The sequence below is a fragment of the Heptranchias perlo genome, chromosome 34 (genome assembly GCF_035084215.1).
Source record: "Heptranchias perlo isolate sHepPer1 chromosome 34, sHepPer1.hap1, whole genome shotgun sequence".
In the NCBI taxonomy this organism is placed as follows: Eukaryota; Metazoa; Chordata; class Chondrichthyes; order Hexanchiformes; family Hexanchidae; genus Heptranchias; species Heptranchias perlo.
This window is the reverse complement of record NC_090358.1, coordinates 21,794,085-22,051,808: the sequence shown is the minus strand read 5'-3', so window position 1 is coordinate 22,051,808 and position 257,724 is coordinate 21,794,085. Positions and strand designations below refer to the sequence as shown.

General features: G+C 44.4%; 2 protein-coding genes across 3 annotated transcripts; both read right to left on the bottom strand.

Annotated features, from left to right (window-relative positions):
* Positions 1 to 22,744: 22,744 nt before the first annotated feature.
* LOC137301876 (small EDRK-rich factor 2-like) lies at positions 22,745 to 39,481 on the bottom strand. Of its 2 annotated transcripts, none has more exons than XM_067971582.1 (3): positions 39,375 to 39,481; positions 23,930 to 24,038; positions 22,745 to 23,211 (listed from the first exon to the last, which is right to left on the bottom strand). In XM_067971582.1, the coding sequence occupies exons 1-3, from the start codon at positions 39,448 to 39,450 to the stop codon at positions 23,127 to 23,129; spliced, it is 270 nt and encodes an 89-aa protein (XP_067827683.1). In that variant the 5' UTR covers positions 39,451 to 39,481; the 3' UTR covers positions 22,745 to 23,126. The 2 variants fall into 2 exon arrangements, with proteins under 2 accessions (XP_067827683.1, XP_067827684.1); XM_067971583.1 differs by lacking the exon at positions 39,375 to 39,481 and adding an exon at positions 34,293 to 34,399.
* A 2,859-nt stretch (positions 39,482 to 42,340) lies between these two features.
* Positions 42,341 to 177,107, bottom strand: fkbp16 (FKBP prolyl isomerase 16). The gene is made up of 8 exons (XM_067971174.1): positions 176,636 to 177,107; positions 167,632 to 167,801; positions 144,901 to 144,989; positions 72,576 to 72,793; positions 62,581 to 62,753; positions 58,604 to 58,681; positions 45,775 to 45,912; positions 42,341 to 45,446 (listed from the first exon to the last, which is right to left on the bottom strand). Exons 1-8 carry the CDS (start codon positions 177,105 to 177,107, stop codon positions 45,360 to 45,362), a joined length of 1,425 nt encoding a protein of 474 aa, XP_067827275.1. The 3' UTR covers positions 42,341 to 45,359.
* Between the last annotated feature and the right edge of the window lie 80,617 nt (positions 177,108 to 257,724).

The window sequence follows — 257,724 nt, the reverse complement described above, 5'->3', positions numbered from 1 at the left end:
CGTGCCTCCCACACACACAGTCCATTGGTCATTTGCCGCAGCGACGTCATTGCCATTTCGTGGCAGTTCCCCGGTCATGTAAGTGGATGATTGCAATCTAAGGCGGTGTCCCAAACCGCTACACGTGAAGGGTGAGGGGAGCACGGCAAAAGTGTTCACTTTGGGACACACCTCAACGTTTTTTCTGAAAATATTTTTCTGACCTCTTCGCGCCAGGGAGCGTGCCCCACAGTTTGGGAAACGCTGCTTTACAGTAAAGAACTGTAGGGTAGGAGCCATTATTAGGAAAACAGTGTGTTTTATTTTTATACTTGTGATTTATTGAACTTTGTTTTATGTTTTGTAAGTTATCAACAAATGTCTGATGTTTACGTTTATAGGGGGGCACGAGAGTGCTCGCCTTCATTACTGTGGGGTGGGAGCCAAAATAGTTTGGGAAACGCTGGGATAAGGCAACCAAAAAACTGCTGCTCCTGTGGTGATACTTTGCTACATACTAAATGCTTTACAGATATTCAATTAATTTGAAACCCTTCTAGACCTTGTGCAGCTAATTGCAGTTCCCGAGTTGGACTGCTCACATCTGCTAAGAAAGGACTAATCCATTCCTAGAAATTTAGGGGGAAGTATTGTTTAAAATTTGCTGGGCACGAGGACAAGTGTTTTCTGTATGTGGGCGTTCTGTTGGGAGAGTTTTACATTTTGGTTCCACCCATCCACAGACTATTGCTGATTTAAAACTGACAATGGCTCCATCTGCTGCAATGGATGAGCCATCACACCCATGCTCACAGTGGAGAGCTTTGCTTGGCCAAGAGGCTGATAACTAATAAATCCAATAGGGAATTCAGGAGAAACTTCTTTACCCAAAGAAGTTAGAATGTGGAACTCACTACACCAAGGAGTGGCTGAGGCGAATAGCACAGATGCATTTAAGGGGAAGCCAGATAAGCACATGAGGGAGAAAGGAATGGAAGGATAAGCTGATAGGGTTAGATGAAGAAGGGTGGGAGGAGGCTCATTTGGAGCATGAACTAGTTGGGCCGAATAGCCTGTTTCTGTGCTGTACATTCTATGTAACTGAATGGAATGAAGACAGAGGAGACTTTTATACTCATTTACTCAAGTGAGTGAATAAGGTGGTCAAAATAACAATTACTTGAATAGATACGCAAAATCAAAAAGTATTGAAAAGCATGCATATTTAAGTATAGAAATATACAAAGGAAAGGAAACAAATAACAAACCTCTCTAGCCTAGAGAGGACATTTGGTTGAAGTATATAAAACATTAAATGGCTTAGATAAGGTGAATTCTGACTTTAAACTTTAAAATAAGGTATGATAATAGGAACAAAGGTGAAACCAAAGAAATAAAAATTTAAATAGGTGATAATTAGCTTTAATTAATTATTTTTACTAATCGGCGAGATGGTAATGAGCAGACACAAGTTTTAGATAAATCATGAAGAATTAAAGGGATGTTAGAAAAAATGTCAACGTAGAGTGGTTAGCATATGGAATTCAGTTGAAGCAGAGTACATAAATTCTGGTAAAAGTGAATCAGGCAGTTGATTGAAAAGAGTACGAGAAGTGAACAGGAGAGTGGAGCAAAAACAATGGCACAGACTTGATGGGCGACTGACCTACGCTGTAACATTCAATGATTGAGGGATAGAAGAGTCAAATAAAAACTATTCCCATTTTAATATTTTTGGATGTACTAAAACCACAACTGTTCATATACAAGGATAAATGATACTGTAATTTTGCAAAATCATGAATGTTATTGTAAATAGATGGGTAGCCTGATACAAGTGTGGAGATCCTCTAGAAAAACTATCCTTCCCTAGAAACACACACAAGAACTATCCATGCATTGTGTCAGTTAATCAACTATTTCGATATAAAACCAACTTCTGCAGCTTTAGTGCACCTCAAACACTAAAATTTAACTGACAGGGTCCCAACACTTCTCTCAAGTACACAATTCAATTAAAATTTTTAAAAACCTTAAATTGTTACTTTCAATCCTCTGCATCAACAACTCCTTTCCTCAACTTTAGCCCCCCTGTTCCCTCCAACACCATTCCCCAGGGACTAAAGGTGATGGTAGCTCTTTAAATTAGAAAAGATCCAGTGAGCAGTCATCACCAACTTGCTTGGAGCTAATCCAGTCTTAAGTATCCAATCACAAATGTTTTTCTACCTTCGAGATAGGAAATTTATCTGCATGATAAAAGGTTGAGTGATTGGGTACGGAGTGACCACTGGCTCAGTGGTTGTATTCCTGCCTCTGAGTCAGAAGGGTTCGAGCCCCACTCCAGGCAACCAACTTTGAGTACTGCGTTGATGTCCAGTGGGTGTACTTGCGTCCGATGTCCCACCCGCCCCTCCCATCGTAAATGGTAGGTGGTGGTCTTTAGCCTTGGTTGTAGCCCACCTAGGAGAGGTTCTCCAAAGATAAGAAACCACCTCAGCTACTCTTCCCTAGTAAGCAACTCAAGAACCTCATGTGTGAGACTTGACTTAGGACCTGCCTGAGGAACAGTACACAACGGATGGATGGAAGTGATTGAATAATACTAAAAAGGTTATAGAAATGGAAAAGTCTCTTGTAGCAATAGAAGCTGCAACTTGAATGGTGTATTAATTGGTATGTTGTATTCTCAGCCCTCTAGTGTACTTGAGAATTATTAAAATAAAGCAAAATCTAGCACACATGAACTCAGCTGATTTTTTTCCTACACGGCTGACACATGACAATGAGCCTATTACTGCACTGTGGCCTGATTCACAAAAGGCGAAACACGCTGCTAATGTCAGCTCAGCCCATCCAGGACGTGCGCCCCACCCTAAAACCTGGGGGGGCAAGAAGCGGAGGCCCTGTAAGGCAAGTGTTAAAGTGCTCCTCCAGCTCCAACAAGAAGTTTAGGCTGCTGTCGTCTCGGGCTCCCCCCTCACCCCCCCCCCCAAACCCATTAAAGCACCTGACACCTCCCTACCCCACCACTTGTCTGACTGCCGGTTCCTGGGCCGCCCGATCTTCGCAAGCCTAAATACGGCTGCCTGTTTTAGGGAAGTTAAGATTTCCCCTTCTGCATTTTGTTAATCATGAGTGGAATACAAGAGTCAAAGGATAAGTGATTTTATACCATGGGCTGACAAAGCTCCCATCCAACCAATCCACCCATTGTTAGTACAGGGGCAGAAAGAACTTGCATTTATATAGCTGGTCACATCCTGCACTCAAGATGGTGTACTTTTCTCTCTCTCATCTCCCCCTCCCTCCAAGAGCATGTTTGTCACTTTGTATTCTCCAGACTATAACACCGTGGAAACAAAGTCAGGAGTTTGTTAATTAGGCTGCTAGGCATAGCAGAACTTTAGCTGCTTTTATGAACACTGATTACTTTGTGCATGCATTGGAGCCCGACTGCTGAGACTTGTTTTCTTCATTTGGGGATCAACATTTGGTATCTTTATATCAGAGTACGGGATAGATCAGACTAGGGCCGCGAGCTGATCTGAGTTTCATACGTGCTTGAGGAGTGGCAGCAGGTGCTGTCTTCATAATGGAACAAAGTGAAGAATGGACCAGAGAGGTTGGGAATGTGAAGAAGCAGCGCATTAGGTGGGGACTGTGAATCACTGGGAGGGTAGTGGCTGTGCCCCCATTACAGGGGGTGTTGTGCGAGTTCCGGAAGTGGAAATGAAAGGTGCTAGAGCCATGTTTACATGTAAACCTGAGATTTTTTTGGTGGAATTTTGTATTTGTTACATGACAAGTTTTTTTTATAAGGATATCTAGGAGGGAGTGATTGGTTATTTTCTACTTTTATTATTCACCATTTAGAAAACTGCTGCAGAAGAAAAACTAACAAGACTTGACAGACAGGCAGAAGAAGTTTGTAAGACCTGGATTGGCAGGTTTTGCACAGAACTACTAGCACAGAATTGTGACAATTTACAGGTGAAAACAATTGATCAGAGAATGAAGACAGAATAGATCCTTCAATGTGGAGTGCTAGTGTCAGATTGAGACACAAGTCAGTAGTAATAAGTGGAAGTGACACTTGTTTTAAAGTCATATGCTCACATTACATTGGGCTTAAAAAATAAAGTAGAAAGAATTTGCTGGAGGGCTATCTTAACAGTCATGATGTGGAGATGCCGGTGATGGACTGGGGTTGACAATTGTAAACAATTTTACAACACCAAGTTATAGTCCAGCAATTTTATTTTAAATTCACAAGCTTTCGGAGGCTTCCTCCTTCGTCAGGTAAATGTTCAGGAGCTCCTTGAAGCCTACGCATTTATACATCACAGAACAATACATGGTGTTTACAGACTGCCCCTGCAACTGCCCGTTGCCAAGGCAATCACCGTGTTCAGACAGAGAGGTGTCACCTGCAGAACCCCCGAATACACATTCAACAAAAAAACAAACAGGAAAAAAAAAACAGAGAGAGGCAGAAACATCCGGAAGGCAGAGAAAGCCAGCAAATGACCCATTATATTAAAAACAGATAACATTTGTTCGCTGGTGGGGTAACGTGTAGCGTGACATGAACCCAAGATCCCGGTTGAGGCAGTCCTCATGGGTGCGGAACTTGGCTATCAATTTCTGCTCGACGATTTTGCGTTGTCGTGTGTCTCGAAGGCCGCCTTGGAGTACGCTTACCCGAAGGTCGGTGGATGAATGTCCATGACTGCTGAAGTGTTCCCCGACTGGGAGGGAACCCTCCTGTTTGGCGATTGTTGCGCGGTGTCCGTTCATCCGTTGTCGCAGCGTCTGCATAGTCTCGCCAATGTACCATGCTCTGGGGCATCCTTTCCTGCAACGTATGAGGTAGACAACGTTGGCCGAGTCACAGGAGTATGAACCATGCACCTGGTGGGTGGTGTCCTCTCGTGTGATGGTGGTATCTGTGTCGATGATCTGGCATGTCTTGCAGAGGTTACCGTGGCAGGGTTGTGTGGTGTCGTGGACGCTGTTCTCTTGAAAGCTAGGTAATTTGCTGCGAACGATGGTCTGTTTGAGGTTGGGTGGCTGTTTAAAGGCGAGTAGTGGAGGTGTGGGGATGGCCATAGCGAGGTGTTTGTCCTCATTGATGACATGTTGAAGGCTGCGGAGAACATGGCGTAGTTTCTCCGCTCCGGGGAAGTACTGGACGACAAAGGGTACTCTGTTGGTTGCGTCCCGTGTTGGTCTCCTGAGGAGGTCTATGCGATTTTTTGCTGTGGCCCGTCGGAACTGTCGATCGATGAGTCGAGCGTCATATCCCGTTCTTACTAGGGCGTCTTTCAGCGTCTGTAGGTGTCCATCGCGTTCCTCCTCGTCTGAGCAGACCCTGTGTATTCGCAGGGCCTGTCCATAGGGGATGGCCTCTTTGACGTGGTTAGGGTGGAAGCTGGAAAAGTGGAGCATCGTGAGGTTGTCCGTGGGCTTGCGGTAGAGTGAGGTGCTGAGGTGCCCGTCTTTGATGGAGATTCGTGTGTCCAAGAAAGAAACTGATTCTGAGGAGTAGTCCATGGTGAGCTTGATGGTGGGATGGAACTTGTTGATGCTATCGTGTAGTCTCTTTAGTGATTCCTTGCCGTGGGTCCATAGAAAGAAAATGTCGTCGATGTATCTGGTGTATAGTGTTGGTTGGAGGTCTTGTGCAGTGAAGAAGTCCTGCTCGAACTTGTGCATGAAAATGTTGGCGTATTGGGGTGCGAATTTGGTCCCCATGGCTGTTCCGTGTGTTTGGGTAAAGAACTGGTTATCGAAGGTGAAGACATTGTGATCCAGGATGAAGCGGATGAGTTGTAGGATGGCTTCCGGAGATTGGCTGTTGTTGGTGTTGAGTATTGATGCTGTCGCAGCGATGCCGTCATCGTGGGGGATACTGGTGTAGAGTGCCGAGACGTCCATCGTGGTGAGAAGTGTTCCTGGTTCAACTGGTCCGTGGGTACTGAGTTTTTGTAGGAAGTCTGTAGTGTCGCGACAGAAGCTGGGGGTTCCCTGTACGATGGGTTTCAGGATGCCCTCGATGTATCCAGAGAGGTTCTCACACAGGGTTCCGTTGCCTGATACGATGGGACGTCCGGGTGTGTTGGCTTTGTGTATCTTTGGGAGGCAGTAGAAGTCTCCCACGTGGGGATCACGTGGGATGAGAGTGCATAGGATGCTTTGAAGGTCTGGATCGAAGGTCTTGATCAGTTTGTTGAGCTGGTGGGTGTGTTCTTTGGTCGGATCTGCGGGTAACCGTCTGTAGTGTTCCTGGTTTGAACCAGCGGACAAAGGAGGAGCCATAGTCATACAGAACAGAACAGACTATTGCAAAGAAGCATACCGACAACTGGACAACCAGGAACACTACAGACGGTTACCCGCAGATCCGACCAAAGAACACACCCACCAGCTCAACAAACTGATCAAGACCTTCGATCCAGACCTTCAAAGCATCCTATGCACTCTCATCCCACGTGATCCCCACGTGGGAGACTTCTACTGCCTCCCAAAGATACACAAAGCCAACACACCCGGACGTCCCATCGTATCAGGCAACGGAACCCTGTGTGAGAACCTCTCTGGATACATCGAGGGCATCCTGAAACCCATCGTACAGGGAACCCCCAGCTTCTGTCGCGACACTACAGACTTCCTACAAAAACTCAGTACCCACGGACCAGTTGAACCAGGAACACTTCTCACCACGATGGACGTCTCGGCACTATACACCAGTATCCCCCACGATGACGGCATCGCTGCGACAGCATCAATACTCAACACCAACAACAGCCAATCTCCGGAAGCCATCCTACAACTCATCCGCTTCATCCTGGATCACAATGTCTTCACCTTCGATAACCAGTTCTTTACCCAAACACACGGAACAGCCATGGGGACCAAATTCGCACCCCAATACGCCAACATTTTCATGCACAAGTTCGAGCAGGACTTCTTCACTGCACAAGACCTCCAACCAACACTATACACCAGATACATCGACGACATTTTCTTTCTATGGACCCACGGCAAGGAATCACTAAAGAGACTACACGATAGCATCAACAAGTTCCATCCCACCATCAAGCTCACCATGGACTACTCCTCAGAATCAGTTTCTTTCTTGGACACACGAATCTCCATCAAAGACGGGCACCTCAGCACCTCACTCTACCGCAAGCCCACGGACAACCTCACGATGCTCCACTTTTCCAGCTTCCACCCTAACCACGTCAAAGAGGCCATCCCCTATGGACAGGCCCTGCGAATACACAGGGTCTGCTCAGACGAGGAGGAACGCGATGGACACCTACAGACGCTGAAAGACGCCCTAGTAAGAACGGGATATGACGCTCGACTCATCGATCGACAGTTCCGACGGGCCACAGCAAAAAATCGCATAGACCTCCTCAGGAGACCAACACGGGACGCAACCAACAGAGTACCCTTTGTCGTCCAGTACTTCCCCGGAGCGGAGAAACTACGCCATGTTCTCCGCAGCCTTCAACATGTCATCAATGAGGACAAACACCTCGCTATGGCCATCCCCACACCTCCACTACTCGCCTTTAAACAGCCACCCAACCTCAAACAGACCATCGTTCGCAGCAAATTACCTAGCTTTCAAGAGAACAGCGTCCACGACACCACACAACCCTGCCACGGTAACCTCTGCAAGACATGCCAGATCATCGACACAGATACCACCATCACACGAGAGGACACCACCCACCAGGTGCATGGTTCATACTCCTGTGACTCGGCCAACGTTGTCTACCTCATACGTTGCAGGAAAGGATGCCCCAGAGCATGGTACATTGGCGAGACCATGCAGACGCTGCGACAACGGATGAACGGACACCGCGCAACAATCGCCAAACAGGAGGGTTCCCTCCCAGTCGGGGAACACTTCAGCAGTCATGGACATTCATCCACCGACCTTCGGGTAAGCGTACTCCAAGGCGGCCTTCGAGACACACGACAACGCAAAATCGTCGAGCAGAAATTGATAGCCAAGTTCTGCACCCATGAGGACGGCCTCAACCGGGATCTTGGGTTCATGTCACGCTACACGTTACCCCACCAGCGAACAAATGTTATCTGTTTTTAATATAATGGGTCATTTGCTGGCTTTCTCTGCCTTCCGGATGTTTCTGCCTCTCTCTGTTTTTTTTTCCTGTTTGTTTTTTTGTTGAATGTGTATTCGGGGGTTCTGCAGGTGACACCTCTCTGTCTGAACACGGTGATTGCCTTGGCAACGGGCAGTTGCAGGGGCAGTCTGTAAACACCATGTATTGTTCTGTGATGTATAAATGCGTAGGCTTCAAGGAGCTCCTGAACATTTACCTGACGAAGGAGGAAGCCTCCGAAAGCTTGTGAATTTAAAATAAAATTGCTGGACTATAACTTGGTGTTGTAAAATTGTTTACAATTATCTTAACAGTGACAGATATGCAGCACAACTGATTTTAGTGATCACCAACAGACTGCATTCTCATCCCACTGCTTATTTTACACCTCAGTAAATTAATCGTAATACTCAAATCATGAGACTGAAATTACTCACTTTCAATTGCTTTTAGGCAGACATCACAACCAACCCTCGAACATTTCCTGAATCCCTTTAACAAGAGCACATTTCAGATTCAATAACTTGCAGAATTGTTATGCTTTCACCTAGTTTCCACAGCCCCATTGTGCTTTGAGGTTGTGCCCATTATTCGTCTGTTGCACTTAAGTTTTACTCCAGAAATAAGTCAAACGAGTAGATTGGGAGAAACTGTTTCCACTGTCAGGAGGGTCGGTAACCAGAGGACACAGATTTAAGATAACTGGCAAAAAGAACCAGAGGGGAGATGAGGAGAATTTTTTTTAAAAGCAGAGTGGTTATGATCTGTGCCTGAAAAGGTGGTGGAAGCAGATGCAATAGTAACTTTCAAAAATGTATTGGATAAATACTTGAAAAGGAAAAATGTGCAGGGAAGTGGGACTAATTGGATAGCTCTTTCAAAGAGCCGGCACAGGCACGATGGGCCGAATGGTCTCCTTCTGAGGTTCAATGATGAAAAACCTGTCCGATAGGATGTTATTTTACTGTACTCCATCGGGTGAACAAATGCCTTACAGTCACTCACAGGTCTGTTGTTCCCCCCCGTTGCAGAAGAGAGCACAAAACACAAGGGAAGGACAGGACTGGAGGTGGCCCGCCACAGACTGCGCAACTGATATCAGCTTCTCTGCGTCCTTGACCATTGGAGATGGAGAGACTGGGACTTTGTTGCTGCCTGGTGACAGCATTAAACATCTCCGACCCACTTCTCATACAAGACAGTCATGTTAACTTGATTTAAGCAACGAGTGAAATATGATAAGCGTATTTATGCTGAGTGCCAACACTTTTACATTGCCAGTACTAATTCATATCCGTTCCTACTCCCCTCCAGGGCCTTCATGTGTAGAGCAGCAGTCAGTTGACTTTTCTGACGCCGATTCCTCAGAGGACCTGATTCCTTCTGAAGGTGCACCGTCACAGGATATATTTCCAGGCACCAGAGCAGATGCAAGCACTTTAGTGGGTCCTGTTAGACGGCTAGTTGGGTTTTTACCTGGTGAGTCACAGTTCACAAATGTGCACAAGCAGACACTGGTGGCAAGGATAGCTGTGAAGAGCCCACGTTATGGGGTACACACATCTCACTCTGCTCAGCTGCTGAACCCCAGGGGCCATTGATGAAAAAGAGAATCATAGAGGGACAGCAGCAAATTTTCAAGGTACTGGCAGACATGCCACGCACACTGTCCACAATAGCAGAGAGGATGGAGGAACCCTGCTCGAACATTTGTGGATTGATGTCGCCAATGGAACTTTAATCGCGGTAATCTAACCAGTCCATGCAGGCCATGACCACGGCCGTGCAGACTTTGGATGCCAGCATGTCTGCCGCCTTAAACAGGATACATTTCCTTGGCCTTACAAGGCGTCACTGATCTACACCAAGCTGCTCCCCAGCAGAGAGGTAGATGTGATGTGCCGCTGGCCTAGGAGAGGGATGATGGGGAAGGGGGACGTGGAAGTGGGAACTTCAATCAAAGTGCATTCCCCCTTTCCCCCTCAACCAGTACGTGACATACTGCTTCATCTCCCAATGGCTTGCTCGATGACACATCTGGTTGTCATATGGCACACGTTGTAACGCTCTTGGGGTTGATTGATGGGGTTCCTCAGAGGTGTCATCAGCCAGATTTGAAGCGGGTATCCTTCGTCTCCTAACAGCCACCCCTTAAGGCTGCTCCCAGGTACGAACAGATCGAGGGTGTTGGACTGCTGCAGTATGAAAGCATCATGGCAGCTCCCAGGGAATCTGGCGCACACCTGCATGAACCTTTCCTTGTGGTTGCACACCAGCTGCACATTGATGGAATAAAATCCCTTTCAGTTGCCTAATGTTCCTGGTGGATCTGGTGGTGCTCGGATTGCCACGTGTGTGCAATTGATGGCACCCTGTACCTGTGGGAGGCCAGCCAGAGATGCGAATTCAAGTGACCATTCATTCTGACTATTGTCATCGCAGGAGAAGTTGACATAAGTCGCTGCCCTGACAAACAATCCATCCATCACCTGCGAACTCAGCCTCTCTGTTGTCCACCTGCAGCTCCCTCCACAGCATGACCTTGCTGCTGTGGATGGTGATTGTCTTCATCGTCCGAAGTCCAATCTGAAGCAGCCATGTTGCCACCCATCCTGATTTTCTCTGTGTGAACACCTCCAAACTTTACCAATACGTCTGTCACCACAAGAACTTTAAGCAAACCATTTCACCAGAGGGAACTGAGAAAGCAGCTGTGAGCACTGATTCATATCGGGACACCTGACCTTTAACCAGTCCCATAAAGTGCTGCTCATTCTCAGCTCCATCTTACTGACGAGTTTCCCAGGAAATCCATGCTGGAGGCATTAATTTCAAATCGCGACCAAAATCTCATGAAAGGAGCCTCATTAACATATTATAATGAGACCCGCCTCTCCAGAACGGGTTAGTTGGCCACACCCAAACCAGCCTCCATTAAAACCGGCAGCGGACATCACTAACCCACCCATCCTTGGGGTTAAAACTCCCCTATGTTTCTCTGTACAATTAGATGACCATCAGGAGCAGTGTTGGCCCCTTAAAAACTGAAAGTGGGGATATTGTCATTGACAATGGGGAAATGGCGGACATGTTGAACAATTACTTTGCATCAGTATTTACAGTCGAAAAAGAGGATAGCATGCCGGAAATCCCAAGAAAACTTATATTAAATCGGGGACAGGGACTCGATAAAATTAACATAAGTAAAGCAACAGTAATGAAGAAAATAATAGCACTAAAGAGTTACAAATCCCCAGAACCAGATGGTTTCCATCCCAGGTTTTAAAGGAAGTAGGTGAGCACATTGCGGATGCCCTAACTATAATCTTTCAAAGTTCTCTAGTTTCAGGAACTGTCCCTCTAGATTGGAAAATTGCACATGTCACTCCGCTTTTTAAGAAAGGAGAGGGAAACAGGGGAATTATAGACCAGTTAGCCTAACATCTGTTGTGGGGAAAATGCTGGAGTCTATAATTAAAGATAGGGTGACTGAACACCTCGAGAATTTTCAGTTAATCAGAGAGAGCCAGCATGGATTTGTGAAAGGTAGGTCGTGCCTGACAAACCTGATTGAATTTTTTGAAGAGATGACTAAAGTAGTGGACAGGGGAATGTCAATGGATGTTATTTATATGGACTTCCAGAAGGCATTTGATAAGGTCCCACATAAGAGACTGTTAGCTAAGATAGAAGCCCATGAATCGAGGGAAAAGTACGGACTTCGTTAGGAAGTTGGCTGAGCGAAAAGCGACAGAGAGTAAGGATAATGGGAAGGTACTCACATTAGCAGGATGTGACTAGTGGAGTCCCGCAGGGATCTGTCTTGGGGCCTCAATTATTCACAATATTTATTAACGACTTAGATGAAGGCATAGAAAGTCTCATATCTAAGTTTGCCGATGACACAAAGATTGGTGGCATTGTAAGCAGTGTAGATGAAAACATAAAATTACAAAGCGATATTGATAGATTAGGTGAATGGGCAAAATGTGGCAAATGGAATTCAATGTAGACAAATGTGAGGTCATCCACTTTGGATCAAAAAAGGATAGAACAGGGTACTTTCTAAATGGTAAAAAGTTAAAAACAGTGGATGTCCAAAGGGACTTAGGGGTTCAGGTACATAAATCATTGAAGTGTCATGAACAGGTGCAGAAAATAATCAAGAAGGCAAATGGAATGTTGGCCTTTATATCTAGAGTACAAGGGGGCAGAAGTTATGCTGCAGCTATACAAAACCCTGGTTAGACCGCACCTGGAGTACCGTGAGCAGTTCTGGGCACCGCACCTTCGGAAGGACATATTGGCCTTGGAGGGAGTGCAGCGTAGGTTTACTAGAATGATACCCGGACTTCAAGGGTTAAGTTACGAGGAGAGATTACACAAATTGGGGTTGTATTCTCTAGAGTTTCGAAGGTTAAGGGGTGATCTGATCGAAGTTTAAAAGATATTAAGGGGAACTGTTTGGGGATTTTAGGAGTATGGGGCACAGTCTAAAAATTAGAGCCAGACCTTTCAGGAGCGAGATTAGAAAACATTTCTACACACAAAGGGTTGTAGAAGTTTGGAACTCTCTTCCGCAAACGGCAATTGATACTAGCTCAATTGCTAAATTTAAATCTGAGATAGATAGCTTTTTGGCAACCAAAGGTAATAAGGGATATGGGCCAAAGGCAGGTATATGGAGTTAGATCACAGATCAGCCATGATCTTATCAAATGGCAGAGCAGGCACGAGGGGCTGAATGGCCTACTCCTGTTCCTATGTTTCCAGCTCATGTTGACAGTAGATTCACACATTCTGCTGTTAAGTCAGTCCCAGACTACCATACCTGTTCCCCATTATCACCATGAGTCCCTGAAGGTGAGTACCTTAAATGCACTGGGAAAGTCTTCAGATTACAATCGCCTGCTTTGAAAGCTCCATTTGAGAAGTGTCACATTGGCTGACAGCAAAGTGGATGCTTTGTCAGCTGCACTGCGAAATATTGCTGTGATTTTCATGCAGATTTTTAAAGTAATTGAGGAGCAAATACAGTGACACAAATCACAGCACTGTGCATTGCCAAACTAGGTAAACCATGTCAGACTTTGTTAGGATGACAATATTCCTTTAACAAGTTGAAGCATGTCATGTTTTCTTTATCCCTGGGTGGGAGTAGCAGTATGGTGCAAGGATGAATGATGGGCTTAGACATCTTGCTCCACCACATCAAATCACCTAACAAAGGATTCATACAAGTTTACACCAGATCAAATAAACCATTCTCACTGCATAATTGCTTTTAGTTCCGGTTCTCCCCCCCACCACCCAACATCTTTTTCTTGTACATCGAGCTAGTCACCAATTACCATAAGCAGACTGCCCCTCACAAAACTGGTATCTTTTAAACTTTACCATGCAGTTAGTGTACCTTGGTCTAACAATGCATATTGGCTGCCCACCACTGACGTCAATGAAAAAAGCAAAAAATATTAATACTACATCACTGTACAAGATAACCTATTGATCAGATTTGGTTACAATTAAAACTATTCACAGCAGAACAAAAGGCAAAATACTATATGGCACAATTGGTAATTTACAATACGTACAACGGTGATCATCAGAGTCCATTTTTTTTTATTCGTTCATGGGATGTGGGCATCGCTGGCGAGGCCAGCATTTATTGTCCATCCCTAATTGCCCTTGAGAAGGTGGTGGTGAGCCGCCTTCTTGAACCGCTGCAGTCTGCAGTGAAGGTTCTCCCACAGTGCTGTTAGGAAGGGAGTTCCAGGATTTTGACCCATCGACGATGAAGGAACGGCGATATATTTCCAAGTCGGGATGTTGTGTGACTTGGAGGGGAACGTGCAGGTGGTGTTGTTCCCATGTGCCTGCTGCTCTTGTCCTTCTAGGTAGTAGAGGTCGCGGGTTTCGGAGGTGCTGTCGAAGAAGCCTTGGCGAGTTGCTGCAGTGCATCCTGTGGATGGTACACACTGCAGCCACTGTACGCCGGTGGTGAAGGGAGTGAATGTTTAGGGTAGTGGATGGGGTGCCAATCAAGCGGGCTGCTTTGTCCTGGATGGTGGCAAGCTTCTTAAGTGTTGTTGGAGCTGCACTCATCCAGGCAAGTGGAGAGTATTCCATCACACTCCTGACTTGTGCCTTGTAGATGGTGGAAAGGCTTTGGAGAGTCAGGAGGCGAGTCACTTGCCGCAGAATACCCAGCCTCTGACCTGCTCTTGTAGCCACAGTATTTATGTGGCTGGTCCAGTTAAATTTCTGCTCAATGGTGACCCCCAGGATGTTGATGGTGGGGGATTCGGCAATGGTAATGCCATTGAATGTCAAGGGGAGGTGGTTAGACTCTCTCTTGTTGGAGATGGTCAGTGCCTGGCACTTGTCTGGCGCGAATATTACTTGCCACTTATCAGCCCAAGCCTGGATGTTGTCTAGGTCTTGCTGCATCCGGGCTCGGACTGCTTCATTAACTGAGGGGTTGCGAATGGAACCGAACACTGTGCAATCATCAGCGAACATTCCCATTTCTGACCTTATGATAGAGGGAAGGTCATTGATGAAGCAGCTGAAGATGGTTGGGCCTAGGACACTGCCCTGAGAAACTCCTGCAGCAATGTCCTGGAGCTGAGATGATTGGCCTCTAACAACCACTACCATCTTCCTTTGTACTAGGTATGACTTCAGCCACTGGAGTCCATTGCTATTCCAACTTCTCCTGGCAAACCTCTGAAGACTCAATCTGTTGGTAACTAAACAGCTGCTTACAAAATTCCATCTTCAATGCACATAACGGCACGATGAACAGAACTAACAAATAGCCACCAGGCTGGACATTTATACGCTAGATCCCTCTCGCATAGAAACAAAAACTCTGAAAAATGGTGTGGCAAGCAGAATCTCAACAGTTTTAGCATCTGGGAAAACAATGGGATGATGGCCTAGGCTTGTTGCATTGACCATCTCAACCACACTGGGTTAATACTTGACAAATAGAAACTACACGAGTTTGCCCTTTTACAACAGGACAAATTCACAAAGCATTCCCGTGAAAGATCCCATGGAATTTAAATGAGGTGAACACATTGTTCTCCATTCCAAGTGCGATGGCACAAGTCCACATCCTGATCAAGATTCCAGCACAATCTGTAACCTCATGGCCTGGCATATTCCTCACTCTACCATTACCAACAAGCCAGGGGATCAACCCTGGCCAATAAGGGGTGTAGAAGAGCATGCCAGGAGCAGCACCAGGCATACCTAAAAATTAAGTGCCAACCTGATGAAGCAACAACACAGGACTACATGCATGCTAAACAGCGGAAGCAACATGCTAGAGACAGAGCTAAGCGATTCCACAACCAACAGAGCAGATCAAAGCTCTGCAGTCCTGCCACATCCAGTCGTGAATGGCGGTGGATAATTAAACAACTAAACGGGAGGAGGAGGCTCTGTAAACATCCCCATCCTCAATGATGGCAGAGTCCAGCACGTGAGTGAAAAAGACAAGGCTGAAGCGTTTGCAACCATCTTCAGCCAGAAGTGCCGAGTGGATGATTCATCTCGGCCTCCTCCTGATATCCCCATCATCACAGAAGCCAGTCTTCAGCCAATTTGATTCACTCCAAGTGATATCAAGAAACAGCTGAGTGCACTGGATACAACAAAGGCTATTAACCCCGACAACATCCCGGCTGTAGTTCTGAAGACTTGTGTTCCAGAACTTGCCTTGCCTCTAGCCAAACTGTTCCAGTACAGCTACAACACTGGCATCTACCCGACAATGTGGAAAATTGCCCAGGTATGTCCTGTCCATAAAAAGCAGGACAAATCCAATCTGGCCAATTACCGCCCCATCAGTCTACTCTCAATCATCACCAAAGTGATGGAAGGTGTCGTCGACAGTGCTATCAAGCGGTACTTACTCACCAATAACCTGCTCACCAATGTTCAGTTTGGGTTCCGCCAGGACCACTCGGCTCCTGACCTCATTACAGCCTTGATCCAAACATGGACAAAAGAGCTGAATTCCAGAGGTGAGGTGAGAGTGACTGCCCTTGACATCAAGGCAGCATTTGACCGAGTTTAGCACCAAAGGAGCCCTAGTAAAATTGAAGTCAATGGGAATCAGGGGGAAAACTCTTCAGTGGCTGGAGTCATACCTAGCACAAAGGAAGATGTTAGAGGCCAATCATTTCAGCTCCAGAACATTGCTGCAGGAGTTCCTCAGGGCGGTGTCCTAGACCCCATCATCTTCAGCTACTTCATCAATGACCTTCCTCCATCGTAAGGTCAGAAATGGGGATGTTCGCTGATGATTGCACATTGTTCAGTTCCATTCGCAACCCCTCAGATAATGAAGCAGTCCTTGCGCGCATGCAGCAGGACCTGGACAACATCCAGGCTTGCGCTGATAAGTGGCAAGTAACATGCGCGCCAGACATGTGCCAGGCAATGACCATCTCCAACAAGAGAGAGTCTAACCACCTCCTCTTGACATTCAACGGCATTACCATTGCCGAATCCCCCACCAACAACTTCCTGGGTCACCACTGACCAGAAACTTAACTGGACCAGCCATATAAATACTGTGGCTACAAGAGCAGATCAGAGGCTGGGTATTCTGTGGTGAGTGACTCACCTCCTGACTCCCCAAAGCCTTTCCACCATCTACAGGCACAAGTCAGGAGTGTGATGGAATACTCTCCACTTGCCTGGATGAGTGCAGCTCCAACAACACTCAAGAAGTTCGACACCATCCAGGACAAAGCAACCCGCTTGATTGGCACCCCATCCACCACCCTAAATGTTCACTCCCTTCACCACTGGCGCACTGTAGCTGCAATGTGTACCATCCACAGGATGCACTGCAGCAACTCGCCAAGGTTTCTTCGACAGCACCTCCCAAACCCGCGACCGCTACCACCTAGAAGGACAAGGGCAGAAGACACAGCGGAACAACACCACCTGCACATTCCCCTCCAAGTCACACAACCCGACTTGGAAATATATCACCGTTCCTTCATAGTCACTGGGTCAAAATCCTGGAACTCCCTTCTTAACAGCACTGTGGGAGAACCTTCACCTCACGGACTGCAGCGGTTCAAGAAGGCGGCTCACCACCACCTTCTTAAGGGCAATTAGGGATGGGCAATAATTGCTGGCCTTGCCAGCAACGCCCACATCCCATGAACAAATAAAAAAAACCTAATTCATAATTAGAAGTACACAGTCCAATGCACAGCTTGAACAAACAAATGGTTAGGATTCATAGTCTCAGAACAGCTATTTCAGTTTTTAATATAGGCCCTCACCTACTTTTCAACAAAGATTACAGAGACCTCCTGTGGCCAGCAGTTTAGGATTCGGAGCACAGCTGTGAAGTTCAGCTGCTAACCTGGCCTATCCTTTAAAAGAGTACTTGCTCCCTGTGGCGAAGTGGTCTAAATAGGTCAACCTGAAGCTAATTTGCTGCCACTGTTGAAAGCTACTCTAGATTGGCGTCCGCTTGGTAACGTGTCATCTGGTGATCAGAAAAGCCAGCAGGAAATGACTGGTTACTCCTCGAGCACTTTTTAAAGAAAATTATTTTATTCAAAATAGGACACTTCACAATTTTATACATACGCACACACACAATCTAATGCAAAAAAAGGCAACAATTCAGTTAAAATAGGGAAGGAACTGTAGATAAATTGATTATAAAGTCTGTATTTTAATGTTTCCTTCCCTGCCCAGTTCCCTCTAAGTCACAGCAGTGAAAATACTAGGCTTTGTGTGAAGCACACCATTGACTTAATGAATTAGCTTAAATCGTCTTGTGCTGGGACAGATCTTCCACAGTGAAAATCAAGTTTTTTTAACATATGAAAAAGGACAAGACCATCTGGCCCATCTCATCCAGACACGGTGCAGGCCACATGCACCATCTAGCCAACTCTCAGGCACGAGGCAAAAAAAAACAGGATGCCGATTTAGGAAATTTCTTTCCGATCTCTGAAAGCAAATCAGACAAGTTCCAGGTGGCCACAGTAATTTACATGCAACACTAAACCTGGCTACCCCACTACTACCTGCTATAACTTCAAATAAAAACAGAAAATGCTGGAAATACTCAGCAAATCAGGTAGCATCTGTGGAGAAACAACCAATTAACGTTTCAGGTCACGATGTCCTTTTCTCTCAGGAACTTGTCCAACTCCCCTTTGAAAGTCAGCAGGGAGCCCCTATGCTTCAATAAACAGTTGATTTATTTCTATTGTAAAACATCCACTGAATGAAAGGAAGAATGCATTGTTTCACTTCTTACTTGATATTACTACTAAATAAACTTACATTATTGGCCTTGTCCAATGACCTTGCATTATAGACTCAAAGCCAGCAACACAGTCATTGGTACAATATTCCTTATAAACATAGAAGAGCCAACACATCAATAGTCAAATTGGTGATTTTATGACACTTGGGTTTTTTTAAAATTGAAAATGGTAAGGTGATTGTACAGGAAATGTACTGTGGATGTTGCAGTCTGTGAAGTTTAGTCACCTTGGACAAACTTCTATAGAAGTCAAAAAAAATCCTTGCACTGGTGAGCAGGAGTTGGAGGAAATCACTGTAAACCAAGCTATCTATTTTTTTTAAAAAAGATAGATCAAGCACTTGTGAAGACACACCTGGAGGTCACAATTCAAATAAGGCCTCCTCCCATGAGGCATTGAATACTACAAAATCAGGCACGAACACCAACAGAAGTTTATTGAACATAGCTTTACATTTATTGACAAGAGATGCAATCCTTTGGGTCACTTTACTCTAATATGGACTATAGAATAGGTGAGCTGATGGCAAAATAGAGCATCAACTACAAGCTCAAGTGACAGAATTCTCCCAAGTACTGAAATGACCACATCTCCTACATTGGTACTGACATAGCAGGAACTCCACAGCAAGAAGCTACTGCCTAGGCTCAATCCAAGGCACAAAAGTCAATTGGTCAAGCTTCTTTTATCATCACTCATTGATTTTATGTGAACTATAAAAATGGACTAAGCAGTTGGAATAAATTCCATGGTTGTGGTCTTGAGTCAGAGACAACATCAAGGTGCCATCCTCAAACAGTTCAAGAGGGTGACAAGGCTAAAAAATACACACACTTAGAACTCTGCAAGAGAGATATGGATTTAGTTACCAGTGACAAATGAATGTCTAAATTATAATAGTCTTCCTAGTCATTTGCAAGTTTGAAAGCTATGTTGCATAAGGATCTAAAAGATGGATTGGGTAGTGTTTTGTGAAGTTTTAAGCCACTACTGTTGCCATTTCCAATATCAGAACTTGTTATTTTCAGTTACGTATTTGATTTAGCACATACATTGTGTGAAAAGGCATGTGTTAGGGGTTCTTTTTAACACACAAAAAGGGTAAACTTGATGAAAGTTAATGTTGAAATCACCAATTAAACACATCATCCACTGAAGTTCTGTTCTGTGTACAACAGGTTACTTTTAAATTTATTTGGAAAATACAAGTGATACAATTCTAACTATTTTGATGTAAGCATGCAAATTCTGCAATTCAAAGACATAGTTAAGCAACTGATAGCATTTGATAAGACTGGGTGAATTAGCAGTTCAAAGTTACAAAGCAGCAATTCAGAGGATCTTCCTATCATTGTGAAGCAGAATTCATCAGGCATTGGATTGTTTACCCACTAAGGGACCATAAGCTGGGTTTAGACCATTGACAGGTTAGTTTTACCCTACTGATGAAATGTTGCTCAATAGTAATCCTATAGGATTTACAAGGGGAGGTTTACAAGAAACAAACAACTTGCATTTATATAGCACTTTTACTGTAGAAATACATCCCAGAGTGCTTCATAGAAACAGAAAACAAAAAATTGACATTTAGCTACAGGAGACTTTAGGATGGGTGACTAAAAGCTTGATCAGAGGTAGGTTTTAAAGGAAGTGAGGTGGAGAGGCAAAGAGGTTTAGGGAGGGAATCCCAGAGCTAAGGGTCTAGATGGTTGAAGGTACAGCTGCCAAGGGTCAGGCAAAGGATGCACTAAAACCACTGGGCAGCTTACAACCTAAACTTCTTTTGGGTCCCAATTTTAAAGTACTCCTCACTTAGGTTACTTTCCTGTAATGCCATCCCCCTCCCATTAAACATGTGGCTGAATCACTGTTTCAAGAGGAGTAATCACTAATTTCTAATAAACTTATAATATCCAGTAAAATGTTTGGGTTCTTTTGAAACAGCACCATCTTTGAACATTTGCCAAATCTTGTGTTTTAAAGTAACAAAATACAATGATCGATCACATTAGAACAAAATGATGAGTTACCACCCAACCAAAATATTTCAAAGATCTTCTTCCCCAAGTAAATGACACACCGTTTGAAAGACTGTTAATAAATTATTGGGCCCATTTTAACCACAGGCAGAGAACAGATGTGTGGAGTGCAGTTCCTTGTTCTTGCAGGGCCTCATTTCCAGTTCACTAGCAAGTTACAGGCATCCTGCAACAGCTTGCCAATCCTGCTCCTCTTGGCACAAAGTCTTTCCAGGCAGTTTTGTGAGCGACCTCCAGCAGTCCCTCCAAGGATCACAAGTGGGCAGCGCATGTGTGACACAGTCCTGACATTTGTATTTTGAAATTGTGATTGGGTTCCTATGTATGTTATAGGTCCCCAATATGCATAATTTAATGAGGCGCTCACCTGATTACAAGGGTGGTCCAAGTGCCTGCCTGAAAGACGCCAGGCAAGAGGCAGGGGAACAGGGTGGCAAGTGCATCACTCCGATTATGGGACCACTACCGCCTTGCTCCTACCCTTATGTAACCAGCAAACACCCCCCCCAATAAACCATCTACACTGACAGGGCAGTGCAATTACAACTCAAGTTTAATTGGACAGTTTCCATTATCAATGTGGACATAGGAATTTACAATGAAAAAGTTGACAGGGAGTGCACACTGATATAAAAGTTTTTAATATACACTTGGAAATGAGCAATGGTTTTGCCAGGTCACTAAAGAACAGAACAGCAAGAAGGAAAATGAACACCAAGTGAAATCATTGGGACAAAGCAACTAATAAACCAGATGTGCCACTGCCCCCCAAAATCCAGGAGTTCTGTCACAATTGACCATACACATTCCTCAGCATCTGCAGCCAGCTTGGCAAAAGGTTGATGCTTGATCACATTGTATAATTTGTGGTTCTGGCTTGTGATGTGTTTCATAATTCATCCCAACCCCATTTACTCATTGTGCACCATTAAGCAAGCAAAGCATTAGCATCTCAGTCAATTTTAAGTCACTAACCATGTAGGATCCCCAAAATATTATGGATAAAAATTAATTAGCCCATTCAGATGGCAGAAAATAGCACCCTACATCAATTTCCTGCCCTCATGATGATTCACATTTTAGATGACACTATCATGGACCTAAATTCAGCAAACAGATTGTATGGGAGAAACACACTAGAACTAGATCACTGGTGATGTTGCTCAGGATTCACTTTTATAACAATAGAGATGCTTATGCCATGTAGGGTGTAACATCAGAGCCACTGATTTACAACTGAATAAGTCAAATTGATGATTTTAATTCAGCAACCTTGCAGATGAAAAAAAACTGCCCTTACAAGATTCCTGTCATTTTTAATCCCATACCACTGTTAAAGCTGAGAATACAGAGAATAATAGCATGCAAGATGCTTCAATTGGAGGTAGATCACAAGACAGTTACATATAAAGGCAGCCATTCAGCCCAGCTAAATGCATCCATCCAGCAAGATTGTATAGCTTCTCCTGCCTTGTATTATTCAATAGTTTCTTAAATGCTTTCAAGGTTTTGCTCCCTCCACCTGTGTAGAAGTCTAGTCCATAGATTGTTCACTGTGAACAATTCCCCAATAGCTGTCCTAACTTTATTAGTTCGAACCTGTCCTTGTCCCACTCAATTTAAAATATTCCCTCTCATCTCTCTGCTGCCTCCCTTTCAGCCAAGCTTTCTCCAGTCTTTATGGGAGTGATATTACATCAAACCAGCATCATTAGCTGAGACCACACCCCACCTGGCCACAAGTCAGCCCAATCACTCCAGATAACTACCCAGTTTCTTCCATGATTTTATAGCACCACTGGTGGAACAGTAAACCATATAAAGTGGCAATAACCAACATTAAATGCCTTAAACCCTTATAGGCAAATCACCCATTTTATTAGCGAGACTTCTGCCTATCACCTCTTTCTCTCAGATTTCACTCCCTACTACACATTTAAAAAGACAACTCCTCCCTGGCAAAAAAAGATTTGATTTGTAAGTGAGCCACACAGACCAAAATTATTGCTCTGTATATGTGCACTGTCTAATGGATATGCACATGACTAATACAAGTCAACATTGTATAAGCAGCAAACACCCACAAAAAATAAAACTTCAAAAGTAGTGCACCCTTTAGTAATACCTACCTCGCTAGAAAACATCACACTTGATTAATCGTGTTAAGAACTGGTTTCCTTCCACCTCTGAGGTGGAGTAAAGGTGCTTCAAGAATGGCAAAGCTTTAGTGGCAACTTAAAGACAAGCAGCTAAACCCAGCTTTGTCAACTTAAAAGCTGTCTTTATTAAAACAGAATTTAAAGGGTTAGCTTTGATACAACAATACACGGCTGGTCACATAAATCCAAAAGCAAGCATTTTTTCTGCTTACACTGGAAATACCTCTAGTGAATTATGCACATGCAGGAAATGCACCTTTACAGCACAAGTCTAATACTGCATCAGTAACAATTCTACAAGCAGGACACCTTCCTTCAGCATTAAACATGGCATAATCCCGTAAGAAAGATACAACAATGCAATTTTCTGACGTATCGGAACCCAATGTTTTAAATATGTTCAATATTTGAAGACATAAAGCCGCGTTGCTCGTTAGATGTACCCGTCCAGGAAAGTTAGGCAGAGTACCACGGGTGTGGGAGTTAGTTTGAAGTCCCTGCACCAGCTCCCGCAGGTGCTTCAGGGTTTGTAGTTCCTTTTTGCTTCTGCTGCATTATTTCAGCATCCCTGCAAGAATACAAATTGTAAGCCATCACACCGAGAAATTTCTCAACAAACACTACTTGGAGTACATGCCTGGATAACCTTTTATAAAAAGGTGTTCTATTGTGAATATACAGGATGAGACAAACGACTGGCAGTTATTAGAAATGGTGCAGTAACACAAATTTAGAGTCTCCAATCAAAAGCACAAGAGCCTACATTTTAAAAAAAAAACAAACTAATCCAGATAGTAAAGTGGGCTCCCATTTGGACTCTGCTCCATTTTGTTTTCAGCCACTCAAAAAGTCAACTGAATTCAATTACTCACAACTAATCCTAGCATAATACTGCACAGACAACTGCCATAATACTGGACAGACATTCAATCATCCAGAACTTTATAGCTTTTAAGAATTTATTCACGGCTTATCAAACCCATCAACTGCTTCTTTGTGCTAGGAGTCCAACACAGACTGTTCTTCTCCCCCTTAAAATTATATTTAGCCCCATCTATTTCCAGTTTTGACAAAGTATCCATACCCAAAATGTTAACCTCAACAGATGCCAACAAACCTGCATCGTGAGTAGCCCCCACACTCCAAAAATATTCAAGAGGCCAGATGTACAGAAATGTAACCACATTATTCCTCTGTAGAGTTACAAGATTTTGGCTCCAGATTATCAGTTTTTTGACTGCTTGTCTTATGGTTTACAGATTCAGTTGATGCTAGGTTTGGTTTACCTCTGCTTTCTGGCTGCAGCAGATAAACCATCATCCTTTCTTCTCCGTTTACTTTGCTCAGTTGATTTTTTTGCATTTTTCTGACGAGCAAGTTCTCGTTGATTACCACCTAGGAAGAAAAAGGTCAATGGTGACTTCCTCAGTTTGATCATCTCTTCCACATCACTACTATTCCCTCCTTTTTAAAAAAGGCATGATTACAGTAGTTGCATAAGATTGTGATCCAGCCAAGTTAACAGGAGTTCCTACAACAGGAAAAGGAGAGAAAAACTGGTCTCAGTCTTTCATCCCCTTCCCATCCAAGATATAATCACCTAGTAAGATTAGGGAAGTTTAGAACTCAAACTTTCTTCTCTCCTTTCCCCAAAGCATCACAGTATTGAAAGGAGCAAGATATATACAAACATCAGTGTTAAACAGACATTGGAGTACCAGAAGCCAGACTTTGTGCAGCAGAAATTGACACCTATTAGCCTAAAAGTAGATGGATCAAAATCCACAGTCTCCCTCCATCCCAAGTCAATTGTTTAAATTACCTACAATTAATGATCAAACTTTCACTTGAATGAAAAAACAAAGTAGTCCAGAGATTCTACTTCCAGCTAAATTACTTACATGAGCTCTAGGAGTGTTTCCAGCTCACCACCATCTTCTCAAGGGCAATTAGGGATGGGCAATAAATGCCAGCCTCGCCAGCGACACCCACATCCCATGAACAAATAAAAAAAACTAGCCTCAAGAGTGAAACCCTGCCTCTCCATTTAACCAACTGGTAAAGGTCACCCCAGTGAGGTGATGCTGGATTGATCAGAGTAAGGATGCAAATCACTGCAACAGTAAGATTAAAGCCACATGCCCATCCCAGGAATTTTCTTGACCAAGTTCTTCAATCAATATAATGGGTTCATATACAGTTGATTGGAACTTAAATATTAATTAGGAAGCTAACAGGAGATAGAAAAAGTCAGGTACTTTAAGATCAGTTTACTATGATATTCTGTCTGAGACTTCACAGGGCTATGACAATGTTACTATTCTGGTCTCTACTTTTTAAGCATATATTTCTTTTGAATTCCTATTGTAGACTAACCAGCTCAAAAATCCCTATAAGCTAGTCTATTTTTTTAAAATAAAAAAGATATTGCCTTCCTCTCTTCCCCCACCCCCCACTCCAAGTCTCATTTAACAGCAGTCTTTCAGAGGAATCAACATGAATTTATAACAGGGCTTCTTCTCTTTCAATAATTTAGCTTCTTTTCATTTTCTTGCTTCTTAAAAATAAAATCAATTCACTGGCCAAAGTCAAACAACTGGTTTTGTCAGAGTGGCTTTCTGTCCCAATAACTACAGTCTCACTATCTTAATGTGAGTAAAATTTTCATTCCAGACATCTACAGATTGCTGCAATGTTAATACATCTTAATGGCAAAGGTAATAAAAACAGAAAATGCTGGAAATATTCAACAGGTCAGGCAGCATGTGTGGAGAGAGAAAGAATTAACCTTTTAGGTCGATGACCTTGCGTCAGAACCATTCTGATGAAAGGTCATCGACCTGAAACATTAACTCTGTTTCTCTCTCTCCCCACAGATGCTGTCTGACCTGTTGAATATTTCCAGCATTTTCTGTTTTTGTTAGATTTCCAGCTTCCACAGTATTTTGCTTTTGTTTTAATGGTAAAGATATTCAGGTTAATTTGGGAAGATATACTTAGTGTTATCAGCTTGCCGTTCTGAAAGTGGTCAAGTCAGTCAAATGGGGTCTCACATTAAATGACAAATGGATTTGTATCAAATTACGTGTTAGTTAGAAGCTGCTGACATTCCAAGGGATCTGCTTGGCCTGGAGTTTCCTCCACATTCACACCCAAGTACACACACAGTCTGGGTGCAAACAAATTACATGGCTTAAAAGATAGCAGAATTTTGGGTATAAGTGAATTACGCGCACAACTACAACACGCCCAAATCTCCTTGATCTTTTACGCTCGGTCATCAAATAGTCTGTCCCAACAAATCTCCGCCCACAAACCTGGCCACTCCGACTCAAACGAGTATCCTCTCAATTGCATTTGTTTGGGGGTCGCAACATTACAACCAGACTTCCAGGCGCAGCAGGGAAGAAACACATTTTGGTCTTTTAATTGCAATTTTTTTTTTAAAAGTGTATCCTTACTGACCAATGCTCTGTATTTTGTTTCTTTTAATACATTTTTATGGCAAATTACAAGTCACATTAAAAATTGAAAAGCTGTCTCGATTGCAGAGACTTAAAAATGCTGTGCCTAATGTGTATTACTGATGGTTAAAAAAGTTGAAACTTTAAATTTTGAGACTCAAGGAAGAAACTGACTGGTGTGGATTCGGCATTTCCTTGGGCCCCGATGGTTTCCATTGATTTATGCCAATTTATGCAGAGTTTGGGCGTATTCTAATGAGATTGTGAGAATACTTGGGCGTTTTGCAGCATCCACTAAATGGGCACAGCTTCGGGGTTGCGCCTACAGAGGTAACTCCAGGCCCTTATGTCTAAAGGCAGCTTAATTTTATAGATACACATTTTTGATTTCCTTTGTTTCCGATTGAAGTTCAGAGTATTAACAACTTGCATTTATATAGCACCTTAAAATGTAGTAAAATGGCCCACGGGCACTTCACAGGTCTGTTAACAAAATTTGACACCGAGCCACTTAAGGAGATAGTAGGACAGGTGACCAAAAGCTTGTCAAAGAGGTAGGTTTTAAGGAGCATCTTAAAAGGGGGAAGAGAGGAGGAGAGGTTTAGGGAGGCAATTCCAGAGCTTTGGGCCTAGGCAGCTGATGGCCTGACCAATGGTGGAGCAGCAAAAATCAGGGATACACAAGAGGCAAGAACTGCAGAGATCTTGGAGGGTTGGGGGAGGTTAGAAATAGGTAGGGATGAAGCCATGGAGTTATTTGAAATCAAGGATGAGCATTTTTAAAATCAAGGTGTTGCCAGACTGGGAGCCAATGTAAGTCTGCAAGGACAGGGGGGATGGGTGAATGGGAGAATGGGACTTGGTGCGAGTTAGGGTACGGGCAGCATAGTTTTGGATGCACTCAAGTTTATGGAGGGTGGGAGCTGGGAGCCCGGCCAAAAGAGTATGGAATAGTCGAGTCTAGAGGTAACAAAGGCATGGATGAGGGTTTCAGCAGCAGGTGAAAATGTTCTGGTTCAGCCTCAGACAGTGGCCAGGAAGAGGGATGAATTGGTGGCAGGGACCGAAGACAATGGCTTCAGTCTTCCCAATATTTAGTTGGAGGAAATTTCGGCTCATCCGATACTGGATGTCAGACAAGCAGTGTGACAAATCAGATGCAGGAAACATGCTCCCAGCTCAGAAAAGCAGATGTATTCTATGGGGCAAAAGCAAGAACCTCCTGTAAAGTTAGTTAAAAGATGCTATCTGAGGCCCTATATTACTAAGCATTGTCAAAGGGTCACAGTTGCTATTTTAGGTTTGGTTTTGGGGAATGGAGTGGGCCAAATGGAGCAAGTGTCAGTGGGAGCAGCAATCATAGTATCATAAGGTTTAGAATAGCTATGGAAAAGGACAGACCACTCTAAAGTAAAAATACTCAATTGGAGGAGGGCCAATTTCAATGGCTTGAGAACAGATCTGGCCTGGGTAAATTGGAATCAAAGATTGGCAGGCAAAACTAATTGAATAGTGGATGGCCTTTAAGGAGGAGATGTTTCGGGTACAGTCTAGACACATTCCCACGAGGCAGAAAAGGTAGGGCAACTAAAGCCAGAGCTCCCTGGATGACAAGAGAAAGTGAGTAAGATGAAATGGAAAAAAGATGTCAGGTGATAACACAAGTGAGAACCAGGCAGAATATAGAAAGTTCAGAGGGGAAGTGAAAAAGGAAATAAGAGGGGCAGAGAGAGAGTAGGAGAATAGACTGGCAGCCAACATAAAAGAATCAAAACAAGTCTTCTACAGGCATGTAAACAGTAAACAGGTAGTAAGAGGAGGGGTGGGGCCAATTAGGGACCATAAAGGAGATCTGCTCATGGAAGCAGAGGGGATGGCAGAGGTATTAAATGAGTACTTTGCATCAGTCTTTACCAAGGAAGATGATGCTGCCAGAGTCTCAGTAAAGGAAGATATAGTAGAGATACTGGACGGGCTAAAAATTGATAGAGGTACTAGAAAGGCAAGCTGCACTTAAAGTAGGTAAGTCACCCAGTCCGGAAGGGATGCATGCTGAGGGAAGTAAGTGTGGAAATTGCAGAGGTACTGACCATAATCTTCCAAACATCTGTAGATATGGGGGTGGTGCTAGAGGACTGGAGAACTGCAAATGTTACACCCATGTTCAAAAAAGGGTGTAAGGATAAACGGAGCAACTACAGGCCAGTCAGTTTAAACTTTTAGAAACGATAATCCAGGACAGCATTAACAGTCACTTGGACGAGCGTGGATTGATTAGGGAAAGCCAGCACGGATTTGTTAAAGGCAAATCATGTTTAACTAACCTGAAAGTTTTTTGATGAGTAACAGAGGGTAGATGAGGGCAACGCAGTTGATGTGGTGTATATGGACTTTCAAAAGGCGTTGATGAAGTGCCGCATGGTAGGCTTATCATCAAGATTGCAGCCCATTGAATAAAGGGGGCAGTAGCAACATGGATACAGAATTGGCTAAGGAACAGGAAAGAGAGAGTAATGGTGAACGGTTGTTTTTCGGACTGGAGGGAGGTGTAGAGTGCTGTTCCCCAGGGGTCGGTGCTGAGACCACTGCTTTTCTTGATATATATTAATGACTTGGACTTGGGTATACAGGGCACAATTTTAAAATTTGTAGATGAGAAAACTTGGAAGGGTAGTAAACAGTGAGGAGGACAGTGATAGACAGGCTGGAGGCATGGGCAGACACGTGACAGATGAAATTTAACACAGAAAAATGCAAAGTGATACATTTCAGTAGGAAGAACACAAACAGGCAATATAAACCAGAAGGCAGAACTCAAAAGGGTACAGGAACAGAGAGATCTAGGGGTATATGTGCACAAATCGTTGAAGGTGGCAGGGCAGGTTGAGAAAGCAGTTAAAAAAGCATACGGGATCCTGGGCTATATAAATAGAGGCATAGACTACAAAAGTATGGAAGGCATGAACCACCTTCATAAAACACTGGTTCGGCCACAACCGGAGTATTGTGTGCAGTTCTGGGCACTGCACTTTAGGAAAGATGTGAAGGCCTTCGAGAGGATGCAGAAGAGATTTACCAGAATGATTCCAGGGATGTGGGACTTTAGTTACGTGGATAGACAGAAGAAGCTGGGGTTGTTCTAAGAACAGAGACGGTTGCGAGAAGATTTGATCAAAATCATGAAGGGTCTAGACAGAGTAGATAGAGAAACAGTTCCCATTGACAGAAGGTTCAAGAACCACAGGACATAGATTTAAGGTGATTGGAAAAAGAGCCAAAAGGTGACATTAGGAAAAACTTTTTTTTAAAACACAGGTTGGGATCTGGAATGCACTGCCCAAGGAGGTGGCAGAGGCAGATGCAATCATGGCCTTCAAACAGGAACTGGATAAGTAGTTGAAAGGAAAAAAATTTGCAGGGCTGTGGGGATAGGGCAGGGGAGTGGGACTAGCTGGATTGCTCTTGCATAGAGCCAGCGTGGACTCGATGGCCGAATGGCCTACTGCCATGCTGTAACCTTTCTATGATTCTAGGTAGGAGAAACAGATATTCTGAACTGCTGCAATCTGCATTGTCTTCAGCAGTGCCTGTTATATTCAATAAACTTCAGTAGTTTATCATCTAAGCCATGGTCTGATGTGTTTATTCTGTTTCTCTTTATGAAACTAAAAGGGAGCTTGTGAAATATAGCAACAAGCATTTCTGATCGACCCCTTGGGCTCTGTATATTAGATATTGCAGGCAAAAAGATGCACTTGTAGGTTCATAAGGAGCAAACACTCGCTTATAGGAATGTTACTTGGTACTGTGTACAAGAAACATCAGAGTAAAATCCCAAAACATCATAAACCTGGTGATAAAATGAAACCAAACTGGATGTGAGCAAGAAAGTTTTTATAGCAAAACAAGTTAGACAAAATGCAATTCAGGAATAATGTTGCACAGATTTGTAGCCTGTATGTAGCTTATACAACAGCTTTTACACATGTTGCAGTACATAATGCAGAGATTCAACTCCATAAAATAAATTTCTACAGGTAAGATTTTGTCACAAATGTTTAGTAAATTGCAGTTCGGTAATACATGGTGATTTCCCTAGCAGATTGAGCCCTCTCCAAACCAAAGCCTGCACCCTTGCATGTGTTGTGAATGGAGTGACAACCCACAGGACTGAATTGCCTTTTAATTTTGGTATAATGCTCCAGACACCATTTGGGATGCCCACCATTCGCACCCAAAAGGCTGTAAATACCACAATATCATACTGTTATGTTCATGCTGAAATTGAAATTTACAAGACAGCTATACAAAGCAGAAATGCACATCAAATTACTGATGACAAATCCTTAGAAAGGAAAGACTGACTCAGTCCAAGAGGTTAAAATATCCTTCCCCCATCAGAAATTATTTCTTAGAGTCCAATAATCTGCAAAGCTTTGAGGAAACAATCTTGCGTAGACTTCCCAATGTGGCATTTGTACATGGGAGAAATACTACTCTCTACTGCAAGTCAGAATGACAATTCCAGAAATTGAAATGGAGCTGAAAGCTAAAAACTTTGAATTTAACTGAACTATAGATGAGTGGGTTTGGAAGTGTCTTCAGGCCAGAAGGCTTTCATGTTAATGTTTCAACATAAACATCATTAATTATCTTGCTTTTAAAATGCCTGATGAGTCAACCATTAGATAATGAAATGGCATACATAACATTTCCAAGAAATAATGGCTCAGCACCGAACAACCGTATAAGTTTCTAGATAGGCAGCTAAGGAACCCAGATGATGTTCATTGAAACTATGGATCAGTTCTGTGTATGGCTACAGGTCTTAAATTCACACTTGGTCTACCTAAAGCTGTTTTTAAAAAAAGTTACAATAGTGTGTTCCCTATTTAATGCTCCATCCAATATCATGCCAATGGGAGACAATTAATGTGCCAATCACTCAACACTAGCAGCAGGTTATATGTAGAACCCCATAACATGTCACTTGCCTTCACTCTGGGAAAACTGTTGGTATATGAAGGGGAGGAATGCCAAGATAAAAATAGCCACCTGGCTCAGATATACAAAACAGACTCTTGCAGTCAAATTACTGTAATTTTTTTCTGGTTGAGAGTATAAACAAACAAGCTAATCTACTCCAAACTAGACTCTGGCATTCATTATAAAAATGACATTTTATATGAGTTACAAACAGTTGAACACAGTTTATATAGTTCCAGGACCATACAAGCAGCTCAAGGAGTCCTCAAAAAGGAGATTTAAGAATCATATTGCCAAGTGTTCTTTCTCGTATTCAACCGAGTTGGATGCTTTCCTGAAATTGAGAAATTCAAATGGGTTCAGAGAACGCTTATTCACAAAAAGTGGCTCTGCTTCCCGGGCACATAATTTAGTGGTACAAATTATAATTACGAGACCCAGATATTTGAATTTGACAGTTCCATTATACAATAAAAGCACTAAGCTTCCCTCGACCCCACTGTCTGATTTGTCACACTGCTTCTCTGACATCCAGTACTGGATGAGCAAAAATTTCCTCCAAATAAGTAAATATTGGGAAGACCGATGCCATTGTCTTCAGTCCCTGCCAAAAACTCCATTCCCTAGCCACCAACTCCATCCCTCTCCCTGGCCACTGAGGCTAAACCAGACCGTTTGCCACCTTGTCCTCCTACTTGACCCTGATGAGATGAGCTTTCGACCACATATCCGCTCCATCACCAAGACTGCCTACTTTCACCTCTAACACTGCCAGTCTCTGCTCCTGCCACAGCAAACTTCATCCATGCCTTTGTTACCTCTAGACTTGACTATGCCAATGCTCTCCTGGCCAGCCTCCCATAAACTTGAGCTCATCCAAAACTCTGCTGCCCGTATCCTAACTTGCATCAGGTCTCCATCACCACTGTGCTCCTTGCCCACCTTGATTTTAAAATGCTCATCCTTGTTTACAAATCCCTCCCTGGCCTCACCTCTCCCTAACTAACTAACCTCCTCCAACCCTTGCTTATCCCCAATTTTAATCGCACCACCACTGGCGGCCGTGCCTTCAACTGCCTAGGCCCTAAGCTCTGGAATTCTCTCCCTAAAACCCCTCTCCCACGCTCCCTCCAAAACACTCTAAAATCAAATTTTGTTTGATAATGCTCCTGTAAAGTGCTTTAGGATATTTTACTATGTTGAAGGCACTATATAATGCAAGTTGTTGTTGTTATAAGCAAGTCAATTATGAAAAACATCAAGACACAAAAATGCACCTCCAGGTAGCAGCAGATAGTCAGGTATCCAACGGCTGCAGACAATGTTGTCCAACTTGGTAGAAAGCCAGCTGCCCAGTGGCTGCAACTGTAAAGGGTCCCCAGCTGCTCTAACAGTTGAAGCTTACCACACCTCATGACATATCATAATTGGAACTGTAGATTTACAAACTTGATTTCAATCAGTTAAAACTTAGCAAAAAGGTTGCTCTGTTTAAAATAAACCTGCTTTGCACTGCCTTTCATAATGTTGACCACTTGGAATCCATTCATCCACTGCTTCGAAGCCTAAAGTTGCACATAAATACTGCAACATGTTGGTACTGGATGTATTTTGAGATCAGCAATGTAAAGCACAGCAATTTTTCAACCATTAAACAGTAGAGATGTTTTCTTGTTATGCAATCTGAATTTTACAGGCTTTGTACAAACAAAAGTTTTGAACAACTAAATCCAGCACCAACATTCTAACCTGCAAGTATGGTTAGGGCAAATACCATTTACAGTTCATAAATTCTGACTATTTCAAGTCCATACCTATTGGAAATCTATGCTGAACACAAAACCAGCATCAGGATTCTGTACTCAAATCTCCCAGAACTAGACTGTCTTCCCTTTACAGTACTGGACTGGTCTGACATTTAAGGATCACTACAATTAATAACCTCAGCAGTTTACAAGCAGTCACAATGACCATTGTTCCTACAGCAATACTTGGGAGTCTTAAAAAGGGATTGATCAAGTTAACAGCCAAACAGTATTCCAGTCCATCCCTGAGCAAGACAGCAATAGTAATCCAACAACAAAAAAAGTACAAACTATGATCAAGTATCCAGCAAAAGAACCCATCACTAGACAGGTCAGCTGAAAGAGATAGAGTGCATTGGCCTTGAATGGAGTGCAGCACAGATTCACAATATCAGGGCTTAATGGGTTAAATTATGAGAAATAGGTGCATAAATATGATTTGTATCCCCTACACAGTTTACAAGGTTGAGGGGCAATCTAATTGAGGAGGTCAAATGATAAAGGGATTTGATGGGGTAGATACTATTTCCAGATATTAAAATTAGAGCTAGTCCATTTAGGAAGGAAATCAGGAAGCACTTTTTTCACACAAAGGGTAGAGGAAATCTAGAACTCTCCCAAAAGAGTGTGGATGCTGGGTCAATTGACATTTACAAGTCAGGGATCAATAGATTTTTGTTAAGTAAGGGTATCAAGGGATATGGAGCAATGGCAGGTAAGTGGCGTTGAGGGACACATCAGCCGTGACCTGACTGAATGGCGGAACAAGCTCGAGGGGCTGAATGGCCGACTCCTCTTCACACTACAACTGCATTAGTGCAAAGTGGCTTTGCTCCCATGTTGATGCTGCAGCTTGAACTCGGTGAGGTCAAACTCACAGCACAAAAACAACGGAGCTGCTGATGGGCGGCAGTGGGCCTCAGTCCTCCTCACCCACAGCCCTGAGGCGGACCACCCCTTTAATCGCTCCCCCGGGTGATTTGAGCCGACTATTTTTACGCTGGGCGCTGAGCTGTCACTGGGATGGCGTGTGTACGTGGCAGGGGGAGGCGGCAGCAGCAGCCACCATAAGCCCGGGGCCTGTCAACAAAGGCCCCCAAAAAAAAGTGACGGGCCGGGCCGGATCCAGCCCCACTCTATGGCTTGGCGCGGCCTACCCGCCGAACCCGCCTTCCCCCCCCCCCCCCCCCCCCCCCCAAACCGCGACTCGACCAAACGGCGAATCGCCGACCTGTTAATCGGGCGCGCAAGAGCGGGGCCCAAACCCAGGCCCGACTCCCACCGGCACCCTCACGACACCGAGATTGGAGCCGCAAACCTCGCCGCCGCCCGAGCCCGCGGTTGATGACTGACTGACTGACTGACTGACGGCCGCCCGGCTCCGCGCTACTCACGGGTCATCCTTTCCCCCGACAGCCGAAGTCCGCTCCCGCAAACGCCCTGGGCGCCAACCTCGCCACAACCTGACCTTATCACTCACTGCCGCCCCCCTCCGGCCGCTCCTGATTGGACACAGGCGCCGCCTGTCGTCTTCTGTCTGGCTGGGTTCGATGTCAATCAAACGACGTCACGTTTCAGCAAATTCGGTTGAGGACCGGCGGAGGGGGGAGTGAGGGGTGAGGAGAGGAGAGGGGAGGGGGGGGGAGGGGGGGGGAGGGGGGGGGAGGGGGGGGAGGAGGGGGGAGGAGGGGGGGGGAGGGGGGGGAGGAGGGGGGGGGAGGGGGGGGAGGAGGGGGGGGGAGGGGGAGTGAGAGGGGAGGGGGAGGAGGTGGGAGTGGGGAAGGGCTTATCCAGGTTATCAACACCTGGGAGGTTTCACAACTGATTTATAATGGAGTGGTAAGGATTGTTGACTAATTTAAACATGTGGAACTATGTTTAATGTGCTTATGTCAATATTGGTCACATTTTATGTATAACATGAGATGCTTTTCTATTGGATGCATTTGCACTTTCAGGGAATTTTGTGCTTGAACTCCTAGATCTCTCTGTTAATCCAAAGCCTTCAGTGTCTTTCTACTGAATTCTACTTATTTTTCCTCCCAAAATGTATTACCTCACACTTACCCTCATTAAATTGCCACCTGACTGCCCATTGTGCTAACTTGTCCGGGTAGGGTTGCCATTTCTGGTTGGAGGCAATCCTAGAGGTTTGATCATGTGACATTCTGATCATGTGATCAAATACTTATTCCATTCCCTTTGAAATGAAGTTTTAGTCTCTACCTCAGTAGTCATATGTGGTGAAGGATCCCACGGTCTAATAGCCCTCAGTTCAAGAACCTTCCTCTTCGTCCCTCGTTTCTTCCAGTGAGAATCCTTGGTTTCCATTCCCTACTTCCTTATTCGCCAACCAGTGGAAATATTCTTTCACTGTTTACCCACAGTAAGATCCCCAGGTTTCACTTAGCCATTTACTGGCTGCTCATCTCTCAGCGCCACATCCACTCACCACTTTGCCACGGGCTCTACGGGAAATCCTGGGCCTCACACCCACCCATTCCCCAGCCTCCATCTCTTTCCCTGATCCCCCATTCCCCAGTCTCCACCTCTCCCCAGGTCCCCATTCCCCAGTCTCCACCTCTCCCCAAGTCCCCATTTCCCAGTCTCCATCTCTCCCCGAGCCTCCATTCCCCAGGCCTCCGTCTTTTCCCCCGCCCCTCATTCTCGAGCCTCCCGATATCAGAGACATCCCCCCTCCGATTTCAAAGCCCCCCTCCCCCAGGCCGGTCACGGCTCTCTGCGGGTGACGACACAGAGCAGCTGCCGGTGACAAGCTCCGCGGAAAAGGTTGCTTAACCTCGTGCTGACTCCTGGTGCCAGGCTAATAGTCAGTAATTATTTACAGTACCTCACGTAAGTGTCTGTTGTTCATGTGGACGCACAGCGGCGGGAAATCGCTGATCTCCCCGGCTGCTGGAGGCAGTGCTCGGGATAGGAACCCCCGATTCAGGGAAAGTCCCGGTCATTCTGGAAGGGCTGGGAACCCTATGTCCAGGTTGTCCTACAGTCTTTTTCAGTCCTCCTCGCTATTGTTCTAACCTCCGTTGTGTCATGAGCAAATTTTGAGATTGTGATCCCTATATCCAAGTCCAAATCATCTATATATATTGAGAATAAAAGTGGACCTGGTACTGTCCCCATGGTACACCTTTCTCCAATCTGAGCAACATTCATTTACCCTAACACTTTGTTTACTGTCTGCCAACCAAACTTCTATTCATGCTGTTGCATTTTCTTTATATCATATGCCTGAATTTTTCTAACAAGTCCTTAGTAAGGCACCACCAGATGCCGTCCGAGAATCCACGTATACTACATCTACTGCATTGCCTTTGCCTATCCAATTAGTCACTTCTTCAAAAAAACTCCACTAAACACAACTTGCCTTTAACAAATCTGTGTTGGCTAACCTTGAAAAACCCATACATTTCTAAATGCTCACTAATTTTATCTTTAGGTATGGATTCTAAAAGTTTGCGCATAACTAACAGGTCTACAGTTACCCGGTTTATCCTTCTCTCCTTTCTTGAGCAAAGGTGTTACATTAGCTACTGTTGAGTCCCATGGCACAATTTGTATATTTAGGTTTACTTTGTGGCTACTGTAGTTGCACGAGACCCCCGCACATCAGGAATTGGGAACTCTGCCACCCTACTAAATCAAATACAAAAGCAAATATAGCTAGAGTCACTAGTTTCCAGCGATGTCAAATAAGTCAGATTCTGTTTTACTGCAGGGGATTCTGGGATTTTTATCGATGATCTGGAGATCGCATTCCATAATTGCATTGGATTATGGCAATTGGTTTGTTGGCTGCTGAAGAAGTCAAATTGCGTCTTTGTTGCATGGGATTATGTGACATCAGAAAAACCACATATACAATTCCTTCAGTTTTTTTGCATGAAAACCACAAATTGTAATGAATGACCCCGGCAGATCAAAATTTTCATTATGCCGTATAATATGACTTTGCATATTAATGACTAGTTTTGCATTTTTTAGACACCGAAACCTAAAAGGAGCGTTGACACCTATGAAAACTACCCAGATTTTTGGGGCAAAGTTGGTATATACATTACCAAATGGAGTTTTAGTTAAAATTATTTTTGAAATATATGTCGCTGTGTCCATTGTACAAATAATTAAAATCATCATGTAATCTTCTTCTCATTCTCTTATTTACATCGGTTACTCCCGTGAAGCTGCTTGGGATGTTTAACTACATTAAAGGCACTATATAAATGCAAGTTGTTATTGTTAATTGTACCAAGCTAGTGATAATATAAATACACGCCAGAGAAAATTGTCACTCTTGTATTTAAAACTTTAGGTGACCTACTAGACTGGGAGTGGCTAACCTTTCAAAGGCCAGGAGCCAGAGAGAATTTGTATATCAACAAAGAGCACATGTTTTAATTATCAGATACTAGTACGCTCACTGGCATTCTCATTGTAACTACAAGTAGACCATACAAGGAATCTGAAACCTGGCCCATCAATGTGACACATGCTTTGTTTCAACTTGTTACTTGGGATTTAAATTCTGACCTCTCATCCTTTCTCTTGCCTGAGTCATTCCCCCTCTCCTATTCTTTCTTTCTCACAATTCTTTTGCTCATTCTTCTCTCCCTATCTCTTTGATTTCCTCTTTCCCTATGCTTCTCACACTCCTCCTCTCCCCTCCCTCACATTCCCTCCCTGTTTCTCATTCCCTCCTTCACTCTGTCTCGCTCATTCCTCTTTTCCTTTTCTCTCTCATTTCTTTTCTACTTATCTATCTCTTTCTTTCTTTAATTCCACTTTTTCTTATTACCTTTCTTTTATTTCCTATCTCATTGTCTCTTTTCCTCATTCCCTCTGTCTGTCATTCTTTATCTCCTTACCTCTCTCATTCTTTGTTCCCCATTTCTCTTTATTTCCATCTCTGTTTATCTGATTCCATCTTTACATTTACAGTTGCCGCCAATGGCTCTTTGTCTACCTAACACCATCTTTCCTCATTCTAATTCGATACTCGATATAAATTAACTCTCAGTAAAACATTTGAAATCTGACCTCTCATTTTTCATCAGATTATTTTGAAAAACTTTTGAACAGAAAGGTGTTGGATGTGCAGAGTCGATATCAAGTGTAGTTTCTAGATCAAGTGGGTTGAGAGGAGATAATTGGAGGGAGGGAAGAGGGGGAGGGGGTGGAGAGGCACAGGAGGGGAGGGCAGGAGAGAATGTGAAGAGAGAAGAGGAAGGGAGAAGAAAAGAAGAGAGGAAAAGGAGAGATGAGGAGAGGAGAGGGTTGAGGAAGAGGGGGAGGATAGAAGGAGGAAATGGGAGAAGAGGAGCGGAGGGAGGAGGGAAAGTGAGGATACAGGGGTTGACGAAGTAGTTCAAAGGGGAAGAAGTAGGAGATGGCATTATTTTAATATTCCCTCTCTCCCCACTCCTTTTGTCACCTCTCCTTCCTTCCCTCTCTTCTCTACTCTTTCTCTTCCCTCTGTCCTCTTTCCTCATGCCCCCTTTCCCACCTGTCCCCATCTCCCCACCTGTCCCCAATCCCCTTCCTCCCTCCTATCACCCCTTCCGCCTCCTGTCACACCTCCATATCATTTCCATCCCTTGCCCTCCCTTTCGCCTTATCATTTTTCCTCCACCTCTCCCCTCCACTACACTCACCTCCTCATCTCCCCTCTCCCACACTCCCCCCTCCCCACACACTTCCCCTGCTTTCCCCCTCCCCTTTCTCCCTCTACAGCACCTCATTCTAGCCTCTCTTCCTCTTTTCCTAATCTAGACGGAACAGAGATGAGTCACTCTCTCCCTTGCGAGCGGCGGAACAGACATCCATTCCAGGGGAATTAGAGAGTAAGGGCAAAGGCGAATGTATTGGCTGATGCACAGTGCACAAATGAGCAGGAGCAGCAGTTGATAGAATATGAGGACCATGCCTTTGCTGACCAGAGATTCAGGACACGTCACCCCTTGACTCACAGATTCTGTTTTTAAATGAAGTATGCTTGCAGAGCATCAAATGCGTAGGCACTGACGGTAGTGTCAGACAGTGGGCTGCAGATGGCGAATCAACTGGAGGAGTCCACTACCCCCATGTCAAGAAGGCCATTCGGGCCTTGGCCATAAGCACTGGAATTCCCTCCCTAATCCTCTCCGCCTCTCGACCTCACTCTCCTCCTTTAAGACGCTCCTTGAAACCTACCTCTTTGACCAGGCTTTTGGTCACCCGTCCTAATATCTCCTTATGTGGCTCGGTGTCAAATTTTGTTTGATCATCACTCCTGTGAAGCGCCTTGGGACGTTTTGCTACATTAAAGGCACTATATAAATGCAAGTTGTTGTTGTTCTGTCATCCTCGGCTCAGTGTCAGTCTTGGCTCAGCGGTAACATCATGGGACGGAATTTGCTCCGATCAACATGGCAAGGATCTCCGCACATCCTGCGGATAAAAAGTATGAATGTACTCACTGCATAGGCCACGACTTCCATTTGCTGAATTTTGAAATCTTCTCCAGTGGTTTGCACCGAGATCAGCGCAGGTCATGTTCGCTTGCAAAGACTGTGGGAATGTAAGCCCCGCCCACAAGCAGGCAAGTAATATTCATTTAAAGTGACATTCCCTAAGTTAGTCAAAGTAAAAATTTAACATAATAACATACTATATTATAAAAAGGCAAGGAAATGATTTATAACGTACTGAGACATACAGAAATTAAAAGTTAAAAATAAATAAAATTTGTATTCTTTAAGGAATTTTTTTAATGATCAAAAAATATTAAAATAAGAATAATTAGACATTCCACATTTTTAAAATTTAATTTTTTGTTGTTTTGCAGTCATTATAAGTCACCGCGCTTTTAAAAAGTAATGTAGGGCTGGTATTTTCAAGCGTGTCTTCTTGTGGTGTAAGTATCTTCGTTCCAGCTGGGCAGATGGGTAAGTTTACAGATGTTTATTGATTGTATTGATTGCAGCGTAGGTGGCCCTTTAATTCGTAACTGTCAAAATACCGGTGAACCAATCGGAGCAAGTTCGTGATTTCGGGGTTTTACTGCGCATGTGCGCATTCGCGAACTTGCTACGATAGATTCGACGGCGGTTGGGATGGACGCCATTATGGAGCGGCGTCCAAGGTAAGTAAGCTCTGGGCCATTAATGCCCCTGAGTCAGAAGGTCGTGCGTTCCAGTCCCACTTCAGAGACTTGAGCAAATAACCCAGGCTGACACTCAGTGCAGTACTGAGGGAGCGCTGCTCTGTTGGAGGTGCCGTCTTTCAGATGAGACTTTAAATAGAGGCCCTGTTTGCCCTTTAAGGCAGATGTAAGAGATCCCTTGGCACTCTTCAAAGAAGAGCAGGGGAGTTCTCCCCGGTGTCTTGGCCAAAATTTATCCCTCAATCAACATCGCTAAAATAGATTATCTGGTTATTTATCTCATTGCTGTTGTGGGATCTTGCTGTGTGCAAATTGACTACCGCATTTCCTACATTACGACAGTGACAATGCTTTAAAAGTACTTCATTGGTGATGAAGCCCTTTGGAACGACCTATGGACATGAAAGGCATTATACAAATACATGTTCTTTCTTTCTTTATGTCACATCCTTAGAGAGGGTGTAGAGGAGATTTACTAGAATGGTACCAGGGATGAAGGGCTTCAATTATGTGGAGAGACTACATAAGATAGGAATGTTCTCCTTAGAGCAGAGAAGGTTAAGGGAAGATTTAATAGAGGTGTTCAAAATTATGAGGGGTTTTGATAGAGTATATAGGGAGAAAATGATTCCACTGGCAGGAGGGTCGGTAACCAGAGGACACAGATTTAAGATTATTGGCAAAAGAACCAGGGGGTAGATAAGGAGAAATTTGTTTACACAGCAAGTTGTAATGATCTGGAATGCACTGCCTGAAAGGGTGATGGAAGCAGATTCAATAGTAGCTTTCAAGAGGGAATTCGATAAATACTTGAAGGGGAGAAATTTGCAGGACTATGGGGAAAGAGCAGGGGAGTGGGACTAATTGGACAGCTCTTTCAAAGAGCCGGCACAGGCACGATGGGCTGAATGGCCTCCTGTGCTGTATGATTCTATGTGTAGAACCACGCTGGATGGCTTTGAAGCACTTCAGTCCACCCTGCAGTGTGTGGCAGGTCCCGGAACATCTGCGGGGAAATGAAAAAGGGCTGAATCCTCTTGGCACTGCACATACATGTGGAAGACTGTTTCCTCCTGGTTGTAAACTGGGCAAGCGGCCTGGGTGCCAATAAAATGACCGCCAAGCCTTGCAACACTCTCTACCCCAGGTCCCCAGCAGAGCCAGGAGAGGATTCCACCAATACAGGGCTTCCGACTGGGGATGCTCACCTCCGCCGGTCGGCAGGTCGTTACGCCAAAGTGTGTCCGAAAGGAAGATGAGGGCGAGGAAATGGAAAGTGTGCAACAGCAAATTGTACAGGAAATCCCTCCGTGCAGAATGAAATGGCACGGAGGGAATATACGAGAGATGGTTCAGGCCGTGAGGCAGAGGATCTCGCACTGATGATCAGCTCCATCCGAAAGGCTGAGATTGGACGGAAACACTCCATGTGCTTTAGCCTCCTCGATATACTTAACAGAATCAGGGCCGGACGTGGATCTCAGTTCCTGGATGGCCTTGGCTGCAGGCTGGACGTGACACCAGGACATCCAGGTAGCTAATGCCTCTGGCAACACCCAACCCTGCTCCACCGCCATTCAGTGTGTCCCTGACTCTGGTCACTTTCGCAGCAAGGACTCTTCCTGTTCATTAGCCACGTGCTGCCTAAGCCCAGTACGGACAGTTGGGGGGTGTGGATGAGCGGCCCCAACAGAATCCCTGCCATCTCGGTCAGGAGAGAGCCCCGGCTGGAAGCAGCCATGCTCCAGGCTTTTAGTATACCGCAGTAAAAGGCAGGTAATTCCAGCAGAGACGCAGATACTCACCGGAGTTTGGTGGAGAAGAGCTGCTTGTTGTAACTCAGGCCTTGCACCTGGCGTAACCAGCACTCAACATTTTGGAGGATTCTCAACGTGGAGGGATCTGAAGACGGAAGGTGCACATTATCTAGGCTGACACTTCAGTGCAGTATTGGAGGAGTGCAGCACTGTCAGAAGTGCCGACTTAGGAACATAGAAAGATAGGAACATGAATAGGCCATTCAGTTCCTCAAACCCGTTCCTCCTGTAGTAACCATGGTGCCTTTCCAAAATAAGAAGTACCTACCTAAGTATTGACTCCTGTATCCAATGTAATATTAACAGTTTAAACTTGCTGGCAATAAGACTGTGTGTTGGTTTTTATTAGTGTTAATCAAGCTTTTATCTAATCTATTCATAGACTTAATGAAAAAGAACAATGCCCAGCCAGATAAGCAGAATCCTGTTCTCGATACCCTGATACAAAAAGCAATACCATATGTTAGATAAAATCATATTTATTTTCCAACGTTTCTTGCATTCATTGATCATGTGTTAAAGTGCGAAATGGAAAGAAAGTCCACAGAGTAAATGACTATCAAGTTATCTATACAAAATACCACAATTTATACTCGCAGAGTGCCAATCGACATTTCAGGGTTTGATCTTTCTATTACTTGTGTAATCGAAAGCATGGAAAAGAGCTGTACAGTACAAACATACAACACGTCAACAAAATCCTTCTGCAACCCCCAAAAAAATCACTGCAATTGCCCAGGATTATTTGCATTAGAACATCTTGGTTGAATCAAGGAAAAGATTTGAAAACTGCTTGAAACAGCACAGCGAAATGTGATCATAGAATCTTATAGCACAGAAGGAGGACATTCGGCCCAGCATGCCTGTGCTGGCAGCAAATAGCCCACATTTATAAATTAAAAGTCCCATTGAACATGAATGCTGAGAACTCCCAAAGTATTTATGTATTTTTGCAGAAATATTTCCAATGACAATACTTCCAATGTTTAATCTGATCAACTAGCAAGATAGGGGGAGGCATCTGGTAGCAATAACCAAACAGAAACAGAAGATGAGTGTAAAGGTCAGACAAGGGTAAGGAATAAAGATAAGATAAATGGTCAAGGAACAAATACAGTTATGAAACCGAAGTATAAAAGGAACAACTATTAAAGATGAATTAAATTACCTCTACAGCAATGCACACAGCATCCAAAATAAAATGGGGGAACTGGAGGCAATGATCTGTAGCAAGGAACCAGATGTTGTAGGAATAACTGAAACATGGCTACATAAAGAACAGGACTGTTATGTTAAAAAGGGAGATAAAACTATAGACCAATTAGCTTAACTTCGGTGGTAGGAAAGATAATGGAATCCTTACTCAAAAATGTAATAGAAAAACATCTAGAAACCTAAAATATAATAAAGAATAGTCAGCACGGATTTCAAAGGGGAAGGTCATGCTTGACCAACCTTATTGAATTCTTTGAAGAAGTAACAGGAAGGGTAGACAAGGGTAATGCAGTAGATGTAATATATTTGGATTTTCAAAAGGCCTTCGATCAGGTATCACATAGTAGACTCATGACTAAGGCCATAGCATATGGAGTCAGGGGACAGGTAGCAGAATGGATAGCAAGCTGGCTACAAAACAGAAAACAGTGAGTAGGGGTAAAAGGTAGTTATTCAGACTGGCAAAAGATGGGAAGTGGTGTTCCATAAGGATCAGTGCTGGGACCACTGTTCACCATTTACAAAACGATTTGGACACTGGAATTGGAAGTACAATTTCAAAATTTGCGGACGACACGAAATTGGGGGGGTAGAGTTGATACTGAGGAGGACTGTGACAAAATACAAGAAGACATTAATAAACTTGCAGAATGGGCATGTAATTGGCGAAGGAATTTCAATATAGAAAGAAAGAAGAAAGACCTGCATTTATATAGTGCCTTTCACAACCTCAGGATGTCCCAAAGCGCTTTACAGCCAATGAAGTACTTTTTAAAGTGCAGTCACTGTTGTAATGTAGGAAACGCGGCAGCCAATTTGCGGACAGCAAGGTCCCACAAACAGCAATGTGATAATGACCAGATAATCTGTTTTTTTAGTGATGTTGGTTGAGAGATAAATGTTGGCCAGGATACCGGGGAAAATTCCCCTGCTCTTCTTCGAAATAGTGCCATGGGATCTTTTCCATCACATGATTGGACAGACGGGTCCTCGGTTCAACATTTCGATAAGTCTGAGGTAGTACATTTTGGTAGGAAGAATAAGGGGGCCACATACTCTTTGGAAAATAAGAGACTAAATAGGGTAGAGGAGAAGAGGGATCTGGGGATACAGATGCACAAATCACTAAAAGTAGCATCGCAGGTTAATAAGGCCATTAAAAATAAGCAAATCAAGCACTGGGATTCATTTCTATGGGGATAGAATTGAAAAGCAGGGAAGTTATGTTAAACTTGTATAGATCCTTGGATAGTCCACACTTGGAGTACTGTGAACAGTTCTGGCCTCTATATCATAAAAAGAATATAGAGGCACTGGAGAAGGTGCAAAAAAGATTTGCTAGGATGATATTAGAACTGAGAGGTTATACCTATCAGGAAAGAATGAACAGGTTGGGGCTTTTTTCTGTAGAAAAGAAAAGATTAAGGGGCGACCTGATAGAAGTCTTTAAGATTACGAAAGGGTTTGATAGGGTAGACGTAGAGAAGATCTTTCCACTTGCGGGGGAGACCAGAACTAGGGGCCATAAATATAGGATAGTCACGAATAAATCCAATCGGTAATTCAGGAAAAACGTCTTTACCCAGAGAATGGTTAGAATGTGGAACTCGCTACCACAAGGAGTAGTTGAGATGATTAGCAGAGACGCATTTAAGGGGAAGCAAGATAAATGCATGAGAGAGAAAAGAATAGAAGGATATATTGATGAGGTTAGACGAAGAAGGGTGGGAGAAGGCTTGTGTGAAGCATAAACACCAGCATTGACCTGTTGGGCTGAATGGCCTGTTTCTGTGCTGTACATTCTATGTAATTCTATGTAGGCAGATGTGCAGCTGGCCCCATTTTTAAATTTGCCTCTTGGTATTTTTCTAAATGTTTGTCGTATCTGAACTGTGCTGTATGCTATACATGGTAATAATAATTAGGCTGCGTTCAGTTTAATACAGCAAAAGAGTTCACAGTGAATTATATGATTGCGCTACCACAGTGTACAATACAGCATTTCAATGTAGTTTGGTTAAAAAAAACGGCTGAATTGGTTTCTGCACTGAACTTAGGAGCTGTTTAAAAGCTTCTACTGTCTAACTGAGCAAATTCTGTGCGGAGGCTATTTTAAAATACATCTCTGACTTTCCACCTTTTCCTCTTTCTGTGAAATATGTCGACATCAGAAAATATATACATGATGACTTCTCCAGAACAAACTCATCGGGGTTGGATACATCTCGTGCACTGGCCTCTATGTGGCCATGTCTGTCTGCTGATGGTCAACCTCTTGCTGCCAAAACAACCATGGTCACCACACTACCAACGGCCACCATCGCAGCTCCGAAAAGCCACTTCCACGGGACAACCTGAAACACAACATGGAGTTTAGTGGCAGAAAGCAGTGATGTTTCAACATGTCCTCTTTCTTTCTCTTAGGTAGCCATGATGTGGAGATGCCGGTGATGGACTGGGGTGGACAAATGTAAGGAATCTTACAACACCAGGTTATAGTCCAACAGTTTTATTTGAAAATCACAAGCTTTCGGAGGCTTTCTCCTTCGTCAGGTCTCACCTGACGAAGGAGAAAGCCTCCGAAAGCTTGTGATTTTCAAATAAAACTGTTGGACTATAACCTGGTGTTGTAAGATTCCTTACATTTCTCTTAGGTAGCATACAGTAGGACAGACTTCATACCTGGGCTGACTCCTGTGGGGTTGGAAGGAATGCCACTGGCTTCTCCCCAAGTTTCTGGCACGTGGTGTCTTTTCGCTTCAAGGGCCCTGTCTGGCCAGTCTGTTTCTTAACTAGTTTGGAGAGTTCTGCATGAATGGCCTGGTGATGAATAAAAAGTTATTAACATTGGTTGGGTGTAATTCTGGACATTTTTAACTATCATTTGTACAAAAGAAATCACCAGTTTTCTAAGGTGATCAGAGAAACAGACATAAATCATTGATTCGTTCCACGAAGATTAAAAACTATTGATTGGCATATAAAAACCAACTAAATTCTCTGTAGTTTCTTGAACAGGATCAGTTTTAGTTGGCTCTAGCTCTGGCCTCTTGTGCATCCCCGACTGTGGGAATTAGGGGTTACGGGGAGCGGGCAGGAAATTGGACATGATTTTAGATTTGAGGTTAGGACCAGATCAGCCATGATCTTATTGAATGGCGGAGCAGGCTCGAGGGGCCGATTGGCCTACTCCTGCTCCTATTTCTTATGTGCTCGCTGACCCATGTTTTTTTCTCTGATTACGCCCCTGTGAAGCACCTTGGGACGTTTTACTACATTAATGGCGTTATATAAAATGCAAGCTGTCGTTGTCATTGTTGTGTTCCAGACTCACTAAGAGAGATGGCCAAGCTCAGTGTTGGATCAATCACCTGGGACAATATGGCATTGGTTGTGTGGAATCTCCAGCTCCCCCACACAGTTAATTTCCTGGTCAGACACATTAAGTGAAGGCCAAGCGCATCCTTGCAGGGAGGAGAACCATCCCAGGGTCACTCACGTGTAATTGGTTCAAAGGCTGATAATAGAAGCCTTGAGGACAAGCCTTTGCCAAATGTTGGCCTGTGAGATAAGAGAAGGATGGGGAGAAACGGAGAAGGAAACTAACCTTAAGAGCACAAAAATGTACAAGGTTCACGTAGCCCTATTATCTGGGATGCAGTGATGATTTACTTTCTTCGTGCTACACTCTGTACTGTTGTCACAATGTGCTTTTACCACATTTTACACCACTTTGTTTTGACTTGGGCACAATTTCTTAATGCCGACTGGGATTTTTGTTAAATTGTCTTTTCTTGTCATTTACATTTACACCAACAACTTGGAACAGACACAATCACAAGCTCGTCATCTAAATGTTTTTTTTATGAAGATTCTGTTATTGAGGACATCAAGGGATATGGAGCAAAGGTGGGAAAATGGAGCTGAGGTACAGATCAGCCGTGATCTAATTGAATGGTGGAGCAGGCTCGAGGGGCTGAATGGGCCTACTCCTGTTCCTAATGTTCCCATGAGTGTTTAATATTATGTTTAGTGCAGAACGACTGGAATAAATCGTTTTTGTTATGAAACAAAATACTTTAGTAGCGATGTTTACTATTGTGAACATGCTGACTGGGTAACAGACAGTAATATTTGGTAATATGAGTTTCCTGCTTCACACAAACTTCTGACAATGCAAGGCCTATTTACAAGCTCTGGGGTTATACCTGAGACATGTGGAAAAGCAAACAATCTTACAACACCAAGTTATAGTCCAACAATTTTATTTGAAAATCACAAGCTTTCGGAGGCTTCCTCCTTCGTCAGGTGAATGTCAGGAAATCCTGACTTTCCTGACATTCACCTGACGAAGGAGGAAGCCTCCGAAAGCTTGTGATTTTCAAATAAAATTGTTGGACTATAACTTGGTGTTGTAAGATTGTTTACATTTGTCAACCCCAGTCCATCACCGGCATCTCCACATCATGTAGAAAAGCAGTTTTTAAAATCTCCAGCAGAGGGCAGCCTTAACTAATAATTCTGGGCAGATGTCTCCAGATATCGGTACTGCACCACAATCACTGATGCTAAATGGTGTAGAAGAATGTTAGACAGTTGTTTCCTTCACATTCTAGCTGTTCCAGATTGGCTCCTGTGTACCTAAGTGTGGCCTTTTCAATTTGAGTACAATGCTATTTCCGCGCCCCCCCCCCCAAAACTTTAAGAACCTGATCACCATCCACCATTGATAGTCAGCCGTGGCTCAGTGGGTAGCTCTCTCGCCTCCAAGTCAGAAGGTTGTGGGTTCAAGTCCCGCTCCAGACACTTAAACACATAATCCAGGCTGACTCTCCAATGTAGTACTGAGGGAGTGCTGCACCGTCGGAGGTGCTGTCTTTCAGATGAGACATTAAAGCAAGGTCCCATCTGCCCTCTTAGGTGGACGTAAAAGATCTCGTGGCATTAGTTGGAAGAAGAGTAGGGGGAGTTCTCCCCGGTGTCCTGGCCAATATTTATCCTTCAACCAACATCACTGGAACAGATTATCTGGTCATTATCACATTGCTGTTTGTGGGACCTTGCTGTGCACGATTTGACTGCTGAGTTTCCTACATTACAATAGTAATAACTTCATTGACTGTAAAGTGCTTTGTGAAAAGCGCTATAGAAATGCAAATTCTTTCTTTCTTTCTTATTCCCCAGTTTAATCCACTCCCAGTAGCACTCTATAACCACTTACTGAAACTTTCACAACACAACTGCAGGACTGCACCTCATGAGCTGGGTGTCTCCCTGCAGTTAAACACAATACAAACATGTCAATATTATCCTGTAATTCGCTGCCAAAAATAATTTGGTAATATCGCACATCCCATCTGCTACAGATACTGCTTGAGGTCCAATATTACAGAGAGACACTATGATTTTTACACAGCCAATCAACGGTGTTGGGATTACTGAAAGTGCAGCCACCTCCTGTTACCATAGCTACAGATGATGTGGAGATGCCGGTGATGGACTGGGGTTGACAATTGTAAACAACCAACGTCACTGGAACAGATTATCTGGTCATTATCACATTGCTGTGATAATGACCAGACATAGCTACAGAAACACAGACTGCAAAGGTAAAAATGTATATTGGAAGAAACATTTCTAATCACACATTCATAGTCAAGAATAGTTAGCTTTGGGTAAAAAAATCAGACTTGGAATTCATGTGGTTTATGAGGCCATTTGAGCTCTGAGTCAATTGTTGGCTTTATAATTCACGTATTGTTTTTCGCTATGTGTTGTCTGGATATTCTGTAAATTTAAGAGACATGCAGCCTAATGTCTGAGATTCTGCCGCGTTGTTTACAGAATTTACTTTTCTGCACGGTAATCCTCCTCGAGATTGTCTGGTTCTATTTCCTGTCCCTCTTGGCTGTGGACTCTTGTCACTATGTTTCAGGCTCTCGTCATGTGCAGATAATGAATTGTCATTTTGGCAAATAATGCACTTGCAAGGGGCAATATGCAAATATTTGTTACTAAGACAGGCCTCCAGGGTCCTGTGGTGTCTGCTCCACCCAGCTGAGTTGCATCAAGACTTTCCCTGTATTCCAGTGTAAAGACATGTGCTGACAACACTGTGCATAGTGCAGGATTGTAGACCCTGGTGATACTTCACTGCAGATTGGATTTAAGACACAAGCCCATGGGAAAAAGCAAGTAACCTGCTACTTGGTGACAGTGATAGGGGGAGGGGGGGGCATGGAGCAACACACAAATTCAACAGGAATGAGCCCAGCATGAGGACTTAGGATGGAGAAGAAAATCCTAACAGGCCCTTCCTCAAGCAATGCCCAATGTTTTTTTTATCATTCTTTGGGAGGTGGGCATCACTGGCAAGGCTGGCATTTATTGCCCATCATTATTCGCTCTAGTGAAGGTGGTGGTGAGCCTTCTTCTTGAACCTCTACAGGAAAATCCTGAATCAAACTGCTCTACCCAATTGAGTTGCATCAAGATTTTCCCTGTTTTGCAGTGTAAAGACATGTGGTGACAACACTCTGCATAGTGCAGATTGGATTTAAGACACAATGCGGAAGGGTGAAGAACCAGAGGACACAGATTTAAGGTGATTGGCAAAAGAACCAAAGGTGACATGAGGAAAAACATTTTTACACAGCGAGTGGTTAGGATCTGGAATGCACTGCCCGAGGGGGTGGTGGAGGCAGATTCAATCATGGCCTTCCAAAGGGAACTGGACAAGTACTTGAAAAGTAAAAAATTTGCAGGGTTACGGGGATAGGACGAGGGAGTGGGACCAGCTGGATTGCTCTTGCATAGAGCCGGTGCGGACTCGATGGGCCGAACGGCCTCCTTCCATGCTGTAACCTTTCTATGATTCTATGACTCTATGACAAGTAAGCAATCTGCTACTTGGTGACAGAAGGAATGGCGATATATATCCAAGTCAGGATCGTTGTGTCTTGGAGAGGAACTTGGAGGTGATGGTGTTCCCATGCACCTCCTTCCCTTATCCTTCTAGGTGATGGCAGATGCAGGTTTGGGAGACGCTGCCAAAGAAGCCTTGGCGACTGTAGTGCATCCTGTAGATAGTACATACTGCAGTCATGGTGCGCCGGTGGTGGAGGGAGCTGGTGATCAAGCGGACTGCTTTGTCCCAGATGGTGTCGAGCTCCTTGAGTGTTGTTGCAGCTGTACCCATCCAGGTAAGTATTCCATCACACACCTGACTTGTGCCTTGTAGGTGGTGGCGAGGCTTTGGGGAGTCAGGAAGTGAGCCACCTGTCGCAGAATACCCAGCCTCTCACCTGTTCTAGTAGCCACGGCATTTAAGTGGCTGGTCCAGTTGAATTTCTGGTCAGTGGTGACCCCTAGGTTCTAGTAATGCCATTGAACGTCAAGGGGAGGTGGTTAGGTGCTCTCTTGTTGCAGATGGCCATTGCCTGCGACTTGCCTGACATGAATGTTACTTGCCACTTATCAGCCCAAGATTGGAGGTTGTCCAGGTCTTGTTGCATATGGGCATGGACTGCTTCATTATCTGAGGAATTGTGAATGGAGCTGAACACTGTGTAATCATCAGCGAACAGCCCCATCTCTGATGAAGGAGCTGAAGATAGTGGGCCTAGGACACTGCTCTGAGGAACTCCTGCATTGCGCAACGAGAAAACAGCCTGAGTTCAAGGGTTAAGTTACGAGGAGAGATTACACAAATTGGGGTTGTATTGAGTTTAGAAGGTTAAGGAGTGATCTGATCGAAGTTTATAAGATATTAAGGGGACCGGATAGGGTGGATAGAGAGAAACTATTTCTGCTGGTTGGGGATTCTAGGAGTAGAGGGCACAGTCTAATAATTAGAGCCAGACCTTTCAGGAGTGAGATTAGAAAACATTTCTACACACAAAGGATGGTAGAAGTTTGGAACTCTCTTCCGCAAACGGCAATTGATATTAGCTCAATTGCTAAATTTAAATCTGAGATAGATAGCTTTTTGGCCAAAGGCAGGTATATGGAGTTAGATCACAGATCAGCCATGATCTTATCAAATGGCAGAGCAGGCACGAGGGGCTGAATGGCCTACTCCTGTTCCTATGTTCCTATGAGTTGTTAAAGAAGATGTTGGACCAGATGACAAGAGAAGAAGAGTGCTCAGTGCAATCAAACTTGATTGCAAGCTCACCACATGCCATGAATACAAACTTCACAGTGGTTAAGAGAAGCCCAATGTTGGTGTTTGGTGTCCCATTTTTAAAATTCATTCTCAGGATGTGGGTGCCACTGGCAAGGCCAGCATTTACTGCCCATCTCTAGTTGCCCTTGAGAAGGTGGTGGTGAGCCTTCTTCTTGAACCGCTGCAGTCCATGTGAAGAAGGTGCTCCCACAGTGCTGTTAAGTAGTGAGTTCCAGGATTTTGACCCAGTGACAATGAAGGATGGAGGACAATCTTAAGACATTAACAATGATTCTGGTCTACGCCCTGACAGAGTTACAAAAACCCATAGTTTGCATAGGGAATAATCTTATGAAGAAGAGTTGACATGTCCATACGATATTGGTACCTGACCACTGGGAGAAGGCAACCGGGTTTTGGGATTTAGTGCGAATAAACTCGGAATGTTTGCTTCAATGATCTGAAAGGAGAGCTATCGACCAGCAAAGAAATCATCTCTGTTGATGGTGATGACTGACTGCAAACTAACCAACTGCATCATGCTGATTGCGTGGCTAATGTCGGCTGAAGTTACAGATGGTGATGCTGACCGTCCACTCTGTGTGCTCTCTGTAGTGCTGATATTGCTCTGCAGCTTACACTAAAGGCACAGTCTTATAGCAGGCGTGTTGGTGTTAAGGTGATTTGCTCGCTATCAGCAAGCTCTACCTTGTTCATGTTGGAGTCATCAACATCCTAAAGAGGAAGGGAACACAGCACTTTGGCAGATGATGGAGAAAAACACAGTGAAATCTTGCAGCCTGGCCGGTAAATACACGTAATCTCGTCCCACAGCCACTGTTTCACCACACTCCCCAGTACAAACAGTGCTGAGACACTCAGCTCCGGGGGAATAGTTAACTGTACAAAGTGAAAGACATTTAATAAACATTTCAATTTGCCTGAAATCAGCAGAGCTTTTAAAATGGTAAATAGAGAGGATTAAGTAATTAAGGTAATTGCACTTTAAGGAGGTGTGAAAAGCTTATTGAATGACCTGAAATAGCCGGCGCCAGCAATACATTGTAAGCGGTGCCATTATATTTTATTTTTATGGCAATGGAAGTAGTAGGGACTGTGTAAGTGATGAGGACTGTATAAATGGCAGGAACTGTGTAAGTGGTGGGGACTGTATAAATGTTGGGGACTGTGTAAATGGCAGGGACTGTGTAAGTGTTGAGGACTGTGTAAATGGCGGGGACTGTGTAAGTGTTGGGGACTGTGTAAGTGTTGGGGACTGTGTAAGTGTTGAGAACTGTGTAAATGGCAGGGACTGTGTAAGTGGCGGGGACTGTGTAAGCGGCGGGGACTGTGTAAGTGTTGAGAACTGTGTAAATGGCAGGGACTGTGTAAGTGGCGGGGACTGTGTAAGTGGCGGGGACTGTGAATGTTGTGGGACTGTGTAAGTGGCGGGGACTGTGAATGTTGTGGGACTGTGTAAGTGGCGGGGACTGTGTAAGTGTTGAGAACTGTGTAAATGGCAGGGACTGTGTAAGTGGCGGGGACTGTGTAAGTGGCGGGGACTGTGAATGTTGTGGGACTGTGTAAGTGGCGGGGACTGTGTAAGTGTTGAGAACTGTGTAAATGGCGGGGACTGTGTAAGTGGCGGGGACTGTGTAAATGGCGGGGACTGTGTAAGTGGCGGGGACTGTGTAAATGGCGGGGACTGTGTAAGTGGCGGGGACTGTGAATGTTGTGGGACTGTGTAAGTGGCGGGGACTGTGTAAGTGTTGAGAACTGTGTAAGTGGCGGGGACTGTGAATGTTGTGGGACTGTATTATTGAATCATAGAATCATAGAATGGTTACAGCACGGAAGTCAATCCAGCTAGTCCCACTCCCCCGCCCTATCCCCATAGCCCTGCAAATTTTTTCCTTTCAAGTACTTATCCAGTTCCCTTTTGAAACACATGATTGAATCTGCCTCCACCACCCCCTCGGGCAGTGCATTCCAGATCCTCACCACTCGCTGTGTAAAAAAGTTTTCCTCATGTCACCTTTGGTTCTTTTGCCAATCACCTCAAATCTATGTCCTCTGGTTCTTGACCCTTCCGCCAATGGGAACAGTTTCTCTCTAACTACTCTGTCCAGACCCTTCATGATTTTGAATACCTCGATCAAATTTCCTGTCAACCTTCTCTGCTCTAAGGAGAACAACCCCAGCTTCTCCAGTCTATCCATGTAACTAAAGTCCCTCGTCCCTGGAATCATTCTAGTAAATTTCTTCTGCACCCTTGCTAAGGCCTTCACATCCTTCCTAAAGTGCGGTGCCCAGAACTGGACACAATACTCCAGTTGTGGCCGAACCAATGTTTTATAAAGGTTCATCATAATCTCCTTGCTTTTGTACTCTCTGCCTATATTTATAAAGCCCAGGATCCTGTATGCTTTCTTAACCGCTTTCTCAACCTGCCCTGCCACCTTCAATGAATTGTGCACATATACCCTCAGGTCTCTCTGTTCCTGCACCCCTTTTAGAATTGTAGACTTTAGTTTATATTGCCTCTCCTCATTCTTCCTACTGAAATGTATCACTTTACACTTTTCTGCGTTAAATTTCATCTGCCACGTGTCCGCCCATTCCACCAGCCTGTCTATATCCTCTTTAAGTCCATCACCATCCTCCTCACTGTTCACTACCCTTCTAAGTTTTGTGTAATCTACACATTTGGAAATTGTGCCCTGTACACCCAAGTCCAAGTCATTAATATATATCAAGAAAAGCAATGGTCCCAGCACCGACCCCTGGGGAACACCACTGTACACATCCCTCCAGTCCGAAAAATAACCGTTCATCACTACTCTTTTCGTATCTATGCTGCCACTACCCTTTTATTTCATGGGCTTCAATCTTAATGACAAGCCTATTATGTGACACCTTATCAAATGCCTTTTGGAAGTCCATTTACACCACATCAACCGTATTGTCCTCATCGACCCTCTCTGATACCTCATCAAAAAACTCAATCAAGTTGATTAAACACAATTTGCCTTTAACAAACCCGTGCTGGCTTTCCTTAATTAATCCACACTCGTCTAAGTGACTGTTAATTTTGTCCCGGATTATCATTTCTAAAAGTTTCCCCACTAATGAGGTTAAACTGACTGGCCTGTAGTTACTGGGTTTATCCTTACACCCTTTTTTGAACAAGGGTGTAACATTTGCAATTCTCCAGTCCTCTGGCACCACCCCCGTATCTATGATGATTGGAAGATTATGGCCAGGACCTCCGCAATTTCAACCCTTGCTTCCCTCAGCATCTAGGATGCATCCCATCCGGACCAGGTGACTTAACTACCTTAAGTACAGCTAGCCTTTTTAGTATCAATTTTTAGCCCATCCAGTGTCTCAACTACATCTTCATTTACTGTGACTTTGGCAGCATCTTCTTCCTTGGTAAAGACAGATGCAAAGTACTCATTTAGTACCTCAGCCATGCCCTCTGCCTCCATGAGTAGATCTCCTTTTTGGTCCCTAATCAGTCCCACCCCTCTTCTTACTAACCGTTTACTGTTTACATGCCTGTAGAAAACGTTTTATGTTGGCCGCCAGTCTATTCTCATACTCTCTCTTTGCCCCTATTACTTCCTTTTTTGCTTCCCCTCTGAACTTTCTATATTCAGCCTGGTTCTCATTTGTATTATCAACCTGACATCTGTCATTCCCCCCCCCCTTTTTTTCTTAGACCTTCTTGTATTCTCTCTTAATCTGATCCCATCTAATACTGTACTATTTCTTACTCTAGTGCTATCTGTCTCTCCCGATCCTTTGTGTACCTTGTTTCTCTTTTCCAATGCTACAACCTGATGCCCAAACCCCTGCCAATTTATTTAAAGCCTCCCCCACAGAACTAGCAAACCTCCCTGCAAAGACATTAGTCCCAGCTCTGTTGAGGTGCCTGGCCTGTACAGGTCCCACTTCCCCCAGAACTGGTCCCAATGCCCCAGGAATCTAAAGCCCTTCCACCTGCACCATCTCTCCAACCACGCTGCCCTATCCTCCTATTTCTATACTCTTTAATGCGTGGCACTGGGGGTAATCCGGAGATTACTATCCTTGAGGTCCTGCTTATTAATCTCTTTCCTAGCTCCCTAAACTCTTCCTGCAGGACTTCATCCCTCTTCCTACCTATGTCGTTGGTACCGAAATGCACCAACACCTCTAGCTGTTCATCCTCCTCCTTCAGAGTGCTTAGCAGCCGCTCAGTGACATCCTTGACCCTGACACCAGAGAGGCAACTTACCATCCTGGAATTACATCTGCGGCCGCAGATACGCCTGTCTGTTCCCCTAACTATTGAATCCCCTATCACTATTGCTCTCCTGACCTTTCTCCTCCCCCCCACCGCCCCGGTACAGCTGAGCCACCCATGGTGCTGCACTCCTCAGAGGAACCCTCTCCCTCCTCCGTATTCAGAACTGAGGGACTCCTGCACTACCTGCCTGGTCCTCCTTGTCCGTCTGGCGGTCATCCAGTCCCTCTCTGCCTGCACTCTCTTAACCTGTGGGGTGACCACCTCCTGAAATGTGCTATCCACGTAGTTCTCAGCCTCGCAGATGCTCTGCAGTAACGCCAGCTGCTGCTGAAGCTCTGAAATCCGGAGCTCGAGCTCCTCCGGCTGATGATACTTCCTGCACCTGGTGGGGACTGTGTAAGTCATGGGGACTGTATATATGGTGGATACTGTATAAGTGGTTGGGGTTGTGTAAGTGGCGGCGCCTGTGCAAGTGGGTGGAGACTGTGTAAGTGATGGGGACTGTATAAGTCATGGGGACTGTGTAAGCAGTGTGGACCGTGTAAGCGGTGTGGACCGTGTAAATGATGGGGACCGTGTAAGTGGTGGGGACCGTGTAAGTGGTGGGGACCGTGTAAGCGGTGCAGACTGGGCAAGTGTTGGGGACCGTGTAAATGATGGGGACCGTGTAAATGATGGGGACCGTGTAAATGATGGGGACCGTGTAAGTGCTGCAGACTGTGTAAGTGGTGTGGACTGTGTAAGAGTTGTGGACTGTGTAAATGATGGGTCTGTGTAAGTGGTGAGGACTGTGTAAGTTGTGAGGACTGTGTAAGTTGCAGAGACTGTTAGGTGGTGTGGACCGTGTAAGTGATGGGGACTGTGTAAGTGATGGGGACCGTGTAAATGATGGGACCGTGTAAGCAATGGGGACTGTGTAAGCGATGGGGACTGTGTAAATGATGGGGACTGTGTAAGCGATGGGGACTGTGTAAATGATGGGACCGTGTAAGCAATGGGGACTGTGTAAGCGATGGGGACTGTGTAAGTGCTGCGGACTGTGTAAGTGGTGTGGACTGTGTAAATGATGGGTCTGTGTAAGTGGTGAGGACTGTGTAAGTTGTGAGGACTGTGTAAGTGTTGGAGTCTGTGTAAGTGGTGCAGACTGTGTAAGTGATGGGGACCGTTTAAGTGATGGGTACTGTGTAATTGATGAGGACTGTGTAAGTTGCAGAGACTGTTAAGTGGTGTGGACCGTGTAAGTGATGGGGACTGTGTAAGTGATGGGGACCGTGTAAATGATGGGACCGTGTAAGCAATGGGGACTGTGTAAGCGATGGGGACTGTGTAAATGATGGGACCGTGTAAGCAATGGGGACTGTGTAAGCGATGGGGACCGTGTAAGCGATGGGGACCGTGTAAGCGATGGGGACTGTATAAGTGTTGGGGACAGTGTAAGTGGTGAGGACTGTGTCAGTGGTGGGGACTGTGTTAGCGGTGCAGACTGGGCAATGATGGGGACTGTGTAAGTGATGGGGACTGTATAATTGTTGGGGACCGTGTGAATGATGGGGACTGTGTAAGTTGTGGGGACTGTGTAAGTGCTGCGGACTGTGTAAGTGGTGTGGACTGTGTAAGAGTTGTGGACTGTGTAAATGATGGGTCTGTGTAAGTGGTGGGGACTATGTAAGTGGTGAGGACTGTGTAAGTTGTGCTAACTGTGTAAGTGTTGGAGTCTGTGTAAGTGCTGGGGACCGTGTAAGTGCTGGGGACCGTGTAAGTGATAGGGACTGTGTAAGTGATAGGGACCGTGTAAGTGATAGGGACTGTGTAAGTGATGGGGACCATGTTAGTGATGGGGACCGTGTAAGTGATGGGGACCATTTAAGTGATGGGAACCATGTAAGTGATGGGTACTGTGTAATTGATGAGGACTGTGTAAGTTGCAGAGACTGTTAAGTGGTGTGGACCGTGTAAGTGATGGGGATTGTGTAAGCGATGGGGACTGTGTAAGCGATGGGGACTGTGTAAGTGATGGGGACCGTGTAAGTGATGGAGAGAATTGGGCTGGGTTTAAACTGGGCATCTGAACTGAGCCTGCCCCATTCCCTCCGGGCGGGTCAGGTTTAAATGAGGGACCTGTTGAGTTTGATCTGAACTCAGCAGAAGCACTGAACTCAATGCCTGAACCAGACTGGAGAGCGCAGCAGGCCTGATGCCAGGCAGTCTGCAGAGCCAACACAATAAGCCTAAGACATTATTGCCAGAGAATGAAGAAAGCAGTCAAAGTGTCCCGATGAGACTTGCACAATATTTGAGATGTCTGGTAAAGGCCTGTCTGGTAATAACTCCTCTCTATTTCTATTTCAACAATGATCCTATATAAATGTAGAATAATAGATTAATGTTTCAAGTCTGTTTTCTTAGCTCTGCTTGTTCCAATATGTATTTGTAGCAACAAGTCTCAGAGCATATTAAAGTGCTCGGTAATTTGACCTGTGGATAATCTTTAAATCTCTGCGGATGACTGCTTGTATATTGAGTACAGCCAGTCCAAGTAATTCTCTCTGTGTAAGAGCGCTGGGGGTGTATTGAACCAAAACGGAAACGATACAGCACCTTTAGTTTGTTCATAGTTTGCTTTAAGTCTGTACCATTCTGCTTTTGCGTGAGATGTATTTGCAGATCCTGTATGGGAGTAAAAGGTGTCCTTTGCAAGCTACAAATACTCAAAGGGTTACAAAAGTTCACAAACTATTTCTTTTAGCAATGTTTTGGTACAGATTACATGCTTGAGCCAAGATAGTCAAATGATTTTTATTAGTTACTTCAGACACAAGAGGGTATGGTTGAATGGATAGCAAAGAAGCATCAATACTCGGAGTAACAGGAGCCTTGACGTAATTAAATCTGATTGTGCAAATACACTTTCTCAATCCCTGCTCAGCATCTTCTGTTTGTATTAGAACTGCACCCTGAAATATGCCATCATTAATCCTCTTTGACGGCACATACTAATTTCTCTGTGTGTATGTGTAAAGGTTAAATTGAGGTTTAAAGCATTTATTTACCTTCGTGCTGGGTTCAAGTTTCAACGCCCTCCTGAGTGTCTCCATAGCTTCCTCATAGTCACCCTGTTCTGATAACAACTGCAGCACAATTGAAAAACAGAATGAATCACTTTGAGGAGTCAAAATTAAATAGGACTGTTCTTGGTATTTTTTTGATGGCTAGACTGCATAGTAGTTTGCCTGTTTAAGTGTGTGTGGAAATTTAATTTAAAAAATCATTTATAATAGCTTCAAGGGACGTTTAGAGCCACAATGATGCACAACTCAACATTGATTATAATCCTGGGTGAGCTAAAGGTCATTGACTGTTCTAGTCAGTTTGTGTTTCTGTCCGGTTGACTGCTTGTATATTGAGTACAGCCAGTTCAAACTGTGAAGCAAATCACTGCAATCCTCTTTTCTCCTCACCCCCACCCCGCAGCTTCAGATTGTTACGATTATTTATGCTTAATACAGGACAAAATTAATTCTCACTTGGAGAAGCATGAGTTCATAAGGGACAGCCAGCACGGATTTGTTAAAGGCAAATAGTGTCTGACTAACCTGATCGAGTTCTTTGATGAAGTAACAGAGAAGGTTGATGAAGGTAGTGCAGCAGATATTGTATATATGGACTTTCAAAAGATATTTGATAAAGTACCACATAATAGACTTATTCAGAAAATAGAAGCACATGGGATGAAAGGGATGGTAGTAACTTGGGTACAGAATTGGCTAAGGGATAGGAGGCAGAGAAGTGGTGAATGGATGTTTTTCTGACTGGAGAGAAGTTTGCAGTGGGGTCCCCCAGGGGTCGGAATTAGGATCATTGCTTTTCTTGTTACATATAAATGACCTGGACTTGGGTAAAGGGAGTACAATTTCAAAGTTTGTGGATGATACAAAATTTAGCAACTTAGTAAATAGTGAGCAGAATAGTAGCAGATTTCAGGAGGACATAGACAGACTGGTGAAATGGGCAGACACATGACCGATGCAATTTAATGCGGGTAAGTGTGAAGTGTTGCAGGGTAGGTTAAGGGGAAATCTAATAGACGTATTCAAAACAATGAGGGGTTTTGATAGAGGAAATAGAGAGAAACTGCTTCCTCTGGCAAGTGGGTAGGTAACCAAAGGGGAAATGAGGATAATTTTTTTCACAAAGAGGGCTGTTAAGACCTGGAACACACTCCCTGAAAGGGTGTTGGAAGCAGATTCCACAGAAACTTTCAAAAGGCAATTGGACATGTGCTGGAAGAGTCACATCATGGACGATGTCACTGTGTGTTGTGCTTAGTGGAACTCCAGTGCTCCTTCAAACAATTTTACAGGGCCGATGGTGCCCTTTTAATATAAAACAGTTATGAATGCAAATCTGTAAATTATTAAAGAACTGTCAACTCAGTTAGCTCGGAACCAGAAGGGCATCTGCTTCTGATTAACACAGAAGAAAAGTAACTCATCAAAAACAAATCAATTTGTCAGAGTGCTCCTATAAGTCAGAGATAAGAAACCGAGATTGAGGGATAAACAGGTCTATAAGCTGCAATCTGCCTCCCAACCTTATGTCATTTCAAACTGATGTACACTGGCAGCATATCCACATGGCAACTGGGCTCCAAGCAACAGAGAGTTCTGAATGGTTAATATGTAGGCTAATGTGCACTTTACAGAGCAAGAGCATCTGTCCGATCCAATTTAAGTTTGTACATAGGGCATATTACATTGATCCAGTTGTATTGTGCAAGGATTTCAGAGAAATGTGTTGGAGATACCTGTTAGAATCCAATGTTCTTTAATGTGCGTTCTGGGAGGGGACAGAGAGCGCCTTGTTTTTGGAGTGTGCTCTTTAGTGTATGCCTGGTATTCAGGTTCAGTAAGATGCCTAGCAGTCCTGGAAAACTTTGTGCTTGGTAATCTCACCAGCCCCGAGGCAAGGTTCTTATTAACATCCAATTTGAAGCATGCCACGCTTAACTCTGAGAGGATTTTGTGTCTTTCGAACACAAATTGTAGAACAGGAGAAAAGGGACGGGAAAGAAAGGTGACGAAAATTTACGCACTTTCTCGTATTCAAACAAAAATATGAATATGATATGCACGCTTGGAACTTTTTAAATTGGGATTTTTTTTCCCCCATTAGGAAGTAAGGAAATTTAGCATCAGACCCACTCCTTTCACTTCATAATCATTCTAAGATGGGGGGCAAGATGTTGTGGATCATTTTGTTGCAATACTCTTCAGCGAAAGCAGTGTAATGAGAAATTTCAACATTAGTCACGATACCTCATTGTGTGCTTGGGAAACAAACCAAAATTAAAAAAGATTCATAAGATTGTTTTCGATGACGACGCCCCTTTAAAAAGCCTGGTGACATCTTTCCTTCCGAAAATTGTTGTTCTTAACATCTTGCAAAGGTGTTATTCTCAATCCCAGAAATTTACAGTCCCGTCGTTTGTGAATGACCATATCTTTTGAAATAATAGTTTTAAATAAGCTTTCAGGGAATTGAAAAGATGTTTAAAACTCGAGCATAAAGTTTCATGCAGCAACCTTTTCATTACCATATCAATAGTCTTATCCATATCTTACCATATCTTTGTCAATTACCATATCTTAGTCAATAGTCAATGGGTCAAAATCCTGGAACTCCCTACCCAACAGCACTGTGGGAGAACCTTCACCACACGGACTGCAGCGGTTCAAGAAGGCGGCTCACCACCACCTTCTCAAGGGCAATTAGGGATGGGCAATAAATGATGGCCTTGTCAGCGATACCCACATCCCATGAATGAATAATAAGAAAAAAACAGTGCATTCACGCGTAGCCCCGCATGCCCGAACTGAGAAAGCCCAAGGCCAGTCCGAAATTGGGCCTCGGGCCTCATCTAAATAATCCGGGGGAGCTGCCGTCATCTGTAGCATCTCCACAGGCAGCTTGCCTTTTTGCAGCAGCAAATTCAAAGGCTGCCTGCCTCCCGAGAATGTGTGGAGGGGGTGGTGGTGGACAGCGGGAGGGGGACCAATTTCTTTTTTAAAAGGTACCTTTAGTCAGCGGCCGTTGCTTAGGCCGCAGTGGCCATTGAAGACTCCTGAGTGGGGCAAGCCCAACACCTGTCCCGCTCTTCGCCCACCAGCTTCTGTGAGGGCACCTCAAACAAGCATTCAGCCCTTTATCTACATACTTAAGGGACCAAGTGCCTGTTCAGGTGACTGCCAGGGACGCCTGAATAATGGCCCGACCCAATTTCGAGTCGGACGTTTTTCAGCCGTCCCTGGGGCGTAGGAAGTTGGTGCCCGAAATTGGGCCTCGTCAACAGAGTCTAATTTCTACTCCATCGTCTTTAGTTTGGCTACAGAGCGGTTCACGCTAAAAGTGGTGTGTAGACGGGATCAATGGTTGATCCAATTGATCTCCAGACTTGACCATCAAACCCGACACCCTGGTGCTTCCAGGTCCGTGCTTCAGATCTCAGGTGGCAATGTAAACTCAGTTTGGGGCAGAAAGGGTGAAGTTTAGCAATTCTAAGGAGAAAAAAAAACATTTAAACAGTTAAAAAGAAAATAATTTCCCACTCAGTTGTCCTTCCTGGAGTTGAAGTTTGAATTTATTTTACACGTAAAAGGAATCAACTAAACTGCCCTCTGTGGCATGATACCTCCACCAGATTAATCCCATTAGCTCAGATGGGGTTTTGGAGGTGCCTGTATGAATAAGACCTCCAAACTTGAAGTTTCTCAAACATAGATTCATTTTAACTCTTACTAAGGCATTAAAGTGAAACTGGGTGAATATTAGTGTATGAACACTTAAGGTGTTGGCCTGAAGTTCCTTTCTCTGCCAGTATAGTGGAGTGACAAATCTGTTTCACATAAATGGGTTAACGTTTGCATTAGATGAGGGGATGAAACAATTTCATAGGAACGGTAATATTTGCACAGCTGAATGTCAAGCCCTGGGTGAATTCTGCACTGGTTGTGGTCATAGAATACTCAACCTTTCCTTTCCTGAACAAAGCTTTCACATTATTGGGGTCCAGTTGCAGCACAGCATTACTGGAAGCAATCACATCTTCATGGAGCTCCAACTTCAGCTGGGCAGCTGCCAAATTGTTGAGACATTTCAGCCCATCTTCCTGCAGTTCTTCTGCCTCCTCAGTGCTGAGAATAACTGCAATTTAAAACCGGCACAGATATTAGAATGACCATAACATACTTTAAAATTAGGAATAGTGCAGCATTGAAACTTACTCCCATCTATATGCACTTCCTATTGTCCTACTGTCACACTTTGGTGTTAACTTTTCCCATTATAAATTCCATTGTTCGCATTTATAATGGAGAATGCCTATGTAAACTTGTCACGTTGTAATTACACCCAGCCATCAGAGGTGGTGCTGTGGTGCCTGTTTTGGCATCCCCAGCTCCTCAGCCTGTACTGCAGTGAAACCCTTATACTTCAACCAACTCTACTTTGTCTCCAAATTGCTGAAAGTTTTGCTATTTAAATCTAAATAATAATATAAAATTGATGTAATACGTAAAAATAAGGACAGAATGTACAACTTTAAAATGGAGACTGAATTACATTTGCATGCCCTGCCCAATTCACATGGCTTTGACTCCCCATATGCAACATCACTAAAGATCGACTAGTGATACTGTAAAAGGATTGAAACAGAAAATATTCATCACACTTAAAATGTCGTAAAAACGTTTCTGTCAACTATTTTCATTGCAAAGATAACAACAACAACTGGCATTTATATAGTGCCTTTAACGTAGAAAAGCAATCCTAAAGCGCTTCACAGAGGCATTTAAAAAAATGGATGCTGAGCCAAAGAAGGAGATATTAGGAGTAAGAGACGAGTTTTAAGGGTAGTCTTAAAAGAGGAGGGGATGGTGGCGTGCTTTAGGGAGGGAATTCCAGAGTGTGGGGCTGAGGTGACTGAAGGCAAGTTGCCAATGGTGGAGTGAGGCCAGCGTCATAGAATCATAGAAAGTCACGGCACAGAAGGAGGCCATTCGGCCCATCGTGTCCGTGCCGGCCGAAAAAGAGCTATCCAGCTTAATCCCACTTTCCAGCACTTGGTCCGTAGCCCTGTAGGTTATGGCACTTCAAGTGCACATCCCAGTACTTTTTAAATGAGTTGAGGGTTTCTGCCTCTATCACCCTCTCAGGCAGTGAGTTCCAGACCCCCACCACCCTCTGGGTGAAAAAAGTTCTCCTCAGCTCCTGTCTAATCCTTCTACCAATTACTTTAAATCTATGCCCCCTGGTCACTGACCCCTCTGCTAAGGGAAATAGGTCCTCCCTATCCACTCTATCTAGTCCCGTCATAATTTTATATCCCTCAATTAAATCTCCCCTCAGCCTCCTTTGTTCCAAAGAAAACAACCCCAGCCTATCCAATCTTTTCTCATAACTAAAATTCTCCAGCCCTGGCAACATCCTCGTAAATCTCCTCTGTACCCTCTCTAGTGCAATCACATCTTTCCTGTAATGTGGTGACCAGAATTGTACGCAGTACTCAAGCTGTGGCCTAACCATTGTTTTATACAGTTCTAGCATAACATCCCTGCTCTTATATTCTATGCCTCGGCTAATAAAGAAAAGTATCCCGTATGTCTTTTTAGCCACCTTATCTACCTGTTCTGCTACCTTCAGGGATCTGTGGACATGCACTCCAAGGTCCCTTTGTTCCTCTACACATCTCAGTATCCTCCCATTTATGTGCACTCCCTTGCCTTGTTTGCCCTTCCCAAATGCCTTACCTCACACTTTTCTGGATTGAATTCCATTTGCCACTTTTCTGCCCACCTGGCCAGTCCATTGATAACTTCCTGCAGTCTACAGCTTTCCTCCTCACTATCAACCACATGGCCAATTTTTGTAACATCTGCAAACTTCTTGATCAAGCCCCCACATTCAAGTCCAATCATTAATATATACCAAAAAAGCAAGGGGCCTAGTACTTCTGGGACCCCACTGGAAACAGCCTTCCAGTTGCAAAAACCCGTCAACCATTACCCTTTGCTTTCTGTCACTGAGCCAATTTTGGATCCAATTAGCCACTTTCCCTTGGATCCCATGGGCTTTTACTTTTTTGACCAGTCTGCCATGTAGGACCTTGTCAAAAGCCTTGCTAAAATCCATGTAGACTACATCAAACGCATTACCCTCATCGACCCTCCTTGTTACCTCCTCAAAAAATTCAATTAAGTTAGTCAGACCCTTAACAAATCCATGCTGACTGTCCTTGAATGACGATTTATGCTGTCCCTCAGAATCGATTCCAATAATTTGCCCACCACCGAGGTTAGACTGACTGGCCTATAATTACTCGGTCTATCTCTTTCTCCTTTTTTAAACAATGGTACAGCGTTAGCAGTCCTCCAATCCTCCAGCACCATGCATGTAGCCAGGGAGGATTGGAAAATGATGCTCAGTGCCTCCGTTATTTCCTCCCTTGCTTTTCCTAGCAGCTTGGGATACATTTCATCCGGGCCTGGCGATTTATCTACTTTCAAAGATGCTAAACCCCTTAATACTTCCTCTCTCACTATGTTTATCCCATTCAATCTTTCACACTCCTCCTCTCTACAATCTCTGCATTGTCCCCCTCTTTTGTGAAGACAGACAAAATATCAGTGGAACAGAGAGTTGGGGGGGGGGTGGAATGTGGAAGGACTGGAGGAGGTTACAGGGATGGGTGGGGGGGGGGGGGGTGTGGAGGGAGGGCAGGCCATGAAGGGATTTAAACGAATATGTATAGATGAGAGAAGTCATTCAGCCCATCTAGCTCACCCTTCCATAGAAATCTACGCCCCAATCACAGCACCTAATTGAACCTTGAATGATTCCAGAGCTGAAGACCATTCATGGTATTAATCATTCTTTCTGAAGTGCTGTCTGAAATTAAGTGTCAGCTTGTCTCAGTGGTGGTACCCTCGCCTCTGAGTTAGATGGTTACAGGTTAATGTGCCATTGCAGGTCTTAAGCATGTGCTTGAGGCTGACACTTTGACACTGTACTGAGGGAATGCTGCATTGTCAGAGCTGCCATCTTTTAGATGAGATGTTAAGGTGGTTGTTGAAGATTGCAGGCATTATTTGAAGAGCAGTAGAGTTCACCCAGTGTCCTGGCTAACATTTATCCTTCAGCCAACATCACCAAAAATAGATTAGCTGGCCATTTGTCTCATTGTTGTGTCCAGATTACTACCATGCTTGCCTATGTAACAATGGTAACTACACTTCAAAATTTATTAATTGGCTATGACGTGCTTTGAGACATCGTGAGGACATGAAGGGCACTATATAAATGCAAATTCTGTCTTGCATCCTGAACTTACCTTTTACCAGTTCCTACCTTTGTCCATTTGTCCTGCAATCCTGGTTTAAATTTGAAAGAATGCTCAGCATTAACCTTTCTTATTCCACATAATATCTTATGTACCTCTACAAAGTTCTTCTCATTCACCCCTCATCAAGGCTGAAGAGCCCAAATCTTTCCTTATAACTTAGTCCCTCTGACACGAGGGATCAGGCTTGTGACCCTTCCAGGATGCCTCAGTGACCAAAACTGAAGGTAGATTCATGGGGGGTGATTTTAAACCCCAAGAACGGGTGGGTTGAGGGTGGGTGGGAGTTGAAAAAAGTTGCTTTCTCGGTTGCGACCGCAACCCGGCTTTATTTCTGGGCTTAACGTTGGCGTGTAAAAGTACAGGGTTCCCACCGGGAATGCAAAGTCCGAAAATTTTGCGGTTGCGACCAAAAAAAACCAACTATTTTCAACTCCCACCTGCCCCCAACCCACTCGTTCTTGGGGTTTAAAATCACCCCATGGTGACTCCTAACCAAGGCCTTATACAACATCAGTATGGTAACATCAGAATTATTATCGTGATTACACTTCAAAAGTACTTTGTTGGCTGTAAAGCGCTATGGGAAGTCCTGAGGTCATGAAAGGCACTATATAAATGCAAGTTCTTTCTTTCTCTCTTTACTTTACTGACCTGCCAGTGGTGCTCGGCATTATATTTATTGATAATTCCTGCTCTGCAACATAGGAGCATCGGGACAGGAGTAGGCCATTCAGCCCCTCGAGCCCGCTCCGCCATTTGATAAGATCATGGCTGATCTGTGCTCTAACTCCATATCCCTTAATACCTTTGGTTGCCAAAAAGCTATCTATCTCAGATTTAAATTTAGCAATTGAGCTAGCATGAATTGCCTTTTGCGGAAGAGACTTCCAAACTCCTACCACCCTTTGTGTGTAGAAATGTTTTCTAATCTCATTCCTGAAAGGTCTGGCTCTAATTTTTAGACTGTGCCCCCTAGTCTTAGAATCCCCAACCAGCGGAAATAGTTTCTCTCTATCCAGCCTATCTGTTCCCCTTAATATCTTACAAACTTCAATCAGATCACCCCTAAACTCTAGAGAATACAACCCCAATTTGTGTAATCTCTCCTCAGAACTTAACCCTTGAAGTCCGGGTATCATTCTAGTAAACCTACGCTGCACTCCCTCCAAGGCCAATGTGTCCTTCCGAAGGTGCGGTGCCCAGAACTGCTCTCAGTACTCCAGGTGCGGTCTATCCAGGGTTTTTTATAGCCTCAGTTTTTTTTTGGGAGGGACGGCTTTATGGTGATTCACTATTTTGGGATTTCTCTCCTCCAGAGTTGTTCCATGTTGCTATTGTTGGGGAAAAGCCAACTGCATCATGAAGTGACTCTGCCCATTGCAACGATTGGACGTGATGAATGGTAAGCTTACTTATTACTCCCAGATCTCTTTCAACCTCTTCACTATCTAGTTCAACACCATTCCTTAAGCAGGTTCCTTATTTTTCTTCCAATGTGTGGATTAGAATTGAATAAAAGGGAACTACCCTTTAGGGCTGTCAATTCTGGAGGATCTGAGTAATTATCTGTTCTGAGATTGTTAACACTGTTTGATATTGAGCTACTATAGGAGCTAGGGGTGCCAGTTAATGATACGCATGCCTTGTGCAGCTGGCTGCACCCTGAAAATAAACTTGCCAGGATCTGCTGAGGCAGGCAGCTGGGAAGGCCCACAGCAAATCCTGGAAAATTTATTTTACGGTTGGAGCCAGTTGTGCAAGACCCACGCATCAGCCACCCACCGGTTCACCATCGTGGGCTTTGGCGCAGAATAAAAGCAACTATCGAAACCAAACCCACCAACAAACATGCTAAATTTTCGCTCGGCCTCATTTTAAATTTGTATTCATAATAAAGATTTTAAGGTACTCCAAGTCTGTCTGCAGTAGCAGCAACACAAGTTAAAAATTTCAGTAGTATAGGTTGGGCAACAGGCCATAGAAAATATAAATGCCTCAGAGAGTTTGACAGGCTACTTAACAGGGGCCCATACAGCTGCAAAGGCCGGGGCACAGGTTGAACCCTTTCAACAACAGCTACTCGTGAATAACTGCCCTGTTGATGCTTCCCTTGTGCTAATACTGGGCAGCTAAGTACAGTATTAAAGGGGAAGAAAAGTTAAAGGGGAGAACTTTCTGTTCAAAGTATCTATCAGAAGAAACCTATAGACGCTGATTCGCAGATCGGGTGTTCCTGGTGCTGGCAGGGCATGCTGGTTGGGAAATCTCGGGTCCGCAGCCCCTGATTTCCTGTCCATCTATTTAAAATAGCGGGTGCAGATACCAGTGCTCCCTGTGACCTCTGTTCTGCGCCTAGAATGCCTGACCTAGGAATCAAATATCCTCAGTTTTTTTGGGGGGGACGGCTTTATGGTGATTCGCTATTTTGGGATTTCTCTCCTCCAGAGTTGTTCCATGCTGTTACTGTTGGGGAAAAGCCAACTGCATCATGAAGTGACTCTGCCCATTGTAATGAAGGAAGCAACTTTGGTTCAACTTGGGAGATGAAGAAGAACAAACACCAACACCAACAATGGTAACCTATGTAGCACCTTTAGAAAATGACCCAAGACTGTTCTCAAAGGCATAAGAAAAAATGGATGTCAAGACAAAGAAGGAGATATTAGGACGGGTTACCAAAAGGTAAGTCAAAGAAGTGGGCTTTAAGGAGGGGTTTAAAGGAGGAGAGGGAGATGGAGAGGGGGAGAGGTGGAGGGACTTCCAAAACATGGATCCAGGAGGCACATGGGGTTACGGTGGGACGAAAGGGGAGGATGGACAAGAGGCATAGGGTCAGAGAAACGGGGAGTTTGCATTTACATAGGGCTTTAACATTGAAAAACATCCTTTGGATGTTAAAGGCGCTATATAAATACATGTTTTTGTTGTCATTGTCCTTGTCTTGGTGTGAGCATTTTCCCACAATATTCAAATACCTCTGACCTGAAGATTTGGACAGGGACAGGGGCACTTTCATTGGGACAGGCAAAATTCTCATCCCACCTCAGAACTGCCCCTAAAAGCCCTCCAGAGGAATTTCAGGGCTCACATTTCTCCTTGTATGCTGCAGATGTTTCATCATTTGCATCGTTTACATGTGGCAAGATCTTGGCAAACTAAATAATTGTCACATAATTTCATCACACCCACTCAGTACTAATTACTCTCTCAAAGATGAAGCCTAACTAACAGAACTCTGCTCACACAGATACTTGGCTTATTTATGAAGAATCAATACAATCCCAACCCAGCTAATGCAGAGTCGGCCTCTCTGTCCCATAGAGTAGTGCGTTTAAATTCAATGTGCTATTAATTAACTCACAGCAGAGAATGTCTCCTAGTGCTTGTTTGCGTGTATGGTATGGATGTAAGACAATGTAAAAACCTGCCTTGTGACACCACAAAGGCAGTGATTGATCACAGAGGAAATGATGAGATTCACTGACACTCTGCTGCTAAGTTACGTTCCAGTTAAGCAAATCTTTGCCTTTTGCTGCAGTGCTGAGCTGTGGAAACTGTTTCCAACAAGAACCTCTGAGGTGGGTCTCACAACTGGCATGGTCCCCTACAATTCAGAATGTAAAGTACCACAACGGACTTCCCTTGGCCAGTAGGCAGTGCAACACCAGACAGGTACAAACTGTACGTGGCCGGCTTCGTGCAACACAGGTGCATGCTCGATACACGATCAAGTGTGTATGTTGCTGCTTACCCCTATATATGTCAGACCTATATTTTTATGTCACCTGGAAAGGAGGCGGAGACAACAGAAAGGAGGAGGAGACAACAAGTGCCACCCGCTTGGCCCAAGGAAACTCCCGGTATAGGACTAACGGGGCTGAGAACTGGCACAACCAGGTCCTGTCCCAATTTTTGCTTCAACCTGCGCTATTGTACCGCGGATACCCCCGAAACACTATGGATTTTTTTGCATCCTTTGCGCCACTAGAGAAGCAATTTACCCGCACACACTGTATCATGAGCTTGTCCTCCCAGAGATGGTTCGTAACATAAGGCACGTGTATAGTTTACCCTTAGCAGGCTAAAATTTCCACAGGGAGTCCTGCCCGATCTCCTGCCTTAACTTCAACGGAAATCCTGGAGAAACAGCTTAATTGGCTTGGCTTGTGTTCCCTTGAGTATAAAAAATTAAGGGGGAATCTGGTCGAGGTGTTTAAAATATTGAAAGGATTCGATAGGGTAGATACAGAGAACCTATTTCCTCTGATGGGGGCATCAAGAATGGGGGGGACATAATCTTAAAATTAGAGCCAGGCCATTTAAGAGGGAAATCAGGAAGCTCTTTTTCATATAAATGGTGGTAGAAATCTGGAACACTCTCCCCCAAAAGGCTGGGGAACAATTGGAACTATCAAGATTAAGATAGATAAATTTTTGTGGGTAAGGTTATCAAGGGATATTGAGCTAAGGCGGGTAAATGGAGTTGAGGTACAGATCAGCCATCATCTAATTGAATGACGGAGCAGGCCGAGGGCCTGAATGGCCTACTCCTGTTCTTATGATCCTATGTTCCTATTTACACTATTTCTCCGGAGTTAGCACCAAAATGATGGTGGGAGATCAGGAGAACCCCCTCGGAAACTTTAGCACAAAGTTTGTAACTTGGGCTCTTTAAAAGCAATTCAGCGCCAAATTGGTCCGGCCAAATTTCAGTCTATTTGTTAAAATAAACTGGGTGCATGCGAGCCTGAACTAATCCCGTGTTTTGTTTCCATATTTTCAGTCACTGTGACTTGAATATGTGAGTGTATCTATACGACATGTACTTTTTATTTGTGGTATGCTTGTTGAAATGAAAATCAGGTTCTCTTTTGTCCTGAAGCGGTCTTACAGTGAAGCAAACCAGTCCTGTCACACATCCAGCATGTCCAGACCTGTTTTAATACATGTTCAAGTTATACCGTTCACTACTCCAGTAGCCAATTGGTCTGTATCATCTGCAACTGAGTCTTATAAGGGTTATGTCTTTGCTACATGGGTTAGGTTTAGTGAAACTTCAGATTGACAGCATCAATGAGTCATGATTGAATTGCAAAGAACTATGTGAGATACATTATCTGCCATCATGCAGTGATTTATAAACAAAGGATTGTGTGAGGGTTCTTGTAGGTCACAGCTTCTCGTTAAAAGCAATGAGAACACTTATTCCTTGGGTGTAAAGGCCAGAAAGAACAGGCCAGAAACCTTTGACCATCAAGTTTCTGCCTCTTTCATGTTGCCCTGGGATTTGCAAAGCTTTCACTGAGGAGTGGAGTAGGGCCTGTACCTCCAATAGATGGAGGCCCAGCAACATCATGGTAAGAGGCAGAAGGGGGTGTTCCCTGTGTTTGCAGCCAGGGAACCCATTTCCCAAGATGCCCCAAGAAGCTGGCAGTGGACCTTTGCACCTGAGCTCCCCTTAGGTCAGAGGGTGAGAAGTCAGGCAGCAAGGTTGGAAGGTAAGTGGCTTACTTCTTTTTGGTGGCGTTTAATTGATTGTCGGGTCTAGAGGGCTTCTCGTTGGTGTTTGCCCCAACAGCAGCTAGATTGCCCAGAAGGTCCCTAGACCAGTGGACTGTCCCACAACTGCAGGCTCAACAGATCTGGGCATTTCTCAACCTGGACAGATGCAACGTGCTTCGGGCACACTGTGTCTTGTCCCACACCCAGGGGGAAGGGAATCTGCCCCATAGCTTCCTAGGCCTCAACTGACATTCAACCTCACCTACCCTCAATGAGAGAGTTGCTATGGTAGACTGTACCATGAAAAGTAGCACTCGATCGTTGTAGGACACTGTATATGAGAAGGAAGAAAAAGCAGCAAGGATACCTACTGCATCCCACTAAATATCAATCCCTATTGGCCAATATGGAGTGACACAGGAACATAGGAACAGGAGTAGGCCATTCAGCCATTCATGCCTGATCTGTATCTCAACTCCATTTACCCGCCTTGGTTCCATATCCCTTAATACCCTTACCATCAAAAATCTATCAATCTCAGTTTTGACATTTTCAATTGACCTCCAGCCTCTTTTTGGTGGAGATAGTTCCAGATTTCCTCTCCCCTGTGTGTGAAGAAGTGTTTCTTGACATCACCCCTGAATGGCCTAGCTCTAATTTTAAAGTTATGCCACCCTGTTCTGGACTCCCCCACCTGAGGAAATAGTTTCTCTCCGTCTACTCTATCAAATCCTTTAATAATCTTAAATACCTTAATTAGATCACTCCTTAATCATCCAAACTCAAGGGAATACAAGCCTAGTCTATGCAACCTGTCCCCATAATTTAACCCTTTTAGCCCCGTCATCACTCTGGTGAATCTGTGCTGCGGCCCTCCAAGGCCAATATAGTCTTCCTGAAGTACGATTCCCAGAACTGGTAATTCCAAAGCAGTTGCCAGCAGTATAACCCATGTTATCAATTTAGCTAAACTGAAGGCAGAAAGCCAGTAGAGTGGGATTATATCGGGGGAAATGATCAAGAAACAACACAATGCAAATACAATAGCCAAGTATCACTGCAACAACAGTCAGAGGCCTGGTGAAACGTGAAACGTGAGCTATAACCATTGGCTTGTGTCTTACGTTCTGAGGAAACATTTAGGACCTCCAGTGCCAGGTTGTATGATCTCACAGCATTGTGATAGTCTTCTCTCTGGAAGTAGTAGTTCCCTCGCTCCCGTTTCTGCTTACAGATCCGAATGCAGTCCGAAGCTGACAGCGTTTTTGGGTCAGGAGCATTTCTGACTTTGAGAAGCTGGACTTCGTATATCAGTGTTGCATTTGGGGGGACATCAGGGACTCTAAAACAGAGGGAAAAAATAAAGATCAGTCTTCATTCGTCTGTCCTGTAACGTGTGGTAAGGCTGAGTTGTTTTTGTTAACATTCTCAGTTTTGAACAATGGAAATAAGAAACTAATATTGCAGCAGAAAGGGAGCCACAAATGAACAGAGGCCAGCCAGAACAAAGGTCAGACATTTCTTGGGTGTGAACAGCATGTAGGGGCCACAGCCCAGTGGAATTTTATTATGAGCCATAGATTAGGAAAGACATACATTTCAATGAATCCCAGGAACTTAATAGCCTCTGAAAACTCATCAGGGAACTGAGAGCTTTTAGGCTACCTCGAACTCAACATTAACATTGAGCATCATACAAACCTGGAGCCTTTGCGTTTACAAACATTGGGGTAGAAATTGGACCTAGCTGTTCCCATTTGACGGGTGTAAAACGAGCGCAGTGAGGGCCAATTTCAGGCACCAATGTCCCAAGCCCAAAATAAGCCTGAAGGACATCTGACCCGATTTTGCACAGGCCATTTTGCAGGAGTCCCTGGCGGTCGCCTAAAACAGAGGTTAGGCCTCTTCCATATGTAAATGAGGGACCTACTTTAGGCCCCCTTGCCGAAACTGGATAGGAAGGATTCTTTGGCAATGGGTCATTTTTTTTAAAAGCAAAAATTAAAAAATCATTGCTATGGAGCAGGTGTGCTCCTCCAACTCCACCAGTCACCCGATTGGCCTCTCCTCACCCCGTACCCCCCCACCGGTTGCCACTCTCTCCCATTGGGCCTTTGCCGGTGAGGCAAGTGGCTCAATATTCATTTCCTTAAAATGGGTGAACTGCCTTTGGAGCTGCAAACAGGTGCCAGCAGTTCACCCAATTAATATTAACGAGGTCCAAGGCCCAATTTTGGACTGGCCTCAGGTACCCTGGTTGGGGCACGCCCTTCGAAAATGGGCCTACAGGAATTTCAACACCATAATTTTCATTTTTACTTTTTACTAGTGAAGTTTGTGCTCGCCATTGTAAGGCCTGAAAAACGTGAGGAGCACTTTCCTCTTTCAGGCACGCAATGTTACTAATAAGCGCTCCCAAGTCAGGTATGGTAGAGTTCGATGGAGTGTAAAGCTCCTTCTGATCATCCCAACAATTTGCTTGAGGCCAAACCTCAGAAGGGCAGCTCCTACTGCACCAGTCTGACACCTTTCCATATCCCACACCAGCCATCCTGACAACTCCTCTGAGTGAGGTTGCTAATTTAGTGCCAATTAGTGCCAATTCAGAGCATCCTTGTCTTTCAGCCAACGCCCACTTGGGTAGGGGCTGAGACTGCCTAAGGTCATTTCACACAGGAACCTTACAGTCAGCAGGGAGATAGAGACTTTCATCCCATCAGTCTGGGCTGGATTTGAATGTAGGTCTCACAGGGTGAGAGGACATGGCCTGACTGTTTTGAAGACATTTTGTGAAGAAGCCTCAGTAGAGTTAGTGAGGGAGCTGAAGTACCTGAATGTGGTATTTTTAGGACAGAATATAGCACCAAGACACAACAGGGTGCGAAAGTCTGCTCATAAACAAGTAGAATAATTATCACCTGCTGCATACAACAAGGGATAGGGACAGCATCGAAATCCCCTGAAGTCTACTGATAATTAGGCCCAGAATAGATGACAATAGCAAAAGAGTTTTCTCATTAATGTGTACTGCAATGGATCTCAACATTTTACGTCTGTTCTGAGAAATACTTGTTAGGTAAGGAATAACAAAGCAGTTATCTGCTAGTAATGTATTTGTTTGGAATTTTTCTTGATTGAATTTGTTACAGTCTAAATAGCACAATAGAATATATTTGTAAATGGTGTTTATACCACGTGTGGAGATCATCTTGAGCACTTTTGCAGGGGTAGATTTTGAAACAATGGAAATGAAATTCAGGGACTTATATAACACCAGTTTTACACCCGGGTGTCAGGTTGAAAATCTGCCTCAATGACTTTTGTAGTATTCCGTGCCCAAAGTATGGTTGTGAGTTAACTCTATCCCAGTCTCTCTTACCTTTCTCTCCTCTCTTAATTCTGAACTGCTTGGCTTTAGTTCCTGCTGTGTTTCTGTTTTTGAATCTATCTGCTTCCCTGCCATCTCTCCACTGATTTGTATCTACTTTTAGTCACCCAATGTGTTTTTCTCTTTCTCATTCTCTTTCCCCTACTGACAGCCTAATGTTAACCTTTTTTCAAATTCATTCTCGGGATGTGGGCTTCATTGGCAAGGCCGACATTTATTGCCCATCCCTAGTTGCCCTTGAGAAGGTGATGGTGGGCCTTCTTCTTGAACTGCTGCAGTCCGTGTGGTGAAGGTTCTCCCACGGTGCTGTTAAGTAGGGAGTTCCAGGATTTTGACCCAGCGACAATGAAGGAACTGGGAGCTATTTCTGTAATTCACTATGTTCTGACATATATCTCTGCATCACTATGAGCCCAACATGGAGCACAGTAACTGATACATACATTCAAGTGAAAGAACAAAATCCAGATTGTATTTCCTAAAACCCTTGGTTCATAGTTACCATAAAATATTGTCTAGCTTCACCCATTTTTAATAAGAGGGATTGGTTGCCTCTTTCTCTGCAATTACATTCCAAGGATGTCTAGTATACATTGCAATCGTAACACAAGTTTGGTCATCTGTGACTCGATTGCAAATATTACTTCAATTGCAGAGAGTTTGCATTAACAATAAACTGGTTCAGCAGTGTATGAAGGGAGGTGTGTGTGTGCTGATAACAATGGCACAGGTCATAAAAAGTTCATTGTAAGTTAATAGTCTATGTCCTGTTCAGTCACTTAACTTCTTCATAAACTATTTATTATGTAAAGAGCGTATTTTTCATTCCTCGCCTAAGACTGAGTTGTGCATAATTGCATAAGGTATTTTGTCATTTATGTTTTATTATATTTTGCAAGACCCCGTGAGAATACGGAACATAATCTACATGGGAAATGCTATCAAATGGGCTGGGGCAATGCCAAAAGTATTATTGCTCCATTCACTGGACAAGAATAATATTCCACTCTTTGAAGACGTGACTCACGATGGTTCCAGGAGGGCCAGCAGATCTCTGCTACTTTGCCCATACGTGAGCCTTGACAGGGAATGTCAGCAACTATTCAACTATTGGGGCATCACAGCCAAGTCCAACCTCCCCCGGTGAACATGCAGGCACACTTTTGTAAGGAGGGGGGGAGGGTCACTGGATGGTGACCAGGAAGAAGAGCAAGAGCCACTTGTTCCCTTTTCCAACCTGAGAGACACTGAGGTTCTTCCGATGCGATTAGCTAACTCAGTACAGAGCAGGGCTTGAAACCTGGGCCTTCTTGACCTGTCTTTCTCAATACCATAGTAGGCGGTCCATTTACCCACTGAGCCATCAAGGCTGACTTGAAAGCAGCAACTTGAATTTGCCTTCCTTCTAATGGGCTTTGTTAGTAAATCTCTAAACAGCAGCACCAGCTGATTGCCCTTGTGGGCTGCCTGATGTACCAGCTTTCACACGGAGCAGTTGCAGTAGACGTAGGGGGGAGTCTAAAACCACGAGCCATAAATATAAGATAGTCACTAATCAATCCAATAGGGAATTCAGGAGAAACTTCTTTACCCAGAGAGTGGTTAGGATGTGGAACTCGCTACCACATGACCAGCATAGATGCATTTAAGGCAAGCCAGATAAGCACATGAGGGAGAAAGGAATAGAAGGTTATGCTGATAGGGTGAGATGAAGAAGGGTGGGAGGAGGCTCGTGTGGAGCATTAATGCCAGCACAGTTGGGCCGAATGGCCAGTTTCTGTGCTGTAGATTCGATTTAGAGTCCTAACACAAGTCCATTTTGTGTAAAGCATTCAAGGAGCTACATCACGGGAAGCTAGGCAGCAGTCAATAATTCCTGTGATTCAAGCCTGATGACAGTGCTTTGCCCAACTGGGTATGAGGCTGATTCCTGTAAGCATTGTTTTATGTGCCAGTACACATTACAAGCTCAGTCACTTCATTCAAACTGCCTGGTGATTCAATTTTTCAAGCACTAAGTTCCACTTTCCTGTGTTATTTATGTTTTCTTAATTCAAATTATTGCATGATTCATTTTTTTAGCACCAAAAAAACTATCAGGAGCAGACTTTACTGCAATTTAAAATCACTCAAAAGTTAGGTCGGAACTTCACCACTCAGGGTAAAATTCAGGCCATTGATATTACTGGAATACATAATCTATGTTGACACTCCCAGTGCAGAACTGAGGGAGTGCTGCACAGTTGGAGGTGTTGTCTTTCAGATGAGATTTTAAACCGAAGTCATGTCTGCCCTCTGAGATGGACCTAAAAGATCCCATGGCACTATTCGAAGAAGAGCAGGAGAGTTTTCCCCGGTGTCCTGACCGATATTTATCGCTCAACCAAAATCAAAAACAGATTATCTAGTCGTTATCTCATTGCTGTTTGTGGGATCTTGCTGTGCGCAAATTGGCTGCCGCGTTTCCTACATTACAACAGTGACTACACTTCAAAAGTACTTCATTGGCTGTAAAGCGCTTTGGGTCGTGAATGGTGCTATATAAATGCAAGTTCTTTCTTCCTTTTATTTAAAAGCATCCGAATCTTTTTTAAGTGAACAGACGGAAATTTGTCCAGAACAGCTGTGAGCTTAATGGGAAACCAAATCATGAAATCTCGCTATCCGTGTCTGTCTGAGATTGCTTTTCTGCTTCTGCCTCTATTTGATGAGTGTTTATTTTGGCAGGTCACTGGGCTATTAGCAAACAGGAGAGAACCAATATAATTGCTACTGGGGGCAATTACCAATACTGCCAGTTCTCAGACTGACTGTATGCAATCTGATAAAGGCTGCAATTCTGTCCACATTGTTCTGAAAATGATAAGCACTATTCCAGCGCAATCATCTGAGGCCCCCTCTCAAAAAAAACACTTGTTAGTGTCAACATGGCAAGCACTCCCCTATAAAAGTTCAGGTCAACATGTAGTACATTTTGAGATCCACCTCTGTAAACTGCACTGAGCTGATTTTCACCTTCACCACCAGGGTGTGAAAAATTGCCCGGGCAGAGCACCAGAGAGGAAAATCAGGCGGTGGGGTGCAATCGCACTCCAGTGACCGACCCTGCCCAGTTTTCCTTCGGACAAACTCCATTACAGGCACAAGGTCCTCTCCACCTGATTTTCCTCTCAACGATCTGCTCAGCTGATAATTCATGTTCTGTGCGTTTGAACTTAATTTTGAAATAGTACTGCAATATAACATATAAATGAATCATAAGATAACATTGGCCACCTTTCTGAGCCATATAATTTGCACCCATGGCAAGAAAATAACTTCCAGGAAATAGCCTTGACAAGGCTGCCTTCTACTTTTGAGGTATATAATGGTGATTCATGGTACAATTTTCAATGTTCTGTGGCCTTCCCGTATCTTTTGGCATAACCCATTATCGTAACTTGATGCCATCCTGTCAGGCTACAGCTTTGCCATTGCCATCCCTGACTTGGCGCACATTGGCATTGAGATTCTTTCTTTAGGCACTGACACTGTATTTACCTTATGATAAATAACGTACCACCTCAAAGCCTGCATCTCACAAGGTCACGTCTGAGACAAGTTTTTTTTAAAAACGGAGAAGCAGCGTTGAAGTAAAATGCTCTGCAAGGCATGTTGTCATGTTTACATTCTGTTCAGAAAGCAAATCAAGGGCTGAGCTCCACAGTGAAAGATACCTCCAAGGTTGAAAAAAGTAAATGAAGTAAGTCAAGGGGTAGTCATTGATTGACACCAAGCTTGGGTTTTAAAAAGCCTCAAGATTATAGGAGGAAGGAAAGACTGAGGAATATCATAGTTCTGAAATCCTGGGAAAAAAATATTAGAAAAGTAGGAAGAAGGAAAATTTGCCACTTCAGAACTTGAGTGCATAATCTAAGCTGACACTCCAGACCAGTAACGAGGAGGTGGCCAGCATTGTCAGAAGTATCATCCTTCAGATGAGATGTTAAACTGAGGCCCTGTCCATCAGTTCCACTGATTCAGGGATATGTGAAGGATTCCAAAGCAGCATTTGAAGAACATGGACACCTCTCGGTGTCTTAGCTAACTTTCTTGATGCTTATTTGTGGCGTCATGCACAATGCTCTTAAGCACTTCTCCCACTTTGGATTCTAGGCTAACTGGCCTGTAATTAGCAGGTTGTAATAAAGGTATTTAATCTGGTAACATTGAGGATTTTATGTGTTGAGACCCAGTCTCTATAACTGGATTGACATGCCCTGTAACATCTTATCCTGAGCATTTAGAATCTTCCTTAAATATCTTCTCAAATAACATCATTGTGGTTTCTGTTGCTCGGATATGTAAACCAGATTTTTACAGTTTCACACAAGTGGTGTATTTCAGATTTTAATTATACATCAGTCAGTGCAGCAAGGCTATGCACACATTCTACGCACTTAGAATTCCTTATAATATGTAGGAAATAAATGTGAAAACAAGACGTTAATAGAGGTTATTCCTTCTGTGTATCTCTGACTGGAATGATTCACCACAGTCCCCAAAACAGTTCATAATTTCTTCCCGATTTTTGATCCTCACTCCCCAATATCGGGAAAACCAAGTATTTTAATTTCTAGTAATACTTATATATCTCGGCTAAACATTTAGGGGTGGAATTTCCTGTATGGGTGCAATCAGGAATTACACACAAAGTTATGCCCATTTGGGAGCCAATTTTGCTGATCTCTATTTACACCCACATTTCCGGCCAATCTCATTAACATGTAAATGAACCCACCAGAGGTGGCGGTACAGTGGTATACAGTTAGGAGGGAGTGGCCCTGGGAGTCCTCAGCATTGACTCTGGTCCCCATGAAATCTCATGGTATCAGGTCAAACATGGGCAAGGAAACCTCCTGCTGATTACCACCTACCGCCCTCCCTCAGCTGATGAATCAGTCCTCCTCCATGTTGAGCACCACTTGGAGGAAGCACTGAGGGTAGCAAGGGCATAGAATGTACTCTGGGTGGCGGACTTCAATGTCCATCACCAAGAGTGGCTCGGTAGCACCACTACTGACCGAGCTGGCCGAGTCCTGAAGGACATAGCTGCCAGACTGGGCCTGCGGCAGGTGGTGAGCGAACCAACACGAGGGAAAAACCTATTTGACCTCGTCCTCACCAATCTACCTGTCGCAAGTGCATCTGTTCATGACGGTATTGGTAGGAGTGACCACTGCACAGTCCTTGTGGAGACGAAGTCCCGTCTTCACAGTGAGGACACCATCCAACTTGTTGTGTGGCACTACCATCGTGCTAAATGGGATAGATTCAGAACAGATCTAGTAGCTCAAAATTGGGCATCCATGAGGTGCTGTGGACCATGAGCAGCAGCAGAATTGTATTCCAGCACAATCTGTAACCTCATGGCCCAGCATATTCCTCACTCTACCATTACCAACAAGCCAGGGGATCAACCCCTGGTTGATGGCAGAGTTCAGCACGTGCAAAAATCTTCAGCCAGAAGTGCTGAGTGGATGATCCATCTCGGCCTCCTCCCGATATTCCCACCATCACAGAAGCCAATTTGATTCACTCCACGTGATATCAAGAAATGGCTGAGTGCATTGGATACAGCAAAGGCTATGGGCCCCGACAACATCCCGGCTGCAGTGCTGAAGACTTGTGTTCCAGAACCAGCTGCACCTCTAGCCAAGCTGTTCCAGTACAGCTACAACACTGGCATCTACTCGACAATGTGGAAAATTGCCCAGGTATGTCCTGTCCACAAAAAGGACAAATCCAATCCGGACAATTACCGCCCCATCAGTCTACTCTCAATCATCAGCAAAGTGATGGAAGGTGTCGTCGACAGTGCTATCAAGCGGCACTTACTCACTAATAATCTGCTCACCGATGCTCAGTTTGGGTTCCGCCAGGACCACTCGGCTCCAGACCTCATTACAGCCTTGGTCCAAACATGGACAAAAGAGCTGAATTCCAGAGGTGAGGTGAGAGTAACTACACTTGACAGCAAGGCAGCATTTGACCGAGTGTGGTAACAAGGAGCCCTAGTAAAATTGAAGTCAACGGGAATCGGGGAAAACTATCCAGTGGCTGGAGTCATACCTAGCACAAAGGAAGATGGTAGTGGTTGTTGGAGGCCAATCATCTCAGCCCCAGGACATTGTTGCAGGAGTTCCTCAGGGCAGTGTCCTAGGCCCAACCATCTTCATCATAAGGTCAGAAATGGGGATGTTCGCTGATGATTACACAGTGTTCAGTTCCATTCACAACCCCTCAAATAATGAAGCAGTCCGTGCCCGCATGCAGCAAGACCTGGACAACATCCAGGCTTGGGCTGAAAAGTGGCAAGTAGCATTTGCGCCAGACAAGTGCCAGGCAATGACCATCACCGACAAGAGAGAGTCTAACCACCTTCCCTTGACATTCAACGGCATTACCATCGCCGAATCCCCCACCATCAACATCCTGGGGGGTCACCATTGACCAGAAACTTAACTGGACCAGCCACATAAATACAGTGGCTACAAGAGCAGGTCAGAGGCTGGGTATTCTGCGGCAAGTGACTCACCTCCTGACTCCCCAAAGCCTTTCCACCATCTACAAGGCACAAGTCAGGAGTGTGATGGAATACTCTCCACTTGCCTGGATGAGAGCAGCTCCAACAACACTCAAGAAGCTCGACACCATCCAGGACAAAGCGGCCCACTTGATTGGCACCCCATCCGCCACCCTAAACATTCACTCCCTTCACCACCGGCGCACCGTGGCTGCAGTGTGCACCATCCACAGGATGCACTGAAGCAACTCGCCAAGGCTTCTTCAACAGCACCTCCCAAATCCGCGACCTCTACCACCTAGAAGGACAAGGGCAGCAGGCACATGGGAACAACACCACCTGCACGTTCCCCTCCAAGTCACACACCATCCCGACTTGGAAATATATCGCCGTTCCTTCATCGTCGCTGGGTCAAAATCCTGGAACTCCCTTCCTAACAGCACTGTGGGAGAACCTTCACCACACGGACTGCAGCGGTTCAAGAAGGCGGCTCACTACCACCTTCTCAAGGGCAATTAAGGATGGGCAATAAATGCTGGCCTTGGCAGTGACGCCCACATCCTATGAACAAATATAAAACTGGGCGGAAATCAGAGTAAACAATCAGGGTCAGAGGAAAGCGCCAAACACACACTGGGCTTCATTTTAGCACCCGCTATTGGGTGCGTTCCTGGCCGGGGGGGCTCTGAAAATCGGGGAATCCCGGAGCGGGTTCGGAGCCCGGCTCCAACCCGCCCACTTCCGGGTTCCCCACAGACGCACCGACGTGCGCGCGCAGCCCCCGCATGTGGGAATTCTGCAGGCAATTAAAGCCAGCGGGGTGCCACTTAACAGTATTTACCTTGGTCTTTCAGGTCATTAACAGACCTGATTAAGGGAATATGTGAGGAGGGGTGGGATTTTATTGACAACTGGGACTGTTTCCCATACTGGGGGAAACACTCCCAGTTGAAATGGACCTGTTACAGCCATCAGCCTGTGGCAGCTGCCAAGGTCCATTTGACAGGTGGCGGGGGGAGACCCTCACTCATTGCAGGAGGCCACTCTGTCACTTGGGACAAAGTTTGGCCTCCACCACCCTCCTCCTGACAAGAAAATTCACCAACTTGCACACTTACCCCGGGGTCCAGAGACATGTACCGACCTCAGATATATATCTTCCAGATGGGGGCCGCCGTAGCTGCAGTCATGACCTCCTCGGAGGGCGAACAGCATCACCAGCCTCGCTGTCCACCTCTGACACGTGGAGCTCCACAAAACAGTGCTGTGACACATCCACCTGCACAGCAGGAGGGAGGGCTACCGCAGAGAGAGATGCGTCGCAGAGGGCACTACCCTCGCCACAGGGTCCACAGACGGAGGCTCAGCTTCCTGGACCTCTCTGAGCAGCAGTGCACACGGAGGCTCAGAGTCACTCGACATGTAGTCGTGGACATCTGCAGCCTCCTTCATGCCGAGCTGCTCCCGGTTGTCCCGAGCACCATCTTCTTACCTGTCGCTGTCAAAGTCACCACTGCCTTCAACAACTTCTCCTCCGCATCCTTCCAGGGTGCCACTGGGGACGTCTCTCAGTCGTCTGCACAAAAGAGCCCTGCAAATACACCTACACCCACTCTGCAGTGACACAATGGGTGGCATCAGTTGTGGGTCTTCATTGTGATCCTCAGGAAAGGGCATTATTGCACAAACCAGACAAGATTCGCAAAGACGTGGCAGTAGTGATGGCAATATATGTAATGTGAGTTGATCAGAAATTAAATAGAAGTAATAACCATGACAAACCCTCAAACACCCTTGTGCATCCCCTTCATGCTCACGACACGTTTGCCTTACGCTGCCTACTGCACATATGTGATGCATGCCCTGTGGCTGCAGCACAGGTAGTGGCAGGTTGAGTGAGGCTGACTGTGAAAGAGATGCACGAGAGGGTGAGTATGAGATAGAGCCATGAGATTGTATGAGGGTTGGGTTGAGTGGTAGTGGCGGGATGAGTACTGGCGAGGTGAGTAATGCAGGTTTGAGTGGGTGTGAGGGGTGATGTGACAGAGTAGTGTTGGCAGTGCAGAAGGAGATGTGGGGTGGGGGCGGTGATGTGGCAGATGGAGTGTCGGGGAATGAGTAAGTGTACTCACTTTGGCTGACCTACTGAGGTCATTGGAGCGCCTCCTGCACTGTATGCAGGTGGGCGATATGTTGGTGGTGCAGGTGACCTCCTCTCCCACCTCGAGCCAGGCCTTCCTGGTGGCAGAGGCAGGCCGCTTCCTCCCGCCCGCCGGGGCGGGGGGGAAGATCTCTGTCCTCTCCCTCCTCCTCACCCCATCTAATGATACCTGGAGTGAGGCATCATTAAACTGGATGCAGCCTTCCCCCTGGGCTGCTCCATGCTGTAATTTTTGCTATTTGTTGCAGCATCGGTCAGTGGAGGACTGCCCCTTTAAATAGAGCTCCTCCAGCTGACAGAGCTTACTGCGCATGCGCAGCCCACCCGCCGCTGAGATCAGCAGTGGGGAACCCGGAGGAGCAGGTAAGTGGATCCAATTAGGCTGCGATCGCGCGGGGGGCAGACTAATTTCACCGGGCGCGTTACCCACACGCCCAATAGCCCCCCCGCCGCAAACCCGCAGCCCTGCTAACATTGAGCCCCATATATTCCTTCTTTAAGTATGAAAATTAAAGTTTCAAGCCATCTAACAATCATTCATGCACATTAGGCACAGCATATTTAAGAACATACAATCGTGGAAGCTTTTCAATTTTTAATGTGACTCATTCTGGTGACATAAAAATGCATTCAATGAAATAGAGAATACAGAGCAGGTCTCAGTGAGGATAAATAAAAATCACTCCAAAAAAATCACAGTAAAACACCGGAAAAATGACTTTGTTTCCTGCTGTACATAAAATTCTGAGCTTAATTTTACTCCAGTTTTGAACCAGCATAATTGCAGGAAATTTGCATATATGGCCCAAAATGGGTTTGGGCACAGGGATCGATTGGTGTAAAAAGTGAGAAAATTCGGGCACAGCAAAATTCTGTGGTGAACACACTTGCGCCCGAGTTTCCTCAATCGTTTACGACGGGTAGTTTCTTTACGCCCTGATTGCACGTGTCTCTGGGTGTAACTGCCTTTGATTTTACTTCTAATAAAACAGTGGAAGTTTTGCTTAGTTGAAATCTTTGGTCTATCATTTGTGTATTACAGGGACATCACCTCTACCATTGTATTACAGGGAGAACTGCATCGCAAAGTTTAGGATGGGATTTTAGCTCTGTGTTTGGATGTGTAGGGGCAGCGTATGGTCTGTGTTTCCATTGTCACAGAGGCAATAAATAGATTTGCTCCAACAGTGTGGTGTGATATTCAGTTTATTATGGATGTTGATTTAAATCCATTATGAAATGTGATCCATGACACAATCATCATGGAATCGTGCAGCACAGAAGGAGGCCGCTCGGCCCATCATGCCTGTGCCGCACGTTTTTTGCTTTTGCTGAGCAATAAAATATAGGAATAGGAGAGCAAGCATGGTGGCTGTTCCCATGTCAAGTGTTACAGTATATCAGAGACCTATGATGTGATTTTATGTTAACAATTTCTCACATTACGAATTGCCAAACTTGGTAGTCCTGTTTGCTTGTTCCCATCATCAAGTTCACTGATTTCACCCATTCCATTCGGGGGGTGTTAAATTGGACGGTGTAAAATCAGACAGGGTGTAAAGTCAGGCAGTGTGTAAAATCGGACGGGGTGTAAAATCAGGCGGTGTGTAAAATCGGACGGGGTGCAAAATCGGACGGGGTGTAAAATCGGACAGGGTGTAAAATCAGGCAGTGTGTAAAATCGGACAGTGTGTAAATTCGGACAGGATGTAAAATCGGGCGGTGTAAATTCGGGCGGGGTGTATAATCAGGCAGTGTGTAAGATCGGACAGTGTGTAAATTCGGACAGGATGTAAAATCGGGCAGTGTGTAAAATCGGACAGTGTGTAAAATCGGACAGGATGTAAAATCGGGCGGTGTGTAAATTCGGGCGGGGTGTATAATCAGGCGGTGTGTAAAATCAGACAGGGTGTGAAATAGAACAGGGTGTGAAATAGAACAGGGTGTGAAATCGGGCAGGTTGTAACATTGGACAGGGTGTAAAATTGGGTGTGATGTTAAGAATTATTTGTGGATTCATTAGAATATATCATGATTAGTATTATTTGCCAAGTACTTTCATTGCACTAGATGCAAGTAATGTTAAAACATTGCCCCAAGTCAAAATAGTGACTGACAGAATGGTACAGTACCTGTTGCTAAAGACAAACGTAAATGAATACTTATAATCCCTCAGCAAATCAGGTCAGAAGATTTCAGTAACTATTTAATTCTTAGACATTTGAAATACAGACACTCATTATCGGAAACAAGAAATTCTGCACGCCTACATATTGAGGACAATAATCTTGTCTGTGTGACATCGGGGGATAAAAGGCCTTTGTTGTACTGGCATATTAACCTTATTAATGTAGATATATTACCCTTCAAAGAAAAAAAATCAGAGGCATGAACTGACCTTTATAGTGAGATGCCCAGACAACCCAAACTGTTGGACTATAACCTGGTGTTGTAAGATTCCTTACATGAATTACTGCAAAGCAGTGGAAACTAAGAAAGGATGAACCTTGGTTCAGTAATATAAACTGCTCAACTAAATAGGTTTATCTGACCAGACCTCAATCTAAAGCTGTAACTACAACAACAGCTTGCATTTATATAGTGCCTTTAACATAGTAAAACGTCCCAAGGAGCTTCACAGAAGCCTTATCAAACAAAATTTGATACTGAGCCACATAAAGAGATATTAGGATAGGTGACCAAAAGTTTGGTCAAAGAGGTAGGTTTTAAGGAGTGTCTTAAAGGAGGAGAGAGAGTTGGAGAGGCAGAGAAGTTTAGGGAGGGAATTCCAGTGTTTAGGGCCCAGGGCACGGCTGCCAATGGTGGGGCAAAGGAAATTGAGGATGTGCAAGAGGCCAGAATTGGAGAAACGCAGAGGTCTCAGAGCGTTATAGGGTTGGAGGAAGTTACAGAGATAGGAGGGGCGAGGCCATGGAGGGAATTGACCACAAGTCTGAGAATTTTAAACTCGAGGCATTGCCGGACCAGGAGCCAATGTAGGACAGCAAGCACACGGTGACTGGTGAACAGGATTTAGTACAAGTTAGGATACGGGCAGCAGAGTTTTGGATGATTTACCTCTTCCCTATTAAAGAGTTAAAGAGGCTCATAAACCTTAAAATGACTCGTTCCCCCATTCCAATATTATTCAAACATTTTAAAATGGTGCTCCTTCAAGATGTAAATTACTCCCATGTCTTTTCAATCCTGCAACTGAATTTAATTATTTAATTCATATAGTATTTTCAACAGGTTGAAGCAGATCTTGATTAGAATTTTTCTAGCTGCAATTGGATCTTGCCACAAGGCAGTTTTAATTTTTCATGTTGTAAGGTATGTGCTGGTACCAGTAATAAATATGTAATTTAAATGGCTGAGTTACTCTTTTTATATCCTTTGTGATAAGATGAAAATTCAAACCTGACTAATTGCATTGAGGGGGACAAAACTGATCTTAGCACAATATTCTGGCCATCAGTAACTAATCAAAGATCATGTTAGCAGGCATCATGACTTCAAGGATTACATAAATTTTAAGTTGCAGCTATACTAATTACACAGGATTAAGGTCAATCATTTCAAAGACGCAACTTTCCTGTTACAACCTTCTTTTTAGGCTAACAGTTCTCCTCAGTTTCCTTTCTCGTATTGCATTTGTACACCTTCTTTCAGATGAGGTGATAAACTGAAGCCTGCTCGGGTGGATGTAAAAGATCACTTGGCACTATGCAAAGACGACCAGGGAGTTCTTCCAGTGTCCTGGTCAACAACCAACATCACCAAAAGCACAGTAACAGGTCAATTATCTCAGCTGGCGTTTGTGGGACCTTCCTGGGTATAAAATTGGCTGCCACGCTGGCCTTCAAAACAACACTGATCCATTGGTTGTAAAGGACTTTGGGATGTCCTGAGGATCTGAAAGGCGCTATATAAATGCAAGTTCCATGCTTTATTTCTTTCCTTCAGTCAAGAGGCAATTCTTCCAGGCAATAAACTCATCCTCAAAGACACTCACTTAAACAGATAGATGTCGAATTTACCTTACAACACTTTCACCTCCAAAAACTCTACCTTCAGTGGCAGAATTGTAATGAAAGTGAGATGTCACTAATGGCCTCAAGAGCGTTTTACTTCTCATGCTGCCCGATGAATAGCTCTGGTGATGACAAACGGTGGTGGAAACAGGTTGCCAGCAGTGGCACTGACTGCCACAGGCTGCCATTTTGTTTTCTGGCGGTGGTCAAGCTGAGTGCTCAGCCTACCTGCTCAATGCCTTTTTTTTCCGCAATCTGGTCCAAATGGACTTTCTCCAGCTACTGGGGAGACCAAACTTGCATTTGCGCCCCACCCCACAGTTATTTTCGCGTTATTGTTGATGTGCTGGAACGGGTCCCACAACATAAAGGGTTGAATTCCAATGCAGCCAGAACAAACAGGAACTGCTTCTACCTGAAGTATTTTTGTACAGATGGAGGTCATTTTGCGAGGCTCAGCTCCCAATACAAAGCGCCTCTACCAGCGAGTGCAGGCCAAGACATGAGGGGTGCAGTGTCATAGCCCCATCTCCGCTACTACGCTCACTGTAAGTCAGGATCTACCCTGGAAGCAGAGCCTAGCAAAATGACTCCCTTTAAACAAAATGTAAGTGTCTCACCATAATAGCTCCTTCACTATACCGAAGTCTAATAAAAAACAATAATAATTATGATTCCGATAGCACATGAATATTTATAGCACTCCACTAATAATTATGTACCCGCCATCTCTTCATACAAGCGGTCTGACGACTAACTGGTTAATTTGAAGCATAATAAAACTTTCCACTGCTTTCCAGCCATTTTGCCCGCACCATTTTAATGATATGCTCAAAAGTGAGCTACTTTGGTCGATTGAATAGGCGGCAAATAAAATTCCAGCTGAGCAATTATGTGTTTTCGTTCCGTATCAAAGGGATATTTTTGGGCCCGGCACTAGAGCAACAGGTCCAGAGAGCAGCAACAATCGTAATGATTGCCGACTTCCTGCTGGGCCCAACCTCCAGGATCTTCCTGAGTTGGGCCTAATTAATTATTCACGGCAGGGCAAAAATTGGGAGGCGGACGGGATAAAATTTCTTGCAGCCTTTATTAATTTATAGGGCGGTATATCATTTAAAAATGTACGCCAGCCTTTCCAAGGACAGTATATGGCAGAGGGAACGTCTGAGAAAATAAATGTGGAAGCAGCAAACTGGAGGGTAAATTCAGCACTCCTGCCCTCAAAGAGTGCTGCACTCAAAGAAAGTGTGGGCTAGAGAATCGGGCATATAATGTCCCATCTCTGAGGAAATTCCCGGCCATTGTTTCATCAAAGTGCACCCTCTGTAAACTTGAGTACATCCAAAACTCTGCTGCCCGTATCCTAAATCTCACCAAACCCTGTTCACCCATCATCCCCTGTGCTCGCTGATCAACATCAGCTCCCGGCTCAACAGTGCCTCGATTTCAAAATTCTCAACCTTGTTTTCAAATCTCTCCATGGCCACACCCCTCGTTATCTCTGTAACCTCCTCCAGCCCTACAATCCTCCGAGATCTCTGCGCTCCTCCAATTCTGGCCTTTTGCGCATCCCCGATTTTTATCGCTCCACCATTGGCGGCCGTGCCTTCAGCTGCCTAGATCCTAAGCTCTGGAATTCCCTCCCTAAATCTCTCTCTCCTCCTTTAAGATGATCCTTAAAACACAACTCTTTGACCAAGTCTGTCCTAATATCTCTTTATGATGCCAGGTGTCAAATTTTGTTTGATAATCGCTCCTGTAAAGCGCCTTGGGACATTTTATGACATTAAAGGTGCTATATAAATGGTGCTCACATGGGCTGACATTGGGTGGGAGTTTTGACCCAGCAACGATGAAGGAACAATGATATATGACTTGGAGGGGAACTTGGAGGTGATGGTGTTCCCATGCACCTGCTGTCATTGTCGTTCTAGGTGGTAGGGGTCATGGGTTTGGAAGGTGCTATCGCAGAAGCCTTGGTGAGTTGCTGCAGTGCATCCTATAGGTATTACACACAGCAGTCATGGTGCACTGGTGTTGGAGGGAGTGGATGATTAAGGTACTGTTAGTTTGCATTTCCAGCTCAACTGTTGATAGCTTTGTGATGCATTCAAGTGGAAGATTTTATATGCATAATCATTGTTCTACTTGTTCCAATACTAATACTGGATAAGATACCTCAACATAGAATTCATTCAAATTATATTAAATAAGCACTCACTTGCTCTGTTGGTCAAAGGTCAAGCTAATGGAACTATTTCCACATCTCATATCAAGGAGTGTAACTCACACCATTGTTCCTGATGAATAGGTCTGTTGGGTTTAGGAAATGATAGCATAACTAATATTTCTTATTCAAATTTGGCTCAGTTATTCATCTGATAAAATCCTTAATTTTCTGGAAATGCACAGGCAAAATATGTTGTTGCTATTTGATCACCATTTCAGACATTGTTTTGCTTCTCTGTTCTTAAGTAGAGCTGTCGACATCAGTGAAACGATAAAAGTGGCAATTATGATGAATAAGAGTGGCATAGCTTGCAAACCCATTTAAGCAGATGAAATTCTACTTGTTTTTAAGTGCCGTATTTTAAACCAAAATGGTTGGCAGGTCTGCCTAACCTGCTATCCCTACAGTATACAGTTAGAGAGTACTCTATTGCTGCCCATGAGACAGTTATTGGTTGACATATCATCCCGAGGGTGTATCATTAATTGGGCCTGGCTGTCTTCATATGAGTTTGGAAGGACTATGTTCTGCCAATCAATGGGTATCTGAAGTCCCATTCACAACCCTGCATTACCATAAATACTGATGTACAGGTTCCTCCCTCCATCCCACATTATAAGGCTGGAAATTCAAAGGCATTTTTTTCCTCAATGAGTGGTAGATATGGGGTAAGTAATTAACACGCTCCGATTACGTCCCCTGGGAAGAAGCTGGATAACTATCTTGCTGCTGAATGTAACAAGGTTACATTTGATCAGAGGTTGCTGAACACACTGGTTTCTGTGCTGCTATGACCACAGGAGTGTCACCTGTGGAATGGAACCAGTCAGGTTTGAATGCTGTAGACCATGGTGTGGTTTCCTGTCCTGAAATTTTGCTTAATTGACGTTGGAAATTAGGGAGAGGTATTACGCAGCTTTATCTTTGAAGTTTTCCCTGTACTTATTCACCAGGAGATTATATAAGTGAGGAAAGCCTTTCTTGTCCATTGATAATGAATGGGTTGTAAATCTAACCCTATAATGACAATGTGAGTTGTGCATGGTCTGTTTGAAGGAACAAGCTTGAGCCTTCCTTCATTTCATATTTTTTTATTAATAGCGTGCTTAGAAATATTTAGAGGGAAACTGAAATATCCTTTTAGAATTGACATTCTTTTAAAACTTTGAATGGAATGCAACTTTTTCCAACCATGGAATATTAACTTTAGTTTGGGCCTTTATCAAGCTTTGCTCTCTCAATTATACCCTCACATCAAGGGAGGTTGGAATACAAAAGTAAGGAAATGACACTGAGCCACGTAAGGAGATATTAGCTTGGTCAAAGAAGCGTGTTAAAGGAGGACAGAAAGGAAGAGAGGTGGAGAGGTTTAGGGAGGGAATTCCAAAGGGAGAGGTATTATGCAGCTTTATCTTTGAGTTTTAGGGGCTAGACAGCTGAACGCATGGTCGCCAATTGAGGGGCGAAGGAAATCGGGGATGCACAAGAGGCCAGAATTGGAGGTACACAGAGTTCTTGGTGTGTTGTAGGGCTGGGGGAGGTTACAGAGAGAGTAAGGGGGGCCATGGAGGGATTTGAACACAAGGATAAAAATTTTAAATTTGAGATATTGGTGGTCTGGGAGCCAATGTAGGTCAGAGAGCACAGGGCTCTAGGTGCACGGGACTTGGTGCGATACGGACAGCAGAGTTTTGGATGAGCTCAAGTTTATGGAGGGGGGAAGATGGATGGCCGGCCAGGGGAGCATTGGAATAGTCGAGTCTGGAAGTAACAAAAGCATGGATGAGGGTTTCAGCAGCAGATGAGCTGAGGCAGGGGTGGAGACGGGCGATATTACGGAGGTGGAAGTAGGTGGTCTTGGTGATGGAGTGGATATGGGGTCGGAAGCTCAGCTCAGCGCCAACTAGGACGCTGAGGTTGTGAACGGTCTGGTTCAGTCTCAGACAGCGGCCAGGGAGAGGGATGAAGTTGGTGGCTAGGGAACAGAGTTTGTGAAATGCTCAGAAGACAATGGCTTCAGTCTTCCCAATATTCAATTGGAGGAAATTTCTGTTCCTCCAACACTGCATGTCGGACAAGCAGCATAGTAAAAGTTCTCAATGTGCTTCACAGGAGTGTTATCAGACAAAAATTGACACCGCGCCGCATAAGGAGACAGGTAACCAAAAGCTTGTTGGAACTTGAAGCAATAAAGGTTCATGCTGGGTTTGGGTTCTCACTCTCCTTTTTCTTTCTCTCTCCCTCTCTCCTTTTTCTTTCTCTCCTTCTCTCTCTCTTATCCCTCTCGCTCACGTGCACACACACATACACACACACACATATATACTGGCATAGCATGACTTGTGACAATGTTGGATTCTAGATCCCTCCACCCCTCCTTAAACTCATTACAGAGACTCAGCAATTCTTGCTTATTTAGCCTGCACAGTCTTATAATGACCTGCTGTCTGGCTGCTCTAAGATGTCATTCTGCTAATGAAACACCCTCTCCCCGGGGCTTAATAACCTTCACAGTTTTGATGTTATCGATGGATTAAGTAAAGAAGCTTATTATTTTCAGAATAGCACTGTCGTGTGTTGACATCAACCAGTAGTTTCTGTATTTCAATTTCCCACTATGTGCTACTTTAAAATCTGTAAAGTTCAGGAACAAGCATGAAGAAACTAATTAGCGGTAGAAAGAATTCAAGCTAATGTTGAAAATGGTATCCTGTGTGCTTATGCACTCTGGGCTATTTTACTGCAAACTTGCAGTTAATAAGTAATACAGCACGTGCAGAAAAAATTTTAAATGAACAATCTGAGAGCTATATTTTGAAACATGCCATCAGGAGCCTTCTGCAATATTTGGGCAACTGTTACTGTTCTGTGAAATTCTTATTAGGAGCAATATTTTTGTCCTTCTAACTTAAATTTTCCACCAACGGAGGTGGGAGTGGGAGTGGGGTGGGAAGAAAGCGAGAGGGTTTTTTTAGTTTTAATGGAATCAATTTTAATGCACAGAAAGCCATTTGAGCTGCAAATTGGGAATATTGACTTCTGGGTCCAAATTTCCAATACGGGCCTGGAATTTCCTCCTTGAGACCACCCGGGAAGTTAGACCCAGAAATGCCCCATTCCTGCACCCATTCTAAAGGTATCAATTTACACTCAAATTCCCCGTGTATCTCATTAGAATGCGGCCGCACATAAAATGGGCGTAAGTCAGTGTAAACAATTGGGGTCCAAAGAAAGCCCAGAACTCACGTTATGGGCACGATTTTAATTTGGAGCCAGGTACCCAGCCCGTCCATATATATTCGCATGGGGATATCTATCCAGAAGCCAAATAAGTGCATTGCGATCACAACTCAACTGAAGGTGGGTATTTGTGCTTCCGGGTTTCCAACACGCCAGGAAGACAGATTGACAGGCTGGTTGCCTGTCGGGAGGGAAAGGAGCCGGGAATCGGAGAGGGGGGCAGGAGGGGGAGAGAGATTGTGGACCCTGGAACAAAACGGAAGATGGGGGGAGATAGGGGGGGCATGGACGACATCAGGGTGTGGGGGGGTGTCCAGTCTAGCCAGCATCGAGATCGGGTGGGGGCTGGGGGGGGTCCAGCATCAGGTGAGGGGGGGAGGGGTGTCAGTAAATCGCAAGGTTATGTTCCGCCAGGTGAGCTTGTTGGGCCTAGAAGAAGCAGGCTCCTCCAGGCCCACAAGCAGTGCAACGGCCTCATGGTCACCTCATGGATCCATGATACACAAAAAATTAAGTAACTCGACTATTTCAATGAGGTGCATTGGCCCTTTAAGTATCGGCCTGTCGGCTTTAAGTGGGAGTGGGACTTTCCGGGCGTCTGTTGTATGCGCATCCAACCCAGTCAAACCTGGAAGTGGGCATGTTGCAGTCGGGCTGAGGTCCCGCTCCAAACAGCTGTTATTTTAACCTTCCACCCGCCTCCAACCCACCCATTCTTGGGGGTTAAAATTACCCTTCATACATTTCATGTTTAAGCATGAAAATTCAAGTTTCAACTCATTCAACCATCATTCGTGCACATCAGGCACAGCATGTTTAGGAACCTGTAATCGGGAAAGCTTTTCAATTTTTAATGTGACTCATACTGTGCCATAAAAATCCATTCAAAGAAACAGAAAATACAGAGCAGGTCTTAGTGAGAATAATATTTTTTTAAACCCTAAAAGAATTGCAATAAAACACCAGAAAAATGACTTTGATCCCTGTCGCACCTGAATATCTGCCCGTAATTTGAAGAGAGCCTCTGAGCAAGTGCAATGCATTTTTACTCGTGTGTAAAACTCTATAACTCGGGGGCAGGGCCTGTCATTTGGGCAGAGAGATCGATACACGACCGTAAAAGATCAAGGAGATTTGAGCGTCGTGTATTTACGCCCGTAACTCACATATGCCCAAATTTCCGGGATCTTTTAGACTGTGGATTTGATCCGTGTGCAGATTGTGCATGTCTCTGTGTGAATTTCTGCGTATCATAAGATTTACCCCATCGTTTCAAACTCCCAGCGCTTCCAATTTTGTTTTCCATGCCGCGCTCGCCCGCTGGCTCTGACCTCACTCACTTTTCCTGCGCTCCTCATTTTCCAGGACACACTCCGTCTCACCGCAACAAAGGGGGAAAGAAACGTACTCATTTGCATGCAATGCCGACACCCGCCTACGCCCCCGAGCTGCAACTGTGGACCCCAGGCAATGACATGATCCAGCTCAGCTCCCTAAAGTCGAATAGCTGGCCAGCGCTCACCGTCAAGGTTCACACATGAATAATGGTCACTTGGTTGAGATATGTTGTATCATATCTCAGCATGAGTAAACGCCTTCAGGATAAGAGAAAAAGTATAACAAAATACTGAAACATTGGGCTCTATTTTAGCACCCGCTTTCGGGTGCGTTCCTGGCGGGGGGGCTCCGAAAATCGGAGAATCCCGGTGCGGTACCGGAGCCCGCCCCGAACCCGCGCACGTCCGGGTTCCCCGCTGACGCGCCGGCGTGCGCGCACAGCCCCCACTGGTGGGAATCCCGCAGGCAATTAAAGCCAGCGGGATTCTACTTGAAGGTATTTATTTAGGTATTTCAGGTCATTAACTGACCTGATTAAAGGATTATGTTGGATTTTACAGCAAACTGGGACTGTTTCCCACACTGGGGGAAACACTCCCAGGTCAAATGGACGTGTTGCAGCTGTCAGCCTGTAGCAGCTGCAAAGGTCCATTTGACAGGTTGGGGGGGGGGGAGACCCTCACCCATTGCAGGAGGCCGCTCTGTCACTTGGGACAAAGTTTGGCCTCCACCACCCTCCTCCTGACAGTCAAAGTCACCAACCTGCACACTTACCCCGGGGTCCGGAGACATGTACCTACCTTGCGGACCCCCTCAGATGTACATCTTGCGGATGGGGGCCGCCGTAGCTGCAGTCATGACCTCCTCGGAGGACGAACAGCATCACCAGCCTCGCCATCCACGCCGTCCACCTCTGACATGTGGAGCTCCACAACACAGTGCTGTGACACATCCACCTGCACAGCAGGAGGGAGGGCAACCGCAGAGAGAGATGCGTCGCAGAGGGCACTACCCTCGCCACAAGGTCCACAGACCGAGGCTCAGCCTCCTGGACCTCTCTGAGCAGCAGTGCACACGGAGGCTCAGAGTCACTCGACATGTAGTCGTGGACATCTGCAGCCTCTTTCATGCCGAGCTGCTCCCGGCTGGCCCGAGCACCATCTTCTTACCTGTCGCTGTCAAAGTCACCCCTGCCCTCAACAACTTCTCCTCTGCATCCTTCCAGGGTGCAACCGGGGACATCGCCGATGTCTCTCAGTCGTCTGCACAAAAGAGCCCTGCAAATACACCTACACCCACTCTGCAGTGACACAATGGGTGGCATCAGTTGTGGGTCTTCATTGTGATCCTCAGGAAAGAGCATTATTGCACAAACCAGACAAGATTCGCAAAGACGTAGCAGTAGTGGTGCCAATATAATGTGTAATGTGAGTTGGTCAGAAATTCAATATAAGTAATACCCATGACAAACCCTCAGACACCCTTGTGCATTCCCTTCATGCTCACAACACGTTTGCCTTACGCTGCCTACTGCACATATGTGATGCATGCCCTGTGGCTGCAGCACAGGTTGAGTGAGGCTGGCCGTGAAAGAGATGCACGAGAGGGTGAGTATGAGAGAGAGCCAAGAGATTGTATGAGGATTGGGTTGAGTGGTAGTGGCGGGATGAGTACTGGCGAGGTGAGTAAGTGCAGGTAAGATGAGGATGAGGTTTGAGTGGGTATGAGGGGTGATGTGACAGAGTTGTGTTGGCAGTGCTGAAGGAGATGTGGGGTGGGGGCAGTGATGTGGCAGACGGAGTGTAGGGGAAAGACTACGTGTACTCACTTTGGCTGACCTACTGAGGTCGTTGGAGCGCCTCCTGCACTGTATGCAGGTGGGCGATATGTTGGTTGCGCTGGTGACCTCCTCTGCCACCTCGAGCCAGGCCTTCCTGGTGGCAGAGGCAGGCCGCTTCCTCCCGCACGCCGGGAGGAAGATCTCTGTCCTCCCCATCCTCCTCACCCCATGTATTGATACCTGGAGTGAGGCATCATTAAACTGGGAGCAGCCTTCCCCCTGGGCTGCTCCAGGCTGTAATTTTTGCTATTTGTTGCAGCATCTGTCAGTGGAGGACTGCCCCTTTAAATAGAGCGCCTCCAGCTGACAGATCTTACTGCGCATACGCAGCCCGCCCGACGCGCAGATCAGCAGTGGGGAACCCGGAGGAGCAGGTAAGTGGATCCAATTAGTGGATTGGATCCTACAATCGCGCTGGAAACTGACTAATTTCACCGGGCGCGTTACCCACGCGCCCGATAGCCCCCCCGCCGAGAACCCGCAGCCCTGCTAACATCGGGCCCATTAATCTAAAACATTAAACACCAACATTAGAAGCATGAATTGATCCATTTTGGAAGGAAAAATGAGGAGAGGCAATATAAACTAAATGGTACAATTGTAAAGGAGGTCCAGGGACAGAGAGACCTGTGGGTCACATACACAAATCATTGAAGGTGGCAGGACAAGTTGATAAGGCTGTTAGAAAACATACAGAATCCTTGGCTTTGTAAATAGAGGCATAGTTACAAAAGTAAGGAAGTTATGTTGAACCTTTATAAATCACTGGTTAGGCCTCAGCGAGATTATTGTGTCCAATTCTGGGCATCACACTTTGGGAAGGATGTCAAGGCCTTGGAGAGGCTGCAGAGGAGGTTTATCAGAATCAAACCAGGGATGAGGGATTTCAGTTATGTGGAGAGACTGGAGAAACTGCGATTGTTCTCCTTAGAACAAAGAAGGTTAAGGGGAGATTTAATAGAGGTGTTCAAAATCATGAAGGGTTTTGATAGAGTAGATAGGGTGAAACTTTTTTCACTGCAGGACGGTCGGTAGCCAGAACACACAGATTTAAGATAATTGGCAAAAAATCCAGGGGGGAGATGTGGAGAAATTTTTTTACACATTGCGTTGTTATGATCTGGAACGCACTACCTGAAAAGATGGTTGAAGCAGATTCAGTGGTAACTTTCAAAAGGAAATTGGATAAATATTTGAAAAAGAGAAATTTGCAGGGTTGTGGGGAAAGAGCAGGGGTATGGGACTAACTGGATAGCTCTTTCAAAGAGCCAGCACACACTTGATGGGCCAAATGGCCTCCTTCTGTGCTGTATGATTCTGTGATTAATCAGGGCCAGAGTGGTCTCCTGGACCAGATTTGATTGCCTAAAGGGGACGTAGAGGAATTTCCCAGATTTTTTCCCCTCAAATTGGACTGGGTTCTGTCTGGTTATTGCTCTCCTAGGAGATCACATGGCATTCAGGTAGGGTGGGGAGTGTATATATTGTGATACACAAGGCAAAGCAGTTGTGTAGGTGAGGCTGGATGGACCAGAGGGTCATTGTTCGTATTTTCTTAAAATATTTGACGTGCGAGGATGGATAATGGGGAGGATCAGCTCATGATGCTGTCATGAAGCACCTCATAGCTGGTTACAAAGAGCCATTGACGGTGGCCTGGGAACAGGGCCCATCTTCTCAGCTGGGGTATGTGCATGGTTGGGAGTAAACAAGAGAGGACAACTGCCAGAACTTTCCACTTTTCTGGCCGGAAAATTTTAGGGCTGGTGAGCAAAGAAACGGAAAACTCTACAGGCCTGAATTTAACTCCGGCGGGAGTGATGTGGCCCTGGGCAGGGCGGGCAGAAAAATCATCCAGCCCTCCGCAATGTGAGGCCCGAGAGATTTTAACTCCCAGGCCTCATCTGCATAGGCCCTGCCAGAAGCCAGCTGGGAGTGCTTGCTGGTCTGTGGGGCGAGAGTGGGATTTTAAGCAGCAGGAGGCCGACGGTCCTCAGAACTCGATTAAGTGGTTGGGGGGGGTGGGGGGGGAGGTGTTGGGGTGGGGGGAGCAGGAAGCCCAGGCCTGGGGAGGCTCAAGATTTCCTTGTGGGGCCCAAAGGAGAACTCGCGCTCCTCCTGACCGACAAAAAAAATTAAATTAACTTACCTTTTCTGGGCCTCTTCTGACGCTGACTTCTCTTGTCGCCATGTTGGTCACGACTTCCCCACGCAGGCCTTGGGTTAAAATTGCAGTCGGGCCCCGATGATGTCATTGGAGCCTGATCTGCATATTTAAAGAAGGACCCTGCTGTCAGCTTAGAAGAGGTTAAAATTTAAAAAGGCAGAAGGATAGGAGGGGTAAGTGGCTGTGCCCATTTTAAATTCCCGCCTGCCTATTTCCGTCGGGTAGGCAGACTTAAAATCGGCCCTTACATGTTTACGGAGGAAGAAATAGACACTGTCTTTGCAATCTGCAGAGCAGGAATCTAAAGCCCATTTTCACGACTTTGCTTTTGGAATAGATTCACAGCCTAATGTGCTCCAAACTGCTCCAGATAAATGATTGATGGTTATTTACTCTGACTACACAGCACATCAAAACCACCCACGTATTGGCCCTAATACAGATCTGGGCGGTGGAGTTACAGATTTGAATTAGGTTTGATAGAAGCTGTTCCAAGTGGATTTGACCAAGGAAATAGTCCATCCATGCACCAAGCAAGTAATTTATTACTGTCCCAGTGATGTGAACCCAATATATGGCTATAACCAGTATAACCATGATATAAACTGGACCAATGCTGGCCTGCTCATTGGGTGCAAACAAGTCCATCTGTGGTTTAGGCATTTTTACATGAAAAATACGAAGTCCCTCCCACTTGTAGCTGGCTACCAGAAAGCATCAGAAACTGCCGAGGCATAATTCTTCTCTTTAATTTTTCCTCATTCCACATCACAAGATAATTAAGGCAGAGAGGGATTAATTGGCCCATCTTAATTCATCCATCTGGATGCACCCTACAGTGCCCTCCATTCCATTTGTCTCTTGAATGATTCCAATACTCTAAATCAGAGTCCTTTCCTTGTGTCACTCTTTGTATAAAAAAAATATTGATCGGTCCTAAATTTGCCTTTTACTAGTTTGAACCTGTGTCCCCTTGTCCTACTCTAGCAACTTAATTTAAAGTAATATTCTGCCTTTACCTTTTCCATTCCCTTAACTGTCTCATAGACCTCTATAAGACCACATCTGGGACACCTTTCCTTCTGGGTTAAAGAGCCCAAGTCTCTCCAGTCCTTCCTCAAAACTCACATTTCTAACTCTAGGGATTAGCCCCCATGGCTCTTCTCTGCACTGCCTTTGACTATCGCCTTTGCATCTTAGCGACCAGAACTGGGCACAGTCCTCAAGATGCAGTCTGATCGGAGCACGGAACAGTTTGATTAGACTTCCTGTGACTTGCATTCAAATTGTTTTGGCTATGTAGTTCAACATTCCATTGGGTTTGTTGATTTCTGCACTGCATTCACTGGAAATGTTTATTAAAACTCCTAGGTTTTTTTCAACTTCATCTGTAACTATTTCAACACCATTCATGGAGTACGTGTGTTGCTTATTTTTACTTCCTATGGAGGCTATCCTGCACTATCTGCATTAAATTGATGAGCCCACACACTTATTTTGTTCAGATGACTCTGTAGTTTCCTTCGATTTTGCAAAAACTTGTTTTTGCATTTTCTTATATTTCTAAAAGTGACTTTTCTATCTGCAGGATTGTAGAGACCATTTTCCCTCTTAATAACTCTTTTAGTTTGTTCATTAAACCATTTAGGGCCACGTTTGCGTAGCCTGAACTTGTTGATTTTTAATGTGTACTTATCATTTTGCTCAGCATTATACCTTTAAAGGTGTTCTACTTGGCCTCTGAACAACCACTGCCAATCTATTTCCTTTAGTTGTTCCCTCATTTCATTAAACTTAGCCCCTTTAAAGTTATATACCTACCTACTGACTTTAGGTATTTCTGACTCCCAGAAGATAATAAACTTTATCACTCTGTTGTTCCAAGGATGCTAGAACTTCCATTTCCAGTATATTATTTGGATCATTTACAAATATCAGGTCAAGATGAGCACTGCCTATTGTTGTTTTAATGTACTGGGTCATAAAACAGCTATGCAATGATATTACTAATTTTGATTCTAAAGCACTTGTGTTTTCTCAGTTTACATTTGAGTGATTGAATACTCCCTTTAAAATACCCTTCCTGTCTCTTCATAGAACAATTCATCCCCCTTCTTATACTGAACTGGAGTTCTTTAGCATTCCCCTACCATTAGCTTGAATGTTTTTGCATTAGAGATGTCCACCCAGAGTAGTTCATTCTGTAGTTGTTCCCCTTCCAAGACATCAACTTTGTTTACTGCCCAGCTGTCCCTGACATGTAGGGATACACCTGCAGGGATACACCACCTCCTTTTTTGTCTGTGATGTCTTTTCTAAACACCCTATACCCCTCATTCTTGTATTCACCTCCATCCTCAATATTTAGCCATGTTTCTGATATTCCCTCCAGATCGTAATTCCCTATTGCGACAACAGCCTCCACTTCTGACATCTTATCCCCAATGTTTCTAATATTCATAGAGTACAGCTGTGGCTCGGTGGTAGCACTCTCGCCTCTGAGACAGAAGGTTGTGGGTTTAAGTCGCTCTCCAGAGACGTGAGCACAAAATCTAGGCTGACACTTCAGTGCAGTACTGAGGGAGCACTGCACTGTCGGAGGTGGCGAATTTTGGCTGAGACATTAAACTGAGGCCTCAGCGGCCCTCTTAGATGGATGTAACAGATCCCATGACACTTATTTCAAAAAAGAGCAGGGGAGTTCTCTCTGATGTCCTGGCCAATATTTATCCCTCAACCAACATCGCTAAAAGAGATTATCTGGTCATTATCTCATTGCTGTTTGTGAGACCTTGCTGTGTGTAAATTGGCTGCCACGTTTCCTACATTACAACAGTGACTACATTTCAAAAGTACTTCATTGGCTGTAAAGTGCTTTGGGACATCCTGAGGTGGTGAAAGGCGCTTTATAAATGCAGGTCTTTCTCTCTTCTTTCTTTCACGTACATGCATCTTATTACACTGAACTATGAACAGAGACACTTACCTAGATTGTGAAAATGGATATGGGTAAAAGAAAGGATTTTCTTTCATGTGGTTAAAGTAGAGATATGAACCTTTAAAGTGCAGTGGACAAGTTATCGGCCATGACTGAGCTTCTGGTACCACCAGTGAGATAACTCAACTTACACCAGCAGTTCCTGGTTTTATGTTTTAGCATGCATCAACAAGTGATCCAGTTGTGCACGAGCATATTTTTAGGGAACTAAAGATGATTATTGAGGATAAAAGTCTCCTCTCCCCGATAGCTGTGAGTCCTAAGTCTTTTTATCTGTTGTAATTAAAAGGTATGGCTGTTTTAAGAGGTTATTTGCATGTTATAATCACACCCTTAGATAGGGGCCAGGTGTGATTGTGAAACACATTATTTAAGTAAATTCTGCCTATGAGAAAGTGACTGAGATGAAGATGAAAGAAATAATTTTGCAGATTTGATAATTGCTGCAGGGACATTCTGAGGTGAGTAGGATGTCTGAAAAGCAACTCAGGTGATCCATCAGCCACACCCAGTGACAGAGTTGCTGCTTAATAAGGGCCTGAGGCTGATGGATAACAGGCATTAGTGATGGAACCTATAGCGTGTTTCATTTATCACATTTTTTAGTGTATAATGCACCTCATTTTATATTTTTAAAAAGGCCAATGCTTGCCATTGTCACAGCATGCACTTTATTGTCCAACTAGAACTCAAGCCTACATAAAGGACACATGTGTCAGAAGGATTACCGTAAACCCTGTTTACGTGTCTATCTAGGGTTTCCACCGATCTTCCTCCAATGTTATGGCAGCCAATCAGCAGAACCCAGGAGGAAATTCCCGGCAATAGAGGACCCATGGAACACAATTCATAATCCCACAAATGGGATGGCCTGTTGATCAAGTTGCTTGTGATTAATGGCCAGCATTGCAAATATATTATCCCAAAGCTTCTTATTGTGCATTCTGTTTATGGCATATATTGAGTGATGACAATTATAAATGATAACATTCATAGTTTTCCGTAGTATGGTGGTTATGGTAGTGGACTAGCAACCCAGATGAGTTCAAATCCCATTTTGGCAATTTGTGAAACTGAATTCAATAAAACTAGTAATCTGTAGGTTGGCATCATAAAAAATAACAACAAAACTGCCAGATTATTGCTTTAAAAAAACAGCCAACTGGTTCACTAATGCCCTTTGGGGAAGGAAACCTGCTACTCCTACCTGGTCTGGTCAACACGTGACTCCAGTCCCACACTGCAATGTTGACTTTTAGTATCCTCTGATGTAGCCAAATAAGCCAATCCCTTGTAAAAACAATTACTGCCAGGGCAGCAAGGGATGGGCAATAAATGTGGCCTTGCCAACGTCACCCACATCCAGATAACACATTTTTAAAAAGCAAAGACATTTTTAGTTATGACATTATTTCAGTACTGCACTGAAGTGTCAGCCTGGATTACGTGTTCAAGTCTCTGGAGTGGGATCTGAAGCCACGACCTTCTGAGTTAAAAGTGGAACCAGGCGAGAGCAGTCCCAGCAAGATGGACAATGAAGAAGAGGCATTGGAGGAGGATGGTGTAGTCAATCACATCAAAGGCTGTAGAGCGGTTGAGGAGTATAAGGAGGGATAATGCACCACGGTCACAGTGACAGAGACTGTTGTTCATGACTACGGTTAGGGCCATTTTGGAGCTGTGGGACGGGTGGAAATCTGATTGGAGGAATTGGAGCCCAAGTGCCCAGGAGAAAATCTACTATAATTAAGTAGAAGCAAAACTTTGGTCAAACAGGATGGCTGTTGCAGGAAATGGAAACATGTTACAATAGGGAGCACACATCCAAAAGTGGGGTTATAGGGGAAACTGTTCCATTTAATTGATATGTAAGGATAAAAAGAAAAATATCTGTGTACTTCTTAAATGTTGAAGCCCCCTTTTGCTCCTGTGTTTATTCAATAATAGGGATCTATTCTGCAATATAAACATCCCTCACCTCGACGAAAATTCACCAAAAGGGTCATGAAAAAAAGGCATGTTAATAAAATCTTTTGTTGTCAAGGTGCTGAATTTCCTGCTTGCTATGATTGGGATCCGCTTGAGCCTCAGGCTCAGAAGTTACTTCATACAGTTGCTAAAGTGACTAGTAGTGCCCACTGACCCTGCTTGAAAGAACAAATCAGGTTTTTATCCTGTCTGGCATTGGTAATTAGTCATACTGCTAGTTCCTGCCTAGCCTCATCATTTGATCAGGTCAAAAAGCAAAGATTCAATTACTGATGACTCTTCAGCTCTCCCACACACCACCTGCTGTCTAGTTCTGTTTAGCTGACAGTCAGAACAACTAGCAATAGTGGAATGACGTTCTCACAGGATGGTGTCACAGAAGGGCCAAGAAACCCAACATCAGCATTGTAAGTACAGAGGTGTAAGCACAGAGGCAGATACACAACTCTGATTAATGAAGAGATACATTAGTCAAAGGCTACGATGACTGTATTTCTTACTCATTCTGATGAATGATCAGTCATTTATCAAAAGAAGAGATATGATTCACCAGTGACATACATACACATAATAAATTTCAAGTAGTGCTATAATTGGACGTGTTCATTTCAGAGACCAGTTCTTGTAGAATTTACCCATCCAGATTAGTAATAGATGTGCAATATTTTACTAAAAGAAGCTCAAACAAAAGGATTAAATGATTCACAGGATCCAACCTATAATATTTTCAGGATAATTTGTTGACTTTTATTTATGGCAATTATGCTGTGTGAGACTGAGAGATAAATCACACCCGACAGCTTTTATACCACACCATATGTTCCAACAATTTTAATAGTTGTGTTCTTTATTGTGATTTTCTGTAATGCCACAAAGACCTGAAGATTATATTCAGATGTAAGTGCCATTTTTATGAGAAGATAGATGTAAATTCAAGTAAATTTGATCTGGATAGCTTTGTTTCACTGATAAAGTTTTCACTTATTACCGCACACCGTTATGACTGAAGTAAGATGGTCCCTGATTACAATTATGATAAACATACATGCACGTACACATGCAAGTTTGGTGAGAATCACAGGCCATATTTTTCCAAGAATGCCCTAAGCTCAGTTTTTCAGGAGTTCCGCAGATAATTGCAGATGTTCAGTGAGAAATTACCGTGCACCACATTGGCAGGCAATATACAGACCTTGTTAAAGGATTTTGGAAGGGCTAAACTGCAAATTCATAACTAATCTGTAACTAATGTATAACTACAGTGGCAGTGGAGCTTTAGATCCCGGGAAGAACCCACATTTGGTCCAAAGTATGTGGTGGAAGGTTTACGACACCATGATGGTCAGTGAGGGACAGATGGACAGCAGCATAACTGCGATTTCCCGATATCTGTGACCAGAGGACAAGGCTCCCTGTCGGCAGTGCAAACTCGGAGACTCGGTCCCTATGGAGTTGAAATCTGCATTTTGAGATGTTATATTTATATCCAATCTTCTAAGCTGAGAGCCAATCTATTACATCCAATGGTGACCATGTTGCACAGGTGTCAGTTGTGGCTCAGCTGGTAGAACTCTCACCCCTCAGTCAGAAGGTTGTGGGTTCAAGTCCCACTCCAGAGACTTATGCACACAATCCAGGCTAACAGTACAGTACTGTTGGAGGTGCCGTCTTTTGGATGAGATGTTAAACCCTCTCAGGTGAATGTAAAAAAATGCCATGGCACTATTTGAAGTGGAGTTCTCCCTGGTATCCTGGTCAATATTTATTCCTCAACCAAAAAACAGATTACCTGGCCATTATCACATTACTGTTTGTGGGACATTGATTTGTGCAAATTGGCTGCCATGTTTCCTACATTACAATAGTGACTACACTTAAAATAAACATTTCATTAGCTGTGAAGCGCTTTGGGATGTCCTGAGGTTGTGAAAGGTGTTATATAAATGCAATGTTTCTCAACAAAACCCTTGAAATAGTCCCACTTGCACAGTTCTATAAAGTCTTATTTTGCCAAAAATGCGCTGTCACAACTTACAAATCTATCATGGCTCTCCACTGGTCCCAGCTGCACTACTTTAGGAAGGCATTGAGTGCAAGCCAAGGATTTCCCCACAGGGAGGTTAGGAAAATTGGAGGAAGGGATACCCCAGGCCCGGTCACTCTCACACACCCCTGGAGTGACGGGTGCCAGAACAACAGAATCAACAGAAACCCAAGGGTAAGTTGCTTAGCTATCTTCACAGTTGTGGATGGTGAGAGAAGGGAAGAAGACAAAGAAAAAACCTTGAAACAGGGAGTCCCACTGTCAAAAATAAGGGGGAAATCCCGAATTTAAAAAAAAATCCAAATACTGAATATATGTAATTAATTCAAATTTGCTGAAAAGCTTAAGAGCTAAAACCGACATATTTATTGGGCCAGACTTGTGAACGACGCACGCCATTCTTAATGTACTAATCGGCCAGCAACTTGTAGCGAGGAAGAGATACCCCGTGAATTGTGAATTGCCAGATGTTGCTGGCCGATTTGCGCTGGTCCGCCATTAGCTTTGCGAAAACATTATCTCGCACTTATCCTTCCAATGATTTTCATGACATTAATTGCCCATTAAACACGCCACAGTAAGTTAAGGCTACTAATTAACAGTTTAAGTACCCTTTTAATGACCTGATAACTGTTAATGACTGCCAATCAACCTCTCTTACCCAGAAAGTGAACAATTATAAGTGTGAAGTCTCATTCCTTTAGGTTGTGAATTGTTGTCGGAGATTTTAAAAATGTCAAATTTTTAATTTTTAAATTCTTTTTCTTACTTCTCCTTTCTGTCTCTTTTTTTGTATCTCTCTTAATCCAAAGTTTCTTTCCCTCTCTATTTCTCTTTCTGTACCTGATTTGTCATTGAATTCACCCACTCTAATTCACAATCCTTCTCAGTCTTTCCTCTGTTTATTTCTCAATTCTTTACTCTCATTGGTTAAGGAGATCACCTGTTGGTCCTGTTGCTCACTAAGGTCCCAGATGCCCTGTTGCCCTCACCTTGCTGTTATCAGCTCGCACTTTCAGCAACTTTATAGGCAAAATATTTTAACCTAAACATGTACAAACAAGTCTAACTAATGGGGCACGCTGCGAGAGGCCCTACTCCAGCAAAATCTGGCCTAATGTCTTTTTTTTAACAATTCCGTTCATTTTAATTTATCTAAAAAGCACAGTACACTAATGCTACATTTGTGATTCTTGGTGTTTGGTTAGAGCAAAACCAATGTCCTTATTCATTCTTAAGTAAAGAATAACCAAAAAATGTTTTACTTAAATTTATTTCTGATTCACACACTAGAGCTAACTGAGAATAGTAGGACAATATCACATCAGCTCCCAATCAATACTTAGTGATCTGCAGATACTTTACCTTCTGTGAATGGTGAACTGTGTCTTCACATTGATGATGGCTAATGCTCATTGCAAATAGGATTTGAATTAGTTAGAAATCTGACTCCTTGCACCCACTGTCACCAAGCTGAATTGTTGACCTGGTCCAAGCTATCTTCTAAAGAGGCTGCTGAAAAGGTAGACCACTTTCATGAAATGGAGGAGAGAGGGAGAGAGATGAAATATTCACTATATACTAGGCTGCCCTGAGAATAATACTGCTAAAGGGAAAAGAATCAAAAGAATCTTAGAAGGTCTCATTTACATTTTCAAACCTACAGTTCAACTGTAATTGGTTAAAAAAATGAAGGTTTAAGTTTACTTAAAGATTGTTAATGCAGTAGGAAAGTCAATGTAATAAAAATATAACTCTTCCCCATCCTCTGTAAGTTAGCTTATTGCTTTGGGCAATGAATATATTGGACTAGTTTTCATGACTATCTTTACCAATATGAGAGAGCCAAAGGTGAGAAATCCTTTATAATTGGTGCCATATGAAGAATGTTTATGATCAAGATGATTCTTGGAGGTCACAAAGGGAATGAACCAGACACAAGTAAGTGCAGAGACAAAAGGAAAGTGAAGACCAGAAGACAAAAAGAAGGGCACTCAGATATTTATCAACAGAAAAAAATGGAACACCATACAGAATAATGAAATGGAGGAGAGAGAGAAAGAGGTGAAATATTCACTTGGCTGCCCAAAGAATAATACTGCTAAAGGAAAAAGAAGAAATAGATCTACAAAGATTTCATTTTGATGATTTTATGAAGAAGAAAAGGGAATAAAGAAAGAACTTACACTTATCTTATCATGTCATCTCAAACTGTTTCACCCCAATGAATTACTTTTTGAAGTGTAGTTAATGTTGCTTTGTAGGCATGATGTGGAGATGCCGGTGATGGACTGGGGTTGACAATTGTAAACAATTTTACAACACCAAGTTATAGTCCAGCAATTTTATTTTAAATTCACAAGCTTTCGGAGGCTTCCTCCTTCCTCAGGTGAACGATGTTCCACATCGATCTTCCACATCGTTCACCTGAGGAAGGAGGAAGCCTCCGAAAGCTTGTGAATTTAAAATAAAATTGCTGGACTATAACTTGGCTTTGTAGGCAAACACAGCAGTCAATTTGCACACAACAATGTCTCAAAGATTGCAAATGAGATAAATGACTAGTTAATCTATTATTATGGTGTTGGTTGAAGGTGAAATATTAGTCAGGACAGTGGAAGAACTCCCAGCTCTTTAAGTCATATCATGGGATCTTTAACATACACCCGGGCACGCAAATGGGGCATCAGTTTAACGTCCCATCCAAAAGATAGCACCTCCGGCAATGCAGCATCCCTCAATATTGCATTAAAGTATCAGCTTAGATTATGTGCTCAAGTTCTGGATTGGGTCTTAAGCCACTTCTGACTCAGGTGAGTGCCATCATTGAGCCAAGCTGACACTTTGCAAAATAAAAGAGCTTCTTCAAGCCATATGCTTCATTAAACAGCCCTCCCAAAGGCTACTTGAGGTGCTATCACACACTGCCCAGCGTCTCATGGACATGCTATATACAGGTTGTGTGTGTGATAATAGCTCAGTATTTTTATTTTTATTTACCCAAGTTTTGACTATAAAAGTTGAGACATATTTTGGCTTGGTTTGAAATGAGCTCATCCTGGAAAATCTCAGACGTGTCCACCCTTAATAAACATTTCATTTAATTGTTTACTTGGAGGTGGAATTTGAAGAAAAGCACCCACTGCTCTGAGACGAGAACTACAGAGTTTTATTTCTGTAAAGTCGTGGAAATCGCATTACAGAAGGAGGTCGTTTGGCTCATCGCATTTGTGCTGGTGCTGGCACTTCAAATCGAGCTCTCTACTCTAATCCCATTTCCCTGCCCATTCCCCATATCCTTTTATAGCCTTCCTCCTCACATACTTACTGATTCCATTTTAAATGATGTTCCTGCCTCAATCGTTGCTTGTAGTAAACCATGTTTTACATGGTTTTACAGATTACACATGCTCCATGTGATCTCCTGGACTGGTTTTGATCGCCTGAGGGGGTCGGAGAGAAATTTTCCAGAGCACTTTTTTCCCTTATTGTCCCTGGGTTTTTCTCTGTTATTTTTGCCACTCCTAGGAGATGACATTGCTTGGGGGGGTGGGGGGAGGGGGTTGTGGGGTGGGTGGTTGGAAGTGTCTAGTCATGGTGCTTCAGCCATCATGAGTGAGGGGCAGGCTTGATGGACCAGCTGGTCTTTTCCTACCCATCATTTTCTTAAGTTCATATGCCATGTTCTGAGAACCTCCAGTGATAATCCTCAGTCTGTTTCCCTCTGTCCCACTCCTGTTAGAAACTTGTCAACCAGCAAAAACAATCTTTCACTGTTTAACCCCTCAGAATTTCAAAAACATTCTTTTATGTTGGGAAATTTCCTTCACCATATTGGTTTGTAGCCTCAATGGTCACTAGCCACTGGATTTCAACCACATTGCTTCGAAATAGAGTTACATATGGTATATGGAGAAAAATAACGCACAGTATTAAAAATGTAAAGAAATTCCAATTTGGTTATTTTGTTACATTGGAAGGCAAACAAAAATTAACCAGGTAACCAAAATAAACTGCTTCCTACTGCATAATTGAGGGTTAATCCCATTCTGTTAGAAACATGTAATGCAGCAGATTGTCCCTGAGAATCAAATAGATCATAATTATTATTATTTTCACAAGAGTTCAAGGACTTTACTGTCTTTTGACAAAGTATTCTAAGAAGTGATGGAAATTGGAGAAATCAAATAATAATATTAATATAGTACAGTGTCATTTATAAGTATCAGGCAGCTGATGCAGCAATTATCCAAATACCTGCTTCAACCTGGTATTTTGCCGCTCTCTCAGAATTTTCCATATTCAGGTCAAAATGAGTATTGGCATCTTTTCGACTAAAGTAGATGAAACAGTGTGCAGGAAACATTAGCCCCGAACCACTGGGCATTCTTCTTTGTGCTGTTGTGAATGGGTCTTTGACAGTTTGAGCTGCGTTGATTTTTACCCCAAGTGTAATACGTTTCATATGTTTCCTTATGATGACAAATAAACTGCTGGTGACCACAAGCCCCACTACAAATCAATTGGTCACGGCTGTAACAGCTGTGATTTACGTGTGTAAGTCTGAGCACAGGGGCATGACGTTCACGCCTGATGAGTTTGTGACTCCTGAAATGCTTATATTTACCACAGCGGAATTTGCATTAGTTTTGGATGGAGTCGACTTCAGGCCTTGTGTTCAACTTGTGGACATGCTACAGAACAGTTTCTCCCCCAATATTTTTAAAGGATTTACCGTCATTTTCAACAACTGTGCAGTATTATGCTGGGCCCATAAGGTTCCCCATGTAAATTCTTTCAACAGATTTGCTGCAATTAGATAAGTGAGAGAACATGAGAGAGAAAGGAATAGAAGGATATACAGAAAGGGTTAGATGAATTAGGGTGGGAGAAAGTTAGTTTGGAACAGAAACACCAGCATAGACCAGTTTGACCGAATGGTCTGCTTCTGTGCTGTAAATGCTATGGGCCAGAATTTGCTGTCAAAATAACGACGAGGCTAATGGCGCTCGCCGATATTTATGCACAAATGGTACAGCAACTTCAGGCGAGGGCAGATGTGAGGTTAAACACGGAAATCCAAAAGTTGCTGTCCGAGATGCGCCACTCCACCGTTATCTACGTGAAAACGGCATATCACTGTCTGCCTCACCAGTGAAATGCATTGAATGGTGTGATGATGCTGTATTTTCGCGATAGATACGAACTAAACTCGCCACAGATAGTTAAGACTTGTCCATTTCAGTCTAAGTACCCTTTTAGTGATGTGATAAGTATTAATTAGAAACATAGAAAATAGGAGCAAGAATAGGCCATTCGGCCCTTCGAAATGATCATGGCTGATCTTCCAACTCAGTACCCTGTTCCCGCTTTTTCCCCATATCCCTTGATCCCTTTAGCATTAAGAAATATATCTATCTCCTTCTTGGCCTCCACTGCCTTCTGTGGTAGAGAATTCCACAGGTTCACCACCCTCTGAGTGAAGAAATTTCTCCTCATCTCAGTTCTAAATGGCATACTCCGTATCCTGAGACTGTGACCCCTGGTTCTGGACTCCCCATCCATTGGGAACATCCCCCTTGCATCTAGTCTGTCTAGTCCTGTTAGAATTTTATATGTTTCGATGAGATCACCTCTCATTCTTCTAAACTCTAGTGAATATAGGCCTAGTCGACCCAATCTCTCCTCATAAGTCAGTCCTGCCCTCCCAGGAACAAGTCTGGTAAACCTTCGTTGCACTCCCTCCATGGCAAGGACATCTTTCCTCAGATAAGGAGACCAAAACTGCACACAATACTCCAGATGTGGTCTCTCCAAGGCCCTGTATAACTGCAGTAAGACATCCCTGCTCCTGTACTCAAATCCTCTTGCAATGAAGGCCAGCATACCATTCGCCTTCCTAACTGCTTGCTGCACCTGAATGCTCGCTTTCAGTGACAATTACTGGCAAACAACCTCTCTGACACTGAAAATTAACTATTGCAAGTGTGGAGTCTCATTCCTTCAGGTTTTAATTATTGTTGAAGATTTTAAAAATGTAAAATTTTGAGTTTTTTGATTTTTTTCTTTACATTTCCTTTCTGTCTCTTTTTTCTCTCTCTCTCTTTTAATCCAATCTTTCTTTCCCTTTCTTTATTTCTCTTTCTGCACCTGATTTGACATTGAATTCATCCATTCTAATTTACACTTCCTTCTCAGTCCTTGCGCTGTTTATTTCTTAATCTTTCAATCTGATTGGTTAAGTAGATACCCAGTTGCTTGCCCTGTTCACTCAGGTCCCAGACGCCCTGTTTCTCTCGCTGCGACATTATCAGCTCACACTTTCAGCAACTTGCCATGCAAAAAATTTAAAAGCCTAAACATGCAAGGGCAAGTCTAACCATTGGCAGATGATGTTAGATGCCCTGCTACAGCAAATTATGGCTCAATATAATTCTATGTATTTCTATTCAATTGGGACAAAATGTGTCTTTCACACAACAAAATTGTTGATCTAAAGTAGAAATGATGGACTTTTGTCTTGGTGGTCTTCCAAATATTGGGAGTAACTGGCAACTTCCCCCTCCTCCCTCATAACAACCAGAAATAATATTCTGCATGGAAAATTTATCTCTTCTGCCTTGGTCTGTTTCCTGAGCACATGGCTCATAATTTGTGCAAAAAAAAATGTAATCTTGTTTTCTGCAGGGTTTGCGGCAGGTTCAATGTTATCTCCTCACTAACTGAGTTAATGGCCCCGATTTTGCTGTGAAAATAATTGGTGCGGCTAACAGCACTGGAAGTTGCTGTCTGAGATGCACCGCTCCTCCATAAACTGTGCGAAAATGGCATCTCGCGTCTGGCTCCCCATTCAAATGTATTGAACGGCGTGAAGTTCCTGTACTGACATCGCAGATATGAACTAAACTCACCAAAAAAAGTTAGAGCTTGTCTATTCCAGTGTAAGTACCCTTTTAAAGGTGTGGTAAGTCTTAATTATTGCCAAACAACCTCTCTGGCACTGAGAATTAACTTTTACAAATGTGGAGTCTCATTCCTTCAGGTTTTAATTGTTGTTGGAGATTTTTTTTTAAATTTAAATAAAATCTTTTTTTTGACCTCTTCTTTCTGTCTCTTTTATCTCTCTTTCTCTTAATCCAATCTTTCTTTCCCTCGCTTTATTTCACTTTCTGGACCTGATTTAGCACTGAACTCACTTTTCTAACTTACACTTCCTGGTTCAGACTCTGCGCTGCTCATTAACGATTCTTCAGTTGGTTAAGGAGATACACAGTTGCTTGCCCTGTTCACACAGGCCCCAGATGGCTTGTAGAGGGGACTGCACTGTTTTGATCTCCTGCTGAAAGGCAACTTTCCGTGCAAAACCCCATAGGAAGTCTATGGGCGAGTCCGATTCTAATTAATGGCTAGCACCATTCATTCATCGCTCACTGCAAAATCTGGCCCAATCGGTTTGTGGAGTGAAAATTGCAGAACCGCAAAAAAGACGCAAATAAACAAACGTCACCCAGTACCATAGAAAAAACCCAGCCGCTGTAAACTGCATTGAAAAGCTCAAATTGCCAAACTGTTTGAACACAAAGCCCCCAGTCTGTAAGGTTTTCTTACACACCAGCGTAGGAGGAGCCCGTAAGCATAGCTGGGAAAGTGAGTAATGTTTACAATCACTCACCCACAAAAAGGCTATTCATTGAGGATTTGGAAATCATACTTAGCCGCACATATATAATATCCAATCCACTCAAACTTTAGGTTTTTTTTTTACTGTTGCTTTACTGACCTTTCGCTGTTATTTTTTAAGGGCCCTGTTTCAGGAATGTCTTGCTTACACAAAAGATATTGACAGACTTGGTTGATGCCCACAGCTGGACCTGTTTACTAGTTCAAGTGATCTGGTTCTAGTTTTCCACTTGTGGGGGAGTCCAAAAATAGGGGCCATGAATATCAGATAGTTACTAATAAACCCAATAAGGATAAAGTTCTTCACTCAGAGAATGGTGAGAATGTAGAATGTGCTACCACATGGAGTAGTTGAGGCAAATAGCACAGATGCATTTAAGGGGAAGCTACTTAAGTACATGAGGAAGAAAGGAATAGAAGGATATGCTTATAGGGTTAGATGAAGTAGGGTGGGAGGAGGCTCATGTGGAGCTTAAACACCAGCATAGACCTGTTGGGCCGAATGGCCTGTTTCTGTGCTGTCAATTCTAAGTAATTCTATTTGATTCTGTGTGATGGGAGAAGGAATGCTGAATCCAGCCTGATTTTCACAATAAATGTTTGTTTTCTGCTACTGAGAGTGTCTGACACAATGGGGGGTAATTTTAACCTAACTCTCTGGGCAGGACATCCACAGCACCAGTTTTACATCTTGAGTTGCCAACTCTGGTTGGACATATTCCTGGAGATGTCATCACATGACCTTTTGCCTCCAACCGCTCCGCCCCCACACTCCCGCTATTGGTTGCCTGACATGTCCATCCTCGCGGTGCACCGCCTTCCCACACCAATCGGAATGCAAATACACTCTTCATTACCCGATTCTTGACTGTCAGTCAAACAGCCTTTTTTCCCATCTCCAATATTTTTATAACTAATAAACAAAAGTGTTGAAAGAAAATTAAAAAAAAAACTTATTAATGCCCCTATGATTTTTCTCCTGGGTTGCTCGCAGCAATGTCCTGGAGGCTAATCTTTAATTCCTGGAGACTCTACGGCAATCCTGGAGAGTTGGCAACCATATTTACACAGCTACCCAATATAACTTCATTAACTTCAATGGAGAGTAAAATTGGGCGGATGTAAAACCAGCGTTGGGCCCGATCCCGTCAGTTTCCCAGCGGGCGGGTTCGGTTAAAATTTCCCCCGTTCCCTGTGGGCTCATTGTATCTTTCTTTAATATATGAGGTGAAAGGATAACTTCTTAGCCAATACCACTTCTCAGCAATCGTTACAAGAGATAATGAGAGGTACAGAAAATAACCTTTCATAGGTAACACTCTACTCATTTCACATTGGTGTGACATCATCCTCCTTCTAAAGGCTTTGACCCTCAGCAATAACAACAACAACTTGCATTTATATAGCGCCTTTAATGTAGTAAAACGTCCCAAGGCGCTTCACAGGAGCGTTATCAAACAAAATTTGACACTGAGCAACGTAAGGAGATATTAGGACAGGTGATCAAAAGCTTGTCCAAAGAGGTAGGTTTTAAGGACCATCTTAAAGGAGGAGAGAGAGGTAGAAAGGCTGAGAGGTTTAGGGAGGGAATTCCGGAGCTCAGGGCCTATGCAGCTGAAGGCACGGCCGCCATCGGTGGAGCGATTAAAATCGCAGATGCACAAGAGGCCAGAATTGGAGGAGCGCAGAGATCTCTGAGCGTTATAGGGCTGGAGGAAATTACAGAGATAGGGAGGGGCGAGGCCATGGAGGGATTTGAAAACAAGGATGAGAATTTTAAAATCGAGGCCTTGCCAGACTGGCAGCCAATGTAGGTCAGTGAGCACAGGGGTGATGGGTCATAAAGTTAATATTGACCATACTGTCACCATCACTGGGTTGAAAAGGTTCTCAAATATCATTTTTAAACTTGCTCAATATTATATATACCAAATAAAAGTTAACTCTATAGCTGCCTACAAGTCTGTGCTGATTGTAAATGTCAACTCAACATCTAAGGTTTATACTTTTCTTATCATGACCTAACAAAAACCCTTCCATCCACTCACTCCTCTCTCCCATTAAACAAGCATGTACTGGAACACTAATGTAAGGAATCTTACAACACCAGGTTATAGTCCAACAGTTTTATTTGAAAATCACAAGCTTTCGGAGATTATCTCCTTCGTCAGGTGAGTGAGTGAATGAGAGGTTCTCAAATCGCATATCTTATATTAGGCTGGGAATCAAAGGTGTCGTTGGTTTTAATACAACTGGACATTCTCTCTCTCTCTCCCTCTGCCTTTCGGGTCTCTTTCTCTCCTTGTCTGTGTAATTTGACCCTTGTGTATTCAGTATACTGGGACATACTGTTTTCCGTGGCTAACCTGTCTGAACACCAACGACACCTTTGATTCCCAGCCTAATATAAGATGTGCGATTTGAGAACCTCTCATTCACTCACTCACCTGACGAAGGAGATAATCTCCGAAAGCTTGTGATTTTCCAATAAAACTGTTGGACGAAAACCTGGTGTTGTAAGATTCCTTACATTTGTCCACCCCAGTCCATCACCGGCATCTCCACATTATGGAACACTAAGGCTGCCTTTATACCAGTGTGATTCTCCTGCCCAGGTGACAGCTGTCGCCTATGTCCACACCCTCGAGATATTTTCATCAACGCTGGGTGGGTTTTAAAATGTGTCCAAAAGGCCCCAGCACTTTTCAAAACCAGGTTTTGATACTACATTGGAGTTGTACTCTGTACAGTGTCAATCGCAGGAGGCGTGAGACCGTCTCCCCCTCAGGGAGATCCACATTGCTTCTCTCTGGTGTTAAGTTGGGTCCTGACTCTGGATTTTTACTGCAACTTTAGTGTTGCTGCAAAGTACAGAGTGCTTCGCGGCCACACTGAAGCGGCAGTATAAACACGCGCTAAAAACTCCAGAATAAAGTGAAATAAATTGGTATTTTCGTTTTTAAGTGGAACGTACTGATTCCTTTCTCACTCTTGAACATCTGTGCAACATTAGGTGCTACATTTAGACCCATCTTGTGCGAAGGAATCATGTCTGCTGGTGGCTTGAGATAATGCCAGAATGACTTCCAGCTAAGAAAGAATCTTCATCTGGAACCATTTCAAACCTGGAGATTAATCTAGTCTAAATCCTAAATTACCCGTAAATAAACTAAACCATAAACTACACAAGATTCTTTACTAATAAAACACTTAGGGTTGAATTTCCACGGTCTTTTACGCCTTCCTTTAGGAAGTTACAGGGGACGATCGGGATAACCCCTGCAGGAATTCCAGCCGTTACTGTCTGCTTTTAAAGGAGCTAAACCGGTTTTATTTTAAAAAATAAGTGTCATTATTGTTTACTGTGTTCTTATAAATTTCAATATTTGTGATGTGATGTAAATTTCTGTCAAACACACAAAATTACCACATTTTAATAAAGACAACTGCCCTTTTATTTAATAGTTTTCTTTATTCTCAGTATGAAGTAGCCAACCACTTTTAGCCCTATTTGTTGCAATAATTACCCAAATATTGTAGTTCTGTTAGTGTGCACTGACACATGGACAGGGAGCATATTTTCCGAGATTGTTTTAAAAGACTGTCCATGGAACCACACCATGTCATAACTTCAAATGGGTTTATATCTTTGTTAAAGTAGCAGAGAAAGGAAATTCACATGAACAAGTTAACAATTGATGTGATTGGTAAGGTGTCAGCTTAGCTCAGTTGCTAGCACTCTTGCCTCTCAGTCGGAAGATCATGGGTTCAAGCTGCATTCCAGGACTTAAGTACATAATCTAGATGGACAGTTCAGTGTAGCATTGAGGGAGGTGCCCTCTCTTGGATGAGATGTTAAACCGAGGCCTAGTCTGTCTTTTCAGGTGGTGTAAAAGATCCCATGGCACTATTTGAATAAGAGCATGAGAGTTGTCCTGGTCAATATTCCCCCTCAACCATCATCACCAAAAACAGATTTTCTGACCATTCATCTCTTTTGCTGTTTGTGGGATCTTGCTGTGTAAAAATGGTCATATTTGCCTATATAATGGCCCATGAACACTTTGCTTGCCTTGACAACGGGCAGTTGGAAAGATTATCTGTAATCATCAGGCATTGTTCTCTGACTATAAATGCGGTAACATTCAAGGAATCCCACACTTCACCTGACGAAGGAGAAAGCCTCCGAAAGCTTGTGATTTTCAAATAAAACTGTTGGACTATAACCTGGTGTTGTAAGATTCCTTACACATGACAGTATAGTAAGAGAATTTTAACTTTATACACAGAGGATAATATACCTCATGTCTACATCCCTCCCCAACCCCATACAGAATACTTTCTATGGGCTCTCTCACTTGTCTCCTAATTTTAGGAGTTTGTTTAATCTCAGCATCAGAAAATTCAAAGAAGCTTGCTGTGTAATTTAAAAATATCTTTTATACAAATGAATTGGAATATAGTTTGAATTTTTTCCTGCGTGTTATATGTAACAAAGTGTTTCTTGGTTGGTTTGGAAATGTATCACAGATTTGTTAAAATGAACACATACAACAACAACAACTTGCGTTTATATAGCGCCTTTAACGTAGTAAAACATCGCAAGGTGCTTCACAGGAGCGTTATCAAACAAAATTTAATGCCGAGCCACACAAGGAGATATTAGGACAGCTGATCAAAAGCTAGGTCAAAGAGGTAGGTTTTAAGGAGTGTCGTAAATGAGTGGAGAGGTAGAAAGGCGGAGAGGGAGGGAATTCCAGAGCTTAGGGCCTAGGCGGCTGAAGGCACGGCCGCCAATGTTGGGGCAAACACAGGAAACTATTAGCAAAATCGGAATTGCTAATACGATATGGAAGTATGGGACTATGATCTGTGTTCTAATCAATTCTGTCCCAGTATTGAGTCAAGAATGAAAAGTAGAATATGACTTTTTTTGCTATAAATCAATCTTTGATGCTTTTAATCAATTGATTTATTTTCTAAATTTGATTTCTAAGCAACAATAGTTCCAAATGATAATTTTCAATTATCTTTTGGAAATATTTTAAATCTTTATATTACCCATGTATGGTACATGTAGAAACTCACCAAGGCTTCTTCGACAGCACCTCACAAACCCGCGGCCTCCACCACCTAGAAGGTCAAGGGCAGCAGGTGCATGGGAACACCATCACTTCCAAGTTCCCCTCCAAGTCACACACTGCCGTTCCTTCATCGTCGCTGAGCCAAAAATCCTGGAATTCCCTAGCTAACAGCACTGTGGGAGTACCTTCACCACATGGACTGCAGCGGTTCAAGGATAAAGCCCACCATCTTCTCAGGGCAACTAGGTTTGGGCATTAAATGCTGCCCATGCCAGTGTCACATCCTGAAACAAAGACATACTTGCTGTCGAGGCAGTACAAAGAAGGTTCACTCGGTTAATCCCGGGGATGAGGGGGTGGACATATGAGGAGAGGTTGAGTAGATTGGGACTCTATTCATTGGAGTTCAGAAGAATGAGAGGCGATCTTATTGAAACATATAAGATTGTGAAGGGGCTTGATCGGGTGGATGCGGTAAGGATGTTCCCAAGGATGGGTGAAACTAGAACTAGGGGGCATAATCTTAGAATAAGGGGCTGCTCTTTCAAAACTGAGATGAGGAGAAACTTCTTCACTCCGAGGGTAGTAGGTCTGTGGAATTTGCTGCCCCAGGAAGTTCTGGAAGCTACATCATTAAATAAATTTAAAACAGAAATAGACAATTTCCTAGAAGTAAAGAGAATTAGGGGTTACAGGGAGCGGGTAGGAAATTGGACATGAATTTAAATTTGAGGTTAGGATCAGATCAGCCATGATCTTATTGAATGGCGGAGCAGGCTCGAGGGGCCGATTGGCCTACTCCTGCTCCTATTTCTTATGTTCTTATTATGTTCTTAAATATGAATAAAAGTATTTGTGAGAGAGGAACAACTGGACCTCTTCTTCACTCCAAATGATGAGATCGGATCCATCAGACTTCAATCAACCAAACTCTGTGACCCAGCCGTTGGAAAATGACTAAACTTTTGTTTAAAAGAAAGAGGCTCTCAAAATATATCGTAATTGTTCTCAGGGTCGCTGCGTTTTTCAAATAATACTCTCATTTTTCAATTAAATTTATTTGAAATACTTAATGTAATCCAGCTGCAATCAGTAAAGGTTACATTGGTTTAAAATCGAGGCTTTCTAGGTCAATAAACAGACCGATGTTTACTTAGCAGACGGTTTAGTGGATTTCAATCATTTTCAGTGTGTTTCATGTCTGTATTTTCATCTCTCTAAACAGATGTCAGTCTCAGATACCCTTCCTAATTCTTCTTTGCTTGAAAGATCAACATGTGACCTCTTGTGTAGAGTACTCAGATAGTAATTCAAGACATAAAATGTAGGATTTTTGCTGTGTAGTCTGTTATTTGATACATGGTCGCCGACTCCATTCTAAGCTTTTAGAAAAATAGTCAATTCATTCGATACAGATTATAGCAACACAGCTGGGGATGCAGAGTCACATGCGTTGCAGCGCATTAAACCAGATGTGAGCCAGGCTAACTGTTCAAGGGCGGGTCTCAGTTTCACTGCCCCCGTGTCAAAAGAAATGTGCTATAGATTCACATACCCGGTCAGCCTAACCCGTTCTATGGCAGATGCTCCAAGTGAACACTGTTAAGACATGAACAATTCACTGATCTTGAGATACTTCTTGCTGCCATTTTAGTCTTGGTATTATTTAGTTTAAATGGGCTAATGCATCCAATAAATCATCGGAGACAGAGCAATTTCAGAGTTAAATGCTTGCACCTATTATCCCACAGGGTCATTTCAAGGCCACCCTGATTAGTTGGAAAAGTCCAACCCGGTTTCAACCCAGAGCAAATTTATAAATTAACGCTCCCGGCACTGAGCTTTGCTCAATCCCATTCCCTCACCCCTCAACGCCCATCTTTGGCCCTGCCTCAGCTCATCCATGCCTTTGTTACCTGTAGACTTGACTATTCCAATGCTCTCCTGGCCGGCCTCCCATCTACCACCCTCCATAAACTTGAGCTCATCTAAAACTCTGCTACCTGTATCCTAACTTGCACCAATACCCATTCACCCATCACCCCTGCGCTCACTGACCTACACTGGCTCCTGGTCCAACAATGCCTCGATTTTAAAATTCTCATCCTTATTTACAAATCCCTCCATGGCCTCACTCCTCCCTATTGCTGTAGCCTCTTCCAGCTCTACAATCCTCCGCGATCTCTGCGCTCCTCCAATTTTGGTGTCTTGCACATCCCCAATTTTCTTCGCTCCACCATTGGCGGCCGTGCCTTCAGCTGCCTAGGCCCTAAGCTCTGGAATTCCCTCCCTAAACCTCTCCACCTCTCTTCATCTCTCTTCTCCTTTAAGACGCTCCTTAAAACCTTCCTCTTTGACCAAGCTTTTGGTCACCTGCCCTAACATCTCCTTATGTGGCTCGGTGTCAAATTTTGTTTGATTACGCTCTTGTGAAGCACCTTGAGACATTTTACTACGTTAACAGTGCTATATAAATGCAAGTTGTTGCTGTTATTGTTGAAACACGCAACACGTTACTCCACGACAGGAGTGACTATCAGGGTGACTCCACAATCCCGCACTCTCAGTAGGGAGCCGTGCTCACTGGAGGCATAGTGTGGAGAATCAGGGATACTGTGTTGTGGCCTGATCTCCAATCCATAGTCTCTGGGAGCACGGATTCCCTGCTCCTTGCACGGGATCACACAATCTCCGCCATCGAAAACTCAGCCACAGAAAACAGAATACTTCTGCACAAAATTTCCATCCTTTAATTTTCATGGACAAAAGATCATTTGGGGCGGGTGACCTCTGCCCCTGAATTGTTGATATGTGCTCCCATTGGGTGAAACTCCTTGCCAGGAATACTAATTCATAATGTCTACTTCCTCAGCTTTAGCATCAGTGTAACACTACAATTTCAAACCCACTAATCTGGCTAAAGTTGATCTAAAATAAAAATATGGGGTACTTGGCTTGGCAGCTTCTCAGCTGGTAAAGAAAAAAATATAAGCACAAACTTTATAGCAATCTATTGTTTTATTATACTTATGGATCTCCTGTGGTGTTGCACATCTTGAGTTGGAGGATATGCTATTTTATAACTGTAATGAACTTGGATTTTGCCCATGTTGACTAAAGTGGATCTTTTAAATTCATAACATTTCTATAATGTTAGATTCAGTTAGTAAGTGATTAACTCCCAAGGCTGCATGCATCATTTGTGCTCAACAATAAATCAGCAGCTTGAATCTCAACAGTAGTGATTTAAAGTGTTAATTAGCTATTCAATGGGAAGATCATTTTGTGCAGTCACAATCATTTCATGCCATTGTCAGAAGATTGTAAACAATTTTACAACACCAAGTTATAGTCCAGCAATTTTATTTTAAATTCACAAGCTTTCGGAGACTTCCTCCTTCCTCAGGTAAATGTTCAGGAGCTCCTTGAAGCCTACGCATTTATACATATAGAACAATACATGGTGTTTACAGACTGCCCCTGCAACTGCCCGTTGCCAAGGCAATCACCGTGTTCAGACAGAGAGGTGTCACCTGCAGAACCCCCGAATACACATTCAACAAAAAAACAAACAGGGAAAAAAAACAGAGAAAAAAAACAGAGAGAGGCAGAAACCTCTCTGAAACCAGAAAATTGTCAGAAGATGGTCTTTGGCAACACCTGAGGGGACCAGGTGTTATTTTATTCCATTCACACAAGCAGGAACTTACCCAAGAAAGACAAGTGGGGACTCCTGCTCGAACATATGAAAATGAGGGACACGAAAAGGCCTCTAGAGACTTGAGCACATAATCCAGGCTGACACTCCATTGCAGTACTGAGGGAGTGCTGCACAGTCAGAGGTGCCGTCTTTCTCAGGTGGACGTGAAAGATCCCATGGCACTATTTTAAAGAAGAGCAAGGGAGTTCTCCCCACTGTCCTGGACAATATTTATCCCTCAACCAACAACACTAAAAACAGATAATCTGGTCATTTATCTCATTGTGGTTTGTGGGATCTTGCTGTGCGTTAACTGGCTGCTGCATTTCCAGACATTATAACAGTGACTACATTTCAAAAACTACTTCATTGGCTGTAAAGTGCTTGGGGATATCCCTAGATCGTGTAAGGCACTATATAAATGCAAGTTCTTTCTTTCTTTACTGGTCCATTTAGCCTGTCCTATAAACATCAATGCATAGGAGATCCCCTTCAAATGGCACTTAGACATAATGGGGTTGATGTTCATGTGACCTTGTTCATCGGGCAGATGGTGGGTGGAGCAAGCCCACTGCCCACCCAATGTCCACTCTTGTCGGAGACCAGAATTATTTTCATGTTTGGGCCTTGTTGAAATATTTTTGGCGATTTGCTCATGTGTTCGGAGCACTAACATACAGCTCGCTGATTGAGGGGGATGTACAAGAAATCCGACAGCTCCTCTGTGGAGTTGACAGTGTTTAATTAAGCGGGGGGGAGGGTCCTGTCCCCACAAAAGTCATTAAAAGAACTTACCTGGAGTGTTTTTGGAGCAGGTTCCATCCATCCCTTTAGGAATGGTCAGTTAGGCCACTCTACGTTAAGGTCCACTGGGCGAGACTTGCTACCCGTTGGAACTCTAAAATTATATCATGGGACCCAGAGGCTTCTGTTTGTTTCGGGCAAGAGCACTGGGTAACTACTTCCCGGCCCATTCCAAAATGGTGGCGGGCGCTATGATTTTGCTATCGCTATCACCCCATTCCCACCAAAGAATGGTGTGAAAATGAGACCACAATCAGCCGCAGTGCTGGAAAAGGCATCAGGAAGAGCAGAAAAGTCACGGGGATGTGCATGGTCAAAATCTTAGTACATATTGTTAGTGAGTGAATGGTTGATGTGATGGTTTTGTACTTTTTTGAAGACAGTAAACACTTTGGACTGTCATTAATGTGTTAGCTTCATGTTTTCGACAGGGCTGCAATCAAGGAGAAAAGCAGGGAGTTCATGTAAAGGAAGGAGGGGCAGGACACAGAATCTCTATTAAGGGAAAGGAGGGTTTGACAAGCAGTGCTTTAGGCCTCACTGAAGATGCCCTGAGTAAGTCTCAATCGCAGCTCTCTCTGGCTGTAGTTGTTGGTTCCACAGGCCCATCTTCCTATGGGTGACCTTCTATCGTGTTGCCATCTGCCTTTCCTTCCTCCGACATGTCCACCTCAATACTTTTTTTTGGATTGCAAATTTGTGGAGGACACAACAGACCATCCCCATACTCCAGACATCATTCTAGGAAAATACTTAAGTGTCCTCACTGAAATATACAGGCACCTGAACCTTCCTTTTAGCATTCCTCTTGCATGAACTATATGAATTATTGTTCTCATATGAAAGTTGAATCTTTCCTCAGCTGCATTGGTGGTCCTGTGCAGTTGCATCATTAGCCATTGGAGGAGAGGGTATCCTTTGTCCCCAAGGTGTCTTCCTGGCATGTGTGCTTCATTCTGAAACATGACCGGAATGCTCAACTGTAGTCAATGGCACCAATGACCCTGGGAAATACTGCCACTCTGTAAAACTGACAGCACATTTCTTCAGTTGCCTCTGGCTAGAATCAAAATTGATAAAGTTGCAGCCCTGTCAAAGGGAGCATTTGAGTCTTGCCTGACCCTGGTATAAACGGCAAACAGACTGTCAATGGCAGAGGCTGCCTTTCGCATTTTGGAATGAGCCAGTGGTCTAAAAATGGAGTTAAGTGGTAACCTTCTTTACTGCGATAACTGTGGTCGTAGCTCTGGAGCTAGTCTGCAGTTCTGGCTGCAGTAGTGAGCAGAGCTTCTCCAGGGCTTCAAGGCTGAATTATGGCCTCCTATGACAGGAGAGATTCCAAAGAGAGATTCAGGAAAGACCTCCTAGATATATAAACCCTGTTGGCAAGGTCTGTATCTTTGTTGGAGCTTTCCATGCAGCCATTTGCTATTCTCCCTCCTCTTATTTCTCCATCATATATATTAGAAATAATGGATTCCCCATTGGAAACCCCATTTTGCTGTCTTCACAGATCATATGCTAAATTATCCTGGCTGATGTCCCTCTCCAAGAGGACTTGGATTTGAAGCTCAAGGCTTCAGATGAAAAGAACAAAAAGGATTTTCCAGAAAGATACAGACAGAGCAAAGTTGTAAACAAAACCTCTTTCCTATCACAAAGCTGCTGCAGTGTCCCTTTAAGTCTCCACTAACTCCTCAATCACTTGGTCCTGACAGACTTGCCTGCTTTATACTGGCACTTCTTAGAAGGGTGGAGCTATGGGAGGAAATGATGGAATTTAGAACGGATGCTGTTATGCTGTCCTAATTCCCTTCTTTACATGTTTGCATTTATTATTGGGCAATCACTTCTTTCTCCCAACCTCACATCTGGGCCAATTTTGGACACGCTTCATATTGGGTGCACTTCAGGTACAGTTCCCACCCCAATTTCCTTCCCCCCACATGCAAAATCCGTCAGTAATGGACCCGTTTAGAGCCCAGGAGTTTCAGGGCCATTCTATTTACGATCACAAAACATTTCATGCTGGAGAAAAATTGTCAATTCCATTTATCAAAGTCCTTCTTAGGACCACAACAGGAATTCAACCCCTTACTCTACATCACTCTGGTAGTTGGTGCTAAATCCTGATGTTTCGTCATTGTTTATAAGTTATAGATAAATAATACAGCGATTTTAGGCTCACGTAATTCTCACCTTGCGTTTGATATTTCTACTATAGAGACAGAATGATGAGGTGGTTTCTCAACTCGATCGGCTACCTGTTATAGAAACTGCCTGATTTTCCAAATTTTTAATAAGGACCGTTTCAGTACTGTGGCGGGGTGGAAACCTGATTGGAGGGATTCAAACATGGAGTTGCAGCAAAGATGGGCACAGATTTGGGAGGTGACAACACGTTCAAGGACTTTGGAGAGGAAAGAGAGGTTGGAGATAGGGTGGTGCTCAACGATGCTCAGTTTGGGTTCCGCCAGGACCACTTGGCTCCAGACCTCATTACAGCCTTGGTCCAAACATGGACAAAAGAGCTGAATTCCAGAGATGAGGTGAGAGTGACTGCCCTTGACATCGAGGCAGCATTTGACCGAGTGTGGCACCAAGGAGCCCTAGTAAAATTGAAGTCAATGGGAATCAGGGGGAAAACACTCCAGTGGCTGGAGTCATGCCTAGCACAAAGGAAGATGGTAGTGGTTGTAGGAGGCCAATTATCTCAGCCCCAGGACATTGCAGCAGGAGTTCCTCAGGGCAGTGTCCTAGGTCCAACCATCTTCAGCTGCTTCATCAATGACCTTCCCTCCATCATAAGGTCAGAAATGGGGTTGTTCGCTGATGATTGCACAGTGTTCAGTTCCATTCGCAACCCCTCAGATAATGAAGCAGTCCATGCCCGCATGCAGCAAGACCTGGACAACATCCAGGCTTGATCTGATTCGTGCCAGACAAGTGCCAGGCAATGACCATCACCAACAAGAAAGAATCTAACCACCTCCCCTTGACATTCAACGGCAATACCATCACCAAATCCCGCACCATCAACATCCTGGGGGTCACTATTGACCAGAAAATTAACTGGACCAGCCACATAAATACTGTGGCTACAAGAGCAGGTCAGAGGCTGGGTATTCTGCGGCGAGTGACTCACCTCCTGACTCTCCAAAGCCTTTCCACCATCTACAAGGCACAAGTCAGGAGTGTGATGGAATACTCTCCATTTGCCTGGATGAGTGCAGCTCCAACAACACTCAAGAAGCTCGACACCATTCAGGACAAAGCAGCCCGCTTGAATGGCACCCCATCCACCACCCTAAACATTCACTCCCTCCACCACCAGCGCACAGTGGCTGCAGTGCATACCATCCACAGGATGCACTGCAGCAACTCGCCAAGGCTTCTTCGACAGCACCTCCTAAACCCACAACCTCTACCACCTAGAAGGACAAGGGCAGCAGGCACATGGGAACAACATCACTGGCACGTTCCCCGCCAAGTCACACACCATCCCGACTTGGAAATATATCACCGTTCCTTCATCGTCGCTGGGTCAAAATCTTGGAACTCACTACCTGACAGCACTGTGGGAGAACCTTCACCACACGGACTGCAGCGGTTCAAGAAGGCGGCTCACCACCACCTTCTTAAGGGCAATTAGGGATAGGCAATAAATGCTGGCCTTGCCAGTGACGCCCACATCCCATGAACCAGTAAAAAAAAGGACAGAGGGGTCAAGGGTGGTTTTTTTGAGGAAGGGGATGAGGATGGCAGATTTGAAGGGCTCGGTGACAGTATCTGAGGAGAAGGAACCGTTAACAATATCAGCTAACATGGGGGCTAGGAAGGGAAGTTATCTGGTCAGCAGTTTGTTGGGGATAGGGTCGAGGGAGCAGGAGGTGGGTCTCATAGTCAAGATGAGCTCGGAGAGGGAATGAGGGGAGAAAGGAGAGAAACTAGAGAAAGATGCGAGTTGAGGGCTAGGGCAGGGGGGAACCTTAGGGGAAGTTTGGCTTGGTGGGCTAGGGGAAGGGAGGGCAGTGGCAGAGGCAGCTGAATAGATGGTCTCAATCTTAGTGACAAAGAAGTCCATGAGCTCCTCGCACTTGTTGTTGGAAGTGAGGGTGGAGGCAGCAGGGGGGAAGGGTTTAAGAAGACAGTTTGTAGTGGAGAAGAGAAGCCGAGGGTTACCTTTGTATTCTGGAATAGTGAGGAGTTTTGGCAGAGGAGAACAGCACTCCCTTAGTACTGCACTGGAGTGTCAGACTGGATTTTGTGCTCAAACCTCTGGAGTGGGACTTGAACCAACAACCTTCTGACTCAGAGTGTGACCACCTGAGCCGAGACAGAGAAATGTGGAAAGTTTTAATATCAATGCAAAACTTTCTCCCAGTGACACTGGACATTGAGATCACTATACTGGTTGCACTCATGGACCAAGAACAAACAAACTGATTCAACAGTCCCAGCACCTACATAACCGTGTCAAGAAACCTTTATGTATTGATGCACTCTTCCTAAGGCACAAAGTAAACAAAACGTATGATGGTTTCATTAAATATAGACACAAACATTTGAAAACATAACAAAGCTAAGAGAAAAACTTTTCTACAACTTACAAGGGAAATACTATTATGGGAAATTAAATTTGAGCAAATTAGGTTTATAAACAGAACGAGACAAATTGGGAGAGGTTGAAGTCTGGTAGTTATTTCAACCAATCATGCCATCAATTACTCAAGATTGTTCCAGTAGTTTTTCTGTTTCTGTTGTAACTAGTGCATTACTGTTTTTTAGTTACCAATGTAACATGAAGATTGGTGGTCCAAAAAGAAGAATAATTGGAACAAACTGGTTTGCGTCTATATCACAACAGCAGCTTCCCCATCATTCATCTTTGGAAATTCTGACAGTAAAATAGTTCACTGAAAGCTACAAATTAACGTCAAAATACAGGCTTATATCATGGGCCTATGTCTGTACCAGGCCTCAAGATAAGTACCAGCTGAAGGGGAAATTGGTCTGTTTACATGTTAATTAAACTTACTGGGGATGAAAATCCATGGCCTTCCCAGCTCCAAACAAGGTCATCCTCAATACAGAGGGTGTACTGGGGATAACTCCTAGACTGGGAGTTTCCTCGTTCTCGTCCTGGCTGACAAGCAGTGCCCAGTATGCCCAGGGAAAGAGGCGTAGCAGCCATCGCATGGGGATCCGGGCCTAGACCCATGAAGAAAATGTGGCAAGCCTGTGGCTTGAACGGCCCCCTTTACAAGGGGACTGATGGACACTTTGAAATTCTATACTGTGGCTGGGCTGCCGCTGTCAGCATGTCGGCTTCCGTCATATTACCCCCCCCCCACCCCTGCTATGAAGGACGGCCAAGTTGCACTCTTAGTAGTGTAGGCACCTATCAGCAATATTTAAATATGGTGACCTCTCCCTGACCCCACATACTCTGGCAGGGGCAAGTACCAAGATCACTGACAGGCATATCCCAGCACTTACACATACAACTGTTGTGTTTAAAATTGCAAAATAAAGTCTTATTTCTTTCCAAACCCCATAGTTAAAAGAAGATCATTCACATGTTACAAATGTTACCTGATGTTAAACGACAAAATTGGGCTGCCTTGATACTGAGTGGGTATATACACAATGTGTTGTAATACTAAGCCAAAGAAGCCAGGAAGGCGCTAGACTCTATCCTCAGTTTCCTGATCTCAGCTAGGCAGGGACACTATCGTTGGTTTCTGTTTGCCTTGGCTTGGGACATCACTTCCAGTGGAAAATCCCATCAGAAGGCAGGGAGCCGCCAGCACAGCTTCCCATGTCATTTTCCTCCCTGAAAAGGAAATTCTACCCCATCGGGCATGAATTTAGCTTGGAGCCGGGAACCCAGCCCATCCCTAGATATTCGTGTGGGGAACCCGGAAGCCAAATGAGTGCATCGCAATCTGTGATCGCAACTCAATTGAAGGTAAGTATTTGTGCTTCCAGGTTTCCCACGCGCCAGGCTAGATTGACAGGCTGGCTGCCTGTGTGTCTAAGCTCAGAAATGAAGTATGCCCAATTAGGCAAGGTAACATAGGGCTTCTGGTCTCAAGAAAGAAGGGGAGAAAATTGACCAACAAAAGGAGTGTAATTAGACTCCAATCTTCAGAGTTTTGAAAAGCCAAAACACAAACATGGAATTATGAGTCGCCATGGCTGACCTTTTTATTTTGAAGAAGTTAAGTCTTCCCTAACCTCAGGTTGCATAAAGGGTTGACTGATAAACACCAAACAAAACTTGGCCACTGTGAATCTGCTTTTTCATTTCTGTTTCTCTTAACACAGTACAAATAATATTTTTGTGTATGGTTTCCATAAGTGATCTGTTCTGGAAATGCAGCCTCGATGTCCCTTCACATGTTCTCATTTACCCCCATTTTGTTTCACCTTCCAACTAAGATCTTGGGCTCGATATTACCATGGCGGCGGGTTCTCAGCGGGGGGTCGACTGGGCGCGTGGGTAACGCGCCCGGTGAAATCGGGATACTCCGCACTCAATTACAGGATAATTGGAGCCACTTACCTTGGCTTCCGGGTTTCCCGCTGGTAAGCTGCACGGCGGGCAGACTGCGCATGCGCAGCAAGGTCTGTCAGCTGAGGAGCCCTATTTAAAGGGGCAGTCCTCAACTGACTGATGCTGCAGAAAATAGGAAAATTTACAGCATGGAGCAGCCCAGGGGGAAGGCTGCTCCCAGGTTTAATGATGCCTCACTCCAGGTATCATTGGATGAGGATGGGGTGAGGAGGAGGGGGAAGACAGAGAACATCCCCCCGGCGGGCGGGAGGAAGCGGCCTGCCTCTGCCACCAAGAAGGCCTGGCTCGAGGTGGCAGAGGAGGCCACCTGCACCGCCAACATATCACACACCTGCATACAGTGCAGGAGGTGCTTCAATGACCTAAGTAGGTCAGCCAAAGTGAGTACACTTACTCATTCCCCTACACTCCGTCTGCCACATCACCACTCCCACCCCACATCTCCTTCTGCACTGCCAACACTACTCTGTCACATCACCCCTCACACCCACTCAAAGCTCATCCTCATCTTACCAGCACTTACTCACCTTGCCAGTACTCATCCCGCCACTACCACGCAACACAATCCTCATACAATCTCATGGATCTATCTCATACTCACCCTCTCATGCATCTCTTTCACAGTCAGCCTCACTCAACCTGCCACTACCTGTGCTGCAGCCACAGGGCATGCATCACATATGTGCAGTAGGCAGCGTAAGGCAAACGTGTCGTGAGCATGAAGGGAATGCACAAGGGTGTTTGAGGGTTTGTCATGGTGTTTACTTATATTTAATTTCTGATCAACTCACATAACATATTATATTGTCACCACTACTGCTACGTCTTTGTGAATCTTGTCTGGTTTGTGCAATAATGCCCTTTCCTGAGGATCACAATGAAGACCCACAACTGATGCCACCCATTGTGTCAATGCAGAGTGGGTGTAGGTGTATTCGCAGGGCTCTTTTGTGCAGATGACTGAGAGACGTCGGCGATGTCCCCGGTGGCACCCTGGAAGGATGCGGAGGAGAAGTTGTTGAGGGCAGTGGTGACTTTGACAGCGACAGGTAAGAAGATAGTGCTCGGGCCAACCGGGAGCAGCTCGGCATGAAGGAGGCTGCAGATGTCCATGACTACATGTTGAGTGACTCTGAGCCTCCATGTGCACTGCTGCTCAGAGAGGTCCAGGAAGCTGAGCCTCGGTCTGTGGACCCTGTGGCGAGGGTAGTGCCCTCTGCGACGCATCTCTCTTTGCGGTTGCCCTCCCTCCTGCTGTGCCGGTGGATGTGTCACAGCACTGTGTTGTGGAGCTCCACGTGTCAGAGGTGGACGGCATGGCCAGCGAGGCTGGTGATGCTGTTCGCCCTCCGAGGAGGTCATGACTGCAGCTATGGCGGCCCCCATCAGCAAGATGTACATCCGATGGGATCCGCAAGGTAGGTAAATGTGTCTGGACCGGGGTAAGTGTGCATGTTTATGCATTTTATTGTTAGGAGGAGGGTGGTGGAGGCCAAACTTTGTCCAAAGTGACAGAGTGGCCTCCTGCAATGAGTGAGAGTCTCCCCCCAGCACCTGTCAAATGGACCTTTGCAGCTGCCACAGGCTGGTGGCTGCAACACGTCCATTTCAACTGGGAGTGTTTCCCCCAGTACAGGAAACAGTCTCAGTTCATTTCAAAATCCGATCCCTCCTGAAATATCAGGTCAATCAGGTCTGTAAACAACCTGAAGTACCTGCTTAAGTACTTTAAGTGGCTTTAATTGCCGGCGGGAGTCCCACATGCAGGGGCTGCGCGCATGTGAGCGCGTCACTGGGGAACCCGGAAGTGGGCGGGTTGGAGCCGGGCTCCGGACCCGCCCCGGGAATCCCAGATTTTCGCAGCCCCCCCGCCACGAACGCACCCGATCGCGGGTGTGAAAATAGAGCCCCTTGTCTTTCCAGAATCTACTTTCACAGCAGTGTTATTATATCTTCTCATATCATTTAATGTTGTTCATGGCAATTTATAACTTACAGACCCCTACCCCCAGATTTCTGTCGTGACATGACAGAATATCACAACAAAAATATTGCTCAAAAAGTAACCATGACATAGAATTTACAGTGCAGAAATAGGCCATTTGGCCCAACTGGTCTATGCCTGTGTTTATACCCCACAAGAGCCTTCTCCCACCCTATTGATCTCAACGTATCAGCATATCCTTTCTCCCTCTGGTACTTATCTAGCATCCCCTTAAATGCATCTAACCACGGGTGAAATGTGTTCATTATCCTTCTGAGATTTTCTATAATTATGGCCATTTATTATCGTTTACACTCATTGCAAATGATTCATTTCTATTATTTTTAAAGTGTAATTCTGCAAAACGCATATCGGCTCTGAATGATTCAAAAAATGTTAAAATATTCTAGGCATTATAGGGTATTTCTACATCTTTGAGTTAGAAATTTGTGGGTTCAAGCTTTACTATATGGACTAGGGCACATAATCTAGGCTGACATTTCAGTGCAGTACTGAAGGAGTGCAGCATTGTCACGCTGCTGCTTTTTGTTTGGGATGTTAAAGCAAAGGTTCTGCTGCTTGTTCAGGTGGATGTATACAAATGTCAAAGAGTTCTGCCAGTACCTTGGCCAACATTTATAAAAAACACTTTAATAAACTTGCAGAATGGGCATGTAAACAGCAAATTAATTTCAATATAGTTAAGTGTGAGGTGATGCATTTTGATGGGAGGAATAAGGAGGCCACATACTCCTTGGAAAATAGGAGTCTAAATGGGGTAAAGGAGCAAAGAGATCTCGGGATACACATAGGGGAAGCTAGATAAGTACATGAGGGAGAAAGGAATAGAAGGATATGCAGATAGGGTGAGATGAAGTAGAGTGGAAGGAGGTTCGTGCGGAGCATAAACACTAGCATAGACCAGTTGGGCCGAATGGTTTGTTTCTGTGCTGCTAATTCTATGTAATTCCTCTTCCAGTGCCCCAAAAACACTTTATCTGGTCATTCATTTTTTGTTTGTGGAACGTTCATGTCTACAAGTAAATCAGCCTTGCTTCCAAAATAATCCAATGACAGTGAAGTACTTTGGGACATCTTGAGGATGTAGAAGGCTCTATATAAATGCAAGTTCATTCTTTATTAGAAGTATAAGATTAGTTTGTAAAACTGAAAAGAATATTATTTTGTGGTTGCTTTGTATTAATTATTTTGTCTATTCTTTTCATGTGCCATAAAGTTGATTTTATTTGTTTACATATTTTCTCTGCCGTTCAGTTTTTTCTTTCTTCAGGTTACTCTTGTTATAAATATTCCTCAGGAACCAGCTTGTGACAAGTTCCTCAATAAATGGAATTGTAACACCTTCTTACAGAAAGGGGCTTGTTTCCATAATGGACCTAAAAATGTTCTTCGGCTTTGGTCTATGATGTACCAGTCTCTAGTCTTTTCTGGAAGAGGGGGGAGGTTACTATGACGCTTAGTGTTGGACAATGGAACATCTTTCCCACTTTTGTCATCCAATGTCAGCATCAAACACTCCTGGATCATTTATAACACAACAACAACAACTTGCATTTGTATAGAACCTTTACTGAGGGAGTGCTGCACTGTTGGAAGTGCCGTCTTTCAGATGAGTTGTTAAACCGAAGCCCCGTCTGCCCTCTCGGGTGGATGTAAAAGATCCCATGGCACTATTTTGAAAGAGAGCAGGGGAGTTCTCCCCAGTGCCCTGGTCAATATTTATCCCTCAACCAACATCACTAAAATGGATTATCTGGTCATTATCTCATTGCTGTTTGTGGGATCTTGCTTTGTGCAAGTTAACTGCCGCAATTCCTACATCACAGCAGTGACTACACTTCAAATGTACATCATTGACTGTAAAGTGCATAGGGACATCCTGAGATCGTGAAAGGCACTATATAAATGGAAGTCTTTTGCTTTCTTTCCTTAAAAGGTCTCAAGGCACTTCACAGGAGTGTAATCAGACAAAAATTGGCACTGAGCCAAAGAAGGAAATAACACAGGGCAAATGTAGGGTAGATTTCCCTCCACTCAACAGCTACAGAGTGATTTGCATTTAAGTGTGGACGGATTTTCAATGTAGCGCCGACTGATCGAGGGTTGGGAGGGAGGGGGTAAATCTGGAGTCTTCTCCTCAGTGCCCAGTTGGAAGTTAAATGTTAAAGGGAGGGAAGGGAGGCAATCCCTGGGGTGAGGGGGCGGTGGGGCACTGAGTGGCTGGCAGCGAGTGGGAAGATTTTTGTGGGGCCAGGAGGAGCATGAAACTTCGACGCCTAAGACACTTATCAGTGGAGTGAGGAAAATGGACACTGAGACAAAGATGGGGAGTTTAGGAGGGCAACGAAAAGCTTGGTTAAAGAGTTGGGTTTTAAGGAGGGTCCACTCAGCTCTAACAAATATGTTACTTAGAAGAGCACCCCACTATTGCTCCAAGATGGAATTTGCCACTTCCCCCACCAACCATCCACATGGCTTCCATGTGGTATTGTCAAATTACAGATAGGATCGTGCTGCAGATTCAAACTCACTGAATGCTGGCTGATCTCACTGACATTGAGTTAATAGAGGGTCCTGGCAACCAGCTAAGAAGGGCATTGTTCCATCCCATCAATCTAACCTGGATCCAAACCCAGAGGCTAAAGGATAGTGCCACATTCCCATTGCAACGCCATGCCTCAGCCCCATTTCAGATCATTCCCATCAGGAGCATTAATAGACTCCAGCTGGGCGATAGAACTGAGGCAAACTATGAACACTTAGGCTGCGCAGCTATTATTAGCTTAGGAATCATGATGTGAGGTTGGCTCCTAGTCAGTAACACTTCTCATTTGCCAGAGTAATCACATGCAGCTATCGAACTCTATCCATCAAGTGAATGATGCCAATAAAGTGCATTGTTCTCCCTTATTTCTTTAAACCGCAGGCAAATTGTGTCAGCTGTGGCTCAGTGGTAGCACTCTAATCTCTGAGTCAGAAGGTTGCAGCTCATCAGCTCTGATGAGAGGTCACCTCCAAAGCATTAACCTTTCTTTTTTTAAATGCTGTGCATTTCCAGTGTTTTCATTTCAGATTTCAGCGTTTTTCTTTTCATCTTTGCACGTTAATCAAACCCAGAAGCTGACGTGTGGATTTTTTTCTGACTCGGGGATCTTTCCCTATCAGTGTTAATTACACGCTTCAAAAACATGGAAGACCAAGGGGGTGAATTTCCTGGGGGGTTCTCCCGCTCATGCAGCGTTTTTCCGGGGATTCCGCGGCTCTTCCACCGAAGTTACAACAGACGAGCCGGGGGAGGGGGAACTCCGTGGAACTGCAAACCCCAAGTGCCCATCCCAAATCCGCAACCTCTACCACCTAGAAGGACAAGGACAGCATGTGCATGGGAAGACCATCACCTGCAAGTCACACACCATCCTGACTTGGAAATATATCACCGTTCCTTCATCATCGCTGGGTCAAAATCCTGGAACTCCCTACCTAACAGCACTTTGGGAGAACCTTCACCACACGGACTGCAGCGGTTCAAGAAGGTGGCTCACCACCACCTTCTCAAAGGCAACAAGGGATGGGCAATAAATGCCAGCCTTGCCAGCACGCCCACTTCCCGAGAATGAATGAATAAATCGACTATCATTTTCATAAATAACAGTTGCGAACAATGAGAATGATGCAGTCCAGATCGTATCTGTACAAATATCCTCAGTGCAAACCTTCACATAGACTCTCTGACTGCCAATATTTGAAAGCTCGCTACATTTGACCACATGCAGTTCCTTCCTTGCAGGGTGTTTTTTTTTATTCGTTCTTGGGTCACGAGTGACACTGGCAAGGCTGCATTTATTGCCCATCTTTAATTGCCCTGAGGGCATTAAGGAGACAACCACATAGTGTGGGATTGGTGTCGCGTGTAGGCCCAGATTGGGCAGGGTGGCAGGTTCCCTTCCCTGAAGGACGTGAGTGAACCAGTTGGATTTTTACAGCAATCCGGCAGCTTTCATGGTCAGTTTTTCTGGGTGCCAGCCCACAAATGACCAGATTTATTGAATTCAATTCCACGACAGGCTGCAGGGTAGTATAGGGTATTTAACATGCGCCCTGCAAATACAGGAAGAAGGATTGAACTTGCTTTTATATAATCCCTTATCACATTCTCGAGACATCTCAAAGCACTTTGCATGCAATGAATTACCTTTTTATCAAAGCGTTTTCACTACTGTTATAAATACAGTAGTTAATTAAAAAAATGAAAGCTAAAAATTAATTAATATGATTCCACTCAAGTGATATCAGCAGTTTAAAAACAGCCTGGGAAACATTTCTCCTGGTGTTTGACAAGATTGTTATCTCTTACTGTAAAGGGTGAGCGTTTGCACGGTAACACAATTGTGCAATGAACTCTATCAGGACTATTGCTGAGATGGATGTCAAATGTAATCACAGCCAGGTAAGATCCTGCTGTGTCTCCTTTTATTCCACACGAGATAGGTAGCAAATAAGGAGAAAAGTCATGGCACACCACTAAGAGGCTCATTCCCTACGTGGGTCGAAGGTCACCTTGTTACTTGTTGCGCAATGATAGCAGATTCCGCGATTCTGAACTCACTGGTGTAGATTGTTGTGCGTCCGCGTCCATCGGGTGGGAGGTGGTCGGAGCGGGGCTGCTGCCTGCTCGACGGAGGCGGTCCGTGGCTTGGAGCAGCTGACCGATTGGAGAGGGTCCAAAATCCGGCGTCTCCACCATTCTTCGTCCCCACAAAAATCATCTACAAACCTGCCTTCTAAACTTGCTAAGAGCTGCCTGCTAGTTCGACTGCTCAAGGTCAAGTATCAATGTGGGGAAGCATACTCAGCACCTGGGCCTTGGCCTGGGCCTGGGCCTGGGCGTGGTTCTGGGCCGCCCCTTTCAAGGCCTCCACCAAAATAACGGTGGCCCGGACGTTGGCGAGATTGGGGCGGTCATTACTGTGCTGCCAATTTGATTGGGCTACCGCCCCATTCCTGCCCAGTGGAGGGAATCAATATCGGCCCAACACTGTCTGCTCAAATATCACGCGCCATACTAACTACAACAACAACAGCAACAACTTGCATTTATATAGCACCTTTAACATGGTAAAACATCCCAAGGTGTTTCACAGGAGCATAATACAGAATCAGTCACATAAGGACATAAGATCATAAGAAATAGGAGCAGGAGTAGGCCATATGGCCCCTCGAGCCTGCTCCGCCATTCAATAAGATCATGGCTGATCTTCGACCTCAACTCCACTTTCCCGCCCGATCCCCATATCCCTTGATTCCCTTCGAGTCTAAAAATCTATCGAACTCAGCCTTGAATATACTCAATGACACAACATCCACAGCCCTCTGGTGTAGAGAATTCCAAAGATTCATCACTTTCTGAGTGAAGAAATTTCTCCTCATCTCAGTCGTAAATGGCCGACCCCTTATCCTGAGACGATGCCACCTAATTCTAGACTCTCCAGCCAGGGGAAACAGCCTCTCAGCATCTACCCTGTCAAACCCTCTAAGTATTTTATACGTTTCAATGAGATCACCTATCAATCTTCTAAACTCCACAGTGGCAATTCTATCTTATCTAAGGGTATGGAACAGATGTAATGCAACAGGTAAAGCCCATATTGTGCTTTTGGTGACAAATTACTGTTGTCAGTGACCAATGCATCCTTTAAGGGAAGAGTAGAAAACATTTGAAGGAGAAGAAGTAGATGAAGGACTGCGGAAGGAGAGTGGGGCAGTGTGGTTAGTTTTGGATTGCTCTAGCAAAGCGCTGGTACACACGCGATGGGCTGAATGGCCCACTTCTGTGCTGTAAAATTCTACCATTTGATTAGGGCCTGAAATTCCAGTGCCCGTGCTCTCCTGGTGGAGCAGGACTCCTGGTTGCCTCGAGACAAGGACGTGGACCGCATCCCAAATCATGTGGATGGGGTCATTTCCATAGTCGGGACGGTCAGCTTGTGCCTCTATGGGCACAACGGAGGCACCGACCCTGACTGCCAGCCAGAAAATCAGAGCAGCACCACGTTGCTCCAATGACAGAGTACAAAAGGGCTGAAGAGAAAGACTAATTGTTTTCTCCATTGTTTTTTACTGAAGGAAAGCTTGGCCACCAATTTGAAGGTAATTGATCCCCTTTGGGACTGATTATCTTTAACATCAAACCTTTCGGGGGCCTTTGGAAGGTCCATTGTGGAACCCAGCCCCTGCTCTCAGCAGCCATGGCTTCTGTTGGACCTAGAGCTGGCGTAATGGGATGACGACTTGGGGTATCCCGGGAATGCCCAAGTCGTGACCCCCAAAGAAGGGGGCATGGACAGAAGATTCACCCATCCCTCCATATGAAATTCCCAGTGGTTACAGGGTGCACCGCAAATTGCGGACCTCCGCAGGCAATCTGCCCACTTTGCGTCCTCGAATTCAACTGGAATTTCAGGCCCTTATAGCAGTCACCAGGAATTAAAAAGCAGGATTTATATCGAAACACTTTATAAGTTCCCATCAATAATTGTTGATTTACTTTTTTTTTCTGAAGCAGTGTGAAATATCTTCTTAAGACCAGTACTGTCTGATAGCTGGTGCAGGCACTGTGGGAGATTGGAAACAAACGTTTGCATTATTCTAAGTCAATGCCGTGTTATGAATTAAGTATGTGCAGAATTTCTGTTCGTGCAATCCCAGTACTTTTTCAAAAAAAATGATTTGTACCAAGAGAACCACAGAGCCCTCTTAGAGTGTCTATTATGTATGAGAAGAGTGATTAAACCCTCATTTGAGCATCTGCTCTTCATCCAACGCAATGTTATTTTTGGCACTGGACATCATTCCTTTCATGTAGTGCTCAAAGAAGCCTCGTGCTTCACCAACAGGGTCACATCTAACTCATCAATACGTCTGCTTGAATTTGCATCCTTACTTCTACCAACGTAAGCAAAAAAAAAGACCCCTGAAATGTTAACTTGTCTTTCCTGTTTACAGGTTCTGACTATCTGCTGCTGAGTTCCAGCATTTTCTGCTTTTATTTCAGATTTCCAGCATATGCAGTTTGTTTCTTTCTAACTGTTGACTGTTTTACACTTAACACATAGAAGAGTTTAAATTTTAGATACGGCTCTTCAACTCCTACTGGTTTCTGTAAAAAAAAATTCAAGCGTTATTTTAGCATCTTACAGTTTTGAAAGTACAATGAGTCATTTGGGGGAGAATTGCTCAAAGCGGGCGGGAACGAAACGGCAGCCTATTTTACACCGCGCCTCGCCACGTCTCATTTTCTTTTCCGTCCAAATCAACGGGCTGCCGACTCCCTAACGCCCATTTCGTGCCACAGCCAAAGACCAATTCCACCCCCCCAGTAGCGTTGCATCGTAAGTAACTGCTGCACCAGCTCAGTAAGAGGAAAATACAATTCGGATCATTTCAGCATTATCTTTTCTCAATGAAATTCTTACTCAGAATTATGATGGCAAAGATCATACAGTGCTTTAAGAATTTGTGTTTTAACACCTTGGGGAGGAGAGGTGAAATTCCAACTGTTAATACTTCAAGCAAAAAAAGTCGGCAAAACAGATTCAACTATTTTTATCCAGTTTCAGGCAAATATTTTTCTGTTGACTCTTTTTGAATGTAGAATTTGTTCTCAATCCAAATATATTTTTCTCAGGAACTGTTGGCTAGACAATGGGGTTCTACACAGCCATAAGACCCGAGAAAGTGATATATTATCTCTATATCATAATTGGGTATTCGTCATAGGTCACAAGTTCCATTCTTAGGAGTAATTTAAAGGGCACCATCATTTGACCTCATTTTCTGCCAATTCTCCTACCCACAATCCCCCCACCCCTCCTGAGCAAGTTGGGGTAGATATTCAACTTGCCGCCTGGGTGTAAAACTGGTGTTGATGCACGGTCCCCCTAGAGAAAATGCCCGATTATCATTCCCAATGAAAATCAAGCAGTTTCTATAACGGGTGGCTGATGCGAAACACCAGTTTTACACCCGGGCGGTAAGTTCAATATCTGCCCCGTTGAATCCTTGTTTGCACATGGTTCCATCAGTGCTAATCTTAAACATTCAGTCCGTCTACCACCGGCGCACCTTAGCTACCGTAGTGTGTACTATCTACAGGATGCACTGCAGCAACTCGCCAAGGCTTCTTCGGCAGCACCTCCCAAACCCACGGCCTCCGCCACCTAGAAGGACAAGGACAGCATGGAAACACCATCACCTACAAGTTCCCCTCCAAGTCACACACCGTCCTGACTTGGACATATATCGCCATTCTTTCATCGTCGCTGGGTCAAAATCCTGTAACTCCCTACCTAACAGCACTGTGGGAGCACCTTCACCACACGGACTGCAGCGGTTCAAGAAGTAGGCCCACCACCACCTTCTCAAAGGGCAACTAGAGATGGGCAATAAATGCTGGCCTTGCCAGCGATGCCCGTATCCCCAGGATGAATAAAATAATTGCTCTCCAGTACCCTGCCTAAATGAATGGATGAACCAAGACAGTGATTGTCACCAGGCTATTTAACCATGGATGGCATCACAGCTAAGATCCTATGCTGACTTGATCGTCACGTGCAAATTCCAGCAAGGGTCACTGAATAGCGATCAGGAACATGGAGCCCTGGTCGAACTTCTCCTCTCGAACTAGGGCCACTGAATCCAATTGCAGTCCATATACCGCTACCCCCTACTGGTTTAGTTGCTTATTGCCTTAATCAGCTTGGCCGTTAGGGGAGCCGAGGGACACCATCTTCAGGAGAAAGTGTTTAAGGAACCTTCTTTCATTTGTTTGAAAACCACAAAGCCAATGGCATAAATCTCAGTGAAATTTCATGAGAGCATCGCTAATGTTACATTACAATGAAAAGGGCAACCAATCCTTCTGACATCTTCCTCAAACATAAAAATGATTGCCAAATACTTTAAAGCTGTAGCCACCCACAGTCACAGAACAAATAGGAACTGAAGAAGCCTGTCTGTTTAAATGTGTTTTTTTCTGGCACCAGCTGTCATGAAGCTATTCAACTTTACACAGCAGAGGTTAATTTTAGGGATTTGTACATATGCCCTGTTGACCTCTGCCCTTTGGCCTTGGGTTCTGAGTGATTGGCAAGACCCGTGGATGAAAAACGGAGGCTAGTGGCTCATAGGAACATTAGGAACAGGAGTAGGCCATTGAGCCCCTCGGGCCTGTACCGCCATTCAATTCGTACAGATCATGGCTGATCTGTACCTCAACTCCATTTACCCGCCTTAGCTCCATATCCCTGGATACCCTTACCTAACAAAAATCTATCGATCTTTTAGTCTTGAAAGCTCCAATTGTCCCAGCATCTACAGTCTTTTGGGGGAGAGAGTTTCAGATTTCCACCACCCTTCATGTAAAAAAAAGTGCTTCCTGTTTTTGCTCCTGAATGGCTTAGCTCTAATTTTAAGATTATGCCCCCTCGTTCTTGATTCCCCCATCAGAGAAAATCATTTCTCTGTATCTACCCTATCGAAGCCTTTAAACATTTTAAACACCTTGATCAGTTCCCCCCTCAATCTTCCATACTCAAGGGTCAAGTCAGTTACACCACTGTGACATTTTACCTCTGCTGCAAACACATGACTATCTCCTTAATGGACAAAGGTGGAACAGAATGTGTTTAAACGGGAAGTCTTCCATCGTTCCTACACAAATATCATCAAACATGATTTGTGACAGCTATATTGCAGTAGGGCTAGAATTTTGACCCATTCATGGTGAATGGATAGAAAATCTAGCTGTGTCTTTAAATTGATCCTGTGTTCAAGGTAAGGATCATCTCTGTGTCTATCCTTTTGTAATTAAAAGCTAGACTCTTGCAACTGGGGCAGAGATCGCATTATATAAAAGGTAAGTGGTTTTACAGATAACACATGGTCCATGTGGTCTCCTGGACTGGTTTCAATCGCCTGAGGGGGTCAGAGAGAAATTTTACAGAGTATTTTTCCCCTTATTGGCCCTGGGTTTTACTCGTTTTTTTTTTGCCTCTCCCAGGAGATTACATGGTGGGGGAATAGGTTGCAGGGAGGGTAGGAAGTTTCTAGTTATGATGCTCCAGTCATTATGAGTGTGGAGTAGGCTTGATGGACCAGCTGGTCTTTTTCGTATGTTCGTATGTTCATTTTATTTCTGTGAGAAATGCTGCCAAACGAGCAGCTGTCTTAGAGATACTTGGATGTCCCTACTCCAGGTTCAGGTCCTGGACAGCCCTGGGTGGAGAAGTGGAAGAGGAGGGTGCCATTTTAAAAAAAACCTTATGAATGGTTTAAAAGATAACCAACATAGCAAATATTAAAATGTTGACAGTATTTGCATCAGTAGCCAACATTTTGCTTAATGAGACCGTGTGATTATGGAATGTTTTATGTTGCTTTTCAGAACTTCTTTTCAGCCTTTCACATAATCTAGTAATGAATTAGTTGGTGTTCATACACCATTAGAATAATTACTTATGCAGTGAGGAGAAGTTTCAAAGAGCCAGCACTGGCATGATGGGCCAAATGGCCTCCTTCTGAACTGTGTGATTCTATGATTCTGGAAGTTGAGAGCTAAAATAGTCCCAGCTACAGTCAAATCCTTGATATATGAATGTTTCAATATTGGAGTTATTGGACTCCTTTTAAAAAAAACAAAAAAAAATCCCATCAGACACACTAACTGTTTTGGATGGCTCCTTTACAGTGCAGTACAGCTTTAAATAGCTACTGGAATGACCATCAGCATGGGGTAGAGCTTTCAAGGGGGAGGGGGGCTGCTAACAGCAGAATGAAGAATTTCAAGCCAACACTCTCAGTGAGTACACTAGCAGGCTTACCACACTGTATGACTTTGACTTTCCCCATGAACTAATGCTATATACAGTGTACACCCATACTTCTGATAAGACATATCTCTCAGCTCACTGCTGTCATCCTGACCCTGTGATATTAAGGCATATCCTCTCCTTCAGTGAACATAATGTGGAGATGCCGGTGATGGACTGGGGTTGACAATTGTAAACAATTTTACAACACCAAGTTATAGTCCAGCAATTTTATTTTAAATTCACAAGCTTTTATTTTAAATTCAGTGAACATACACTTAGCTTAACCTACAAGGATATTAAGACAAAATACACATGTGGAGATATTTATGATTGTAGCCCTGTCTGACTAGATAGAAAATAGCCAAAAATGGAGGGTAAAATGGTTCAAAGGGGTTAGATACAAGTGCTGCAGAATGGGTGAATTTATTAGAACGTGCTGGTTGTACAAGTACATAACTTTTAAAAGAAAAAAGTATTATGACTGGCTCAACTGGGAATCTAACTTTGAGAAGTGGGACTGTCGCAACGTTGATTAAGAGCAGCCACCATAAAATGATTATGCATCATTAGCCACAATTAGAACACTGTCACTCAAGTCTGTGGTGGGCACAACACAAATATGTAAACCGTTTGCTATTATTGAATGCCCCTTTGCCCTGCCACCACCTGCCACTAAGTCACACTTCACTAACTACATTGGCAGATCACTAGTTCATCCACTGTTGAGATTAGACAGCATAAACACAAAAGCATTGAGCTAACATTCTCTTTACCCAGAGAGCGGTTAGAATGTGGAATTCTCTACCATGTGGAGTAGTTGAGGAGAATAGCATAGATGCATTTAAGGGGAAGCTAGATAAACATGTGAGGGAGAAAGGAATAGAAGGATATGCTGGCAGAGTTAGATGGAGAGGGGGGGGGGAGGAGTCTCATGTGGAGCATTAACATCAGGATGGACCAGTTGGGCTGAATGGGCTGTTTCTGTGCTGTAAAATTCAATATGATTCTATGTAACATTTACTGAAAGTAGTAAAATGAGAGAATTATTATTTGTTTCTTTTCAGTTGTCAGTTCTGATGAAAGACTAATTTCTTTGTTCTTCAATGCTGGTCTTGATCCAAATCTAACACATTCACCAGTACAAAGTTTACATTTAGCTTTGAAACGAATATTCTCAGGCCAGCATTAATCTACTGTATATTTTCCTCTAAAATGCCATCTTAATCGTTTATTTAACAACTGTGTATCATTTTGTTAAAACTCTCAGTTATATCCACTTAGTTTAACAAAATGATATAATAATCATGGATTAGCTAACCAACATTTAGGAATAACACACCACAAGTCTGAGCGGATCTAAAAGGTCAGACTCACTTAGCGAGAATGTTAACCCTTTCACTGGCAGAATCTCATGTACATGTTTGAGCAAAATGCAGAAACTTGAATTGCTTGATGAAACTAAGTATTGTTAAAAGGTACATAAACTTTGAATTTGTAATGGAGTTCAGATCAGCACCTATAGCAGCAAAAACACACTTACAAAAAACATGCAATCAGTCAATTAATCACTGGTTCGGCCCCAGCTGGAGTATTGTGTCCAATTCTGGGCACCGCACTTTTGGAAGGATGTCAAAGCCTTAGAGAGGGTGCAGAGGAGTTGTACTAGAATGGTACCAGGGATGAGGGACTTCAATTACATGGAGAGACTGGAGTAGCTGGGATTGTTCTCCTTAGAACAGAGAAGGTTAAGGGGAGATTTAATAGAGGTGTTCAAAATCTTGAAGGGTTTTGATAGAGTAAATAAGGAGAAATTGTTTCCAGTGGCAGAGGGCTGGTAACCAGAGGACCCAGATTTAAGATAATTGACAAAAGAACCAGAGGCGAGACGAGGAAAAAAATGCTTACGCAGTGAGTTATTACGATCTGGAATGCACTGCCGCAAAGGATGGTGGAAGCAGATTCAATAGTAACTTTCAAAAGGGAATTGGATAAATACTTCAAGGGGAAAAATTTGCAGGGCTATGGGGAAAGAGCAGGGGAGTGGGACTAATTGGATAGCTCTTTCAAAGAGCTGGCACAGGCACGATGGGCCGAATGGCTTCTTTCTGAGCTGTATCATTTTATGATTCTATAAGAACATTTCTCCTATTTAAGAAAAGCTGCCACCCACAAAACAAATCTATTTCTGCATTAGACAATGAATAGCGAAAGGCTCCCTTGCAATGTATGCGAAAACACAATGATTTAAGGAATCAACAAAATTTGGAAATGCTGATTGACCAAAAAATACATTTGAAACTTCCTGTTGGAGAAAGACTGTTTAAATGTTAATATCTTAAATATTTATACACTATATAAACAAAGGTTTTATTGGAAATGGCTGTGTTTTGCTTCATTCGCTCACAAACAGCCATTTACTCAGTCAGTGGTCGATATAATAACATTATAAGCCACATCTGGCTGCCTTACGAAAGTTTTTCCCTCCTGCTACTTTTCTCAAAATTTCTTGCACTTCAAGACTTAATGAAACCCTTGGTACAAATATAAAAACTTACTACCAAATCTGAGACATGGTTTACATTCATGTTAATATTGCAATCAACTGCTGATGACCATTTTCATCTTTGCCCAGTTTTTTCTGCTATCTGCTCTGTGATTTTTTTTATCCCAACATCTTGAAATTTCAACTTCCCTGTACTCAGAACATAGACGTATAAAAATGTCACCTTACCTCCCAGTATGACCGTAGGCATACTGTCCGTCAGAGATTACAAGAGCAACTTCATCCAATTGCATTGAAAATGCACAGAATTCAAGAGCCTACAAATAGCATAAAAATATTATGGCATTATTTGGTTGAATGAATTACTAATATATAAATGTTGTCAATGTGTCTTGAGATATTATCAATTCTTGGACAACATTTTAATTTGTTTTTGAATATCAGAATATTGTTTAAATAATGAATGGAGGCTTGATGTGATTTACAAGAATTGAAGAATGAAGATATTTTGAAATGGTTTGGTCAGGTTGACAGAATGAGGCTTGTGACTGTATATTCTCCACAAGGCAAATCTCTGATATCAGTTGAGCTGCGGTGAGAAACGTTTCCCCAATGGGATCGATGGGTCAAGCATCTCCCAGCTATCACTTACAAAGACCTGGAAGCCACATCGCCTGCCTAACCTCTTAATTGGGTAATGGTGCATGTCATGGAGAAGGAGTTAACGGCGGAGAGTAAAATAACACAATTTCAACACATAAAAATTCAATCAGATCAGCCTACACCAATGTTTCAGGGGTTAAGTTTAACATCTTGTGTGGCACTTAGCTCATATCACCTAGGCAGCAGTGTGAATACTAAAGTTGTCATTGGTGTCCGTGGGCTGGGGAAAGAAAAAATAAGTTCGCGATCCATTCTGCTAGATAGGTTCCATCTTTGGTCCCCTCCTTTCCCTCATGGGCATGCTGCCCCTTGGCAACATCACCAGTAGCCAATTTCTATGTGTTGGCTGGTGACACTCAGCTGGATTGTTCCTCCACCATCCTTGACCCCACAGCCGCCACTGGGCTGTCCAACTGCTTGTCCAACACCAAGTCCTGAATGAATAAGAACTTTCTCCAGCTTAGCATCGGCAGGGATGAACCCATCTGGTTAAGATGCTACCAAAAGCTCTGCACTATAGCAACTGATTCCATCGGAACTGGCAAATCTAGAGCCCTCAGGATGTCATGGAGCATACAGGGTAAGATAAGGCAAAAAAGAAAAGCTTGTGTCAGACACCGAGAACTCAATACTACAGAAAGCCTAGAGGAGAATAGAAAGTGCAGGAGTGAAATTAAAGAGGAAATTTGGAAAGCAAAGAGAGGACATGAAAAAGTATTGGCAAGTAAAATCAAGGAAAACCCAAAGATGTTTTATAAATACATTAAGAGCAAGAGGATAACTAAGGAAAGAATAGGGCCTTTTAGAGACCTAAAAAGTAACCTATGTGTAGAGGCGGAAGATGTTGGTATGGTTCTTAATGAATACTTTAGGTCTGTCTTCACAAAAGAGGGGGACGATGAAGAGATTGTAGTTAAGGAGGAGGAATGTGAAACATTGGATGCGATAAACGTAATGAGAGAGGAAGTATTAAGGGGATTAGCATCTTTAAAAGTAGATAAATCACCAGGCCCGGATGAAATGAATCCCACGCTGTTAAAAGAAGCAAGGGAGGAAATAGCGGAGGCTCTGACCATCATTTTCCAATCCTCCCTGGATACAGGCGTGGTGCCGGACGATTGGAGAACTGCTAACATTGTACCGTTGTTTAAAAAGGGAGAGAGGGTTAGACCGAGTAATTACAGGTCAATCAGTCTAATCTTGGTGGTGGGCAAATTATTGGAATCAATTCTGAGGGACAGGATAAACCATCACTTAGAAAGGCACGGAGTAATCAAGGACAGTCAGCGTGGATTTGTTAAGGGAAGGTCGTGACTGACTAACTTGATTGAATTTTTTGAGGAGGTAACAAGGAGGGTTGATGAGGGTAGTGCGTTTGATGTAGTCTACATGAATTTTAGCAAGGCTTTTGACAAGGTCCCACGTGGCAAACTGGTCAAAAAAGTACAAGCCCATGGGATCCAAGGGAAAGTGGCAAGTTGGATCCAAAATTGGCTCAGTGGCAGGAAGCAAAGGGTAATGGTTGACCGGTGTTTTTCTGATAGGAAGGCTGTTTCCAATGGGGTTCTGCAGGGCTCAGTACTAGGTCCCTTGCTTTTTGTGGTATATATGAATGATTTGGACTTAAATGTAGGGGGCATGATTAAGAAGTTTGCAGATGTTACAAAAATTGACTGTATGGTTGATAGTGAGGAGGAAAGCTGCAGACTGCAGGAAGATATTAATGGACTAGTCAGGTGGGCAGAAAAGTGGCAAATGGAATTCAATCCAGAGAAGTGTGAGGTAATGCACTTGTGGAGGGCAAACAAGGCAAGGGAATACACAATAAATGGGAGGATACTGAGAGATGTAGAGGAGGTGAGGGACCTTGGAGAGCATGTCCACAGATCCCTGAAGGTAGCAGGACAGGTAGATAAGGTGGTTAAGAAGGCATACAGAATACTTTCCTTTATTAGCTGAGGCATAGGATTTGAGAGCAGGGAGGTTATGCTAGAACTGTGTAAAATACTAGTTAGGCCACTGCTTGAGTACTCTGTACAGTTCTGGTCGCCACATTACAGGAAGGATGTAATTGCACTAGAGAGGGTGCAGAGGAGATGTACAAGGATGTTGCCAGGACTGGAGATTTTTAGCTATGACAAAAGTTTGGATAGGCTGGGGTGTTTTCTTTGGAACGGAAGAGGCTGAAGGGAGATTTAATTGAGGTGTACAAAATTATGCGGGGCCTGGATAGAGTGGATAGGAAGGACCTATTTCCCTTAGCAGAGAGGTCAATAACCAGGGTGCATAGATTTAGTGGGCATAGTGATTGGTAGAAGGATTAGAGGGGAGCTGAGGAAATGTTTTTTCACCCAGGGGGTGGTGGGGGTCTGGAACTCACTGCCTGAAAAGGTGGTAGAGACAGAAACCCTCATCACATATAAAAAGTACCTGGATATGCAGCTGAAGTGCCGTGACCTACAAGGCCACAGACCAAGTGCTGGAAAGGGGGATTAGGCTGGGTGGCTCATTTTCGGCCAGTGTGGACACGACGGGCCGAATGGCCTCTTTCTGTGCTGTAAATTTTCTATGATTCTATGATTCCCTTTAAGTCCCCAGTTGCTCGATCAGGCTGAATCCAACAATCCATAACCTCAGTGTCCTGTTTAACCCTGAGCTGAACTTCAAATTTTCTATCCTAACCATCATCAAGCCCACCTACTTGTGAAATATCGGCTGGATTCCTTAGCTCATTCCCACCACTGTTGAGCACTCACCCGTGCCTTTGTTACCTCCAGATTTGATTTCTCCAATACAGTCCTCTGCAGCCTCCCGAGTTCCACCCTGCATAAATTCCAACTTGCCTGAAACTCTGCTGCCTGTATTCTATCTCGCACTAAGTCCTGTCATTCCTGAGTTTGCCAATGTGTCCATTTCCCATCACATCCTCATAGTCCTTTGCAACTCACTCCAGGAGTCCATCTACTTCATCCCCCTTCAACCTTATGTCAGTTTGCACCCTCCCTTTTTCAACACTGGCCTCCTTTAGAAGCTTTTGTCTTCTCTATCCCACACTCTGGAACGGCTGAACTGGTTCCCTAAATCCCTCTGCCTTACTACCGCTCCCTGACCTTCAAAAGCCTGCTCAAAGCTTATGTCTTTGACTATGGCTTTGATCAACTTCTCCAACTACTGCTTGACATTTGTTTTCACCCCTGTGAAGTGTGCTGGAGATCTTTTACTACATTAAATGGGTGGTATATAAATGCAAGTTGTTTCGTATGTGTAGACATGTGGTGAGCAAAGGCATCAGGTTCAGCGGTGATACTCTCTCCGCACCCCTCATGGTCAACTAGTCTGCTGAAACTCATTGTCTCAGCTCACCCATGGAGACTAGCTGGTTAGGTGAGGTACTAGAGTTCTACCAGCACTCATAGGATCATGAACCACCTTGAGTCAATGGTTTCATTAGAGGGGGAGAAAATCTGCATGTCATAAAGATGACATAAAATAACTATTTCATCACATAATTTTTATGGCACAAGGGAAGCAGTAGCAGAGGAAAAAAAAACTCTAGCCTACACCAACTGGCCACTGATGACTCTGAAGGGGGAATTGACCTCTCAGCAGGCACACCTCTTTGCCAAAGCCCCTCACATGAAAACCTGGATTAAGAAGTTGGCAATGACTAAGTCTGGTGCAAGGCATTGGGAGTGGAGATCTAGAAAATCAAGACGACTGGCATGATGCAAGCTGCCCTATGCAGGTCCTTCCAACATGCTGATGGTAGATGCCTGTCCTATACTTGATGAGGAAACCCTAAGACTGGGGACAACAACTGCTGAAAGAGTATGAGGACAGGCAGTGATATACATTTTGGAAGGAAGCATAAGGAGACCACATACTCCATGGAAAATAATAGTCTAAATGGGGTAGAGGAGCAGAGGGATCTGGGGGTACAGATACACAAATCACTAAGCAGCGATGCAGGTTAATAAGGCCATAAAAAAAAGCAAACAAAGCACTGGGGTTCATTTCTAGAGGGATAGAATTGAAAAGCAGGGAAGTTATGTTAAACTTGTATAGAATCTTGGTTAGACCACATTTGGAGTACTGTGAACAGTTCTGGTCTCCATATTATAAAAAGGATACAGAGGCACTGGAGAAGGTGCAAAAAAGATTTACTAGGATGATAACAGAACTGAGAGATTATATCTATCAGGAAAGATTGAACAGGCTGGGGCTCTTTTCTCTAGAAAAGAGAAGACTGAGGGGCGACCTGACAAAGGTCTTTAAGATTATGAAAGAGGATGATAGGGTAGACGTAGAGAAGATGTTTCCACTTGCGAGGGAGACCAGAACTAGGGGCCATAAATATAAGATAGTCACTAATAAATCGAATAGGGAATTCAGGAGAAACTTCTTTACCCAGAGAGCGGTTAGAATGTGAAACTCGCTACCATAAGGAATAGTTGAGGTGACTAGCATAGATGCATTTAAGGGAAAGCTAGATAAACACATGAGGGAGAAAGAAATAGAAGGATATGTTGACATGAAGAAGGGTGGGAGGAGGCTCGGGTGGAGCATAAACATCGGCATTGACCTGTTGGGCCAAATGGCCTGTTTCTGTGCTGTACATTCTATGTAATTCTATGTAATTCAGGTCATGATGCCTGCAATAACTTTTTTCCTATTATTTCTCGGGATGTAGGCATTGCTAGCAAGGCCAGCATTTATTGCCCATCCCTTGTTGCCCTTGAGAAGGTGGTGGTGAGCCTTCTTCTTGAACCTTATGATGAAGGTACTCCCACAGTGCTGTTAGGTAGGGAGTTCCAGGATTTTGACCAAGCGACGATGAAGGAACAGCCAATATATGTCCAAGTCAGGACGGTGTGTGACTTCGAGGGGAACTTGGAGGTGATGGTGTTCTCATGTACCTGCGGCCCTTGTCGTTCTGGTGGTGGAGGTCGCGGGTTTGGCATGGGGAGGGGGCTGGCCGATCGTGGGAGTCCGATCATACCAGGTGAGCTTGTTGGGCCTGGATAAAGCACTCCTGCTCCTCCTGGCCCACACGCAGTGCAATAAAAGCACTCACCTCATGGATCTGGCCCTCCCCACCTACTATCACCTGACGTGAATCGGAAGTAATGGGAAACCCAAACAGATAAGGTTAAAATCATTTTAAGTGACCAATACACAAAATATAAAGTACCTTAAGTGTCCCAATGAGGAACATTGCCCCTTTAAGTATCGACCTGCCGGATTTAAGTGGGGGCAGGACTTCCTGGTGACTGCCGTGCACATGCATACAGATCTGCCTGGGTTAAACCCAAAAATGGGTGGGTTGGAGGCGGGGTTTCTGCCCGCTCCCAAAAACATCAATTTTCTCTGCCCCCCCCCCGCCCCCAACCTACCAGATCTTGGGGGCTAAAATCACACCCGTATTCTTCAGTTGCCTAAAGGCCAGCTAATGACTGCTCCTCAGGGAGAAGGTAGGCAGGTGTCTTTGGAGTCAATGTAACTCCAACGGTTAACAGGAGTGTGAACTGGGGCAGAAGTCAGCACACCCAATCTGCGACAGACCCGATTCTACAGGACAACCCACCTCTTCACCGATTCCCAAAAATATTCTGGCAGGATCAACTTCATGACTAGAGACCTGATGAGTTTATTTGCTAAAAAAGAAAAGGCATCCTACACTCGAATGTGCAATAACTGGAATAAGTTTGACCAGAGAAGCTCAACTGTGCATGTGTGTATTTTGGAATGGGTTCAGCAAGACAGAATTGCTCCTTGGCACCTCATCTATTCGCATTGCAATGCCATGAAATCTGTGTCCCTTTATTTGCTCCACTAAATGTTTTAGCAGGGAAAATTAGGAATTCCATTTCATTCCATCGTCCTATATCAAATATTGTTCTTGAACTTTGTGTTCTTTCTGGGACAGTTTCAAATGCTCTGTAGCTTTTCATTGTTAGATCAGTCCTAGAAATGATCTTAATTTTGCTCGTCTTTCGGATGAGACTTTAAACCAACACTCCATCTGCCTTCCCAGGTGGACTTTGAGAGATCCCTTTGCACTATTTCGAAGAAAAGCAGGGGATTTTCTCCCCAGTATCCTGTCCAATATTTATTCCTCAACAAACACCAAAAAGCAGATTATCTGGTCATTATTACATTGCTGTTTGTGGGAGCTTGCTGTGGGCAAATTGACTGCCGCATTTCCTACATTCCTACAGTGACTACACTTCAAAACTACTTCATCGGCTGTAAAGCACTTTGGGACATCCTGAAGTCGTGAAAGGCGCTATATAAATGCAAGTCTTTCTTTTTTTAAATCTCATCTCTGGAATTTGTGCCTTAACCTTATTTTATTTGTAACCTTCTGAAGAAATTTTGTCCCAGTTTAATAATTTTCTTGTTGTCAAATTTTACTCTTGGAAAAAAGTTTTAATTGCCGTTTACTTTGTATTTCATATTTTCACTCTCGTTTCCTCAGGACTTTTCTTTTCAAAATTTATGTTTCAAAGCATGTCATAATGTTGTTACATTTTGACACAAGGCCACGAAAAGCCTGAGAAATAAACCGGGGCTTGAACGACAACGGACACTTTACAGAGTTAAATCTACGTAGCTGTTTTGGTGGGATTCTGTCGTAACTCTGCCAGGAATCTAGCAGAACAGCTCGGAAATAAGCCAGAACCTGGATGTGCTGGCTCAGGCCTATGCTGGGAATTTCTGGTCAGCCTTGTGAGGGATGGAGCCTCCACCCACCGCTTACAATGATGTCGACTCTCTACGCTGGGAATTTCTGCTTCTCCATCCATATGGGTCCTGGGAAAGAATGTACGGTGAGATAAGGCATACTAGCCTCCAGCACTATTATCTCATTGAAACATAGAAGATTCTGAGGAGGCTTGACAGGGTAGATGCTGAGAAGTTGCTTTCCCTGGCTGGAGAGTCTAGAACTAGGGGGCATAGGATAAGGATAAGGATAAGGAGTCGGCCATTTAAGACTGAGATGAGGAGGAATTTCTTTACTCAGAGGGTTGTGAATCTTTGGAATTCTCTACCCCAGTTGTTGAGTATATTCAAGGCTGAGATCGATAAATTTTTGGACCCTAAGGGAATCAAGGGTTATGGGGAACGGGCAGGAAAATGGAGTTGAGGTCAAAGATCAGCCATGATCTTATTGAATGGCAGAGCAGGCTCGAGGGACCATATGGTCTACTCCTGTTCCTATTTCTTATGTTCTTATGTTAGCACTTAGGCCCAGCCAGGCTGTTCCAGGTCAGGGAAGTGACTTAGACCCCCCCAAAGATGAGGGCAATTCTTTAAAAAATATATATTTTTTTGTATCACCTCCCATTGTAAAGGGGCTGAAGGGGACAGAGAAAGGTTTTCTGGTGGCGGGAGGGGGGGGGACCTCTGGGCAACCAGATGGCAGGTGGACACCGAAGCTTCTCGCAGCATGGGGCTGGTGGTACCCAAGATGTGTTCGCCACAATCCCACAAACTCTGGCGAGGCCAACATTGGAGGACACCAGCGGGCATGATCCTGGCATAATGTCCACAGATTTTCAGGCCTGTACTTGTCTATTTCAAAAGTTGTGAACCACTGACCATTGTTATTTTGGTACTAGATCTAATTTTATTTTTCATTTTTCATTTTAAGGGTAGATGTAGCTAACCTGGCCCATATCTCCCAACGATGAGAGAGCATATCAGGAATTCAGAGGTCCAGACATCTGTCCTAATTAATGGGCTTAAAATCATCTGAGCTGCGGATTGGACTTGCTCCATGCCTGAATTACCAATGTCCATTCCAATTGCATGAAGCCCTGCACCAGGTGTACTAAATGCTAAAATTTATCCACCAGTCTCAACTTAAAGGCCCTGATTTTATCGCGGGGCAGGATCGTTCCATGTGAGGGGCCCAGGTGAGCAACAAGCTCACATGTTGAGGCCCGGTAGAGATTTTAACTCCCGGGCCCCGGCAGTCATGTATGTGCTGGTTGGGGGTTGTGGGGGGTCACTGCTGCTCCTCCTTGCCCGCAAAGCAACCTACATTTTTTTTAATAAAGTTACCTGCCTGGGTCTCTTCTGGCTCACAATCCAGCTTCTGGCAGTTTTTTTTTTATTATTCGTTCACGGGATGTGGGTATCGCTGGCGAGGCCAGCATTTATTGCCCATCTCTAATTGCCCTCGAGAAGGTGGTGGTGAGCCGCCTTCTTGAACCGCTGCAGTCCGTGTGGTGATGGTTCTCCCACAGTGCTATTAGGAAGGGAGTTCCAGGATTTTGACCCAGCGACAATGAAGGAACGGCGATATATTTCCAAGTCGGGATGGTGTGTGACTTGGAGGAGAACGTGCAGGTGGTGTTGTTCCCATGCGCCTGCTGCTCTTGTCCTTCTAGGTGGTAGAGGTCGCGGGTTTGGGAGGTGCTGTCGAAGAAGCCTTGGCGAGTTGCTGCAGTGCATCTGCAGGTTTGACCTGATAGGGAAGCTTTCACTGCTCCCTTGCTCAGGTCTCCAGTAAAAATGGCAGACTGGGCCCTGATGACATCATCTGGGCCTGATCTGCATAATTAAAGAGGACCCCGCCAGCTCGGGGCCTTGGGGTGTCCTTGCCGCCTGCAATTTATCATTGCAGTTGGTCAGATCGGAATGGGTAAGTCCACTGCTGTGGAAAGGAAGTTTGCAAGTCTGAGCCAGTAGCCAACAACTGAATCAAATAATTTTTATATCTGAATTGATAACTAATACTGCAAAAAGTAAACTTGAAAACAGGTTACATAGCTTAAACTGAAATCTGAGTATAAGCTAAATTACCTGTATATGTCCAAATTATTTGTGCTTTGCAGCATTTTAATGACCTGGATCAGAGTCACACAACATCTTGCTTTGGACATATTACCATTCTTAAATCCTGGAATTGTCTGACACCAATGTGGGAGCACCATCACCAGAAGGAATGCAGTGATTCAAGAGGAACGCCCACCACCACCTTCTCATGGCAACCAGGAATGGGCAATAATTATGCCCTTGCCGGTGTCACCCACACCCTGAGAACAAGTAACAAGTTATAAGCCTTTTTTCTTCCACATTAAATTAAATCTCATCCAGCATCTCAAAATCTGTTTTCACTTTGGAGGATCCAACACCATTAAAGCCATTTCTTTGAATGGTTTAACAGAATGTTGCTTTTATCAGTTGTGCTGTGTTTCAGGACAAGCTTTTAGAGTTTGTCGAGGCAAACATTTATATTTGTAAAGGTTAAAAATAAAAACTCGCATGTGAATTATCAGCATATTTGGCAGCCACTTGTAGATTTTGGCCCCAACAAGAAATTTTCATTGGCTCTAGGAGTCAAGGCAGGGTTGGACGAATTGTCTCCAGATCAGTATAATACAATCTGTACAGCCAAACTGCTTTTCACTTTAGCGTCAAAGGCATTCAATGGATTCATTCCAATCTCCTGGCCACCATGACCCTCCTTTGCACGTCAAGCAAGCAACACACCAGTTATGATTGATAACAAATCAGAGGCTGTGTCAAGGTTATGATTTGTGTTCGGAGCTCTAATTTTTGCAGTGGGTTTGAAGTGGGAAATACTTTCGGACTAGATAATGAGCATGGTTGGCTGACTGCACAGTTCATTCTGAAATGAAAAGCATTCCATGACTAGCTCCATCTTTGGCTTTAGACGTGCCAAAAAAGAAACATTCTTGTGTTAATGTAAAGGCCACATGATGAACATACAATGAGTAGCAGAGAACGACGAACACTAATTATCTTGTGAAGGATTGTAATGTACTCACTCATAAGAGCTGCTGATTGATGGGTCATTCACAATTATGACAAAACACAGCAAATATTGGTCATTATTGAAATGCCGTTTATTGCCAACTGTACCCTTGCTGCCTCTTTGGGAGTCGCCAACCTAGTCATTATTTGCTTAGCCGCCTCTGAACCCCATCTGAATAGAATCATGGAATCATAGAATGGCTACAGCACTGGGGGCCAATCGGCCCATCGAGCCCATGCTGGCTCTTTGTAAGAGCAATTCAGTTAGTCCCATTCCCCCACTCTTTCCCCGTAGCCCTGCAAATCTTTTCCCTCCAAGTGTTTATCCAATTCTTTTTTGAAAGCCACAACTGAATCTGCTTCCACCACCCTTTCAGGCAGCGCATTCCAGATCATAATTACTCGCTGCATAAAAATGTTTTCCCTCATGTTGCCTCTGGTTCTTTTGCCTATCACCTTGAATCTGTGTCCTCTGGTTCTCGACCCTTCTGCCAATGGGAACAGTTTCTCTTTATTTACTTTATCTAAACCCTTCATGATTTTGAACACTTCTATCAAATCTCCTCTTAACCTTCTCTGCCCTAAGGAGAACAACCCCAGCTTCTTCGGTCTATCCACATAACTGAAGTCCATCATCCTGGAATCATTCGAGTAAATCTTTTCTGCACCGTCTCTAAGGTCTTCACATCCTTCCTAAAGTGTGGTGCCCAGAATTGAATGCAATACTCCAGCTGTGGCCGAACCAGTGTTTTATAAAGGTTCAACATAACTTCCTTGCTTTTGTACTCTATGGGCTCGATTTTACCACCCGCTATCGGGTGCGTTTTCGGCGGGGGGGCCCCGAAAATCTGGGAATCCCGGCGCGGGACCGGAGCCCGCCTCGATCCCGCCCACTTTCGGGTTCCCCACGGACGCGCCGGCGTGCGCGCGCAGCCCCCGCTGGTGGGAATCCCGCAGGCAATTAAAGCCAGCGGGATGCCACTTGACAGTATTTATTTAGCTATTTCAGGTCATTAACTGACCTGATTGAGCTGTTTTATTAGGAAGGGTGGGATTTTACCTTGAACTGAGACTGTTTCCCATACTGGGGGAAACACTCTCACTTCAAACGGACGTGTTGCAGCCAGCAGCCTGTGGCAGCTGGCAAGGTGCATTCCACAGGTTGGGTGGGGAGACCCTTCACCAACGCAGGAGGCCTCTCCGTCACATAGGCCAACGCTTGCCCTCCACCACCCTCCTCCTAGCAAGAAGATTCACCGACGTGGAACCGCAACCTCGGTGCGAGGACACACTTACCGACCTGGCAGAACCCCTCAGACCTACACCTTCCAGATGGGGGCCGCCTTGACCTCCTCGGAGGATGAACGGCATCACCAGCCTCAGCAGCCTCGCAGGCCACGCCATCCGCCTCAGACACGTGGAGCCCCACAACACGGTGCTGTGGCACATCCACCTGCACAGCAGGCGGGAGGGCAACCGCAGGGAGAGATGCGTCGCAGAGGGCACAGGGTCTACAGAGCGAGGCTCAGCTTCCTGGACCTCTCTGAGGAGCAGTGCATACGGAGGCTCAGAGTCACTCGCCAGGTAGTCGCCGACATCTGCAGCCTCCTTAATGACGAGCTGCTCCCGGATGGACCAAGCAGCATCTCCTTACCCGTCGCCGTCAAAGTCACCACTGCCCTCAACTTCTTCGCCTCCGGATCCTTCCAGGGTGCCACCGGGGACATCACCGGGGTCTGTCAGTCGTCTGCACACAAGTGCATAAGGCAGGTCACCGATGGGTTGTTCCACAGGGCCTCGCACTACATCAACTTCGCCATGGATGAGCGCAGCCAGATGGAGAGGGCGGTTGGATTCCATGCCATGGCCGGCTTCCCACGGGTGCAGGGTGTAATCGATTGCACCCACATCGCAATACGGGCACCTCCACACGAGCCAGGACTGTTCATCAACAGGAAGGGGTATCACTCCATGAACGCCCAGCTCATCTGTGACCACCGCCAGAGATTCCTACACGTGTGCGCCAGATACCCTGGCAGCTGCCACGATGCCTTCGTAGTCAGGGAGTCCACCGTCCCGCCCCTCTTCCACTCACCCAACACCGGCAACGGCTGGCTCCTCGGCGACAAGGGGTATCCCCTGCACATGTGGCTTATGACACCTCTGAGGAACCCCAGCACCGAGCCGCAGCGTCGATATAATGACAGCCACATTGCTACCAGGTCTACAATTGAGCAGGCTATAGGGGTGCTCAAGATGCGCTTCAGGTGCCTTGATCGTTCTGGGGGAGTGCTCCAATACACGCCACTCAGAGTGGGACGGATTATAGTTGTCTGCTCTGCCCTGCACAACATGGCACAACAGAGAGGGGTGCCGCTGGAGGAGGCCCCATGCACATCCGCCACCCATATTGAGGACGACGATGAGGAGGAGGAGGAGGAGGAGGAGGAGGAGCAAGAGGAGGAGGAAGGACCCATGGGCCGAACACCGGCTCACCTGGATGCTCGTCAGGCCAGGGAGGCACTCATATGTCAACGGTTCTCCTAACATCAGACTGTCTGAGGCGTTCACACCTCATCACGTGCACAGATGAGGGGCCATACCAGCCCCCTCCACAGAACAGTGGTGCCATTACTCCTGCACCCACTGTAGTGTGACCCAATGGGTGGGACCAGGTGTTCGTCGTCATGATGAGTCCCACGAAAGGGACCTATTGCACAAGCTGCTCAAGAATGGACAAGAGGTGGCAGTAGTGGTGAGAACAATTGTGTTTATTGTGTATGTGCAGTAAACGACTATAAATAAAAACATAACAAATTGTCATACACCCTGGTGCATTCCCTTTGTGTTCATAACGCCCTTGGCCTTACGTTTGCGGGAACCCCTACGTGGTGCTAACCCTGTGGCTCCAGCAGAGGTAGTGGCTGGTTGCTCCTGTTCGTGCCCTGACCGGGTAGATGCTTTGGGCCTACGCCCCCTGGGTTTTGGTGCCCGTGAGGGCACCTCCACAGACTGCTCCTCCTGCACCTGTGCAGGGGCAGACTCGGCCACCTGGAGAGGAGGCACCATTGCGGGTACTGGTTGAGAGGGGGGCAACGGGTGAGACGTGGGGGCACTTTGAGTAGCGTCCCCACTTCCATGTCCCCGTTCACCATCTTCCCTCTCATGGCCTAGGCCCACATCACTCCTTCCACCCTGCTGGACGGCAGTTTGGATGACTTGTGTGAGACCTTGCAAGGCCACCTCTAATGTATCTGTCAGCCTGTTTATGGCGGCAGAATGTTGCTCACCCTGAATCCGAACAGCCGTTGTCAGGGCCTGGATGGACTCAATGTTGAGCTGTGCGTGACGCTCGAGGGAGGCTATCCTTTCCTCCACCGCAGACGTTCCCACACCTACCCGCGACACTATGTCGCCGATACCCTCCTGTACTTGTGCCACCATTGCCCTCATGCAGGAGTTGGACTCCTCCATCACCTGCGCGATTGTGGAGAGTGCGCGTGGCACGTCTTCCAGTACCTCGGCAATGTGCTGGTGCCCCTCGACGACTCTCCTTTTGACTGGTGGCCCCCTGGGTTCAGCATCTGGGTCCGGCTGAGGAGAGCCTGGAGAAGAGTGCTCCCACCGACGTGGACCCTCCGCGGCTGCCCCTGCCACCAGGGTCTGCTCATGCTCACATGTGCGCGGTGACTCACCATGTGCAATCCCAACTAATTGAGGAGGGGGACCCACCGAGGTGTGTGTATCTGCGCTGGTGGATGCTTGGCTCATATGTGACGATGGACCCTCAGAGACCGGCATGTCCTCTGAGGAATCGCCCTCCACAGACACGGCGCTCGCAGACGGCCCTGCAAGAGAACAAAGGGCAATATCAGGCATGTGGACAAATGTTAAGGTGCGGCAGATGCCAAGTGATGCTAAGATCATTCGCGATCATGAGTGCTGAGTGTCAGCTTTCCGTTACCGGACGTTTCTGCAGCCCCAGCCTCGCCATCCGCCAAGGACAGGCAATGTAGCGTGTGGCTGATCTCCAAGGCGTCCAGCTCTGCGTCCGTTAGAACCACCTGGTGTGGCGGGCCCCCTCCGGTGCGTGCCCTTTCCCGGGCGTTCTTGCATCTCTTCTCCTGTCAAGGCAAAACACAGATGCGTGATTGAGTGATGATTGCATTGTGAGGCGCTTCAAGCATTGGTGTGGGTGGGTTGAGCGTGTAGGAGATGGATGGGAGGATGCGTGTGCCACATGCCCATCCCATTGTATGTGGATTGGGGTGTGTGATAGTGTTCAAATGGGAACAGGGATGGTGGGTACGTGCAGGCACGGTGAGGATGATAGTTGAGTGGCTGTGAGGATAGATGCGGGAGCGCTGTGGTGGCAGTGCAGAAGGGGTTGTGAGGTCTTTGAGGTGATGTGGAAGACGGAGTGTGGGAGAGTGCGTTAGTGTACTCACTTTCCCGGACCAAGTGAGATCATTGACTCTCTTCCGAATCTCTTCCATATTCTTGTGGTGTTGCCCCTGCTGCTAACCTCCGCGGCCACCTCCGCCCATGCCTTCCTGGTGGCGAAGCCAGGGCACTTCCTTCCGTCGCTGGGGAACAACGTCTCCCTCCTCCTCCTTACCCCGTCCAGCAGCAGCTGGAGTGAGTGGTCAGAAAATCGTGGGGCAGCCTTACCCCTGGGGTGCTCCATGGTGTGCTACTTCTTGTTTGCAGCAGGAGGAGCATTGGTGGACTGCCCCTTTAAATAGAGCTCCACCATCACTCAGACGTCACTGCGCATGCGCAGGCTGTCGGCGCGCAGCTGAGCAGCGGAAAACCCGTAACCACAGCTTAATGACTTCAATTATCCTGTGATCGCGCGGGGGTGGCACTCATTTCACCGGCCGCGTTATCCACGCGCCCGATAGCCCCCCCGCCGAGAACCCGCAGGCCTGCTAACATCGGGCCCTATGTCTCTATTTATAAAGCCCAGGATCCAGTATGCTTTTTTAACCGCTTTCTCAACCTGTCCTGCCACCTTCAAAGATTTGTGCACATATACCCTCAGGTCTCTCTGTTCCTGCACCCCCTTTAGAATTGTACCATTTAGTTTATATTGCCTCTCCTCATTCTTTTGGCCAAAATGTATCACTTCTCACTTCTCTGTGTTAAATTTCATCTGCCATGTGTCTGCTCATTCCACCAGCCTGTCTATGTCCTCTTGAAGTCTATCACTATCCTCCTCACTATTTACTACTCGTCCAAGATTTGTGCCATCTGCAAATTTAGAAATCATGCCCTGTAAACCCAAGTCAAAGTCATTAATATATATCAAAAAAAGCAGTGGTCCTAGTACTGACCCCTGGGGAACACTGCTGTATACCTTCCTCCAGTCCGAAAAACAACCGTTTATCACTATTCTCTGATTCCTGTCACTTAGCCAATTTCGTATCCATGCTGCCACTGTCCCTTTTATTCCATGGGCTTCAATTTTGCTGACAAGCCTATCATGTGGTACTTTATCAAACGCCTTTTGAAAGTCCATATACACAACATCAACCACATTGCCCTCATCAACCCTCTCTGTTACCTCATCAAAAAACTCAATCAAGTTAGTTAAACACGATTTGACTAACAAATCCGTGCCAGCTTTCCAGTATTATTCCACACTTGTCCAAATGACTATTAATTTTGTCCTGGGTTATCGTTTCTAAAAGCGTCCCCACCGCCAAGGTTAAACTGACTAGTCTGTAGTTGCCAGGTTTATCCTTACACCCTTTTTTGAACAAGGGTGAAACATTTGCAATTCTCCAGTCCTCTGGCATCGCCCCTGTATCTAAGGAGGATTGGAAGATTATGGCAGCACCTCTGCCATTTCCACCCTTACTACCCTCAGCAACCTAGGACCGGGTGACTTATCTACTTTAAGTACAGCCAGCCTTTCTAGTGCCTCCTCTTTATCAATTTTTAGCCCATCCAGTATTTCAACTACCTCCACTTTTACTGTGACTTTGGCAGCATCTTCTTCCTTGGTAAAGACAGATGAGAAGTACTCATTTAGTACCTCAGCCATGCCCTCTGCTTCCATGTGTAGATCTCCTTTTTGGTCTCTAATCGGCCATACTCTCCTCTTGCTATCTGTTTACTATTTATATGCCTATAGAAGATTTTTGGATTCCCTTTTATGTTAGCCGCCAGTATATTCTCATACTCCCTCTTTGCCCCTCTTATTTCCTTTTTCACTTCTCCTCTGTACTTCCTATATTCAGCCTGGTTCTCACTTGCACTATCAACCTGACATCTGTCGTACGCCCCCTTTTTCTGCTTTACCTTACTCTCTATCTCTTTCGTCATCCAGGGACCTCTGGCTTTGGTTGCCCTATCTATATATTAAATGGTAAGAAACATAGGAACAGGAGAAGGTCATTTGGCTCCTCGAGCATGTTCCGCCATTCAGTTAGATCATGCCTGATCTGTATCTTAACTCCATTTACCCGCCTTGGTTCCGTAACCCTTAATACCCTTGCCTAACAAAAACCTATCAATCTCAGTTTTGAAATTTTCAATTGACCCTCAGCCTCAGCAGCTTTTTGGGGGGAGAGTTCCAGATTTCCAATACCCTTTATGTGAAGAAGTGCTTCCTAACATCACCCCTGAATGGCCTAGCTCTCATTTTAAGGTTATGCCCCCTTGTTCTGGACTCTCCCACCAGAGGAAATAGTTTCTCTCTATCTACTCTATCAATTCCTTTAATCATCTTAAAAACCTCAATTAGGTCACCCTTAATCTTCTCAAGGGAATACAAGCCTAGGCAATGCAACCTGCCCTAAGAAGAGATTCACTAAAATAATACCATGGATGAGAGGTTTCAACTGTGAGGAGAAACTAGAGAAACTGGGACTCTTTTTATTAGAAGAAATAAGATTAAGAGGAAATCTGATGGAAGTGTTCAAATTTATGAGGGGTTTTGGTAAGTTAAATCAGGAAGACAATTCCCACTGGTCAGTGAGTTGGTAACTAGTAGAAATGTATCATCAAAAGAATGAAGGGAAAGGTTAGGAGAATTATTTTATGCAGAGGGTTGTTAGGACATGGAAACAGTGGTGGAAGGAGAATCGATAATATCTTTTAAAAGGGTATGGGGAAAGGGCAGGGGAATGGAACTAATAGATAGCTTTTTCTGAGTGCCAGCACAGGTCCAATGGGCCGAAGGCCTCCTTCTGTACTGTAAAATTCTATAATTATATGATTTTAAATCCTATTCGCCCATATTTTTAATCTCTCCAGACCAATTTGAATTTTTTCAATCTCCTTATATACCCCCATTCAGTAATCAAGGTGTTATCTGTGGCTCAGTGGTAGCACTCTTGCCTTTGAGTCAGAAGATTGTGGGTTCAAGTCCCACCTATGTACATGAGCCCATAATCTAGGCTGACACTCCAGTGCAGTATTGAGAGATGTTAAACTAAGGCCCCGTCTGTCTTCTCAGGTGGATGTAAAAGATCCCATGACACTATTCAAAGAAGCGCAGTAGAGTTCTCCCTGGTGTCCTGGCCAACATTTATCCCTCAACCAACATCATTAAAATAGATTATCTGATGATTATCTCATTGCTGTTTGTGGTACTCTGCTGTGTGTGAATTGGCAGCTGCGTTTCCTACATTACAACAGTGACTACACTTCAACAAAAAAATGTACTTCATTGGTTGTGAAGTGCTTTGAGGCATCCTGAGGTTGTGAAAGATGCTATATAAATGCAAGTTTGTTCTTGCAACAGTAATAACTCTGAAAGCTAGCTCCAGTCTTTCTTCAAAAAGTTTACCATTACTTGCACTGCTGCTGCCACTTTATCAGTGATCAGGTTCCAGTAGATTGCACTTAAAGATATTCATACAAAATCCCACCTAATACTCTTTAGCCTACCTGTTTAATTTATCTTTGAATATTTTTTAGCCTTTCTGTCGTTTGACCATACATTGTGAGAATACTGCTGGAAATAGAATACTCCCTGTCGTTTATGACCACTGTAAACAGTAGGGGAGTCAGACAGACACCTTTGGAAATCCATGACATACTGACTTCCAGGAAGACCCTTATCCATTTATCATTACCTTTTGGTTCCTATTTCCTGGACAATTTTCAATCAAGTTAACTACTTCACAATTAATCCCATGTGCCTTTGTTTTCTTTAAAAGCCTCAGACGTGGAACCTAATTAAATGCTTTTTGAAATCCAAGTATCTTATATCCACTGGATATCCCTTGTTCACCAATTGAGCCACCTCCTCAAAAAATTCCAGCAGATTTGTGAGATCTGACCTATTGCTCCTATAACCATGCTGATATCCCTTATGCCTCCATCGTCTTTAGATGAACATTGATAGCGTCCAGTAGAATGCTGTTGAGAATATTTCCTGTTAATGTTAGACTAACTTCAATCATTCCCTGATTTGTGTCCGTAGGCAGGATAGAAACTTCCTTACTGTTTTAAGAGGGAAAAGAACAAGCTTATACTTTGCAGAGTCATGCTAACATACTTCACGAGGAAGACTTTTAATTCGTAGAGGTTAGATTAACAAACAACTTATATTTCAGAATAAAAATTCAGCTGCCCTTTTTAAAGTTATACATGGACAGATTGTAAGCCATTACATATGGCTATCCCCCAAAAAGCTGTTGAGGCTAGGTCAGTTGAAAATTTCAAAAGATTGATAGATTTTTGTTAGATAAGAGTATTAAGGGATATGGAACCAAGGCGGGTAAATGGAATTAAGATATAGATCACCCATGATCGAATTGATCTAATTGAATGTCGGAACAGGCTTGAGAGGGCTGAATGGCCTACTCCTGTTCCCATGTTCTAGTATCACACAACTCATTGATTTCACTGCACAGGGCATCAAGTGCGAAGCTCACTTCATCAATGCTCATCCTAACATGTCCTAATTAGTGGGAGATGTAGACATGACAAACTGATTCCAAAGTACTAGCCCATGTTTGCTTTTCAAACTTTTGCAGCAGGAATTAACTCCTGGAACAGAGAACAAACGTGAGCAGACTGCCTCAACTGAGCGAACCAAATTTGCATTCAATTGGGTTTCTGGTGTGAACATATAGTTGTCCCCATTTCCTTATATACCGACCATTCAGATTGTTGATAAACTCAATCAGGTGTGGATGAGGTGAAGTACATCAAGAAATGAATTCTTTGAAAGACTATTTAGAACACATTTTTCTTTAATTACTTTCAATGTGTTTGGCCAGCTGCCATTAATTGCACCGCTTTTGGCTTTTTGTTTCGTGGACTCTGAATGACTTCCCACTGTCTAAACAGCAAGAGAACAAAGAAGCAGTGCTATAAGCTAGCTGATATAAAACCAAAGAGCTTATTAAACATAGCCTAGGCAAAACTAGATGAAAGGGCCGACTTGGCAATCGAGAATGTGCTTGGTGCTCACACAGTGCTCGGTATTACACAAGTTGTATTGATGCTGTGCCCAAAGAGTACAAATGAATTCGCAGTATCACAGCAGTGGGGCAGTACTGGCAGTCCTTGATCAGAGGGGTCAGTAAGGCTGGCCTGTTTGATGGCTTCCTGTGAATATGACCAAGAACTTTGATGTGCTATCACTTCTTACAATGCAGCAGCAGTATGTTTCCTTTTTGTAAAAACAAAGGCTTCGCTGTGTGCTGCTCCTGTTACCCCTTTTCTCAGGACACCTAGGTGTGTTTTGTCAAACACTGTAGTGAAGGGTTTTTTGATACTGTATAGTATCACTGGTGTTTACTTTAGGAAACCAATAACATTCTCTATATTAATCAGATTTCGTTACTCTGCTTCTTAGAGAGTCTGATGAATATAGGTTGGAAATTTAAACCAAAAGTACCTCATCTGATATCTAGTTCCATTAATATGTCAATATTTTTACATGAATTATCTGGTTGAAATTTCATAGCAAAGTGTCTAAGGATCTGTGATACAAATCAGTGCAAATTTTCATGAGGAAAAACTTACGAACGAGTGATATTGGGCCAGATTTTGCTGTAAAAATAACAGTGAGGCTAACTGCTCACCGTTATTTATGTGCAAATTGGACAGAAACTTCCGCCGACCGCACATGTGCAGTTAAACCCGAAATTCGAAAGTTGCGGTACCAGACGCGAGCCTCCTCCGTAAGCTCTGTGAAAACGGCTCTCCATTCAAATGAATGGAACAGCGTGATGTTCCTGCACTGACATCGGACATACGGACTGATCTCGCCAGAAAAAGTTAGGTCTTGTCCATTCTGATGTAAGTATCCTTTTATCGGCGTGGTATGTCTTAATGACTGTCAAACAACCTCTCTGGCACTGAAAATTAATTTTAACAAGTGTGGAGTCTCATTCCTTCCGATTTTAATTGTTGTTGGACATTTAAAAAAAAATGTTTAATAATTTTTTATTTTTTTCTTTTACTTTCTGTCTCTTTTATCTCTGCCTCTTAATTCAATCTTTCTTACCCTCTCTTTATTTATCTTTCTGTGCCTGATTTGACATTGAATTCTTTATTCTAACTTACATTTCCTGGTTCAGACTCTGCGCGGCTTATTAGTTAAGGGGATAGACAGCTCCTTGCCCTGTTCACACAGGTCCTAGATGCCCTGTAGAGGGTACGTTCTTTTTGGCTCTCTAATTTACAGGACATTGCCGTGGAAAAACTAATTGAAAGTCTATGGGCAAGTACAAGTCTAATGAATGGCGGGCACCGTTCGTTCGCCGCTCAGAGCAAAATCTGGCCCAGTATTTTTTTTCTTTAATACTAAAATTCTGTTGTATTTTTTTAAAAAGACAAACCCTGTTATGTTTCCTTCCTTTAAAGTCTTTCCAAGTACACACTCTGGCTGCGGTTGAGAGGATGGGCAGATATCTGAGGATTTCTCTACAACCTTTCCCAACGTCTCTGTGTGTGTGGTCATCTGGGATGAAACACAGACCTGCTTTGTACCAGGTGCCCTTCCAAGGTGGAACCACTGCCAATGTTCCCTTTCTCCCATTGGCCAGTCATCTTGCCTTGTTCTACATTATGCCTGGTGGTGCTGGGAGGAAGCTGACATGTAAATGTCAACAGAGGCTTGATGTTGGATGTTGGTCTTACGATGCAGAACACTGCTTCAAACAAGCTAGTCAAACTTTATTTTGAGACAATTTCTCATGTTGCACATTCACAATGCCAACAGAGTTGGAGCATAGGTTTTCAAACTGTGATCTACGGAACTTAGGATGTCTGCAAGGGGGTCCTTTAAGAGGTCCATGAGGACATTATTTCTGTCTGTCTATGGCTGGGCTTACTGTGTACTGCAAGTAAAGTCTCTCAAGAATTCTGCACTCTAGACTTTTTTTCCAAATTTGATGACTTATTTCAGTTGTAGAATACTAATAAACATTTTGTACTGATATCACTGTATTCCTTTGGGCAATTCACACTGTCTCTCTGACATTGGGACAAGAGATATGTCAATGTTTGCGGGGGGTGCACATGAATATGCCAATATTGATAAGGTGATGGGGTGGGAGGGCTCCAAGTGTCAGCTTGGCTCAGCAGTAGCATTCTGGTTTCTAAGCCCAATAGGTGGTAGGTTCATAATCCCATTCTAGGACTTGAGTACATAATCTAGGCTGACACTTCAGTGAAGTACTAGTGTGTCAAAAGTGCCATCTTTCAGATAAAATATTAAACTGAAGTCCTGCCTACTTGTTCAGGTGGATGTAAAATAGTCTATGGCACTATTTGAAGAAAGAAGGGAGTTCCCTAACCAGCACCACCAAAAACATGCTTGCTGGTCATTTACCTCATTACTGTTTGTGGGAGGTTGCAGGGGGCAAATTGGCTGCTATGTTTGCCTACAGAACAACAGTGACTACACTTCAAAAGTAACTCATTGGCTATAAAGTGCTTTGGGATGTGAAAGGTGCTATATCAATATAAGTTCTTTCTTTCTTTAAATTTGAATCAATTGCATTTAAAGATACTAAACCTTTTTTTGTTTAATCCTATAAAGTGACCTTTTGTTCAACAATAGAAATCTTCAGCAAGGGAATTGTCACTTCCAGGTACCGATTGTTAGGAAATTCCAAATGTTGGTCAAGGATTGGGTGAGAACAGCTGACAGCATTAGGAGCATGGACCAAAAATACTATTAAAATAATCCTATTCATTAATTTCCATTCCTATGAAGGCAAAATGAATTTTATGAATGGATAACAATCAGAAACAATCATAAAAACAGAAAAAGCTGGAAATGCACAGAGACCAAGCAAGATCCCACCAAAAATGTTAATGCCTTTCAGATTCTAACTAACCCCCTTTGTATTTGTACCATTTTATGTTTTTATTTCAAAATGTCTCTCATTTGCCGAATTTCTTTTTATATCTATAATCAGATGTAACATGGCTGTATTAAGACATAATAGGTGTGAAAATGTAGGGTAATAATAACAAGCAACAAATAAACACAGTAAAATTGTAAAGTTGCAAATTAGCAAAAATGGGACCAACCTGAATGACATCACCATCACCAACAACAAAAGTAAGCTTTGGGTCCTTGTCTATAATGGTCCCATCTTCCAGCACTCCTAGCAGCTTTATTGTAATCTCTTGACCTACATCAGGTCTGGTAGCTTCTCCCTGCCCTTCTTTCAGTATTTGTTTCTGGAGCAGCCAATCATCTGAAAATTGAACATGTTTTGAAAATGATTATAATGAGGTTAAAACACGCCCACGCTGAATAAAGATGCAGCTATACTACAGATACCGGTGTCTGCAGAGTGCAAAGCTCTGCTGACAAGACCTAAGTTATACTGCTGACTGCACCTCACACTGACACTGCAGCAGAGGAGTTCTGCACAAGTGATCACAGACCCGAGGGCTAATTTTTCACGTTATGAGAGGCTGCTTTCTCCTGACTTTGAGAAGATTGAAAATATATATTTATAAAGTCCCCAAGGAATTAGCTGGGCATTTGTAAAATGCTGGGTTGGATTTATCCTGCAGCCTATGCTTTCTCCAAACAGCATGAGACTACCCAATCGAGGTGATAGGGATAATATTGCTAGTGTCTGCTCCTAGTGCGAAGCTTTGTTCAATGGTCACAGACATTGGAAAATCACAGGCATGGTACTCACCATTTTCTGTCAATTAAAAATTAACTCACAACAAATTGTACACATAGAACCCACAATTTCCCTTAAGCGCCAGCAGTACCTCCCATGACTGCTCAGACGGTTACTATAGAGGCCTTGGCTCAATTCTTGAATATATCGCCTTGGCCAGCTTCATCATGCTGGAAGATCACATTGAGACAACCTTGAGGCAGGGTTTCAAAGGCCTTATTACTGCCCAAAGATCTGCTCTCAGCCAGGTCGCTGGACATATTGAGGGAATGACCAACAGCTGTGGAATGCCTGTGGCAGTCATAGTTTAGGTGGGAGGCTGTCAAAGAAATGCAACATTCAGGCCATCAAAGTGACAAAAGAAGTGCCAGAAGCAGGCAAGGTCAGGCAGTCACCACAGACATGGTTGGCTCCGAAGCAGATCTTTCGCAATGCCCATCATAAGGAGGTCCAGTAAAACTTATTTCTTCCACAAGGGAATCACTTAGAAAAAGCAGTAGATGAGGTATGTGTCATAAGTCACATGTTAAATACAAGTGCAAAGGGGAAGCACTATGGCAAATCATACAGTGTTCACACACCCGACACTGGCTGAAGTCAATGCATTACACTTGATTTTTTTTGTCTTTCCCAGGTAGCTGTGCCTGGGTCAGTAGACCAGATGTGCAGCAGATGGTGAGACCTGTTGGTATGCCTGCCATGCCACCTGACACCCCAGGCAGCCCTTTCCTGCTCTTGCTGGTCCATCTCTGCCAATTGCTTTGCTAGTGTAGCACTGAATCCAATGCACATAGTGTTCAACAAGAGGGCAGTTTTAGTTCAAGTATGTAGTAGTTCACCTAGCTGTAAGCAGGCAGGCAAATAGATTGTAGCTTCTGCAGCAATGCTAGTTTTACTTGAGGGCTTGTAACACACCTCAAATGAGATGTGATAGCCTTGCATGTGCTGTGCTTTCCCATTATGCTGCCAATAATAAGCTCAACTTCACTAACGCATGTCTTCAGCTTGAAAATACATAGAAGCCACTTCCTCCAGACAGCAATTTTGGAGCATACAATAAACAGATGGGAATGGGTAGTGTCAGCCATGGCTCAGTGGGAGCACCCTTATCTCTAAGTCAGAAGATCAAGGGCTCACGCTGCACTCCAGAGACTTGAGCACATAGCCTAGGCTGACTCTCCAGGGCAGTACTAATGGAGTGCTGCACCATCGCAGGTGCCATCTTTTGACTGAGACGTTAAAGGAAGGCCCCATCTGCCTGCTTAAGTTGGATGCAGATGATCCCATGGCACTATTTGGAAAAGAGCAGGGGAGTTCTCCTGATGTGCTGGCCAACATTTATCACCTAACCAACACTATAAGCAGATTATTTCATCATTTATCTCATTGCTACTTTGTTGGACCTTGCTGTGAGTAAATTGGCTGTCACTTTTGCCTACATTACAACAGTGACTGCATTTCAAAAGTACTTCCTGGGCTGTGAGGATATGAAAGATGCTACATCAATTCAGATCGTTTCTTTATGTTTAACTACATTATATCACACTTCTGAAACAACTGCTTTACAAACCTTAAATAATGCAGCATATTCTAGATCTGGTAATGTGTAATGAGACAGGATTAATTAATGACCTCATTGTAAAGGAGCCTCTAGGTAGCAGTGATCACAATATGATTGAATTTCGCATTCAGTTTGAGGGAGAGAAGAGTAAGTCTAAGGCTAGTGTTTTAAACTTAAATAAGGGCAATTATGAGGGCATGAAGACAGAGCGGGCTAAAGAGAACTGGGAAATTAGGTTAAGGGATAAGTCAGTAGAGATGCAGTGGCAGACATTTAGTGAGATATTTCATAACATTCAGCAAGATACATTCCAGTGAGAAAGAAAGACTCTAGGGGAAGGGCATACCATTTGTGGATAACTAAGGAAGTTAAAGATAGTATCAAATTGAAAGAAAAAGCATACAATTCCGCGAAGATTAGTGGCAGGTCAGAAGATTGGACAGAATATAAAAAACAGCAAAGAATGACTAAAAGAATAATAAGGAGGGAGAAATTAGAGTACGAGAGAAAGCTAGCTAGAAATATAAAAACAGACAGTAAGAGTTTCTAAAGGGATTTAAAAAGGAAAAGAATAAGTAAAGTGAGTGTTGGTCCTTTAGAGAGTAAGTCTGGGGAATTAATAATGGAGAATAAGGAAATGTCGGTGAATTTTGCGTTCGTCTTCACTGTAGAGGATACAAATAACATGCCAGAAATAATTGTGAATTAAGAGGTGGAAAGGAAGGGAGGAACTTAAAACATTTACAATCACCAGGGAAAGGGTTTTGAAAAAAATATTAGAACTAAAAGCTGACAAGTCCCCAGGTCCTGACGGACTTCATCCTAGGGTCTTACAAGAAGTGGCTGCAGAGATAGTAGATGCACTGGTATTAATTTTCCAAAATTCCCTAGATTCTGGAAGGGTCCCACCAGATTGGAAAATAGCGAATGTAACTCCTCTATTCAAGAAAGGAGGGAGACAGAAAGCTGGAAACTACATGTCAGTTAGCTTAACATCTGTCATAGGGAAAATGCTAGAATCTATTATTAAGGAGGTTACAGTAGGGCACTTAGAAAATCTCAGTGCAATCAGGCAGAGTCAACACAGCTTTGTGAAAGGGAAATTGTGTTTGACGCATTTATTAGAGTTCTTTGAGGAAGCAATGTGGATAAAGGGGATCCTGTGGATGTGGTGTACTTGGATTTCCAGAAGGCTTTTGACAAGGTGCCACATCAAAGGCTACTACACAAAATAAAAGCTCATGGTGTAGGGGGTAACATATTAGCATGGATAAAGGATTGGTTAGCTAACAGGAAACAGAGAGTAGGCATAAATGGGTCATTTTCAGGTTGGCAAGATGTAACGAGTGGAGTGCCACAGGGATCAGTGCTTGGGCCTCAACTATTTACAATCTATATCAATGACTTGGATGAAGGGACCGAATGTATGGTTGTTAAATTTGCTGATGACACAAAGGTAGGTAGGAAAGTAAGTTGTGAAGAGGACATAAGGAGTCTGCAAAGGGATATAGATAGGTTAATTGAGTGGGCAAAAAATTGACAGATGGAGTATAATGTGGGAAAATGTGAACTTATCCACTTTGGCAGGAGGAATAGAAAAGCAGTATATTATTTAAATGAAGAGAGATTGCAGAACTCTGAGGTACAGAGGGATCTGGGTGTCTTAGTACATGAATCACAAAATGTTATTATGCAGGTACAGTAAGTGATTAGGAAGGCAAATGGAATGTTGTCATTTATTGCAAGGGGAATGGAATATAAAAGTAGAGATGTTTTGCTACAGTTGTACAGGGCATTGGTGAGACCACATCTAGAATACTGTGTGCAGTTTTGGTCTCCTTATTTAAGAAAGGACATAATTGCTTAGGAGGCAGTTCAGAGAAGGTTCACTTGACTGATTCCTGGGATGTGGGGGTTATCTTATGAGGAAAGGTTGGACAAGTTGGGCCTGTATACATTGGAGTTTAGAAGAATGAGAGGTGATCTTATTGAAACATATAAGATCCTGAGGGGACTAGAAGGGGTAGATGTTGAGGGGATGTTTCCCCTTGAGGGAGAGAGTAGAATGAGGGGCCACAGTTTAAAAATAAGGGGTCTCCCATTTAAGACAGAGATGAGGAGAATTTTTTTCTCTCAGAGGGTCGTGAGTCTATGGGACTCCCTTCCCCAGAGAGCGGTGGAGGCAGGGTCATTGAATATTTTTAAGGCTGAGTTAGATAGATTCCTGATTAACAAGGGAGTCAAAGGTTATAGTAGGTAGACGAGACAGTAGGGTTGCAGTCACAATCAGATCAGCCATGATCTTATCAAATGGCAGAGCAGGCTCGAGGGGCTGAATGGCCTACTCCTGCTCTTAATTCGTATGTATGTAACAGCGAATGGTGGCGGTAATTTCTAGAATCTTAGGAATTAAAAGTATAACTTTATAAAGTAATTTAGAGCCCTTTTGTGGTGATTATGATCAATATGGGTTATTGTAATAAAGTTTGATATTAAATTGCTTGGTAACAATATTGGGCTGGAAATTGCTTTCAAAATAACGGCGAGCCCAACAGCGCCCACCGTTATTCATGGCGAAATCGAAAAGCAAGTTCCCATGACCACACAAGCACAGTCAAATCCGGAAATCCGGAACTTGCTCTTCCTGGTTCGCCAGCGATCTGACAGCTTCGCCTTAAAGGAATATCGCCGGCTGCAATCAATAGAATCAACGGACCAGCGCCAACTTGCTCTCCTGCCCAGCTGGAAACTAACTAATATCGCCACCAAACAGGTACGCTCAGTTCTTTAAGTCTAAACTAAGTTTTAACAGTGTGGTAAGTCTTAATGACAGCCAAACAACCTCTCTGGCACAAAAAAATTAACTTTTAAAAATGTGGATTCTCATTACTTGTGATTTTAATAGTTTTTGGACATTTGAAAAAAATTTTTTAATTAAAATGTTTTAATTTTTTTTTCTACTTTGTCCTTCTTTCTCTTTTATCTCAGTCTTTCAATCTTATTCTCTCTTTATTTCGTTTTCTCTATGTCATTTTATAATACCTTTTAGTCTACATTGTTTGTCTATGAACTGCATTTCCTGGTTCTCATAGTGTGGCTTGCTTCAAGCTGATTGGTTGAGGGGCCTTAGCGATCCTTTCATCCCTCACATAGCCCGGGAAAGAACTTGCAGTTCAAGGAAGTTGCCTCCAAAAAGAACGTTGTAACTTTTTGGGTGAGTTTAAATCTAATGAGCGGCGAGCACTGCTGGTTCGTTACTCGGAGCAATTTGTGGGTCAATGTCGCTATGTTGCAATTGGCTGCTGCAACATTAAGATTGTTGGGAAGCAGAAGACACTTTGCTAAAGTTGGGGCATAAATCGGAGTCAGGGTTCAACCAGATTGAGGAGAAAAGCTGAGTGAGAGTCCCTGGAGGAGATGGTCTCACATCACTTGGGTTTGACACTGCCTGGTGTGTAACTCCAATGTGGTGTCAATAGTGGCCAGGGAGGGGACATCCTTATCTGAAGTTGAGTTAAATGTTCAGAGAGAGTGCAGGCTGAAATCCATACTCTCTAAACTGCTGGGACCGAGGCGCCACACACATTGGCAAAGTTCTCTCCTGGGCAAGAGAATTGCAGTTCCAACCAGACAGTATAAATGAGGAACTGCCTGATTAGAACCCATACTGCAGTTACCAGTCTCAGCGTGTCAGTAAAAATGCAGTAGAAGGAGGCAGGCATGATAAAGGACCTTGCCAGCGACGCCCACATCCCACGAACGAATAAAAAAAAACTCAAAACTTTGACTGTCAGTGGTACTTTTGTTGAATCAAAATGTAAGTTGTCTTACAACAAATACACTGAAACCTGCCTTAAAAAAACACCTATATAGTAACCCACCAGCTCGGAATGAGCACCAAATGCCAGTTCCAATGTGCGAGCAATTCAAACCAGGACCTACCCAGGGACACCCTTTGGATAGCATCTGTAGCCAGTCTCAAAGCTGGCCAAAAAGATGGGTTTCACTGAAGCAAATAGTCTTCATAGCATCAGCAAGCGGGGACGCGAGTTCCAGCCTTTGAATACTGGGTTGACATCAAGCGGGGTACTCATGTCCGATGGCGGAGGAGTGGTCCTCCCATCGTAGCTGGTGAGCTGGAGATCAGAGTCCCGCTTCTGAATACTGGGTTGACATCCAGCGGGGCTACCCAGTCCAACAGGAGTGGAGTGGGGACCCCCCCATCGAGACGATTCTCCTGGTATGGAGTTGTGAATTAGGTTAACCACCTTTCCATGTAAAAAGCAGTTTAGTTTCGGAACTGACCCAGAGCACGATCTGCTGGATGTAAAAGCAATGGAGAAAATGGATTGCTTCATGTTCCGCTAGGCACCGAAGAAAAAGAATAGTCTTCATACGAATTTGTTTTCATCAAAATGCTCCGTCAAAATTATTAGTTTGAGGACAATTTGTCTTGTGCCAGATATCCTGGTGCAACAGAATGAATACTATGGGAGTCTGTTAATATCTCCTGACCTTTGGATGATGTTCCTTGGGCAGCACCAAATTCACTAACACTGTATCCATTTCAACCGAAATTCTGTGTAAGCAATGTAATGGGCCGTAAATTGCTTTTAAAATAACAATGAGCCTAACAGTGCTCACCGTTATTAGTGGCAAAATCGAAGAGCAAGTTCTGGTGACTGCATATGCGCAGTCAAACGCAGAAATCCGGAACTTTCTCTTCCTGATTCGCTGGTGATCTGAAAGCTTCGCGTTAAAAGGACCTTGCTGGCTGCAATCAATGGACCAGCACCAACTTGCTCTCCAGCCCAGCTGGAAATGAACTAATCTCGCCTCAAAACAGATATGTTGAGTTTTTTAGGTCTAAACTAAGTTTAAATAGCTTAAACTAAGGTTTAAAGTATTAATGACTGCCGAACAACCTCTCTGGCACTAAAAATTAACTTTTAAAAATGTGGCGTCTCATTACTCCTGATTTTAATAGTTTTTGGACATTTAAAGAGAAATTTTTTTGTTAAAAATATTTTTTAAACTTTTCTTCTGAATCTTTTATCTCAGTCTTTTAATCTCATTCTCTTTTTATTTTGCTTTCTCTATCTGATTTTATAGTACATTTACTAATTTTATCTGGCACTTCCTGGTTCTTAGTCTGCGCGATTTGTGAATGAGCTTCACTTCCTGGTTCTGACAGCATGGCTTGCTTCAAGCTGATTGGTGGAGGGGATACTCCTCCTCTTATGCTCAGTCTGGGAACAATCGCTGCATTTCCTGCAAGTCTCAATTAAAGCAAGTTGGCGCTCAGAAGCCCGTGAAAAGTTACTTACCAGTGGCGGGCAACATGTATTCACCGCCCAGAACAATTTCCGACCCAAAATGTTGGATGGTGAAATGGCCCAGCTCAGTGAAGTCACAACACTGAAAGATATCGAGGGGAATTCTAACGTAACCCAGTCGGTGAGAAATTGACGGGATCGGGTGCAACGCTGATTTTACACCACTCCTGATTTCACCCTCCATTGAAGTTATAAGAACATAAGAAATAGGAGCAGGTGTGGGCCATATGGCCACTCGAGCCTGCTCCACCATTCAATCAGATCATGGCTGATCTTCGACCTCAACTCCACTTTCCTGCCCGATCCCCATATCCCTTGATTCCCCTAGACTCCAAAAATATATCTATCTCAGCCTTGAATATACTCAATGACTCGGCATCCTCTGGGGTAGAGAATTCCAAAGATTCACAACCCTCTTGAGTGAAGAAATTCTTCCTCATCTCAGTCGTAAATGGCCGACCCCTTATCCTGAGACTATGTCCTCTAGTTCTAGACTCTCCGGCCAGGGGAAACAACCTCTCAGCACCTACCCTGTCAAGCCCCCTCAGAATCTTATATGTTAATCAAAACCAGCATTCCACTCTGGTTGGGTACGGTTAAAATTACCACCATCATTTAATTCCTTCTACATCATGAAATTGTTGGTATCAGTAGTTTGGCTGTGGGAAGGGACTTTGACAGAGGCCTGGGAGCCATAATCTCAGCCTTTACTGCAGTGTGGCCTGGAAAGAAGATAGAAGGATTTGATAGCCTTAAAAACGTAATATGTTAACGCTGCTTTATAGGAATAATTTAATGAAATAATTAAGCAAAAACAAAGGGAAAATTGAGGGGCCGATCTGTCGTTTGCCTTTCCTGAGACGGAGTGGTAGCTCCCTGTTATTGAAAGCAGGAAAAACTTGTGATAGTTCTATCTGAATGTTAATAACAGGTAAAAATTGCATCGTCACTCCAGTTACACAGTTGGCAAAAGGTATATCTTTACCCATACCTTAACCCCACTCTGTTAGCACTAAGTTAATGTTGCATTAACCGCACGACAATTGCTGCAGCTCAGAAAGCTTTCATTAAAAAAATATTTGCAGTATTTTTACTAGTGGAATTGTTAGCAACTCAATGTTACAAATACTGGATAAAAATTCTTTAAATAGTTTCCAGAGAAATAAAAAAACAATGTTAAAGCCAATGTTTTATTATTAAATTAGGCATTTGATTCAAAAATTGTCTTTTGAAAAACAAGAAAAATGCTGTAAATGGAGGTAAGATAACAAGTCTTTAATCATTTATGTTTATTTAGACTGTAGTTCTGCATTTGATTTCTCTGAACATTATCTGTTAATAATTAAAATAACTGAATAATTTGCTTTATGAATGCAAATCTGAATGCATTTATGTGTATGTGCAGCTTATTGCTAATAGAATAACTATTTCCGATATATACTGTACTTCAAAGCCAATGTAGCTACTCAACAGGTCAAAGGGGCAGTACTTGCCTGTGATGCCAATCCAACTCGCAGAGTGACAAGTATTCATAAAAGTGCTGACACAATGTTCGCCAAGGCCGTCGATCTCAAAAAATGTGGCCTGTAAATCATCAACATCAGAAGCTCTTATTGTCTCTGGAGGCAGCTGGAACCTGACAACTTTACTGAAGCTAGGAACTTTGTCCAGTTTTGTTTGTTCTGCCTCTTCCGGACCGACAGATCTCATGATGGACTCTTTTATGGCTTTCAAAGCTGCTTCGTCGATGTGTTCAGGTCCTTCAACCCTTTTTGCTCCAAGCGTTAGATGCTGTTTATCCATTTCAACAACCAAGGCCTCGCCATCTGGACAGGCCTTGGGTTGTGAACAGCACTGAGCCTCCTCTATATCTACCCAATTAACTGAGTGCTTTTTATCCTCTTCCACTTCTGCCAAGGTCTCACCATCTGGACAGGCCGATGGCTGCGTACAGTGCAAAAACATTTCAGTACGATTAACTGATTCCTCTTTAGTTTCAGAAAACAATTCCTGATTTGTCGAGTTTTTTGGAGGATAATGCTCAACTGAAGAGTCTCTCAGAGGCCGTCAATCCATCAGACTACTGTTTATAAATTAAGGCCTTACAATATGAGACATTGTAGTCCTCAGCTAACTAGTTCAACAGACAGTCCAGATTTTCTAGAGAGAAACAAACACAGGCCAGAATACGCCATGAACAGCTAAAGTGATGTTACAAACACACCAAACAATGTCAGTAAGGAGCCTGCGGAGATAATCTCTGTAGATTAGAACGACAAAATCCCGTCCAGAAAGTGTCAGTCAAAACCAATTAATTGTCGAGCACGCCCATGATTCCTTTGATTTTAAAAGAACAACCTCAGCTAGAAATAATTGCAAGAAATGTAAAAATAACAATGACTCACATTGTGACCCCAGATGTTTCTTTGATATTTAGCAGAGTTACTACCTGATTTTCCTGATTCTCTGGAACTAAGCAATGATTTCCTGCCATTCTTATTTCAGAAGCCTGTCCTCCGTGAGGTTGTTCTATATTTACACCTGCCCGATTAAGAATGCTAGCTGAATGCTTGACAGAGTCCCAGGAACGAATACAGGAGAACAGTGGGGGAAAACAAGGATCTATAGATTTGTAACTTAAGCAATTCTTTAGAATATAAGGGGTTATGGCCCGGTTTCGGGTCCATAACCAGTGGCTTGTCGAAGGCGCACTCCCCAACCAGGAAGCCCAAAGCCAGTCCAAAATTGGTCCTCGGGCCTCATTAACATTTTTTGTACCTGTCATAGGCGGCCATTGAGGCGGCTGAATGATCCCGAGCCCCAGTCCTGCTCCACTCATCAGAAACCAACTTCTCAGAGGGGTCCTTAAACAGGCGTTAGTCCCTTCATTGACACATGCAAGAGGCCTTAAAGCCTGTTTTAGGTGGCCGGCCGGGATACCTAGAAAACGGACCCGATGGATTTAGCAGAGGCCTGAACGCAAGCGCAGATTGGGCGTGGGACGTCCCACGGCTGACTTGGTCATTGTTGCTCCTATTTCACATCCGAAAAATGGCTGCAACGCAATTTCTACTGCTGTGTGTTTTCAGTGACTATTATTTTGTTCTTTTGTGTCTCGTGAATTGGCAAAGTCCTCTGATGATGAATACGATCTCTCTGTGCTCTCCTCAGGTATCAGAGACCATGGTGTGATTTGAGAGACAAGTAATACACGATGACAGTACAAGAGACTGTGGCAACTGAGGTTTACAGTAAAGATTTTAAAAGGTATTTTTCAATATTTTAAAGGACAGATGTAGCAAACTGTTTTGTGTTGATAAAACTTTGAGGACAACAACAACTTGCATTTATATAGCACCTTTAACGTAGTAAGACTTCCCAAGGCGCTTCACAGGAGCGTTATCAGACAACAACTGACACCGAGCCAAAGAAGGAGACATTAGGAAGGGTGACCAAAAGCTTTGGTCAAAGGGGTAGGTTTTAAACAGCATCTTATAGGAGGAGAGAGAGGCAGAGAAGTTTGGGGAGGGAGTTCCAGAGCTTAAGGCCGAGACAGCTAAAGGCACGGCCGCCAATGGTGGAGCGAAGGGAGTGGGGGATGCGCAAGGGGTCAGAATTGGCGGAACGCAGGGCTGAAGGAGGTTACAGAGATAGGGAGGGGCAGGGCCATGGAGGCATTTGAACACGAGGATGAGAATTTTAAAATCGAGGCGTTGCTGGACCGGGAGCCAATGTAGGTCAGTGAGTACCGGGGATACAATTCCAAGCAATGAGCCTTTCGGGTTTAGCAAATTAAACTATAAATTTAACTTAGGTATCCAAGAGAATCCACAAACCCAAATCTCCTTCCCCATTTCAGACTCATACAGACACACATTAACCTTTCCTTGAATGCGCGAATTAATTTAGGTTTTGCATACATTTTGCTCTATTGTGCTGATGTTAATATTTAAAAAGCATTTGAGTAACCTATTCACTGCTCGTGTAAGTGCATTAGCAGAAAAAAGTTCTGTGTATCAGCAATTAACCCATAGAAAGCACTGAATTACAGAATACAAGCAGTCTGTATGCTGTATTGCCTAACTTGTGATCATGTCTACATTATTCAACTGTGGTGTTTGGATTAGACTGCGTCAAAGTGTCACCAGATGCCACTCATATGGAGCATCAATCAATTACTTTGATTTAAAAGTGTTACCTATTTTTATGTATTTCATTCTTAAAAAGAAGCACAATTGTATAAGATTAAATGGGTTTACAATTTATTCCTCTCTTGCTAACATTCTCCCATTGTTCATACCCGTGTTTAACAATCGTTTGCCAGAAGAGTGGGACAACATATTAGCATATGGACATGGTGCTTAAGAGACATTGGTTCTCTGCCCATAATCCTTATTAATCAGTCATTAGCCAGAGACAGCAGCGTTACTTCCTGAGCTACTCTGTAGTTCTTACCATTTCATATTCTTAAGTTCGAACCGCACCTCATTTACACTGAGTGCCATTTCACGGTACTGAGGGGTCTGGTCCGAACTTCTTGGGCAAAAGTTCTTTCAAGCTTTTGGGGTAATGGTGATAACACGCTGGAATCAAACATTCTAGCACTAGTTGCAAGCACTTTAAAATGTAGAATTTGAACCGATGTCGTTAATCGGGGTACAGGGCCGGTGGGGCATTCCGCTCCGCTGGGGTCTACCCACCTCTCTTCCACCACATTCCCGGGCCATGGCAACCCTCTCCGCTTTGCCAGATTTTCCATGCTTCCCTCCCCCTCTGCTATAATCATTTACACCTCTTCTAGATTCGTCTTTTGTTTCTTTACTTGTCCCATTATCACCCCCCTTTTGCCTTGCACCATCGTCCCTTTTGTCATTGAATCACTCCGGCCCTCCACCCTATCTCAGATCTCACTCGTTAGTTCTTTCCCTGCCTCCCTATTCCCTGGCTCTGTATTTGCTTAAAAACTGTACATCTCCAACATCTTCCAGTTCTGATGAAAGATCATCGACCTGAAACGTTAACTGTTTCTCTCTCCACAGGTGCTGCCTGACCTGCTGAGTATTTTCCAGCATTTTCTGTTTGTATTTCATTAATCAGGGTACCATTTATTTAACCAAGGCCTCAAGCATTTTCTTAAAAGTCCAAAACTTTAACCACAAATAATTTAAAAAACATACTTTTATCCACTTACAGTAATTTGTGTATTAATAGAAATGCATTTTAACCTCAGAAAGAAAATCCAATTAACCTGTGACACTGTGACCTCATTGTCATTTAAACAATTTATGTAATTGTTGCACCTGAATCAGTTTTATGCCACATTAAAATTCCTGTTACAAATTCACCCGTAAACCATTTCCATTTTTTATTTTATTTGTCCATCACTTACTTTCTGATATGGAGATGCCGGTGATGGACTGGGGTTGACAATTGTAAACAATTTTACAACACCAAGTTATAGTCCAGCAATTTTATTTTAAATTCACAAGCTTTCGGAGATTTTCTCCTTCCTCAGGCAAATGTTTCAAGAGCTCCTTGAAGCCTACGCATTTATACATATAGAACAATACATGGTGTTTACAGACTGCCCCTGCAACTGCCCGTTGCCAAGGCAATCACCGTGTTCAGACAGAGAGGTGTCACCTGCAGAACCCCCGAATACACATTCAACAAAAAAACAAACAGGGAAAAAAAAAACAGAGAAAAAAAAACAGAGAGAGGCAGAAACATCCGGAAGGCAGAGAGAGCCAGCAAATGACCCATTATATTAAAAACAGATAACATTTGTTCGCTGGTGGGGTAACGTGTAGCGTGACATGAACCCAAGATCCCGGTTGAGGCCGTCCTCATGGGTGCGGAACTTGGCTATCAATTTCTGCTCGACGATTTTGCGTTGTCGTGTGTCTCGAAGGCCGCCTTGGAGTACGCTTACCCGAAGGTCGGTGGATGAATGTCCATGACTGCTGAAGTGTTCCCCGACTGGGAGGGAACCCTCCTGTTTGGCGATTGTTGCGCGGTGTCCGTTCATCCGTTGTCGCAGCGTCTGCATGGTCTCGCCAATGTACCATGCTCTGGGGCATCCTTTCCTGCAACGTATGAGGTAGACAACGTTGGCCGAGTCACAGGAGTATGAACCATGCACCTGGTGGGTGGTGTCCTCTCGTGTGATGGTGGTATCTGTGTCGATGATCTGGCATGTCTTGCAGAGGTTACCGTGGCAGGGTTGTGTGGCGTCGTGGACGCTGTTCTCTTGAAAGCTAGGTAGTTTGCTGCGAACGATGGTCTGTTTGAGGTTGGGTGGCTGTTTAAAGGCGAGTAGTGGAGGTGTGGGGATGGCCATAGCGAGGTGTTTGTCCTCATTGATGACATGTTGAAGGCTGCGGAGAACATGGCGTAGTTTCTCCGCTCCGGGGAAGTACTGGACGACAAAGGGTACTCTGTTGGTTGCGTCCCGTGTTAGTCTCCTGAGGAGGTCTATGCGATTTTTTGCTGTGGCCCGTCGGAACTGTCGATCGATGAGTCGAGCGTCATATCCCGTTCTTACTAGGGCGTCTTTCAGCGTCTGTAGGTGTCCATCGCGTTCCTCCTCGTCTGAGCAGACCCTGTGTATTCGCAGGGCCTGTCCATAGGGGATGGCCTCTTTGACGTGGTTAGGGTGGAAGCTGGAAAAGTGGAGCATCGTGAGGTTGTCCGTGGGCTTGCGGTAGAGTGAGGTGCTGAGGTGCCCGTCTTTGATGGAGATTCGTGTGTCCAAGAAAGAAACTGATTCTGAGGAGTAGTCCATGGTGAGCTTGATGGTGGGATGGAACTTGTTGATGTTATCGTGTAGTCTCTTTAGTGATTCCTTGCCGTGGGTCCATAGAAAGAAAATGTCGTCGATGTATCTGGTGTATAGTGTTGGTTGGAGGTCTTGTGCAGTGAAGAAGTCCTGCTCGAACTTGTGCATGAAAATGTTGGCGTATTGGGGTGCGAATTTGGTCCCCATGGCTGTTCTGTGTGTTTGGGTAAAGAACTGGTTATCGAAGGTGAAGACATTGTGATCCAGGATGAAGCGGATGAGTTGTAGGATGGCTTCCAGAGATTGGCTGTTGTTGGTGTTGAGTATTGATGCTGTCGCAGCGATGCCGTCATCGTGGGGGATACTGGTGTATAGTGCCGAGACGTCCATCGTGGTGAGAAGTGTTCCTGGTTCAACTGGTCCGTGGGTACTGAGTTTTTGTAGGAAGTCTGTAGTGTCACGACAGAAGCTGGGGGTTCCCTGTACGATGGGTTTCAGGATGCCCTCGATGTATCCAGAGAGGTTCTCACACAGGGTTCCGTTGCCTGATACGATGGGACGTCCGGGTGTGTTGGCTTTGTGTATCTTTGGGAGGCAGTAGAAGTCTCCCACGCGGGGATTACGTGGGATGAGAATGCGTAGGATGCTTTGAAGGTCTGGATCGAAGGTCTTGATCAGTTTGTTGAGCTGGTGGGTGTGTTCTTTGGTCGGATCTACTTTCTGATAGGCACAATACCGTTAACCCTTGTATATAAGCTCTAGTAAGTAAAACGTCTCCCTATTTTTATGATTCTTGTCTTGTTATCTACATTTAAGGTGCTATATAAACACAAAGGGGGTGATTTTAAACCCCAAGAACCGGTGGGTTGGGGGCGGGTGGGAGTTGAAAATAGATTTTTTTTTGGGTCGTAATCACAAAATTTGCGGACTTTGCATTCCCAGTAGGAAGCCTGTACTTTTCCGTGCCAACGTTAAACCCGGAAATAAAGCCGGGTTGCGGTCGCGACCCAAGAAACAACTATTTTCAACTCCCACCCACCCCCAACCCACCTGTTCTTGAGGTTTAAAATCACCCCCAAGAACGCCCAGTTTCTTTGAATAGTGCCATGTGATAGCTTGCATCCACCTGAGCAGGCAGACTGGGCCTCGGTTGAACATCTCATCCAAAAGACGGCACTTCTGACAGTGCAGCAATCCCTCAGTATTGAACTGAAGCAAGGCCTGGAATGAGTCCTGGACTCACGACCTTCTGACTCAGAGGTCAGATAGCTACCAACCTGGTTAATCCACAAAGCTTCCATCCATTGTATAAATCTTTGTACCAAACCACACAAAGCCAACTATTATTCTATTTAAAAAATACAAACAAAAGGAAAAAATTTCCTACACACCTTAAATTCTAATTTACAATATTCAGCGCTAGAAAATCATTTATGCAGATGCTGTGACTGAAACTATAATCTGCAAAGGACATTTAAGTTTAAATGAGAGCCACACTGAGCCTAAATTCAGATTTCTGCCAAAGTAGAAATATTTTTTGGCATTAATTTGACTTCTCTTTCCTGCCCTCACAGTCGCACCTAGCAGAAAGTTCCTTTTCCCTTTGACTTATACCAGTAATAATAATTCACAGCTATAAATCTGCACTGGGCTTTTCTTTTCGCTTTATTTTGCTGCATAGTTTTCTGCTCTTTAGCTGCCTTGGGCCTATTCTCTAGAACTCCTTCCCTAACTCTCTCTGCTTCTCTCTTTCACCTTTAAACCCCTTCACAAAAGCCATCTTTTTGACTAGTCACGTATTATGTCTCAGCACCTTTATTCCTATTATCTATTTTTATTTCCACATAAATCAATTGGCTTGGGATATTTTCTCCATTACTGGTGCCATGTAAATACAAGTTGTCGTTCAGCTAATAATGTAGGCCTACTTTTAATTGAAGTGAAGAAAACAAATAAGAAAAAAAAAGCAGTAACTCTTAAACTGGGTACAAGAATAGCTGTGTCGTTAACTGAGTGAACGTCTCCCTTCCATTAATTGAGCATTAATTGAGCATCTGCAGGCATGGGACTATAAGTTTTCTGTACACAATAAGAAAAAAATTATCCAACCCATATTCTCATGAGAATTATCAGCTTTTTCTTGTCTTAAATACAGTATGTTTTTAATAACATAAAACTGTGTATGCAGCAATGATACACTCAAACATTGTCTCCCCCACTTTCTGCTGTGGTAGCCCACCCACCATTTAATGTCTATCTCCAGTACAAACAGGATTCCATGCCATGGATGAGCAACAGCGAAAATACACTGTCATTTTCCAAGTTCTTTTTTAATTGGACACTATGTTACATTACAAATAAAGACATGTTCAGAAAGGCTTAGCTCAGCCCTCTGCCTAAGGAGTCAAATTTAGGGACATGGGCCAAAATGAGATTCAAAAACACTTTTGAATTGTCAGGGTTTGATCCCGAGTGTTGCTTGGTGTGTTTGTAACTGAAACTCTCCTCATATAGTGGGGACCGTACGTCTAAGTCTCAAACAGTTTATTGGGGGGCCTTCTTTGGCAGCCTATGGAGGTGTGGGGATCTGTCTATAGCTCAGCATTGAATCTTTCTGTTCTTCTACACAGGAATGAACAAAAATAAGATGTTCTGTTCCACACAATAATCCACAAGATTACTGCTACACATATGGTGTGCACTTACGTTTTTTTTAATAAATACTCTGTTTAAGAACAGAAAAAGTGAACAAATATGACAACTTTAAAGAGAAGACATTTTGTATATTCTATATTTCAAATAACTATGTGCAGGTCTGTTTCTTGAATTCTCCTAAAATTATAGCCCTCTCTGGATTCTGGTTCATCGCTTAAAAGCAAAAATAATAGAACCTTTCAAATAAGGATCCAAACCAACTTGATGCATGATAAAATCATTCTAGTTGGTCTTATGGGGTGCATCAAATCAATTGTGTGATTTAGAATCAACGTGATATTTTGCTGGATGTAATTGTTTACCTTTTGTTAAATAGCCTTCGTTGACTGTAATTTATTTTGTACCAATGCTGCCTCTTTGATGATATTATGACGCAGAAAATAAAGCTGTGAAAAGCTGGTCATTCATTAGCCTCTCTACCTGTACTATTTCTCATCATTCTGTTAGCACTGCCGAGCTGAGAAATGCTAATACCATAGGCTCAACCTGAAATCCTCCACTGACAACATAAGTTTAATATCTTTGCAATGAATGTGCCCCTCTTTCGACTAAGCCATATACTCAATAGGAATTCTGTAACTTGCCAGAAGCAAGAATCTTAGGCAGTAATCCGAGTTGCCCAGGGAGATGAGCAACCCCTAATTAATTTAAGTTTCTTCTCAATAATTTTCATCAGATTACATTTCACACAATTCACATTGACTGTTTGAGTTTCATATGGTCTGGAATTTGCTGGAGTGGGGCTCCTTGTGATGTAGGCTGCCAGGTCTACATTTTCCCTCACCCTTCAGCTGGAAATTTTTTTGCCCTGTATGTTGCGAGCTGATAACAGTGCAGCAAGGGCAAGGGGACACCTGGGACCTTAGTGAATGATAGGACCTACAGTGTATCTCCTTAACCAATGAGATTTAAGGATTGAGAAAGAAACAGAGGTACGTCAGAAAAGGAAATAGAGTGAATTAGAGTCAAATCAGGTACAGAAAGAGAAATAAAGAGGGAGAAAGAAAGATTGGATTAAGTGAGAGAGAAAAAAGAGACAGAAAGGAAAAGTTGAAAAAAAATTAAAATTTTAAATTTTAAATTTTAAAAATCTCTAACAACAATTTACTACCTGTAAGAGTGAGACTCCACAGTTTAAATTGTTCCCTTTCTGGACTGGAGAGGTTGAGTGGCATTGCAGGAACATAAATCTCCTCATTAAAAAGGTACTTACGATGTTAATGACCAGCCCTAACTTTCTGTGGCGAGTTTAATGGGCAATTAATGTGCAAATGCAGCAACTTCATGAAACTCTTGAGGACGAGCTGCCATTTTCACGAGCCTAATGGCAGAGCAGCGCAAATCGTGGGGATTCGCAATTCACGCGGTATCTCTTCCTTGTTACAAGTTGCTGGCCGATTTACAAACCAATAACAGCGTGCGAATTAAACTCGCCGTGATTTTGGCAGCAAATTCTGGGCCATTGTTTTTTCTTTACCGCTCTGTGAAGTGAATTGGGACTTTTTTTTAATGTTAAAGGTTCAATATAATTGCAAGTTGCTGGAATACTGAAAATAGCAACTTAATTGCAAGGCTGAAATGCACTGTCAATCACTGACGCATATTTCACTCAGTGTTGTAATAGATACATGAAAAGCTTTACAAGATTCTGAATTAATTGAGGGAGTTCTGACGATGTTGTTATCCATGAGAGTGACTAATGCTGTATTTGGAACCCGAGTTTGAAGTCTAGCCTCATATCCTTCCAAGTATTGGTTCTATATAATTTATGGGACATTAAAATTGAAGTTGAATCCTCACTCCTACTGAAGGGCTGTGCCATTCTGTGCCATCTGAGTTTGCCTGCTAATGGTTTCTTTTTCCCAGCTAAGTTTTGTCTTTGCCATTCAATAAACTGTTCTCTGTCCTGATCTATAACTTTTACAAAATAAGAGGCAGCAACTAGTCTAATGCAGTTCTGTGAGAAATACCATTCTAAGAGCACTTTATGATATTGTCTATCAGTTTCTGTAAACTTTTAATTATTCCAGAAAATATGGAGGAGGAAAAGGCGTGGAGATATATAAAACAGTGGAATTAAATGTAATGCTACTGGAGCCAAAGGACAATCATGACCACTCGTCTGGTACTCCAGTATGATCAGATAATCGATGTTGACTGGTATATATAACTCCTTTTCTTTCCACACTGGTTTCTGAGCTTATATTATATTTTAAAAACCATCATGGGATGGGCTGTGAGTATGTAGTTGTGGCATTTTGGGAATTTAACCTATTTGGCATGGAAGGATTTTATTATATTATTGATATAAGTTCAAAGGGTTAACACCCAGAGATACACAAACCACTTAGAATGTTAATTAGGATGGTTACCAGGTGGAACCACAGACTGAACAGCCTTCAGACAATGTAGTTTTGCACGTAACATTTGCTTGACGACTATAGGAAGTTGTTGAATACATTCCATAGCTGTTTTCACCCTGGTGCTAGAATGGTTTTCATTCATTGTGCCTGGCAGGGGGCTTGGCTGAGCCAGGCATACAGGTGCCATCAGCTCCCACAATGGGGTGGCTTTTCATTCAAGGTGGTAACTTTGATTGGCAGTTCAGCAGACTGATCCTCAACACATAGAGTTGAGGAAGGGGTCAGAGGACTGTGCATCTCTCTCTCTCTCTCTCCCTCTCCTCTCTGTCTCTCTCTTACTCTCTGTCTCTCTCTCTTTGAAGAAGAGAGAGATCCCTTTTGCTAGTCAGTGTAAGCCAGTCAGAGAAACAAGGGTTCCAGTGTGGCAGTGAGGATCCATACTACTTGTAAGTCAATACCAGATAGCTTAGTAACAGTTAGCATGAAAACTGAGCTTCTGCCCAGAACAGAGGCAAAAATGTGTAGTGTGTTAATTTATTTTACAAGGAGCAAAAGGAAACAGATGTCCCTCACTGTGAAAACTTTATTCTGTTCATTCATATATTCTATGTAAGGTAAACCAGTTTTTTGATTTACAATTGGCCTCGTCTCATTTGGGTGTTTTTGAGACTACTTTTTATAAGAGCTGGTGAATACATGAGGTGGCACATGTGAGACCACAATGTCCAGTAAAGATAACAAGGGGTCTATATTAATATCCCTCTGGTCACACTATTGTTTAACTAGATATTGGACAGTAAAGGTGTACTCCTGAGCATAGGGGACGTGAGCTCCGATTCTGGGAGTGACCAGTGACACTGAGCCCGAGAGAATTTCTATTGTACACTCATGAAATTTGTAATAGCAGTTATTATAGTTTTTTTTTCCTAATAAGATTCAATGAACAATAGTCTTCTGTGAGTAATATCAGTGATGGAGAAACGATTGTCTGGCATAGAGTAACTGCGAAAAACTGATAAGAACGCTCCCTAATGTACTGAAGTGCAGTGCGCCACCACACACTGAAAAAGACACACTTTACTATGGAAGCGGTCACATTTTAACTTTGCATTACGTCCCCAGCACTGACTGCTGCATCATGATGCATTGAATCTGCAATCTTTTGGGGGTCTATTGCTTGGTCTCTGATTTTTTTAAAAATTTGCATTATTGCTATGGCGTCCCCTGCGCCTCGGTTGGTTGTGTACTGAGCCGCAGAGACTAGAAAGCCCCGGGTTCTATTTCTGTTCTTTGCTGAGCCTGCTGACATCAGATGGGTGGCAGTGTAGACGCTTTAATTGGCTTCTGTATCCTTGGGCTAAGGAGGAGAAATTCAATCGGGATTCCTGCCTCTGATTGCTTTTTAGTGACTGCCGTGGGAAAGTTTATGTGAGTGGTTGTTGGACGAGAACAGGATTAAGCTCGGTCGTGCTGCTTATCCCAATGGATAAATAAACTGCTGACGCTCACTGGCTAGGGGCCCCACACAGGTATTAATGACCACTTGGGCAAGGGACCAGAGGTTGCCCACTGCAGAACCAAACCCCAGCATCTGCTAAAACCTTCAGAAGAGATGGGGAGAATACATTCTCACCTGTAATTCCTTGCAGATAAAAGGTAAATAAATTAGCGCTCAACACCGAAGCTCCTTCTCCTGGGACCGCCTACCCAATGTCACGCTGTGTCTGGGTTAAACTGCCAGGTATTGAGACCTGGCCCCGAGCTGGGATGGGGGGTCAAATTGCGGACAGGAAACCCAGAAGTACAGGTTTCCCGGACGTCCTTGTGATTTTGACGTAAGGACATCTTTTATTTTTTTCTCTCGGTTTGCCATCCGACTGCCCGGCTGATTGACTGGCTGGTCTCAGTCGGACGGGAGACCAGCCAGGGAGAGGACGTGTTCAGGTAAGTCTTCAGGTAGGTCCTTGTTTGTATGGATGGAGGGCATGGGTTAGCACAGGGCATAGGTTGGCACGGGAGTCATCAGTCATGGGGGCAGGGATCGGGGGGGGGGGGGTATCTGGATTGGGGGTCATCGCGGGGGTCTGCAATCATTGGGTGGGGGATCGGGGATCAGGGTTGGGGGTCCGCAATCGGGTCGGGAGTCCACGATCGTTGGGGGGCGGATCGGGGTTTGGGGTCCAAGATCAGGGTCGGGGTCCGCGATCAGCAATCGGGGTCGGGGATCCGCAATCGGAGGCGGGGGTCCGCGATTGGCAATTGGGATTCGGGGGTCCGCAATCAGGGATCGGGAAGGGTGTTCCATGATTGGGGGGGTGATCCATGATCATTGGGGGGTCGCTGCAGGTAGGCTTGTTGGGCCTGGGGGAAGTGCTCCTGCTCCTCCTGGCCCACAAGCTGTGCCAGAAAGGCACTTACCTGTTAGTCTCGGGCCTTCTCGCCTCCTTTCACGAGACGTAAAAGGGAAGGCCTGGGAATCCCGGGCCCCCCCGGGGTTGAAAACGGAAACTGTGGGAAATGGAGGCCCAAAGCCTCCTTGAAAGGTTTTAAGGCCCGACCCGCCTCCGCTCGTCCTGCCCCAGTGAAAACCAGAAATGGGTGGGTTAGAGGCGGGTTGGGGGCAGGTCTGAAATGGTTGCAATTTTGAATGCCACCCCTGCTCCCAACCCACCCATTTTTCACTGTTAAAATCGTGCCCCTGGTGTCTCTCGCAGCTGTTCGAGGTTGATAGGGAGCTAGGACCATCGGTACTTCTGACCAATGGTTTTGTTTTTGGGCATGGACATACTTGGCATCACCATGCTCCTGGGTACGCCACTAACAAACCAGCTCAGCTCTCTCAGCGACAGTGGTGATTATGCACCCTGCACTTGGGGCCAGGCCTGGTTTACTCCCCTGCTCACTCAGCAGTAGGTAGCCGGGCTGGTACGGTGGGCAGGCCCTGAGCCACTGGAGCAGGCAGTGACTTAACTTCACCAACTCATCGACCCAACTGGGGGTGAAATTCGTTTTAGGTGTTAGTGCAAATTGGCCGATAGTGAGTTGGCAGCTCGATTTACACTCCATCCGATTTTCTTTTCCACTGACTTCAACAGAGAGGAAAACAGGGCATGGTGTATAACGGGCGGCTAATGCGATGCCTGATTTACAACATCGGCCAAAGTTAAAATTACCCCCACGGAGTGTAAAACAAGCCGCAGATTTGCTATCGCCCGTTCTGCACTACAGCCCAAGACAAATCTCACCCCGCTGCGCCTGCTCGCTGACACTCATTCACATCCTATTTGGCATTGAGATTGGGATCTGCTCCCCATCCATCTCTTTCTTAAATAAAACTTTGATTCCTTTCCCTTTTCTTTTTCTTCCTTCCTCAATAATCTTCCTCCTCTATTTTCCTCTTTGTTTTCCCTACCTTCTTCCTACTCTTCGTTTTACGCATTTATCTTTACCTGCTTTCTTTCTTTCTTGTTCCCCGCTCAGCTTTCGTATTTCTTTGCTCCCTCACTCTCCTCAGTGCCTTCCTGCCTCCCCCATGAATCTGCTCCGCGCTCCACTGACCTTTACATGCTCCTGTTCCCACTTGTGCCTGGACTCCTCGATAAAAAAGCGGTCAACTTAAATGTCAAAAGTGGATGGAGGCAACAGTCAGATCCGAGAGCGAGGGGCTGTGAAGAAGAAAGAAAACTAAAAAATAGCAACTGGGAAAGTGTGGGGCCCAAATCAAACCTGTGCAAAGTGGCAGTGAGGGGCATTGACACCCCATCCATTCGGGCAGGTCCCCAAACAAGGCACTGGGGAGCACTGAACTTACACATGCAAGAATACTAGGAAATATTGACAAGAAAGATGGAGGTGAACATCACTGGCCGCAAGAAGTGCTGGCACAGGCACGATGGGCCGAATGGCCTCCTTCTGTGCTATATCGTTCTATGATAAGAACAGAAGAGAACGCAGGCCCCAGACCCAAGAGAGAGGGGCAGGTCTATATGAAGGAAGAGTTGGGGCTCTAACATACAAAGGGTAATTTTTTGGGAAGTTTAATGATTTTTAAGATTTGTATCAGTTTTTATAATTATGATATTATAAATTTAATTAGATATCACATAATGCAGAACAGCTTTGGAGCAATTTTTGATTGGTTGGATTTGTGGTAGTTCCTGGTTTCGTATTGGTCGCTTTGAAAATAATTGTAATTTGAATGGTGAATTTTGTGCCTGGTTGGTAGTGACACATTTTCCTATTCGCTTGGTGACAAGCAGCTATTTGAACCAATTAGAATGGTTAACAGAAAAATAATGGTTGTTCAAGCCAGTCATCAAAATGTCTCAGATAATTTATCACTCGACAGACACGTTTAAGGTGCAGCACAGGCTGAACATACGGGAATGGGGGAGGAGGTCATTTTAATCTAACCCACCCAGCGGGAAACTGACGGGATCAGATCAAACACCAGTTTTGCACCCCGCCCCATTTTACTTTTCGTTGACTTCAATGGAAATTAAAGACGGGTGGGATGTAAAACGGGTAGGATGTAAATCGGGTGGGTGTAAATCGGGTGGGTGTAAATCGGGTGGGTGTAAGTCCGGCGGGTGTAAAACGGGCGGATGTAAATTGGGAGGGGTGTAAAATGGGCTGGGTGTAAATCAGGCAGGTGTAAAACTGGTGGGTTGTAAATCAGGTGGGTGTAATTTGGGCCGGATGTAAATCGGGTGGGGACTAAATCAAGTGGGGTATAAATCAGGCAGAGTGTAAGTCGGACAGGGTGTAAAACGGGCAGGGTGTAAATTGGGTGGGGTGTAAATCGAGTGGGTGTAAATCGGGGGGGGGGTGTAAATCGAGGGGGTTGTAAATTGGGTGGGGTGTAAATCGAGTGGGGTGTAAATTGGGTGGGGTGTAAATCGGGGGGGTGTAAATCGAGTGGGGTGTAAATCGGGGAGTGTAAATCGAGTGGGGTGTAAATCGGGGGGTGTAAATCGGGGGGGTGTAAATCAGGGGGGTGTAAATCGAGGGCGGGTGTAAATCGAGAGGGGTGTAAATCGGGGGGGTGTAAATCGGGTGGAGTGTAAATCGGGGGGTGTAAATCGAGTGGGGTGTAAATTGGGGGGGTGTAAATCGACTGGGTGTAAATCGGGGGCTGTAAATCGAGGGGTGTAAATCGGGGGGGTGTAAATCGAGTGGGTGTAAATCAGGGGGTGTAAATTGGGCGGTGTAAATTGGGTGGGTGTAAATCGGGTGGGGTGTAAATGGGGGGGGATGTAAATCGGGTGGGGTGTAAATCGGGGGGTGTAAATCGAGAGGGGTGTAAATCAGGGGGGAGTGTAAATCGGGTGGGGTGTAAACCGGGGGGGTGTAAATCGAGTGGGGTGTAAATCGGGGAGGTGTAAATCGAGTGGGTGTAAATGGGGTGGGGTGTAAATCGGGGAGGGGGTGTAAATCGGGTGGGGTGTAAATCGGGGGGGGGGGGGGTAAATCGAGGGGGGTGTAAAGCAAGAGGGGTGTAAATCGGGGGGGGGGTGTAAATCGAGTGGGGTGTAAATCGGGGGGTGTAAATCGGGTGGGGTGTAAATCGAGTGGGGTGTAAATCGGGGGGTGTAAATCGAGTGGGTGTAAATCAGGGGGGTGTAAATCGGGTGGTGTAAATTGGGTGGGTGTAAATCGGGTGGGTTGTAAATCGGGGGGGGGGTAAATCGGGTGGGGTGTAAATCGGGGGGTGTAAATCGAGGGCGGGTGTAATTCGAGAGGGGTGTAAATCGGGGGGGGTGTAAATCGGGGGGTGTAAATCGGGGGGGGTGTAAATCGGGGGGGGTGTAAATCGAGAGGGGTATAAATCGAATGGGTGCAAATCGGGGGGGTGTAAATCGAGTGGGGTGTAAATCGGGGGTGCAAATCGAGTGGAGTGTAAATCGAGTGGGTGCAAATCGGGTGGGTGTAAATCAGGCAGGTGTAAAACTGGTGGGTTGTAAATCAGGTGGGTGTAATTTGGGCCGGATGTAAATCGGGTGGGGACTAAATCAAGTGGGGTATAAACCAGGCAGTGTGTAAGTCGGACAGGGTGTAAAACGGGCAGGGTGTAAATCGAGTGGGGTGTAAATTGGGTGGGGTGTAAATCGAGTGGGTGTAAATCGTGGGGGGGTGTAAATCGAGGGGGGTGTAAATTGGGTGGGGTGTAAATCGAGTGGGGTGTAAATTGGGTGGGGTGTAAATCGGGGGGGGTGTAAATCGAGAAGGTTGTAAATCGGGGGGGTGTAAATCGGGTGCAGTGTAAATCGGGGGGGTGTAAATCGAGTGGGATGTAAATTGGGGGGGTGTAAATCGACTGGGTGTAAATTGGGGGTGTAAATCGAGGGGTGTAAATCGGGGGGTGTAAATCGAGTGGGTGTAAATCGGGGGGGTGTAAATTGGGCGGTGTAAATTGGGTGGGTGTAAATCGGGTGGGGTGTAAATCGGGGGGGTGTAAATCGGGTGGGGTGTAAATCGGGGGGTGTAAATCGAGAGGGGTGTAAATCAGGGGGGAGTGTCAATCGAGTGGGTGTAAATCGGGGGGGTGTAAATTGGGCGGTGTAAATTGGGTGGGTGTAAATCGGGTGGGGTGTAAACCGGGGGGGGGTGTAAATCGAGTGGGGTGTAAATCGGGGAGGTGTAAATCGAGTGGGTGTAAATGGGGTGGGGTGTAAATCGGGGAGGGGGTGTAAATCGGGTGGGGTGTAAATCGGGGGGGGGGGTAAATCGAGGGGGGTGTAAAGCAAGAGGGGTGTAAATCGGGGGGGGGGGTGTAAATCGAGTGGGGTGTAAATCAGGGGGTGTAAATCGGGTGGGGTGTAAATCGAGGGGGGTGTAAATCGGGGGGTGTAAATCGAGTGGGTGTAAATCGGGGGGGTGTAAATCGGGTGGTGTAAATTGGGTGGGTGTAAATCGGGTGGGTTGTAAATCGGGGGGGGGGGGTAAATCGGGTGGGGTGTAAATCGGGGGGTGTAAATCGAGGGCGGGTGTAATTCGAGAGGGGTGTAAATCGGGGGGGTGTAAATCGGGTGGAGTGTAAATCGGGGGGGTGTAAATCGAGTGGGGTGTACATCGGGGGGCTGTAAATCGAGGGGTGTAAATCGGGGGGTGTAAATCGGGGGGGGTGTAAATCGGGGGGGTGTCAATCGGGGGGTGTAAATCGTGTGGGTGTAAATCGAGTGGGTGTAAATCAGGGGGGTGTATATCGAGGGGGTGTAAATCAAGTGGGTGTAAATCGGGGGGGGGTGTAAATTGAGTGGGTGTAAATGGGGGGGTTGTACATTGAGTGGGTGTAAATCGGGGGGGGGGGGTATAAATCGGGGGGTTTAAATCGAGGGGATGTAAATAGGGGGTTTAAATCGAGGGGGGTGTAAATCGGGGGGTTTAAATCGAGGGGGGTGTAAATCGAGTGGGGTGTAAATCGGGGGGTGTAAATCGAGTGGGGTGTAAATCGGGGGGGTGTAAATCGGGTGGGTGTAAATCGAGTGGATGTAAATCGAGGGGGTGTAAATCGAGTGGGTGTAAATTGGGTGGGGTGTAAATCGAGTGGGGTGTAAATCGGGGGGGTGTAAATCGAGTGGGGTGTAAATCGGGGGGGTGTAAATCGGGTGGGGTGTAAATCGGGGGGGTGTAAATCGAGTGGATGTAAATCGAGTGGGTGTAAATCGGGGGGGTGTAAATCGAGTGGGGTGTAAATCGGCGGTGTAAATCGAGTGGAGTGTAAATCGAGTGCGTGCAAATCGGGTGGGTGTAAATCGAGGGGGATGTAAATCTGGCGGGTGTAAAACGGGCGGGTGTAAATTGGGAGGGGTGTAAAACGGGCTGGGTGTAAATCAGGCAGGTGTAAAACGGGCGGGTGTAAATCGAGTGGGTGTAAATTGTGGGGGGGGTGTAAATCGAGGGGGGTGTCAATTGGGTGGGGTGTAAATCGAGTGGGGAGTAAATTGGGTGGGGTGTAAATCGGGGGGGGTGTAAATCGAGGGCGGGTGTAAATCGAGAGGGGTGTAAATCGGGGGGTGTAAATCGGGTGGAGTGTAAATCGGGGGGGGTGTAAATCGAGAGGGGTGTAAATCGGAGGTGTGTAAATCGACTGGGTGTAAATCGGGGGGTGTAGATCGAGGGGTGTAAATCGGGGGGGTGTAAATCGAGTGGGTGTAAATCGGGGGGGGGGTGTAAATCGGGTGGTGTAAATTGGGTGGGTGTAAATCGGGTGGGGTGTAAATCGGGGGGGTGTAAATCGGGTGGGTTGTAAATCGGGGGGGGGGGGTGTAAATCGGGTGGGGTGTAAATCGGGGGGTGTAAATCGAGGGCGGGTGTAATTCGAGAGGGGTGTAATTCGGGGGGGGTGTAAATCGGTGGGTGTAAATCGGGGGGGGTGTAAATCGGGGGGGGTGTAAATCGAGAGGGGTGTAAATCGAATGGGTGCAAATCGGGGGGGGTGTAAATCGAGTGGGGTGTAAATCGGGGGTGTAAATCGAGTGGAGTGTAAATCGAGTGGGTGCAAATCGGGTGGGTGTAAATCAGGCAGGTGTAAAACTGGTGGGTTGTAAATCAGGTGGGTGTAATTTGGGCCGGATGTAAATCGGGTGGGGACTAAATCAAGTGGGGTATAAACCAGGCAGTGTGTAAGTCGGACAGGGTGTAAAACGGGCAGGGTGTAAATCGAGTGGGGTGTAAATTGGGTGGGGTGTAAATCGAGTGGGTGTAAATTGTGGGTGGGTGTAAATCGAGGGGGGTGTAAATTGGGTGGGGTGTAAATCGAGTGGGGTGTAAATTGGGTGGGGTGTAAATCGGGGGGGTGTAAATCGAGGGCGGGTGTAAATCGACAGGGTTGTAAATCGGGGGGGGTGTAAATCGGGTGCAGTGTAAATCGGGGGGGGTGTAAATCGAGTGGGATGTAAATTGGGGGGGTGTAAATCGACTGGGTGTAAATTGGGGGTGTAAATCGAGGGGTGTAAATCGGGGGGGTGTAAATCGAGTGGGTGTAAATCGGGGGGGTGTAAATTGGGCGGTGTAAATTGGGTGGGGTGTAAATCGGGTGGGGTGTAAACCGGGGGGGGTGTAAATCGAGTGGGGTGTAAATCGGGGAGGTGTAATTCGAGTGGGTGTAAATGGGGTGGGGTGTAAATCGGGGAGGGGGTGTAAATCGGGTGGGGTGTAAATCGGGGGGGGGGGTAAATCGAGGGGGGTGTAAAGCAAGAGGGTTGTAAATTTGGGGGGGGGTGTAAATCGAGTGGGGTGTAAATCGGGGGGTGTAAATCGAGTGGGTGTAAATCGGGGGGGTGTAAATCGGGTGGTGTAAATTGGGTGGGTGTAAATCGGGTGGGTTGTAAATCGGGGGGGGGGGTAAATCGGGTGGGGTGTAAATCGGGGGGTGTAAATCGAGGGGTGTAAATCGGGGGGTGTAAATCGGGGGGGGGTGTAAATCGGGGGGGGTGTAAATCGGGGGGTGTAAATCGTGTGGGTGTAAATCGAGTGGGTGTAAATCAGGGGGGTGTATATCGAGGGGATGTGAATCAAGTGGGTGTAAATCGGGGGGGTGTAAATTGAGTGGGTGTAAATGGGGGGGTTGTACATTGAGTGGGTGTAAATCGGGGGGGGTATAAATCGGGGGGTTTAAATCGAGGGGGTGTAAATCGGGGGGGTTTAAATCGAGGGGGGTGTAAATCGGGGGGTTTAAATCGAGGGGGGTGTAAATCGAGTGGGGTGTAAATCGGGGGGTGTAAATCGAGTGGGGTGTAAATCGGGGGGGTGTAAATCGGGTAGGTGTAAATCGAGTGGATGTAAATCGAGGGGGTGTAAATCGAGTGGGTGTAAATTGGGTGGGGTGTAAATCGAGTGGGGTGTAAATCGGGGGGGGGGGGGTGTAAATCGAGTGGGGGTGTAAATCGGGGGGGTGTAAATCGGGTGGGGTGTAAATCGGGGGGGGTGTAAATCGAGTGGATGTAAATCGAGTGGGTGTAAATCGGGGGGGTGTAAATCGAGTGGGGTGTAAATCGGGGGGGTGTAAATCGGCGGTGTAAATCGAGTGGAGTGTAAATCGAGTGCGTGCAAATCGGGTGGGTGTAAATCGAGGGGGATGTAAATCTGGCGGGTGTAAAACGGGCGGGTGTAAATTGGGAGGGGTGTAAAACGGGCTGGGTGTAAATCAGGCAGGTGTAAAACGGGCGGGTGTAAATCGAGTGGGTGTAAATCGTGGGGGGGTGTAAATCGAGGGGGGTGTCAATTGGGTGGGGTGTAAATCGAGTGGGGAGTAAATTGGGTGGGGTGTAAATCGGGGGGGGTGTAAATCGAGGGCGGGTGTAAATCGAGAGGGGTGTAAATCGGGGGGTTGTAAATCGGGTGGAGTGTAAATCGGGGGTGTGTAAATCGAATGGGGTGTAAATCGGAGGTGTGTAAATCGACTGGGTGTAAATCGGGGGGTGTAAATCGAGGGGTGTAAATCGGGGGGGTGTAAATCGAGTGGGTGTAAATCGGGGGGTGTAAATTGGGCGGTGTAAATTGGGTGGGTGTAAATCGGGTGGGGTGTAAATGGGGGGGGGGTGTAAATCGGGTGGGGTGTAAATCGGGGGGTGTAAATCGAGAGGGGTGTAAATCAGGGGGGAGTGTAAATCGGGGTGGGGTGTAAACCGGGGGGGTGTAAATCGAGTGGGGTGTAAATCGGGGAGGTGTAAATCGAGTGGGTGTAAATGGGGTGGGGTGTAAATCGGGGAGGGGGTGTAAATCGGGTGGGGTGTAAATCGGGGGGGGGGTAAATCGAGGGGGGTGTAAAGCAAGAGGGGTGTAAATCGGGGGGGGGGGGGTAAATCGAGTGGGGTGTAAATCGGGGAGGTGTAAATCGAGTGGGTGTAAATGGGGTGGGGTGTAAATCGGGGACGGGGTGTAAATCGGGTGGGGTGTAAATCGGGGGGGGGGTAAATCGAGGGGGGTGTAAAGCAAGAGGGGTGTAAATCGGGGGGGGGGGTGTAAATCGAGTGGGGTGTAAATCGGGGGGTGTAAATCGGGTGGGGTGTAAATCGAGTGGGGTGTAAATCGGGGGGTGTAAATCGAGTGGGTGTAAATCAGGGGGGTGTAAATCGGGTGGTGTAAATTGGGTGGGTGTAAATCGGGTGGGTTGTAAATCGGGGGGGGTGTAAATCGGGTGGGGTGTAAATCGGGGGGTGTAAATCGAGGGCGGGTGTAATTCGAGAGGGGTGTAAATCGGGGGGGTGTAAATCGGGGGGTGTAAATCGGGGGGGGTGTAAATCGGGGGGGGTGTAAATCGAGAGGGGTATAAATCGAATGGGTGCAAATCGGGGGGGTGTAAATCGAGTGGGGTGTAAATCGGGGGTGCAAATCGAGTGGAGTGTAAATCGAGTGGGTGCAAATCGGGTGGGTGTAAATCAGGCAGGTGTAAAACTGGTGGGTTGTAAATCAGGTGGGTGTAATTTGGGCCGGATGTAAATCGGGTGGGGACTAAATCAAGTGGGGTATAAACCAGGCAGTGTGTAAGTCGGACAGGGTGTAAAACGGGCAGGGTGTAAATCGAGTGGGGTGTAAATTGGGTGGGGTGTAAATCGAGTGGGTGTAAATCGTGGGGGGGTGTAAATCGAGGGGGGTGTAAATTGGGTGGGGTGTAAATCGAGTGGGGTGTAAATTGGGTGGGGTGTAAATCGGGGGGGGGTGTAAATCGAGAAGGTTGTAAATCGGGGGGGTGTAAATCGGGTGCAGTGTAAATCGGGGGGGTGTAAATCGAGTGGGATGTAAATTGGGGGGGTGTAAATCGACTGGGTGTAAATTGGGGGTGTAAATCGAGGGGTGTAAATCGGGGGGTGTAAATCGAGTGGGTGTAAATCGGGGGGGTGTAAATTGGGCGGTGTAAATTGGGTGGGTGTAAATCGGGTGGGGTGTAAATCGGGGGGGTGTAAATCGGGTGGGGTGTAAATCGGGGGGTGTAAATCGAGAGGGGTGTAAATCAGGGGGGAGTGTCAATCGAGTGGGTGTAAATCGGGGGGGTGTAAATTGGGCGGTGTAAATTGGGTGGGTGTAAATCGGGTGGGGTGTAAACCGGGGGGGGGTGTAAATCGAGTGGGGTGTAAATCGGGGAGGTGTAAATCGAGTGGGTGTAAATGGGGTGGGGTGTAAATCGGGGAGGGGGTGTAAATCGGGTGGGGTGTAAATCGGGGGGGGGGTAAATCGAGGGGGGTGTAAAGCAAGAGGGGTGTAAATCGGGGGGGGGGGTGTAAATCGAGTGGGGTGTAAATCAGGGGGTGTAAATCGGGTGGGGTGTAAGTCGAGGGGGGTGTAAATCGGGGGGTGTAAATCGAGTGGGTGTAAATCGGGGGGGTGTAAATCGGGTGGTGTAAATTGGGTGGGTGTAAATCGGGTGGGTTGTAAATCGGGGGGGGGGGGGGGTAAATCGGGTGGGGTGTAAATCGGGGGGTGTAAATCGAGGGCGGGTGTAATTCGAGAGGGGTGTAAATCGGGGGGGTGTAAATCGGGTGGAGTGTAAATCGGGGGGGTGTAAATCGAGTGGGGTGTACATCGGGGGGCTGTAAATCGAGGGGTGTAAATCGGGGGGTGTAAATCGGGGGGGGGTGTAAATCGGGGGGGTGTAAATCGGGGGGTGTAAATCGTGTGGGTGCAAATCGAGTGGGTGTAAATCAGGGGGGTGTATATCGAGGGGGTGTAAATCAAGTGGGTGTAAATCGGGGGGGGTGTAAATTGAGTGGGTGTAAATGGGGGGGTTGTACATTGAGTGGGTGTAAATCGGGGGGGGGTATAAATCGGGGGGTTTAAATCGAGGGGGTGTAAATAGGGGGGTTTAAATCGAGGGGGGTGTAAATCGGGGGGTTTAAATCGAGGGGGGTGTAAATCGAGTGGGGTGTAAATCGGGGGGTGTAAATCGAGTGGGGTGTAAATCGGGGGGGTGTAAATCGGGTGGGTGTAAATCGAGTGGATGTAAATCGAGGGGGTGTAAATCGAGTGGGTGTAAATTGGGTGGGGTGTAAATCGAGTGGGGTGTAAATCGGGGGGGTGTAAATCGAGTGGGGTGTAAATCGGGGGGGTGTAAATCGGGTGGGGTGTAAATCGGGGGGGTGTAAATCGAGTGGATGTAAATCGAGTGGGTGTAAATCGGGGGGGTGTAAATCGAGTGGGGTGTAAATCGGCGGTGTAAATCGAGTGGAGTGTAAATCGAGTGCGTGCAAATCGGGTGGGTGTAAATCGAGGGGGATGTAAATCTGGCGGGTGTAAAACGGGCGGGTGTAAATTGGGAGGGGTGTAAAACGGGCTGGGTGTAAATCAGGCAGGTGTAAAACGGGCGGGTGTAAATCGAGTGGGTGTAAATTGTGGGGGGGTGTAAATCGAGGGGGGTGTCAATTGGGTGGGGTGTAAATCGAGTGGGGAGTAAATTGGGTGGGGTGTAAATCGGGGGGGGGGTGTAAATCGAGGGCGGGTGTAAATCGAGAGGGGTGTAAATCGGGGGGTGTAAATCGGGTGGAGTGTAAATCGGGGGGGGTGTAAATCGAGAGGGGTGTAAATCGGAGGTGTGTAAATCGACTGGGTGTAAATCGGGGGGTGTAGATCGAGGGGTGTAAATCGGGGGGGTGTAAATCGAGTGGGTGTAAATCGGGGGGGGGGTGTAAATCGGGTGGTGTAAATTGGGTGGGTGTAAATCGGGTGGGGTGTAAATCGGGGGGGGGTGTAAATCGGGTGGGTTGTAAATCGGGGGGGGGGGGTGTAAATCGGGTGGGGTGTAAATCGGGGGGTGTAAATCGAGGGCGGGTGTAATTCGAGAGGGGTGTAAGTCGGGGGGGGTGTAAATCGGGGGGTGTAAATGGGGGGGGGTGTAAATCGGGGGGGGTGTAAATCGAGAGGGGTGTAAATCGAATGGGTGCAAATCGGGGGGGGTGTAAATCGAGTGGGGTGTAAATCGGGGGTGTAAATCGAGTGGAGTGTAAATCGAGTGGGTGCAAATCGGGTGGGTGTAAATCAGGCAGGTGTAAAACTGGTGGGTTGTAAATCAGGTGGGTGTAATTTGGGCCGGATGTAAATCGGGTGGGGACTAAATCAAGTGGGGTATAAACCAGGCAGTGTGTAAGTCGGACAGGGTGTAAAACGGGCAGGGTGTAAATCGAGTGGGGTGTAAATTGGGTGGGGTGTAAATCGAGTGGGTGTAAATTGTGGGTGGGTGTAAATCGAGGGGGGTGTAAATTGGGTGGGGTGTAAATCGAGTGGGGTGTAAATTGGGTGGGGTGTAAATCGGGGGGGTGTAAATCGAGGGCGGGTGTAAATCGAGAGGGTTGTAAATCGGGGGGGTGTAAATCGGGTGCAGTGTAAATCGGGGGGGTGTAAATCGAGTGGGATGTAAATTGGGGGGGTGTAAATCGACTGGGTGTAAATTGGGGGTGTAAATCGAGGGGTGTAAATCGGGGGGGTGTAAATCGAGTGGGTGTAAATCGGGGGGGTGTAAATTGGGCGGTGTAAATTGGGTGGGGTGTAAATCGGGTGGGGTGTAAACCGGGGAGGGGTGTAAATCGAGTGGGGTGTAAATCGGGGAGGTGTAATTCGAGTGGGTGTAAATGGGGTGGGGTGTAAATCGGGGAGGGGGTGTAAATCGGGTGGGGTGTAAATCGGGGGGGGGGGTAAATCGAGGAGGGTGTAAAGCAAGAGGGTTGTAAATTTGTAAATCGAGTGGGGTGTAAATCGGGGGGTGTAAATCGGGTGGGGTGTAAATCGAGGGGGGTGTAAATCGGGGGGTGTAAATCGAGTGGGTGTAAATCGGGGGGGTGTAAATCGGGTGGTGTAAATTGGGTGGGTGTAAATCGGGTGGGTTGTAAATCGGGGGGGGGGGGTAAATCGGGTGGGGTGTAAATCGGGGGGTGTAAATCGAGGGGTGTAAATCGGGGGGTGTAAATCGGGGGGGGTGTAAATCGGGGTGGTGTAAATCGGGGGGTGTAAATCGTGTGGGTGTAAATCGAGTGGGTGTAAATCAGGGGGGTGTATATCGAGGGGGTGTAAATCAAGTGGGTGTAAATCGGGGGGGTGTAAATTGAGTGGGTGTAAATGGGGGGGTTGTACATTGAGTGGGTGTAAATCGGGGCTGGGTATAAATCGGGGGGTTTAAATCGAGGGGGTGTAAATCGGGGGGTTTAAATCGAGGGGGGTGTAAATCGGGGGGTTTAAATCGAGGGGGGTGTAAATCGAGTGGGGTGTAAATCGGGGGGTGTAAATCGAGTGGGGTGTAAATCGGGGGGGTGTAAATCGGGTGGGTGTAAATCGAGTGGATGTAAATCGAGGGGGTGTAAATCGAGTGGGTGTAAATTGGGTGGGGTGTAAATCGAGTGGGGTGTAAATCGGGGGGGGGTGTAAATCGAGTGGGGTGTAAATCGGGGGGGTGTAAATCGGGTGGGGTGTAAATCGGGGGGGGTGTAAATCGAGTGGATGTAAATCGAGTGGGTGTAAATCGGGGGGGTGTAAATCGAGTGGGGTGTAAATCGGCGGTGTAAATCGAGTGGAGTGTAAATCGAGTGCGTGCAAATCGGGTGGGTGTAAATCGAGGGGGATGTAAATCTGGCGGGTGTAAAACGGGCGGGTGTAAATTGGGAGGGGTGTAAAACGGGCTGGGTGTAAATCAGGCAGGTGTAAAACGGGCGGGTGTAAATCGAGTGGTTGTAAATTGTGGGGGGGTGTAAATCGAGGGGGGTGTCAATTGGGTGGGGTGTAAATCGAGTGGGGAGTAAATTGGGTGGGGTGTAAATCGGGGTGGGTGTAAATCGAGGGCGGGTGTAAATCGAGAGGGGTGTAAATCGGGGGGTGTAAATCGGGTGGAGTGTAAATCGGGGGTGTGTAAATCGAGTGGGGTGTAAATCGGAGGTGTGTAAATCGACTGGGTGTAAATCGGGGGGTGTAGATCGAGGGGTGTAAATCGGGGGGGTGTAAATCGAGTGGGTGTAAATCGGGGGGGGGTGTAAATCGGGTGGTGTAAATTGGGTGGGTGTAAATCGGGTGGGGTGTAAATCGGGGGGGTGTAAATCGAGTGGGGTGTAAATCGGGGGGTGTAAATCGAGTGGGGTGTAAATCGGGGGGGTGTAAATCGGGTGGGTGTAAATCGAGTGGGTGTAAATCGAGGGGGTGTAAATCGAGTGGGTGTAAATCGAGGGGGCTGTAAATCGGGGGGTGTAAATCGTGGGTGTAAATCGGGTTGGGTGTAAATCGAGGGGGGTGTAAATCGGGGGGTGTAAATCGAGTGGGTGTAAATCGGGGGATCTAAATCGGGTGGTGTAAATTGGGTGGGTGCAAATCGGATGGGGTGTAAATCGGGGGGGGGTGTAAATCGAGGGCGGGTGTGAATCAAGAGGGGTGTAAATTGGGGGTGGTGTAAATCGGGTGGAGTGTAAATCGGGGGGTGTAAATCGAGTGGGGTGTAAATCGGGGCGGGTGTAAATCGACTGGTTGTAAATCGGGGGGGTGTAAATCTGAGGGGTGTAAATCGGGGGGGGGTGTAAATCGTGTGGGTGTAAATCGAGTGGGTGTAAATCGGGGGGGGTGTAAATCGAGTGGGTGTAAATCAAGTGGGTGTAAATCGGGGGGGGTGTAAATCGAGTGGGTGTAAATCGGGGGGGGGGTGTAAATCGAGTGGGTGTAAATCGGGTGGGGTGTAAATCGAGGGGGGTGTAAATCGGGGGGTGTAAATCGAGTGGGTGTAAATCGGGGGGGTGTAAATAGGGTGGTGTAAATTGGGTGGGTGTAAATCGGGTGGGGTGTAAATTGGGGGGGTGTAAATCGGGTGGGGTGTAAATCGGGGGGGTGTAAATCGAGGGGGGTGTAAATCGAGAGGGGTGTAAATCGGGTGGGGTGTAAATCGGGGGGTGCAAATCGGGTGGGTGTAAATCGAGGGGGGTGTAAATCGAGGAGGTACAAATCGGGTGGGTGTAAATCGAGGGGGGTGTAAATCGAGGAGGTACAAATCGGGTGGGTGTAAATCGGGTGGGTGGATATCGGGTGGGGTGTAAATCGGGTGGGGTGCAAATCGGGGGGGTGTAAATCGGGTGTTTGTAAATCGGGCGGAGTGTAAATCGGGTGGGTGTAAATCGAGGGGGGTGTAAATCGAGGGTGGTGTAAATCGAGGGGGTGTAAATTGGGGGGGTAAATCGGGGGGGTGTAAATCGGGTGGGTGTAAATCGAGGGGTTGTAAATCGGGGGGGGTAAATCGGGTGGGTGTAAATCAGGGGGTTGTAAATTGAGAGGGGTGTAAATCGAAGGGGTGTAAGTCGAGGGGGTGTAAATCGAGGGGGGTGTAAATCGAGGGGTTGTAAATCGGGGGGTAAATCAGGGGGGGTGTAAATCGAGGGGGGTGTAAATCGGGCGGCTGATCTGATCACGTCAGTTTCCAGCCGAAGGGGTTAGATTACGATTACCCCCCCCCCGACTTCGAACTAATTATAGAAAGTCAGAAAACATCTCATAGAGTTTGAGATTCCAGTGGGTATTTTGCATGTTTCGTATAATAATGTCTCATTAATAGCGTTGCTGGTTGTGTGTTTTACACATGCATTGAGTGTGTTCACAGGCAGCTCTTGTTAATACAAGTCATTAAGTGGATGGTCAGGGTGACACCACAGTTTGCAGAGTAATGAAGGGACTTTTAACCCCTCACAATGGGGGAGGGTTAAATTGTTAAAAATGTGAAACCCAACCAGCCGCAAACATGCCTACTTCAGGTTTAACCACGGCAGGTTTGGGGGCAGCCGAGTATCCCGATCTGGAGAGGCGGGTCAGTGATTACAATATTGGATTTAATGGCCATGGGCTGGGTGTCCCAGGGCTCAGGAAAGACGGCTGCTGAAGGGAGGCAGGAGCTGCAGGTCAGTGGTTTTCTAGCACTGCTTGTGGGCCAGGAGGAGCAGGAGTGCTCCCGCCCAGACTCACAAGCAAATCTTCTGCTCAGACCTGCCTCCGCTCCCCCCGCCCCACCAGTGTGGTCTACCGCCCACCCACCCCCCCCGCGATATTGAGGCCCTCCCCGCGATCTCTCCCCCGTCGTGATCTCTCACCCCCCCGCAATCTCTATCATTTCCTCTCCACATGATCTCACCGCCCCCCATGATCTCTATCTCTCCCCCATGATCTCTCCCCCCAGTGATCTCAACCCCCCGCGCTCTCTATCTCTCCCCCGTGATCTCTCCCCCATGATCTCTCCCCCCAGCGATCTCATCCCCCCCGCCCCCCCCCCCCCCCGCGATCTCTATCTCTTCCTGCGATCTCACCCACGCCATCAATCTCTATCTCTCCCCCACAATCTCTCCCCCCTGGGATCTCTCCCTCTATCCCCCGGGATCTCTCCCCCCTGCTATCTCTACCCCACCCGCAATCACCTCCTCTAATCCTGTGATCTCTCCCCCCGCGATCTCTATCTCTCCCGTGGGATGTCTCCCTCTCTCCCCCTGTGATCTCTTCCCCCGCGATCTCTATCTCTTCCCGTGGTCACTTCCCCCGCGATCTCTATCTCTCCATTCCCCCCACCCCGATCTTTCCCCGTGATCGTTATCTTATCCCCTGCAATCTCTATCATTTTCTCTCCACATGATCTCTCCACCCCCCTCCACAATCTCTATCTCACCCCCGCGATCTATCCCCCCTGCGATCTCTCCCTCCCACGATCTCTATCTCTCCCCACGATTTCTGTCTTTCTCGCGATCTCTTTCCCCTTGAACTCTAACTCTCCCCGTAATCTCTCCCCCACCGCAATCTCTCCTCTCTGCGATCTCTATCTCACCCCACAGGATTTCTGCCCCTCGATCTCTAACTCTCCCCTCATGATCTCTATCTCTTCCCATGATCTCTACCCCGTGATCACCATCTTTCCCCCATGATCTCCGGCTCTCTCCACATGATCTCTCCCCCACTGCAATCTCTATCTCTCCCTGTCACCTTTCCCCCCGGTGATGTCTCCCTTTCTCCCCCCCCCCCGCAATCTCCTCCCACGATCTCTATCTCTTCCCTCCGCCATCTCCATCTCTTTCCTCTGCGATTTCTACCCACGCAATCTCTGTCCCCTCCCGTTATCTTTCCCACCCCCACGATCTCTCCCCCCAAGAACACTATCTCTCCCCCATAATCTCTACTCCTCTGGGATCTCTGCCTCTCTTCCCCCCATGATCTTCCCCCGGCGATCTCTATCTCTTTCTGCGATCTCATTCCCCACCAGCTCTATCTCCCCCCTGCAATATCTCCCCCCTTGGGATCTCTCCCTCTCTCCCCCCGCGATCTCCCCGCCCGCCCCCATGATCGTTATCTCTCCCCCTGCGATCTCCCCACCAAGTTCTCCGCCCAGTGATCTCTATGTCTCCCTGCAATCTCTCCAACCCTGTGATCTTTTCCTCTCTCCCCCCATGATCTCTACCTCTCCCCCGCAATCCCTCCCCCCGCGATCTCTACCTCTTCCCCGCGATCTCTATCTCTCGCCCCTGATCTTTCTTTCCTGCAATCTCTCCCCCACACGTGATTGCTCCCTCTCCCCCATGATCTCTCCCCCCACAATCACTCTCTCTCCCCTGCGATCTCTCCCCTCCCCCCACCCCGGCCCCGGTGATCTCTATCTCTCCCCCCATGATCTCTATCACTCTCCCGCAATCTCTCCTCCCTTTAGATCTCTCCCCCGCCCCCATGATCACTATCTCTCCCCCCCTGCGATCTCTCCTTTCTCTCCCCCTGCGATCTCGCCCTCTCTTTCCCTCTGCGATCTCTCCCCCCATGATCTCTCCCCCCATGATCTCTACCTCTCCCTGCAATCTCTACCCCCATGATCTCTATCCCACCCCAATAGCACCCTCCCCCACGATCACTATCTCTCCCCCTGTGATCACTATCTCTCCCCGATGATCTATCCCTCTCCCCCGCGATCTCTCCCCACAGGATCCCTCTCCCCGCGATCACTCTCTCTCACCCCGCGATCACTATCTCTGTCAGCCCGCGATCACTATCTCTCCCCCCGTGATCTCTCCCTCTCCCCCATGATCTCTCCCCACCGGAGCCCTCCCCTTGCGATCACTATCTCTCCCCCACCCCCACGATCTCTCTCACCCTCCTTGCTGCAACACTCTGAGCAACACCCCCTCCGCTCCACCGAACCGCGATCTTCTCAATTGCTGGGGAACGTCCCCAAGAGTCCCCAGTTGCGGCCTTGTACGGCAGGCTTTCCCGCCTGTCAGCCGGCCAGCCTCTCAATCTGGTTGTCTGCTTGGCTGAAATGGAGTAAAAAAAATTCAGCATTCCCCATATTTCCTAGTTTCCCAGCCACTGACGCACGCCCCACCTAGAATCTTACAGAAGGAGGCCATTTGGCCCACGTGCCTGTGCCAGCTCTTTGAAAGAGCTATCCAATTAGTCCCACTCCCCTGCTCTTTCCCCATAGCCTTGCAATTTTTTCCTTTTCAAGTATATATCCAATTCCCTTGTGAAAGTTACTATAGAATCTGCTTCTATCACCCTTTCTGGCAGTTCATTCCAGATCATAACAACTCACTGAATAAAAAAAATTTCCTCATCTCCCCTCTGGCTCTTTTGCCAATTATCTTTAATCTGTGTCCTCTGATTACTGACCCTTCTGCCAATGGAAATAGTTTCTCCTTATTTACTCTATCAAAAGTCCTCAAATTTTGAACACCTCTATTAAATCTCCCCTTAATCTTCTCTGCTCTAAGGAGAACAATCCCAGCTTCTCTAAACAACAGTAACTGCTGCCATTGAATTAATCTGATTATATTCAGGAACATTTGTGTTAGGATTTTTTTTGGAACAAAGACAGCAGGTGCGTGGGAACACCATTAGCTCCAAATTCCCCTCCAAGTCACACACCATCCTGACTTGGAAATATATCTCCCATTCCTTCATCGTCACTGGGTCAAAATCCTGGAACTCCCTACCTAACAGCACTGTGGGAGAACCTTCACCACACGGACTGCAGCAGTTCAAGAAGGAGGCTCACCACCACCTTCTCAAGGGCAACTAGGGATGGGCAATAAATGCCCGCCTTGCCAGCGACGCCCACATCTCGCGAATGACTATTAAAAAAAATGTGTTTGGGACGTATGAAATTTCTCTGTTGCTGTTTCCAAAAATGGAAGTGCGGCCACGGAGCAGGGGTCCTACAGCAACTGAGGAATCTGATGTCGCCAGTGCTTCTGAGAGTGCAAAACATCCCCCGGGAAGTTAACGAGGACGATAGTGACACCGATGCAGCAACCGATGGCAGGGCTAAGTATGAAAGACGGAATTGTCCAGAGGGAGAATCACTCAGACAGCTCACTGTCTTGTCAAGCTTGTTGAGTTGGTAACATGATATTTTTAGAAGCTAGCTGCTGTAGAGGTTGAAATAACTGGCTACCAATAAAATAGGGCAGTGGTATATAACAAACACTGAAATCTTCAGCAACTGTTATACAATTTTCTTCAACACAAGCTCCCTGGGTGTTGGTGAGCCATCTGGTGAATTTCCATCAGTTCCAGCTCTAGTGCTCCCAGCACACTGGATGCCTGCAGTAAGCAGACTGGTGGGAATGGGGCCCACCAAGTTTCGGACAGGCTGGTTTCCTTAAGGCAGACAGTCAAAAAGCGATCAGCTGCTCTGAGGATACTGGCACTCCATCCCCAGCCGCTTGCCTCCTCCACCAATTTCCAACCAACCCCACCACCACCACCACCCCGCCCCCTCAACATACTTAGCAGGCACCTGAGCTGCACCATTATGGAGGTGGGTACCCACCCACTCTATGGAAATGGCCCTGACCCCATGTGTTCAGGTCGGGGTGAAGGGTGCCTGAGGTCAGCAGGCATAAGTCCCACTCCACCATAGTTATGGGATCATGGAATTACTGTTTCAATTACAAATTAATAAAACAAATGAGTTAGATGGAAAATCGGGGCCACCGCTTTGTGAATTACAAGGTCGTAAACTAATTGAAGTTGCAAAGAGCATCCTAAGGCACAATAGCAAAAACATGAACAGCTTACAGGTCCCCATCTATGCTCTGAGACTGCAATAGATTATCTTTAATTCGCTCGGAGCTTTCCAGTATTATTTATAGAATATTCAATTTTCTTAGCTGTGTGTTTTTTCCATTGCCGTGAAATGTGTGCAATGGGAGATAGTCGTATTTTCGATGCTTATATCGGCACTGATGCGTGTGATAAACAAACTGCAGGATTACCAGTTTCACCTGGTTATTTTTGACAGTGAGCTCTTCTGTAAGTCATTGTCCTGTATATATTATTATTAATTTGCAGGGTGCGAGGTAATTGCTGCATACAGTTTATACTGCAGGTAGTTAATGGCATCAGATAACAGAACATAGATCTAACAATAGTAACATCAACACAGTCCTGGGAATAAGCACTTGCCGGCAGCGTCAATGAGGTAAACAAGTTCTAACTGTTCTCTTGAGACAGTGGCCTACAGGGACTGCCACTAACAAGAGTGCAGAGAATACTAGTAAGGATATTTTTGAACGAATAGGGCTCAATTGGCCTGGTATTTTTCAAGGTTTGAAGATAATATATGAGAAGCCGAATGGAAAAGGCCAAAGGCTAGAATCATCTTGTCTGCAATAATGTTGAAGCTTATAATGGGATGCTTCTTTTGGCACAAGTCCAACTTTCGCATAATTACCATAGGTCTGTACATTCTGCAAGGAATAATAATGAATAATAACCCAGCTGTGTTATATTAGTGCACAGAATTAAAGTGCCAATGAAGTCACTAATTAGGGTAAATTCTCTGGTCTTGTAGCCCCAGTGACCCTGCTGGACAGGCGCATGGGTGGGAGAATTGGCGCTGCAATGTTGCAATCCTATCTCCATTCAAGCAGAGTTCTGCTGGGAGCACCTTCCTATTTCCCAACATGGCAAAACCATCATCGTCGAATGATTTGGCTGTAAAGAGGAATATGACTGCTTTGGGAAGTAGATAGAATGCCACATTGCTACAGTAGAAAGGAGGGTGAGAATTCAGCAGCAGTCCGTTCCTTATTTTTTGGTGACACGTCCGCATTCTTTCCCATTTTTGAAGACGACTTTCAAATGTGTTAACCTTCAAACATCGCTGAGGTCTTTTTTGCACCCCTTGCGACGGCAAATCAAGACGTATTTTGAGTGTTCGGACAAGAATGTTTGAGACGAGCCCTTTTGTGAATGCTGAGAAACAGGCAACTGAAGGTGCTCAAAAAAGAAGCACTGCAGCCTCACGGAAACTGAATTTATAAACTGGATACCAATTACTGGTGAGTGTTTTATATCATTGTAGGGGTGAAGATAGGGACATAGGAACATAGGTACAGGATAGGCCATTCGGCCCCTCAAGCCTGTTCCGCCATTCAATGAGATTATGGCTGATCTGTATTCTAACTCCATTTACCTGCCTTGGCTCCATATCCCTTAATTCCCTTGGCTAGCAAAAATCTATCGATCTCAGATTTAAAATTATTAATTGAGCTAGCATCTACTGCTTTTTGTGGGGGAGAGTTACACACTTCTACCACCCTTTGCATGACAAAGTGTTTCCTAACTTCTCTCCTGAATGGCCTGGCTCTGATTTTAAGGTTATGTCCCCTTATCCTAGATACCCCCACCAGTAGAAAAAGTTTCTCTCTATCTACCTTTTCAATTCCTTCCAAAATCCGAAAACCTCAATCAATTCACCCCTTAATCTTCTATATTCCAGAGAATACAAGCCTAGTTTATGTAATCTCTCCTTATAATTTAACCCCTGAAGCCCTGGTAACATTCTGGTGAATCTGCGCTGCACTCCTTCCAAGGCCAATATATCCTTTCTAAGGTGTGGTGTCCAGAACTGTACACAGTACACCAGAAATAAAAACAGAAAATGCTGGAAATACTCAGCAGGTCAGGCAGCATCTGTGGAGAGAGAAACAGTTAATGATTCAGGTCGATGACCTTTCATCAGAATAGTAATCCAGATGCGGTCTAACCAGGGCTTTGTACAGCTGTAGAAAAAATTCCTCCCCCTTATATTCTAGCCCTCTAGTTATAAAGGCTAACATTCCATTAGCCTTTTTGATTACTTTTTGTACCTGACCACTACATTTTAGTGATCAGTGTACATGGACCCATAAATCTCTTTGGACCTCCAATGTTCCTAGCTTTTCACCATTTAAAAAATACTTGGATCTATCATTTTTTTGGTCCAAAATGGATGACCTCACACTTAGCTGCATTGAAATCCATCTGCCACAGTTTTGACCGCTCACTTAATCTATCAATGTCTCTTTGTAATTTTATGCTCCCGTCGACACTACTTACTATGCCACCAATCTTTGTGTCATCAGCAACCTTGGATATGTGGCTCTCTACTGTGTTATATAAGTCATTAATAAATATAATGAATAGTTGAGGCCTCAGCACAGATCCTTGTGGATCACTTCCTTCCAATTCAAATACATACTCATTATCCCTACTCTCTTCCACCGCCTAACCAATCTTCCAACCAGGTCAATAATTTGCCTTCAATTTCATGAGCGTTAACTTTAGGTAACAGTCTCTTATGTGAAACCTTATCGAATGCCTTCTGGAAGTCCATATAAACTACATCCATAGACATTCCCCTGTCTACTTCTTTAGTTATTTCCTCAAAAAATTCAATCAGGTTCATTAGACATGATCTACCCTTTACAAATTCACGTTGGCTCTCTCTAATCAGCTCAAATTTCTCTAAGTGCTCAGTCACTCTGTCCTTAATTATAGATTCCAATAACGTCCCCACAACAGATGTTAGACTAACAGGTCTATAATTTCATGGCTTCTCTCTCTCGCCATGCTTAAATAATGGAGTTACAATTGCAATTTTCCAATCTAAAGGGACAATTCCTGAATCGAGAGAGCTTTGGAAGATTATGGCTAAAGTATCTGCAATTTTCTACTTACTTTAAAACCCTAAGGTGGATGTTAAAACTGGATAGCCATATGGTGAAAGATAGAAAACTAGAGCCTGGTCTTTAGTTGTTTCCAATCTTTATTCATAGAGATTCCTCTTACATACACATCACACCCTAACTAAGCTCTCCTGCAGAAAGATACTAGAGAGTCCCCAATTGATACCCACCACCTGAACACAATTAACACTCATTGATATAAATCATGCAATTAACAGTGGAAACCATCAGGTCTTGGGGATTTGTCAGTCTTTAGTGCCATTATTTTTTCTAATACTGTTTTCTTGCTTACGTTAAATTAGTGAGTTCCAGTCCTTGATTCATTATTCGTTTCCCTGGAATATCACGTATGTTATCTTCTTCCTCTACTGTGAAGATTGTCACAAAGTAATTATTCAACAGATGATCCGCTGCCAGATGTGATGTGGGGAAAACAGTGGTAATGAATACTATTAACAAATGATAGCGGCTTTCACCTGGGGAGAAATTAAGTTATAATTTACAAAATAATACTCGTAAAGTAATAAAGCTGAATAAATTCTCTTAAAACCCAGTTATACCACATAGTAACATTAGGATCAGGAGTAGGCCATTCAGCCCTTTGGGCTTGCTCTGCCATTTAGCTGATCTGCACCTCAACTCCATTTTCCTGCCTTTGCCCCATATCCCTTGATATATTATGCCCTCTCAGGTGGACGTAAAAGATCCCATGGCAGTATTTTTAAGAAGAAGAGCAGGGGAGTTCTCCCTGGTATCCTGGCCAATATTTATCCCTCAAGCAACATCACCAAAAAGCAGATTATCTGGTCATTATCTCATTGCTGTTTGTGGGACCTTGCTGTGCACAAATTGGCTGCCGCATTTCCTACATTAAAACAGTGACTACTCTTTATTGATTATATGGTGCTTTGGGACGTCCTGAGTCATGAAAGGCATTATATAAATGCAAGAACAATCTATCTATCCATCTATCTTTTCTATATTTCTTTCTTTCCATTATACATTCAGGTCAGAGGTGAGGACTGTGGAGATATTGCCTTCTTTCTGAATCATTTCTGATGCACCACTCCAGGCTGCATTGCAAATTGAATAGTTCCAGAAATCGGATGGTCCTGAATGTGTGAAGTTGTGACTTGTTGTAACATTAACAGGTTAGCAGGCAGGGATGAGCCTTTGGCTTCATTTGGCCTTTGTGTTCAGATCCAGTTTTGAAGGATCTGAAAATTGGGTTAATTGAAACTGCAGCAATTATTTGATGATCGAATTTGAAAACCATAGTGTGCAAGTCAAAATTGCAAGTACTCCAGCAGACCAAAATGTTACATTTTCCATGACTCGGAATCGTAGAATTATAGAGTTTTGCAGCATGAAAGGAGGTCATTCAGCCCATGATGCCTATGTTGGATCTCTGAAAGAGCTGCCCACTTAGTCCTGTTCCCCTATAGAATTCTACAGCACAGAAGGAAGCCATTATTCCTATTTTTTCATGTTCTGCAGGCTCAGCTTTATTATTTTCATTGTCCTGATTTATTAGTTAGCCTGTAGTTACTTAAATATTGTTTGCTGAAAGTTTCAGCCGCATTTTTCATAGAATACATTTAAGATCTGTTGGAATCAGTTTACAACGATATGTTTTGCAGTTCAGCAGAATTTATACTCCTTGCCACTCTGGACTTGTTTACCCACTTACTGTGGACATTTATTTCAGAATAGCAGTAATTCCGGTTCACTAGGTTAGATGTGGAATAAAACATGAATGGGAGAATGAGCTGTAACATCCTGGAGAGGAATGGAAGAAGCTGTTCTGATAACATCATAGGTCACTCAGCAGGAGTTTTAAATAGCTGATGGTTGGCATTTGTTAGGCACAGTCAGTAATTTGTAATGGTTTGTAGCAAGACCTGCAATTCTCTTCTACTCAATCATATTCGATGTACCCTTTTCTGCTTGGTACAATGATCACTGAGGATAGTATTGCAATTATTATTTGTAGAATTAACACTTCTTCTCACATCACCTGCTGTGTAAATATTTACCTAGTCATTATTAATATCTAGACTTACTTTTCTATATGCTTAGTGTAAGAAAGCAAGAAAGAGCTGTGGCTCAGTGGGTAGCACTCTTTGCCTCTGAGTCACAAGGTTGTGGGTTCAACTACTCACTCCAGAGACTTAAGCACAAAATCTAGGCTAATACTCCAGTGCAGCACTGAGGGAATGCTGTACTGTCGGAGGAGCTGTCTTTCAGATAAGATGTTAAACTGAGGCTCCGTCCACCCTCTCAGGTGGATGTAAAAGAAGAGCAGGGGAGTTTGTCCTGGGCAATATCTATTACTCAAACAGATTGTTTGGTCATTATCATATTGCTGTTTGTGGGATCTTGTTGTGCGCAAATTGGGTGTCACATTTCCTACATCACTACAGTTCAAAAGTACTTAATTGGCTGTAAAGTGTTTTGGGATGTCCTGAGGTTGTGAAAGACGCTATGTAAATACAAGTCTTTCTGTGTGCTTGGTAGTTTTCTATCTGTACTTGTAATACAGTTGAATCTTGATAATAGATAGCGTGCATGGGTCCAGAATACTATGCAATAGGACAGAATGATACATGGGCCTGGAATTTCCTATGGGGGGGTGGCGGGGTAGTTAGGAAATTATGTATGATTTACGCCGATTTTGTCAATGTCAAATTTACACTGACATTTCCTGTGGAATTAATTTGACTATACCGGAGCCTAACAAAACAGCTTAATTGAGTCGTAACACGAATTGCTTCTGTGATATATCGGATAGTTCCAACGTTGTCTCTGAAATTACACTGAAGTCAGATTTTGGAAGTAATCAACTCACATCACTTTACATGATTTTATTAAGTGCAGAGCAGATTTACCAGAATGGTACCAGGGATGAGGGACTTCAGTTATGTGGAGAGACTGGAGAATCTGGGATTGTTCCCCTTAGAGTGGAGGTTAAGGAAAGATTTAATAGAGGTGTTCAAAATTATGAGGGTTTTGATAGAATAAACGGGGGGAAACTGTTTCCACTGGCAGGAGGGTCAGTAACCAGAGGAGAGCCCATTCATTGAGCCCTCTTGAACGTAACAACTATTAGTTAACGTTACCAGTGGATCTACCGAGGTACCACTCACATTTATGTGAAGGACACAACATTTCACAAGGACAGAAAATGGTTTTGATAGAATAGATAGGGAGAAATTCTTTCCACTGACAGTAGGGTTGGTAACCAGAGGACAAAGATTTAAGATAATTGGCAAAGGAACCGGGGAGGGGAGATGAGGAGAAATCTTTTAACATGGCGAGTTGTTATGATCTGGAATGAACTGCCTGAAAGGGTGGTGGAAGCAGATTCAATAGTAACTTTCAAAAGGGAATTGGATATAAACTTGAAAAGGCAACATTTGCAAGGCTATGGGGAACGAGCAGGAGAGTGGGACTAATTGGATAGCTCTTTCAAAAAGTCGACACAGGCACGATGGGCCGAATAACCTCTTTTTATCCTGTAGGACCCTATGATTCTATGATAACTAAATGGTACAAATGGAAAGTCAATCACTTACAGTCAGTTATCAATGCCTGCCGTAACTAAGAAGGAACATTTTGGATGCAACAGAAAATGGCAAACGCAAAGAATGGATTAAAGCTGAAAAACTGTCCCACTCTATATGCTATTTATTGAAATAACAGTAATTTGGATTGGGGCAAACTTTGGAATTTTCTACAGTAAAGTGAACCAACCCAGTTCTGCGCACTTTGGATTTGCTGCTTATTCCTAAAAGGAATTCTTAGAATTGCAACCTTCATTTATACATTTTCTTCCCATTCATGATTGATCCTCACATTCAAATCCCTCCATGGCTTCGCCCCCTCCCTATCTCTGGAACCTCCTAGAGTCCTACAACCCTCCAAGAACACTGCATTCCTCCAACTATGGCCTCTTGTGCAGCCCCCACTTCCTTCTCCCCACCATTGGCGGCCCCGCCTTCAGCTGTCTAGGCCCTAAGCTCAGGAATTCCCTCCCTAAACCTCTCCACCTCTCTCTCTCTCCTCCTTTAAGACCCTGCTTAAAACCTACCTCGTTGACCAAGCATATGGTCACCTGTCCTAATGTCTCCTTCTTTGCCTTGGTGTCAATTTTTATCTGATTACGCTCCTGTGGTGGGCCTTGGGACTTTTTTACTACATTAAAGGCGCTATATAAATGCAAGTTGTTGTTGACAAAGTTAAATCAAGGTTCTGAGTATATATTTGTATGTTAGTGATTTTTAACATGATGTTCCTAAGATTTTAGACTTCAGCATTAAGAATCTATCCTTAAATTTCTATAATGCAAGGCAGCAGGACTATAGAGTTACCAGCTCTGTCAATATCAAAGTGAGTATTTCACTCATCTAGTATTTCAATATGCAGAAAGTACCACAGATTTGATTTGTGTGAAACACGCAAAAAGGAAAAAAATATTATTGTAGCAGTTGCTCAAAGGTAGCCCGAATCATGGGGCTCTAGTTATTAGCCCCTGGTTCAACCAGTTCTTAATTTTACCTCAGTTTAATGCCAATTCAGCAAATAAATCTCCACGAGTTGGGTGGGGGAAATTGCTGTCAGTTAAATCACCACAGCTTTTCAGAATAAATGCTGTATTGGCCACTCATGCAGAGTTCACTGAAAAAAAGGGCCATTTACCCAGCAGCTTGTGCAGCCAAGAAAAACATGCAGGATGAATTTGCTGACAAACTTGCTTGCATACGATTAGAGACGGACAGCCAGATATCCGTGTTACAAAAGCATGCCGGTTAGCAGCGCTGACAGGCAACAATAAAAAAAGGGTGCCCTGCAGCATAAAGTTGAGCCTTGAAGGGACTACGTTCTCCTGAGTACTTCGTTAACATTCTGATAAAGCGCTGGATAAGATTGAGAAGTAGGAACGAGTTTGCCTTGTTCTGCAGGTCCTCAAAACAGAGAGCGAGCAAAAAAAACTTAGCTTCACTTCATTCCATACCCACAATCCATGCATGTATGAAAGAGCATATTGTAGGCTTATGAAAACATCGCTCCACTCCCAAGTGCAGCTGTGCGGGATTTTTTTGTGTGTGAATGTCCTGATTTAATATATAAAGCTACAATAAAATTAAAATATTTATCATGTTTCCAATGATTAGAATGTAAATGAATCATATTAGGAACATAGGAACAGGAGTAGGCCATTCAGCCCCTCGAGCTGGTCCTGCCTTTCAATTAGACCGTGGGTGATTTGTATCTTAACTCCATTTACCTGCCTTGGTTCCGTAACCTTTAATACCCTTGCCTACCAAAAATCTATCAATCCCAGTTTTGACATTTTCAATTGACCTCCAACCTCAACAGCTTTTAGCTGTTTATGACATGAATATGTTGCACAAAGGATTTGGGGTACAATCTTCATCTTAGGGTTGCCACCTCTCCAGGATTGTCCTGGAGTCTCCAGGAATTAAAAATTAATCTCCTGGGCACTGCTGTGAGCAACACCCAGGAGAAGAAAATCATCATTAAAAAAAAGTGCTTTTTTTTTCATTTTCTTCGAATACTTTCGTTTATTAGTTATAAAATTATTAGAGATGGGGAAAAAAGGCTGTTTGACTGACAGTCAAAAATCATCCAACTGAGCAATGAAGACCCCGTTCACTTTCCAATTGGTGCGGGAAGGCAGTGCGCCGCGAGGGTGGGCGTGTCGGGCGATCAATGGCGGGAGTGTGGGGGTTGGGCGGCTGGAGGTCATGTGATGAAACCTCAAAGAATACGTCCAACCAGAGTTGGCCACCCTACTTCAACTTGGTGAAATGGTGCCAAATGCTGGTGCAGTCTCGGGCCTACTCCTGGTGCAGGTGCTTAGCCTCAGTCCTTCAGCCAGCTCGTACCCAGCTGCACCGACAAGAAAATGCTCCACTTCTCTATCAACACGTGGAGAATACTATGGGGGGGGGGGGGGGGGTATATCTTGACTTTGTGTGATAGTGTAAAACGAGTGATAGCGAGTCGGCAGCCCATTTCACATCTCTCCCCATTTTTATTTCGGATGACTTCAATGGAAATAAAAATCAGGAGAGAGGTAAAACGGGCTACTAATTCGCTATCACAAATTTTACACCATCGCAGAGTCAAAATTACCTCCTACATGTGTATATTAGAACTTGTGACACGGATTGAAGGGGAGGCCAATGTAATTCTTGAATTAATATAAGTGGAGAGTTCTGCCACTTGACCCTTGCTTTATTTCCAAAAAGATATTTTTAAAGAGACTGTTCTTTGATGGAGCAGCATGATACTAAGAAATCTAAGCTGTGTTTTCTTCGATTTAGTGTTATTTTTCCAAAATTGTATTTTTTTTTACAGAAAATAATTGTAGTTGTAGTCAAACAGGTGGAGGCTTTGGCTCAGACTTGGGGTACGCAGCTACCGTAGAGCCAACAATATTTACTTTGTGGCTCCAAAAGTATTTCCCTCTGGAAGGTCTGTCTTTTCACTACTGCAGTCGATGACAAGAATTTCACTGAAGTCTTGCTCAATGCGCTGCCAATCACTACTCTCTCATGGTTGTCTGTTTGACACCAGGGTGCAAAGGTCGAATCAGCACAAGGGACCTGAGTGGCTTAAGACGCCAAACAGCAGAGATACTTGAATCTTGAACGGTGGGTCATCTCCAGAGAGGTGCAACTTCCATCCACCCCAGGGCTGTGCCCCGAACCTCAGTGAATTGCCTGGAATCAGAATCAGAATTATAATTTCAGTGGGCTCTTGGCAGCGTTTCCTTTTTCCCCCGGATTGGGTGGGAAATAATGTGTCATCTGCTGAGTGGGGTGTGGCTGAATTTTTCCAAAAAAGTCTTCAAATTTTTAAAAAATTTTCCAACATTGTCAGGTGCAATCGATCATTCTGTTTAATCATTTGTACTAGGTAAAGGCAGTCCCGTTAAAATATAAATCGCCCTCTAAAGTCCCACAACAACCTTGGATGTCAGGAAAGCGTGGTCTTCCTGGTGCTCAGAGTTGCCTCAATGGTGTCTCATCACGATGGGCCAGAATTTGTTGGGAAAATAACGGCGAGTTTAATGCACACACCGTTATTAATTTGTAAATAACCCAGCAATTTGTGGTGAGGAAAAGATTCACTGTGATTTGCACCGTTCCGCCATTAGCCTCGCGAAAACGGCATCTCACCTTTAACCTCCCCATGAGTCTCAAGAAATTTCTGCATTTGCACAGTAATTACCAATTAAACTCGCCACAGAAAGTTAGGGCTGGTACTTAACGATGTAAGTACCCTTTTAGTGACGAGATTTATGTTCTTGCAATACCACTCAACCTCTCCGGCCCAGAAAGGGAACAATTGAAAATGTGGAGGCTCATTCCTGCAGGTGGTAAATTGTTCCTAGAGGTTTTTAAAATTTTAAGTTTTACGTTTTTAATTTTTTTCTTACTTTTCCTTTCTGTCTCTTTTTTCTCTTTCTCTGAATCCAATCTTTCTTTCCCTCTCTTTATATCTCTGTATCTAATTTGACTCTAATTTACCCTATTTCCTTCTCCATCGTTCTCTATCCTTAAATCTCTTTGGTTAAGGATTTAGACTGTTGGCCCCATCATTCACCAAGGTCCCGGATGCCCCGATGCCCTCACAGCTCACAGTTCACAGCTCGTACTTCCAGCAATTTGAGGCACAAAAAAATTTCGAGCTGAAGGGTGAGGAATAAATCTAACAAATGAGGCAAGCCGCGAGATGCCACAATCCGGCAAATTCTGGGCCATTATGTCTGCCCATTTTGGGTGGACACATCACTTCCAGTGGGAAATCACAGAAGTGTCAATGGGTGGCGGGGTTAGGAACATAGGAACAGGAATAGGCCATTCAGCCCCTCGTACCTGCTCCGCCATTTGATAAGATCATGGCTGATCTGTGATCTAGCTCCATATACCTGCCTTTGGCCCATATGCCTTAATACCTTTGATTGCCAAAAAGCTATCTATCTCACATTTAAATTTAGCAATTGAGCTAGTATCAATTGCCATTTGCGGAAGAGAGTTCCAAACTTCTACCACCCTTTGTGTGTAGAAATGTTTTCTAATCTCACTCCTGAAAGGTCTGACTCTAATTTTTAGACTGTGCCCCCTACTCCTAGAATCCCCAACCAGCGGAAATAGTTTCTCTCTATCCACCCCTTAATATCTTATATTTTGGCCCTGAAACTGTGGTGGTGTCAGCCGTGGCTCAGTGGGTAACAATCTTATCTCTGAATCAGAATATCATGGATTCAAACCCCACTATAGAGACTTGAGCACATACTCCTGTGCAGTACTGAGGGAGCGCTGCACTGTCGGAGGTGCCATTTTTCGGATGAGATGTTAAACCGTCTGCCCTCTCAGATAGGCGTAAAAGATCCCACGTCACTATTCGAAGAAGAGTAGGGGAGTTCTCTCCAGTGTCCTGGCCAATATTTATCCTTCAATCAACGTCACTAAAAAACAGATTATCAGGTCATTATCACACTGCTGTTTGTGGGACCTTGCTGTGAGAAAATTGGCTGCTGTGTTTCCTCGGTTACAACAGTGGCTACACTTCAAAAGTACTTCATTGGCTGTAAACGCTTTGGGATGTCTTGAGGTTGTGAAACGCACTATATAAATGCAAGTTCTTTTTTCTTTAGCATACAAACGCTTAATCTGTTTGTGCAGGATTCCTTTATCTGCTGTTTTAGGGACGGTATTAACCTGCTTCAAAATAAATGACCTTCCCTACAATATGGGGAGTGGAAATTCAGCTGAACACACTACAAACGTTCTCTAGTCTCCCACTGCGTAATTGTAGGGTCTTCATTTGTAAGTTGCTTACTAACCTGCAGAAAACTTTCAGCTATATTGCTGTACAAATCTAGAGATAGTCAATTAAAATCAGCTTTCCCTTTCACTGTGAAATCTTATGTTGTAACTACTGGAGTGGCAGGTTGGCGTTTTGGATGAGAGGAGACCCTTGTCAGAACACAGTACAGGTTAGATAGATGGTTGAAAGAAAGAGGGTAAAGGAATGTGGAAACAGGGCGGAGACATAGGAGGAGGACTATTACTCACGTGTGCCATCACGGAATGGATGGGCCGAATGACCTGTTTCCATGTTGTAATTTGTCTATAATTCAGTGCTGCTGGAGTGAGGGATTGCACCCTCCCAGCTGATAACCTATTATTTCTGGTTTTGATACTGGTGGACCCACTCTACTTCTCAGCATCTATTTTAGCTTCAGACCTGATCACTGGGTTTTCTGGGTTTTTCAATTCTAGCATCTTATCATCATTTCTTTCGATGGGCCTTTTGCCTGCCTTTGACTTTCCTGTCTGTGCTTGTTGAAATTTCCTTTCCCTTCCCTTTTTTCTGATTCGATTAAAATATCTTCATCCATCTTTTATTTTTCAGTTCTGAAGAAGGAGACAAGCCCGAAATGTTGGCTGTCTGTTCTCTCCAACAGATAATGACTGACCTGCTGTGTGCTTCTAGCTTTCTCCTGTCAGGAGCAGTGTTGACAGCAGTTACGTTCTGGTGCTTTTTTCTTCACATCTTTGAATTGACTAAATATTTTCAGTAGCTCCATTACTAACTGGAGGGCTCTAATGTACCAAATGACTTAATCTCAATCGCTGTTTAGAGGATTATCAAAATTATAGTCAAGTTTCTCTGAAAAGGGGTGAAATGTGCCTCACATGACTGAGGAACATAAAGAAACAAATTCCATAGTTATAATAGTCCCAGATATAACATTAAGTCAAAATACTTTTAATTTTCTTTATTATGCTTTACTATTTTAAAAACTAGGCTTCATATATGCAATGCTTCTTAATCTTTTACCTTTGCGATGCCTTATCCTATGAGTCTTGACCCTTCACCCTCCTTTCACAATCTTAAAATAAACTAGCCGACTCGTGAGAAAGGCCTTCATAATTCACTTGTGTCCTTGTATTAATGTTCTTCTCACACTCCTCAAGCAGCTAACAAGCACTTAACCGATATAATTGCCAAAAATTTCATTCATCCAGTTTTGGAATGCGCAAATACTTTTCAGTGATGACTCTGCATGAAATACAAAAAAGCTTGTTTTACTGACTGGGCCATGGAGTTCCTACTAGATTGCATCATGGAGAAATGCCCTAACTTTCTTTATCAACAGCTCAGCAATATGCAAACATACTCTGGAGACAAAGAATATGGCAATCCGCCACAGAGTATATGAATCCGGGACAGAATTAACAGTCACTTGGGCGAGTGTGGATTGATTAGGGAAAGCCAGCACGGCTTTTGTTAAAGGCAAATCGTGTTTAACTAACTTCTTAGAGTTTTTTGATGAGGTAACAGAGAGGGTAGATGAGGGCAATGCAGTTGGTGTGGTGTATATGGACTTTCAAAAGGTGTTTGATAAAGTGCCGCACGGTAGGCTTATCATCAAGATCGCGGCCCATGGAATAAAGGGGCAGTAGCAACATGGATACAGAATTGGCTAAGGGACAGGAAACAGAGAGTAGTGGTGAACGGTTGTTTTTCGGACTGGAGGGAGGTGCACATTGGTGTTCCCCAGGGGTCAGTGCTGGGACTATGGTTTTTCTTGGTATATATTAATGACTTGGACTTGGGTGTACAGGGCACAATTTCAAAATTTGCAGGTGACACAAAACTTGGAAGGCTAGTAAACTGTGAGGAGGATAGTGATAGACTGGTGGCATGGGTGGACAGGTGGCAAATGAATGCAAGTGATACATTTCGGCAATATAAACTAGAGGGCACAACTCTAAAAGGGGTGCAGGAACAGAGAGATCTGGGGGTTTATGTACACAAATCATTGAAGATGGCAGGGCAGGTTAAGAAAGCGGTTAAAAAAGCATACGGGATCCTGGGCTTTATAAATAGAGGCATAGAGTACAAAAGTATGGAAGTCATGGTGAACCTTTATAATACACGGGTTCAGTCACAACTGGAATATTGTGACCAGTTCTGGGCACCGCACTTTAGGAATGATGTGAAGGCCTTAGAGAGGGTGAAAAAGAGATTTACTAGAGTGATTCCAGGGATGAGGGACTTTAGTTACGTGGATAGACTGGAGATGCTGGGATGGTTCTCTTTGGAACAGAGACAGTTGCAAGGAGATTTGATAGAGACATTCAAAATCATGAAGTGTCTAGACAGAGTAGATAGAGAGAAACTGTTCCCATTGGCGGAATGGTCAAGAATCAGAGGACATAGATTTAAGGTGATTGGCAAAAGAACCAAAAGGTGACATGACAAAAAACTTTTTTACACAGCGAGTGGTTGGGATCTGGAATGCACTGCCTGAGTGGAGGCAGATTCAATCATGGCCTTCAAAAGGGAACTGGATAAGTACTTGAAAGGAAAAAAATTGCAGGGCTACGGGGAAGGGCAGGGGTGTTGGTCTAGCTGGATTGGTCTTGCATAAAACCAGCGAGGACTCAATGGGCTGAATGGCCTCCTTCCGTGCTGTAACCTTTCTACGATTCTATGATTCTAACTCAGCGACTGTTGTGAGGAACTGGAAGGAGATGCTGAAGAATTTTAATGATTGGGAAAGAGCCCTGAGGTAAGACAAGAATATTACTGTGATGGAGGAAAACAGAAAGAAACAAAAGAAAGAAAGAACTTGTATTTATATAGCACCTTTCACAACCTTAGGATTCCCAAAGCGTTTTATAGCCAATGGAGATATGGAGGTGGAATTAAGTAGTGTGCATTTTAGATCAATGGAAACTAGGTTGTACACACAAGACAATAATGAATTTCAATGTGCTAAAATTATCTTTTCTAAATCCACACTGCTCTTTCACTAAAGACAAAAATTCAAAAGTACAGTTGACTGTTTGCTAATACTAAGATTTTTTTAAAAGTTTGCTTTACTGGTTGTAGTTATACAGTCATCATGGACGAGTTGACAAGTAAAGTGAGGTTGCAGTGCATTGGAAACAAGTCAATGTGGTACCTGTCTTCAAAAAAATCATCATCTGCTCAGACGAGGAGGAACGCGATGGACACCTACAGACGCTGAAAGACGCCCTAGTAAGAACGGGATATGACGCTCGACTCATCGATCGACAGTTCCGACGGGCCACAGCAAAAAATCGCATAGACCTCCTCAGGAGACTAACACGGGACGCAACCAACAGAGTACCCTTTGTCGTCCAGTACTTCCCCGGAGCGGAGAAACTACGCCATGTTCTCCGCAGCCTTCAACATGTCATCAATGAGGACAAACACCTCGCTATGGCCATCCCCACACCTCCACTACTCGCCTTTAAACAGCCACCCAACCTCAAACAGACCATCGTTCGCAGCAAACTACCTAGCTTTCAAGAGAACAGCGTCCACGACGCCACACAACCCTGCCACGGTAACCTCTGCAAGACATGCCAGATCATCGACACAGATACCACCATCACACGAGATGACACCACCCACCAGGTGCATGGTTCATACTCCTGTGACTCAGCCAACGTTGTCTACCTCATACGTTGCAGGAAAGGATGCCCCAGAGCATGGTACATTGGCGAGACCATGCAGACGCTGCGACAACGGATGAACGGACACCGCGCAACAATCGCCAAACAGGAGGGTTCCCTCCCAGTCGGGGAACACTTCAGCAGTCATGGACATTCATCCACCGACCTTCGGGTAAGCGTACTCCAAGGCGGCCTTCGAGACACACGACAACGCAAAATCGTCGAGCAGAAATTGATAGCCAAGTTCCGCACCCATGAGGACGGCCTCAACCGGGATCTTGGGTTCATGTCACGCTACACGTTACCCCACCAGCGAACAAATGTTATCTGTTTTTAATATAATGGGTCATTTGCTGGCTCTCTCTGCCTTCCGGATGTTTCTGCCTCTCTCTGTGTTTTTTTTTCTCTGTTTTTTTTCCCTGTTTGTTTTTTTGTTGAATGTGTATTCGGAGGTTCTGCAGGTAACACCTCTCTGTCTGAACACGGTGATTGCCTTGGCAACGGGCAGTTGCAGGGGCAGTCTGTAAACACCATGTATTATTGTTCAATATGTATAAATGCGTAGGCTTCAAGGAGATCTTGAAACATTTGCCTGAGGAAGGAGAAAATCTCCGAAAGCTTGTGAATTTAAAATAAAATTGCTGGACTATAACTTGGTGTTGTAAAATTGTTTACAATTGTCAACCCCAGTCCATCACCGGCATCTCCACTTCAAAAAAATAAGGTGACAAGGCAAACCTAGGTAATTACAGATTCAAGCAACAACAACAATTTGCATTTATATAGTGCTTTTAATATAGTAAAACATTCCAACGCACTTCACAGGAGCAATTATCAAACAAAATTTGAGACCAAGCCACATAAGGAGATATTTGGACAGGTGATCAAAAGCTTGGTCAAAGAGGTAGGTTTTAAGAAGTGTCTTAAAGGAGAAGAGAGAGGTAGAGAGGCAGAGAGGTTTAGGGAGGGAATCCAGAGCTTAGGGCCTAGGCAGCTGAAGGCACAGGCGCCAATGGTGGAGCGATCAAAATCGGGGATGCTGAAGAGGCCAGAATTGGAGGAGCGCTGAGATCTCAGAGGGTTGTGGGGCTGGAGGAGGTTACAGAGACAGAGAGGGGTGAGGCCATGGAGAGATTTGAAAACAAGGTTAAGAGTTTTAAAACCAGGGCACTGTTGGACCGGGAGCCAATGTAGGTCAGTGAGCACAGGGCTGATGGGTGAACAAGACTTGGTGCCAATAACCAGCTGCAGCTCCCACTTCCAATGAAGAAGCCATTTCCTTACCCTGCGTCCCTCACTCCAACTGTTGTAAATGCCAGCTTGGGTACATCTTAAATGAATCAATAATCGGGATCAAACAAAAAGATTATTATGTATCAAATTAACCTAAAAATGGCAGTCAACACAGCAGAAGCGAGATCCTATTTGACGAAACCCCTTGATAAATTGACAATGGGTGGCCCTATTAGTGCAGTGTACTTAGACTTCCAGAACGTTTCTGATAAGGTCCCAAATGAAAGATAGTAAAACAAGATTACCAGGGTGGGTACTCATGGTAAAACCTGGAGAAGGATAAGGAATTGGATGATAAAGCGGAAGCAACAAGATGCTCCAGGAGAACAGTGTCAGACTTGGGAGACTCACTGGGGTTATTACTATTCCCAGTCTACATAAGTCATCTGGATTCAGAAAGGAAATGCAATCTGGTGACATTCACAAATGATACTAATCAGGGGGACTATGACGAGGCCACCAAAAAACTACAGAGGACCTAGATTTGTAAGAGGGCAGAATGATGAAATTCAATATGGAGAAATGCAAAGTATTGTAAGAAATGATGAGAAACACACTTCCTCAATGAATGGTATTGAACAGTTAGGCGGGGGAAACTGAAAGAGGTCTGGGAGTAATAGTAGGTTGTAGTGATCTGTTTTGGGCAACATCTGGCTTCAGGATTATATCCACAAAAAGCCCTCTGTACCGATGATTGAAGACATCCCTTTCTCTCATGAATAGATATTAGCTGGTGCCGTTACTGTGTCAGTTATCCACACCACAAAAATTGACCACCCATCTTTATATGCAACTATAAGCCCTGTAGGGGGTGGTCGTGTGTGTCAGCTTCACCTCTGACTTCTGAGCGGTCCGAATCGCTCCCACTCCTTGGGTTCTAGACCTTGGACTTATTTGGGGGTTGTGACAAAGTGCAGCAGACAACTGATTTTGGTGCAAGAAACTTTGACCTTTATTCAAGAGAGGAAATACAACACAACAATCTTAACACTCTAATAAAATGGGGAACACTTCAGTACACGCGAGGGAAATTACAGTAGAAAGATACCTCACCCCTCCCAAATCCCACTGCACTAGTTAGGTTGGACTCTAAAGGACCAGGGATAATGCTCACCAAACGAAACCTTGACAGTAATTCACCCAGAGGTAAGTCAGAAATAGATTGTAGAGTGGAAACTTTGCGGATCTTCGGTTTTCTCCCGAGTTGGTTTTTCTTTGGTCGCGGTGGCTCAATATTACCCGGTTGGTTGGTGGTAATATTCGGTTGGTTGTTTCGTAAGGCCCTTGTTGCCGCGAGGTGTCTGATGGTCACTGGGACTGTTGCTCTGGTTTCTTCTTGTGTGTCGGCCTGCTTCTAGAGCTGCTGTCCTTCCCTGTCCAACTGCTTTCCTTGTTGTCTGCTGGAAGCTGCTCTTCTTTCCAGACACAGGCAGAACCAAGACAAGCAGCCCACCACAGCCAGCAAGACAGAGAGAGAGAGAGAGAGAGAGAGAGCTTTCGCCTTGTCGATGTCTCTCTTGATGTGGAGATGCCGGTGATGGACTGGGGTTGACAATTGTAAACAATTTTACAACACCAAGTTATAGTCCAGCAATTTTATTTTAAATTCACAAGCTTTCGGAGATTTTCTCCTTCCTCAGGCAAATGTTTCAAGATCTCCTTGAAGCCTACGCATTTATACATATTGAACAATAATAAATGGTGTTTACAGACTGCCCCTGCAACTGCCCGTTGCCAAGGCAATCACCGTGTTCAGACAGAGAGGTGTTACCACCTCTCTGTCTGAACACGGTGATTGCCTTGGCAACGGGCAGTTGCAGGGGCAGTCTGTAAACACCATTTATTATTGTTCAATATGTATAAATGCGTAGGCTTCAAGGAGATCTTGAAACATTTGCCTGAGGAAGGAGAAAATCTCCGAAAGCTTGTGAATTTAAAATAAAATTGCTGGACTATAACTTGGTGTTGTAAAATTGTTTACAGATGTCTCTCTTACAATGGTCTGTTTAAAACAGTTCTTACAAAGTTCTTTGATGGTCCCAATCATATTGCAAATTGCTTCTCCCAATGGATCATTGTTTTAATTCTGATTTAGAGCTTGTCACATAAGGCTTCCTTTTGTATCCAACGTCCTAGGTGTTGGTGGTTTTGCTTTAAAAACAAAGGCATGGCCCCACGATGTCTGGAACAGTTACCTCTTTCAATGGGGGTGATTGTCGACCCCCTGCTGTCCGTTTTGCATTAAAACAGAGACATGTATGAAGCTCCACGGTGTGTGTGTTGTTGATTTCGTCTGGTGACCTCTCACCTATCCTTCCATCTTAGGATTTGAGTCAGGGTCCACAGTTTTTCCATACTCAGGGAAAAGGTGAATTTCTATAAGGTTTTTTGCTGAGTTTATTGGGTTGAAGACATCCCTTTCTCTCATGAATAGATATTAGCTGGTGCCGCTACTGTGTCAGTTATCCACACCACAAAAATTGACCACCCATCTTTATATGTAACTATAAGCCCTTCAGGGAGCTCACCTTTGGACTGAAAGCATAGAGAGTGGGGCAGGGGGAAGCTGGGGGCCTCCCCCCCAAGCTGAGGGCTAGTACCATACATTGTTCTTTCTGATCACTCACTCCTTCACACACACAAACTCACACTTAATTACAATACCATGGCGCATAGTATATTGTCATGTAAGTAAAATTTGAAAGGGGTAATGCAGCCAATAGTCTGACATACATTTTCTGTTTCTATAGTTGTATACCAATGACCAGCTGCAGCTTCCACTCCCATTGAAGAAGCCATTTCCATACCCTGTGTCCCTCACTCCAACTGTCGCAAGCACCAGCTTAGGTACATCAGCCTCAGAGGATTAGGTAATGAGCTTGAGGAGGGAGCACTGGGTGAAGGTTGTGTTCTGAGAATCATTGTCTAGTGGAGTCATTTCAGACAATGGAGGAGTCCACTAGCTGCATATGTGCTGTTGTGATGGAAGGCTTCTCAGTATTGCAGCCCACCATGGACCATGTGACAATTTCATGGGCAGACGCAGAGGCACAGTGGAATGCTCAGACTGCTGCTACACAAGTTTTAAACTGCAACCCTAAAGCAGGGTCTCTTGTCCTTCTTGAGCATGCTATTAGATCAAATGGTGAGAGGTATTATTCAGGGCTTCACTGCCCTGATTGTTGCCCAGAGATCTGCTCCCATGTGGATCACTGGCTTGCTGAAGGAGTGCTCAGCAGAAGGGGCTTGGCTGGTGTAGGCATGGATGAGGCCTCGGTCTCTCAGGACAACAATGTATCCGGTCCATCTAGCTCTAATCAAAGTGGCTGTGCGAGGAAGTAGTTCCGATCAGGTAGTAGATACAGTAGTGAATGAGGCAGTACCAGAATCAGAATCTCATGACTCAGAACAAGAAGGTTCAGAGCCACCTTAATCCCAAGAGTGTCCCAAAGATACCCACTATCCAGCCACCTCAATTATTCCTTTCACTGGGGAAACACCTAGAAGAAGTATTTGAATAGGCTACGGAAGACACACACCAAACACTGGCACCAAGGAGAAATGCCACATTAAAAGACTCTGACCATACATCAACATTTAGGGAAATAAATTGGTTGCACCTTATTTAAACTTTGTCCAGAGAGTTTCTTTCTTTTGATGTAGAATAAGCTGGCAGCAGATACAAGAGTGAGCACCCACAGTAGTTGAATTGTGCAGCTTGCAACAGATAATGATGATCTTGCAGACCCTGGCAGGACTGTACTACAAGATGCCTCCTCATCTGTCCAGTCACCTGAAGCACAGCCAACAGTCTGGTGATCTATGATCTCTCTGGTCGATGCTTGAACCCTACTTTAGGTGCATTCACTTTCTGACCCACAAAGATGTTATTAGCCAGGGATGCAGAGAGTAGCTGTGGACTGCTAGAATTCTTCAAGTCTGCTTTTTCCTTCAAATAACCCAGGTGCAGAAAATTGCTTTAAAATGAATGAATTATGACTGCTGCTTGTATGATCCAGTGCTGGTGCTCACTGACACCAAGAGCTGCCAATTCTGATTGGACGTATTTCTGGTGGTGTCATCACATGACATCCTGCCTCCAACCGCCCCGCCTCCACACTCACGCCATTGGTCGCCCGACACGTCCATACTCACAGTGCCCTGACTTCCAATACCAATTGGAAAGCGAATAGACTCTTCATTACCTGATTGGATGATTCTTGACTGTCAGTTAAACAAAATATTTTCCAAAGTCCAATATCTTTATAACGAATGAACAAAAATGTTCAAAGATTTTTTTTTAAATCACAACTTTTCAATGCCCCTATGATTTTTCTCCTGGGTGTTGCTTGCAGTAGTGTCCTGGAGATTAGTCTTTAATTCCTGCAGACTCCAGAGAAATCCTGGAGGGTTGGCAACCCTACCTACAAATTGATGCAATGGAAGTCTTTGCAGTTTTAGAGCACAGTAGCATTTCATGTAAAGGCCTATATGGCCACCTGGATACCATCAGTAACATTCATGACTTCGGAATATCCTATGAGCTGGAATAACTGCAGTGCCATCATTTTGTTATTACTTTTCCATGGGGAGAGAGATGGTGGCATTTGCTCTTGTGAATAAGGCATCAGTGACACTAGGAGAATTTCCCTGCTCTTCTTCTCACGGTTCCATGGGATCTTTTACATTCATTCCCTCCACCACCGGCACACTGTGGCTGCAGTGTGTACCATCTACAAGATGCACTGCAGCAACTCGCCAAGGTTTCTTCGACAGCACCTCCCAAACCTGCGACCTCTACCACCTAGAAGGTCAAGGGCAGCAGGCACATGGGAACAACACCACCTGCACGTTCCCCTCCAAGTCACACACCATCCCGACTTGGAAATATATCGCCGTTCCTTCATCATCACTGGGTCAAAATCCTGGAACTCCCTACCTAACAGCACTGTGGGAGAACCTTCACCACACGGACTGCAGCGGTTCAAGAAGGCGGCTCACCACCACCTTCTCAAGGGCAATTAGGGATGGGCAATAAATGCTGGCCTTGCCAGAGATGCCCACATCCCATGAATGAATGAAAAAAAATCCACCTGAGAGTGTAGACTCTTGGTTTAACGTCTCATCCAAAAGTTGGCACCTTCGACAGCGCAGTACTCCCTCACTATTGCACTGAGTTATCGGCATAGATTATGTACTCAAGGCTGTCAAGTGGGCTTGAATTCACAACTGCCTGACTAAGAGGCATGAGTACCGTTGCTGGGCCAAGGCTGACATCAATATCCATTAAGCTCTCTTGTGTCAGGTTAAAAGACAACCTGGAAAATTCCTCAATGCATGAATCCATTAAGGGAGCCAGGGAAATGGGACAATGTGTCCTCAGTAAGGAAATATACCCCATTCTTGAGAAGATTTTTGTTATCTTTCAAATGGCATAACCTTCTACAAGAATATATCAATGAAAGCAGCTGACTATCCAACAGATCAGAAAAAGGCCCCAGTCAGGGTTTTCTGCTTCTGTGCTCACCATCCTGCTATGCTTTGACCATTTAAATGAATGGGAAGCGTGGAGAAACTGCGGACCAGCAAGCACGCAAATGGAAAACCCCAGCCCACATGTTACAGCAGCTTCCAGAAGCTATGAGAGATGCCATAATGAAAGTGAACGAGCAACATGCTGGAAGGTATCAATCTGTATGGGAAATGGGAAATAAAAATGAACAAGAGGAGAAAATAAGACACTGGACAGAGAAGTAATAAAAACAAACTGTTTAGTCTTACAAATATATGCAGGTAAATAAATATATTCCTTGGCTTGATTTTATAATTCTCATTGTTGTTTTCAAATCCCTCCATGGCTTCACCCCTCCCTATCTCTGTAACTTCCTCCAGCCCTACAACCCTCCAAGATCTCTGCGCTCATCCAATTCTGGCCTCCTGCGCATCCCCAATTTTCATCACTCCAACATTGGCGGCTGTGCCTTCAGCTGCCTCAGCCCTAAGCTCTGGAATTCCCTCCCTAAACTTCTCTGCCTCTCTACCTCTCTCTCCTCCTTTAAGATGCTCCCTAAAACCTGCCTCCTTGACCAAGCTTTTGGTCACCTGTCTTAATATCTCCTTATGTGGCTCGGTGTCAAATTTTGTTTGATAATCGCTCCTGTGAAGCGCCTTGGGACGTTTTACTATGTTACAGGTCCTATATAAATGCAAGTTGTTGTTGTACAAAATATCTACATGCCACAAGCAGATTAATTAAGCCAACCTCGGCTGCCAACTGTGCCCAGTCAAATTGCACAATGTTATGCAATATTGTCATGTCACTGTGCCCCCTGGGTGTTACCAGACTGCACATTGCCAGTAACATTTTGAACTGCTTGATGAAGTAGACGAGTGTCCCCCCTCCATGGGGCTCTGGGCATGGGGTGAGGTGATGAAAACCCGGACACTGACCATTTGTTGCACCCCTTTGTTTTCAACAACAACAACTTGCATTTATACAACATCTTGAATACAGAAAAAACATCCCAAAGCATTTCACAGAGTCGTAATCAAAAAATGGACACCGAGCCAAAGAAGGAGATACTAGGAGGGGTGACCAAAAACTTGGTCAAAGAGGTGCATTTTAAAGAGGATCTTAAAGGTGGCGAGGGAGGTGGATAGGCGGAGGGTTTTAGGGAGGGTATTCCAGAGAGTGGGGCCTAGGCAGCTGCAGACACAGCTGCCAATGGTAGAGTGATTGGTCGGAGGGATGCACAAGGGCCAGAGTCAGAGAAATGGAGAGGTTGGGGGGAAAGTTGTACGGCTGGAGGAGGTTACACAGAAAGGGAGGGGCGAGGCCACAAAGAGGTTTATAAACACGATAATAAGCATTTTAAATCTGAGGCACTGGGGCACCGGGAGCCAATGCAAGTCAGTGAGGAGAGGGGTGATGAGCTCTGCTTGAGGTCAAACAGGATACTGAGGTTATGAATGGGCTGGTTCAGCCTGAGACAATGGCCAAGGAAGGGGATGGAATCAGTGGCAAGGGTACGGGGTTTGTGGCAGGAGCCAAAGGTGATGGCTTTGGTCTTCATAATGATTAATTAGAGGAAATTACGGTTCATCCAAGAGTAGATGTCAGATAAGGGATGGAATGTTAACCCACCCCACCCAGCGGAAATGGGATGAGTGACCTTTAAGCTAGAACGCTCAATCTTATCACCCCGTTTCCATTGAAATTCCACTGGCCACCATTTTAACTGCTCACTGCAGTTCAGTGCCTGAGGAGTCGGAAGCAGGCGAAAGCCTCATAAATTTATGCAAAGCTTGGTCCCATTACATCGCTGGGACTCCAATTGCATTTTAACCAGGGCCTGAACGGGGAAGCTACCGTGGCTCTTCAACCAGGTGACGGCAGGTCGACAGTTATCACGAGGACGAAGAGACCCTCCAAGATAAGTGGAAAACTTTCCATTGTGGGGCAACTTACCTGCTTCCTGGCGAGCCTTCCTTTGGTCAACTGCCGCCCAAACTTCCACTCCCACCCACTGACCAGCTGCTGATTTCTGCCTTTTTAGCGGGCAGCTGAGGACCAGATGTTAAAATACCCCACACGTCAAACTTAGGCCTGCAACTGTATTTTGCACTCACCCTGCACCCCCACCTGCCTGCAACCTATTAGGGGTTAAAATCGATCCCAAGCAACCTGACAAGACAGATGCAGCGGATGGGTCGAGAGTGGTGGCAGAGAGGTAGAGCTGGGTATCGTCAGCGTACATGTGCCAGCTGGCCGGGGGTGGGGGGGGGTGGTGGTGTTATCTTTGCTCTCCAGGATGATCCTGGGGTAGTGGACAATTTTGGCAAAGGAGAGTGCAGCCCAATGGCGCTTGGTGTGGTCTATGCAGATGTGGTGATGGATGGCTAAGCCAGTTGTTGTTGCCAGATGTGCTCAAGTCTGCACCCCTTGGACTTAAGGAACTTGGACTTAGTGGAAGAGAATTGATTTTATGTGGCATTGAACACAGGCGTGAAGTCTTCCTGAAATTCAAAATCACAGTCTGATGTCTGTCCTCATCAGCCTCACGTCCCACTCCTATATAGTGACATGATTTGGATGTGATGAATGAATCCGGATGGGAAACAATAATCTGTGGAGACCTAAGGGATCATTTTCACTCATTCAGAATATGCAGGAATGCCACATTCTTAAACTAAATCTGTTCCAGAAGACAGAGAAGCAATAATTAAGTTGCTTCACTAACAACAAACATAAACACGCATAATATACAAAGCATTAAATGTTGCTGACAAGCCTCCAAACAGTGCTGTGATATTTATCTTGTAAATTTCTTTTTAAAACGTCCCTGACACTTGCTAGAAGATTGAAGCTGTTAGCTTTTCTTTCATATGGCCATGAAGAATATTTTTATTAAATGTAGTCTTCAGGTTAATCACAAGTTTTAAGTCACTGGGCTAGGTTTTGCTGTCAAAATAATGATGAAGCTAATGACACTCACTGTTTTTTATGTGCAAATGGTACAGCAACTTCAGGTGAGGGGGCAGATGTGCGGTTAAAAACAGAAATCGAAAATTCCCTGTCTGAGTTGCGCCGTCCCACTGTTAGCTACGCGAAAACGGCATCTCACTGTCTGCCTCACCATTGAAATGCATTGAATAGCGTGAAGTTGCTGTATTTTCGCTGTAGATATGAACTAAATTAGATTGAGTAGAATGGGCCTATACTCTCTGGAGTTTAGAAGAATGGGAGGTGATCTCATTGAAACATATAAGATTCTGAAAGGGCTTGACAGGGTAGATGCTGTGAGGTCCTTTCCCCTGGCTGGAAAGTCTAGAACTAGGGGGCATAGTCTCAGGATAAGAGGACGGCCATTTAGGACTGAGATGAGGAGAAATTTCTTCACTCAGAGGATTGTGAATCTTTGGAATTCTCTACCCCAGAGGACTGTGGATGCTCAGTCGTTGAGTATATTCAAGGCTGAGATTGATAGATTTTTGGACTCTAAGGGAATCGAGGGATGTGGGGATCGAGTGGGAAAGTGGAGTTGAGGTCAAAGATCATCCATGATCTTATTGAATGGCGGAGCAGGCTCGAGGGGCTAAATGGCCTACTCCTGCTCCTATTTCATATGTTCTTAAACTCGCCACAAAAAGTTAAGTCTTGTCCAATCCAGTCTAAGTACCCTTTTAAATGTGATAAGTGTTAATTACTGCCAAACAACCTCTCTGGCACTGAAAATTATAAATGTGGAGTCTCATTCCTTCAGGTTTTAATTGATGCTCGAGATTTTAAAAATGTAAAATTTTAAGTTTTAATTTTTTTTCTTTCTTTTCCTTTCCGTCTCTTTTTTCTCTCTCTCTTAATCCAATCTTTATTGTTCTTTCTGTACCTGGTTTGACTTTGAATTCATTCACTCTAATTTACACCTCCTTCTCAGTCCTTGCGATGTTTATTTCTCAATCCTTCAATCTAACTGGGCAATGAGATACCCAGTTGCTTGCCCTGTTCACTCAGGTCCCAGATGTCCTGTTTTCCTCGCTGCGATGTTATCAGCTCGCACTTTCAGCAACTTGCCATGCAAAAAATTTCAAAACCTAAACGTTCACGGGCAAGTCTAACTAATGGCAGATGCCGTGAGATGCCCTGCTACAGCAAATTATGGCCCACTGGTGTATTCTATGTAGCTCCCCACATTTCTTGGCAATTTAGGAATTTCATTTACTTTTCAGAAGGTGGTGGCCCAAGTCTTATAGCTCTGCTGTAGATAGTGCTGTTTTATGCCAAAATAAGCATGTTTAGATTCTGTATTACAGAAATAAACAGCTCTGTTTCACTAAAACCTGATGTGGAGATGCCGGTGATGGACTGGGGTTGACAATTGTAAACAATTTTACAACACCAAGTTATAGTCCAGCAATTTTATTTTAAATTCACAAGCTTTCGGAGGCTTCCTCCTTCCTCAGGTAAATGTAAACATAAAATTGCTGGACTATAACTTGGTGTTGTAAAATTGTTTACAATCACTAAAACGTGATCTGGGTTGTCCATTCTTTTACATTACCAGTTTTTGCCTTTAACCACCTGTTTGCTGTAAATCACAACCATTTGAATAGCTCAATGTACAATTGTTTGAGTGGTAGATTTGAATAATTTCAATTGGACATCTTAAATTACTGCAGTATAAATCGTGGCACATATAAGGTCACACAACACCCACACACATATATAGATTTTACAAATGCCTCACACTCAAATATCTGCCCTTTTTTGAACAAAACGAATGGAATGACATTGAAGTAAGTTGATATTTCACTGGAATAAAAAATACCAATCTTGGATTCTGCTGAGTACGAACAAACATACAGAAAATACAGTCAGATAATTGTTGCTTCAGGGTATCTGCGCAGGGCAGTTTAAAAATTTAATCTGCAGAGTAGAAACGGCTAGAAAGAGGGACCGATAGTCACCACAGTTTACTGGTAATTGGAAATTGTTTCACGCGTTAAAAAAAGTTTCAATTATCCAATAATTTAAATAACACAGCAAAGTGCTAAAAAATGGAACTATCAGATCATTTGAATGAAGCAACTTTGACTAAAGAAGAGTAGACGGAACTTAGATAAGAGGTCCAATTGAAATATGTGTGTATGTACACATACAGAGACAGGGAACAAGTGATGCATTACAAGAATATGTGATTCCAAGTTGTTTTGAGGACTGGTATGTGCACCTGTTGCTGCTGTCGCTTGTGAACTTAAAATATCTGAAACAACAAGGGACTACCCGCTCCTAAGTAATTGATCCCTAGAGTTAACTTATAATATGTGTGGCATTCTACTGTATTTTTAAGAAAAATGTGATGGTTGCTCACAGAGGGGTATAATTTCCAGCCTGTCTAATACTAAAGACCAGGTAAAATGTTTACTAAACTACTGAAGAAGAGCAGTTAAGTAATTTTCCACATTTACCATTAGTTTCAGTTTTCCTCACAACTTAAAATGGGTGTAATTATAGGAATAAAAATTGGTAGGAATGCTTCTTACTAACTATGAAGCTGTTCAATGTTTATGTTGAGAAAGTACAGTTTCCCCTGCATGTTGTACAAAAGTAAACTGTGCAGTTCACCCCTGTTCAGTATGGGAGAAAGCATTAAGAGCAAAGTGCAGGGCTGCATTCATCAGCTGTTTTGCCAGAAATTACTGTTAGGTATTGAACTTCCTAAAATTGTTACACTCAAAACATGTACTAAACTGTGAGCCTTAAATAATGAGGAAGAAGTTTTGTATCAAGTTTGCAAGATAAATATGAGTGTCAAAAACTTGCAGAACAGTATGTGGACTCAGCGGGTTAATGCTTCAATCTAAAATAAGTCTTGAATGACATTTTTTTGTTGTTCCTCAAGGTGAGAGATGTTAATGTCAGTTTTCCCATTTTAGTCAGCATCAAGCATTCTCAAGTCAGATATAGCACAGCCAGAAGTACCCTGTACTCCTCACCCAATAATGTACCTCATGTTCTCAATCTCTCGGAAGAGTACTCCTACTGTGCCGGTGTGACATTTTGTCCATTTCCCACACCAGCCATCCTGTGGCCTCACTGAATGAGATTGCTAATTAGTGCTGAATTATGGACAGTTTTGTGTTATAGGCCCATGTCCACTAGGAACTGGACTGAGACACTCCAAACTCATTTCACTTAGGAGCCTTACAGCCAACAGACAAAGGAAACTTTCATCCCATCAGTCTGGGCTGGACTAGAACACTAGCAAGGAGTCTTACAACACCAGGTTATAGTCCAACAGCTTTATTTTAAATCACAAGCTTTCGGAGCTTTCCTCCTTCGTCAGATGACGAAGGAGGAAAGCTCCGAAAGCTTGTGATTTAAAATAAAGCTGTTGGACTATAACCTGGTGTTGTAAGACTCCTTACATTTGTCCACCCCAGTCCATCACCGGCATCTCCACATCATAGAACACTAGCAGCAGAGGTGAAAGGCCTGTGTTCAACCCACTGCACCACACTATATAATACTTCAATACTGAACAATTCCAAATTAAATCTCATGGGTAGAATTTCCCCAGGGGACGTCCAATCCCCCATTGTAACTTCGACAGATACCTCAGATAAACACGTAATTGGTCATTTACGACATTTCTCCAGGGTTTCCACAGATCATCTGCTGAAGTCAAGAACCCCAGTGAAAATTATTAGTGTATGTATATAAATGTTCTAATCACGTCCATAACACCCCAGATGTCACACGCCAGATGTCAAATTCCAGATGCCACAATTTGTACAAAATATTAATAGAGGCATTGAGTATAAAAGCAAATAAGTTACACTAAACCCTTATAAAACACTGGTTAAGCCGCAGCTGGAGTATTGTGTTCAATTCTGGGCACCACACTTTAGGAAAGATGTCAAGGCTGGGTGCAGAAGAGATTTACTAGAATGGTACCAGGGATGACGGACTTCAGTTATGTGGAGAGACTGGAGAAGCTGGGATTGTTCTCCTTAGAACAGAGAAGGTTAAGGGGAGATTTGATAGAGGTGTTCAAAATCATGAACAGTTTTGATAGAGTAAATAAGGAGAAACTGTTTCCAGTAGCAGAAGGGTCGGTAACCAGAGGACACAGATTTAAGGTGATCGGCAAAAGTGCCAGAGGCAACATGAGGAAACATTTTTTTTACACGGCGAGTTGTAATGATTTGGAATGCACTCCCTGAAAGGGTGATGGAAGCAAAGTCAATGGTATCTTTCAAAAGGGAAGTAGATAAATACTTGAAGGGAAAAAATTTACAGGGCAATGGGGAAAGAGCAGGGGAATGGGACTAATTAGATAGCTCTTTCAAAGAGCCAGCACAGGCACGATGGGTCAAATGGCCTCCTCCTGTGCTGTACCTACTATGATACTATGATACTCTTTAATAGGTGTCAGCTGTGGTTCAGTGGGTAGAACTCACCTCGGGTCAGAATGTTATGGATTTAAGTCCCACTCCAGAGACTTGAGCACAAAATCTAGGCTGACACTCCAGTGCAGCACTGAGGGAGTGCTGCACTGTTGGAGTTGCCATCTTTCCAATAAGATGGTAAACCAAGTCCCCGTCTGCCCTCTCATGTGGACGTAAAAGATCACATGGCACTATTTCGAAGAAGAGCAGGGGAGTTCTCCCCAGTGTCCTGGCAAGTATTTATCCCTCAACCAACTTCACCAAAGAACAGATTACCTGGTCATTTATCACATTGCTGTTTGTCGGATCTTGCTGTGCACAAATTGACGGCCGTGTTTCCTGCATTACTACAGTGACTACATTCCAAAATGTACTTAATTGGCTGTAAAGCGCTTTGGGACGTCCTGAGGTCGTGAAAGATGCTATATAAATCCAAGTTTGTTCTTTCTTTAAAAAACAATAACTAGAAAGAAACTCAGTTATTTTCTACTGTTTTTCTGACTCTGAGATATCCTCATGAGATAGTTGAGGTAACAAGGAGAGGAAGCAAATAGCTGCCGATCTAGAAAAATGTCCAGTGACAATAATGGACCTTAAATTGTTCTCAGGACCAACAAGGAGAACTGAGCAGTGGTCTGAAAGGGATAGGCCAGGTTAGCTGCTAAACATTACAACTGTGCTCTAAACCAGACAGTACCCTGGGAGAACAGCTCATGTTGACAAATATGTTAAAAACATGTCAGGAACTCTGTAAGCCACATTATATGTAGACTTGATGTGGATATTATATTGTTAGTTCGCATTCTTGGCACTTAACAGCTAAAGTTTTAAAATATCTGAAATAAATTAAAACCACTGAAGTATGTTAATTTTTCAGTTATTTTACAGAGTTACTTCCGAACTCATAAGGGGAAAAAAACTTCAGCTCATTCAACACGAACTGAATATTATTTTTCTATTTTTGTATTTCCCTATAGCAATATCCTTTGTTTAATTAAGGCACATACATCTCACTGAACACTTGCTGCCTTACTATTGGTGTCTTGCATTAAGAATTAGCACCATTACGTTTTTTGTCTTCTGCTGGAGTCTGAATCTAATAAAAGTATGTTTCACTGGTCAGGTATCTGAATGTTCTACCTTCCATTCTTGCATTTTCTTTTTAATTGGTTTATTATTTCTTATTCTCATTTACAGCTTCAAAAGTAAACTTGACCTCCCTCCAAATGGTAAATGGAGCCAAACCATTTCAATAGACTTAATTCTTACATACTTTGCTAAAAATATTGGGGGTCATTTTGACTTTGGGTAATAGTGTAAAACAAGATGGGCAGAGGCTCTGCCCCCACAAGGCCATCCCAGAAACCTTATGATGGGGTGGGAACCAGCATAGCCCAGTTTCCAGCAGTTCCGGTGGGATTCTGTCGAAGTTATTCCAGGATTCTGCTGGAATGGCTGCTTATTTTCAGGCCAGTGTTTCTTACTTCGCTTTATTTGAAATAAAAGCTTGTTCATTTTCCGAAAATGTAATTTTGTCAGCCAAGTCTTTCTAAAAGACGTTCAGTGTTTGAGGTCAAGGGAGTTGGGCTGAGCGAATTTTTGGTCACATTTTTCTGTCAACATTTCCCATTTATATTGCAGTGTCAATATTTCCCATTCAATTTTGCTATGTTACCTGTCATGATGTACTTCCAGGCTTTGACCACTAAGTGGCTCTGTGGAGCAAGTTTCTGAAGTCTCTTTCTTAACTCTGTTGTCATCTCCTATACAAAAAAACTCATCTTCGTCAACTGAGCATGGCCAACACCAGGGACAATTTACTAGCATTTCAAATGAATCGTTTTCTGACACATGTTGAAAACTAAACTTACAGATTAGATTTTATACTATTAGTGCTGGACGAAACTGAGATCTCATTGATCTAATCATTAATATAGATTAGATACTAGTAGCAACAACCAGTATGAGCCCAGAGGAGTTTTGACCTAGGATCAAATTGCATTATGGAAATTGATCTGTATATGATTGACCAGTTTGTGGCCAAAGTGATGTTACAAGGAAGGATTAAACATGTACAAGGTGCTTCAGTCAAAGACCACTGCGGTACTTGTTTGTTATTTATGAAGCTGAGGAATTCAGAGGTTTTGTGGGTCACCACATTGTTCTTTTACTTCTGAGACCCGGGTCTGAGCCCTGTCCAGGTTGATGTTATGAAAATACTGAGATGGAAATTGCATAGAACTGGCGCGAACTGGGTGCAGGGCATGAACCCTGCCCCGGAACAGGTAGGCCCGAGGCCTGGTCAAAATTGGGCCTCGGACCTCATTTAAATTAGACGAGCGAGCTGCGGACGCCTGCTCTGCATCCCCAGGCAGCTCGTTTATGAAGCGGGAGGTCAATTTCCGGCTGCTGCAACGGTTCTGGGAGGGGGGAGGCGATCGGATGCGGGGTAGGCGATGGGGAGAGGGGTGTGGTGATCGGCGGGGGGGGGGAAGGTGATTGGGAGGGGGAGGTGATTGGGAGGGGGCCGAGCGGGGGGCGGAATGGGTCTTTGCGACTACTTTGGAGCTGGAAGAAGCAAGTCTGGTATGTCTGGAGGAGGTTATTTCCAGTGATAGTTAAAGGGATCCTCAGCTGCAGTCAGGGAAAGCTGGATGGAGTTTTGGGAGACATCTTTATGGCAGTTGCTCGTGGGTTTTGAGAATTAAAGGCGTTCAAATTTAATGTAGATTCTGCACAAATGTTACCTGCTGCTCTAAAGTGCCTTTTCTTTTCATTTCTGACACAATGTGCCGCTGCAGGCCCTTCACATTCGACCAACCGGCCCGATTTCTCACCTCCAGACTGGGTTCCATGTTGACTCCTCCAGGCAGCCACCATGCATACCCTATCCACCATCCGCCTGAATTATGCCCAACATTAAAACCGCCCCCAGGAATTTATAAAGGCAGAAGTTGACACAAAAGTGTGACAAGGGCATGAAAACAGGAAAATATATACGACTACGGATTACCGATGTAATCTTTAAGACCATCTTAAGCAGAATTTGATCTAATACACAAAAACAAAATACTGCAGATGCTGGAAATCTGAAATAAAAACAGAAAATGCTGGAAACAGGTCAGACACCCCTCTGTGGAGAGAGAAACAGTCACCGTTTTAGGTCAATGACCTTTCATCAGAACACCTTGATCTTATAGAATTCATTTTAACCATAACACTGCAAGAAATAAAAACAGGTTTTGGGAGCTCTCTTGGTAAAGGCTGTGCCAAATGGAGCAGCTGTGATTGCTGGTTAGTTAATCCCTGCTGACGTGGCCGGAAGGTGCATCAATTACCCTCAGTGTAACTGGGCTAGGGAGAGGACAATCAGTTGCCTGCGTTGATGTCAGATAATGACCAGGTTGGGCTGGCCTCATGAGAATATCCTGCTACCACTCACTAACTGCCAAAGCTCACAAGTAAAGAATGCCTATCATAATGAGTTACTGGAGCACGGTGGAACAGCATGAGTCAGAGGTTTTACTGGAAAATTGGTTTTCTACGTGGAGGATAATTGATTTAAAAATCATAATTTGAGGTTATGCCAAGTGAGAGTTACTGTACCAGTCAGAGCCATTTTTTTTGTTGTCTTTCACTTTGTTTTTTCTCCATTTCTTTTCCCTGTGGTGCAACTCATTCCCCATGCAACCCCATTCAGTTAAGAAAGTAATATGATCTCAGCAATGATCTTCCCACAGCTGGCTGCATTGCTTTAGGAAAATCCAACATTCAAATCAAATCAAGAAGGGCAAGTTATATCCTGCCGATGTTTCTCTCCTTTGACAGTAGTGAAGAAACAGGAGCGGGATTGGAGTCAAGCAGATAATAGCTTTGGCTTCAGAATTAACCACTCAGCTACTTTGTTGTCAATCATAAAGAAAAGAAAGACTTGAATTTATATAGCGCCTTTCACGACCTCAGGATGTCCCAAAGGGCTTCACAGCCAATGAAGTATATTGAGGTGTAGTCACTGTTGTAATTTAGGAAATGCAGCAGCCATTTTGAATATAGCAAGCTCCCACAAACAGCAATGTGATAAAGACCAGATAATCTGTTTCAGTGATGTTGGTTGAGGGATAAATATTGGCCAGGACACCTTGGAGAACTCCTCTGCTCTTCAAAATAGTGCCATAGGATATTTTACGTCCGCCTGAGAGGGCAGGCGGGGCCTCAGTTTAACATCTCATCCAAAAGACTGCACCTCCGACAGTGCAGCACTCTCTCAGTACTGCACTGGAGTGTCAGCCTAGCTTGCATGCACAAGTCTGTGGAGTGGGACTTGAAGCCAACAACCTTCTGACTCAGAGGTGCTAGTGCTACCACTGAGCCACAGCTGACATGTTTAGCATGTGGTTGCATGGTACGATTTCATGGCTCAGTTTTCACTGTAGTACCTGGAGCTACGAGATCGGTTGCTGTCTGTTCACTGCACAATTTGCTATTTTCATTACTAATCACAGTCCTCTGGCTTCTGCTAATTCCATTTGAAAGACATGTGGCTTGAATGTGAAATGGAGAGAAGATTAGTTCTAAAGATTATATTTTTGTGGCTTGACCCATCTAAGCAATCCAGGCTGCAGCATCTAATAACAATTTCAGCAAAATATTTGTAGTTAATGTATCACAGACAGACAATTCATTATCGCTCAGAGTTCCACTTGAAGTCCCACTGATAACACTTCCACAGCTGTGGAACAAAAGCATGGCAGGCAGCTCAGGTATTCAACTTTGTCACCTCCTGGTTGCAGGGTGCTCATGTCCCCTCTTTATCTAACATGGCACACATTTCTGTGTTAGATGATATATTGGGGTTTAAGGCATCAAAGGTGTCACATACAAACATACGTATGTGACACCTTTGATGCCTATGGACTGAGTTGAGTTAATGTGAACATATGAACATACGTATGTTCGTATGTTCACATTAACTCAACTCAGTCCATCTTGCTTAGCCTGAGATCTGCAACATGTATCTAATAGATGGAATCTCCAAGCGCTTTCCACAAAAAGACACTCGATTGGGGAAGGTTTCCTCCATGTGTTATGTGTGCTGAAATTCTAAACCCGCTCTTTTTAAATGGATTTACATATTGATAATTCACAGTGTACAGAGAAAATCTCCCAAGTTGTGATAGCTTCCAGAGAGAAAAAACCAAATTAACTGTTTACTTTGTATTTTTCTTTAAAAATAAATAATTTTTCATTTCCTAATAGAATGATCTGCTTCAACACTACTTTGCTCTAATCGCGTTGTTTGTATAATTAAAACATTTTACATGACAAACGGCACTAAAGAAAACAGAAAACAGAGTAAAGCCCAGGAGGACAATGTAAAGCTGGAATGAGGTAGGCAGGGGCTTTCCTCCTGACAAGAGTCAAGCCTTTCAGAAGTTCGAAAGAGATCCTGGACAACAGTCCAGAGGATGACCTAGGATTGACTAGTTTCATTGATGTCTTCCTGCGTGAGAACGAGCAATTAGGGAAACCAGAGAATCAACAGCCTCTAGCAACTCAACTTTCAAAAGCAAAATACTGCAGATGCTGGAAAACTGAAATAAAAACAGAAATGCTGGAGAAGCTCAGCAAGTCAGGCAGCATCTGTGGAGAAAGAAACAGAGTTAGCGTTCCAGGTTAGTTCTGACAAAAGGTCTTCGACCTGAAACGTTAACTCTGTTTCTTTCTCCACAGATGCTGCCTGGCTTTCTGAGATTCTCCAGCATTTTCTGTTTTTTTATTTCAGCAACTCAACTTTACTGTTTTCATCATTCCCAAAGCTGCATCAGTCAGCCTTGCTCACAATCAAGTAACCTTGGAGACTGAGAGAATTCAGAGAACAAAATAACTTATAAAGCAATGGATTAGCATCGGCACAAGGCTGGAAGGAGCAAACATGGAGCAGCATAAATACTGTGTGTCAGTAAACCATGAAATAACTGTGTCTGTACTCTTAAGGCAAGATGAACATTTTACATATTGTGCAATGTAGTAGATTGTCAAAAATATATTACAACAAACTTATAAGTAGCCAATCTCACACTTCAGAAGTTCAGCATTTTATGATCATATGCAGATATTTTTGTATTGCATGATCTTCAGATTTTCATTCCCTTTTTCTTAGTTGCATTGTAACTGCTTTCCTCCAGAGCTTCATCGAGTGAAGCAGGTCCATGATCCATCCACTTGGGTTATCGGGGGATATGGGCTCATGTTTAAAGGAGGAAAGATGGGCACGCAGAGAGTGGCGAACTTGTGGAATGGGCTGTCCAGGGGGACCATGCAGGCAGATAGCATGGAAAAATTAAAAGAATGGGAAAATTAGTGAAATTGTAATTGGCCAGTATCACCCACACAGTTTGGGTCGTCCGAGAACAGTCAGATGTCAAGTGAAAAAAAGAAAAGGTTTTATTTACAAAAAGGAACAGGTCTGTACAGACAGTTTCTTCCTAACTTAATCTATCGTAATGCACCCTATTATCCCAGCCTGGCTCCAGGCCAATAGATATCCCCATATTTAGGTCTTTGGCTTACTACTAGACCGTTGGGAACTTCACCTTCACTGCTTGAGGAAATGAAAATCAGATGGATTCTGTAATGGGGGAGCAATCTGTTTGTTGGGTTTATAGGATAGTCCTTTATCCTTGTCCTTAATACAAGTTCAAGGACTCGGAAATACTGAGCAAACAACAACAAGTTGCATTTATATTGTGCCTTTAACCTAGTAAAATGTCCCAAGGTGTTTCACAGGAGCGATTATCAAACAAAATTTGACACTGAGCCATATAAGGAGATTCTAGGACAGGTGACCAAAAGCTTGGTCAAAGAGGTAGGTTTTAAGGAGCACCTTAAAGGAGGAGAGAGAGGTAGAGAGGCGGAAAGGTTTAGGGAGAGAATTCCAGAGCTTAGGGCCCAGGCAGCTGAAGGCACAGCCACCAATTAAAATCAGGGATGCACAAGAGGCAAGAATTGAAGGAGTGCAGAGATATCGGAGGGTTGTAGGGCTGGAGGAGGTGACAGAGATAGGGAGGGGCGAGGCCAAGGAGGGATTTGAAAACAAGGATGAGAATTTTAAAATCAAGGTGTTCCCGGACCGGGAACCAGGGATGATGGGTGAACGGGACTTGGTGCGAGTTAGGATATGGGCAGCAGAGTTTTGAATGAGCTCAAGTTTATGGAGGGTGGAAGGTGGGAGGCCGGCCAGGAGAGCATTGGAATAGTCAAGTCTAGATGTAACAAAGGCATGAATGAGGGTTTCAGCAGCAGATGAGCTGCGGCAGGGGCAGAGACAGGTGATGTTACAGAGGTGGAAGTAGGCGGTCTTGGTCACCTTATTAATATTCTTTATTCATCAAATCATTAATACAACCCATCACATGTAGTGCCTATGACACTGATACCCAAAGTAACTCACGTACAACGGACTCATCGAGTCTTGCAAGTCAAGTCGTCTAGACAGCTCACGCTAGCCTAAACAAGAATAGGTAGAAGTCCCTCAGGAACCTAGGTGCACTCTATCTTTATAGGGTTGATTACGTTTCCCTAATATGAAGCCATTACACCAGCATGTCCCTACTTCTAGTGAATGCGTGAGTACAATTTGCCTACGAGCCACCAATTCGAGTGTCATTCCCTCAGCATGTCTGCGCAATACCATCGATCTCTGTTCATTGTTCTTTCTATATGAGTAACTGCATCTGACAGACATAGCCTTCGCTTTCTTATCTCTTCCTGATATATTCCACAACTAGCTCTATTTATGCCTTACACTCCCTTTCCAATAGCAGACTATTTGGCACCATGCCCGTTGGTTAACATTCCTTTCCCTCTCTTCATACAGACTATTATCAAGTCTTGCCTGTCACAACCTTCAGCCACTGGCCTCATCCTTACTAACCCCTACAACTACCACAGAATTAGTATAATGTGTAAAGATGCTTATATGGCTATTCTACCTACGATATGCCTACGATTAAACCGCCCCGCCAGTTTACCACCCAAGCGATGAAGGTGAAAATTACCCCCAGGGTCCTTCAGCAACCTTAACCTGCAAGTTCAATCCTTGAGCTCCATGGACATCCTCAGGCTACTTCATATCAGCCCCAGGTACTTTAACGGACTTATCTGGGCTTTCCCTCCACCACATAGTATGCATACCAATCTCTGTCTCAGACCTCACAGTTCCTGTGGTTGCATGTGAATATTGTAGAATGGATCAGCAGATGGCATTAGTTAACACACCACATAAGAGCCCTGTTATGAAAATTAAGGCACGTAGTATTAAAATGAATGTAGCCATATTGATAGCCAGGGGCCAAGAATCAAAGCCCATGAGTAAATGGATGTTTTTCGAATTGGCATGTTGAGGGTAGTGCTGTGTGCTCAGGGATTTTTGTTGGGACAATTATAAAGTCCAAATGGACCAAAACACTGTGCAACGTCACATTACAAATCGGAAATACCTGCTCCTTACAATGGCAAATTAAATGGACAGTTCTTTGAGATGGTGCCCACAGTTTAGTCCCCCTAACAAAATTTAACAATAGCCAATAGTCTGTACTTTCAGTTTTATCTTCTCCCGATAATTTTTGATTCTTAATCAGCAAAAGCCAAAGTGAAATATCATAACCTCATACATGCCAATCTTCAGCTTATTAAAAGCTGACATCAGCTTTTCAATCCAGGTGTTGGCCTTTCACAAGAAAAATCAGGGGATGGGGGTAGTCAATAGGAACCAATCAGATCAGCTGTTTATTTAAACTTTACCCTGTATTGATGTCTGTACAATGACTGATATTTTCATGTTAAAAATATCTGTCGTCCTTCTGGAGAAATTATTTTTGGCTCACAAAGCAGAATTAAAGCAAGGTCCAAAATGCCAGAAATGCACCAAATAAAGAGTCAAAGAACAAAAACCTTCTGAGAGGGCTGCATTCCCCGGATCCTCGAGAAACAAAACCCCTCACCATTAGCATTCACATTCCCCTTCAGTAATTTCTAAATTCACCATTGCCGCAAACTCTGGTTTTGTGCACCAGAAATAAAAGTGATCAAATATCTGGTACTCCTGTCTTAAATTGTGACCTGCCCATGTCACGCTGCACTTTTAGTGCAATCGCCTGTTTTTACATGTCATCGGGCCTACGTTCAGGGCTGCTTTTTGAGCTGTCAGCTTTTCTGAGCCTGTGCCAGCTTTTGTGAAGTTGTTGCTTATCTTTTGCTAGTTTTCGGTTGGTGTGTATGCAATCTACGCTGTGGTTGTTCAGAATCAGGAAGTCAGATTATTGGTATTCTGACACAGCACACACAAAAAAACACAGATGAGTGAGTGAAAATTTCCCATTACATTTTAAATAAATGAAATAGATAGGCAAATATGATCACCAAAATCTTGAAATGCTAGGTGTCTGACATTTAACAGCAATTCACGCAATCAGATTAATTGATTTATGGTGCCATTTTTCAGTCATCTATGCTTTTCTACTTCACTTTCACCCCTTGTCTCTATTTTCTATTTCTGTCCTTGCTCCCTTGTGTCTCCTTTTCTGATTGTTGATGTATCTATTTTTGAACATTTACTGCATTTCTGATAGTGACAACTCAAAGTTTATACCAGTCCCCCGCATGCAGTCAAGACACATCCCTGTCTACACATGTGAACGTATGAAGATACAAGATAGGAAAAGGTTTCAGTCCGCCTAGAAGTCCCCAAACACTAATCCCTCTCAATCACCCACTGCCTCAAATACCTATGCAATTCTATCTTAAGTTATTCCAGACTATCTCTCTCTACTGCCTCACTGAGTAGTCTATTCCAAAGATCACAGATCAGCCATGATCTTATCAAATGGCGGAGCAGGCACGAGGGGCTGAATGGCCTACTCCTGTTCCTATGTTCCTATAAATGCTCCCTACTATACTTGTAAGATAATTAAATATAAATCATCTGTGTATCTTCTCTCTTCTAAGTTTGAGCCCGTTATCCCTATTTTACTTTGGTTGAGACATTAAACCGAGGCCCCATCTGCTCTCTTAGGTGGACGTAAAAGATCCTATAGTACTATTTCGAAGAAAAGCAGGGGAGTTCTCCCTGATATCCTGGCCAATATTTATCCCTCAACTAACATCACTAAAACAAGTGATCTGGTCATTATCACATTGCTGTTTGTGCGCAAATTGGCTGCTGCATTTCCTACATCACAACAGTGACTACACTTCAAAAGTACTTCATTGGCTGTAAAGTGCTTTGGGACATCCTACGGTTGTCAAATGAGCTTTATAAATGCAAGTCTATTTCTTTCTTTTTGTGGCAACCTTGAGCACATTATAGGAATTCAATTTTTCTAATCTTTTAAGAATCTTGGCTACTTTAATGAATATCTCCCCTGAGCCTTCTCCTCTCCAGAACAAACAATCCCAGGATCTTCAACCTCTCCTCATAGCTCAGATACCTTAAGCTAGATATTATCTTGGTTTCCCTGTTCTGGATAGCCTCCAATGGATATCTTTGCTGTGGTATGGTGACCAGAATTGTACACAATGCTCCAAGTGTGGCCAGTTCGGTGCCTGGTCCAGACTCATTATCACCTCCTGGGAATTGTACTTTATCCTTTTCGCAAGGTACAGTTAGCTTTACTTACTGCTACTGAACAGTGCGCTGTTGGTTTCAGTGAGCTATCCACAATATTCCACAGGTAGCTCGCTCAAGGGAAGCATGCAATTTAGGGACGCCTGCCTCGCTATCAGAAGCCCATGGGGAGGGGAAGGACTGAAGGAAGGGCATTGATCGCGGCCAGTGGAAGTACTGTGGAGCCGGGAGGCTGAAAAGAAATATTTTTTTAAATTATTCACTTACTTTGTTGGTGGCGGCCACTGGTAGGAGCAGGCCCGAGGCTCCACCCGATTTTGGGTTGGATGTTTTTCCGGTATCCTTGCTTCTCAAAATTGGTCCTTTTGTGCTGTTTTACAGGGACCAATTTCTACCCCATTGTATCCATATCATTTAATACTTTGTGTACTCAATGAAGTTATCCCTTAGTCTTCCTCTTTCTAGACTGTTAAGCTTAAACATCTCTAATCTTTTCACAAGACTCATCGTCTTTGCTCTTAGGCTCTCTTGATACTCTTCCCTGCACTGTCTGCAATGCATGCACGGTGTTTTAAAGTATGATGACCAAAGTGGTACACTGTACTCCAAATGTGATCTGACCAATGCATTATGCAACCTTAGCATAACCTCTGTAGACTTGTACTCTGCTGTTCTGACTTTGCATTCCAACATTTTATTTGCTTTCCTAATTGCTTCTTGCCACATTGTCTAAATGTTGAAAGTACCGAGTTACTCCCAGATAATTTTCTTAATCTTCTCTGCTATTTTAGTCCCTTCATTTTATACCTGTCACTCATTTTTTTTCACTCAATATGCAACACTTTAAGTTGGTCAGTATTAAATTTCATTGTTTTTTATCATCCCCATTGCATAACCAATCTAAATCACCAAAAGCATCTGCTGTGATAGCTTGACCTAGTTAGTAGCATATAAACCTCTAAATCAGAAGGTCATGGGTTCAAGCTCCACTCCAGGAACTTGAGCACATAATCTAGACTGACACTTGTAGTACTGAGGGAGTGCTGCATTATCAGGGGTGCTGTCTTTCAGATGAGATGTTAAACTCAGACTCCTCCGACCTGTTCAGGTGGATTTAAAAGATCCCATGGCACTCCTTGAGAAAGAGCAGGGTAGTTGTCTTGGCCAACATCTAACCCTGAACCCCTACTGCCAAAAACAGATTAACTGATCATTTATCTCATTGCTATGTTGGGACCTTGATGTGTGCAATTTGGCTGCTTTGCTTCCTATGAAACAACAATGACTACACTTCAAAATAATTCATTGGGAGTAAAATGCTTTGGGGTGTGACAGGTGCTACATAAATGCAAGTTCTTTCTTCTTACTGCTCTCCTTATATTAGTCTTTTCTACATATTTGACAAACTTACCATATCCTAGTCATTTATGCAAATAATTTACATACGTCATCCAACACGTTTAAGTTTAAAGAGCCATTTTTGACAACGGAAAGTATTCAAGAGAAAATATATTTATATATATGTTTAGAATTTGTGGGGAAAAGGAACACAGATGATTGAGGGAAGATAATTGATATGGACACAGAAAAATGTTATACGTTAAAGGAAAAGACACACAAAACAGGAAAAAACAGAGGTAATCAGGTAAAAACAAAGAAAAAAATTAAATTAAAATCAAATGTTCTACAGCATAGCAAGTCCAGTTAAAGCAACAAATGAGCGGGAAAAAAATTAAATCACAGAACATGAGAGTGGCGTAGGAATCAGTAAATTATTGAATGAGATGGAATTTGCTGGAAGGTATGGAAGCTCTGTCACAGTGGGGTCAGCTCTTCTCTTGTTTAAAGTGGGTCATTCAAAATTAAGTGAATTTAAATTGCGCAAAATTGTCAAGAAAAAGAATACATTTAAAAAAAGAGAACTCCTACATTTAAGTATTACTGATTCCTACAAAACGTGTTACAGGTCTGGAATCATTGTAGACAAAATGAATGTGCACCAATCGTAATGTTCAGCACCTTGCAAAAGAATATATTTAATAATTGATTGGTGTTTTGGTTGTTAAATACTACACTAGTCAATACCTGTATTCCTGTTTCAGCGTTTATTGTTGCGAGTAAACACTATCGTCAATCATTGCAACTGTGGGCACCCATATTAAAATATATTCATTTGTAGATTCTTTGGTTGACTACAACTTAATTAGTTAGCAAGTGGACAGATGTTCCCTATAAATTAAAATTCAGACTGCCCACATTCTCTCTGATACATCTTGGTAGAGTCTGAATGCACAGGTTCTGTTCCAGACTTAAACACTGCTAGAGATTGACAACTCTGTGTCTCCTATTTCACTACAGAAACTGTCCTGGTTTTAGTGCACTCTGCCCTGGGTTGTCTTGTTAATAAAGGCATACTTTGTGTACAATGTAATGCTCACTGACAGTTCTTTCCTTTCTAGTCACTCGCTCTGGTTCCCCTGTACCACACACAGGGTAGACAGAGGGCTTTTTCTCAGGACTCTATCTAACAGCATTGTGGGAGCACCTTCACCATACGGACTGCAGCGGTTCAAGAAGAAGGCCCACCACCACCTACTCAAGGATAACTATGGATGGGCAATAAATGCCGGCCTTGCCAGCAACGCATTCCAAGAATGAATTTTAAAAAACCTCTATAGCGGCTTCACAAATGTGTAAGGAAATTCTCTGTAGGGAATTTTCTTGCTTTTGCTCAGCAACTCTGCCTGATGATCCAGTCAGGTTATTTAGTTGTAAATCTACATCTTATTATTCTGTGGTAGTGCCTCAATGTGCTATGTCACATGGCTGCTTTGAGTAAATTTCATCTTGGGAAGCAAATTGATCCTGAAGGTAATGTGCCATGTCAAGGACATTTATTCAGTGTATATTGTGATATCTGGAGCCAATTTCTGTGTTTAGAATTATGTTCTGTTACAAATATTGCAAGTTTTAATGTTGGTGAAACTCTTATGTTCAATGACCCGTCCATCGAACTCACTAAAGAGACCTCCTTGCTAAAGAATAACTGTCCCACCAATTGGACAACTGTTACACTGAAGACAAGTTGCTATAGTAAGAGTCAACTGATTGGGTGTTACCGGTTGATAGAGTGGAGAAAGCAACAAATAAACAAATCTGTTCAATGTGAAACTGTCGCAATCTTCATGTTTAACTCATTTTTTCCAAAGAACATACTGTATAGTTGCATGCTTCAGTTTATGTACCTCATGTTAATACTGACTGCATACTTCTCAAAATGGTAATATTTAAATTACCTGATTTGATTCAAAAACAACTTGCATTTATATAGCACCTTTAACATAGTAAAACGTCCCAAGGTGTTTCACAAGAGTGTAATCAGACAAAAATTGACACTAAGCCAAAGAAGGGGACATTAGGACAAAGAGGTAAGTTTTAAGGAGGGTCTTAAAGGAGGAAAGAGAGATGGAGAGGTTTAGGGAGGGGATTCCAGAATTTAGGATCTAGACAGCTGAAGGCATATTACAAATGCAAATGTTTTAAATTAACACTGTGTGAGCTGCTAAGAAACCCATATGCAATTGAGCTGTAAATAGATAAATTAACAGTAGTCTGGGAATCAGACCATACTGGGGCAGATTGCCTCAGTGCTATTAAACCTGATAAATACCACATGGTTGCACAGGGTGCTCATTAAATCAATAAACGTCACACCACTGAATATTTGTGCAGTGTATTTGACATCACTGTCAGCAATTTATGGGCGACACAGTCTTTTAAGTTTTAGACTGCAATCACATGATCCTGAGTCTAGCTGTTTTAATGATGTTCATGTCAAATACACAGCGTGGATATCCAGTGGTGTGACAATTATCCATTTGGTGAGTGCTTTGTGTATGATCATACTTATTATCATTTTTAATATTACTGATTGATGTAGTCTGTTCCAGTATGATGTTATTTCTTGTAGTGGTAATTAGACTATTTATTTAACACTATTGAATGTTAATATTTGCCTGCCAAAGTTTTCATTGATTTTTTATCAATGTTTGAAAATCCCAGATAAGGGATACATTATTTGCTGGAAATTTTGAAATATATTAAAGGAATCTTGTATGAGGGCAGGTGCAAGAATTATGCCTATTGAAAAATCAGATACAATTCATTTTTTAAAAATTCATTCTCAGGATGTGGGCATCTCTGGAAAGGCCACATTTATTGCCCATCCTTAGTTGCCCTGAACAGGTGGTGGTGGGCTTTCATCTTCAACCGCTGCGGGAAGTGGTTTGGTACAACTGAGTGGCTTGCTGGGCCACTTCAGATGGCAGTTATAAAAGGTCTTCGACCTGAAACGTTAACTCTGTTTCTTTCTCCGCAGATGCTGCCTCAGTTGCTGAGCTTTTCCAGCATTTTCTGTTTTTATTTCAGATTTCCAGCATCAAGAGTATTTTGCTTTTGATTAAGAGTCAATCACGTTGGTGTGGGACTGGAGTCACATATAGGCCAGACCAGGTAAGGTCAGCAGGTTTCCTTCCCTAAAGAACATTAGTGAACCAGCTGAGTTTTACAACAATCCGACTGTTTCTTAGTCACTTTTACTGATAACAGATTTTTATTTCCAGATTTTTAAAACTGAATTCAAATTCTCAAAAACTGCCATGGTGAGGTACTTCTGGATTTAATGCAGGCCTCTGGATTGCTAGTCCACTAACATAACCATTGCACAACCACACCTCTATTGATTCCGATAATTATGAGGACTCTGCTCCCTTTCCCCCATGAAGCCCTGTGAAAATGCATTTCAGTTAAGTGGATGTGTTATATGCACTCCACAGCAATGTATTTGGTCTCTTCACAGACTGATCGCTGGCTTTTCTTCCCTGTTTTTCTGTCCTCATTAAAACACAGTCATATAAATTTAATTATAATAGAAACAATTGAAAGAATGAAAACAATTCACATGACTTGTATAGGCGCAAGTATGTATCATTCATTTTATTTAACCCCGATTCCAAAGTTCCCCGTTAAATAATTTGACATGCTTGCTGACTTTGGGCTTCACGAACAGCTACATCAATATATTATTTGAAATGTTGTCAAACTTCGATAAATAACAACCACATTTCTTATGACTTTCAACAAGTCAAATTGATTAAAATTTGGATTAAAAAAGGCATTCTCCAAAACTGCATGTTAACAATCTAGAAGGAAACAGTGAAGAAACATTTCAATAGAGTTGCGAAGGTTTCACAAATTCTGCAACAGTGTGTACCTGAAAATAAATTGTTAATTACATTGATATTTAAACATATCATGTAAATAGCCTGAATGAGAACTCTACAGTGTAATGACCATTACTGGTTAAATGTTATTGAATATTCTGGGCATATAATTTAAAGTCATTGAGTATTTTTTGTTTACAGTGTAGTGTCCATTACCTGTTAATATAATTAGGCCTTTGCAACACTGAGTTATTGGGTGTACAATGCCAATTGTTTGATTATATTGTACAGTGTACCTAGCATCTGTTTCTTGGTTGATATCACTGATGCACTTTATACAATAATTTCAATATTGTTGCAGTGGCTAGAGATTAGTAAGTACAGTGTAAGTATGTCAGTTGATACCCAAATATATTTGCTTTTATGTACATGCTTTACTCTAGAGTTAGAAAAACGGAAGACACCCACTGGCACATGAGGCTGATGCAGATTGCAGAGGTAGTGTGCTAAATACCATGGAGAGATTTGTAAATGAGGATGATGGTATTGAATTCAATGTGTTGAAAGATTGGGAGCCAATGGAGGTTGGTGAGTATAGGAGTGATAGGTAAGTTGGAATTAATGTTGGTTAGGCTGTAGGCAGTGGAGTTTGGGACAATTGGATTTTATGTACAATGGAATATGGGAGGCTGGCAAGAAGAATTTTGGAAAAGTTGAGCCTGGAGGTGATAAGGATTTCAGTATTGGTGGGAGTGAGGTGAGAACAGACCTGCAATGATGCACAGATGGAAATTGATGGTCTTGGTGATGGATAGTGAATGGGATTTCAAGCACAGCTCAGGGTGAAATAGCACATTGAAGTTGCACATCTTTGAGTTTGTCCTGAGTGAGCAGTTGGGAGGAAAGAGGTTTTGGCAAGATCAAGAGGCAAACAGCATGGCTTCTGTCTTGCTGATGAATTGGAGGAGGTTCTGGCTCATCACAAGTTGAGAAGCAGTGAGACAGCACAATGGTAGCCATGGAGTTAGGAATGGTGGATGAGAGTTACAGTTAGAGTGTAGGGTGGCAGCAGTATACATATGAATGATGTGGAGATGCTGGTGATGGACTGGGGTGGACAAATGTAAGGAGTCGCACAACACCAGGTTATAGTCCAACAGCTTTATTTGAAATCACAAGCTTTCGGAGCTTTGCTCCTTCGTCAGGTGAAGTGAAGAGATGCATATAGGCACAGCATATATAGTCAGAGAACAATGCCTGATGATTACACATAATCTTTCTAACTGCCCTTTATCACACCTCGGCAGAGAGATAATCACAGCAATCAAAGGAGTGAATGATGTTTAAACAGGTTAGTCAGGGAAACATTACGTCCAAGAATACTGAGGTGGGGTCACAAGGGGTCAAATGTAGCAGATGCTGGGGTTTGTATTAAAAACAGATAACTTTTTTTTTGCTGGAAATCGCAGCAGGTCTGGCCGCATCTGTGTATGGAGAACAAGCTAACTACAACTTGAGTCTGGATGACTCTACGTCAGGTGGGATTACATGTAGCGTGACATGAACCCAAGATCCCGGTTGATAACATCAACAAGTTCCATCCCACCATTAGACTCACCATGGACTACTCCTCAGAATCGGTTTCATTCTTGGACACACAAATCTCCATCAAAGACGGGCACCTCAGCACTTCACTCTACCGCAAGCCCACGGACAACCTCATGATGCTCCACTTTTCCAGCTTCCACCCTAACCACGTCAAAGAGGCCATCCCCTATGGACAGGCCCTGCGAATACACAGGATCTGCTCAGACGAGGAGGAACGCGATGGACACCTACAGACGCTGAAAGACGCCCTCGTAAGAACGGGATATGACGCTCGACTCGTCGATCGACAATTCCGACGGGCCACAGCGAAAAATCGCATAGACCTCCTCAGAAGACAAACACGGGACACAACCAACAGAGTACCCTTCGCGTCCAGTACTTCCCCGGAGCGGAGAAACTACACCATATTCTTCGCAGCCTTCAACATGTCATTGATGATGACGAACACCTCGCTAAGGCCATCCCCACGCCTCCACTACTCGCCTTCAAACAGCCACCTAACCTCAAACAGACCATCATTCGCAGCAAATTACCCAGCTTTCAGGAGAACAGCGACCACGACACCACACAACCCTGCCACGGCAACCTCTGCAAGACATGCCAGATCATCGACACAGATACCACCATCACACGAGAGGACACCACCCACCAGGTACATGGTTCATACTCCTGCGACTCGGCCAACGTTGTCTACCTTATACGTTGCAGGAAAGGATGCCCTGGAGCATGGTACATTGGCGAGACCATGCAGACACTGCGACAACGGATAAACGGACACCGCACAACAATCGGCAGGCAGGAGGGTTCCCTCCCAGTCAGGGAACACTTCAGCAGTCAAGGACATTCAGCCTCCGATCTTTGGGTAAGCGTTCTCAAAGGCGGCCTTCGAGACACACGACAAAGCAAAATCGTTGAGCAGAAATTGATAGCCAAGTTCCGCACCCATGAGGATGGCCTCAACCGGGATCTTGGGTTCATGTCACGCTACATGTAACCCCACCTGACGTAGAGTCATCCAGACTCAAGTCGTAGTTGGCTTGTTCTCCATACACAGATGCGGCCGGACCTGCTGCGATTTCCAGCAAAAAAAAGTTATCTGTTTTTAAATCAAACCCTAGCATCTGCTACATTTGACCCCTTGTGACCCCACCTCAGTATTCTTGGATGTAATGTTTCCCTGACTAACCTGTTTGAACACCATTCACTCCTTTGATTGCTGTGATTATCTCTCTGCCGAGGTGTGATAAAGGGCAGTTAGAAAGATTATCTGTAATCACCAGGCATTGTTCTCTGACTATATATGCTGTGCCTATATGCATCTCTTCACTTCACCTGACGAAGGAGCAAAGCTCCGAAAGCTTGTGATTTCAAATAAAGCTGTTGGACTATAACCTGGAGTTAGAGTCATAGAGTCATAGAGTTATACAGCACGGATAGAGGCCCTTCGGCCCAGCGTGTCCGCGCCGGCCATCAGCCCTGTCTACTCTAATCCCATATTCCAGCATTTGGTCCGTAGCCTTGTATGCTATGGCATTTCAAGTGCTCATCCAAATGCTTCTTGAATGTTGTGAGGGT

Bases quoted from the DNA above. Each gene is read 5' to 3' on its own strand.
- LOC137301876 (XM_067971582.1), bottom strand. From the start codon at position 39,450: ATGACCTGCGCTGATCTCGGTGCAAACCACTGGAGAAGATTTCAAAAT. The intron at 24,039-39,374 runs GTGAGTACATTC...TTTTCTTCCTAG, and splicing joins TGGAAGTCGTGGCCTATGCA to GTGGTAATCAACGAGAACTT. The intron at 23,212-23,929 runs GTAAACCAAACC...GTATTCTTGCAG, and splicing joins GCTGCAGCCAGAAAGCAGAG to GGATGCTGAAATAATGCAGC.
- fkbp16 (XM_067971174.1), bottom strand. From the start codon at position 177,107: ATGTTTTTGCACTGTACGCAGCCATCGGCCTGTCCAGATGGTGAGACC. The intron at 167,802-176,635 runs GCAAGTACTGCC...TTCAATTTTCAG, and splicing joins GAGTTGGATTGGCATCACAG to ATGATTGGCTGCTCCAGAAA. The intron at 62,754-72,575 runs GTAAGACACAAG...TTTAAATTGCAG, and splicing joins CCTAAATGTTTCCTCAGAAC to TTATTCTCAGCACTGAGGAG.